This window comes from Rhyacophila brunnea, unplaced genomic scaffold (assembly GCF_057557595.1).
Source record: "Rhyacophila brunnea isolate RB1 unplaced genomic scaffold, BYU_Rbru_1.0 scaffold_11, whole genome shotgun sequence".
NCBI classification, from domain to species: Eukaryota; Metazoa; Arthropoda; class Insecta; order Trichoptera; family Rhyacophilidae; genus Rhyacophila; species Rhyacophila brunnea.
Window position 1 is genome coordinate 5,378,336 of NW_028232763.1, and position 219,663 is coordinate 5,597,998.

At 31.8% G+C, this 219,663-nt stretch overlaps 2 protein-coding genes and 2 non-coding genes across 4 annotated transcripts; 3 read left to right on the forward strand and 1 right to left on the reverse strand.

Moving 5' to 3' along the window:
* The first annotated feature begins 1,400 nt into the window (after positions 1-1,400).
* Positions 1,401-11,656, forward strand: LOC147078299 (uncharacterized). Its single transcript, XM_085960452.1, has 3 exons — positions 1,401-2,257; positions 3,650-4,177; positions 11,634-11,656. Exons 1-3 carry the CDS (start codon positions 1,561-1,563, stop codon positions 11,654-11,656), a joined length of 1,248 nt encoding a protein of 415 aa, XP_085816578.1. The 5' UTR covers positions 1,401-1,560.
* A 1,083-nt stretch (positions 11,657-12,739) lies between these two features.
* Positions 12,740-108,085, reverse strand: LOC147078300 (acyl-CoA Delta-9 desaturase-like). Its single transcript, XM_085958305.1, has 8 exons — positions 107,903-108,085; positions 45,214-45,366; positions 43,638-43,747; positions 40,699-40,861; positions 28,825-28,998; positions 25,995-26,180; positions 17,293-17,453; positions 12,740-13,847 (listed from the first exon to the last, which is right to left on the reverse strand). The coding sequence occupies exons 2-8, from the start codon at positions 45,351-45,353 to the stop codon at positions 13,612-13,614; spliced, it is 1,170 nt and encodes a 389-aa protein (XP_085814431.1). The 5' UTR covers positions 45,354-45,366; positions 107,903-108,085; the 3' UTR covers positions 12,740-13,611.
* An 89,206-nt stretch (positions 108,086-197,291) lies between these two features.
* TRNAK-CUU (transfer RNA lysine (anticodon CUU)) lies at positions 197,292-197,364 on the forward strand. Its single transcript has one exon. It is a non-coding gene; the product is annotated as a tRNA-Lys (tRNA).
* Positions 197,365-205,617: 8,253 nt separating this feature from the next.
* Positions 205,618-205,690, forward strand: TRNAK-CUU (transfer RNA lysine (anticodon CUU)). The gene has a single exon. It is a non-coding gene; the product is annotated as a tRNA-Lys (tRNA).
* The last annotated feature ends 13,973 nt before the right edge of the window (positions 205,691-219,663 follow it).

Genomic DNA, 219,663 nt, shown 5'->3' on the forward strand with positions numbered 1-219,663 from the left:
ACAGACTAGATATTATATTATATTTGACAAATAAAAAAATATTAAACATACGAAAACATCTCTGAGAAATACTTTCTAGAAAAAATCTTGAAACAAATATGGCGCTACTGATAGGATTTAAACAAAGTAGTTTACCAATTAAGCCACCTGCACCCTACTTTATTACGATAAAAATAAGTCATATAACTGAAGCGCTTTACAAATTTCGCTAATATTTAGCAATGCATATCATTTTTCAAACGGAAAATTTCCAGATAAACATTTTGGCATTTTGCTTGAATAAGTTTGAAGTAAGTACCTACAAAAATCAGTGCATTGAGACAATCCAACAACAGCATAACTACAAATAGACTAAAATTTATACAGTTTCCCTACTAGGAGGTAACACTGCTGGTGTTACATTAACAAAGCGCCAAAATGTATGCAGTTTTAAATATTACTAAAGTAAAAAATTAGTTTTTTTGTTCGTAAATGATAAAAATTAATATACCTAATTATCCAATCAACCAACTCAAAAAATATTTTTGCGCATTCAATACTGTTCATGGGTGCACCTGCATCCGTGGGCACAAGGTTTGGAATACCTGCAGTAGAAAATAGCAATGGAGATATATTGCACATCATTATACTTTTTTTTTCGACCATGTCCGATCCTAATAGGATCATATGGGCCTCCACAGGGTAGAGGTTTGTATTAACAGATTTTGTTTTTTACGAGAAATGGGTGTCAGCCACTTGCTCAACCTATTAGTCTATACCCTGACTCACACACAAATTGAAAAACAATATTTGTACTTGCCAGACCCAGGATTCGAACCTGAGACCCACGGCGTGATAGTCCAACGCTTAAGCAGCGCGGCCACCGCGGCCACCTTACTACATTTTCATTATACTACTTGAAAACACTTCAGATATTATATACATACTAGAAATAATCACATTTGAAAAAAATACGATGATCGTCGGGATTTTAATCCGTATCCACTGGTATCGCGCCTATATGCGTTAACCAATTAAGCTACGAGCCTTATATCTAACTGCGATCATTTGAACTAGTAGGTCCTACATGAAATGCCTATCAAATTGCCTAATTATTGAGTTTCTATTATTTATTTGAATGAGACTCTCTCGAATGTCCAGATTAACAATTCAATTTTTGTAAAAACTGGATATACAGTAGTCTGTGCAATAATCGATCTTTTTATTACATTTTCTTTTAAACCTTCTCTGTTATGCCATGCGCAAGTAGCCACTAACATTATTTTGTTTCTATACTCACTGTTCTCATTTTCAAAGCGCTTCCTTGTTCGAGCGATGCAGTTCACAACGCTCGCTTGGCCAACCAATAAGACGACATCCCAATGTTGCCAGTTAGTTATAGAGCGCAGTATCGCGAAGATATCCGATCACGGTGGACCGCATTTTAAAAAACCGCGACATTTTTATCGCGATAAAACTACATTCAGACGAAAACTGCGAGACCTATAACCGCACGATGTCATTTCGGTTATAGCCGCGAAAACCATTTTCAAAATCAACCGTTTTGTATAAACAATCATCATGACGTTAAAAACAGGCTCATTGCGACTTAAAACAATCCCTTATTTATTATTATTTATAACCAGCATTGCCATTTTGATAAATAATGTAGAATCAAAATATTCATCTAAATACAGCGATGACAACTTAACGGACAAAATTAATGAACAACCAATACAAACTAATCATTCAAATATTAATAATAACAATACTACAAAGGTTGAGCATTCGATAATAAATTTGGATTTTTTACGTCAATATCAGAGAGATTATTATATGAAAACACATAGTAATATACAAGAAAAGATTCTCAATTTAACTAAATTAGTTGAAGATAATCTTTATATTGATAATGACAGTAATAATTCGATTGAAAAAATATGGCCAGTGCGAATATTTAATTGTGTAGGAAATCGAGGATTGAGCGTTTGTTTAAAGATATTTTTTATACAAAGAATGGACAGAATACAGAAAATAATCAAAAACACCAGCAAGTCTGAAAATGTTTCGATAGATTTTGATTTGAAGTCAGAAATTGAAAAGGATTTCAAATGGGAGACTTATAAGCTATATAAAGAAGGAGATTTAAATAAAATGATGTTCAAGGGATATAAAGATTTATTAAAAGATAAATCTATGAAGCTGTTTTTGTATCCAGGAATCGCTGTTGATTTAAAACCAGCTGTCAACGGATCTGTAACATTGGATATCAAAAAAGGTACATAATAACTATTTTGTGTTATAAAATATTACTTTATATAAATCATAAAACATGTTTGGCATTTTAACGAATCTTTCTCGAATTTCTCTAATTAAATATATCTCAATTTTATTTGTGTGTAAATTGGTTAACTCTAATATGGTTAGAAAACATTGTGCCCATTGTCGTTGCACGAGGTAGGGAAATTGAATTTTCCAGGGATGTAACCCTTAACCTCGATACCAACCACAGAAAGTCTGAATGAACGATCTGAATGGCGCGGGTAGTTTTAGAGTCTATTCTGTCCCATACTCTGATGTCTATATAAGCTTTTAAATCAATTCATAATTATATTAAAAAATAGAAGATTATCAAAATTTGAAAATAATATTTCAATTTAAATACAATATGGCGTATCTATTTATGTTTACATAATTATGCTCGTGTATTAGTTTTCTTTATACAATATGTACCTATTACAATAATTGCAATGATGTTTTATTCGATAACAGAATACTCAGCAAAATAATATAATCAATGTACATTTCTAATAAGCATATTATTTAAAATACATTAGTACAAAAAGTTTTAAATAACAAATAAAATGGAGAGACAACTATATTGTTATATATATAGTGTAATTCTTGATAACTTTCAATTAGTAATCAGGATATCGTAGACATGTATTTTAAATATTATAGTTTTGACATGATGAATTTTATTTGTACTAAAATACATATTATTTATGAATTCATCACAAAATATAGTCCAATATTACAAATCAGATGGCCATATAATTAATATAATACTGTTGATATATTGTACCTGGACAATAGTAATTGCATGTGCGAAGAGATTCACAAGTTTAATCTAGAGCCCATTTATTATCTACTCACTATTATATTGAATAAAAATAACAATGACAATCAATAACTGTGTACTCAGCTTTGTTTACCGCCAATACTGATTAATAATACGAATTGGAACGTATTATTCATGAATTTGAATAGTTTGAAATTATTGTAAATTTCATTAGTTACACTAGTGTATTTTTTACCCATCTATGAATACTGTGAACAACCATAAAGTAATAAAATAAATTATTAAAAAATCTGACATATTAAAATATTACATTTTCCGCAATCAATTATCAAATAATGGGTAACATACATTTTTCGTAGTTTTTTTTTATTTACAAACTTCTTCTTGAGGCGGGCAAAATTCACATTGTATTTGTACAATAGTTTTTACTAAAACTAAAATATAATAATATTTATAGATTTAAATAACCAATACAATGTTTAAAAAATAATATAACAGTGACCCAATTATTTTACTACCTATCTAGATACTATGTGTGTTAGTCGATATTTTAGCAGAAATGCATCATAATTATTGTTATGATTCCAGATCCTGACGTACAGGTACCAAGGGGGATGAAATTTCCCAAAAAAGGCTTCTATCGCATCATCCCCATGCTACTGATTCCACCTTTGATAATGTCAGCAATCCTCCCATTTATTCTGCCAGCCATGAAAATGATGATAATAGGAGTGGGCATGCTAAATCAGATGGCATTAATGGGCGCCATTTTCACACTGATGAGGAACAACGCGTTCAGCGATACATACGAGAAGAAGGTGATATACGTCAACGATGGTTACAAAAACGAGAAAAAACCCCCACCCATGATACACCACGAAAGCTTCCATCCTCACTCTTATCACGAGGGTTCGTCAAGTTACAAAAGGCCACAATTTCATCACCCTCCTTTACAGAATTTTAATGCGTTTTCGCGGTTAACAACATCAAGATATGACGAAGAGACGCTGGATGTGGAAGACAGTTATTCAGAACACCAGAACGACAGATTCCCGCCACATTTTGAAAATCATAATTTACATTTAAATAACTTTAGGGAAGAGGAATTTGAAGACAGTGAACATTTTCATAATATTAATAATAATAATCATTTTGAAGATGAATTTAAAAATAACAATTTTAAAAAGTATGGCTAGTATGAAACATAAATAATATTTAACAATTAATAGCTCTTATACACCTTGCCATTTGTAATAATATTTTGTTAATTTTGCAATGTGTACGTTGATGTAATATTTACCTGTTTACCTAAATAATTATGTTTACTTTGTTAGGCCGAGATGCATAGTATGTTACTAATCACTAAATACTAATCGGCCGTTTTCTGGTGACTATCGATTCGTGCTTAGATAAATAATTTAAATCCAAAACTTTCAACCTTTTTTATTTCAGATGGAAGGGAGGGGGGGTCAAAATAGTAAAAAAAAACGTGTTAAATCATTTACGGATGACCTATTTTATAAAATATCAGCCAATGGTGCTTAGAAGTGACATCCGTAAATATGTTTTATTAATTAAATTTCTCTAATTCAAGTGAATATTTTAATATAAAATATAACAATATTATGTCGCTTATCTGTGTATAATTGCATTAAAAATATTATGCTTACTTGCTCAATTCTACATGTACATATTACACTGAAAATTTTAAGACTGAAAAATCTTGCTATTTATATATTTAAGTATTTATTTTTTTAAACATATATGTGTAGGTTGTTATTATATACTATTATACTTATAACTATGTATAAAAATCAGTCATGTATGTGATTAATTAAAATAAAATACAATCTGTACATAAATACTACGTAATTTATTTAATAATCATTAGTTTGTATAACGATGCATACTGTGTTTTATTTTAATTAAGACATGTATTTTTTCTATAAATTGACAGTTTAAGACAATTAATGAAATTTATGTAAGTATATTACAAAAAAATAAGATCTTAATAAAACATACTTTGTTTAATACCTAGTAATAATTATTCTCAACTAAATCGTCCTATTTTCATTGTACAAGAACATTAAATTAAATGACTGATTTCAAATTGTATTTTTTTTAAATAAACAAATTAAAAAAACGTTCTTTCATTAAATTAATAAATACTGTTATTCGCTTCGCAACCCATATATCGACGTTCAACGTCTTCAGGCCTATGCAAAATAAAATAACGGGATTACAAATTATTATACCGTTATTATATAAAAATCTGAACCTGATTGCGTGAAATTTGGATGGAAATATTAATATAAAAGTGTTTTAAAAAATATTTCCGTCAACAGTAAAGTATATTATCTTGAATAAATCTGATTTTATAAACACATTAAAGTGTGCATTACTTTTATTTAGATTAGGATATATTTTAATGACATAATTCCATTGTTTCATTTAACATCTCATTTCATAAGTAAGTATAAGTGTCATGAAAGACATAAATTCTAATTAGTATCAAAAAATATAATTTTATTCAAGTTCACCTTTAACGGCCCACATGCTCAGCGTAGGTCGAAATGGAGATTTTATGGTATTTTCAGAGCATAACCCCGGACATTCCTTAAACGTTGTAGATAATCTATTTATATAAGTTTGAAGCCTTATTATACTTTATATTTATTTTAAGCATTTGATGACTGCATAAAGTATTTTTATTAGATAAAATAGTATTCTTCTAAACCTCTCGATCAATGTGCCTAAACCGAACCGATTTTTTTTTTTTTAAACGGTACATGTTCAAACACGCGCGTCACCATGATCTTACTCCCTACTTCATTAACCGTTTGTAAATTTATGGCTACGGCCGTATGGTGTAGCTTAGCTACAGGGAAATACCAATAGGAATGGCGTATTTCAAAAAAATACTACCTTATTCTTAGGTCAATAATTATTATAAAGCAAACATTATTCGTAGAATGTTTATCATATTTGAATGGTCAAAAATATAGCTTATAATCATTATCTTTAGAATTATCTTTAAATGTGTAAATCTTGCCCATTTTTTGAATAATAAAATGCCTAATTCTTGTCAAATTTGGGATCACAGAGGTTATCAATATAATTTTTTATCGTAAATATTTCACTATAATAATGTCGACATAAATTTTACTAATGATTTTATAAATGCTTTTAAAAAAATCTTCACACTACTGAACATGGATGTACTGAAATATAACTATTTTCTAAAACATTAGATCGAGAGGTTTAAAAGAATACTATTTTATGTAATAAAAATACTTTATGTAGTCATTAAAAGTTTAAAATAAATATAAAAGACAATAAGGCTTCAAAATTATATAAATAGATTATCTACAACGTTTAAGGAATGTCCAGAATCATGCTTTGAAAATAGCATAAAAGCTCCATTTTGACCTACGCGGCGCACGTCCCCCCTTAAAAATAATGTCTTATTATGGTTTTAAATTGTAAATTTTAATAGTCATAAAATTCTGCAGAATGGTAAAAATATATCCACTTAAAGAGTTAGTGTTGGTTTGACTGACACTGTGTTAAAAATTGCAATAATAAATGCCAGACAGAAAATGGGTAAGAATTATAATATGCATTATTTTCAATTTAATTTTCTCGTATAAGTATACAAATTTCTTTTTAATATCCTTTATCTTCAAATGCACTTAACCCAGATATTGTGTAAATGCAGAACTTGGTCTCATCCGCAAGAAGTGCACTGTTACACATTTTCAAAACCTGTTTTTTTAATTATCTGTTGTCAAATGATAACCCTTTCATCCGGCTTTTGGCAAAATAAAATAAAATAATATAGGTTTTATAATAATAAACTTTTATACAGTTGGAATATGATGAGAACGTCTTAAATTTTTTTTATTCTTCAGTCAAAATTTCATTAGATTTAACACGTTTGGAAGTAGATCTTGCATTAATTGTACTTCCGTAGGTAAAATGCTTATACATATATTGGAGGCAATAAAATCTCCGACTCTTCGACGTATGATATATGAATAACGTGACCATTTATTTTGTCCCCCAAACCGGGACACCTAAAAAACGTAGGTACTTATCCATTTTAGGCGCCTTACACTTTCATACAATACAATTTATTGACAAGATAGTAATGTTTTTTCATGTCATATTAGGTAATCTATTTTATTTATTTATTTGAAGATTATCGGAAGGTATGTTTGAGTTGGCGCATACAACGCTTGAGTTCGTACATATTTTTAATAGTACATATTATTTTATTTATTATGAAAGTACACACAGTTATGAATACATGATGTTATATTTTTCCGAAGAACAAATTTAGTATATCTGGTGTTGATTTCAAAAACGAATGAAATTCATGGCAGGATTTTTTCGAATTTACTTTTATAATTAACATTGCTTAAAGGATATCTACTTTCAACTGTGTTTTTTCACTCGTCTACAACTTATTCATAAGAGAGAAGACCCTTTCTACTGGTGCATTAGTGCCGGGCAGACATAAAATATATTCAATAATTATTATACGAAAATATTTGTGATCCAAATTATTGGCGCAAAAGTGTTTAAACAACTCCATCTAACGACTTTCGGTTGAAACATTCCCAGTGTTCCATTCAGACACTTTTTGCGGTGTAATGTAATTAGAAAAAAGTGAATACTCATCAAATATTTCTGTATCTTGATCACAAATTTCTTTCTTTTCAAAAACGGAACATTTTGGCATCCCGAAGCTGTGGTCAGGGACACCGGGACACGCAGCCTGAAAACGGGACTATCCCGGTCAGTGGCGCACCCAGGGGGGGAGCCAAGGGGCCCTGGCACCCCCCAAAAAAGAAAATTATCAGAATGATTTTAAACATTGAAATTGAAAGCCAATAAACTATACCTTTGAGCTTAGACAAATAAAAACACGGCAAAAAAATGATTTGTAATAATTCTCCAGCACCCTTTTTAGAAAAATTTCTTAGATTTTAATTTCTAACACAAAAATTTCGAAACACTAATGTCAAGTTTTTTTAGAAACCCAATCCCTAATGGAACTGTCAAAAAATTCTCGGTGTCCACCCGAATACCGGAGTGGTGTAGGTCATGGCTGGGGAGGGCTGACAGGGCTCTAGCCTGAGGGCCCGGGCTGTGGGGGGCCCGGCGTGTCGGGTTGACGAGATAAGTGAGATAAACACACATCATAAATTAGCTTTAATAGTAAAAAAAGTCGCCTACGGCGCTATTATACTTCATGGCCATGAATATTTTCAATTACTTATATAATTGTGCAATATATTTTTTGATTATTATGTGTCGATACTCGACAGCTCCATTATTAAAGTAGATGTATTAAAAATCGCCAATAATTCACTGTATAAGTACCTACCCTTAATTTGAACTAAAACACAATATGAAAAACGTTAATGTAGTGTTTCACACTGCCTTTAATCTTAGCGGTAGGTAGGGGGACTCCAAATATCCTAGCCTGAGGGCCCGTTTCAGGATGTTGGGACCATGGTGTAGGTTCACCGAGTGCAATAGACAAAAGACCGATAAACGAGAAATTAGGCTGTGAAGAAGAAAAAGAGCTTATAGGACTAATTTACATTCTCTTCCTTGGGCCCCCCCCAATATTAAATCCTGGGTGCGCCACTGATCCCGGTGAAAACGGGACGTCTGTTCACATTAGTCTACAATATAGCGAAAAAAAATATTTCGAAAACGGGACATTTTGGCGTCCCGAAGCTGTGTTCGGGGAGACCGGGACACGCCACCTGAAAACGGGACTGTCCCGGTGAAAACGGGTCATTTGGTCACATTATGTATGAATGACAGCAAACTAGATAAAACAAATCAACTTGAGTATATAGAAAAGTCAATTGGTATTCATATTGAGGGCCCACGTGCCTGGTGAAATGAATTGAGTATGAACATTCTGTAGACTTTGTAGGAAATATTATGATTATGATACCTTATTTGTTATACTATAAAATAAACCACCATTTCAAATATCAAATAAAATACATACTTAACATTTTTTTATCGGGTTTTTTTTAAACCGATTGGAGGTGGGAAAATGGGTTGAAAAGCTAAAAATTCCTGATTCTAGAGGAAAATTTTCAATAACGAATTTAATACTTGTCCCGGAACATTTTTTTTATTATTTCATAAAAATCGTTTCATTTATTTTCTCATCATGTCGCTTGTGTACGTAAGTTTGATATCTAAGACGCAATCCTTGTCTAAAAAGATAGTATTAAGGGGGAGAGGCACGCCAGCCGAGAACCTAGCGGAAAAATACAAAGCTTGGAATTTGAGATTTGTTTTTGATAATTTACAATTTCAACTGTATTAATTTATAAACATGTACTTATCTGAAAACATTAAAAAGATTTTATTTTTTTTTTTCAATTAAAAGATAAACTTACAATTTTATTGTAAAAAAATGTAATAAAATGTGAATTCGTTTGCTGGGTCACATCTTATTATTATATTATATTTTATGGTCACACTTATCATTAAAATTTAGTTTATTAAGTTTTAAATTTTTTGTCGTTTAGATTTTTGACTAATTCATCGTTATAATATTTTTTATATTTAATTTAAAAAACACCAATTTTTATAAAAATATAAATGTTTATAACTTGAAATCCTTTTTATTTTTGACATTTTTGATATTCTATTTATCTGTATGTGTAGTGAGATATAGACCAATATTTTATTATTTGTGTAAAAAATACCTTTCTTTTCGCCAAAATTTTCTTACAATAAATGTAATAACCCTCTATGTTAAAAAATTAATAACTTTTTGTTGAGTATAAAAAAATTTTCAATGAAGATAACGATTGTATGATACATTTCTAATACGCTCAACAGGTGTCAGTGGTTTATATTGATTTAAGAAATACATTATTTGCAATATTTAATCGGTTTGTCATTATTATTGCATGTGCAAAAAGGGGGGCGGTTCGGGTTCGGACCGCCCGCCGGGGATGGAAAAATATAAATTATTTAGTTGAATGGTATTTTACTTTTTCTTCCTCTTCGTCAGGACGTCATGACTGAGGATCGTGCGACGGATGATTTGACTGTCGAACATCCTTGTCAGCAGCTTGGTCATACTCCTTTCATCATTCTACAGCATGCAAGACCTGTGGTCACTGGAAGATCTGTGACACTCAGGAATTATTGCAACCGTCTGGGCATCCGAAAAAACAAAACACAAACGGACACTAACAATCCTAATGATCTTTGATATGACCGTTGGGCCACGTGCATTCGATAACCATTTGTGGATGTGACTGCTCGCAATATCTCGTAGGTAAGCAACCTTAGTAGTTTATCACTAGACTCAGAGTACCGAAAAGTCTGGGTATGGGGAATGTATTCGAATGATTGAAACGACGAGAAACTCTAAGAGCGGCATGCACAATCTAAGATTTTGGTCCTAAGGATAAGTCGCCGAAAAGGATGACTTAACTATAGACTATACTGAGTATAGAGTTACGGAATCTTTAACCATATACAACTTTTGTTATTAACACGCCTCTTTCCATATTACCATTTACCACTGACAGCTGCTGTCAAAATAAATTCGCGTGCTATAAAACAGTCCATACACACATATTCATTTAACAATTTATCTCAATATGGATATTGATAGTGTTAATTTGTTTGGCATGTACTTGCAGAATATTATTTTACTTGTATACGCCAGCCCGCAGAAATACAAGATGCCAGATGATAAAATGACACTTGACGCTAGTGTTACCATGTTAAAAAAATATCTTGGGGTTCCTGTGGAATCACGTATAATGACTTATAACGGAAACATAAGAGTATTATAATTAAATAGTAATATGTATTTATAGTTATTGCATTTATAAAATGCAGTTGTCATATTGTTGTCATCGTTTAACAATTATAAAATAATTTACCTAAACTATAGGAAAGGGAATTTTTAAATATGGAAGGACAATGTTTCTGCATAGTGTTTTCTGCTAAGGAAATTTTAGTTATGACATATGTTTCTGCATTCCGCTCTAAGTATTCGGAAGGGTAAATGTGGAAGTCAGTGGCGCCTGTAAGATTTTGTTATTCCGTCTCCTCCCAATGCTTTAGAACCAATTACATTTTTTTGTGGATATTTTTTGATGTGGACCAAAACTATTTTTCTGTGCTTCATCAGATGGAAAGCCCACAACAGACTGTGAACTACAAGATGCACTCCGGATGATCTGGTGAAATGGAAGATCTCCGATACGATATTTAACAAATAATAAGTAAACATGTTTTATTTTTAAAGATTATTTAATAAATAACTGCTTTTTTTACAAAATCAAAACATTTTTCTAAAACTTATAATATAACTAACTACACATAAGTAATTATAAAAATACCTACTACACTTTTTCACTCATCTCTCATCTAAAAGTTATTCCCATCACACTGTTATTCGGTATACCTAATATATTATAAAAAAAATTATCTATTTTTAATATTTTCTTCACATTTTTTTATTTTTCTATTAACAGTAATTAATTATTTATTCCTTGTTTTTCCTCAGGAATAACCCTCAATTTCAATTAATATTCTCCTTTGGTAAACTTTTAACAAATTTATATTTAGAATTTTCACATTTTTGTAATTTTATCAATTCTATATTATAATATTTTTGTGTATTTGAACTACATATTTTATACCTCGAATTCAATAGAAACAAAAAAATATATGATGGATATTATGTTATTATAATATTATGTTTCCAAACAGATATAATTTTTAATATAAAGAGATTTATTTACACTAATGGTAAGCTGTTAAATGTATGATTTTATTCTTTTGATCGACGTATATTAATTTACACAAATTAAGGGAAATCGGTTTGGTAAGAGAGAAGCTAATTTAGTAGACTAATAATATACGTTTGTTCCTTTTAAGGCGGCTGTATTTAGCCTGCTTTTTAAAATACTCTTGAAAAATTTAATATAAAACACAAATATTTTTTTTAAGATTATTCAATATTATATTGAGTAATGTGTCATAATAATTATGTATGCAATATTTAGTATGACCAAATACAGAGAATAATAATTACAAATATCGTCGGTGTTTTGTAAAAAGGGCGAATCAACAATTTTGGCGAAATCGAGTTTTTAATGAAAATACAATATGTACCCTACTAGCTTTGTTGTGTAAAAACGGCGAATTTTTATCTCCACAGTAAAGTACTTAAAAACGATAATCGACTAAAATTAAATTAATTAAAATTACAAAATAAAAAGCAAATGTGACATATTAGGCCATTTAAAATATTATATAAAAATACCTATTATAATGACAGTATTCTTTCTAAGCTTTATTATAAACTTGTCAGATATTTATAATCATCCACAGGTAAAAAACAAATAAATGTCAAAAGTTAAAAACCCTCCTCCTGTAAAGTAGCATTTTGGTTGATTCGCCCTTTTTACAAAACACGACGATATGTATGTGTTGCGAGACATAATGATATTTTTATTCATTAATATTACTAAACAAAATATCATTATTTACAATATTTATTCTAAGTATCCACATTATTTTATTTACGGGTATTTTAAGTATAACTGCTATCCGTGGACTTTTTCCAGTCAAATTGGACTTCTTAAAATTATTTGTGGAATAATTTTTGTAATACGATTATAAATAAAATATTGTGTAAAAATGTGTCAACGTTGTTCATTAATATTCAGTATTTTCAATTATTTCAAATAATCATTTGAATTTTATATATTTTTTTTCAGTTCATTTACAGTAGAGATTAAAATATACATTTCACTACTGACAGAATCAAGAGAAATTTCGTATCATCCAGTCTTAATTATTATTTTATACACACATTCCAATATTTTTATTTATAAACTTGTTATTTTAACATAAACATTAAATTATTGAGCAAATTATTAACAGTTCTATAAGATAAGTGACGGAATACAACTAAATCAGCTTGGTTGTCATTATAAAATCAATTTTACAATACATTTTTTTTTTTAAATGCTTCATGGTAAACTAGTTTGGCTTACATAATATTTATTAACATTAATTATTAAAAAAATATATCTTTAACATACTTTTAAACATCTTAAAGTGTCTTCGTTGCTAAATATTTTTGTTTTGGTCGGAATGAAAGATTGCATTTAGTGATTTAAAATATACATTTGTTCTTACTTGCCATTTATGTTATAAATACCTTTAGTCTTACACAATCATTTAACCATAGTAAACTAAACACATATTCTTATCTTACTAGACCCAATATGCAATTTGGCAGCCAATCCTCTACTCGGAAGATGGAACCATAAAAATATGAAAATTTTATATTGCCAACTGTTTTTAATTATACTTTAAACATCAGCGTTTTTATATCTCTCAATTTTCACTTAACATTCACACACTTTTCATCGACACTATACACATTTTCAAACAAAACTGAATTGGACTCTTAAAACTAAATAAATATTATGGTGCTGATTAATTGTCAGTTTCCATCGTCATCCTTAAAATTAATTTTCCTTCTTGTGTATGTATTCAGCACATGATCTTTCTTCTTCGGTCATGTCCTTGTCATCCCATCCCCACACTGCGTTCTCGTGGGAATGTTCATGCTCGTGTGTATCATGAGCTGTCTGAGCATGGAGAGCTTTCTCTTCTATGCTATACTTGTGAGTTCCGTCACCAGTTCTTGCGACTCGTTTCTTAACCATCTCAGCGGAAACTGTCTTCATGTCATAAGCCCAACCTAAAAGAAAGAAAGTAAAAATAAGTATCAAGATATATTACAATAACGATATGTGTGCAATGAATGGACTTAGATCAAACTTTTTGAAACCATATTGAAAGAATGTTGGAAATGGTTGTATGGTGGAACCGACGATGTATAAATAATCGCCTACTCGGAGAAGGGTAGCAAAAATAGATGGGAATAGAGCCAGCAACTACAGGATATCATACCCTATCCTGAGTTATTAATTAAACATATTTTCAAATCTATCTTCAAATCCAGAAAAAAATGATAATAATACTTGCGAAAAAAAATTATGTAAAAGCACAAATTCCATCTGTTTATTTATAGAGTGGAATGCAGAATTCAATATTTCGATCTTAAGGATAAGTTGCCGAAAAGGACGACTTAACTATAGACTATACTGAATATAGAGTTAAGGAATCCTTAACCATAGACTACTTTTGTTATGAACACGCCCCCTTCTGTATTACCATTTACCACTGACAGCTGCTGTCAAAATTAATTCGCGTGTCTATAAAACAGTCCATAAACTCAAATTCATTTAACAATTTATCTCAATATTGATATCGATAGTGTTAACTCGTTTGGCACGTACTTGCAGAATTTTATTTTACTTTTTATACGCCAGCCCGCAGAAATACAAGATAGCCAGACAGAATGACACTTGACGCTAGTGTTACTATGTTAAAAAAAATATCTTGCGGTGCCTGTGGAATCACGTATAATGACTGATAACGGAAACATAAGAGTATTATAATTAAATATTAATATGTATTTATAGGTATTGCATTTATAAAGTGCAGTTGTCATATTTTTGTTATCGTTTAACAATTATAAAATAATTTACCTAAACTACAGGAAAGAGAATTATTAAATATGGTATTATTTTCAATAGAAAAAAAGAACGAAGCTTTAAGACGAGGTTAACATGATCTTAAGTAAGGACAATGTTTCTGCATAGTGTTTTCTGCTAATGAAATTTTAGTTATGACAAATTAATATTTCTGCATTCCGCTCATAGTTATTTACTATTTATCACGTATTATTAGTATTATTAGAATTCGTGACATTTTTATTGGAACTTCCAATGTGTCAATTTTGTCCAAATGCTTTGTTTATATACTAGATCACCGCATACTAAAGTAAAATCCTCAATGTTCTATATACCACCAAAATTGGGATATATTTAATTACGGAGATCTGCTATATTACATAATAAGACCATTAGTCCAACATATTTATTAATTTGAAAAATACACGTTGAGTACATAACAAATTATCAATTCAGGACTTTCACAACATGACATTTAGAATAAAAATTACAAATAATCAGTAAGAGAAAAAAAATATAATAATAATTTAGGACCTATTAAAACCCTCGATAATGACGAGCCCTCCGCTACATGTTATTTAGTTAAAACAATTTAGACACTTCATGTTGTGCTTATTTTGTCTGTTCTGTAAAATTTATTTTTTATCGATGATTTTGACGATGTGTTGTAGGTATTGTCTCGATATAAACAACAAAACAACCGGTTCTAAAACCGGTGAAATTTTTAACAATCGTTTCTCAATGACTGTTATATTTCATCTGAATGCCAATATAGCTTTTACAAAATAAATAGTTGATCAGGACGACTATCATATTTAAAAGAAAACTTTTAATCCATAATTACTACATTTCAAAATAAAACTGCATATTTTGAGAACGTTTATTGCATTATTGAACATTCCATTTTAACCAAACGATGACAAACTGACGCCTCTCACTACCTGTTGAAGATGGCGTTTGATTGCTAACCAAATCAACAGGAATTGAGCCATTAATGCAACTGACGTTCATAATGATTACTGAATAATATTCCACTTAAAAAAAACAATCTCTAGAGATTCGACAGTTGCTCTCAGTTTTGTAAACTCGTCGTGGATGGATCGAAATTGCATTTTTTTTTTGAAATTTGTATTTCAAATCACTATATTATAATATCAGCTAGCCTGCTCTAAAGCTCCCTCTCCCTGAAAGTGATCTTACAAAAGCTACCTACGTACTACAGTTCTCACATGGCAGAAGGCGCGAAAGATGGTGATGGACCAACACTGGGTTGGCTTTTTATTATTTTGATAGGTGTCGCATACCCACCCTTAGCTACACGCGCAAGATCAAAACATCCATAATGCAATCTATGAATTCCATTTCTTCAAAAATCAGCAAATCATCCAATTTATATAGACTAGCAAAAAGTTGATTTTCTTAAAGGTCGTTGTATTTATACATACCCAATTTTTAATAGAAAATATTTTCGCCAAATTTACACATGTGTACCGAATTTCAAACATCTGGGTATACGGGAACCAGCGCACCTATTATATATACAAAACTGCTATCGGCGGCTATCAAGGGTGGTCTTTTATATTTTTGTATTGGTGTATTATAATTGTTACAATAAGTTAGCCGTCTAAACAATCAAAACTGTCTATCTCGCTCTAAAAGTTAACACAGCCAAGAGAGATGCTGTTAACGCATAGTACTTACTGTAACAATTACAACCAACATATTGTAAAAATTATAATAACTCAATACAAAAATATGAAAACTACCCTCGATAGCCGCCTATAGCGGCTGATACAGTCTTGTGTATAGAATAGATGCGCAGCTGGAAATTTAGTGTTAATATGCCTGAATATCTTTACATATCTACACATAAACCTGACCGAATAGCGTTGTAGATATTAGTATAATATGTTTTAAATGGTTTGAATAAGATTTGTGTGTACATTTTTTTTAAATGTTACATAATATACCTATACTTAAGGGAATAATTTGCTTGGTAGAATAATAAATTGCATTAATTAATACATTATTCTCTTTCTATTATAATATATTCGTAAACATCACCACAACATCTATAATAATCTTAGTATGGTTTCACACTTCATTGATTTTGTCTCGAAGAAAGTATTAATATACTTAGTTGTCTACTGTCTGAATTTCATTTTACGTGACGGAAAACCGTTTTCCTTTCATCCTATCAGTTGTTTATAGTAAAATATTGTAATATAAGTACACGAAAGTCATCTAAATTATAATTGAATATTGTTATTATCAATCATTTTCCAAATTATTTATACCGAATTCAAATAATGTCATAAATTGAAACACTCATCTGATACATACAAACAGATTAAGAAATTTGTGCTTCAAGATGTAAATAGTTTTAGTCAATTTTGTTGTAAATAGAGAGGGCGCACGTGACTCAATTAGTAAAGCACGTTGACACGAGTTCAGTGAATGTTCTTAATTTTTTTCAGATATTTTCTAGTCGGTATATATTTGAGGTATTTTCAAACTATTTATGTTCAAAAAAAATATTTATTGACACATCTAATGGTGATTTATATAACTTAAGTCTATAAAAAAAATATTATACAGGATCCTTACCTAACCAAGCGCAGAGATCGATAAATCCGGTGCTCAAGTTTGAACCATAGTCTCCGAGCTCAGCCGCTTTGTAGTCCCATGGGAAGACATGGTGATAGTTGTGCCATCCTTCACCCATGGCCATAATTGCTACTCCAACGTTGTCTGTGGCTCCAATATTCCTGCAAAAATAAAAAATAAAATATAACAACAATATCAATGAACATACTCGTGAAATATAAAGAATTATATTGTAATGTTTAGGCTGATATAAATGAACAATCGTTATATATATTAAAATCGTTAAGGGTGTTTTAAGATATATGTTTATATATTTATATACTTATAACTAGGGCCCGGATTTATATGCTAATGCATGTTTTGTTAGGGTGTATGCACAGCTATGAGAGTTGTACAGAAATCTGTTTTGAAAGACACATTATCCAAAAATAAAATTTTGATAAAATTAAATAAAATGCATATTTGAGACGTTGGAGCATATTTGAGACAATAGTGCATATTTTAGAGCTTTTGAATTTATAATTTTAGTTTTTTTTAATTATTTTATCGAAATATAACTAAGTTAGGAAGGTAAATAGTTTAGATGCACTTGCATTTTTAATGCCATCTCCGAGCTGTGGATTTATCAGAAAAAGTGAAGTTAACTCGGGCACTTTTATTTAAAGTTTGCCCAATCACTTATGTGGATGTTGAAAGGTCGTTTTCCGCATAATATATACATAAAATGCTGACAGATACATATGCGGAAAAATTTAATGCCAGAGCAAAAATATTATAAGTACTTTTTTTTTTCGGGCAAAAAACAGAAAATAGTACTTATTTAGGAATAGTTAAGTGTGTCGTTTTTGTTTTTAAAGTTATGTTTGATTTACATTGCATTTATTATTCAAATATTTGTACTTGTGAAAAAACTATTTTTATAATTGTAATTGATTAACTTTATATTCAATGTTTGTGTTTTTTTGTTCTGGTATCGTATTATGTTGAAAATTATTAACTAGTTATTCGATTTTTTGTCAGTAATATTGGGTAAAGTGGGTATTTACAATTTTTTCCCACAAAAAATGTCAATTTTTAACTGCATATTTCTTCGGTTTTAGTGCATATTTTATTGATTTCAAGTGCATACGTGCATGCATATAAATCCGCTCCCTACTTATAACATTTGAAATAGGTACTTTTTTTCTATGTAATACTCGATGACTGAGGATTTCAAAATTAAATGTATGTAACATTTTCTGGCATTGCTTATATATGGAACGGGAAAGCTAAATTGTATTGATTTATTTACAAATTAGTTATAATAGTAATTTATAATAATAATAATAATATTTCACCTTTATCCTAATTTTAAACTCCCTACCAAATACATATTCTTAACATAATGTTTTTTTCATATAGGGTAGGGGGTGGTATAATTGGGCTGCTATTATTATAATAATCACAACATAAAAAGAACTTTTTATATACAACGTTTTTAAATTTTCTGTTGAATCATATAGATTTGACTTGACTGGCTTAAACGATCAAAAAAAATTGTACTTGATAGAAATAATACTAAAATGTCATTTTGACATTTCGTATTGATTTCCATAGTAACGCATGTATATATTAATAATTTAGTTGCTAGGACCCCAGTCCCCTAGCAACCAATAATAGTGAATTGGATTACGGATTTCTTTCAAAAAAACTTTTCATAGAAAACAGAATTAACTGAAAATTAAATTAATTCTACTTAAAGATGGCTTAAAGTATTAAAAAAATGCATTGGCATCGTGTTCTGATATATTCTGAAAGTTTCAAATGTCTAGCTAGTCGGAAAGTTAGTTAAAAATCTAATGCAAGATTTGTACTGGATAAACAACCACCGGATCAATAAGAATACGACCTAATAAAAACGTTGTAATAATAAATTGAAGTGCTTTAGATCCACCAGTATAAGTTGTCCTCTTAGTGAGGGCGCCACACGCTAACATGTTACATAGCATTCAATACTTGTTATACTGGGATGAGCTTAGTTCTAAATTCGAACACCTGACGATTTATGATGGTCTATATCTATAATAATATATTGATAATTGAAACGATGTTATATAAAAGACCATGCACTAAAGTTTTTCTTTGTTTTAATTTATTGTCATACTCCCCATTATTTAACATCGTGAATGTATTCAGTAGAATTAGCATATTACGTAAATAAGTATTATATACGTAGCTTCCTTGATCAGACCATCGAGTAGGTAAACGCCATCGTCAACTCTGACCTTCAATGTTTTCAATGACGATAAGTATTTCTGAATTGTTGTCATTATACCTTCTACATCACTAAAGAACTCCAAAATTCTCTGGAGACATATTTTGAATTCGTTTTTTTTTGTTTTGTTTATTTGAATTTTAAATTTATAAATTTCTGCACATTCATCAAATGATGTCCATATACCGACATAATTAACAACTATCTAATATTATTAAATTTCTTTTATTTTGTTAACTGTCAATTCATGGTGGAACTGCATTGTAATGTTGTTTAATTTAATAAAAAGCATTTTTTTGTAGTATTTATTCCACTTTTAATCAATAAATTAGGACCGGTTTCGTCCGCCTCAGAAAGATTTCAACTGAAACTCAAAGTTGAAAATGAAACAACAATAATATTATTAAAAATGAAAACATACTTCGATTGGTTATGGAATTAGTTTTTACAGTTGCTACAAAAGTTGACGACCCTTGTTTATGGCAAATATAAAAATATTACTTGAAAGTTTTCAAGGATTTCCAATGACCCCACAAAAATAAATTTCTAAGGTGTAACCTCGGAAGTATTTAAATATATAAATATTTTTCCGCTAATAATAAATTCACCAATGGCCGATACTTGTTTGTTTTAAATTTATGAATACGCTACGTCACTTTTAACCTTCATCGTGTTGATGATTCATTAATATAGTGGGTTATTCTGAGGACCAACTCCGTTTATTAATTAACATATATTTTACTAGCAAAGATGAGGAATGAATTTACGAATAAAAGTTTTTATGTTGATTAGAGCCTCCGCTCATTACAACGGCCAGTCACTGAATGATGTGACGCAAATGCTGCTGGTTAAAGGTGGGGAGCGGGTTAAAGTGGAAGAACCACTGCGGAAGTAATAATGTGAGGTAAAGTCGCACGGGAATATGACCTCTTATCTCCGTGCGACCTTGACCCTGTGCATATAAAAATTAGAGTGGTAGAGGCATTGCGTATAGCAAAGGAAGAGCCGGAAAATATTCCTTGTATATTGCAAATACTGCACTTAAAACAGTTAGAAATTAATAATCTTTTCCGATATCAAAAAATTCGTTGAACCTGTTGGCGTCTACAAAATTTTGCTAAATGTCGCTGACAAAAATATACCAGACGGAAAACCTGTTCGGCAGGAATAAATGTTATATTGGAGAAATCCACGGTAAACTACGCAAAAAGATAATAGGTACGTTTTTATTAGTTTGAGTTTCTTTATGAAAAATTTTAAGCTACCAGTGATATGAAAAAAGATAAATTTAACGTTATATAGGTACTAGATGTGTTTTTAAAGCTAGATGACTTAAGATAAATTAAACGCTAGATCTGACATGAAAAACATTGTTTTTGAGCGATAAAATAGTACATGGTACATGTGCTTACCATGCTGAAAGTTGAATGAAATTTCTATCAACAAACTAAAATACTTTCAATAGATGGCTTTATTTATTCTGGTCTGATCACCAATGAAGATTCCATGTTAAACCGATCAGATAAATCAAGATAAACAATCAGCTGTCATCATGCGTAGGCAAGCTACACAATTTGGATACATTTTGAGCAATAAAGTATGATTTCAATTCTCCATGCAAGAACAAATTGAGGGCAGATTGATTCAACGTTCGGGGCGATATAATAAGGAAAGAATGTAAAGGAAAGTTAAGGTGTGGTTTTGAAACTATTCATAATATGTATGTAAAGATTTCAAAATATAATAATTTCACCAGATGTAATCAGTATGTCGCAACCATGCAATTTGGGGTTATAGACAGTGTCAACGTGACTAAAAATGGTTTTTGATAATATTATGGTTATTTAGGAAGGGTGCCTACCTGATGACGTGCTTTCTCTATTTATCATAATGACCCGGGCTTGTCTATTCAAAGGCGCGAGGTCAATAATTGTTATTGTAATAATTACTTCTGTGGGGTAATTCGGATATAAGTTGCTCCGTGGTCTGGAAGTTGTGACCACAATAAAATATATTGGACAGCGGTTAAAACGACTCTCTACGGATGTATCGACTTCCTCACCAAGTGCAAATACTACACACAAGTACCATTAGCCTGATCGCATAGAGAAGATCGTCTCGACTGGGATATGTTCAAAAATCAAAACCATCTTCAATATTTCAACTGTCTTCTCAAGACTATAGCGGGACGGTGACATTACGCGGCCAGTCGAAGCGAATGAAAAAAACAGATTCTGCACATGCGCCGATGCGACATTTTGCTATTCTACCTGTGCCTAATGTCGAATGAAATTTTATTTGTTACTTTTCTAGCAAAAAAGTAAGACCAGCATTATATTAAGTTGTATATCGACTTTAGAATTTAAAAAGGGCGTAACCCTCAGTTTTTATTGCATAATAACATTGTACACGACCAAATACACGCTGTGTCCAAAGGATGTAAGCTGCAAATGCCGATTTATTATCTTAATTAAGCTAGCGATTAAAAAAAGGAGGAAGTGACGTAGGAAAACGACTTAACCATAATTTTTGTTGGTTTTTTTAACTCAATAATTAATATGAGATCATGAATATAAAAAACAAATTATTAATTATCATGCACTTCAAGGTTATGCTTATTTTGTATTTTAACTTTGACCGAAAACCCTAACAAAAACGTTTTTGTGGCTCCTGTAAAATTTTATTCGTGTGGATTACGCCCTTTTTCTTTTCCAAAGTCGATACGTTTTGTTAATAACAACAGAATCACATCGACAAATTTGATGATTGATCAAAAAATGTTGTAGTTGATACGAGTTTTTTATATGCGACCTGACTAAGAAATATAAGTAATGCAGCATGTGGTTGTGTCTATGCTAAGCCTTCTTGCGGATGGGAATTGAAAAGAATGTGTATTTCGATATGGTTGCAATGCTTTAATCGAAGACGGATCCCTAATAAAAAAGAAGTTTATTTTACATAAACATGTTCACTACTAATACAATTGCGCATCGGGATAGCAGTATTACAAATCATCGCTCGGAAGAAAATCGTAAATTGATTCGTTGGACTAGTTCACTTATGAACGGGTTTTTTTTTCGATTAATCTATTATTGTTTTCTCAAAACAAATGCCTCGAGGTATAGAACACACACCTGGTGTGTGTTAATTTAAAGATCATGAGCTATAACTGTTCAACAATTCCAGGCCAAAAGCAATATTTAACGTGGAACAACTCTATAGTCTAGACTCTAGACAGTCAAAATGAATCGAACCGTTATATTAAGGGATGACCTAGATAAAAACTGGACGGAATAATATAATATAATTATAGGTTTTTTTACAATCCAAATAATATAATATGATGTTAATTTTAGTGACGTCTCTTTGAATAATCAGATCAACGCATCTATTCTATACACAAGACTGCTATCGGCAGCTATGGAGGATAGTTTTTCATATGTTTATATCGAAGTATTATAATTGTTACAACAAATTAGCCAACTAAACACTCAAAATACACCCAAGAGAGGTGCTGTTAAAACATAGCACTTATTGTAACAATTACAATAAACTTATTGTAATAATTAATTGATACAAAAATATTAAAACTAACCTCGATAGCTGCCGATAGCGGCCCAAAATCGTCTTGTATATTGAATAGATGCATAGTGCAGAAATGGGAATTCGCTAACGTATGGAATATCGATGTGTCTATAACTACTAATTCAATTACACTAAAACAGTGATTCCCAACGTGGGGCGTACGCCTCACCGGGGGCAATTTTAATGTTTTGGGGGGCAAAAAGATTATGTTGAAAATCATTTGAAGACGAAGCATAGCACAAGGATTGCATTAATTTTCTTCCGAGTTATACATGTAACGTAATATACATATTTACTTATGAAAGTTGAATTATAAATAGTATTGCCTATGTGCATTTTTTATTTGAAGTAATTCATTATTTTTTTAGAATTAGGTAACTATAAAATTTTGATAGGGGTGTTGGCGTATTTTGAAGCGTTGAAGTGGGGCTTGGCAGAAATAAGGTTGGGAAACACTGCTTTAACGTTTTAATGATTAAAATGTTAAAGAATCACCAATAATAATAACATAAATAATATGCATATTATGATTCTCACGAATTGTCCAAAATTTTTATTCTATTATGATTAATATTATAAAACTCTTACAAAAAATTTCTATCACAAAATCAGAATAATATTTACTTCCAATATTAAATATACTATCTGCCTTATTCTGATTTATATCGTAGTAAACTGATGTGGTATATGACATGCTATTTGGTAGTAAATTATAGGTATAGGTAATAGGTAATAAAATTTAGCTTTTCCACCCGACACATAAGCAATGACATCAAATTATACATTCAATTGTTTTGAAAATGTACTATCATCGAGAATTAAGTCAAAATTTTTAATTACAAAATAGGAATATCTGTAAATAAACATAATACATGAAAATACTCCCTTTTTTACAACGTTTTTATTAGGTCGTATTCTTGTTTGTCCGGTGGTTGTTTATCCAGTACAAATCTTGCAATCGATTTTTAACTAACTTCCCGACTAGCTAGATATTTGAAACTTTTAGAATATATCAGAACACGATTCCAATGCATTCTTTTAATACTTTTAGCTATCTTTAAGTAGAATTGAATTCATTTTCAGTTAATTCTGTTTTGTATGAAAAGTTATTTCGGAAGAAATCCCGAAAAAGTAAAACACTATTATTGGTTGCTAAATGTCAAAATGACATTTCAATATTTCTATCAAGTACATTTTTTTTTGATCGTTTAAGCTAGTCAAGTCAAGTTTATATGATTCAACAGAAAATTTAAAAACGTTTTATATAAAAAGTTCTTTTTATCTTGTAACTATTTAATATCTGTGATAATCAAAAAATTTAAATAAATCTTTTATTATACAAAACCTATTTTAAATCGCGTCAAATTCCGAGGATCTCAATATGACCAGTATCCGCGCGATTAAAAAAAACTAAGGAAAACCAATATAAAATCGTAATCTATGAGTACCTTGGCCTAGTTTTGGAAGAAAAATTATAAATTTCTACTGTCCGAGCATCGTCATCAGCATGCCCATATATCTCGCATACGATTTGGTGCATTGTGCAATGGCGAATGTCGCAGCACATACGTCACTTTATGATTGTGTGGACACAATATTTGCCTAAATCATTTCACAATAATTTTATTATTAGTAGTCTTTTGCAGATTGGTCAACACTTTTATAATACTATGAAAACACGGATTGTGTATACAGATAATTAATTACATAATTCACAATTCGTCAACCCACTTCCAACTTGTTTTAGCAACCGACGCTCCCTCTAACTTTTTCTATTGTATTTACGGATTATGCTAGAAACACATTACCATCACGTAACGTCAGCTCATGTGCTATAACAATCAATATATTCAATAACTGACAACTGACAAAAACGTTATGTTAATTTCCTGTTATCTGTAGCACCATTCTAAACCACGAAAATCAAAGATACATGAGAGCACGTGAAAATAAAAAATGGTTTATCACGCGGGATGTAACCCTGATACATTTTTGGAGATTTTGCTAATTGACATTTCATTTTCTACGAAAAGGAGCATTTATTTGATAATATTTTAAATGCCAAATAACACAACATTGAACATTTTTAGCTCACTTACCGTAAACTCTTTAAAATATTTATATAATCAGTGTGTAACAACATGTTATATGTTCTTTCTCATTTCCACCAAAACGTTGTTATAAGAATTACTATTGTGTTTCATTCGCTTAACGTAACCAGGTGATTTTATAGTGGAATAAATTAACAAATATTCAACGAATAAGACATAAGATTTGAGAATTTAACATTCTATCTATTGAAAATACTGTAATAATAAAGTAGGATGCACGTAGTTTAATTGCAAAAGCACACTGGCGCGAATGGTGTCGTATTTTTTTTCTACAAAAAGATTTTTTCTTATACTTAGGTATGTATATGCATGAGATGTTTTCAAATTATGTATGTTGAATAAATTAACTTTAAAATTGTGCAGATTGCAATTTCTACTACTACACACAAACTACAGAGGGTAATAATTAAAATATTGTTATCATTATTATTATTGACTGCTCTTACGTGAAGTCTATTGTATCGTTTTTTCTCTCTCAGTGTTGCTTTAAGTACGTTATATTTTCTGTCAAAACTATAGAACTTCACTCTTATGTAGTATGTTTATAGTACCGTAAGTTAACCGTCTATATAATATTCTAATGGCTACAATACGCTATTGGTAGTTTTTTCTACCTTTCCTTTCACATTACATATATTTAGAGTTCGCCTATAGATGTATTGTTGGCAAGAAATGAATCTTGCAATTCTTACCATCATCATTTAGATAAGGATTTATTCAACGTATTTGATACAAATAAAAATTGTACGTACTTATCGTAAGGTCGGTTTCCCCAGATGTGAGCAGCGCTATTCACCAGCCACGTGAAGTTGAGGGAAACGGTGAACCTCCAGACACTGGCGACGTACCAGGAAACCCACACGTTCTCTCCCCACAGCTTGACTGGGATCCAAGTTGGCACGACGAAACATAGCAGGGGCATCAGCACCAAATAAGTTCTGGAAACAATACAACGTTATTATTTTATCAATAGAATTATCTGTGTAGATCAGCGGTAGTTTAACTTTATGACTTGCATTTGTTTATAATGTAAACTCTACATAAAAGTTACAGAAGTTATATTGATATACGAAATAAAGACCGAACAAACTTATCACATGTAATTATTTTTTATTTATTATATCGTCACTATATAGGCCGATTGCCGTAACCCTTACTTTTCACCAAAGTGACATTTAGATTGTAATGGACTTATTGCATACTCATACACGAATTGGCCAAGTATCATAAATCCCAAAAAAATATTTCATATCAAAATAATTCCAAACTATTTTTAAGCCTTTTGTAACTTGACAAAAATATTCCAGCCAGATGCTGTTACCCTCTCTAAACGTAAGCCACAGGGTACACACAGAGTAAGCCATTCAATTTGTAAAAATATTATGTGTAAAATAATAAATAAATATTATATAAAATAATAAGTGAATCCAATGCCCACAGTTTTTTTCACTTCCTGAACAATTTGATATTTGAAGGTTACGCTAATTGGCCTGTACAGTGACGAATGTAAAATATATACATATTATTTTAACCGTGGATTGCGGATTCGATCACGCTACTGGTTAAAAAAAATCATCTTGTTTTTTAATGTGTATTTGAGGACCCAATTCCTGCTAAATAAACTTTTAATACAACAAGTAACAACTTTGTGGAGCTCCATATACATTTCTAAGGAGTTAACATGCCAATTTACCTACTTAATCGACTAAATTTATTAAAGACCCGGACCTGATTCGTCCGCTTAGAGCTCTAATTCTAAGCCAGCACCTGTCTCAGATGTTCTAAGATTGTGCAATAGTGCATTTAAAAAAACAATTATACGAACACGTTAAAAAAACTTTTGTATAACAAGTTTTGCTTGTAACCAGTTAGAAAAATGTAATATGCAAACGATTATCATTTTCGTATTTAGAGTTACGAATTATTTGAATCAAAATACAAATGGGCAATATATTTTCTTTAATTAGGTAGAAAGTATTCTATTTGGTTTTAAGGCTCTCTGTGGATTGTTCTTCCTTTTTTCTTCGACATTTCGTCCTCGTTACAAAGGTTATTTAAAAAAAAAATACACGGTTACAGCCCCAAAAATCAAATACATTAATAAATGACAGTGAAAGCCTGAAGCAATATATGAGGTAGGAATTATTATAAAATATGAACCGTACTATTTTACATGTATATTTTATAATTTATTGCCGTCGAACGTAATATTTTTCAGAAGGGCAGGAATTTTCTAAATGTTTACCAATTTGAAACAAAAAAAAAACATTGAGAATCACTGACTTACAAGGACTTTGCCAAATGTATATGTATATAAGAATAATTTATAAATATTATATTAGTGTAAAATCATGATTCACTATTTTTTAGTTTTTTTAGAGTTTAATTTGTTATGTTGAATCCACATAATGGCTCAAATCGGATAAATGTATGTAGTCACGTGTTGTTCACTATTGTGAAGAGGGCGACGTTTGTGTTGATCAGCAAATATTTACTGTCTATCGAGAATCGGTATTTCAATACGCATCAAAGAAGGCCAACGTTTCCTTGATTGGGTCCATTTTGAAGGGGGCGTTATAGTATAAACACCGTAAAAATTAAGATAGCTAAATTGGACATGCTGTTTGACGTACTATGTAACGTTATACATACGTATCTTTGACGTATGTAGAGTATACACTTCATAACTTTGCACTCCGAATGCAAATTATGTAATGAAAATGGAAACTCACACAATGAATGAAAATGAACGCACACTCACACACTGAATGAAAATTATGTAATATATTCTAAAAATACTTCTTCTGCGTATATTATCTATTTATTTAATTGTTACTACATACTATATTAATGCAAGTGAATATCATTTGTTCTAATAATTTTATGCGAGACAGCCAAAGAGGCGTATCAGTATAGTAAAAAGTGCAAAAAGTTATATGACGTAGGTATACTCCATTCATGAACTACTAGTGAATCACATAATTTAACTACTGTCCGACAAGAAGATCTAGTCAATAACCGGAAGTCACTGTAGTCGAAGTGCGATTAACTAAATAGGGGGGGCTCACAGTCAGGACAACTCGTCGATAACCGGAAGTCGTTGCAGTTGAAGTGCGGTTAAAAACAGGATGGGCTCATTAGTTCACAGTTTTAACACGTTGATAAGAAGATTTTATTCGACAGTATGTATTATTGACACTATGTTTTTTTTTAATTGATGTCATTATCAAATCACCGATTAAGAACAATATAAATCAAAAATATTAACCGGTAATAGGTATTAAAATGTCACCCACGCTTGTAAAATATAACAACGTATTGATAAAATGTTGATACTAGATACGTACAATGTGGTACTATGCTAAATTTATATTGTTCACTGTACGAAAGAAATGTCGAAACAGGGAAGCAAATAATATATTCCAGCTATATCTCATCCTGGATTGAGTATTATAGTACGAGTATATTAAATACCTACATTTTTTTTTTTTTAAATAATATTTGTATTTTCATTCGAAATACGTTTGTGCTCATGCCTCATAGTATATAATGAAATATGATTATTGAACAAATGCTATTTACTTTTTCTGGAACATGACGATGGGATCTTTTTCCAAGTCAGCCATGTCAACGGAAGCTCCCTTGACGAAGACATCATTGTGTTTTCTAAGCATCAACCAGCCGATGTGAGAGAAGAAGAAACCTCTTTTGGCATTGTGGGGATCAGCATCAGTCTCTGTGAATTTATGGTGAACTCTGAAAAAAGAAGAATAGTATTTAATACAAAGGCCATATTTTTAAACGATGGTACAACCTTAAATTATTTTCAATACATATAGTCCAGTCAAAGAATATACCTATTGTAGAGTACATGAAATATACGAGAATTTTTGACTTCAGGACTTTGTTAAGAGTAGTTAGTAAATAAACATAAAAAAAGTCCCTACCCCTGGGATGTGAGCTAGAGGTGGGAAGGGGGTCAAAAGGTCCCATTTTTTGGTTTTTTACTTAGAGCTAATTAAATTTCCTATAAAATTGTTTCTACAAAAATTTGTCGAATTCCCAACGGTTTCCGAGATATTTAAATTATTTAAAATCGATAATTTTCGACGATAATTGGCAGAAAATGAGCAAATGGGCAGTGGACAGAAGAGGAGACAGTTGGTTATCGCATTAGTATTATACAATACTATTTTGTCACTCATTTTACCTCGTTTGAACTAGTGTTATAGAAAAAAAAATCAAGACGATAATAGGTATTAAAAGAAATGACCAACTTATAGTTTGCCTGTAACTTTGCTATTCAACAAGTAGTACTATATAATAATCAAACACATTTCTTGTTCACTTTCGTTTATACTTTTTTTCTTCATGCATTTATCAAATATTTTTTTAAACAAATAGTGTGACATCACTAGATTAAAAGATAAAAAATAATCACTGCATTCTGTATTGACAATTCCTTGATATATATTATATGTTTATATATATTAAATATACCTACTATATATATCTACGTTACGAAACCTAATATTGCTTCTTACTGAATTGTATGTATATAGTAAAATATACGGTAACACAATGGTCACTATAAGATATCTATCAAGAAATACAAAAGTCAGACTATATAAAACACTGTTGAGACAAGTAGTGTAGTACTGCCTACGGATCGGAGATAATAATGGTCTTTAACTGTCAGTGCTTCCTAGAAGCTACTAGCGTTTGAGCATTATCTAGAGAAACATCTTTGGATCAATCTTCAAGGATGATATCTGGTGACGTCGCTATAATCACGAGATCTATAAACTATTTGGTGAACATTACGTTATCAGAGTTTATAATGAGGCACCTATAAACAAACTGTAGCAAATCATCTAAAGCTTGATGGGTTTGGATTATAGAAGAATTAGTGCAGCTCTGCAAAATTGTTCTTAGTAATAAAATGATATTGCGAAGATTAAATTGTTCCTGGCCAAACTCCAAAGACAAAAGAGCAAAATAAGAAGAAGAAGAAAATAATGCAATGCAATAATAGTTGTATGGTATATCCAAAAAGAATATATTATTGTGCCATAGTATGTGGATAGATTTTCACCATAGGGCATCATTAGAAAAGGGGAAATGGACTAAGTCTATTCTACTATCACCACGAGAGGTGTCCTGGTTTGTAGAGTCTTCTTTGACGAGGAATGAGCTAATACTGAGGCTAAGAACAGGGCACACCATGGGCAAAAGATTTGATGTCCTCATGGGAAGAAGCGAATCGCAGCTCTGCGATGAATGTCATGTTTTAGAGGAAATTGTACATATAGCACTGCAATGCCCCAAATATGAAATTCACAGAGTACAGTTGCGAATTGTGGATATCTATGAGAATGTCGACGAATTGAAGGGTGTCCTGGCGGTGGGTAAGACGGAAGAGCTAGGCAAAATTGTAAAGTTATTTAACAGAATAGGAGTGAGGACCTGATCGACGGATCCCCTTCTTGAAGAGAAGAGGCGATATGACAGCGAGTCGCAGTCAAAGCCTCGGTAAAATCACAAAAAAAAAATATATATATATTATTCAGGAATATGCAATTTAATATTTTTCAACCGATTGATGTCTATTGACTTTTTGGTTTTAGGCAGTTCAAGTTTCTGTTATGAATATACTCAAAAGCGGAATTAGCTATACATATAAATATGGTTGCATGTAAATGTTACGTAAAACATTTCACCGTGGCACAGTTTGCCGTGAGCTTTCTATCGGAAATAGATGACCTATGCTATACGGTCTCCAATTTTATTAGATTCAATATGAATATTGATTCAATTTTCATAGCTGATTTTGGCAAAATTCATGAATTAGTCAAGAATGAAAATCTAAATAACCTAATAAATAATCCAGTATATCGGCTATTTTCAAATTTTGTTTGCTGCTCATTTGCTGTAAAGTGTAAACCGACAAGAACCGTGTTTTTTTTAGACATGAATTTTACGTCAGTACTATACGGCCCAAAGAGATTGGACAGTCGTGAATATATGGCCATATTATATTTCCGATACAACATTTCACGGTGAAGTGTGATACGGCAAACTGCATACGTACAAGTTTCCGAACACGATAAAATGTAAATGATATTTAGCCAACTCATTTTCTGCAAAATCGTATAATATACGATACACTGACTCTGAGATGCAGCTATTGTCCTGTGGTAATGAATGTATTTACAAATAGGCAAAAATAATTTCATCACGATGTCTTCAAACTTGTTTTTGTACAATTTTACTCAAATCTTTTGCGGGCTGTCACATTTCGTTAGATTTATTTTCTTATAATTCTTATGTTAATAAAAAAAAACATCTTTTTTTTAAATTCGCCCACTTTTAAATCGTACCTATTATTCAATTGCATTCTGAAAAAATATTTAAATATTCATTTTAGATTGCAAATAGTCATATGATAGATTTTTCAAGGAATATTTAAAAAAAAAAAAAAGCCTGTCTTTGTTTCGAACAATATTTTGAAATAATATGTATTACATCACTAAAAAAAAATAAGGATAAATACGATATTTACCATAATTTCTTTTATCACGATTAAAAAAATGAATGAGAACAAAAACAAAAAAAAATATATTTTGTAACATTTTTTTTTAATTTATTGTATTCTCGTGTATTTCAGTTTTATTTATTGAACTGTCTTTTATATTTACTATATTAATGCATTATTAAAATAACATAAATCCTATTATTTCATTTGCATTGACTGAAGACTGCTACAATAGAAATACAATAAACACTAAAAATCACATCCTTTTTATAAAAATAATTACAAGATAAAAAGAACTTTCTATACACCACGTTTTTAAATTTTCTGTTGAATCATATAAACTTGACAATTCTATGTATTAATAAATAGGTACTTTTTTGTACTTGATAGAAATACTGAATAAATATTATAGAATATGTACTAAAATGTTATTTTGAGATTTCATAATATTGATTTCCATAGTAACGCACGTATATATTAATAATTTAGCTGCAAAGACCCCTTAGCAACCAATAATAGTAAGTAGTAAATATTACTTTTAACGATTTTTTTTCCGAAACATACAAAACAGAATTAACTGAAAATGAATTCAATTCTGCTTAAAGATGGCCAAAAGTATTAAAAGAGTGCATTGTCGTCGTGTTCTGATATATTCTAAAAGTTTCAAATGCTAGTCGGGAAGTTAGTTAAAAATCTTGGACAAACAAGAAAATATTTGTACTGAGCACACAAGATAAAATCTGTACCGGACAAACAAGAATACGAGCTAATGAAAACGTGGTAATAATTATTATTGATGATAACACTGATACATAATAACATTAGTGATTTACTTTTTTGTGTACAAGTAAGTACGTATTTGTTTGAGTGGTTATATTATAGGCCCGTTTAATGTTAGTTAGATAAAAAAATTTGTTATGCTTTGGGTAATATTATAATATACTCCATTTATATGAAATAATTATGCATCTTTTGACGATTTTGGTATAATTTAGAACGTTATTGAGTGGTTTAAACTGTTTCGAGGCCCCTTTAAAATTCCATGTTGAGTCGATTACCCTTGACGATTGTGAAGAAATCGTTCAAAAATCTAATAAAACAGATCATAATCCACAAAATAACGTACCGAACTGGTTCATTCGCACACTAGGATGTTGACGACCTCCCAAGCAAACAATGTCAGCCATTATTATTATAAACTATGTATAAAATTCATCGAAATAACCTTACCATTTTCCATTATTAAAAAATGGCCTTTACATTTATAAACAATAATCCATAACAATGATTTAAAATATTATGTACATATTTTTTAATTAACAAAAACTTTTTAGTGTTAATTTAGACGTAGGAACGTTAAGTTTTCAAACTGTGAAGTACATTTTGTGCAGCGGAAAATTTTGCAGACTTAGTATAATTTGCGAATATAAAATGTATTTAGGTCTGAACTGAACATTCGGATTAATACATATTATATATATATTATATTATATTATACTTGTATATTATGAAAAGCTGATCGATTTAAAAATAAATTTCATAATGATTATTGCAACAAGATTCAACTTTAAAACCTGGTGGTATTGAAAAATCAAAAGAGATAGTGAAAAGTGGTTTTAAATTCGAGTCAAATTTAAAATAAATAAATTACATCGACAAGATCTCTTCTGTTAAACGGGTTAAGTTCATTAAGACTCGTTACATTATATTATGTACAGTTAACTGCGACAATGTTTAAATCTTCACAAAGCCTTTTAAATATTAACTCATACAAAAACAACCATTCTTTGTTTATATAGAATCGCCTTAATAAATTTATTGGAGCTCTGCAACAAAAATTCAATAAATTAATAATTTATTTATATTTGGTGTAATAGGCGTCAGTCAACAAATTAATAATTGCAATCCCGGGTATAATTAATAGCTCCGGGAATCGGAATTATTATTTTAAATATTGATCTTAGGATGAAAGAAAATAATATAATAAATAAGTATATACCTAGTCTTTTTCTAAAAAGTATGTTTATAATATGAATAAATTAATTTGTTATGTTTTAATGTTTAACAATCTAATATTTAGGCACTAAGTATATTTTGTATTTTTTTTATGATCCTATTAAGTTATAATTGCTTTTATCCTTATGGAAAAGGGGGTTTAATGTGTACTTAAAAATGTAATTGACGATAAATAATCATAAAATGAATGTATCTTATAAAAGTTTAAATCGTATTTTTCAATCCCACTGATGTTCGAGTATTAAAAACGTTGCGATATTTTTTACGTTACAGTTCTTCACCTAACAAAATGGGTTGTTTCTTATGATAATCCAGAACTACTGAACTCTATCACTGTTTACCGAATCAACAAATCAATGAGACATATTTATTTTTTATTAAGCTACGAAGTCTCATTATACATAATACTCGTATTATGTCAAAGCTTATGGTTGAAGATACGTGTAGAACACAATCGCATTTGCACATCATACCAAAATGGCATATTTACTAAAGTACTTACGTAATTTTAAGCTTTTTCATGTACGTAACCATCATACACTTCTTCACACAATATATAATGATAAAATATTAACATATTTTTTATGACATGCATAAAAAATCGGCAGAATATGACAATAGGTAGATATGTATTTTTTATTGTGAATTTCTTGATATTACAATATAAAAATTCCATTTTTTTAATACATATGAATGTTTTAATAATTTAACAAAAATCCTCCTTTGCGTAATATAAAAAATAATTATCATATTAATGTCCGAAGATTTTAAATTATTATACCCAGCAATAGTCTATACATACAGAAATTTATAAAAACACAGGTATTATAATATTCCTTATTTAAAACCTGAAGCAATATATAATGTTTTATTTTATTGTACTACAGTCAATTTTATTCATATTATCTCAATAAATTAAATATGAAGACAATCATTTTATATTTTAATATTCAATGTAACTAGTTTTTTTTTCTCAAAATCGTATTATTAACTATTGATTAAAAAAGTTTTTTTAATGTGGTAATTCTTTGACAATAGGAATCTGTAGTTTGAGGATATAATTCAGTTTATTTTTATATCTCTCTAACATTTGCTTGATTTAAACATTTTAAGTATATATTATAGTACAGACTAACCAAACGATTTTTCCACTAGCTAAATTTATTACTAAAATATCTACTTATTTATATTTAAAACATTCAACGGAAGCTGCTAAATAGTATAATTATTATTATCTTAATGGATTATAACGCAAAATAAAGTAGAAGATAACTTGTAACATTACAGTAGAGAAAAATTGTATTGAGTCGTCATATAAATGTTTTAATGGCACCCTATCAACAACAAAAAACTTTGCCATATAATTAATATTATTAATAGAATTTTTGGAAAGTAAAAAAATATTATAGACAATTTACTTATCTTAACGAAACCATAGCAAATTCGAATTAATATCTTACAATAAAATTAATAAATTATCACAGTATGAATCTACAAAGGGTAGACAACGTACGAATAGAAAACAACGCTTAATCTTCATTATTAATTGTATAGTATTATGTAGTAATAACGGTTCATATTTTGTAAGTTGTCGTGTTTAATAATTTGGGAGTGCAGTGTATGAATATAAAATGTGCATCGTAAATCATGAAGTAATATTACGCAATTGTACAAAGACGTACGAGAATCTAAAGAGATATTAAAATAATTTAAATTATGATTAATTATTTTTTTTGTCATCTTCTACGCTGCATTGTGTTAGGATTCTTAACTGAGAGTTAATTACATGATGCTTAAAAATACGTAAAAGATAAGAATTAAATTATATGAAAATATACCAATAATTAATTTGTTTGCGTCACAGATACGTCACAGAACAAACTAGTTTGTCTAATTTTATCATTTAAAAAATTTAAAACTTTTATATTTCAATAATTTACATTCAAAATAAATTAAATTTCTAGAATGGTTATATGAAAACGAATGGCACGAACAATTTGAAATATCACAATAAATAATACACAAAGAAAATAACTATCTTATTTAAACAAGTTATGTATTATTGTATATTTTAATAATTTTATATTCGGTGCTTTATCGATTTTTTATGGTATTAGCATAATCTTAGTCACTATTGTGAAGGTCGAACTCGTAGAGAAGATACTAGGAAAGTGTTGTAAACTGAATAATCATGTATAACAGAATAATTCTATATCACACAAGGATTATATTTAAAATATTTAGAATCGAAGTATGTAGGTAATAAAATATAAACCATTATTTAAATTGAGGTATCTATTTTTTTAAATTCGATTTTAACGGCCCACATGCTCAGCGTCGGTCAAAATGGAGCTTTTATGGTATTTTCAGAGCATAACTCTGGACATTCCTTAAACGTTGTAAATAATCCATTTATATAATTTTAAAAACCTTATTATCCTTCATATTTATTTTAAACATTAATTTAATGACTGCATAAAGTATTTTTAATAAATAAAATAGTATTCTTTTAAACCTTTCGCTCTAATGTTTTAGAATATAGTCATATTTCAGTACGTCCATGTGAAGTGGTGTTAAGATTGTTTAGATTTATTAATTTTTAAACGCATTTACAAAACCATTAGTAAAATTAATGTTTACATTATATAGTGACGTATTTACTATAAAAAATATATTTTATAATCTTTTTGATCCCAAATTTGACAAGAATTAGGTACTTATTTTATCATTCAAAAAATGGGCACGATTAACACATTTGAAGATAATTCTAAATATACTTATTATAAGCTATGTCTTTGTGTACAATCACCAAAAGGAAAACGTACACTGACAACTAATACTGTTAACTCTAACAAATATATAACAAATCAATACAATAAAGTAAGTAAAAACTCCATCACCTACCTATTAAGTCAAGGACCACAATAAAAAAAATACAACAAACGAATTATGAATAGTTTAAGTGTTTGTAAAAAACCTACCTTATCAATAATAATACACTCGATAAGCGTATAATAAATCGTCAAAACCTAACAATAGATCATTAGCAATTGTAAACAATAAAAATACTACACTCAAAAGGTGTAAAATCGTTTATTCTGGGAACAATCAATGGTAATGTATTTTACGTTAAAATCGCTCAATCAAACAAGCTATGCCCATTATTTTAATTCCCGTACGTTATATACAGAGAAAACTTTTGGAATACGAAATACGAAAAAAAATGTGCCACCTATAATCAGGCCCTACATAACAATGTATGTTGTTTTATTTAATATAATATACAGTTTATGTACTGTACATCCTGCTGCCATATGGATGTAAAAATAATTGTACTCGATGATGAAGGGCAGTTTTGTTAGGTAATATATCTATTTTTTTTACTCTGCAGCTGACTTAATTCCATTTTATTTGTTATAGCGCACCTCACTGGCAATGCAATGCATTTTGTAGTCGGCATATTCGACGCACGTAGCAACGTTATTAAAACTGGCCACACTTTGATAAATGGGGACTGATGCAAGGTCGAGAAAAATATTTTGAGCCGTTACGGTATAATATTTTCATACCTACCCCTTTCATTATGAAATACATTAAAAACTCATTAATAAAAACATACACAAGTAGAAATTACTACTACTGAATAAATTAAAAAAAAAACTATAAGTATATAAGTATATAAGTATATAAGTATCTCTACGTGCGGCAGAAGTAAGATTTTAATGGACTTAGGAAGATTCGGCACCAAAACAACTGGGCGCCATGCAATCAAATGATATTAAAAAATAAATAAGCTTTCGTATATTATAGGTACTTTTAAAATATATATTATTGTTTATATTTAAATTATATAATGTACACACAAATAATGATTTAATTGTGCATATGTTTAAGTTCCAACGATAAAAGAGTTCTTTTATTTGTATATAAAACCTCAGGCGTGATAATTCTCAATCCGCAATAAATTTAATATAATTATGTTAAGAGCAAAAATATTAAAACTACTAAATAGTAGATAGAAACTGTATAAAATTTTTCGTCTACTATCTGTATAAAAAGTCTATTTATTTCATTCGACACTGCAGCGCCCATTGTCCTGGCACCCAATTGTCCCATTCCCAATTTAATAATGATGTTAACAATTACACTGAGTTCGCATTACTTTATACTTTGAGATTTTAAAATTGCAAACATTATAATATATTATGAACTATCAAATAACGACCGTTAACCGAACATCAACTGTTTGAAACATTAAAATCGTAACAAAATTCAATGAATCAAGCATATTAATTATAAGACAATTCAGTATTGAAAAGAAGAATTGAGTTTTTAGAATTATTAAAATGGTTGTTTTCTTACACCGAGCACATACTTATGATTACTTATGTCATAGACAATATGAGTCTACAAAATTTTCTAAATTAATAATAATAATCCTCCTCGCGAATCATTCTGCCCAAATACTGTTCGCTATTTATGACTTATTGCGATCTCACATTTATTTCCTTTTAAAAAATTTACGTCAATTACGCTGCTTAAGGGCGGACGTGCTCAGCGTAGGTCAAAATAGAGCTTTTATTGCATTTTCAAACCATGATCCTGGACATTCCTTAAACGTTGTAGATAATCTATTTATATAATTTTGAAGCCTTGTTATCTTTTATATTTATTTTAAGCATTTGATGACTGCAAAAAATATTTTTATTATATAAAATAGTGTTCTTTTAAACCTCTCGCTCTAATGTTTTAGAATATAGTCATATTTCAGTACATGAATGTGCAGCGGTGTTTAGATTTTTTACATTTATTAATTTTTAAACGCATTTATAAAACCATTAGTATAATTTATGACATGATTATTTTTGTAAAATATTTACGATAAAAAATTATATTGATAATCTCTGTGATCCCAAATTTGACAAGAATTAGGCATTTTATTATTCAAAAAATGGGCAAAATTAACACATTTTAAGATCGCTGAGCATGTCCTCCCTTAATAAGTTTAAATTATAAAATACAACAATTTCTGTATGTATTTATATAAATGTATATTCTATAATAATTTAAGTTCTTAATAGTACCTATAATAGGTGTAATAACGAATGAAAAAGGAGTGTCCAGACTTATATAATATTTAAGTTCACCCAATGAAAAGACACCAAAATAGAGAAAAAGTATCCTATCAAAAAATATCTCAGATAATCACTTATATTAGAAGAAAAATGTGGATAGTGAGTACATACAAAATTGTGTGTTATTCTCAATTAATTAATTGACAGTTATATGAGGAATTTAATTATACATAATTGAATAATAGTATTTGTAACAAATTTCTTAGAGGACACTCATAAAAATAACATTCTAAAGCCGATATTTTGAGATTAATCGATCGAGAGATCGTTGATAAATAAAAAATTATCTAAATGCATGGCAACATATTTCTGTTTTGTGAGACTACTAAAAATATTAAATTTACGTAAGTTTACGTATGGCAGTCGGGTATTCGTAAAAATAAACCTGTTTTATTGGATGGCTTATTTCTCAATGTGCTCTCCGCTATAAATATTTTAAAATACATAATATTTTTTAATGGAAACAGATTGTTATAAGGTTGCATATCACGAATTTAATCAATAAATAAATCGAATTACGGAGTAAGTTTATCGTTATAAGATGTTTAAATTATCATGTATTTAACTAATTGCGGAATTACAAAAATCTGTGCAAGTCGGTTTACAGGAAGCCAGGCGGGAACCGCACTAGTTTTCATAGCCGATTTTGGCAAAATTCATGAATTCAAGAATGAGAATCTAACCTAACCTATTTTCAAAATTTGTTTGCCGCTGACTACCCTTAAACCGACAATCATTGACATATTATTTCTTTCTTTTGTATTAACAAAACAGTAGAAGCATGTTGAGAATTATTAATTTCACGATAATTTAATTATTTATATTGACACCTGTTTCCGTCGGTAAAAATCCATCATCAGCACTATCCAAAAATGACTAATAGGTATTAAAAATTCAAATACTGAACTTTAGCCGTCACGTCAAAGAATAAAATTATTAAATTTGAAAGGGTGCCGACAATTAATACGTACCGCCAGTAAAAAATGAGAAATCAAATCTGAAAACAATTTATTTCAAAGTTTTTGGCACCTGAACATAAAAAGTCTCTACCACTCCTATAATAAATGTAAATTTTTTTAGTTTCACTTTTACTCTCTATATAATACTATGTAAATAAACAATACCTATAGTTATAATAAAAAAGCAAAATGACTCCCCATGAAACCTAACCTTACCTTACATTATATATATTTTTTTACCAATTCTCAGCCTAAGAAGATCATACTGGTTTCAACATAGTATTTTAGGAGAAATGGATGTTTACCACTTGCAGACCCTTTTAAGTCCATACTCTGGCTCCAAACACGCATTTAAAAACAATATGTGTATATGCCAGACCAAGGATTTGAATTTGGGACCCAAGATATTGAAAACCTACGCGCATGGGCGTATATTTAGGTCCTTTCTATGGGCAAAATTATTTAGGATCTGCTTTTAATGGCTTCTTATTAATTATTTTAATAAATTTTAAATTTGACTAGTCTTAGTTTGATATATTTTTATATTCTGACTAAATTGATCCCATTATACGGTTGGTTAATGCTATAAAAAATGTTTTTTTTTAATATGAAGTGTACTAAATTCAATTTAGCTTCTAGAGATTAGAACCGAGATTTTTAATACTATCATCATACAAATATTTAAAATAAAATAACACCTTTTATTACTTAAGAAACTCAAAGTAAATCGATTGAATTTCAATTTAATAATTATTGCTTAAATCGGACATACGAAATTGTTATATTTAATTACATAATTCATTTTACATACCTATGATCTCTGACCCACTCATATATGTGATTCTGGAAGGCCATGGTCTGCAAGACGGCAAGGATGCACCTCATCGGCCACTTGGCCTTGTAGCACTTATGCGCCCATAATCTGTGGGCACCAGCCGTTACTCCCAACGCTGATAACACGGCGAATAGGATAGCTAGAAAAAAAACACAATTGAAAGACTTTTTCCTGTTTCATATATCTAGATATTAAAAATATTACGAATAAGATATAAAATATTTTTTTTTCGTTTTGTTTTATATGTGCAACAATTGAGGATCTGTATAGGACAGCGGTTGAGAAATCTTTATTCCTTTTTTAACATGGAACATTTTTTACTCATGATCTCCGACGCAAAGGCGTTACAAAAAATAGACGTAGAATAACTATAGACGCGCAGCCCGCCGTGATTACTTACGCGCACCGATTATTTTCATTTTACGTTCAGTAGCTTACATTCTGAGCGAAGTATTGTTTGTTTGTAATTATTACTTCTTTAGTCTTATTATTGTATATATTTATATTATAATTTCCAGAAAAGTAAAATTGTTTAAGTTCTTTGGATTCGGTTACTTTGACAAATAAATTTTCTTTCAAATTTGGACAACCAGCATTCATAGAATCAGTAGGCTAAGCATGTTCCATGTTTAATAATTTTATCGATCAGTATATTATAGAATCAGTCATATAAACATCTCGACTTTGATATATTTTAACTTCACTGGGAATCGTACATGAAGCCATAATATGGTGTATAGAAGGATAACATACCAGTCCTTTAGTCTTAAGTCGTCAACATTTCAATTAATAATTGGGTATGTTTTACAGATATACAAATAAAAACAATATCAAAATATTTTAATTCAAAACTATAATTTACTAGCCAGTTTTTCAGTTATTAGTTCTAAACATTCATAACGTAAAATATAATTGGGAAAAAACTAAACATTACATGATTTAAAAATATAATAACAGTCTACTGAAAGAGTTCAACATAACCTATTTTAAGAAATAATAAAACAACGTTAGTTTATATTACTTCCATGTAAGAATATAAAAATATATCGGTATTTTGATTGGCAATAAACTAATTAATCAATATTTACGATACAAGTATATTAGATTTTATTATATTATAAATGGTTTTCGGTTAATGGACGTTCATATATTATTATTATCTCACAATAGTACAGCCGGTTTTATTAACAAGTAAGTCCTCGGAGGAGAAACCACCGTATTAAAAAGTGCATAAATCATATTATATTTAACATTACATTTTTATTGGATATCGTAGTATTATCAAATATCTGTTTTTGTATATGATTCTTGTTTACATAATACGTTTAATTATTTCAAAAATTAATCTACAAAATACTCCGAAGTCATGTCCGTACAACAGTAAAATATTTCAAATCTACCAAAGACAACGATTCGTGGTTTTTTGTAAGAAGAAATTTGTTCTTTTTTTTCATATTTTAAATTTAGAATTACGATTAAAATGAAAATTAGGTGGTAGAATATATACACCTAGTAACTAATGACAATACTAAATATATATTCAAAATATTTAAAAATGAATAAGTGTATATATACATGAAATTACATTATTCTGAAGGCAAAGGTACTGATAAAAATATGAATCGTTAGTTACCTGCACGATTTATGTTACCGTTGATTTATTATACGGATTGATTTAATTTGTACTTCGTTTTTTTAAGCCACCTGTTCATAATAAATTCATAACATTTGAATCTTCATAAATTAAAGGACTACTTTTTGTATTTTATCATAAAAATAATTATTATTTAAATTAACAATATAGTTACGTAATCTTTAACTGGATATTATTATCAAAACTTACACAAAGATTACTTATTACTTATTGAAATATTTTTATACGCATTAATGAATTCATACGCGTATATAAAATTATTATTTAAATATGACTAGGTATGAATTTTACTCATGTGGATTTCAAGTACTTATATTTAAAATTCCATCAACACCATTCTTGTGAGTTTTATAATAATTTCTATTATTAGTTAACGAAAATTTAAAATTTTGATAAGCCTATTTTGAATAAGTAATCCGGGTATATAAATTTTATTGTCAAACAAAATAATAATAAAATTCCACAGTTATAGTATCCAAATAATCTTTTTTAAGACAAGAAATATTTTCAACTAAATAGTTGCATATATTGATATATTCCACTTTCGTGGATGAGTTCAGTAGAGATTGTTTTATAAATCCTTAAAATAGGGTCTCATTCTGTGTTTTTTCATGTCCCTAACAACACTTTTATGATTTTATATTTACTTTTCTGATTACGCTGTTTTTTTTATAAATATTGTTAGGTAATACAGTTTTCTGTTATTTTGTTTTCATTTATATAATATTGTAAACGTTTTAAATTTATAATCTACACACTATATAATATATAATATATATTTAGATTTTTAGTGTTGGAACGAAAATTGGAGTCAAAACAATAAAATCATTTACGGCTATGAACATTTTAAAAAAAATACACCACGTTTGATAACGGTATATTACAATACATTTCATATAAAGTAAAAATTATGTTAGATACCCATTTCCTGTATATATACCCGCATCGCATGACATGTATACTCAAATAATTCTCAGCATCTCTGCAGATTTATATTGTTACATATTAAAAATGTACAAATTATTAACAAAACTACACATAATTTATAAACCTATTCAAAATAAATAGGTAGTTAAGAAAATGCTTTTAATAAAATAATATTATTACAGCATTTTAAGTGTCAATAACCTTAATTTCTTAACATGAACATAAATAAATAATTTATTACTTTGACAGTAATCTTAAAAGCAATTGTTAATTACTCAATAAGTAACATATTATCATTTGTTGATAAAATAAATTTATACATTTTATTACTTACCAAATACTGTTGTTAAGGGTTTGGCTTGAAATAAGATGAGGTAACATCCGTATAATGTACCTAAATGTAAATATAGAAAGGCGAATACGTTTCTCCATACTATTTTCCACCTGAAACAAGATAAACAAAATCATTAGATACTTAATAAGCGGATATTCATGAAATTTTAACACTTAATACTGAAATAAAGGTCGTTTAAGTTTTATGATAGCTATGCGTTGCCGCAAGCATCGGTATTAGAAATTGTTTTGCTGGCATTCAGTAAGTTAATAATTATATAATATGTATAATATAACGGCAAATATATATCTCACGAACATGAAAGCCTTGGATCTTCATTTTCAGACTTATTGGGGTCTCATATAACAGAAAATAAGTCACTTTAATCTGGTGAAAATTAGACATTTATTTTAATACACTTGCCACATAAAACATGCACAAATATTATGAATATGCCAATTTAGAAAATGTAAGTATTAAGAAGAGAATAAATAACTAACCGTGCATCCCTTTCTTATAAAATAAATCATATCATGTTTTAAATATATATATAAATATAGCTTTAGTGTAGTGGTCTATGTGCATGGGCGCGAAACCCGAGAGATGCAGGTTCGATTCTTTCTATTGGTTATAATATATTTTCTCAGAAGTGTTTTCAAAATTATGTATGTTCAATAATTAAAATGTTACATTCTTAAATCTTGTGAATTATTCGTTAATATACTTATATAATATATAATAATAAAAAAATAGTTAATTAAAATTTATTAGCAAGTTCAAGTAAGTTACAACAACAAATCTTGGAGTAATCCGTGACGTCGGTTAGTAATTAAAGTAATACCTACTTCGATTTAAAATACAAAAGCCGGTCGCCAATAATAGCTCAATTCGGAAAGCGCTTCAGAGAGTATTAAGAGCCATTAGTTAAAATTTGTCACAATTAAGTATGGCGCATTTAGCATAGTGGTATATGTGCATGGGCGTGATACCCGAGAAATGCAGGTTCGATTTTGCGTATAGAGTATTATAATATTAATTATAATACTCTTATGTTTCCGATATCAGTCATTATAAGTGATTTCACAGGCACCGTAAGATATTTTTATAACATGGTAATACTAGCGTCAAGTGTCATTCTGTCTGGCAACTTGTATTTCTGCGGACTGGCGTATAAAAAGTAAAATAATATTCTGCATGTACATTTTAAACGAATTAACACTATCAATATCCATATTGAGATAAATTGTTAAAATAATTTGAGTGTATGGACTGTTTTATCGACACGCGAATTTATTTTGACAGCAGCTGTCAGTGGTAAATGGTAATACAGAAGGGGGCATGTTTATAACAAAAGTTGTCTATGGTTAAGGATTCCTTAACTCTATAGTCAGTGTAGTCTATAGTTAAGTCATCCTTTTCGGCAACTTATCCTTAAGACCGAAATATTGGATTCTGCATTCCGCTTTTAATATGTAATATATTATGTATTATATAAAGTATAATGTTATAAATTTATACTATTCCTGTGTTATGTAAATTTGATATTAGGTACAATAAATTATGCAACAAAACTTACGGATATTTAGGATCTTTTGAAACTGTGCTAGTAGACGGGGGAAGAGGTTTTTCATGTACGTGTGATCCTTTTTGGTCTTCCTGAGCGATTGTGGCTTCCGCCAAGAATATGTTAGTATTGCCTAGGAGATTAGGCGCCATCTTTGTGTTTATTCTGTAACAACAACAAAAAAATACAATTATAATCCGATAACACTCCAAGCATATTATGTATAACATAAAAATAAATAAATTGATTAAACCTTTTTTTATTCTACAAACATCTCCGTTATAAAAATATTACAGTATCTAGCTTAAAAAATGAATCAATTAATTTTTTTATATCTACAACTGTGTGTTATTTCATTCATCAAGTTTTTTATCACAACGACCATGGACTCTAAAAATCAAATACGTGACCGCAGTGTATATCAAAATATCAAACTCAATTACCGACATAGTTATTTTACTATTAGCCGCCATAATATGTATATAAAAAGAAATATATGTGTTAGAGTAATGATTCAGCATTTTAATAATAAACTAAATCATTCATGATGCCTAAGATCGTCTTAATTTATTTTATGAATTATTTTTTTTAAACGAGACTTTTATACAATAGTCCGATGATTTACTATTTTGGTATGAATTAACATGACTAATTTAAAATAGTATGCATTTTTTTTATAAAGAACGTACTTATATAAAAAAATATAAGCTGTATACTGAAGTAATACTGTAGGTTTTGAAACTATATCAAACGATAAGTCACCTATCATTGCTCTTATGTTGGGCACATATTTTTCAGTCTTTCACCTAATCATTTTATCAAGTAGCTTGAGGAGATACATATTTAATTCTTATATTATTAGAATACTACAAACGTTTTGTAATATAATAAATGGGATAGATACTAGAATATTTACCATGTAATATTTGAATTATAAGGCCAATATAGAAGCAAGTATTACTGTTGATTGTCAAGTAAAATATTTTTTTTAAATGTAACAAAAATAAAATGTAGGACTGATGATAACATTTTATATTGGTAACTTACTTGCGTACTCCAATTAAAAAAATAATTTTTATTTATTTTTACATATACTTAGTGAACATTACAAATTATTAATTTAAGACGTTCACAACATGACATTTAGAAACAACTAAATATTATTAAAACAGTCTTATATAAAAAGAAATATATCAGTATTAAGTTATTAAACAGTAGAAAAGTGTAAATATAAAAAGAATATAAATTAGATACAAGGAAGTTCACCAAATGATTGGATTGTAAATAATGATTGCGACCTATTTAGACTTATAATACTAACTCTTATTTTCAGTACTGCTATTGTAGGTAAATGTCAAAGGACATAGTTATGATTTCGCTAAATAAAGATTACAAAATCTGAAATACAAAATGCCACACAGCTAATCTAATTACAAAATTTGGTAACTTTTTTTATTATCACCTTTATAAACTCTCTTCGCCCAATATGTACGAGTTCTTGGGGTTATATAAATATTTTCACTGTGCATTATATACTTTTGTTTAGCTTTAATTAATTTATCATCAAATACATAATATGTAAGTCAATATTTACATAGAGCTAATATAAATGATAATATAAACAACTTACTCTAGTATGGTGCAATGGCTTTCTAAATTTCTTTGTGCAATCGTGAGCATGTTGGCTTTTAAATTAAATTACACTAACTAGGTAGATGCGGGCATCCTTCTCTTTCAGAAGTTATCATTTATCACGTAGGTATATAATAATATTCGAAAAAGAAACAATAAAATTCAGTCAAACAAAAAATAATTGAATACTCTTATTAAATTAAAATGAATTATAAAGTCGATTTTCATAATATTACCTAAGTATTATTTGTACACATTTTTAAATAGTTTAAAGGCTATAATGCTAATATTCACTGTTTACTTACACTAAATTTAGACAATATTAATATACCAAAATATTTGTAAGTTTGTTTATGTAAAGAAAATAAATTATAATATTCCTTCCTAAGTAAAGCATACAGGCTCCCGAGGAGTGAACATTATGTTATTAATGTTTATAAGGAATAGTTGACAGTCATTTTTCTAATCTATTGATACCTTATACTGGAACAAATACATCAAAATAACGTGTATTTTTACAAGCAGAGGAATCGAATCCACAATCAATGACTTCAATGATGCCTGTTCTAAGAACCAGCCACCATGGGTAACCTTGTACCTACGTATATTTATTAGTAGATACTTATATACACGTACACTATAATATATTAAGAAAGAATTTGAAATTGTATTTAATATGCTTGGTATTTGACTTACGGACTTTTTTGTATTTTTAAGTATTGTACTTAATGTATTATACTGTGTATTATATACTTTGTTTAGCTTTAATTAATTTATCATCAAATACATAATATTATGAAAGTCAATATTTACATAGAGCCAACTGAAAATGATCATATAAACAATTTACTTTAGTATAGTGCAATGGCTTTCTAAATTTTTTCCACAACCAATGACTTCAATGATGCCTGTTCTAACAACCAGCCATCATGGGTAACCTATATATACGTACACTACAATATATTAAGAAAGAATTAGTGTATTTACTATGCTTAGTATTTGACTTGTGGACTTTTTTTGTATTTTTAAGTACAATACCTACCCCATATCCAAGGATTATTTTTTATTAAAAGGTAGCTGAAGATTTGTTCAAAAAATTAGATACTTATTATTGTTTCAACATTTAATAAAATTAATATTTCAGGGTATAAGTATTAAAAGGTAGTCCCATAATCGGCGAAAATCTGGAAAAAAAACTTTCCTCTTTATCAATTTTACTCTCCATTAATTACGTTGCGAAATACACAATTCAAGAAAAATTTAGATTTCACATTCTGATAGTACATACGCAATAATAATATGTTTAAATTACTTTATTTTTAGTATTGAATATGTCATAATTTTTTATCGAAAATCTCAGATGCAGATAACAATTCAAAAGTTGATAGCCGCTGAGCTGTTATGCAACTAATTACTGTCTTCACATGCGCATGATAAATTGACAAACGGTGTTATTTCAATGCTTCATCTCATCTCACAATAGGTTTTGTGTGTGTTCGTCCGTTGAAATATTTCATTTCTTATCAACGGCGAAGGTTTAGTATGTATGCAAAATTCGTATAATATAATATACATCATAATAATATGTAATAAAATTAGAATTGTTTGACATAACCTGGGAAAAGGCACAATAATGATAAGTGTCTGAGTTGTTTTTTTTGTCATCCACTATGGAGAAGAGACGTATACATTCACGAACAATAACTCTCAACAATCTTAAAGCTTCTGATAATATATTCATGTGAAATTTCCAGAGACGGCTTCACTGTATCACTCTTCTCGCAAACATTGATACGTTTAATACTTAAAAACATAGAATATAATATAGTATTTCTAAATTATATATATACAGTTGTTTAGTAGTTAGATGCCAATTGGGAGGGCAATAACTCTGTTCAACCCGCTTCGGATGTTTGCATATTCCACCTACGTGAGGATGAATAGAGGTATAGGTGAACGTTGTTTTATAAATTCTTAAAATATAGTCTGCTTAACTAACTCATTCGGTGTACTTCCTTGTACCTATATAATTTATATTTTTTTGTATTTACATTTTTCTATTGTTTAAGAACTTAATACTAAAGTATTTATTTATTATATAATACTGTTTTAATAATATTTCTTTGTTTCTAAATTTCATGCTGTGAACGTCTTAAATTAATAATTTTAATGTTCACTATATTATGTATAAAAAAATTAAATAAATAAAATTTGAATTTTTCGAGGAATGTTCTTATTGTATACTAAGTATACAAGTCTTGTATGGATGTGCTTCTGACAAATGCTTCTAGCCAATGATAATGTAATAATACGTGATAATTACTGTTTTTGGTTTTTTTTTTAATATTCACTCTGATTCGGCCAAGTATGTGAAATATTTAATATAGTGATAACCATGATATGAGCTCAATCAAACATTAAACAGCCTTACATCATTTTTCAACGGAGGTCAGAAGCGATTTCAAAATACTTCGAGCATGCTGTGTACCTTACTCATAATTATCGCTGTTGAAAAACTCTCTGTGAGGCATTCATGATTACCATTCACAACTGCAAATACGATAGTATGAGTGACGTATTTGACAGCTTAAATGTGATTCAACCAAAATATAACCGAACGTTTAAGATAATTATTAGATAGGTAGTCATGTCGATTTTTTCTGTTGATATACAACGATTATTAACTATAACTTAGTTAAATACATATATTTTATTTCGCTAGCATAGGTTATAGACACTATTAGAAACATTTGATTAATTATTATGTGACGGCCTTATTTAGGTAGATCGCTCGTGCTATTTTTTTATGTGGCCATTTAAATTAAATGAATTACATCCAGACAGACTGGCGGCATCGCATATATTAAAATCATATTATGTAGTATTTGAGATACTTGATTTTTTATATAATATGATCTATCATTGTATTGTCATGATATATATTCCAATACTCAATTCATTATTTTTGCTGAATAATCGTTGACATATATTTTAAACAAACTAATATAGTTCTACTCCCATTTGTATTACGCACGGAAAATTTAGTTATAAATTAAAATAATAGTTGACGACACCTCATTAACTTTTAACTGTATGGTACTGCCTTTCAGCAACAAACTGTATTAATATTCTTTATATTTTTTGTCTAAATAAAATTTTATTTTAAAACTTCCATTTCTCTGCAGTGTACAAAATAATTATAGTTCCTATTCACAGGTTCGATTAGAAAAGTAATATAATACATTAAAGGGTTTCCAGGTTAAAATAATGGAAAAAACTGCAAAATTTAATACTTAATAATTTTTCAAAAAAATCTGATGGACATGGCTGCCACATGGATAATTATAATATCAATTGTGAAATGTTGATAATTATGATGGTAATAGTAAAAATGTTAATGTTGAAAACTTCTGAAAATAAAAGAATTAAATAATGCATATGGCAGAAAGTTGGAACATTTTTAAACTGGGAATAATAATACGTATAAGTAGTGAAGTAAAAATTCATAAATTTCCCACACGACACCACATTTGCTCATATGTGAAGTAGTATTAGAATTAGACTATTAGTCATAATGCATTATTAAACTTATCTATATATATATATTGTTAGATATACAACATCACAACAACTGTTATGTTTGAATAAAAAATATATTATTTTTATATTTATAAAATACAATATAGCAATGAATTATTCAAAAATCGCCTTCAGAATAATTATATTTTTTTAATGATAAAATAGCCATGTAGATGTGGAGACATTTCTTCAAACTAAGATTCTATATTTTTTTATTATTGGTAAGTATACATACATAAAATATTTATTTTTATTTTGTGTTAATCAGTTAAAATACTTTTAAATGTATTTTTACATTTTTAGTAAATTGAATTATGTTACATACTTCGTAATCTATCGTTAGATGCTCTTGTGGAATTAGCATAACAATACACTTCGCCTAAATGTATATTAAATAAACTAGACGATACTTGGCACAGTATTAACAATATGAATAATAATGTTTAGTAATAATAATAATATAATAAATTTAATAATAATGAAAATTGTATTTTTATTATTTATATCTAATACTTATCTAAAAACGAGTTTTAGTGTTCCTGTTATTATTATTTAGATCTGATGATTTTCTTGTTTCTATAGTTTTACTGCTGAATCATAAGCTTCAGTCAACCAATGAACAAATTAGTTCTTATTTTGATGGCTATTTCATTAAATACCTACTACAAAGTAATAATATGCATCTTGTGCATCTATCACAAGCCGACATTATTTCGCAGCAAAAGCTGTTTTGAAATAGCTCTGTCGTAAATTTTATAACTCTGACTTGAATGCATCAAATAAACAATGGTACAAATCGAAAAACAGCGTGTCAAGAAAATATTACACTCTTCATACTGATTTTCTCGATAGTAAAATATGAATATTATACCTAAATTCTCATTAAAATAGTCTTTATACTATATTTTCAAATTATTATGTTCTTAAATCACAACAAGTCGTTAATTTTTCGGTAGCATAAACAATAAAAATCAAGACATTCAAAACATATTATATTAGTTGGATTTTGAAAAAACAATGTGGCGTCAAAAACGTAAAAAAATAACAAATAAGTTTGTAATAATTACAAGATAAAAAGAACTTTTTATATACCACGTTTTTAAACTTTCTGTTGAATCATATAAACTTGACAATTCTATGTATTAATAATTTAGGACAAATAAGGCAACTGTCAACAAACCGTTTTTTTTGCTATTTTGCAACAAACAAATAAACAAAATATAGAATACTGAAATGTCATTTTGATTTCCATAGTAACGCACGTCTATATTAATAATTTAGTTGCTAGGACCACCCCCTTATTAACCAATAATAGTGGATTGGATTTCGGATGTCTTCCGAAATAACTTTTTATACAAAACAGAATTAACTGAAAATTAATTCAATTCTACTTAAAGATGGCTAAAAGTATTAAAAAAATGCATAGGCACCGTGTTCTGATATATTCTAAAAGTTTAAAATGTCCATCTAGTCAGGAAGTTAGTTAAAAATTGATTGCAAGATTTGTACTAAATAAACAACCACCGGAAAAACAAGAATACGAGCTAAGAAAAACGTGGTAAAAATAATAGCGGTGTGTCTACTAAATGCATTAAATACATCTTATTTTATTACATTATGAAACAACTCCCATCTAAACTCTTCTTCCTAGTCGGGACCTCATGACTAGGGATCACGATAATTTGACCATCTCACCACGCTTTCCAACACTTGAGACATGTTTAATTTAGTCTATCGATTTATAAAAAGCTCTTCTCCACCTTCTCCGACGTTTGACCTCATCCAATATTATGAGTTTTATAGGGTGTCATTTTTTCTAAGGGCTATATAACGGCTCTGGCAAAGCTTAACCATAAAGAGTCTGTCTCGAATTTGGAGTTTGCCATTATGCAGTCGTTGGTACATTTGACCATCTATGAGATTCTCAGGGTCCACCTCCAGCACCATATTCAATGTTAATTTACCTTGATGAAATATATATATATATAATTTTGGTTGAATACAGCTATTAATTTCTCTCACAATTTGCGTCAATCGCAATTTGTATCTTGGGAGATCAAATATATAATACACAAATCAATATTAGCAATAAATGTAGAGTGCCTACTCATTTTCACCAATTGTTTAGAATGCATATTCAGTATGGTGTTTGATGTTTTCAAACAATTCTCATGTACGATTACTGGACAATAAATAATTCACACATTCAATTTGTTACCATCGCAATACTTTTTACAGGTGTCAATGTTGACGTTATTTAAAAAAATATACTATATTATAATCAATATACATGACAATATTATATTTATAATAGATTTTCTTTATATCTATGGTGAGTAATTGTAGAATATGGGTCACGAAAAACAATAAATATAAAAATTCACAATTTTCAAATAATTTTGATTACACAGGTTTATATTTAAAATTAATATCTGTTTGTAGAAATCACATATATAATTCTTACTGCGTTTTATAAGCCATTTAAAGTCATCATTGGGTCACATTAAAGCAATTATATTATCGCTTTTTTGTTAATAATTGCGAAAAGTATTTACTGAATAAATGTCTTACAACATCAGTCAAATACTAAAATAAATACACTAAGCTTAATGACTGAGGAGAGCGACTCAGCTGTATTGCTTTGTGCATACAATGTACATACATATTTTATAATGACTATGCATTATCCAGGTAACACCAACAGGTTGACAGCGATGCAATTTTTGACCGATCTCAACCGTATTTGTAATATGACAACATCGCATTTATTTGTTTTAGACGCATAACCACTTACATTTTAAGCGCCCACCTCTACTCCTAACTACTCCATAGATATCTCACCATGAACGCTTTGTCGAAGATATTAATATTACGAAGACATACTTCTTAATAATAAAATTATATTACATACACAACTTTGAACAAGAACTCAGAAATAATGGAAACTGAAATACCTAACGAGTGTGGAGTAAGAGGCAACTGATCTCGAGTATCGAAGAATATGGGATAAACGTAAACACGTGTAAATATTACGCTTGTCCTTCATTCTGACAACTGCTCTCGGTTTATGCGCTGACGCCCATTCAATATTGACGTATTTGAAAGTTACAACACACACTATTGCACGACTATAATGTGTGGTTCATTTTTGTGGAACACTTACGCATTCAAAGCTCTACATCAAAATTTAGTGTATTAGGGAATAGCTTATCGGAATTCTATTTATTAAACTGTTCTATGCTATAAGCATAATAGCAGAAAAATCTTAAGTAAATGAACCGAATCAAATATTAAAAATAAATGTAGTATTCTATTGGGCAGGCCATGTCTCAAGTACGGAAAATACCCAGTCGTTAAAAATGATACTATTCAACATACCAATAGGCAATAATAGGGCTGGGAAACCTAGACTGCGAAAGTTAGACAGTATAAGAAGAAATACGGTATCCTTGACACTAATGCGGTGGAGGAATCTTATGGCATAGGAAGCGGAGACGTTTCTTGTAGGTTGCCAAAACCAATTTTGGGTTGTAGTACTGCTGAATATAATGAATGGGATATGAACCCATTTCATTCATAATCTAGATTAGCGATTAGCAGTCGAATGCTCAATTCGTTTGAAAAAAGAGTCTATGCTTGTTCTAGTTGATATATTATGTAGGTATGTTTAATATTTTTAATTATTGTGTATTATTCATGTTATGAATAAAACTTGTAATGATATTAAAAAATATAAAAAATATCTTAGAAAAATTGTACCATGTGAACTCAAACTCACGTCTTTCACTTTCTAAGTGAGTGCTTTGATTTCTAAGTTATCGCTCAGTCTATGATTTATGCAAATTATTTCTTAGTACAACGTTTTAACTTAGGTACTGGAAATTCGACTAATAAGGAGTATATATGTTTTGTGGATGGTATTAGTAACCCAGCGCATTACAAGTTATCATTATTAATTATCGATCTTGTGCGATGTCGACAGCAGGCAAGTTGGCTACATCTGAATTAAAATATCTTCACAGATTTGTATAGATTTTAAAAGATCAAGGTATAAAAATATCGTTGTGCTACAATGATAAGTACATATCATGTTATACTCATAAACACATTTAATAAAAATATTTTGTTTTTTAAAATAACACCTTGAATATTTATTTTTAAAATATCAAGTGGATTTTGAAAATAAACTTTATCTCGATGCATTTACAATAATAAATTTATACCAGAGTATATCAGCAAATAATGAATATGCATTTATGGTACTGTTCGGTTATCATGAATACAGCGGAAAACATATATTGAAAATACCCGATATACTGGATTATTTGTTAGTTTGGGTTAGTTTAGGTTAGGTTAGGTTGGCTTAGGTTAGGTTAGGTTAGGTTTGGTTAGGTTAACTTAACAAATAATCCAGTTTATCGACTATTTTCAAAATGTGTTTTCCGCTGTATTCCTGATAACCGAACAGTACCGCAGTATAAAGACAATTATTACAATAAGCAATAAAATTGCTAATTATCATGGCAATTAACAACGTTTTAATATATAATAATGTTATGCAGTTTTTAATTAACAACACAATTCCGCAATTATTATCTATGTTTATACAAACCACTTTAAAGAGCTTTAATCAATACAGAGGTAACTCATCGAACTTTTTGTGGGTCAACAGTTGAACATCATCGGGAAAACTCTGATAAACCGATGAGTCCCGAATGAAGAAAAAAAATAGAATAGAAAAGACTTATATTGGCTTGCAACATCCTATAATATATTGTATGGCATTATATATAAAATATAATTAAGTGTGAAGGTTGCTGCAAATGAGCCTTCAGCTTATTAAATTTAGACACAAGACAATGTAACCTAATTACCATTTTCACTTTCATATAATACATATATGGACAATGCCATTGATTCTTTAATTTTATTATTTTATTTAAATTAATGTTTTAAAAAAATAAATATAATATACATTGAAACCATAAATTATTCAAAAATCTCTCGTCACCTTCGAAACAACTTATTAAATTATATTCTAATTATAAAATAACGGTATAGAAGTAACCGGTCAACGAATCCAGATGATAAAACTTTATTTTTTTTATTTTAAGTAAATCATTGAATTATAAAAATACCTTTTTAATGTTAATATGTGTTATAATTCAGTAAATTGTTTTATATCGCAAGCTTTGTGTTATATCGCTAGATGGACCTAGTAAAAATACGGTAGCCACAGAACAGATTAATAAATATCATTCAGATAGGCTATACTATTTTTTGAACCAGGGTTTTGAATGTGTGAGTGTCCTACGAAAATGAAACACACATTATAGTAAAAGTATGTAATAGTGTGTGTTCCAACCTTCAAATACACCAATATTGAATGAGCTAATAATATTGAATAAACTAAGCAGTTGTCAGAACGAAGGACAAACTTAGTGGTCGAGAGGGCGGTGGGGATGCAGCAGCGTGTGCAACTCAAACTTATAACCGTGTGTGAAATGTTCGTAGTCAGTTTATTTTTTTTTGGCATTTCACACACGATTGAACGTTTAAGTTTCACGCGCCGCTGCCGCTCCGCTGCATGCGCGTTCACTCTGGCCAAGCACTTAAAATTGCATATTCTTGGCCCGTTTTTAAGTTTATCTAATATTCTTCAACACTCTAGGTCGGTTGCTTGTTCCCTGTTACTCCACACCCGTTAGGTAATTCAGTTCCCGTTAATTATGTGTTCCCTGACGGTAGCACTGCAATTTTTCTTTGAAAAATTCAAAATGTATTATACCTTCATGGTATAAAATCAAAATACTTAACGAATAAGTGTAGTAAATATCACACTCTACAAACAGAATGTCATCGAAATATGAAGACAAAAAAAACATTTATTATGATATTGCACAAATCGGAGCAATCAGAATGTGCATGCAATAATTATGCTGTAAAATCATCTGCAGTTGCAATATAGCAAGCATACTTTGTTTAATATTATTTCTCAAGTAATTTCCAAGAAAATAAGTTTTGCTTCTTTTTTGCAAGCATCGAAGGGCAGTGTTCACAATCAAACTGCATTACTAAGAATTGTACACGTTCAAATACACTATTTATGCACAAATACAATAATTTTTCAAACTTTACAATTTTTGTTACTTGTATAGTGATTTAATTACCCTTATGCCCACGGTGGCCGCGCGGCTTAAGCGTTGGACTATAACGCCGTGGGTCCCAGGTTCGAATCCTGGGTCTGGCAAGTACACGTATTGTTTTTCTATTTGTGGGTGTCAGGGTATGGACATAATAGGTTGAGCAAGTGGCTTACATCCATTTCTCGTAAAAACAAAATCTGTCAATACAAACCTCTACTCTGTGGAGACCCATATGATCCTATTAGGATCGGACATGGTCGAAAGAAAAGAAGAAGATTTAATTAACAATTGCATACGTACACTCTGGGGTGATTTTCTTTGACGCACATGATGCAAAAGTTCAAATCACCCATAAAATTATTAAATTATACCAAAATTTATTAAAAAGTTACGTATTTCTATTTATTTTTTAAATAATATCGACAACAAAAACGATTGTCAACAATGATAAAATCAGTGACGTCATGACGTTATAGCAGGCGAATTATGACTTTGCTAAGAGATAGTATATTGAGGCATAAATCGTAAATATTATATACCTACCTACATCTTTTACAACTGATTTCATTGACACAAAATTGTTATCGTAGGGGGTCTAAAAACTACGTGAATATACATAATTTGAAAACATCTCATGCATATACACACAAGAAAAATCGTTTTTGTAAAAAAAAAAAAAAAAAAATACTACGCTCGACGCGAACCCAGCAGATACAGGTTCAAGTCCCGTCGGGCATCGTATTTTTTCTGATGTGTAGGTATATGCATGAGATATTTTCAAATTGTGTATATTAAAAAAACACATGGTGTCCTATATTAATTATAGCAGGTAATTCAATCGCTTTGTTTGATTAAACTGTTTAGGATTGCTAACTTTTGTTTCAATGGAGCTCCGATGATTAATACACTCATCAAAGATTTGGAGAGATCTTGTATATATTATATTCATATATTTATTAAGAATATTTTTTAATATTTGACTCATTAAGTTGTTGAGTCGGTACCCTAACGAGAAGCTTTCGATATTATAAATGTTTTTATTCTTTCGTAATAACCATATTAATATAGATGAAAGCACATGATTTGTAACAAAGAGTAAATTAGCAAACTGCATTCATTTTTATACGTCAATTATATTGTAATCGTTATAAATACATATTGTGTACCCTACAAAGCTTTTACTATATTACAAAGCTTTTTCAAAATATGTAAGTATACAAACGTTTGAGTATAAACCTACCCATTTTTCAGTTCAGATATTTTATGTAGTCGTGTATCATGTATATGTTACGCCAAATGTGCGAAATTGAATATTACATGAAATGGGCAAAATTTTGCCTAAATCATGAAAAATGCAAGCCCGTTGCCTTATTCATGAATTAGACAAAATATCTGGAGAGTGCGTGAAATCGGCAGTAATTTTTCTGCCTACTTCATGTCTTGGACAAATTAAATAGTAGCGCTACGGTGGTATTTTTTTCAACTAAACTAAATGTATAAAATGCTCATGGATTGGTCAAAATGTACATTTATATTATCTATGGTCAAAATAGATGTCGCGCTCCGTGGTGTTTTTTGCAACTAAACAAATGTGTCAAATGTCATTGATTTGAATGACGTTCATATCCATTTATTATGAGCAAAAAAATTCTAGAACTATAATATGATAACGGAAGAATTTTATTGAAAAGTATTTTCGCGATTTGATTCGTGCTTGGGTATCAATTGTGCAATGGTCGATTGAATGTTTGTTGACACTTGATAGCTAACCTCAAAATGGACATTCAGTTGAATAATTTAATTCATAATTACAAAACCTAACCTAACCTAACCTAACCTAACCTAACCTAATAATAATAATATTATATTATGTCCAATTATAACTAATAAAACCATCCGTATTAAATTTACTTTTTCTTGTCATGTTGACAGTTCAAGAATTCCATACCGTGGCGAATTCATGTACTCAGCAGAAAAATTACTTAATTCATAAATAAGGCAACAGGCTTGACTATTACATGAATTAGCCAAAATTTTGCCCATTTCATGTAATAGTCAATTTTGCACATTCGGTGTAACATATATATATGAATGGTAAATACTCATTCATTGGATCTATAAGTAAGAAACCTGGATGCTTCTTGTGATGTTATATTATAACCTTTTTAAAGCTTTATACATACACTTTCTACCCAAACAACTATTAATATTTTATACAAGGAATTTGACCACGCGACTCATAGATTCAGAGCTAAGCTTTCATCTACTACATCGCAGATATGTATGATAATCCTGTCATATTCAAAGAAAATTAATGACTATATACAGTAGGTGTATTGAACAGATGATATTTATATTGCATACCAACAAACATCATTACACGTATTTCACATTGCATAAATGCAATGGAGTCTTATAATATGTCCATCGCTGTATTGATTTTTTCAATATGTAATAAGACCTCGGTTGTCAGCAACTACTAGACCCGTCCACTTCAACCAATCAATACGAAAATATTAATATTATACATACGGCTACGCAGATTTTAATTTTAAATTCTTTTTATACCTAGGTGTTTACCATATGTAAAATATATATAATTGAGTGACACGCTGTTCGTTTATTTATACCATAGGTTTCTACGGTGAGTTATAAAATATAAATGCAATAAACGTATCAAACAAATTAAAATTAGTGTACAATGATATATACTTAGTGAAAAGAAATCAAAGAAATGTATTATAATATACATTTTAATTATGTGATATTGCTTAATTATGTGATAAGTCTAATTAACAACTTTTCTGTATTATTATATATACATATATTATACATGACGCCCTAAAACCTGCTGGATAAACGAGCTCATAAAGTTCGGTGAATGTAGATGGGAGGAAATTACTCGGGACCGAGAATAGTGGAGATAACTAGGGGAGGCCTTCATCCAGCAGTGGATCGACCCCCCAGCTGATGATGATATTATACATATTATACAAGTATAAGATTAAAATTCAAATGTTAAAATGTTAAGAAATATAATTTTTAAATTAAATTAAAACTACACAGTAAAATTAATGAACGAATACCATTAACTATTTTGGATTCGTTTAAGTAAAACATAAATGTGGAATTCAAATAATATTTATCAAATAATACAACCAATATAGTCCGCTTGTGTTGATATTACTAAATGTTATTAGTTCAATATATCATTAAATTGTGTATTTTAAGTACTATGTAATATTATATTGAGTTGTGTTTAAATTGTGTAATAAATTATACATCTAAAATTGGTCATAAATGTCACCAATAAACCAAGCGAAAATCAACTCAAAGAATTCGTTTAAATATATAAAACGCATACTAAAAATGTACAAGGGTACGCGATGTGATAGAGGTCACTAAGCAGATGAAATGGCAACAGGCTAGTTATCTCGCTCGGCGAGTGGAAAACCGCTGGACAAAAATGCCGTCATACAGTCGTACCCAAGGGGCATTAAACTCCTACAGGGACACCCTAAACCCGCTGGATAGACGGACTCATAAAGTTCGGTGGATATACGTGGCAGTAAAGAACTAGAGACTGAGAAGAGTGGAGAGAGCCATAGGAGAACTTCATCCATCAGTGGATCCACCCTGGCTGATGATGATAATACCAAAAATAATGTAGATGTAGATACTAATATATAAAACTCCAGGAATATTAAAATTATTTCATCACATTATGAGAAATGACAAATATAGACGGATTCAGTTAATTACCCATGGAAGATAAAGGGAAAATATGATCAGAAAGAAGATCGGAAAGATCATTGGCTGATGAATCTGCGTCAGTGGTTCGACCCGACTATGAAGTCACTCTTCACAATCACAAGCCTTCGTTAAGAAGATAAATAAATAAATAAATTTGGATAAATTATTAGAAAAAGAGGAAACCGTATATCTGTTAAATGAAGATATTGATTTTAAAAATCTTTTAAAACTCGATTTGATATAAATAAAAATATTCTCAAAGTATATGAATTTTTATTGAATCTTGAAAAATTTTAACTTTTTTTTTATTGAAAAATGTAAAACATGAAACTCTAAATTAATTAAAAAATCTTTTTATGCCTTAGTTAGATAAAGCTTAATAAAAATTCATTTCAATGATAAACATAATCATAAAATAGTAATATAAGATTTTTAACGAACATTTTACAACGTTTTTATCTTCTTCTTCCGTAGTTTCGTATTGATTACCTAATTAAAACACTTTTAAATGCAAATTATCAATAAACTAAATTAAAATGCAAGCTTTGTACTCTGCCGCTAGATCCACATAGTAATCAGAGCATTCATCTTAATGACAATGAATATCACAGATATTTTATTTAGAATAATACATTTTTGAACTTTACTTTTAAATATTGAATTTAAAACACAATCTTATAAGTACAATAAATATTATTTATAAGTGGTCAACTAAAATTTAGTCCATTTTAATTCCCGCGTAGGTAATAATATGTATTTCGAAACAGAAAATATTAAGTAGGTACACTGATTATTACAACACAATAACAAAGCGATTAGTAATTATTTTATTCGACTTTGAATTTTGCACGGCCAGTGTTTTTTTTTTGTATGCGCAATGGGAAAAAAAAGTAAATTACGTGTGACTTATTATTACTACATGCAACATTCTCATATGGTTTTGAAATGAAGACTGTTATTAAATTTTGAAGATTAATAATAATTTGAAGTGGGCTATTTCAACAGGTTAATGCTAATGTCAATATTAATACGCTGTATTTATAAAATGAGCACTCGTTTAATCTAATAAATAATTTTTCACCTTTATAATTATTAACATTTAATGGATTAAACTGATATTATTTTAAATTGGTAAATATTTTGTATACAGCCGTCAAACAGTATCCCTTCTAATTATAAAGGTTGAAAATTTACAGAAATTATTTGGAATAATTTGTTACAACATCAAACATACAATTCAATTTTTCAACCCTTATTTAGTATGTGTCCTATTCTTATTAAATCAAATTGTGTGTATTTTATTAAATGCTTGAGCTAACAGAAGTTTTGTTTTGACCATGTCCGATCCTAACAAGATCATATTATTTGCCTCGACACAGTGGAGGTTTGTATTTACTGATTTTGTTTTGCCACTTGCCACTTGCTCAAAATATTAGGTCCATACTCTGACTCATACACAAATTGTAAAACAATGAGAGTACTTGCTAGACCCATGCTTCAAACCTGGGACCCACGACGCTTACGTCACGTTTATTCATTGCTAATTCATCATAAACAGAAGTTTATTCATCATTAATTTTATTATTGAAGAAATCAAGACTTTATCATGGCCTTAAAACAAAGTGTTTTAACTCAATGATAAATGAGTTATTTATATTGGAAACCTATTTTGGGTCATAAACCCATCTTTTAAGATAAATGTTATCACTTTGGAGGCTTATTTCATTTATCATTTAAATATATTTGGCGTAGTAAAAAAGAACTCTTGTACTACATTTATATTTTTGTGAAATCCTCATCTAAACTATTATGATTATTGCAATCAATGACTTGTGATTCGTTTAATGTATAAAAGTCGCATTCAAATTATAAATTTCTCCCTTTATCTCGTTTTTATACTTCTTTATTTAAATTATATGGCATTGTTTTTTTAAATAAACTGCTCTTTAAATGGAGTATCATAATATATTTGTATATAAATATCATAGTACTTATATACGAAAAACATATTTCAACAGTCAAACTGCTACAATAAATGTTCAATAAAAATATAACGACCTTAAGATTTATTTTCATCTGACGATAGATACGGTCTATCGACTGGTCATAATAATATGATACAAGCGTGGCTTACATATTTATCAAATTATTATAGCAAGTTGATTGAACTGATTTCGCGTCTTTCACTGAATCGACTCGGCTTGTAGGTCATGGACTCTATTTTCTTTGAAATATCTCGCAAACGTTAGCAGGTTTATGTGTTTCTAATTGAATTATCGTGAATATTTTTGAGCATAACTTTTGAAATACAGTATACTCGTGCAATTAAAATTGTGTGTAGGTAGGTAGGTACGTGATTTTACTATTTTTAAAAATTGTTCCGAATTTAAACGAATGATGCTTTAAAATTCAAATGATTTTTCATCGTTTTTATTAGCTCGTATTCCTATTTGTCCGGTGATTGTTTGTCCGCTACAAATCTTGCAATCGATTGTTAACTAACTTCCCGACTAGCTAGATATTTGAAACTTTTAGAATATATCAGAACACGATGCCAATGCATTTTTTTTAATACGTTTATTAATCTTTAAATAGAATTTAATTCATTTTCAGTTAATTCTGTTTTGTATGGAAAGTTATTTCAGAAAAATCCGTAAAAAGTAAAATACTATTATTGGTTGCTAGGGGTCTGGGGTCAGAGCAACTAAATTATTAATATATACGTACGTTACTATAGAAATGAATATGAAATGTCAAAATGACATTTCAGTATTCTATATTTATTCAGTATTTCTATCAAGTAAATTTTTTTTTGATCGTTTAAGCTAGTCAAGTCAAGTTTATATGATTCAACAGAAAATTTAAAAACGTTGTAAGTATATAAAAAGTTTTTTTTATCTTGTAATTATTTAAAAATTGTTCCGAATTTAAACGAATGATGTTTTAAAATTCAAATGATTTTTACTAATATAATCGAGTCTTATTATAAAAGACTTCTTAATTTAAAATTAATATTGTGACCGAGAATTCTAATGTCAAAATCTCGAAAAATCGTGAAATATTCACCACATCTGCACATTAAATATTCAATACGTTATTTAAATAAAATATAAACACGAAAAAGAAAATAAAAAACAATACTACATGCAAGATGACGGTTCTATACCTGAGAGAGATAATTAAAATTAACACAGAGTTCACTGCGCCGATAAGTTGCTGTATTTTTTTTATCCCTCTACCTTTACCGTGCAGTACCGCGGTTTATATTAATTGACACTTCCACCGTAGGGATTATACAGTGACGTCCCGTGGGGGTAGGCAGATTGAGTGTCGCTTAGGGGCGGCAGTTACTCGAAGGGGAGCAAATCGAGGAGAATCATTTGGTAAATATAGAAATAGCTAAACTTATTTTGTTTACATGTTGTACAATAATAGCATAGTAAAAATGTTGTGAACATAATAAATCTGTGTATTGCTAAATGGTACAAACCAAATGTGACAGACATGGCCCCCACAAGGGGAGGGCTGACAGAACTCTAGCCTGGGGGCCCGGACTCAGAAGGGGTCCGGCGAGTTGAGTCGACCAGATAAGTGAGATAAATACACATTACAAATTTGCTTTAACAGTAAAAAAAGTCGCCTGTGGCGCTATTTTCCTTCCGATAATATTATTATTTTAAATTATGTACTTGTACGATACAATTTTTAATTAAGTATCAATACTTGACAACTCCATAATTCAAATGTATGTATATATTATAAAACACTAAATATACACATTAATTTTACCGCGTACACCATTTGGAAAACGCTACTGTAGAGCATCACACTGCCTTTATCCTTAACGATAGGTAGGGGGGCCCACCAAAGATTTTATCCCGCTGGCCCGCTTCAGGATGTGGGGGTCATGGTGTCAGAAATAGCAACCAATTGGTACCTCAGACTCTGATGATTTGGGTAAGTGTCTAACATACTTATCTTATTTATTCGCTTTTTATATCTCAATTTGATTTAGTAGTGGTTAATATTTTGTTAGTAATCCATACAACACATTTATTAGATATTGGAGTCATGAAAGGTTGATAAAACATACTGTATAAAAAAAATAGGACGGCATTTTAGCGCTGCCTAGGGGCGGCATTTTGTCTAGGGACGTCACTGGGATTATAGGAACTAGTATGCGTAGTATGCCTTGTGTGGTTTATAGAGGGATAAAAAAGGGTGGGCTCCGACTCTTATTGGTTTAACTATTAATCTCGACGACAAAATACGATTTATTGGAAATTCGCTAGAATAAAAAATCATATCCTTTATGGTTGGCGATCAATTTATATTGCAGTGGTTAATTTCTAAAACTAAGTTTCATAACTTTACAGTTAATACAATCTATAAAAAATATATCTGTTACCATTTTTCTTTCATTCATGCGGGATACAGTCATCTAGTAAATTGATATCAGTCGATGGTGACAAAATAATATTCATTATCAAGTAATTATTAATAGATTCAAAAAATGCAACATTTTACCTCTTGAAAACAAGGATACCTATTCTATTAAAATATTCTCTACTAAATATTATACACTATTTTTGACACACAATAAAAGTAAAGATGCATTTAAGCTGTAATATACATATTATATAAAATATGTACAGATATCTATATAAAACCACTTAAGGGGGGACATGCTCGTCGAAGGTCAAAATTGAGTTTTTATTGTATATTCAAACCATGATCCTGGACACTCCTTAAACGTTGTAGATAATCTATTTATATAATTTTGAAGCCTTATTATCCTTTATAGTTATTTTAAACATTTGATGACTGCATAAAGTATTTTTGTTACATAAAATAGTATTCTTTTAAACCTCTCGCTCTAATGTTTTAGAATATAGTCATATTTCGGTACATAACTGTGCAGTGGTGTTAAGATTTTTTACATTTATTAATTTTTAAACGCATTTATAAAACCATTAGCATAATTTATTACGAGATAATTTTTGTAAAATATTCACGATAAAAAATTATATTGATAATCTCTGTGATCCCAAATTTGACAAGAATTAGGCATTTTATTATTCAAAAAATCGGCAAGATTAACACATTTCAAGATAATTCTAAAGATATTTATTATAAGCTATGTCTTTGACCATTCAAGTGTGATAAACATCTTATGAATAATGATTGCTTTATAATAATTATTGACCTAAGAATAAGGTAGTGTTTTTTTGAAATACGCCATTTCTTTTGTCATTCCCCAGTGGTTAAGCTACAACATACGGCCGTAGCCATAAATTGACAAACTATAATTGAAGTAGGGAGTAAAATGATATTGACGCGCGTATTTGAACATGTACCGTTTAAAAAAAAAATAAAAAAAAAATCCGTTAGGTACATGTTCAAACACGCGCGTTAACATAATTTTACTTCCTACTTTAATTATAGTTTGTCATTTTATGGCTACGGCCGTATGTTGTAGCTTAACCACTAGGGAATGACAAAAGAAATGGCGTATTTCAAAAAAACACTACCTTATTCTTAGGTCAATAATTATTATAAAGCAATCATTATTCATAAGATGTTTATCACACTTGAATGGTCAAAGACATAGCTTATAATAAGTATCTTTAGAATCATCTTCAAATGTGTTAATCTTGCCGATTTTTTGAATAATAAAATGCCTAATTCTTGTCAAATTTGGGATTACAGAGATTATCAAAATAATTTTTTATCGTGAATATTTTACAAAAATTATCTCGTAATAAATTATACTAATGGTTTTATAAATGTGTTTAAAAATTAATAAATGTAAAAAATCTTAACACCACTGCACAGTTCTGTACCGAAATATGACCATATTCTAAAACATTAGAGCGAGAGGTTTAAAAGAATACTATTTTATGTAACAAAAATACTTCATGCAGTCATCAAATGTTTAAAATAACTATAAAGAATAATAAGGCTTCAAAATTATATAAATAGATTATCTACAACGTTTAAGGAGTGTCCAGGATCATGGTTTGAAAATACAATAAAAACTCAATTTTGACCTTCGACGAGCATGTCCCCCCTTAAGGATAAAATTGGAAATAATGCTGTTTTTTCCTTAAGATTTACCCAAAAACTACAAATAATAACATAACGGTGGAGATATTCGTTTTTTAAACCGTTTTGCATTTTTAAAATTCCAAATTTGAATAACAAAATAGACTATTCAAAATTATGTTCGCTATATAATATTATCATGCAGTCACGACTAGTATACTTCTATCGATTCAGTTCGTTTGACATCGTGGAAGTTCGAGAAAACTTTTGGTTCACAGCACAATAAACACCAAGACAAAAAATATGATATTGAAGTGTTATTACAACTCTATGATCCATACAATGTTACGCAACGCAACCTTTACTAATGCACGCCCTTGAATGATAATTATAATTTAATAAGTGTATTTAATAACACCAATCATAAGCTACAGTACTGACTGATGTAGATAAAAAAGACACTGTATTAATCAATCTCCTTCAACGAGTACAATTTAATAACGACAACGAAACGAAAGGGGAGCTTTACATGCTTGCGTTTCAACATCACCAATGATAATGAAAAGCTCGCTGAAATATGGCAATGTTTGCAGAAGTCAATCAAACATATTATATTATTATTGTGCTTGTTGAGGTTGAAGGATATAACAAATATTTAATTAAGGCTGTTTAAAACTATAACACGAGCAGTATTTTCTTAAGGTAGAGAAGCGTAAAAGATTTCTGTAAGATCTGTTAGAATAATTGAACGTAGTTATGCAGAATGTAGCCAATCCACAATAATGTCGAGCTGAGATAATGGCACTTTGACAAAAACATGATGTTGAAAATGTATGTAAATGGAAAATGTTAAATTATAAATAGTATTTTATTTCAAGAATAATTTGTTTGCGGCTTGGCTATTTTCAGCAGAACGTAGAGATTGGTTTCAGAAATATGGCAAGTGAGCTGTTTCTGAGTCTGGGTAACTCTACAATAAGGTTTAATTTTCGAATACGGAATAAACTTAGACACGTATACATTTAAGTTTGTCACGCATATAAACAAAACGAGCATCCAATAAGGGTAATATTTGAGGTCGTTTCGGAGGCTTTGTATTTCTTCGCCCTGTATGGCCTGGCCATCAAATCATAAAGTGAATCACACTTTAAATGCTTGGTCTAAAGTAATTATCTTCAAATTTATATTTTATTATATAACATTATTTATAACAGGCGATGTGATTGAATCCCTTTGAAAAAAGAAGTGATAAAGCTCATTCACTTAAACAGGAAGGAGAAACATGAAGAATACGACACATGAAATCTGTTAAGAATTAGGAAGGCAGAATATCATGTCTACTATATGCCATACACACCGATTTCGAGAATAATCTTCATCGAATACCCATAATATATTATAGAAAGCAACATATGGCCATAACATGGCGTTGTTTGATCACTTAAGACAGTTAAGTGACTATTGAAGCAGCTTAACATATAGTATTGGCCAGACACTGCTGGAAGCCAAAGAAAATTAAAAATATTGCCTGATTTAGACTATAGTAACATATTATACTTCCTGATGTTATAGTCAAAAGATTAATAATTGAAAACGTTTACTAAATCAGTTGTCGTGGGAATGGGACGACTGGACTCCGGACAATTGGGCGCCGCACTGTCGTAGACACGTATACAGAACGTAGACGAGGTATTTTTAATCAGTTTCTATCTAGTACTTAGTAGTTTTAATTCATTTGACTCTTAACATAATGTATTCTTTATTGCGGATTGAGAATTACCATGCCTAAAGGCTTTATATAAAATAAAAAACTCTTTTTTCGTTGGAACTTAAACATATGCATGATTAAATCATTATTTACGTCTGCATATTTAAATTCTCACCAACTATTAAATCATAATATAATCATTTAAATATAAATAATAATATTAAATATTTTTTAAGTACCTATAAGTACCTAACGTCTATTTATTTTCGTATTACGTGGCGTCCAGTTGTCCCGGTGCAAAATCGTCCTAGACCCGTTGTCGTTCCAAGTTAACCGACTGACTGTTGAAATACTTGTTAGTTTAACTGTTTTTTCAGGCGTTATATTATTTTTCGCGTTAACTCACAGTAATAATAACGTTTTATACTAATGAGTAATGACAATTCATATGACATCAAGTCACAATGTCAGAAAATCGAGTCACGTAATTGTGTGTTGAAACGTCACAGCTGGGTGAATAAAATACTAAGTGAACTTGAAGTGTATTTTTCAACGATCACGACTGACTTATACGCCCATTAGATAAGCTAGGCTATGATCACAGTTACGTAAATAATATTTAGGAAGTGTAATAAAATGGTTTTCCACCGAAAAATTGTATAAGCAGCAACGTGTGTCATTGACACATTGAGTTATGGTGGAAAGAAAAATTTCATTGAAACGAACTGTATACCTAATTCGAATTCAGAATTGAGAAACAAAAATAATTAGAAGTAACGAATTAGTTTAAAAAAAAAAAAGATTTTATTATAATTTTTTAAATCAAACAACAAGGTAACGTTATACGATATTAAGACGTGTGTTGGGTTTTTGAATAGGAAACTACAATTTCTGTCTATGCTACTTAAGGAGGAGAGGCACGCCAGCAGAGAACTTAGCGGAAAAATACGAAGTTTGCAATTTGAGATGAGAATTTGAAAACTAATACAATAACTTGAAATCATTTTTATTTATATCGAATCGAGCTTCAATATTGGGACCATGCCTAAAATAAAATTTGATATACATAAAAAGGATTTCAAGTTATACACATTTATATTTTTACGAAATTCGATGTTTTTAAAAATAAATATAAAAAATATTAAAACGATGAATTAGTCAAAAATCTAAACGACAAAAAATCTAAGACTCAATAAACTAAATTTTAATAATAAATAAGACCTTAAAATATAATGTAATAATAAGATGTGCCCCTACAACGAATTCGCATTTTTTTACAAAAAAAATTAAAAATCTTTGTAATGTTTTCAGATACACATTTATTAATTAATAGAGTTGAAATTGTAAATTATCAAAAAAATCTCAAATTGCAAGCTTCGTATTTTTCCGCTAGGTTCTCTGCTGGCATGCCTCTCCCCCTTACTAATGTATGTCTAAAGGTTACATGTAAATTGTACGTAAAACATTTCACCGTGGCACAGTTCGCCGTGAGCTTTCTTATCGGAAAGAGATGACCGTATAGGTACTATACGGTCTCCAATTTTATTAGATTCAATATGAACATTCATTCAATTTTTATAGCTGAAAATTCATGAATTGAAGAATGAAAACTTAACCTAATCTGGATTATGAGTTTATCGGCTATTTTCAAATTTTGTTTGCTGCTGGCTTCTAAAGTGTAAACCGACAAGAATCGTGTTTTATTTAGACATGGATTTTATGTCAGCACTATACGAGCCAAATATGTTGAACGGTCTTTAATACTTTGGACGCGAAGACGCACACGGTGCGTAATGACCAGGCGGCCGATCGATGTAATTAACGTGCATTTTAAAGGGGGCAATTAAAATCTCATTATCTATTCAGCAGCGAAAGCGTTAATAGACGGCCATATATTTCCAATACAATATTTCACGGTGAAGTGTGATACGGCAAACTGAATACGTACAAATTTCTGGACACAATGTCTAAATATATACATAATAGAAAACATTAAGTAAGTAACTTAGTAATATGCATTCATTGTTTTTATATAGCTATTGTTTATCACATAAGACGTCACTGTGGTATTTATAGAATATTCAGTTGATGATATTATTATATAGGTATATAATTTCTTAATAAACATGTCAATTTCTCTGATTAAATTTTTACTAATGTCACTTAAAATCAATGCTCTCTGTTCAGTCTCCTTGAGTATAAAACCGAAGTAATTAATGGATATAATAAGCATTTCAACTGATAATCAGTTTTAGAAGGTCGATATAAAATTATGTAAATTTAATATATATTTCAACCATTTTATTTTAATTCAAATTTATATTTTGAATTCATTCAAGGTGGCAATGATCGAAATAACTTCGCATCGCCTAAATATTCTACATTTCGTCGTTAAAGAAAATAAAAAGAGAAAATATGTATTGTTAACCATTGGCAGTAATAATTAGTTGCAATTAACATTAAATTATAATGGTTTATTGATTCGCGAATGACCATGTGACATGTAGAAAGTAAGTTGTAGTACTTTAGAATTTAGAATGAAAATTGTACGATGGTATGTTTTTTGGTCCTTGTAATAATGCATCACAGAAATATTATAATGTTTGAGGCTTTCACGATTGTTTTTTATCATAGTAGATTTTTAGGTTTCCACCGTGTTTCCTTCTTCCTTCTTTACTCGCGTCATGGCTTCCGCACTATCAGCAAAATCCAATATTCGAGCTGGTATCTCTGGTCGTAACGATTGGCACATTACTCTGCTAATCGGATTCCATTTGACATTCTTAGAGCAATGAATGAATGATATGAAATAGAAAAATGAATGAGCAATGAAAAAATACAATAATATTAAATGCATACAAATTGGAGATATAATTTATCAATTTATATTAAATTATAATGAAATTAGTCTGGTTCGGTTACGTTTTTTTTTTATTTTCGATTATACTTGAATTTTTATTCTCACGCGATGAAAAAGCGAAACACTATGGTATAAATGCATAAAATGCATCTTATCAATTTTATTAAGACATGAATACTGTATTATGCAATTAAATGACGTAGTAAGTACTTGCAGGCTGCACTTGATATTGCAGAAATATCAAGTAATACTTGTTTTGCGAACTTTTGGTTTCACTGAAATGCACAAACGAGTTGATAATGCTATGTGGATATACGTACAAAATAATATATGAGTTGATTTACTTATAAATAAACTCTTTAATTGACAACTTCAAGGAAAGTGGGTCTGCTGTTTTGGATTTGTGTTCGATATTGAATAAGCTTTTATTTATTCAAGGTTTGCCGCTTAAAAGTTCATTTATTAAAATGTGACTTTATAATTATTGTAATTACCTAATAATTTATTGCAAACGATTTTTTTAATATCATTTTATATATTCGATTGTTTTAAATTACGGTGAGTATTTTTATAATATTCAAATAAAAATTTGATCTTGTTAATGTATATTTATATTGTGACTATACCAAAATTAGGTTTGATATTGATAAAAATGATTTTAAGTTATGAATACTGGCATACTTTTATTATTTTATAAAAAATGATGGAATCTTTTAACGGATTCACGTTTAATAAAGTTTTTTTTTTAAATTGGAAGTTTATCTTTTACTTTAAATAAAAAATAGTTTACATTTTAATGTTTGTAGGTGTAAACATCGATATTTTTCATAAAAAAAAAACTATATTCATCGTAAAAACAAATACTTAAAACAAGATTAAATTTCAACTATTCTTAGTGTTATAAATAAACAATGCTGTATTTAAAATTGTAAAATTGCAAGAACTATCATAGCAAATACGTACGTATTAAATATTATTTTATGGATGTCATTTGTATACCTGCTAATGGATATTTCTTACCGCAAACAAATAATAAGAGTCATCAAGAGTAATGACACTAAACCACACAACACACAACCTAGATGTTTATTCTCAGTTCTAGGAAAAACATAAAATTTTAAGACCAATAAAAATCACTATGATGATTTCAACTTTAGAGTAGATAATATTATGTATTGACACGGTTAGGCATACCATATTAAGTGTGGATTATATATTACGATTTCTGACGTAACATTTTTTTGAATGTATTATTGAAGTGAGTTTTTTGAATATTTTTAAAAAATTATTTATCAGAAAATTGAATGCAGATAATATACAATAATTTTAGATTTTTTTCACCAATCTCTATATCACGTTATGATATCTAACTGGGTGGAAAAAAAAACGTATCATATGAAAATGTAGAGACAATGCTGGATTACCTACGCGTATTGAATTCTAGGATGTTGGAATATGAATGCATCAGGGAACTCAGAAATAATGGGAACTGAAATACCTAACAGGTAAGGAGAAGCAGGGAACTGATCTCGAGTAAGGAAGAATAATACATCATATGTCGAATACGCTCTCGGTTTATGCATTGACGCTCATTTAATATTAGTATATTACACACACTATTTCACGTATATAATACGTGGATCATTTTCGTAGGACACTCATACATTCAAAACCCTGCGTCAAACTTTTCTGTATTTGTATAATATACCCTATCGAAATTCAATTTACTATCTGTTCTGTGGTATGCATCCCCTGAAGGCAAGAGAAGACCTGGACAGTCGAAACTGAGATGGCTTGACTGCACCACGAAGGATTTAAGACTGGACACTCGGCCAAATCAACTTAAAAATGTGTACGCTAGGATTGAGTTTTTGAAAGTGGCCAAGATCTGTCAAAAACTATACACATAGTGTCAAAAATTATGATTATGGCTACTAAAATAGAACAAATAACTAAGTTGGGGGGGAAAAGTTACGTTGAAATTAAAGAATTAGTATTTTTGTGGTTTTATAAAATCTATTAAGTACCATAATATAATTTTTTATTTTTAGACGTCTATTGTCAATATTACAATTACCGAGAAAACTTGATTTATGCTGGTTTTGAATATTACTGAATCTTTAACATCATTTCATTTTGTACAAAATGTAATCAAGAAGTAACCAAAACTTGCTGGCAAACTTTCACAAGACGTGTCAAAAACGACTTAAAAATTTATTTATCTTCAATATCGTCACTTCTTAACTGTAATGTCACCTTAGGTTACCCAGCCCATTAAACCGCAAATATTTCTGTATATATGCACTTCGTCATCATAATATTTCAACTATTTCAAGAATCATCAATAGTACATTTAATGAAAATGTCGTTCTTTTCAAAATCGATAGCATTATTCAGTAAATATAAATAATTGACAGATATCCGTCAACTTTCATTTACCTATCATAAATTATTGTAAATGCACTTTGGAAACAGAGCGTTGCATTCCATTACGAACAAAAGAGATAGATCTGAAAGTATATGTGACATAAAGAGATATGAAAGTAGGCGTTGCGATCCAAATAGTATTATGACTTGGAGGTTGTAAGAATGTATAAAAATACTCGTATGATTATAGTTAACCATCAAAACTTAGTTATAATCATTTAATATAAATCCCTTTTGATCATTTTATAGATAATAACAAATAATATGATGAAACCTTATTAGACTTGTGTATATTGCCAAAATAGAAATTTCGGTACTGTTCGGTTATACGGAATACAGCGGAAAACGCATTTTGAAAATAGCCGGTAAACTGGATTATTTGTTAGGTTAACCTAACCTAACCTAACCCAACCTAACCTAAACTAACAAATAATCCAGTTTATCAGCTATTTTCAAAATGCGTTTTCCGCTGTATTCCGTATAACCGAACAGTACCGAAATTTCCGTTATACCTACTGTAGTATTGTCAATCTCGTATGGTAACCCAAGGTGACACTAGCAAAAGGGACGGAATTTATTTGCATAGTAAAGGGAAGGTTAAATCATACAATTACAGATCTTATCAATAAATTAACATGAACTTAATATAAGAAGGTTAGTAGTGACGTATTGAGACACATTTCTTATCTGGAGTATAATAAAGTCTACAAATAATATTAATCAGTTAGCTACGTTATAATTAACCGTGAGAAATATTGAACATACATAACTTGAAAACACCTCAGATATATAGGTACCCACTAGAAAAAATCATATTTCAAAAAAATACAATGCTCGACGGGTTTGAACTCGTATACCCACTGGTACTCATATCTACACTAGTAGGTCTACATGGAAATGTGTATCAAATTTCGTTATTATTGACTTTCGATTTTTGTGTATTAAATAACGAAATATCAATTACTTTAATTACTAACCGACGTCCAGCTCTCGCCAAATATGTTTGTGGGACTTCATTAGTATTTTTTTCTCTTGACCATTTCCGATCGTAAAAAGAAAAAAAAATGCTACAATAAATCAATTCCCAATGTTAAGAAAAAATATTTAAATTATTTATTATAGTATTTTTATAAATTTGCATTTTAATAAAAAAAAACGTGTAAAACTTCGCTCAAAAAAGGTTTATAATAAAATTAAAACAAAAGAAAAATAAACATTTTAAATATTTTCACAAACAAGTGACCTGATGAAATATTGGCCCTGCCCGTTGAAATACAACACAGAGCAAGTATCGACCGCTGCGCCCAAAATACGACCTCATTTTGAAACAAGTTCCGTTTTAGCCTCAACGAAATTTCTTCGGAGATATTTTAGAAGACGGAAGAGGCATGGGCAAAGTCTCCATCATACTAAGTGAGAGTTGTACGTTTTTTTCTCGTTAATTTTATGTATGCCACTATTACCAGCTGACCATAAACTTGGCTCGTTTCCGTGCGATTTTTCTCACTCGATCCGGATAACCGAAAAACGGTCGACCGGTTCATACCGAATTTTTCGACGGTTGTTTGAAAAATATTAACTCATTGTTTTGCTTTCTAATCGCGTGGTTCAATGGCTGCGATAATTGCCGCTTTAATTAAATGTATGCTTGTGTTGTATATATCAATGGTTGAAATATATTTACAGCGCGATAAATCAATTAACGTATGAATTTAGCGTTACATGGCTGGAATTCAACAGAATAAAAACAACGTCATATTTCATTGAATTTTTTTTTTTAATATACTTAAAAGACTATCCCCAACACTGACATTCCTATTTAAATAGTTTATTCTAATATATATATAATTCGGTATAAATAATTGGGAAAATTATTGATAATAACAATATTCGGTACAGTTCGGTTATGAGGAATACAGCGGAAAACACATTTTGAAAATACCCGATATACTGGATTATTTGTTAGTTTGGGTTAGGCTAGGTTAGGTTTCGTTAGGTTAACCTAGCAAATAATCCAGTATATCGGCTATTTTCAAAATGTGTTTGCCGCTGTACTCCTCATAACCGAACTGTACAGAAAAATTTACGAACAGGAGCGCTTTGCTAATTTTACGAAAATATTAAGTAACTAAAAATTAAAATAGTGATATAATTCTATATGTATTTTATAATAGGTGTTTTTGTTATAGCTCAAACAGTTAAATAAATTGTTCCACGAAACGGGACAATAGTTTTGGGGATTTTATGAACCGGAACGGCGCTCCGGTAACTAAATATTTTCAAGTTCCATTTCAAGACACAAAGAGAGAGTGTTATTGTTTTAATCTATTTTCATTATTTCGCACTAGTAGTGTCGTAGCTTCATTTACTTTATTTATTTTTATTAATTTAATAATTTATTTCAACCGTGAAGTTAAGTCGATGATCTTTGTCAAATATATGCACAAGTATAGGACCGCGCGTTGATTCCACAATATAGCCGATGTATACTTTTTTTTATTTTCCGTGAATATAATTTAATATTCTCTTTTTATCTAGTAATCAATAAAATTGGGCCTCCACAGAGTAGAGGTTTGACACAGTCAACAAACCTCTACTCTGTGGAGGCCCATATAATCCTATTGGGATCAGAGATGGTCGGGAAAAAAAATCAATGAAATTAATAATTATTTTTATCAATAATTTGTTTTTGTAAAGTTTTTACAATTATTCGCACTCATTACATTTTACTCCAACGACATTATTGTGCATTATTAACTGTTAACTAAGGTTAGTTTAGTTTAGGTAAATTTGGGTTAGTAACATTAAAAAATCAAATATAAAAACATTAATAAAAAAACTCACGTCATGGTTATTAAATAATTATTGGAGTATATGAAAGTCGACATAAATGTAACTTGTTTTACCCGAACATACTCAAAAAATATTAAGATTATATTATGTATGTTCATAAATGAATAGCTGTATAAATCATTACCACTTACAATATCGTATCCGGAAATTTTTACATAAACAGTTCACCACTGGACACTTATTCGTGCGCCGCAGTACGTGAAACATGAGTTCGTGTAACATTTAATCAAATGACGAGTTCTTCGTTGAACATTTCACCGTGGAGTATATTTGTACGTATGCTACAACATGTGGCAAATTTTATGAGATGTCTTTAATAGGTAAGGTTAGGTAAGGGTTAATCTAATTGGAACAGTACTATTTGCAAACTATCACCGCATTTTGTAAGATACGTACAAATGTATTCCACAGTGAAATGTTCAACATAGAACTCTTAATTTGATAAAATGGTATACGAACTCATGTTTCACGTACTGCGGCGCACGAATATTAGGCCATCCATGGACTGAAACTGTATGCGGTTTCAAACCTTGTGCTATACTAAGCTTATCTTTTCTGGTCATGGAAATATATTTACATAATAAACATCTGATCGTATCCGTTTATACCATACACTTACAAATTAGGTGAAAATATATTTTCATGAACAAAAATCATAAGTTTAGTATGGCACACGGATCTAAACCGCATACGGTTTCAGTCCATGGATGGCCTCTAAGTATCCCACGATGAACTGCATACGTACAACTTACATGTAACCATACAATATACATATTAATTCCAAGTATTGTTCTTAATAAATATAAAAAGCTTAATTAACGTATTTACTATTTGTAAGAATTTTTACGTTATTATGTTACAGTAAAAAAAATATGCATTATATATGGATTCTATAAACAAACTTTAAAAAACGTATTTAATTCCAATGCTACATAGTAATGTATACTTAATCTTAAATGCCAAATTATGAAGATAAAATCGTATCTGCGCGCGACAACAATGCTATGACGTACAAAATTTGTCAAATATATGACGTCTGTTACATATTATATTACATAGCTTCATGGTCTTGTATATTCATTAGCAATCTTTCAATCAGATTTAAATATATAACATATATTATATTGTGTTTATGTTGTTATTATGATGACGTCTCGGAAAATTTTACAAAATAATCGTAATATGACACGACTTTAAAAATAATCTACACATTGGGTTTTGCATTATTCACCATTTTTTCATTAGCTTTGTAGATCTTGACCGCCTCGCAAATCCGTTTCTTAATAGGTTTATTCACTCACTTTATTATGTGTCAACTATTTATCCTTATTCAACGATTAATTTATGAGATTTAAAAATGTGAGATTCTTTATTTTACATATAACGGCACCATATTTTTGTCATTTATTTCTCTAACAAGTCATCAACGTTTTTAAACACTATTTTTAATAAACTAGAGAAAAATAGCAGGTGGCAATGCCATCTGTTAATATTCTTGAATCTGACTTAGTTCTTAGTTACGAGTATTAATCATATTTTCACTTTATTACTACCTTACCTTTCCGTTAATCTGCCACAAAGTAATTGTAATGTCATTTAATACTTTCTATATACTCGATATGTACCTAAGTGTATGTCAAACTAATATGAGAGTATCATATCATTTGTTTCCTTTCACGACCCGATTAAAATAAATGATTCCTTTTTGCCAGTGAGTTTATTAAAAAAAAAAATGAATTTGCGTTTACGTGTATTTTTTCTTCCACCTTAGTCCTTTAAAACGTCTTCTTCCTGTCTCGTTCTCTCCTACATATTTATATGTTTTTTCTCATGCATTAAAGATAAATCAAGACAGATAATATATACATATATATGGTAATTCTCTAAATATAACTATTTTGAAAAAGATTATGAATATTATTATATATGGGTCATAAAACCCTTTAATGAACTTAAGTCTTATATTTTGTGAAAATGATTTATCAATGGATTCTAACAATACAGATATTCTACACCTTTTAGTATAATAGACTAATTATTATAAACTGATATCAATACGTTTTTATGTAAAATAGGATCATATCGCTGATTTTTTTATTTTTCAAATTGTGGAATAGTTCAGAAGAACCTACATTCTATCATTCATCGTTCTATTATATTATATCGTAGAATATGTTTAAATATTATTTTCAATTAAGTTTTAGATATTTTTTTGGTTGTAATTATCTTACAATAAAAATAGAAATGTATTGACTTCACATTCAAATTTCTATAGCGATAATATAATGTCAGAGAAATGTATTCAAATGTAATTTAAAAGGTTTTAAATGGCATTAGCTTGAATACAATAGCCAGATAAATGAGTGAATGCTTTCTCCGAACAATGTACTATAAAGAAATCAATGTGACAGTAAATGACACAAGTTCTAAGAATATTAAATTATATGACTAGGTACATAAAATACATGCTACACAATATGTTACTTCGAAGTCATGAGTATTCATAATCATATGCTTTGCATATACATCCATTCTCAATTTACAGGGGGAACATAAAAATGTAAAAAACTGAACATTTCTATTTATGTAATATTATATATAATATAATCCAATAACCAGTCTTCTGAAACTAGTAGGTTATGCAAATTGTGAATATTGACTAATATCGTATGATATGTCATTCATTATCATATTTAAAATGAATTTTTAAATGACTTTAACTAACGAAAAACCCAAAAATTTGTTAACAGAAAACATAAAGTAGTAATAAGTTGTGATAGGTAATACAATAAATAACCGGTTTGATCTAGAATAGCATTTCTATGCATATGTGTGAATTTTGAATACTATAATTATTATGACTTTTTGCCAGTTAAAATTGTCAGCAATACTTAACATGATTACTTTTCGATTTTCTAGTTTTAGCTTGCTCCAATGGAAAATATACTGATTGATTTATAAAACATCATTAAGAATGCGTTTGACCCATTGGATTCAAACACACGTATAAAAATCTAATTTATGTCTAATTTGAATACAATATTAATCATATAAAAACATACAGACTTCAAAATCACATAAATATATCGTCATCTCGCCAAGAATCAAATACGGGGCTCACGGATAAAAGACCAGCGCTTTACGAACTGAACTAAGAGAGTTGCAGTGAAGCGACATGGTGCAGTAAGTAGTAAGTGAGGTATGAGCGAAATATAATGCCACTGGCTAGCTTTAAACTTTCCAAACCCCGTAGCGCATGATAAAATCATGATTTTCATACGCACATAATCAAAATAAAATTAATATAATGTATATCAGTAGCGAATGGTGGAGGTAAACTATTAAGATCCGCCATAAAAAGTGCACATTAAATTTTATTAGTCATACGTATTTGTTTTTATTGAACTAAGACTTTAATTAACAGATTGTATTGGTTAGTTTTTAAAAATCAATTAAACCCTGCCTTAACAAAACTATCATAGTTTTTGTATACTATTTTTCCTTGTATAAGAACGAAATGGACACATTATTTTTTACACATACAATCTAGATGTTATAATATGTTTAAGTACATCCTTATTTTTTAGTTCATTATTAATATTTATCGCCTCGACAAAAGTAGGTATGTAACTAACATTGCGGTCACCCACGCTTTAGCAAAATCCAATGTTAACTTTCATACAGAAAAAATTGAACTTAAAGTGAGTGTATGCATAAACTAAAGGAATGTTCCGTTGGCATCATGGATCCATCCAGCCGAGTTTACTTTCTCCTAAAGCCAACAAGTACAAGGCATTGGGTACTTGGTACCAAAAAACCAAAGAGCGACGAGGTACTCGTAAGAGTCGTAAGTATGTCACGTCGTGTTGAAGACTGCGAACAGACGACGCTGTGAAGCCAGTGTTTTCATTGCCAAAGTGAGTAAGCATTTTAAAGCGATACTATTCTGCGTACTGTGTTTTTTTAACGGTAGTGATGATATTATAATATAGAGTTTGGTAATGAATTAATTAATTCAATATCACTTTCACGTTCTAATAATTACTTACTTGTAACTTGTTACATATTATTAGTTAGACCTAAGCATGAAGTTGTATGCTAATAAATGGATATCAACCGTTTTAATATTTACAGTAGGACCTCAATTATTCGGATTATTTTCATTAAACGACAAATTGGATATAATCGATGCTTTGAAACGCTGTGACTCAGGACGTTATCTATCTAATAAATATGGTGTCGAAACGTCAATTATCTCGGATATAAAAAAAAAACAAAGTGAAACTATTATGAAGTTTACTAATTGTTTAACGTTAGAAGCTCAGAGCGGAAAGTTATGAAAAATCAGGAAATAAAGAAGTTGAAGAGTGTATTTTTATGTGGTTCATACAAAGACGAAAGAGCCACGTCGGTAATACAACCGATGGATCAGGGTGTAATAGAAACATTCAAACGTTTTTATATAAAACATAATATGCTTCGACGATTATTGCTGGCAGACGAAAATAATGAAGAAACAGTTATCAGCTTCTACAAGAAAATAAATTTAAAAGATTGTCGCTACATGGCAGCAGATAGTTGTAATTTTTTAGATGTGTCAACTTTGAAAAAATCATGGAACAAATTTTTGAAAAGACCATTAGTATGTTCCAGTATCGCGGTAGAACCTGCTTTAATAAGCAAAAATCGATAATTGATTTTTTTAATAAAAATAATTTCTTGTATAATATGTAAATCTAGACAAATAAAAATTATTCATACTGAATATACTTGTTTTTCGCTGTCAATTATGATCTTCATCCCCAATTAGTTCGGATAATCGAGGTTCTTGGTTACTTCTGGTTCTGTACTTGGTTATTATATATGTTAACTTTATAAAATTTATATGTAACTTGCCATTGCATTATGCCTAGTCTAGACCAAGACACATAATCTGTTTTATAACTGTACAAAATATAGAAAACTGTTTATAGTTGTACACAAAGATTGCGATGGCTCAGTTCTACAGTGCTACAGCTAGAAATTAGTAGTTTTTACATAATGGCTGATCAAAGTTTTGACTCACATATACTTACTAACTTGTAGAAAAGTGACAAAAACATCGGCCCTACGAGGGTAAACAGTAATTTTTTCGAGTTGTGATTTTGTAGAACTGAAGAGGAGCAATATATGAATATAATGGCTAACATAACTCAAAACTTGAAATTTTTGACGTATCGTACTATAAAACTGAGCATCGATTTGTACAATATGATTGAATTTTTTGATAAAAATGTTCATCATTTTTGTATTTCCAAAAACGTGAAGCTTTCTTTTGGTAGAAAATTTGAGTGTTTCATGGGTAGCGACACGTGGTCTCGCGTAATGCCATTTCGGTGAAAGCGCAAAAAATGTACTGTGAGTATATGTGAGTATTGTTTTATGAATTCTTAAAATAGGGTCTCCTTGGTTCATTCGGTGTACTTCCTTGAATCTAAATTGTAATTTTCATATTTGCTCTTTCTACTATTTAATAACTTAATACTGCATTTATTTCTTTTTTATATAAGTACACTGTTTTAATATTATTTCTTTGTTTTTAAATGCTATGTTGTGAACGTCTTAAATTAATAATTTGTACATTTCACTACATATTTGTAAAATAAACAAAATTTGAATTTAAATTGAAAAAAAATTAAACATAAAAAAATCGGTACAGTTCGGTTATGAGGAATACAGCGGAAAATACATTTTGAAAATACCCGCTATACTGGATTTTTTGTTAGGTTAACCTAACCAAACCTAACCTAATCTAACCTAATCCAACCTAAACTAACCCAAACTAACAAATAATCCAGTATATCAGGTATTTTCAAATTGTGTTTTCTGCTGTATTCCTCATAACTAGGGATTCCAATCCCGGGATCCCGAGCTATTTTCGATACCTATGAATCCCAGGATTGATAAACATAATCCCGAAACTTTCGGGAATGATTTTTTTATCAATTTTTATGGAAAATAAAATAAAAACAAAAATATAACAGAAAAAATACTTTTAATAACAAATAACTACATTAGAAATAAACTGAGTTTGAATGAAGTTTGATTTATACCCATGTGTAAGTTGCCTATTCATTTTATGTTATCACATAAATTAATAAAAATGAGAAAGATTGGAAAAAACAATGCTTCGCACTATTAACAAAGTAATTCCACCATGATCTCATACGTTATACGGCAGTTTCATATTTGGCTGACTAATTAGATTTGTGAAGCGGAAAGGCCAAAGTACACCATGATTTGCTTTACTATTTTAAATCTCGCTAACCCATTCATTAAGTTTTTACTTTCAGAAACAGCAATCTCATATTAAATTCACATTATTATTTATATTACAATATTATTTACTCCATTAAACTTATGTATTTCCAAGATTGAACGTATACAATATTAACAATAAATGTCTTAAATAGTATAAACTATACTAGAATTATTTTTGACCGATTTTATCAATGTTATTTGTAAATATAGAAATTTTATATTAACAATGAAAAAAAATGCCAATCCCGGGATTGTCAAATTGTAATCCCGAAATCCCGGGATCAGAATTTTGGCTCGGGATTGGATTCCCTACTCATAACCGAACTGTACCAAAAAATCTTTTAAATAGTGGACTATATGCGGACATTTCTATCTTGATAGAAGTTTACAAAACATTTGTATAATTTGTTGTTGATTGAATACAATACATGTTTACCGAGTAATAGATACTTTTTTAACTTGTGCAGAAAGACGAAAAATGAGAGGTTTCCTAGAGGCACCAGGCACATACACAAAAAACTGTAATACTGAATAAAAGTATTTTTAAAAATAATCATTTAATATATTTAACTTATTTATTGTTAATCCATGTAAAACATCGACTTTGAATATACGATAACATTGGATTGAAAAAAGAATACTGCATTTGTCTGAATTATTTACCTAGTCCATGTCTAGTAGACGTAATTATAATCAGCAAAATATTTGAAAATACAAGAACATGGCCTGAGAATAAAATATAATATGCTGATATGGCAACCAGCGTTGCTAACAGTCGTCGGCAAAGATATGTCAGAACGGGTCATATTATTATTTGATATCGAATAATCAACGATAATATCCTCATACTAATACATTGAAAAATAATAAAAATACCTGTTTAGTTTTCATATATGTATATATTATATTATTAAAATTAAGCAGGTAAATCTGTAATACCATAATATGTACACGGTTAGTGCCTCTAGACTCTAGACTAGATGAGAAACAATGAAGGATTGATTCTGCAACATAATTGTGTTCAAAAGGTTCTGAAATACTTTTGCTATATGGCAAAATGAAGATTAGTATTATTTAGATTGGTTGATTGCCAGTGGAAACATTGATTGTCAGCACAGAAAGGAAATGTTATCATTTTAAAGGAATCCATGAATGCAAATAAATATATAAAAAATACATAAATATATGCTAAAGAGATATAGAGCCTATGAGGGTCTCGAAGATTGTGTAAAGCCAGCAGAGCATCTCCCACCCGAAGCCAGTTTCGGGTAGTTACCGTACACGGAAAGCCCCAAACAGACTGAGAATCATGGTAGGGAGCACTCGAGACCACATGGTGAAGTGGGGGTTCTCCGATGACCAAACCAGTGAGTACGGTGAAATGCAAAGCATCGAGCACCTTTTTTCAAGCAAGGCTTCCTCAGTAAGCCGCAATTTTTACGAGATCCTACAAGCCAAGAAGAACGGTGTTACCTTCGGCAACTTCTGGAACGACACATTGTAGCAATTGAAGACCCGACACGACAAAAAAGAAGAACGATGATGAATATAACAAGAAAGATTGACAAATAATATTTAACAGCATTTGGGATATAGCGTCAATTCATATTATGTGTACAATAAATAAGTCCTCGGACATCTTTTAGACAACAAATGCATTAAAGTTAATTTATTCTAACGAAAAAAAATACATACCTGTTCTTAATATTATAATCGATTATAAAACATCAATAAAAAAAGTCAAATTTTTTGGTATTTTTGGAAAAACCAGAAATATATATGCCATCATAGGTGTAATAATATGAATAATTAAAATATTCAGTCACTTTCATCGCGGTTATGTCAATTATGATTTTAATATTATAAAATTTATTTGAATGTATTACGTTGAACAGTCCTTCAGATAAGAGCTTGTCAATAAAACATACGAATATATTTTCAAGTACTTCTTAAAGTTGTTGAAGTCATTTTTTCATTAGGTAATATTGTTACATTGTCTCTTATGAGTCGATACAGAAGATATAATACGACCTTCGCAAAATACTATACTGTTTCCGTATTCATCCTAACAAATAAAAATTGATCACAATATTTTATTTTTGTTAATAACGTTATCAAGGGAATAAGTTAAGAACGTGATGCAGAACCAAACTTAGCCGCGTAAGTCCCTTAGATAAGTTCATATCTTAATAAATCTAATGACACCGATTTTGGTTACTCAGTTTGCGTCACCTACAGTATCAATACATAATAATCTGTCATGTATTTTTTAATAAATTTTAAATGTGGTACTATTTTAAATAGAAAAATAGATCGAATTATAGAAAACTATCTACATTAGCGTCTAAAGAGCGTCTTGATTAAGACGGATGATTCTGCATCGTGCTCTTAGATGCTAACTTACGATATAATATCTATATTACTATAAGTATTCGATAAATGCTCGCAATTTTTTAGTTGTATCTCTCTCTCTATATATATATATATATCTTGTCATTTATAGAGGAGATGCAGCTATAAAATATAAAAATGGGATATGTCTTGAATAGTGCTCCACAATAATAAATTTTCCTTTATATTACAATAATACGATATATTTTCGAAATGATTAAATAATCTATATATGTAGGTATAATAATATTATCATTCGTCAACAATTATTAGAATGATATATTAGACAGAAAAACAGAAAATTTTCGTATGGATTTCTTTGGTATTTCAACATAAATTTTTGATCTTTTGTTTGACATCAATTATTAATAAACCTCTGAAGATTTAGTATAAAAAAATTTACCAGAAATATCATTCTAATAAGTCATATTTTTAATAAACTATTTTTTTTATTCAACGAACGAAATTTGGAAAGCTCTTTAAGTAGTGAGTATTAATAGCCAATAGTTAAAATTTGTCGTAATTAAGTATGACTCCTTTAGCATAGTGGAATATGTGCGTGGACGCGATACCCGAGAGATGCAGGTTCGATTCCTGCGGGGTGTCTTACTTTTTTTCAAAACGATTTTTTCTTTTGATTAAATATAATATATTTTCTCAGAAGTGTTTTCAAAATTATCTAAAGTCATATTTTGTTTAATTGATAATGTTTATTATGAAAAATAGTGTCTCGAAAGCCTGTAGTTTATGTGTTTAATTCATATACCTTCCTAATAATAACGGATTCTCTTAGTCATACACAATATCACTAAATTTCTGAGTGGTCATGGTCTTTAACAAAGAGGGAACGACTGGAAAAAATATTAATTTATCAATAGCGATGTGGTTTAGAATTACTGTGTTAGTTTTATGTAAGTTTATGTATCATGATCTTTGTAACGGAAATAAAGGGCAATTAAACACAACTGCCAAATATTGTATGGACGAATAAATATGTGCAAATGGAAGCTTGAAGATTGCCTTCGACCAGTTATCAACCTGTTGGATTGAGGTCAAAATGAACACAGCCCGAGTTATACCCAACGTATAGTACGATAGTATATAAATAAAAACATTAAAAAAATCTTAAGAAACCAAAAACATCCAGAAAATTTTGTAACGTTGCATATTAAGTCAACTGTGGCGAATAGAATAGATAATAGTTTCGTGGAATTATAAGTACATTGTGAAAATGAAAAGCACGCTCTCCGATGTATTTCTATCAAACCTTCCAAAAACTAGGAGTCGATATAACGACTTTTTGATTAAACATAATATATAAATTCCGTGACGTCCAGCGGAGCTATGCAAATCATTTGTTTTGCATAAGGGTCAGCAAATGAAGAAAGAATATACATAATTTGAAAACATCTCATGCATATACACACTATACAAAATCGTTTTGTTGAAAAAAAAAATACGACATCCAACGGAACTTGAACCTGTATCTGCTGGATCTGCATGAGATGTTTTCAAATTATGTAAATTCAGTATATAGAACGTTTTATTTTGAAATCTTGTGTCTTATTCGTTGAATAAAAGAAATAGTTTATTAAAATGAAGAAAGTAAAATAATAAAAACAGAAAAGGCCCCCTCAGATTATGGTTACTTAAACCTTGACGGCTAGAATCATAAAACATGGAACATGCGTTGCATACTGATTTTCTGAATGCTGGTTGTTCAAATTCAAAAGAAAATTTATTTGTCAAAGTAACCGAATCCAAAGGATTCAAACAATTTTACTTTTCTAAAAATTATGTAATTACAATAATAAAACTGAAGAAGTAATAATAACAGACAATACGTCGCACAGAATGAACTGAACGTAAAATGAAAACAATCGGCGCGCGTAAGTAATCGGGGTGGATTGCTCGGGCGGGCTGCGCATCTACAGTTATTCTATGTCTATTTTTCGTAACGCTTTTGCGTCGGACATCATGAGTAAAACAAATTAATAATTAAATAAAATACATTATGAATTTTCATATAATTTAATATTAAAATGGAGAATCGTGGCATTTTATTACGATTAAAAGTGAGACTTCGACTAAAGATGTGTCAGTGTGAAAAATATATGTCAAGTTGTGGTATAACGACTTGATACTATAATAATATAATAGCAATATTTTTAATATGATAGTACTCATTTTAATTGACTAATAAATTTATTAGTCGCTTATTAAGTTTTGTAAAATGAAACTGGAATAGTATGAATATATAATTTTATTATCATCATCGTATGACTTGATTTCTTTAAAACTTTCACTGGTATAATTGAACGATTTTTATCTCAAAGAAATAAATTTATTTGATCTGCCAATAAGACGAATCAGAATGTTTGTGCAGGCAGGAAACAAACATTGTTATTCTAACTTTTGAAATTTAGATTGTTGACAACGGTTTCTAGCAATGAATAATTTATTTAAAACATATAGTCTTAATGATATATTATTATAATATAACCAATTAATCTATTTATTTTACTTCTGTGATAGTTTATTAGTCATACAATAGAGGTTTATTGAATGATGTATTGCATTGCCTACTACTTAACTTTCTCCAACAAAACGTTTATTATTTTTATAACTTGAAAGTCAGGAGCAATAAAAAGTAGAAAACTGTTTTATCTCGTGAGCCGGGTACCGTTGAAAAGAATGTGTGGGTAAATTTAATTTTTATAGAGTTGATCTTGGTTAAGGAAATGTTGAAAGATAACTCAGTTTACGCACAATGTTAATGGGTATATAGGTGCGGCCTTTTACTTATCACGTGTCAAATCCGCCAAACAATAAAATAATTTTTATTTCAATTTGTGTACAGGTATCTACTTCATTTTGGCAATGAATAATAACAAGTATGTAGATTCATATCTGACCATTTTCTTACAACACCATTTTAGTAAATTAATGCATAATTCTTTAAATAAATTTAGTATCAGTTGTAGTATTTTGATCAAATTTTTTAGAATTCAAAGCTATGCCTACCTAATTAATAAATCCGTATTTCTAAATATTCAAATAAAATATTTTCACTATAATTTGAATTCTTTTGTTAACAACGCCTTAAAAACATCCTGTTCATGCGAACAAATACAATTAGTATACATTATTATTTATTTACCGTGTTTGTAATAAACTGCGTTGAGTTTCAGTAAAAATGGTTGGTTATAACGTTACTTTCTGCACATTTTTATTGCTCTATAAACCATTTATTTCAACAGAATGTAAGTTGAATAAATCTAGACGTTTTGGCATTTATTTGAATCATTTTAATTGATCGATTTCTATTTCGATCTATCGATTTCGTCAAGCTTTTAAAAAAGCTCACGTATACTTTTGGTGAGTTTTGTAAGTTATTGATAGATTGTCTTAAGGCTATACCTCAGTTAAGGCATGATCTAAAAAGATCGTGACTAGGCGATGCGCGGATTGCGGGTCGCGGGTGCAAATGACGCATGCCAAACGAAATATAATTTGTCATATAAATCCAACATGCGTCCATTTAATGTTCTGTTTATTGTTCTATTGGTAACAATAATAATATATTCATTGACATGTTTTCTTTTTCAAGTAAATGGGTAACTTTTTAATCATTTTTACACGATTTAAGAATTAATACCCCCGTCACCATCGCGAAACAAATTGACGTATTCACACCTCGACGTTCTCTCTCCGAATACCAGCAAGTCCAAAATTTCGTCGCGCATATTGTTGAAATTTATTTGCTGTTTTACTGATGTATCGTCTTAATAATACAATACCTAATTATTCTTTATTCAATACGTCATCACAATTTTTGCTTATTATTTTAATTTCTGTAAAACTTAGGTATTTGTGAATACACATAATTTGAAAACATCTCATGCAAATACACACTAGCAAAAATCATTTTGTAGAAAAAAATACGACACCCGACGGGACTTAAACCGGTATATGTTGGATTCGCGCCAGTAAGCTTCTAATTGAATCACGACAATAAATTTTAACAAGTACTTGTTACATGAAATGCTTATCAAATTGCGTTATAATGTTGGCTATTGGTTTTAGTATATTAAACTAATGTAAGTATCAATAATTAATTCCTTAATTACTAACCGACGTCGCGGATCACTCCATTATTTAGTTACTAATGCTTCAAATACACTCTATGATGATCGGTCATATATATGTCGAAAAACCTGTTTCTTATGTTGGCGTCCTGTGTCACAGGGTGTCACAGAGTGTAAATACGATGTCATAGCTGTCATACAATATGTATGTATAAATGTCAGAATGGCATAGATTTGATCATAGATACTAAAACGCTCTTAGCATATATGTGCCCGATCGTCATATAGTCTATTTGAACCTTTATACTTGCTAATAATTTTAATAAACTAGTTGAAAAGTTGAATAAAAGGAAATAGTTTATTAGATATTTATTATTTTATCATTGTGTTAACTTGCTTCGTAACCCATTATAATGAATGCATTTATATTTAAATATACAGTATGTTGAATTAATAAACTTATTGAAATGATTTAAAAAAAATATTTGTAACTAAATGAGTAAATAAAAATTCATATTTATGTTGTAAGTATATGTATTTAATTAATATCTGTAGTCTCTGATAAAATAAGAGTGCAAAGGTGACCAAACCAAAAAAAAATCTAATAAACAATTAGGAAGTAGGTAAGTAGGTATACCTATAAATTATCTCATGAAATAATATTTCCATCCAATGATTTTTATCAATAAATCAAAGTATATATTCTAATTAAATAAATTTGCTAATTAATTGGTAATAAATCAATGAATACTGGTAACATTTAATGTGACAGTTCTGCAGCAAGCTTGCAACATGGTAATAATTAAAAGTGGACAATGTATTCCACATAATAATATGTGATAATAAAATCGATTCTCTTATCTGTGGTCGCAATCTCTGTGTGTTTGGTGAAAGTTTACGGCCATATGAAATATTGTCTGCTTCACAGCGGTGCTGCGTTTAATGACCGTGGCGCGGTTTGTCAAAATCGCCGCGGTTCGCGCACAATGCTTTCAACAGCCTTGACCGAAAATTCGAAGCTCGCTCGCCGAAAAAAGCAGAAAAGTCTCTTGCGACGAATAATAATATTCTGCATGCAAAGTTACCTAGCCGCAAAAATGTTGTACATAACCATAATGTTGTATACTATACGCTGAAGGACTTAAGTATTAAAAAATATATTAATATTGACAAATAACTAAAATGTGTAAGTCTCTTTTGATAGGTTCTTTTGAAATGTATAAAAATAATTATGTGCATTTTTATGATGACCATACGATATTTTTACTACCTTTTTACTACTTTATTAATATAAGTAATAGAATTGACGTGTCCTGTTAACGTATTATCGATGGGTTAACGCACAGCTGATATTCTATGTCCAGTTTTTATATATTTTGAGAACAAATGCAAAATAGACATTTTATTATTATGAAGACTATTGTCAGCTATTGAGACATTTAACGCACACATAAAAATAGGATGTTGACAAACATTTTGTATATTATAACTCAATTTGGGGTACTACTGGATGTACAATATATGAGGGATGTATTTTCAAAGTGAACTTATTCCACTACTTGACAAAAATGAGTTATGAATGCCAGAATTTAAAAGATAAAATTTTTAACAAGTATTTTTTGTATGAACTTAATAGCATTTAATCCAGTAGAAAAATCAACTTAAAAATCGGTGTTAATTACAAAAGTAACGTATATGTAACATCAACATCGTAAACAGTTTTATTGGCTTTTGCCAAAAATTTGTTGAAATGGAATAAGTTCACTTTGAAAATACACGCCTCATATAAATTAATATAATATATTCGGTTTTTACCATCGACTATTATCACTGACGTTTATTTTTAGAGAAAATTGAATTTGAAAAGTAATTAATTGTAAATCCATAATCGCATGTAGGTACCCTTCAATATTAAATATTCACTGTAAATGTATGAGCGAAAATAATTATTTTTTGGTTAAAACTGGGCACTATATATTATATTCACTAACGCACTAACCCATTGAATTACTATAATATGCAAAAATAACTGACTTACATTATGTTTATCTGATTAATTTTTTTTTTAAATAATTGAGAGTACTGTCACAGCGCAGCCCCAATTCTAATTTATTTCAAGTATGATTTATTAGTTTTGAATTAATCTTGTTTGAAGATTGTATATTTATATATACAGGAGTTTATAATTCCAAGTAATTTGCAAAGATTTAAACCGACTGATAAAATTTATTTACACAATATACACAGTAAAAATATAATATGCAATTGCATTAGTTAACACCAACTTGGTGTCACCAAGACAACTTTATACATTTTACAATAATAATAAAAAAGAATAATTATAAAAAAAACATCCGGAATAATGTCCGAGTCACGAGAAGCTCCTCTCCTTAATTGCGTCAGATCGTCAGACGTCAGACGTATCACAAATACACAAATGTGAGTAATATAATACAATTATTATAAACGATATTGTTAAGAAAATACAAAATTTTGAAACTCATATATTAGAAAAAAAAATATAGAAAAAACATTAGAACAAATCGAGGGCTTAGTGTCAAACAACACTATCCACAAAAGTGCAACTTTACAGGAGAGCCAAAAATTGTTATTTTAGATTCTTGTTACTCAACAAGGGAAACGTTTATTTAAAACCTAATGTTAATATTTTATAATTTATTGTGTATTGTACATTTATCTTGCTTATGATGATGTTAAAATTTATAGGGATAGTTTTAAAAAATATGAAAACAGGGTAACTTATGTAGTTAGCGTTAAACTTTACTGACGATTTAATAAGAAATTAGAAAAGATTAACATTACGTTGTTTGAGTATCATGTAGCCGTAAATGTAAAATAACGTTATCTCAAAAAAAAAAAAAAAAACACTTTTTTGTAGATAACGAAAGCACTCGAAATGGGACTCGAAATTCAAATGTTTTATTGTGTAACTGAATGCTCTAGTCCCTGAGCTATTCTGCCCTTCCAAAGAAGAAGGCAGTAACTCGCAAAATTTGTGAAATTGAGTTATGAATGCCATCCGTTAGGTAATTTTGAAAGCTTTATATTCTGTTCACTATGAAATCGGTATTACCACTAAAATACCGTTAAAATCATTAGTGAAACAATAGACATCTTCAAAATTAATACATTTTTTTTAGCAAAACGGCAGTAATTGTACCTATTCATTGTAGTTACTGCTTGTTTATTATTACTTTGTATTTTAACATCCTACTAATAAAAATTACCACCGTTTTTTATTATTCACAGTACTAAAGTTTGCAAAAAAACACATTATGTCATTTATCTCAAAAGTGTGTGAGAGTCAGTTACTGTCTTCTTCTTTAGAAGGGCAGTATTGAGGTTGTAACAATCACTCGGATAGTGAAAATATGTGAAATTTGAGTTCCACTTGGACTAAACTTTTTTTTAATATATTGTATGTTTTCTGAAGTGTTTCAAAATTATGCATTTTCAATAAGAAGAATTTATCATTCGTAAATCAATATCAATGATGGTTTAGCAATAAATAATATGATTGTTTATAGTGTCGTGTGTCCCAGGTTAAAATTCCAGACCTAGCAAAACTCACAATAGGTTGAATAAGTGTCTAAAATCAATTTATCATAAAAACAAAAATCTATTAATAGGTACAACCTCTACTCTGTCGATGTCCAGAGTATGATACTCTTTGGTTATTAATCAGCTATCTACCTAAACGTTACAACTTTTTGCAAGAAACAAAGTCTGAAGAAATAATTACTTGACTATCACAATTATAATATATTGTTAATGTTTTAACTGTGCCGAAATACTCGTATCTAACATTTATTCTTTCTGTGTTAGCGTGATATATTTTTAATTTCTAAAAAGGTAAATGAACTTTAATAATAATTATCATATTTCTTAATGTTGATGGAAAGACGCACGAGAAACAAATGAGACGTGAATGTATGCTAAGGACATCGCGGTGAGCGACACTTTTCGGATGATTACACAACTATAATGGGGAGGCCACCGTTTCGTTGAAAAAGATACTCTCAAAAAATAATGATAATGCAGCCGTGAAAAAGTGTCCACGATTTCCAAATAGAAATCATTATGAGATTTCTCATTGATTTCGATTTCGATTGGCAGGAAATTGGTGATGCATATTATGAAGGTATCGACTCTTACTTTTTAGTTTTATTTACCATTTAAAAAAGAACTACAACTATATTGCCAACATAAATAACAACTAATAACTTATTTATAGCTTTCCCTAAATTCAGACTTAATTTGATTAATCAAAGCATGACAATGCAGAGAGACCAATATAACGGATGTCAATTCACCCAAGTCATTTTCCTCTTACAAATAAAAAACGGAGTATATTAACTATACTATAATTCCAGTTATTTAATTATATAGAGAAGTTTTTTAATAAACTATTTTTTTTATTCAATGAATAAGACTCAAGATTTCAGAATGTAACATTCTATATACTGAATGTACATAATTTGAAAACATCTCATGCATATAACACACTAGAAAAAATCGTTTTCGTAGAAAAAATACGACGCCCGACGGGACTTGAACCTGTATCTGCTGGACTCGCGCCAGTATGTTTTACCATTAAACTACGGGCGCCTTAGATAATTACGACGATTTTAACTAGTAGTTTTTACATGAAATGCTTATCGATTTTGTTTCCCTACGAAAACAAACGATTTTTTTCTAGTGTCTATATGCATGAGATGTTTTCAAATTATGTATATATAGATAAGTGTCTACCTCAATTTTAATTTTAATAAAAATTAACAGCGATAATAAAAAATTTTGTACGCAGGAAATCCATAATAATATGTAGTTGTCATTTTTACATTATTTGATTTTTATTGTTGCATCTTCGCTTATTTACAACATTCAGTTGTACACGTACCTATTTAAAAGAAAAATGAGGTTACTTCACAGAACAGATAATAAATAGAATTCCGATAGGCTATATACCAATACAGTAAAGAATGTGTGAGTGTCCTACAAAAATGAACCACGCATTATAGACGTGCAATAGTGTGTGTAATACATCAATATTAAATGAGCGTCATTGCATAAACCGCAGTTGTCAGTATACGACGTACGGCGTATTCCTGACACGTGTTTAAATTTATCCCGTATTCTTCCTTACTCGAGATCGGTTGCCTGCTTCTCCTTATCCATTAGGTATTTCAGTTTCTATTATTTCTGAGTTCCCCGGGTTACTTCTTAAGGCACGATACATCTATGGAATCATATAATATATTGGGGAGTCCAATTTTTTTACTCATTATATAGTTGTATAAAACTATACTATAATTAATTAATACATCGTCGCTCCATAAGAGATGCATGATTTTGTGGAATTGCCACTCGTTGTCATGCATACTATTTGTAGTGTTAGTATTTCTTTCGCTAAAGTTTTAACTACTCTTAATTATTATATTAGTTCACCGTATATACGTACTAATCTTGAAATTCGATTAACTTACTCAAGATTACATTTTACATCTCACAGTAAATCAATGCTGAGGTGAGGATATATGTAGAAATTTATATATTATAGATCTCGTTAAGTATACATTCATAAATATTCGTGTCCGGAAACTTGTACGTATGCAGTTCGCCGTATCAGACTTCATCGTGAAATGTTGTATCGGAAATATATGGCCGTATTTTAAATACCATCCAACCTCTTTGGTTCGTATAATAATACTGACATGAAATTCTTGTCTAAATAAAACACGGTTCTTGTCAATTTATACTTACAGGAAGCCAGCAGCAAACAAATTTTGAAAATATCCGATATTCTGGATTATTTATTAGGTTAGGTTAGGTTTGGTTTTCATACTTGAATTCTTGATTTTTTTCCAAAATCAGCTAATAAAATTGAATTAATGTTCATATTGAATCTAATACAATTGGAGACCGTATAGTATACGGTCATTTCTTTCCGGTAAGAAACCTCACGGCGAACTGTGCCACGGTGAAATGTTTGCTTTACGTACAATTTACATGTAACTATAAATAATATGATACAAATTTTCCAATATGCCCTATGCGGCTACACGGCTTATCTAAAATCCGTTATATCGACAAATTAAATAAAGATCGGCTAAACTATTATCAAAAAAAAAATTTGCGTTTATGGCAACCATTGTGAATTATGGAAACTATTGGATATAGACACGGTAGGAACAACAGATTGAATAGCTGTTTTCTTTTAGTAGATACACATTTCAGGACATTTTCCTAGCAAGTGGTTAACATTATATTGTAAAGTAACAGAATCTATGACGCTAAACTGGAACAGACTCGTTTTTGACAGGAATTGACTCGTACCTATAGTATTCCAGAGTTAGAACAGTTATTTACATTACTCTGATTTGGTTTACCCTTTTAAAAGGCATTCCACCAGCTCTATCAGGTGTTAATTGCCTCATCTACTGACATCAGACAAACAGTTTACTCCCTCATATGAAGCTTTTTTGCATTCAAATTTATAATTATATATAGTGTATAAATAAAGGAAAAGCTTATAGGTATATCTATAAATATCAATATACAATAAAAGTCCATCGATGCGATGGTCAGATGACAGAAACTATGTTTCTAAAGTATTTGTAAATTGTATAGTATTGTTCCGTTTAATATATATTTGTATTCAGAGTATTAACCTTATCGGTTGAGCAAATTACTAACAACCAAATCTCGTAAATAAAAATCCGTTTAGAAACCTCCTCGGGAGGCGGCCGTGGTCCAAATTGGATTTTAGAGTCGATGGTGATACTGATGATGAAAATAGTGTATGTGCAAGAATTATGCAACATGCAATATTTCAGCGTCATAAATGTTCTCTCGTCTATCTGGTCACATATCAATACTTAAATTAGTGAATACTTGACACTCAAGACAATAATGTTCTTGCGAGACATATTCTCACTTACATATTGTTAACTCAACTCGCTTTTAAGACAGTAACACTAAAATAATTATTTATTTGTAATATTTACCGCAGATCTAACATTTGTGACATGCATTGTTTAAACATGATTACCTAATCAGAGTTTCCCAAACTTTTTAGCGAGCCTCCCCCCAACAACCTAATAAAGTCCATTAGAAGATCCATTAGAAAAATTCACTCATAAAACACATACAATGACACATACATGCTACTATTAATACTACTAATAAGCAACCACTTAAATGCAACGATTGCACATATACAAGCAGAAGATTTAACTACTTAGAAACACACCCGTTCTCGGAAGTTTTGATTTACGGCGGTCAAGCACACGAGGCGAGTTGTGATGTGCGAGCCGGCTAACGAGGAAGATGAGACCGGCTGAATTTGCTCATTATAATCACAACTCATCATATCGTTATATAACATTTTGGTCAACGTTAAGCATAGAACATAAAAAATCTGAAAACCATGGTAAAAATCCCCGAAACAAGCATGGCATTCATAAACTACAAAAGAAGTAGTTTATTGTAATGAAGTGCTGAGCCGCCAGCGCCGGTAGGTACCTACTGCCTTCACAAAGCTTGAATTTTTACATGCAATTGCAACCATATGCGTGGATACTTTTTCATTTCAACTTTTTCAATACAGTTAACTAGTGTCATAAACGTAATCCGATCCCGGCGGCATCGGTCTGCCCGGTCGGATTTTATTGCTTAGGGTCGAAAATGTTATTTTTAAACGATCGACACATTAAAAGTTTTGCTCGGTATACCCGAGAAGTGGCGCGTTATAAAAGTGAATAAATGTATGGAAAAAATTATAAACTAAAATGTCAACGAATGTTTCCTAATTACATCCGAGATCTCGCTATTTCCGTGTTCGTAATAACTAAGTTCGACTGTATATCCATTTTATGAGGACTAAAATATCACGTGGCGTATAAAAATATAAATACTTTGCAGAATCGACGGGCGATTTAAGTATGATCAACTAAAATGACTGGAGTTATATACCTAATATAATATGATGATATTCCCTATATCTCATTTTTTTCCGACCATGTCCGATCCTAATACGATCCTAATATGGGCCTCCACAGAGTAGAGGTTTGTATTAACAGATTTTGTTTTTTACGAGAAATGGATGTCAGCCACTTGCTCAACCTATTAGGTCCATACCCTGACTCACGCACAAATTTAAAAACAATATGTGTACTTGCCAGACCCATGATTCGAACCTGAGACCCACGGCGTGATAGTCCAACGCCTAAACCGCGCGGCCACCGTGGGTGTCGAAATATATCTCAATAACTATAACTATATCTCAATTACGTATTGCTATTTATGGTAGTACGAAATTCAATCGTTCACTGACAAATAACATAATATAATTATATACGTATCCACACTGATCATATACGTATATTAATAACAGGTAAAACTATTGGAAAATTACAAAGTAAGCACTAATTGTTTGATTTTGCGTATACGTGCTTGGTATATTGACAGCTGTAATTTGTAGTATATGAACGTAATAACCAAACAAATACACACCTTGGTGGGAACCTTCTAATATAATTATTATGCGTACAGGATTATGATTTTTCGGCTATTTTTAATTTATATGCCTTTGAATTACCTTGTGATATTTCAAGTCGATATAAGCTTTGGTTATTATTTTTAACCATTTTATACATTAACGCAGAATTAAATAATTTTAAAATAAAATATGTATCGTTGAAATACAAAATTTATTTACGAGTGTCTATAAATAATATGCAATTCGAGGGCTTAGTGTCAAACAACACTATCTACAAAAGTGCAACTTTACAGGAGAGCCAAAAATCGTTATTTTAGATTCTTGTAACTCAACAAGGGAAATGTTTATTTAAAACCTAATGTTAATATTTTATAATTTGTTGTGTATTGTACATTTATCTTGCTTATAATGATGTTAAACTTTATAGGGATAGTTTTAAAAAAATATGAAAACAAGGGTAACTTAATATGTAGTTAGCGTTAAACTTTACTGACGATTTAATAAGAAATTAGAAAAGATTGACATAACGTTGTTTGACTATCATGTAGCCGTAAATGTTTGTAGATAACGTTGTCTGACTTTAGGAACTAATAATAATATCATGCTATATATCACGGAGATGATTATTAAACGAACTATATCTATTTTGTTTTCAGTTCTACGCATTGTTGTCGATCGCTATTTTGATTGTCACACCTGTTTAGTATAAAAACATAATATTATAAATTTTTAACATGACGCGTCATATCATGCTAAATTAAACTATTCTAATTTATTTAAGTTGTATGCTATTCCATTTGAGTGTCATTTTTGCGACCCGGGTTTTGCCTTTCGGTATCTTTAGACACCATGCGACCAATGACACATACACACTGACAAGGAATAAAATAAGGTAAAACCCGTATTATCAAAATAACAAATCAGGTATAAAAATTTGATTATTTAAAGTGTTTGTAAAAACCCGTAGTAAATAATTAATATACCATCAATACATTCAGTGTGCAGTTATTTGCTATTGGTGCGTACGTATAGTGCTAAATATGCCAAAAGGTGAAACCCGGGTTGCAAAATATTACTCAAATAGAATAGTATAAAACTCAATGATTTTATATTAAATATTTTTTCGAAAAATATGAAAATTATCCATTCATATCATGTCAAAAATCTCATTCAATGAAAGTGTGCTATTATAAATAATGATAACAATTTAATTATCATATTCCTTATAAGCCAAATAACAATAATTAAAGTCGACAGATTATGTTAGGCCTAATAATCAATTAAAGTATTATGTACAAGTATTAGGTACGTTATTACATATTATCAATTTTTAAATTAGTTACTAATAATACCAGGGAACTCAGAAATAATGGGAACTGAAATACACAACGGGTAAGGCGATAGCAGGTAACCGACTCGAGTAAGGAAGAATCCGGGTTAAACTTACACACGTGTTAAGAATACGTTTTACGTCGAATACTAAAAACTGCTCTCGGTTTATGCATTTACGCTCATTTAATGTTGGTGTATTACACACACTATTGCACGTGCATAATGCGTGCTTCATTTTTGTAGGACACTCACACATTCAAAACCCTGCTTCACCATGCGGCGTATTGAATATTGCCTATCGGTATTCTATTTATTATCTGTTCTGTGAATAATACATAAAAATACATTCATATTGTAGACGTTACATTTTTGTATGTTTCATAGGTACATATTAGATACCTACATAAATGTTCAAATAGTATGTGAATCGGCATGGGTACCTATTTAACACATCGGTGGAAGGTCGCCAGTGTCGTCATTTCAAACGAAATCGATGAATATGACAAATTTTATTTTTCGAGGCCACTGTCCATTAAGAAATGTTGTATTTTTGAAAATAAATATTCGTTTACGTGTGGTGTGTGTGGTAACAGCACAATATTTTGTTTCAAAATTAGATACCTCCATATTAAATAGGGAACCTCATAAAATAATGTTTACACACACATTTAATAAGTAGCAGCTTCACTAATTTCATATTAATTGAGCTGTTTTAAAATATATACAAAATACAATAATATTATTTTATTTTAACTATAATTTGATTTAAAGGGAGAAAGGGGTTGATTTAGTAAAATTCAAATAGAAATATAGAGATATACATAGATGCAAAGTTTTTTAAACGTTTTCTTAAAAATACTGTCACCCCCATGATTAAACTCTGCAACCTGGAATAAGCAGATTACTTTGTACTATTTATCAAAGAACTCTATTGGGTGCATTCGAGAAACAAACGACCTGCATAATGTATATTATGAATTATATAAAAATCTATTTAAAATTTTCGTCACAGTATATTGATTAGGTATAAATTGGACATACATAATTTAAAAACCCCTCATATAACCCACTATACAAATGTATGTTCAATATAATAAATATAATGTTGCATTCATAAATCTTGTGAATTATTCATTGAATAAAATAAATAGTTTATTGGTTACAATAATCATAAATGATGGTTTAGGTACGTGGATACCTGACGATCTGACACTTTCCTTGTGCAATATACTGTCATGGGGTAAAAAATATATAGTAGGTAATAGTAGTCGTGAGCAGACACAGCAGTCTTCGTTGATCGAGGTTATCACGAAGAGACGCTTTACGTGGCTGGGACACGTGTTCCGGATGCCGCCAAAGAGTGCGACACTTCGTACCCTTGTGGCACAGCCTCAATGGTTCCGTCGCCGTGGCCGGCCCTCCCTCACCCAGCAGCAGTGCTACAAAAGCGACCTACGTGCTGTAGGTCTGGCATGGCGGGAGGCGCAAGAGTTGGTGATGCACCGATGGAAGTGGCGCAAACTTGTGCTTGCCCTATGCCCCAATGCTGGGTCGTGACAGGGTGGAAGAATAATAAGAAGAAGGTAATAGTTTGGTACGTTGCCAGAATTGTAATAAAAATTCTTGGTTTATAAAACTTAATTTGTTATTAATGCTTTTAAGGCTTTTGCAATTTCTAATAAAACGGCAGCATCTTTTTCTTACCACTGATTAAAATTCATTAATTAAATTTTAAAAATAACAGATAAAACATAAAATGTTACAAAAAATTGGTGTTTATAACTTTAGATTTCATTTTAATTGATACAAATTTCTTAATAACATTAAAATCGCGGTAGTTTTGTAATCAATAGGCTGACAATATATGTTATGGATTATAACACATGTGGCCTAAATATTATGCTATTATGAAAACCGAAAACCTCGCATCGATTGCGCTATTGAAAAATTTACGACAATTTTATTATGATACAGCGGTTTAGACACCTTAAAATTAACAATTTTTTAACATTATCCGAAGCACATTATGTAGATTTTTTACTTTTGAGCTATACAAAACAGGTTCGACTCAGTTACGAAATACATATTTTGAAGATGTTACTATGACGATTAGAATATTTATGTAATACACGTTATTGACATTCACTAAAACACGTTATTTTAAAATTACCTAGTTTTACCTAGAGATACTTAACAAAAATTTTAAAAAAAACCCCTTCTATACAGATGTACATTGTAGTCGGTCTATTTTATAGGATTCGTAAATCCCATTTGGCTTAAAAAATACATTTTTATAGAATACGTTAGTATTATCGAATATCTACCTAAATTATTGTAATATTTTTTTAATAATAATAGATTTAAATATTATTTTTTTAAAGCAATCGACAAAAACCTCATATCGTTTCTATGCAAACGGATAAAATATGTTAAAATGTTATCAATTTTGTAACTCATTAACTGACTTTGGTGCTAACTTTAGTAACAATTGGAATTAAATTCCATAGTTATTAAACTAACATATTCTGTTAAAAATAAATGTTTACAAAGTCATATAAAACTAAAGAATAGATGTAGCCAATTGTGTATGTACTCATCAGCAACATCTTCTTGGCTACGTATTAAAACTGTGAACTAACATGCTCCGCCCATTTTTAACCGCACTTCCATTATAAACTAACAAGCTCCTCCCATTTAGTAGACAACAGCGCCTAGAAGCGTAGCCAAGAAGATGTTGCAGAAGAGTAATAATAAAATCATGTCATTTTGATTCTATTCTCATTTTGATCAGATTAGCTAAGAGCAAACGTTGCTCAGAGTAATCTGTCAATCGTTACGACCAGAGATACCGGCTCAAATATTGGATTTTGCTGATAGTGCCGGAAGCCATGACGTTTTTAACCGTAATCCATCATCCCTATTAATATTTTGGGTTTCTATGGATTTCAATGACCTCCTTTACTAATCGTGCAAAGAATCCTTTATTCCGACCCAATATTCAATTCAAAGTAAAAATTTGTGTCCTGTATCCATCAAGTGCTCGGCAATTGCTGACATCGTGTAATGTTTAATAGCCCAAAACTTTGAGTAAAGAAGGAAGAAGGACATACAGTGGAAACCTTAAAATCTACTACGATAAAAAAAAACAACCGTGAATGCCTCATACATTATTTTGATTCGTTATTTATTCAATATAAATTTCTACATTTTATGAATTATTGTAGGAGTAGGTAAGATCTTTGATAATAAATTTAATTCTCATAATATTAATTAATGTGCCCATATAGGAATTTTACAAGCCACCAAGTATGAAGACGTGTTCAATGTGCAATATTTACTTAAATTATTAAATTCATACCGGTGCAGTTATTTACTGTCAGCAATTATGTATATTGTGAAATAATAGATGTATATCATTTTTAAACGTATGCTAACAACAATCATTATTTATTTTAAAAAATAATTAGTCATTTCCGATCTGGTCTATGGAAAATTTCTTCATCCAAATATTTAACCATATTAAATGAAGAAATGGGCTGATCGAATGATCTAATAATAACATTTAATACTAAAAGGAAAATTGCAGAATACCGATCACACTATCTATAAGTGTCCGTAAATTTCGGTTAAATTGAAGACTTTATCAACTCAACCTTCTACTGGACAAATCGGCCCCTATATCTTGGTTTCTACGATGGATTTTTCTCAGATTTCTCAAAAAGTTGGCGGTTTCTTGCGCTGAGTGAGAAGGTCTTTTCTTATATGGTCTACAAGACTGCCAGGGTTATACTGTAGATTTAGTTATACTGCATTAAATTTAATTATATTCGATGATCACAATATAATGCACACTAATAGCTGTCTTCAGAGATGGCCCTTGGAATACACTTTGAAGGGGTTTTAATATTGGTTACGCCAATATATATATAAACCAAAATAATGGATAAGAAAATCTTTTATATGAAGGTTATTCAATCTAATTTATTCAACTGTATTTACGGAAATAGTTTACTTAGCAACAAATTCAAAACTAATAAAAAAATGAAATAAATATTATTATTTTCATAAAAAATGTATTTATTGTAGTTTTTGCGTATCTACCTACCAGTGACGAAGAGTGGAGGTAGGATGGTAAGATCAGCCATAAATAGTTCACAATAAATTTTGTCAGTCATACGTATTTGTTTTCATTGAAATAAGACTATAATTTATAGACGGTGTTGGTTAGTTTTTAAAATCCAATTAAACCCTGGGAAACTAAACCATAGTAAATAATAATCAAAAATACTCGTCTATCGATAATATATATAAAATTATGCAATTAAATCATACATAACATTGGATATTTTATTGATATAATATTATTTTTCATCTATTATAGTTTGGTTTAGACAGGGCTTAATGAATTAAAAAAAAATAACCAGATGGATGTGTAATATGTATTCTTAATCCAACAAAAACAAATAAATATGAATGGTTGGGAAACACTCCCCTAGACCCTTATTTTTTTTGTTGATAATAAGAAACCACATTGGGAGATGAATAAGATTCATAAGGGATTATAAAGAAAATCTTTAAATATTAATCAATTTATATTAAAGCAATATGTATATATATTTGTATGAAAATTTATCTACGTCTATCCGATCTTAATAATTGCCGTTAGGCAGCATTATTTTTGTGCACTTCAAATGTGTATTGCCTCGGTCAAAGTACAAAATTCAAATATCCACGTGCGTTCTCGATATTATGAAAACTTGGACTCATTTTCTCATCTAGCTACATATCCATATATTATTGAATATTTGAAGAACGCCTACGACGTACGCTCGTTCGTATAACTGCCTTATTGGCTGGAGTGTAATGTATGAGATTTAAATTTACTTTAAACGTAAAACAAACACTTGCTTCCCATGGACATAAAATGTCATACAAATATTACGAGATTTACGTTTTAAAATATTTTGTGTTTAACTAGCAGTTAACCTTAAATTTTTACTTAAGTATCATTACTAAAACAAGGACAATGAAAAAATCTGTAAAAATTATATAAAATTAAGATATGTTGTTCGCAGTGAAAAGCACGCACATATGTATTTAATGCAATTAATACTAGTCATTCGTGTCATTAACATACACAAAACTCATTCAATAATTATTTAAATATTTTGTACAGGAAAACAAAATTAGCGCCATTTTTACAGTTGTTCGATTGCCATTCTAATTTTGAATTTAAAAAAACTTCTGAAACAAAACTTTTTAATGAATTGTATAGAATACTACGCATTAGAATATTATATGTTTAAAATAAGTAGGATATTGATACTTTGTTTACGTCACCGCTTCTATTAGCCAATGAAAAGTGGCAACAATTGGAAGAGAGGATACAACGCTAAGCACTTCGTTTTTTTCCGTAATTTGTTCAGCACTACCTATGTGTGACAGTCAATAAAATAGAAATGCATAGTAGGAAGACAAAGAATTTTTACAATATTTAGTTAAATGTCACGTTGATGTAACTTAGGAAAAAACATTTACTACGCAACTATGTTAAAGAATTGATTACTCTGATACTATTACTGAATAGTAACGTGTATGTTTTATGTTAAAAATAATAATTATCAAGTATATTATATACTTACATATTTTTTAAAACAATATAACTTTGATTTATTAGTATGTTGACCTTTTGATTATACTACTACAATAATACGCAGTTGACTAAATTGAATAAAACTACTACAAAGATAAATATTCGATTTTAAATTTTACATGATAGTTATAAATTGGACCTTATTCCTAAATGGGTTCTTGTCAGTTTAAGGAAAGCCAGCGGCAAACAATTTTTGAAAATAGACGATATACTGGATTATTTGTTATGTTCGTTAGGTTAAGTTAGGTTTTCATTCTAGAATTTTGCCAAAATCGGCTATGAAAATTGGCACGGTTCACGATAATAATAATTGTATTATGTAGCTCAAAATATTCAAATAATATCTATTATAACCTTTTCATACAAAGCAGTTATATTTGAATCGTATTTCACTCATAAATAAGTATGTAATAATGTGAAGACTGCTCTCAACCTCTGTTTAATTTATTATATCACCTATGCATTGAGCTTCATGCTTTTACATTGTATATAATAAAATAAATACTGTTTATAACTAAAAAAAACATTATTTATCCGCTTAGATGTACTTTGTAATTAAATGAGGTGCCGTATATTTTATTTTACACTGTAAAATGGCTTCCCGGTAATAGCTTTTAAATAGTAACATTATTGTATACATATTATAGTCAACGAGCTACTTTTAACGACAGATGGGACCGTTCGTTGGGTAGTTAAATATAGCGAAGAATTTCTACACATTCTACATTCTGCACATTGTATTTTATTTTATATTATATGGTATATAAAAATATATTTGATAGTGTTTATAAATCAAAATAATGTGACAGCCTTCTGTCAAAGATAAATTAACTGCAAATCTTTGGTATAAGATTTGTTTGAATGATAATGCTCTTGAAATTATTATGTCAGTACAAAATTTTCAAATCGGAAATGAAAAGACAGTTCTCTTTGCAATAATATTGAATTGATTCAATTTCTATTTATTTTAATATTTTTAACTCTACAATAGACTGCTATAAGGCATACCGTAGTAGATAAAGATTCTCAGAGATAATCAGAGAAGCATTCAAGTTTTGGAACATAAGTATTATGATTTCATTGAGAATTGAACGTGGAGAAAAGGGCCAGTGCCTTACAATTATTGATGTTTAAAATGTATTCATAAAATAATGTATAAACATAATTAATAAAAATACATATCGGTGTTGTTTGGGCATAACCTGATAACTGCTTTTTTGGTCATTTTATGTTAAGAGTAAAAACTGGGTCACTATGGTATTATATTCCATTTGGTAATAACCCGATATCTATATTTCACTTAAAATGCTCAAAACGCTATTGTAATAATATGATGATATGTGAACAAACACAGTGGTTAGTTTGGTCAAAACATGACCAAAGACCTTAGCATAGTTAGATCATTGATAAGTGATCTTATTTTCCTAATTAGTGAAATAATTGATAATCTAAGTATTGTCATACTCTTCTTCAGTTATTTATTTTAAAAGGTTTTGTTCAATTTTAAACAAAAAAATGAACTGAAATTTATGTGGGCAATTCAAAGCTTATAATGGCTCTCCTGTAAATTCAACATTTTGCAGTTAACAGGTTATGCCCAAACAACACCGATATAATTTACTAGATTGCTCAGTGGTCTTTTAGGATCACAAGGGCCTAACTACAAAAATGCATGTTTTGAGTTAGACCCGGTTGCAATAATGCCGTAATCATATTTACTGGTGTAATCTCTATGTCGTATATAAAATCCATTTACAAGATATAGTTTAGAAAAGTGTGCTTTATTTTTAATTAATTTCATAGAAGCAAAATCTTTATTTGCGTTCATCTCAAAACTGTGTTATCATTGTAATCTATTATAGATAAGCCCCTGCGATCCTAAACTCAATAGCACAAGTCAGATTATACTTGTTTCACTACTAGTATACTACTGTGGTTAAGCTTCGCGGTCTTTTATGTAAAGTGTTTAAAGTAATGATCTTTACCGTGCAGTGAAGCTACAAGACCTATATACGCACTGGTAAGGTGACATGGCAAGTAAGGAGTGAAATAGCGTAACCTAGGACTTAGGCTCTGAATCTGTGGGAAAACTCATATAATATATCCTCATAAATGAAACTACAGCAAACGGCCCACTGATTCACATAGTGGTCGAAAATAATTGCCACTTTTGGAATATTTTATGTGATCTACTTTAAGCGCGTATCTATGATTCATTAGCAATTTTGGCTTACTAGGTCACCGCATAAACGAGATTGTGAATTTATCCTCCACGCAAAATTTAATCATTAAATTTACATATTGCTTAAATTCAGACGAATTAAAAATAATCAACTAAATATTATTATCATGAAATAAGTACGTTCAGTTATTAAAGTACGTAAAACTTTCACCCTTCAACCGATTATAGTACATTTCCATAGTTTGTCATGGGTCTTAGAAAGTCCTTAATTTCTTAATTACAACGATCAAGAAAGTCTAAAATTGAAAAATAAATGTCTAATCCATTGTTGAATATCAATATAGATAACCTTTTTTTTTTAGGAAAAATAGCATTTATATTATCTTCTGTCAATTTCATTGACTTATATTTTAATGATGATTTTTTGGTACAAGTCGGTTATGAGGAAGCCAGCGGCAAACACATTATTAAAATAACCGATATACTAGATTATTTATTAGGTTGGATTAGGTTAGGTTAGGTTTTCATTCTCAAATTCATGAATTTTGTCCAAAAACGGCTATGATAATTAACGCGGTTCCCAACTGGCTTTCCCAAAACCGACTTGTACCCATGTTTTCAATAAAAATATTTTTTTATCTACTTATAATTTACTTGAGATTGACCTATTGATCAGGTGATAACGGATTATTAGATTGTTATAAATTATATTATATAAGTATTGTAAATTATTTTTATTATATATTTGATTTAAATTGGCACTGAACGAATGGTTGAAATTAAATTAACTTGATGTTTAATAAAGCAGTATATTAGTTTATAATGAAAGATTTTCGTTTGTTAAAAATTGTTAAAAAAATATATACGATCAGTATTTAAAAATAATCATTATAATGTCTCTATATAAATCTATCACAAAAATCGTTTGATTATTTTTTATCCAGAAATATTAATTATTTGAAAAATAAGAAGTTTTTCTCAAATGGAAGCTTTATTTGAATATAATATTTTGAATGTGTGTAACAAAAACGTTCTTTTATTTATTAATATTGCGACTACTCGATTTAAGAAAAATATAGTTAGGTACTATTGTAAAAGATTTGATGATATTTTTTTCCTTATAAAATCGAGGCAATGATCTTATGATCAAAACTGGTTGATGCAAGTTGTTTTTTTCTTTAATTTAAATGATAATGAAACTCCACTAAATAATAAATAAATAAAAACTCACCGTTAATTTGACGATAAACAAAATCTCCAAATATATCCACAAATATCGTAGCACAAACGTTTCCTAAATGATTTCACAGACTGTATTATTTCAATAAGATTCACACTTGGTATCAAATGGTATTGCACCAGAACCGAACGACCGGAACTCAGGACTGTCTTCGGAGAGAGCCGCCAAGAGAGTGACGATGATGACCGCACCACGGCGTGGAGTTGACAATTGATGGTCTTTCTTCCCAATGCGCGCGTGTAACCGTACCGCCGGCAAACTTTCGAAGAAATGAATGTCGGCCCTCGGTGCGTAGTATATTTATTAACGAGTCGACAAATTTTCGGCGGTCGCTACACACTCACCTGTTGGACTCGTACCTGTATTCCGAATTAAAACTGTGGCGCGAAATTTGTATACAGCATCATATTATTATTGGGATAAATTTATTTATTACAGCAGTGCTCGAAACCTTCTCGGAGGAGTGGGGATATTTTGGAAAATCGATCTGACTATTTTTGCAATGAGATTAAAAAACAGTTTGATTGCATTTTTTACTTTTGATAAAATTGCGAAAATTATCATGCCTTTATTCCACGTTTTTTAAAATCATCACTAATACTGCATAAGACAAATAAAAATTATAAAAGCAATTTATTAATTAGGTATATTGTATCATTAAACAGTAAATATTTCAAAAAGAGCATATTACTAATTTAATATTATCTATTATAATTTTATCGTATCAAATGAATGAAATTATTGTCTGGAAATCTTAAACAGGAAAGTGTGAAAACCATCAATGAAATTAAATAATGAAATAACATTAACAAATACTTTATCATTAGTCTGGATCTATCCTACATTAGATTGAATCTCTAATCTGATTTTCCAATGCATTGCATTGTCTCTAACTCAACTATTTTATCAACCACCGTCTACGTGTGTCTACGTTTTAACAGAAACTTAAATACTTACTTAGTACCTATGTATGGTACGGAGTACGGACCAATTCAATAAAGATACATAATTATATGGGTAGGTATACGTTGTGATATTATTAGATAAATATATATTATGAAAATGGGTATAACACACAGCACGAAAAAGGGAGAATCGCTAGATGAATATTATAACGTATGAATAATTAAACAAGAGGTATGTTAGTATGGATGTATTTAATTAAGTTTTATCCACATACAATTATTGCATCTAATAAGAATAATTAAGAGCTGACAATTTTTCAAAAACTGCGCTTCTGAGAAGTTAATATTTTTGACTTACGTAGTGTAAATGGATCGCCTCAATATTTATGGCAGTGGTACTTGATCTTGATACATTTCTGCCCATCCATTATATACATAAGACTGCTATCGGCGGTTATCGAGGGTACTTTATCATATGTTTGTATTGAAGTATTATAATTGTTACAATAAGTTAGCCGTCTAAACAGTCAAAACTGTCTATCTTGTTCTAAAAGTTAGCACAGCCAATAGAGATGCTGTTAAAAGATGCTGTTAAAAATTATAATACTTCGATACAAAAATATGAAAAACTACCCTCGTTAGCCGCTGATAGCGGCCGATAGCTATCTTGTATGATATAGAATAGATGCGCAGGTAGGTGAAAATATTTTTCGAAATATCAAAGTAGATTATAATATCGTTGGTCTATTTCTAATACACCAGAGTGACGTAACGTTGGCTTTGAAAATTTTATAGGGGACTTTATATTTTTTTTTTTTTGTGATACACTTGGAGCTTCTACGTTTTTTTTCTAACAATATATAACTGATATTATCATCAGCTATGGCGAATTTACTACTAGACTATTGTCACAAATTTAAATACATTAGAAATATAAATTATTCAAAATTCTCTCCGATATCTTCAGTATACCTTTTCAATGAAATTTTGCACCGTGTAGTTAGTTCCGTCACTAGAAACGTGTGTTTATGAAAAAATATTAATTCTAATTGTATTGCAACAGCAATTCTGTATTCAGATCCAATCTGTCGATATAATCAATATACGCCAAACCACAATTCAAATAAATGTAATACAGTATACCTACATACATAATACATGTATTAATTTTGTTAACTTAAATATTAATAGTTTTTTAATGTGTCATTTCATTTTAGCAATTTAAATGAAATTATTAAATTTCACTTTCAAGTTATAGCTAATACATTATTATTTCGAGATATTATTTATTGTACGTAATTACAAGTTAGAAATCTAAATTATTTACTTTCCATGGGCCATACACTTTCACTTTTCCGTGTTTATTGTAATTTTAAATGAATTAATGCTACACTTATCGAAAATCGAGTTTGGTGACATGGATATGAATGTGCTGTATGTGACAAAAAGATAAAACACAGTCTGTTGTAGGTACTGTACTATTGTATTTTATTTCATTATCAGTGTCATGATATCCGCACATGTAAAAATGAAAAAAAAATCGTGCATAAGCTCTTCGTAAAATCCATTATAAAGTAACTGTAGTAAAAGTAAGACATATTATATAAAAAAATATTAGTGGAGATTATTTAATATAAAAATTTTGTAAGTGTGTTACTCTTCTGTTTGTATTTTAATCGATCATAGTATAAATAAGAAACGTATTTATTGGTAAATTTTCAAAGCCATTTTTGAAAAAAATATTATAGTGTTAGTAATATCGAATACTTACAAACTAGGTACTAATAATAATAATAGAAGCCATGCTTTCAAAACACTTAATTCGTTACAATAATCTTAATAATATTAATACTATCGACCGAAGGTACATGATGGAATATGAATTTAAATTATAATTGATTTGATTTTTGTTCAGTGCAGTGCAGTGCAGATATGTTATTTGCACATCTCTCTTTCTCTTATTAACCATAAAATGCACCACACCACTCATGATATTTTTGTTTCATCCATAGTCTTCCAATTCTAGTAATAATGCAAATACGGATAAGTCGTTAACACATATTATATTGCTAAATCAGTACTTCAAAGTAACAATCAAAACTGAACAGGTTCACTATTATTACCATTAAGTGATAAATGAACTTTTCTATAAATCGATTTGTCTTGCAATGCCGTAATAAAAAATGTTTAATGTAAATGATTTACACATTATAAGCATATAATACGAGTAGTATATACTATTTTTGTAAATACATACATATTGTGGCTATGTGACATTATGCACGTCACTAACGTTAGACACGTTGAAGGTCACCCCATTTTTAAAGGCTCTTTCCAATATGAAATTGATATTTTTGGCTATTATTGAAAGTCAACCAGATGTTTGAATAGTTACAGAATTTATTATATTCTGCTTATAACTCATTTGGACGTATTTCTGCAAACAAAATCCAACCCTTACGTGTAACTTGTTGAGAAAATACAATATTTGAGTAAGTATTGATTTAAAATGATATATGATTATTTGATTTTATTAAAGTATCCCATCAGATGTTTAAATTAAATAATCAAAAGTCATATTTTTTAAATTAATCATCCCTCAAATATTGAATTTTCTCAACATGTTACACGTGAGGGTTGGATCTTGTTTGCAGAAATACGTCCATTTTAGATATGAAACATGTCCAGTTTTGATAGTTAATTACTGAAATCTTTAAATAATCAAAGTTCAATAATTATTTTATTCTCTCCACGGAAAGTCTTTATTAAAACCTTTCAACTGCTATGCTGATAAATAAAAAGTTTTGACTTGTAATTTTATTTCAAAGGGTGGAGTGATAATTAATAACGAATTCATTCATGATAAAAATCCCGTCAAACGTATTTTTTGTTTTAACTTTTTTTTAATAAATAAAAATAGATAAGATACTAGTGGATTAATTAAATATTCCCCATTATTACGAACAATTAAAATTTCGTTGCTTATATTATAAAATAGTATCCGTATTATATTGCAGATATTGCAAGATCGTTGTTATCGATCGCCTGATGAAAAACTCTTTAGGTAGTGTGCGAGCCTACCCACTGCGATATGGAAGGCGTCTGTTAGTTTTCAGTCGAACCGTGTGTGTTCCAAAACCGCTAGAAATATGAAATTTAAAAATCGAGCGGGCTGTTTTGATCATGTACCTACTCTCAAACGCAATATTAGATTGACTCATATGCCTTGACAATGTAATATGTTGATGGCAATATTCATACTATCGAAAATGTAGTGTCTATCATGTTGGATGTATGTATATAATTATGAATAGACGTCATAAAATAATAATATTTCTACCAGATTTTTAATTAAGCATATAAACTGATTATGTATGTCAATTAATGGGTCCTAAAACACTAACCTAATTTACTTATTGTTTTTTACATTCTGTCAAAAATTCATGGGTTCGTTATCAAAACCAAAAGCTATTTTCTCGTTACGTTTCTTACTATAGGTATCCCACGGCATTCAAAATATATTATGTTATATATAATTAAGTAAGTAAAGATTTCATACTAAACTTTTGGCTACGAATTATTTCAACGGTAGGTCAAGCTAGCAACTAAAGGAGAGGATAAATGATTTTTACAACGTTTTTATTAGCTCGTATTATTATTTGTCCGGTGGTTGTTTGTCCGGTACAAATCTTGCAATCGATTTTTAACTAACTTCCAGACTAGCTAGACATTTTAAACTTTTAAAATACATCAGAACACGATGCCAATGCATTTATAATTATATATTTAATACTTTTAGCCATCTTTAAGTAGAATTTAATTCATATTCAGTCAATTCTGTTCTGTATGAAAATTTATTTCGGAAGAAATCCGTAATCCAATCCACTATTATTGGTTGCTAGGGTTCTGGGGTCCTAGCAACTTATAGTTACAAGTTTATATGATTCAATAGAAAATTTAAAAACGTTGTAAATAAAAAGTTTTTTTTATCTTCTAATTGTTATTAATTATTTTTTATTCAAGAATTAATATGCATTATTTAAGTCTTTCTTATTGTATAAATTATATTTAAAAACCACGGGAACAACATGGGTATTATTAAATAAAATCAGTGGAAAAATAGACGTATTAAAACACACTCATTCCACATTCTGGGGAAATACTCTCAACCAGTTTGTCTACCGATTCAACCAACAAATATTTTAGCAGGTAACAGTAGTTTGTTTTTAAGTAAGTCTTCGAAATCAATTATCCGAGTACGCAGAGCAATACCTTCCATCTCATGCTATGTCAGTCATGCGGTGCGTAAATTGTTCTTTTATCATGGCTTCCAAATCAACTTTTAAATATCAACCTACAAGCAATAGATACAATAAACTGAATAGTGGAAGTAGGCTGTTAAAATCCGACATAACATTAAATAAGGCACACTCAACTTTGTTAGTCAAAGGTAAGATTTTGTTTTTATTAAACTACAATTTACAGATGGTGTTAGTTAGTTTTTAAAAATCAACCAAACTTTAATAATTTTGGTATACTTTGGGCGATACGACAAAATTGTACACACTTTTTCAGTCATACTTATTTGTTTGCATTTGACTATTATTATTATTTATTATTATACATATTATTGGTTTAATTCATTAGGCCCTGCCTAACCAAACTAGGTATAATAGATAAAAAATATTATTCTATCTTTAAAAATTCAAAGTTTTGTATTATCTAAAGGTAATTTTTTAGATAGATGAAGAGTAGAATGAAGACATCACTATCAACATATTGTAGTTTTAGTAAAATGAAAACAAATATGTATTACTGATAAAGTTTAGTGTGCACTATTTATGTCGGATTTTAACAGCCTACCTCCACCCTTCGCCACTGAGTAAAATATTAATTTAATATGGTTAACCTGTCACCATATTTTATTTTCATACTACTCGACTATCCGAATATTTTAATATTAACGCGACACCGCAATGAGAAAATAATGAGTTTAAAAGTAGAAATTTAAATATGAGCTCTCCAAAATGTACATCTTTGGAATTAACGGATATTATTAATTTTTTGATTGATTAATACGTCATGTCTTAAGTTATCTTGTTTTACTAATTTATTAACATGTTAAATCCCAAAGCATCATATAAATATATCTAAGGAATACACATGTTTCCATTCAAGGCTATTCGGACAATGGCACATTACCTTATTAGTGTTATATTTGAGTATCCTATCAATTTGTGTGTGATACAATCTGTAATGTAGTAATACTTTTTTGACTATATTGCTAATTTTTTGAGTGCCTGTAATACCTATATCGAATAGGCAAGTGTTCCCAAGGCTTCTATTATGTTGGTTTTGACAATATGTAAATATAAAATACATACGTCTCTTGTGATATGTGTAATAATATCAATCAATAATGATGAAATTACGCAGTACATCATTAAAATGGCAATAGTTCAACATTATTAAGATATTCATCTAAACGATTCCTAAATCGCAACGGAACACAGTTATTACTAATGGATTTAAGTTTTGTACTATTCCATTTAATTGTTTTTGCGACCCCGGTTTCACCTTTTGGCATCTTCAGGCACTGTGTACACTCAGCAAAAGTAAAACACACACTAACAATGATCACTACTGACTCTAACTTATACAACAAATCAATACAATAAAGTAGTTAAAAACTTTATCACCTACCTATTAAGTCAAGGGTCTAATAAAAAAATATATAAGAAACAAATTATGAATAGGTAATTGAAGTGTTTGTAAAAGAATAGTACAAAACTTAAATCCATCTTCGGTCAATAGTATTAATATTACAATCATTATTACTTATTGATAATACATATCTTGCTAAGGGCTTGCTTACACAGGCTTAATACTTATTAATAAGCTTAGTTAAGATTATGGTAGTATTTCATTGATTGTCGAGTAATTTATTAATTAAACTTCTAATATGAACTGTCAAATTTAGTTGAGTAATTTTAGTAAAATCATTTAGTCGTATCGACACATTTTGTTCTTTTCTTTCGGTCGAGTAGCGGCCCCCTCCCACCCTTCAATAAATACTTAGCCTTGCTTTTTCCTCCACCTCCACACCAGCTATGCATGCGTATACCGTGGCGTAATAAACGTTGGGCGTCCTTAAAAGTGGTGACGAGAATTTCCGAGGAGCAACTTCCCAAGACATTGTTTTGCGTGCACTAGAGTGTGCTTGTACATTTACACATGCATTGATTTACTGCTGGCAGTATGTATTATTGTAAATCACGACAATAAGAATATAAGATAAATACTTATTGTCGTGCCTGTTGTCAAACTGCATGCAAGGATAAAAAATCGTGGTTTCTAAATTTTCACGCGGTAGTTGCAACTCGCGTGACATGTGCGCATGCGCAGTAGAACGATAGTTATAATTTAAAAACAAACTATATTAAATACACCGCGCAGCACACTAAATATAGCATGCAACAACAACAAACGCGTCTCACTGACTGCTAAAAAATGAGATTGGCGCGACAAGAATAATTTCTGTGTGTAAACAGTTATTTTAATGAAAATTTAATTTGCATGCTATTCCTGGCAGTAAATTCATTTATATCAAAACAGGATGTATCTATTTCAGATAAATTTTATAACTTCTTTATATAATTTACTGCCAAGTGTCACATTCATTTTCAGTTGGTCAATATATTACATTGCCCAAATCTTAAATCTTAGATAACTTTTAATTTAGTCGTAAGTTGTAATATTTTTGTATACAAAATTTTCCGACACATATCACATTTTGTCGAGGTCACTCTCTTACTTCATAATCGATTAAAAATTCTAACAGCTTGGACATTCCTACCAAAAATTATATACAATTTTAAAACGTTGAACAATAATTCATTTTTATGGGTTTTTGGTCAATGTGCGGTTTGCCATCATTTCCATGATACTTAGATTGACCAGGTGTTATAGCAGCTTCATTAAGTTAGAATTTTTCTTGCTAGGTACCTTTACTATTTTTTGAATAGGTAAAGCTATAGGCAAATTATTCTACAGTGGCATCATTGATATCGCGAGAGCAATTGGTAGTTATAGTTGTATTCTTTGCTATCATTGCATTGCAGCAAACATTGTCAATACACTTAAGTACGAATCGACTGTGATACCAATAAAAAATGATTTACCTATATCTGTTTAACATGGCAAAATCACATCTGGCACGTGGCGTTAAATATAGAGTCTTGATATTGAATATAGGTTTAAATTTTCGATAAAAGTGCTTTATTGAAAAAACATACTTCTCATTTATTTCAACGTCAATTTAAAACTTTGCTTTTTCGGTGCTCTTAATAAACGTCTCAAACCTTTTCTTATAAAGTAGTTTTTTTAAAATCATTTGTGGAAAGAAATTATTTTTAATATTATATTGGAAAATTTAGATTTTTACATTTTTTAGACCAAGAATTCATTTTATTTTCGGCCATCTATATAAAATTCAATATCCTCATTCAATTGATTAAGCAAGTATATTTACTTGTTGTGCAGTATACTTAACTTATGTTTTGGTATACGCCTAATTGTAATATATACTTACGTGTTATACAACTAGATAGATTTTGTCGCTACCAATAATCCTCTTCACCCTGCAGCGATGCTAGAAGAGTGATCTATGCGTTACAAGGGTAACATAAAGACAAGCGTAAGACGTGTTAATATACCAAGTGAAATAGCACAATCTTAAGGCTGTATAGCCTAATATAATGGGATAAATAGGAAATTTAGTAATTGTTAAATGGTTTTTACGTTAAGTTTGCAAACTGTATTTGACATATATCATGGTGCTACAAATGAGAATCGTGCTTTTAATGTGGACTATTATCATCAGTTTAAAAACTATCCAATAATCCGCTTCAAAATGAAATTAACTAAATTTTGGCATAACAATATTATGTACCTACATATAAAAAAGTTATAAATAACATAATCACGCGAGACGATTTTGCACGGCACGCGATTGATTCATTTTGAAGAAAAAAGAAATATTACTATTTTATATAAGTACTTCTTTTTCCACGGCGCTACATCCCGGGGTAGGATTTGGCCTCCTCCACAACCGCTCTCCACTCACTTCGGTCTCTCGCCACACTTCTCCAGTTAACGGGTCTTCCTATATGAAGCCAGTCCACTTCTACGGCGTTAGCTCATCTCCTTTTTGGACGGCCTCTGGGTCTCTTCCGTTGGGGTAGCCACTTCGTCATGATCCTTGGCGCTCTAACTTCAGGCATTTTCTCCACATGTCCCGCCCATCGTAGTCTTTGGGACTTACAGTATCTTATGATTGTTTGCTGTTTAATCAGATCTTCCAACTCGTGGTTCATTTTTATTCTGTAGTTCCCATTTTCCAATGTGGGTCCAAAGATTTTGCGGAGTATTTTGCTATCGAAGACAGGTAATTTGTTTTCCTCGTTTTGAGTTAAGCACCAAGTCTCACAGCCATAAGTGACCACTGGCCTTATAATTGTTTTATAAATTAGAAGTTTAGTTTAGTTAAGTTTACTTCTTCGGCCTAGAATTTTCGAGCCCACCAGTCGCTTGCAGGCATGCCAGCATTTATTCCCGGAGATAAGGCGGATTTTTATCTCCTCTGCCGTCTTATTTTGGGTATTTAGGCTGAATCCGAGATACGTGAACTTGTCCACCCCTTCATATGCATGCTGTCCTATGTCTATATTCTGCAGCGGTACCTGATCGCGTGTGCTGACCATATATTTAGTTTTTGACTGGTTTATTTGCAGCCCAGCGTTTTCTGCTTTTATTTCCATAGTGCCACCATGGTCGATCATCCTCTGTTTGGATCTGCTTGTAATCACTATGTCGTCAGCATAAGCGCACATCTGCGTTGTACTGTTATCTACCTATCCTCTTATGTTGGTTTCACGAGCTATAGATTCCACCACAAGGTTAAATACCATAGTGGATAGCGCATCCCCTTGTCTCACACCTGATTCGATTTTGAAGCTTTCAGTTTGCTCATTTTGCACAGTGACAACTGCTTAAGTATCCGTCAGTATGGTCTTTATTAGCCTTACTAGTTTTAAGGGAATTCCCAGTATTTTTAGGCTTTGCAGCATCTTATCCCTATTCACGCTGTCAAAAGCTTGTTTAAAATTAATAAACAGGTGGTGGAGTGTAAGGTTGTAAAGTACTTACCTATATTTAAAAAAATATTTTTATCATATAAAAAAGTTTTACAAATAAATATATACTTCAGTAAGTACTTACTTATATATGGTATTAAAAAAAATGACGACATAGCCATGCATATTTTTATCGGTTTTTCATATTATGTTTAGGTACCAAACGATGCGGAAACGGAAACGGAAACGACGAATAAATAATGAAAAATCGCATTGTATAAAGACTATAAAGAATTACAAGTTAATCATTTTAATGAATAATCATTTCGTTTAATGTAAATATACGATTGCATAGGTCGGTCCTTAGTATCGGGGAATTAAAAATAAAAATATATAAAATATATCAACAAACCTTAAGAAATTAATTATCGGCAGTCACTCAAATTAATATAATATTTGCTCGTTATTTTACCTCAAACATAATTTCTTAAACCGCTCAGTGATGGAGAATATAATATGAAAGAAGAGTGGCTAAAATGCTTCCACGATCTCTTTGAGTGATTCGCAAACAAAGAAAAAAATATTCAAAGAGTAAAAGATGTGCCTTCGGCTAGAAATATGGTGAAAGACAGAATCTCAATAACTCAATTGTAATTTTTAAACCTTTTTAATAGAACTCTTTAAAACTATTTTTTGAAAAAACTAAAAAAAAATCGCCATAAAAAACTGCTTGGCACGTCAGAAAAATATTATTTGGGAAATTTGGCACGCGTACGTAAAAAGGTTCGCCATCTCTGCAATATAACAAAAAAACAGAATAACTACGTATAGGAACAAATAGGGTAGGTATAGTAATGTATCTCAGCTAGTTGTATCAAAAAGGTAGAAAATATATCTAGAGGTTGTTTCTGGATTGACGAAATTTTGCTGAAGTAGGTGACAATACAATGCACATGACTAAGAGAAATAGAATCTACATAGAGAGACGTTCATCTAGCATTGGATTGAACTAAGCTAATAATGAAGATCCCTATAGATACACATCTGAATACACAATATAGAAAATAAAACAGAGCTGTAGGCAATTTCTTTTTAAATATTTTCCAATTATTTATATATTATATTACATACAGTTTCTTTATAAAAGTATAACTGTAATAAATTAATGTTTTGAAAAATCCATAAAATTATAACTAAGTAGGTATATTTTTAAAATATTTTTTTACATAATTTATTGCACAAGCTTCTCGGAAATAATTATCAAATTCAGTACTTACAGCCTTCTTATTTCTAACGTATGTGATCAAATGTTGCCTTTCTTCGGCTCACGTAGGCTCTGGAGTACCTGAGCTTTATCACGTAGCTTTATTTTTTCAATTTCGTCTATCGGCTTAACTTAATGAACCCACAGTATTTTTTGTAAATAGAGTGATTTTTATGATAGTTGAACGCGGTTTAATTTAACAAAATCACCTTACATTCATTAATGTATGTTATTCATTATATATTTACATGTAATTTTCTTTAGCCAGTGGGTATAATGTTTGTATAATGCCATTTTTCGGTATAAGTGTGTTTACGGAAGCCAGGCGGGTACAGCGGCAATTTTCATAGCCAATTTTGGCAAGAATTCATGAATTCACGAATTTTAACCTAACCTAACAAATAATCCAGTATATCGGCTACTTTCAAAAAATTTTCGTATGGCAGAAGACCTAAGAACAGAATAGAAAAACAAAATCGCTGACATCAGCATATACTCACCATAAAAGTAAGTATGATTTTCATGCGTTTGTTTAATATTATCAACGTAAAGTTTATTATTTAATTCTCTTTTAACAGGTTTATGTTATGGTAGTACAATATTGCTTTGAAATTACTCAGATTTGAATTCCTTCTACTGTGTCCTTCTATTCCATATGATAAATTTAACTATTGTCACCCTTATTATTTCTGGCTGCTCTTACGTGAAGCCTATTGCATCGTTTTTTCTTGCTCGGTGTCTCTCTAACTACGTCATATTTTCTGTCAAATCTGTCAAACTTCACGCTTATTTGGTATGTTTATAGTATTGTTTGCAATAATCCCGCAGAAACCAAGGCATATGAGTATAATCGATTCCATTATTTTAGTAAAATTTGATACTTAAATAATATTTGAAACCATACGTCAAATTCTTTCGATTACCTACCTGTCTGGTACCTGTCTCGCTCAGCAGTAAGCCTATATTTTCATGTATGTTGGGTATACTATGGAAAGATCACAAAAAAACAAGAGAACGCGATGCGATAGAGGTCGCCAAGCTGATGGAACAGCAATGGGTCGGTCATTTCGCTATGCGAGTTAATAACCAATTCAGTTATATAGGGGCGCTATATGACCACTGGGTAACCATAAACCATGTTAGATAAAAAAAAAACTAACAGTGTATGTGGCAGCAAAAAACTAGGAACTGACAAAAGTGAAAAAAAAACTAGTCTCCATTTAGTAGTGCATCAAGCTTTCCTTTCGCTAGTAAAATTGGGTTAAGTTAATTGCAAATTCAATTAGATACGTTATCCGATATTAATAATATATTATTTGACCAATAGCAAAATACACTTCACAAATAATCAGAATGAAATTTAGGGTAGGTATCTATTTCGCTATTTGAATATCTAATTATATAATAATATATTTGCCAATAATGGTTGAATAATTTATGACTAGTGTGTTAGCCGGTTATTGGTGATTATCTCTGAATAAATGCTTATTGAGGTAGCTGATATTTCAATTGGTAACCTGGTTAAATATTTAATGATTGGTGATAACCAGCGACTTTGTTTGTTACATACAGAAATGGTCACCTATACAAAATGAACAATTGAATCTAGGCGAGTGTCTTTCAATCCAGCTGTACCATTTCTATGTGTACCCAGTTAGCACTGTTATACACGTATTTATAAATATCACACTTATACCCCGTTTTTACGTGCATGGAATTACTGCTGACAGTACGTATTATCGCGGCCATAACAAGAAAATGCACGTGTAAATTGTATCATCATGCAAGTTGCAAGATTGCATGCATGAATCAAAAAGGTTCGGAAGCTTCTGAATTATCACGTGACAGTTGGGATTGTACGATATTCTTCGCCTGCACCGCGCTCATTTTGAGGTTAACAGATTTTTACATCCTTTCAAATAGTAAATATAAAATGACAACATCGCGTCTCGCTCACTCTTGAAAATGAGATTGGCGAGACAGTCAGCACTTTACGTGTAAATAGTTACTTTCGCGACAGTTTAAAATACACACTATTGCTGCAAGTAAATCCATGCAATATGCACCCACGGTGGCCGCGCGGCTTAAGCGTTGGACTATCACGCCGTGGGTCTCAGGTTCGAATCCTGGGTCTGGCAAGTACACATATTGTTTTTCAAGTTGTGCGTGAGTCAGGGTATGGACCTAATAGGTTGAGCAAGTGGCTGACATCCATTTCTTGTAAAAAACAAAATCTGTTAATACAAACCTCTACTCTGTGGAGGTCCATATGATCCTATTAGGATCGGAAATGGTCGAAAGAAAGAATTATACTTGACTGATCCTGCATGATCATGGTTGGATGTGGGCGTGCATATTTATATCCGCATTTAACCACGTGAATCCATCGCTACTACCTAACACTTACCTACTCGTATCGTCAATTGTTTCGTTATTTTCTAGAAATTTTAATTTGTTAATTTAGATTTACATTAGATATAAATGATGCAAGTTTATCAATACTGATACAGTTATTTTTGAGTAATATTAAAATAATTAAACAGATAATAATTTAAAAAAAAACTAAAGTCTGTGTTTATGTATTGTGAAAATAGTCAATACGTTTATTAAAATAGCAAATATTTCTAATCTAAATATCAATTCGTAATTATTAGGTGCAACAAACTATTTAAAATTATTATTTAAAATGCATTCTCTTTAACAATTTATTATATTACTTTGCAAGAATTTACTTTCACAAATACACAGAACCATAAACATATTGTGGCCTACGTGTCTTTAATGTTGATATTGGTAATTAATTATTTATTGATAGCTCAACTTTTAAAAATGCAGCGTATCATTTTTGGTCTATTCGTTGCCTAATTTAAACCAGTTAATGATTCCATGACTGAAACGTGTGCTCTTATAATGAATACGACAAATTTAAATGCAATGTTTGTTCACTGTATGAGATTATTCAAATTAAAATGTATAATATATATTTATACGAAACGAACATTATCATCAACATATTTGGCACTGCAAATTGGGCTATATACGTATCGCAGCCCAGCCATCTCGGATTCAACCATCAAGATCTTTTCTTTCTCTCTGATAATACGTACGAAGCCAGGCCAATTTTATTGCATTTAGAAAATTTGCGATATTGTACACTGTCAACGTGAAGATCTTTTTACTGTACTCCTTTCTACCATGGGCATTCTTAACTTAAAGTCATGTAAATGAATTCAGTTAAAGCATACTTCAGTGCATGGTCACCTAAACGTTGAGCAATTGCTTCTGAAACATGCTCAGTGAAATAAAAATTTAAAAAAAACTGGTGCTTCACACTCAAGCATAGGGTCCCGTGATACGCCTGATAAGACCGAGTGTGGTTTGGTGCGGCCATTAACTTCAATGCTTTTTTATAACTTCTTTAGTTCAGTCCCCGAATTTTCATATGCCAAATAATCTTTACGGTCCCATAAAATGCATTCAGTTTCTCATCGTACTGTTACGTCCCCAAAAAGTGGAATAGTTTAAGTAAGATAGTTAATCACTTTCACTAAGTCTTTTAGGTTTCGTAATATACGAATTTAAATAATAGTCTTTATACTTGTAAGGTATTATTTGCTATCTTATTATTATTATACAGAGGACTATGAAATAGGACTCTGTAAAAGTCTCTTTTGTTTTGTCAGGAATAGCGAAAGAGGGCGGAAATATTCACAGGAGATATCAAATCGAAAATAGAAGAACTTTTGATAGATGTTTGATTTATTAAACGGTGATAAATTACAAGTAATACAGATTTATTACAATTGACAGAAAGCCAACTTACATACTATAGGTACAATGGTCGACAAAGAACTAACAAATTAATTACGTGTACAATGGTTCATATATAGATTGAATAATGTTCTAGATGTTTCCAATTATCAAACACAAATAACATGATATTATTGTTTTGTGGTTTTCTAGAATTAATTAGAATAAATGAATCAATATTTAAATTGACAATATTATTGATATCAGAGGATGCTATTGTTATCACAGGAAGTTGTGGTTTCTCTAATTAGCATTGGCGGCTTAATGCGGAAAAACCTAGCAGGTCAATTTTGAATATATTATTTTAATTTGCCTTTTCGTTGTATACTGAAAAGACGTATTGCAAATTGACTTTTTATACATTATAGAATAAGTGCTAGAAATTGTTATAGGTCGGTACCTACTAACCCTTCAAAAAATGTCCGTTTTTCATAACGCCAACCCATCGTTAACCGAAATTGCACACAACGCGTTATAATTTTTTGTAAATCAGGTCCACTTTTCTTTCTTTGCTTTTTGAAAAATCATCAATCACACGATTATAAAAATTGTCTATTTTTCCCACATATTTTTTTTCAATACTGAGCATTGCAAGAGCGGTCAGTCTATCCTGGCCCTATTGCGTAGAAAGGTTTTTATTCTTTTGAGAGTGGAAAAACATCTTTCACTTTCAACTGTTGTCATTGGTATGACGCAAATAAATTGGAGAACTTTGATCGACTCGGAAAATGTTTCATTGAAATTATTGCTGAGTAAAAAATGTAGAAGAGAAACTGCACTAATAGCGCCATGCAAATCATCTCGTTGATAAAACACCAATAATTCATTTTTTAACTTGATTATGTTTATTTCTTCTAACAGTTTTACCAAATTTACTTGACGTGTGGTAAAATTATTTTTAAAATCAGTGTAATTTTCTTTATTGAACAAATCGGATATAATGAGATGATCGTTGGATGCAAATCGTGCTTCCATTTCCATTATAATTGTATCACAGACTTCAATTGCTACTGCGTGCGTACTAACTGCTTCACAAAAATGTTATAAATCACCAAAAACTCCTTATATATTATTAAAATAACCAAAGGCATTCGTCAAAACCTGTCAACGAATCCGAACCGCATACACAGTTGCGTCTTGAGACCAATTATCTAGTCAGTGTTATCATTCTGTTTCATTTAATTAGGTGAAAAAATCTTTTGTCTCACACTCGGGCATTGCCGATATTACAGTAATTCACGCACCGTTACAAGCTTCGATCTCGTATTTTGTGTTATATCGATCTCTGTCTTATGTATGAGAAACGAGAGAGAAAATTTTATAAAAATATTCAATTTGGGTCAATTTTCAGACTGCCGGCGAACACAATATTTTTGTTCGGGGAATTATCGCCCAAACAAAAAAAGCCCAATAGACTGGGTTGACACAATATCGCGCGCCCTATAATTTCAAATCCACCGATTATTATTAATATTATTATATATGACATTGCACATATTATTAATATTATTATGTCGATTGTAATGCCGGGTCCACACCGAAAACAAGTCGCGCGACAACTCGTTAAATTTTACGATAAGCATGATAATTATCGTAAAATTTCTTAAGCAATTATGATAATTATCGTAAAATTTAACGAGTTGTCGCGCGACTTGTTGCCGGTGTGGCCGCACTTTTAGGTATTTATTTTGGCAGGTCAATGACCGAATGACCTATAGAGGGAGCCGCCAGTGCTAATTAGAATCAATCTCTTATCTACGTATCGATCTAATGCATAACAGTACCTCCAAACAGGACTATCATTTCAAACATATCGATACAAGAGTTTTATAGAGTTGTTTCGATTTTCTTTGAGAGCGTCTTGTTTTTTAAAAACCCTTAGAAACCAATATATCATCTGTCAGCGAGGTTGGTCCATTAATTTATGATGAAGCAAACATTGCAAATTATAAAATGAAACCCCTCACATGATACAAATTAAATGTACTTACAACAATATTTGAACAAAAAACAGCGTAAAATATAAAAGGTTTTCATGACACAAATTAATTGCAAAAAGGTATTCTATATCAGGCATGTTTTCGACTTCGAGTAAAATAATCTATTTATATAAATATATTTGGCTGAAGATACTCATTACAAATAAAAAAAAATACCTTTAACTTTTACCATAAAAATAAACACTCAAAGTTGTAGTCTTATCTTGGGTTCTCATACACTCATCGTCAAACTATACTCATAGCTATAAGCCACATACTCATAATGAGCCTACTGAACCAAAACTACGCCTTAGCATAAAGCGTTAGGATTCACATCTTCTCTATCTTTCACTCCTGCGGTAGGCCGTGCGGGCGTTAGTCATGCGGGCTACTTCATGGTTAATTTAAAAACCAATTTCACGTAAGCTGGCTAACGAAATATATTAAATGCAGTGACCACAGGACGTTTCCTACCGCAAATCACTCTGGTGATGCGGAAGAGAGCACTTGGCTTATTCTTGCAGGCAGCAGATTCCGCATCCCGAATAAGGTCATCCAGGCGGGCAGAACGCTTTACCATGCGGTCCACTGTCTGGTATTCCGCGCTGCGCTGTGGGTCGTATGTACTATTGTCCCAGGACTCCCAGGTTAATGCTTACTCTTCAAAATCTCATCTGAAAATTCCAGGGAACTCAGAAATAATGGGAACTGAAATACACAACGGGTAAGGCGATAGCAGGTAACCGACTCGAGTAAGGAAGAATCCGGGTTAAACTTACACAAGTGTCTAGAATACGTTTTACGTCTAATACTGAAAACTGCTCTCGGCTTATGCATTTACGCTCATTTAATGTTGGTGTATTACACACACTATTGCACGTGCATAATGCGTGCTTCATTTTCGTAGGACACCCACACATTCAAAAGTCTGCTTCACCATGCGGTGTATTGAATATAGCGTATCGGTATTCTATTGATTATCTGTTCTGTGGAAAATTCATTCCATGATCGACGCGTTGAACATGCCTACTCTATATCAGTAATTCAGGGTAGGAACGTTTGCGATATCTTATGGACCATGCCATAAAATATCCCTCTCGAGTGGCATTCAGAGCACAAGTCCATACCATGTGAAAATATTATTAAATGTAATATAAATGAGTACCAATATTTTTTTAGTAAGTCTATCTTTATAACATGACCAATTCTAACTTGAATACTTCAATCGATATGACGTACAAATCGTGACGTCTTTTCTGTTTGGGGTACGTGGGCTTAAGGAAAAATTTACTAAAATCTAATAAAAAAAACTTGAATAACCAAATATAACTTTATAATAGCAAAATCACATGTGGAACAGACTGGTTTGATATGTTTGAATAAATTTTCGCTATAGGATATTGTTATTTTTTTCTGCATCCTCTTTTTTTTCTACACCAATCCACGTCAATAATAGAGCGATTCAATAGCTGACTGCTTAGTGTTTATAAAACTATCAAAAAAACTCTTCCATACTATGGTATAGTACAGTGTTTCCAAACCGCCGGTCCGCAGATTTTATTATTTTCACCGGTCCGCGGGTATAAAAAGGTTGACAACTGCACAACAGGTTGTTGTGTATTACCTATATTTTTGTGTATGGTATATTAATTATATACTCGTATATATACGTATGTGTATATTTGTAAGTTTATTTATATTTGTATTGTTTTTTTGTTTGTTTATATTTTGTTTCTTCCATTTTTGAATATTTATTACAGATTGTTTGTATTATTTTGAATTCAACTTTTAATTTATTGTTCTTATGTTTGACTTTTAATGTTGTCAGAATTATTTTGACAAATTATATGTTCAGATTAAACAGTCGTTTCAACATAGAAAAGTCAGTTTATTATTGAGTAAGCCGAAGGAGTCTTCTCTGTGGAATTGAGACTAACAAGTAACCAGAGTAAATAGCGATTCAATCAATCCTTAATCCTTAATCCTGACAGCATTAACAGTGCATACCACGTATGGTCGTATTCGTCTTCAAGCAAATCTGGCACTCCAATATTATTAAGGAGTTAAGTCGGCCTAAAATAGAAATTGACTCTGGGAATATTCGAGATGCTCAAGATGGACCCATCGGGCTGTTCGATCTGGTCACAATAAAGGCGAATTTTGTTACGTTTTAAAAAATGCGGTATCTTATTACGGGCGTGAATATCACATAGTTTTGTATGCCCGTATTGTTTTAGTTTTAATTTTTTATACTTATATAATACTCTTTAATTAGAATCATTTGCTTGTTGTTACACACTTGAATGCGTAGTGATCTCAGTCTTAGGTTTCTGCGCCTGAAACATTCACAGTCCGTACGTGTCACATCATACGTAAGGCCTCGCGATACGCTCGATTACGACCGAGTGTGGTTCGGGCTGGGTTGGTTTGGACTATGACTGTGTTATTCACCCCATAAAATAACGAAACATAATTTAGAATTTATTTTTATTTATTTATTTCTACCACATTATCATCATCATCAGGGGCGCGACAACCCGGTGTGGGTCTTGGCCTCCCCCAACAGCTCCCTCCACCTGTCGCTATCCAGTGTGGCCGCTTTCCAATTTGGTACCCATATAACACGACAGTCATTGGCAGCTCCATCCAACCAGCGAATCTTTGGCCTGCCTCTTCTTCTACGCCCGATTGGATTGCCGAACATCACTCTCTTTGCCGGTTCATTGTCATTCATACGGTGCACATGACCTAGCCGTCGCAGTCTCCCAATCTTAATTGATTGAACTGCACTGCAAGCTATACCACATACACGCTTTAATTCCACTACCAGCTCCAGTACTGAGAGAGACCCAATAAAACTTTCCACGATTCTGATTGAAGGTCACTAAAGTGTGTATTTTTTTATGTGACCTATATTATTACTTTGCTGGGACATGTGCTCCGGATGCCACCAGAGAGTGCGACACCCTGTATCTCTGTGGCACCACTTCAAGGGTTCATCTATCGCAGTGGAACCTGCCTCACCCTGCAGCGGTGACGTAGCGATGAACCGAGGGAATTAGCGTACCCTTGTGCATGCCGTATGTCTCAATACTGGGCTGTGACAGGGTAAAGTAATTAAGTAATATTATCACTTCTTTGATCAAGCTTAAATGAAAATAACGCTACAAATTTACTAAAAACTGAATAATGTCTCTCTGCAACAGATCCGCTCAACTAAAAGTGTCTTTTTAACTGGTACACTAGAACACTCCCATGATATGGAAATGCCTAGAATTATATTAATGCAAGCTAACAGAACTTGTCTTTCCATTATTGACAGTTAACACAATTAAATTCTGTACGAATTGTTAATCATAAAATAGTGATCGAACATTCCATCGATGTGTCCCGCCTGTTTCCATTTTTGTTATCTACATATTATCATCATCAATAGTGGTTCATAGTAGTTAAAAAAAATGATCCATTTTTTCGATAATACTTGCTTTTAAAGTGCTCTAAACTTATAAGATAGAAATCTTCCTTGCATAAAAAATATATCTTTAATAATTTCTCAAAGAATTAATAATTACTTTCTCGAGTGTTTTAAAATTTTATTTAATTTTAAACTAGTTGTAAATCATGTATTATTCATAACAGTTTCTAGTATTACGGTCATTTTTTATAATGCATCTCGTTGTAATATTATTGGACAGGTTTAAATATAACAAAATGAGACTGTGTTATTATTCGTGGCAAGAATTAATATTTTTAAAACACTCTTCTACATGCTAGAAATAAAGTTTTCTTCCCAGGCACTAGGTACAACCTTTTACTGGGTTTGGTCTACAATAAATGCCTCCCACGTGTCGTGGCCCAGGGCCATTTCATTCAAGCACGTGTCGGAAAACTTGCACTTATGCAGTTTGCCGCATCACGCTTCATCGTGAAATGTTGTATCGGAAATATATGGCCGTATATTAAAAACTGTCCAACGTCTTTGGGTCGTATAGTACTGACTAGGGATTCCAATCCCGGGATCCCAAACTATTTTCGATCCCTATGAATCCCGGGATTGGTAAACATAATCTCGAAACTTTCGGGATTGATTTTTTTATCATTTTTTATGGAAAATAAAATAAAAACGAAAATATCACAGAAATCATGCTTTTAATAACATATAAATACATTAGAAATAATCTTATTATATTATCTTTTCATAAATAAATAAAACTGTTTTACTTTCACATTATTTATATTATTTAATATTATTTACTCCATTAAACCTACGTATTTCCAAGATTGAACTTCTTTTCTTCTTTCGACTATGTCCAATCCTAATAGGATCACATGGGCCTCCACAGAGTAGAGGTTTGTATTGACAGATTTAGTTTTTTACAAGAAATGGATGTCAGCCACTTGGACTATAACGCCGTGGGTCCCAAGTTCGAATCCTGAGTCTGGCAAGTACACATAGATTGAACTTACATAATATTGACAATAAATGTCTTAAATAGTATAAATTATACTAGATTTATTTTTGACCGATTTTATCAACGTTATTTGTATATAAAAAATTTATAATAACTATTGAAAAAATGCCAATCCCGGGATCCTCAAATTGTAATCCCGAAATCCCGGGATCAAGATTTTGGCTCGGGATTGGATTCCCTAGTACTGACATACAATTCATGTCTAAATAAAACACGATTTTTGTCAGTTTACACTTAACAGGAAGCCGGCAGCAAATTTTTTTTGAAAATATCCGATATACTGGATTATTTGTTAGGTTAGGTTTTCATTCTTGAATTCATGAATTTTGTCAAAATCAGCTATGAAAATTGAATTATGTTCATATTGAATCCAATAAGATTGAAGACCGTATAGTATTCGGTCATCTCTTTCCGATAAGAAAGCTCACGGCGAACTGTGCCACGGTGAAATTTTTTACGTACAATTTACATGTAATCGTTCAAGCAAGGTAATGAACAGTGACGTTCTTACGCAAAATACCGCCCTTAAGCACACTTAAAATTCTGTGCTTTTTCATTTTTAATTACAACGTTTTTGTTAGCTCGTATTCTTATTTGTCCGGTGGTTGTTTATCCAGTACAAATCTTGCAATCGATGTTTAACTAACTTCCCGACTAGCTACACATTTGCAACTTTTAGAATATATCAGAACACGATACCGATGCATTCTTTTAATACTTTTAGCCATCTTTAAGTAGAATTGAATTCATTTTCAGTTAATTCTGTTTTGTATGGAAAGTTATTTCAGAAAAATCCGTAAAAAGTAAAAGACTATTATTGGCTGCTAAGTGGATGATCCTAGCAACTAAATTATTAATATATACGTGCGTTACTATGGAAATCAATATGAATTGTAAAAATGACATTTTAGTATTCTATATTTGTTTGTTTTTTATTTACTTAATATCAAGTATAAGTTTGAGCATATTAAGCATAATAATTCAACAGAAAATATAAAAACGTTGTTTATAAAAAGTTTTTTTTATCTTGTAATTATTTAATTTCAAATTATGTGAAAATTCGTTCGGTACCCACTTATTTATTTTCGGCTATATTAAACAGACTACACAAAGAATCTTTAAAATTGACATACACACCACCCACTGAGAATTAGAGCATTTTCACAAAACCTACCCTCAAATAGTGGCGGTGTTAGGTACGTGTAGGCATGTGGCGCTCATAGGTTTGGACCCACCCTTGTGGAAAAAAGTTCTGAGCGATGAACCGCCATTACAATATGTATTACAATGGTGAATAGGTATTAAAATATAGTAATAGTTATGTCATCAGGATTTCTTATGATTCGATTATCTTTAAAATTTTAGATGTTGATTCTTTCTAATGAAGCGACAGCACCGTCTGCTTCATAGAAAACTACCAATACTCTCAAAAGTGGTGATATTTATTTCCGTTCCTTCATTCGCCGCTTTTTATAATGTGCTGCCCCTGTGGAATTCATGACCTGCATACCTGCAAGAGACGTCACTTGTTATTACTTGAATTACTTCTTCCATTTTGAAGACATTTGTCTTGTCGTTTTCTGGGTGAACAGTACTATTTTAATGTACTAGATTTATTTAATGAAATCAAATTCAGTGCTATTATTATCCAAATTAATTGTATTTTTTTATTATTATATTTTTATCCTTGGATAAATGAATATTAATCTTAATGCTTCTAATGCAAGCATATGCGTTTATAATTTTACTAATTAGACTGCCAATAAAACGAATGAAAAAATGCGATACAGAGCTTAATATGACTGGGCACTGAATTAGACGCAGTGTGAAAGATTTTTTACAATATCTCTGTCTCAGCTAGCGGCTAGTTCTTCAGCAATCAAAATTGAAAAATGTAGATAATTTCGCAAATAATTCAAAATTCTAACGATATAGTAGTAGTAAAGCTTCTTTCCGTTTGGCGTAGCTTTAAATAATTCGAATAAGATATTTACTCATTATTAACGGTTATAACATTAATATATGGTTGGGCCGATTGTGGTGGCCATCATTCCTTTTTTCCCACCTCCCTCAAATCCCAATATTATTGCCACAAGACCAAGTGACCGGCAGTCACGGGTCATGAATCGACCGTGATTTCGAATAACATTTAGTTACTCCAAGCTATCGCTATCTATCTGATACGATACGAACGAGGACACGCTAACTACAGAGTGATTCATACAAAACGTATCTGTTCGACGTTTGTTGCACTAAATCTGTTACGGTTTGAGTGAACGTCGCATCTATATCATCATCATTCATCAACTTCATATATCATCTATCAAAAGTGTACCATCCGTTTACCAGTGCGTGAGTGCGTGAACACCGAACTGGCCCCAGCGCGCGCTAGCCCTCTCAATATAAAATGGTCGGTATCTGGCATCCTGTATAAACTCTCCCTCCCTAGATCCGTAATCCATCAACCAGCATCACCCTCAAATTACAGTTCACTGAAAAGCGCCACCAATATCTTATATGTTTTCTATACAGATAGTCCTCTCGAAGCAGTGTTCGCTCAACCTCATCTCGATCAATCATCTATGATGACATCTGTTTTGACTTCAATATTTTAAATCGCTTGTCTTTGATTGATAAACTGGATATTTTAGATGTAGATTACGAAGCCATGTTTAATAGTAGTCTGCAATTGATATTCAATAAAAAAAATATGCTGACCAATTAGAGATATTGTTACTTATTTTAACATGTAATTTGGGTTTTACAATCCCGTTCGATTTCTTGATTCCAAAACGAGGAAATTACAAAACTTAAAAACTCGAGATTTCTGAATTACTTTTACATAATTTTTAACAAAATATACGTGTTTTTAAAAATGTATAGTTTGAAGCACTAAGGCTAAACGTACTTTTATCCTCGTCATCTTTAGGACTCGCGATTGATCACCAATTATAAACAAAATACATATTGCATCGGCAAAAATGTTTACATCTCTAGGGAGTGCATTGACCAGCCGCACAGCCCTCGCTATTGGTCCCTGGTGAGCCTGACATAAGGAATCTGCTTTCACCCAAAATAGGTAATGGCTGCGACCACGCATGTAATTGACGGGTGCATTCAAATTAAAATTTTCCAGAATATTGGGATAGGGATTGGAAACTTTATCTCGTGAGAATGAGAGTCCTTCAATAGAATGAAAGGCGAGCATGCCTTGAAGAGAGTCATTCGAAATAATTACAAGATAAAAAAAACTTTAAATATACCACGTTTTTAAATTTTCTGTTGAATCGTGTAAACTTGACAATTCGATGTATTATTAATTTAGAAAAAATAAGGCAATTCTCAATAAATCATTTTTTTGCTATTTTGCAACAAACAAACAAATATATAATACTGAAATATCATTTTGGTTTCCATAGTAACGTACGTATATATTAATAATTTAGTTTCTAGGACCACCCCCTCAGCAACCAATAATAGTGGATTTACGGATTTCTTCCGAAATAACTTTTCATACAAAACAGAATTAACTGAAAATGAATTTAATTCTACTTAAAGATGGCTAAAATTATTAAAAGAATGCATTAGCATCGTGTTCCGATATATTCTAAAAGTTTCAAATGTCTAGCTAGTCGGTTAGTCGACTAGGTCGGTAGTAAGTAAAAAATAGATTGCAAGATTTGTACTGGATAAACAACCACCGGACAAACAAGAATAAGAGCTAAGAAAAATGTGGTAAAATACTCGTTTGAGAAACTGTCAAAAGGAAAATATTTACATCCATTAAAATAAAGATGTCGAAAAATTTCTACTGAACACACTCTAAAACAAACTTATAGGAAACTTCACCAGTGCCCCGGAGAAATTGAAGGAAGGTCTTAAAAATAAGACGAAGGTTTTGAAAAGAAGAAGCGATATTTCAGTGAGTCGCAGTCAAAATATCATTATAAACAATACCAAAATTATCGTATTATGAACATACGACGTTTTGTAACAAGTTTGTCAACTTAATAGATTATTTCAAAAGATAAATATTATTATTTAGATGATCATATCATAAGAAAACAAACTTTTGCTAAATAAGATTCACTGTATCGCAATATGAAGTAATATATTGATAATACATTGAGTTATCATACAAATGGTAACAGAGAGATACCTGCAACATTCTGAAAATGCCAAATAGCCATGGACGAATTTGCCGGCAATTTTGGTAATTCCGCAATCACATGCCAATAAGTATTATTAGCTAGTGAGTATTTTAAAATATTTTATTTTATTAAAAAACAACTTTTTTTTACAAAATGTTTAATTTCCAAAAGCTTGTTATATTTCAATACAACCATTACGAAACGACAATTTTATGCGAAATCAACTTTTCATGTATGCCTATTAAGATTCGTAAATATGATATGATATTCCTTCATTCCGGGCTTCGAACCGGTATTTTTCGAAAAAAAACGGTTTTTCCGGTTTTAGGTTCCGCTCTGAGCAATGACATTATTAATGGACGACACACTCAATACAGTAGCTAGCAAGTAAATTCGCGCATTCGCATGTATAGGTAGACGTCACGCAATTTCCATTATGCGATATCACGCATCGGAAATTTATAGCAATATGACCTTTATTGTAATGGCGTTAGAGCAGTGTTTCTAATGTCAATTTTCATTTGAGCGAACCTGTTCGAACCGAACCATTCGGCAGACCCAACAAAAAGCATCAGGAATTTATAGCAATATCACCTTTATTGTAATGGCGTTAGAACAGATTATGCCATTCGGCAGACCCGACAATAAAGTGAGTGTAATTTTCTTTTCCAGATGATTCGTCCATATTAATGTCATTGGCTCTGAGTGATTAATTTTTACGCCTACGCCAACCAAATGACAACTGTGCATCTATTCTATACACAAGACTGCTTTTGGCTAGGGTAGTAAAGTATCCAAGTATTAGCACGTATTCTAACAATTACAATAAGTTAGTTGTAATTGTTACAACAAGTGCTATGTTTTAACAGCTGTAATGTATTTTAGAGTGAGATAGACCGTTTTGACAGTTCAGACGGCTAACGTATTATAATTTATACAATAAGTGTTAATATTGCGATACTTTCCTACCCTAGTTACCTGCCGTAAAGGCCGAAAGCAGTCTTGTGTATAGAATAGATGCGCTGAAGTAGGGAGTAATATCATTTTAATGCGCGTGTTTGTACATCTACCGAACCGAAAAAACCGATTTTTTTTTTGGTTCGGGTCCGACGAAAACAAATGTTTTGGTACTGTTCGGTTATCAGGAATACAGCGGAAAACACATTTTGAAAATACCCGATAAACTGGATTATTTGTTAGTTTGGCTTTTTATCGATTCAGTATTATTTCATTAATATACGTTTTTGACCAATATATAAAATTAGAACTTTTCATCGATTTATGTGTCATGTATATTAGGGAATAAATGGACCCTACGAAGGAATCCCAAAAATTATTAGTAACATCACACCCACAGAACAGATTAATTCTGAGTTCCCTGATCGCACCATTCCATTGCTACATAATATAGGATAGGTCTTTACCTACATTCACATAGACTTTTTTTCATACACATTTTCTGATAGTTCGAAAAGCATTCATTGGTAGGCGTATTGGTATTAAACAGTATGCACCCAATGAGAGGTATCGAGTATCGACTGATTAGTATGGAGTGGTTTTCAGCCAATGAGATTTTATATCGAGTTTACCCAACTTTACTGATGGTGGGCAATGTACGATTTTCGTTTGTAAGAATGTCTCCGTTTATGCAACTAAACAATCAAACTTCATTGCATCATTCACACGGACATCTTTTTTTACTGGTGTTCTGATGTTTCTAATTGTATGTAAATCGTACGTACGTAGTTTGCTGTATCACAGTTCACCGTGATCTGCTGCATCGGAAATAAATGACCTCTATCACATCTGCTTCATTACACATTGGTTTCCTTCTTAGACTATTGATACATCTAGACGCCACCCATTGTATTACTAAATGTGTTTGTGGGCGAGCGAACGCATTCGTATACAAATGTTTGACACCATAGACCATTTCGCTAGTGCTCGCCTAAAGTGCTCGCACTAGACGCTCAGAATTAAAATATAATTTTCTATTTTTTTACGTTATATAGTATTTTTAAACGGTCAAAATGCAACCATTAGGTAAAGATATCCATAATTTAAGTTATTTAAAAAAAACACCAGGTCACTGATATTAAAATATATAATAATATACAAATCAATTATCACGAACATGTATCAACTTACCTATGAAACATAATACCATCTTCTTGCTTATCAGTACGGCTACCACATTTTAATACAACACACAGAACCATCTTTTCTACTTAATTAACTAAAAATATTTACCACACGCGCTCGCAGGTTATCGGCGCATAGTTAAGCAACAAACTAAGATTTGGCGGCGACACCACAGCAAATCATCTCACACATCTGTAAACCGTTTATCTTACTCTAGCGCATGTCGCAAAGATTATAAGGGTGCCGAATACATTCTCACTCGCACTTATACATCGTTTTTGTTCAGGGCTAGGTTTCCTTTGTGATTTTCACAAGTTATGCACCTTTCCATGCTATTTTTATGTTTCGAGTTACATTAAGAGTCCATTTTCACACACATATGTATGCGTCGGTAGCACATATTGGATGAACACTTTAGGCTTAAGACATAGTGGAGGTCATTTTCGAAGATACTATTCAGGCGCTCAAATGCACCTCATACCAGTTTGGTTCTGCGACCAATCTCGTCATATATACTACATAGCACCGTCAATTGACATTTTTTGTTGTCCAAGATAAATAATAATATTATGCACAACGCATTTTATTTGCTGAAAAAACGTAATTTGGTCAGCGTAATTATATTACAAGTAAATGTAAATTTTAGATAAGCCATTCTATAATATGACCCTATAATATTAATACTCTGTGTGACCGAATATTGATTTATTATTAATTATTTAATACCACATTTATAAGTGTCATTAACTCCGACAATGCGGCCATAATCGAGAATCAACGGTTCTGTGTTATACGTCGTTCATATTTGACCTACTTCCGGCAATAAATTTCCATCACTAACTCATTCATATTATATTAGCTTAAAAAATAATAATACTCACTCTAATCAGTAATCATTAATCATTAATGATAAGTTCAAAGCCTGGCCGTGAAACTAATTCATGGAATTCGATTCGTTGCGTAAAGAATTCTCACAAAGTACTATGTAACTTTATAACGTAGTATTCGCACTTAGGGCCTTGCATACAAGGTAATTATTAATTTTACGTATGATCTTTTTCAATGCAAAATAATATCGCAGACCTTTAAAGACTTGCATTTTCTATATGTTCTAATTCTTATCTAAGTGCCGTCTTTAATAGACGCTTAGAGAACAATTTGCAGTAGGTACATCTCCATTTAATGGGCCAGCTATATCAGATCATCGATGCCTTTCCGATCAAAGACAAAGAACCAAAAGAGGCAGGCAGCAACCAGAGACGGTCCATCAGTAGAAGACTATATAGCAGTGCTCCGCAACCTTTTCTCACCCACGGCACACAAAGGGTCTTCCCAAAATTCCGCGGCACACCACACGTAAAACAACTTATACACCAAAACATGGACCCCAGGCCAGAATCTTCGGCGCCCCCCCTACCTATCGCTAAGGTTAAAGACAGTGTGATACGTTAAAATAGCGTTTTTGAAATGATGTTCGAAGTAAAATAAATCGTATTGATTCTATGTTTAGCGATTTGTATTTATTAATTCATTCACTTGAACTACGGTTAGTTTTCGGTGAACAATAATTATTTGTCGAGTATTGACATAATAACAATAAATTGTATCCCAAAATCGTATGTGTTAAAATATTAAAGCCAGCGAAGTTTGCAATTAGAGCAAATTTGTAATTTGTGTTTATCTCACTTATCTGCCTGACCTGCCACGCCACTCCCCCGAGCTTGGGCCTACGGGGCACCAAAATTACATTACATACCTACTTATTTGATAAATAATTAAATAAACATAACACACGACGCAGAACCAAATGTACATTATTATTCCCATGTATTTGTATTATCAATAAATAGCTTGTTTCAATGATCGTACAAGTTTTTAGCCTTACTTAGTTAGTTTGGTAGCCTTGTCAGAAATACGAGGATATTCTCTATTAATCGAAATCCAGAAAATACCATACGCGGTTTTTAGAATAGAATTTTTGGCATTGGTTGCAAAAGGGTTTCGAATCCAGTCGTATTGATTGTATGAAAGTAATGATGAAATTTCTTTTGAAGCAAAGTTAAATGTTTTTGAGACGGATCCAAAATTAATTGCTTGTTTTCATTGGTGGTCTGGTAGGTCCTTTGGTATATTTGTAGAGATTCTTGTCTTAAATCTTTCTAATTTATCAGATGATGTCAATATATTTTCATTCTGACCTTGCATTGTTTTATTAAGTTCATGCAGGTGCTCAAATGTATTTATTATCAGCCATGTACGCAAATTTGGCTATTAAGTAAGTATTGTATAATATACAAAATTATTTGTGTTTTTTTTTTGGAAGCAATGCTCCGCGGCTAACCTAGCATCGTCTCGCGGCACACCGGTTGCAGAGCACTACTATATAGCATGCAAAATGACGCAGTATAAAGTCTCATTTATTTTTAAAATTAATTTTTGATCAGTTTACTCTGTGTGATCAACTTCTAATATCGTTCGTCCAGTTCATTAGTCAGACAACTCCAAATAACTAGTTTTGAGATAATGACAAAAGCAATATTCTAATGGTCACCAAAAAATCAAATACTTATTATTGATTTATGCCCGAATTTTATATATTTTATCAACAGGTGTTTAAAGATTACGTACTTTTAGAGACATATAGAGAGGACATTTAGAAGTATTCTCTTAATGAACCAGATAATATCAACATTTCGTTTAATTCTTTATAAGTTCATCGGCATTAGAATTTTTTGGTGGCATTTTGGAGATATCTGTGTACTGAACCAGGTAGAGTGTAAAATGTTACACAAAACTGCATATTTAACTCAAATTTCATTTTTTTGGAGTTGCCTGGCTAATGAACTGGACGATCGATATTATTTGCTGCGCTTTTGTGAACTGTATAAAGGGGGTTTGGATATTAGTGAGGGACAGCGAAGTAGTGATGTGTCCAGGCGCTGTCCTTTAATGTTAAGCTGGTCTAGACTGCTGGCTCTTGGGGCGCTATTCTGACCCCCAGATCACTTTCACATGAATCAACCGGAACCGTCTTTATATGAATGGTGATACATAGTGGGTAATGAATTTATGATTTGGTGAACTACGGTAATTAACGCAACGGTCGAACTGTAACTCGTGACTGAATTATTGCTGTGGTGATGCGTGGCGGTCTTTATGCAATACGGCTGAACCGTCACTTATGAGTCACCCTGTATGAGACTCGCGAATTGAATTACTGCGTTCACGTCAGTCAAACTGTAACAAGTCTTGACTCGCACGTTGTCTTGGTGTAACTAACACTTTATCAATCACGATCGACTGATGACTCCATCATTGAGTTGAGCGCCTGGACGGTGACAATAATTTGGATTAGAGGTAGAAGGAAAATATTGGGATGAAGACGACCTTAATTGGCCCAGCCAATTATATTTGTAAATGTGTATTTTATTATTCTAAATTAACAATGACATCTATGTATGAAAGCTATCACTATTTTGTAAACACACGTTCTCCATTGTAGATAATTGCAAGTTTTTAAATAAAGATTTATTCACACAAAAATATATAAGTAAAGAATATAGTTTTTTACCGAATGAAATGTCTCAAGTATAGAAAATAATCTGATAAACTTTTATAAATTATGAATGCTGTCATGATCCTTATTTAAAATATTATACCCCAATTATACTTCTCGCCCTTTTAGGAAATGGGGTTTTATGAAAGATTAATAACTGACCATTTGACCTGAAAGGCAGACATCGATTAATAATTTGACCACAATGTCATGTTCTACACACTTAATCCCCAATATAATTAACTAGAAGAACGCCTTCATTAACTCATATACATTGCTTGAAAAAATAGTTACGTTATGATGGAAGCCTGTTATGATGGAAGCTACCACAATACACATAATGTCAATCATTTTAATCATTTGTTTGTTCACCTACACTCTAAAGAATGCAGTAAGTACTATATTTTATACATTAAAGAATGATAGTACATTATGATCATCAATTTATCAGACTACAAAATAAACATGATAAATTGATGTGATGAGCTATATTATTTACCATTAATAAACTCCACTAGTCACTCAATAAATTATTTATAATACTACATTACTCTCTTTTTCTATTTATTTTAATACGTAAGGATATTTTAACGAAAATAAATGAATGTGCTATAATACAACTGTTCTAAAATTAAATTAAATATTTATTGCCTATATTTTTGCATGGATCATAAAATCTTTCTTTACCAAATGATAATATTATGAAACTATTGCACCAGTACAACTGCATACTGGCTTCTTACATAAATTTAAAACAAATTTTATATGTAACACAAAAACATCATATTATGTAATCCTTCTAATATCTAGCTCAAAGTCGATTTTTTCAGATGTCGGGAAACAGTTGTTATTTACTAATTAGAAACACGTTGTATAAATTATTGATAATCCATTTTGTCATTGAAAGTGTTATCATTGGTAATCTTAACTTTATGCACGCCCCGATTTTTTCCGCATAATTTACAAACCATACATATTGACCAAACACATTTGTATGTAATAAAGGAAACAAAATAATGTGCTACAACGAAATATCTGTGGTCGGGGTGTAAAACCACATAAGTCAAAAAACAACATTTTTTAGGAGAGTGTTTTTTTGTGAATATCTTTTTTTTTTCAAGAAAGCTTTGCTATTCAATTTAGAGGTGAGTTGGAAATACTGTCACTAGTTTGTGTACTCAAGTTTCGGATGAAACTACCCATACTCAGTATGTGTGGCCCAATAAACTTATTCCAAAAAACTTGTGATGATATCATCGCGAGTCGCTGGCTAGTTGGTAAACTTTCAATACTATTGACATTAAATGCGCGCGAGCGAGGTAGCACTCAAATACAACTATATTTTAATTTATTAGCCTATGCATGCAAATGACATCATCTTATGTGTGAACAAATAGGTCATAAATTTTCTGTAGCAGCATATTATTCCCTCGGAAATGTGGCGAGGTGACTGAGGTGACGCAGTTTACAATAAAAAAATCATTGTTATTCATTTTTGTTAACAAGAATATTGTAACCTAACAGAAAAATAACTCATAAATTTAAAATGGTGTTTAAAATTTTATAATTAATGGGACTTTTCGAGAAGCGAAGCTCAGCGTATTTTTAGCGATTCTATTGAAGAATTCATACACAGTCTGAGTTCCCTGAGCCGATACGTATTTCAAATGGAGTTGGTTTTAGTTTCACTTGAGTACGAAACTTTTGTCGCATACGCACGCCAGACAGTCTATATAGTATTCCAAATACTAGTAAGTATTTTGGAACAAGTTTCTATACTAAGTATTTTTTTATACTGGTAGTAAGTATACTTAGTCTTAAAAATCGACCAGTTTTCCCATCTCTAATTCAATTAATTTTTTTTCAGTATATAGTTTGTTTCTTTATATGTAATGAATTCATAAGACCGTATGAGATATTTAAAATAAAGTAAATAGCTAACTTATGTGTATATACACATGAGTTTTTTTCTTGTTTGGCTGACTAATGTGATTATGGCCTAGTATTAGAACATTAAAAAAAATTATAATAATATTGAAAACATTTGATTTTTATCAAGGAATACCAGATTTATTGAATATAATTAATTATTACGAACTGGAACCTAATCTATTATAAAAAATGAAAGAATAAAAAGAACCAGGAGACAAAAAACAAAATTGTACTATTTCAAAAATCCACCAAGATACAAATGAAACACTAAAAAATACATAAATCATTGAAAATTAAATATAATTATTATTTCTTCTAGTTTTCATGTTTCCACTGAATCTGGATGAATATCAGGTATGTTCCTAGAGGGCAGTTGGTGATAAAAGTCATGAGATATAGTTGGAATTAGCGGCAATAGAGATATAAGGTCATTATTTTTATCTTGGCTACTCGGTAAAGGAGCGTTGGTTATCTGAGGAAAAGTTAGATCAGTTTTTTCCATCCTTTCTGGAACACCTCGCCGTCTTAAACACAGTGTTTTGAAAGATTCTTCTTCTTGTAGGCTTGGTTTGAAATAAACAATTCCGATTTTTTTTGTATAGTTTTTGTATATTATTATATTACAATATCTCTGAGGGCTTAAACATTTCGAAACATCATATCTTAGCTCGTCACTCGAACTTATATTATATTATTAGATTATAAAATTCAGTCAATATCAAACCTTTCAATCAAGCAGTTCACTCAATTATAAAATAGTCGTTCCCCGCATACTGTGTTTGTCCAAGAAAGACGTAAAACTATTAAATACCAAATTCACATATATAACTAAATTAATACAATTTATATGAATACATACATCCTCAAAATGTAATACAGTCTACAAATGCATACAATAAAACAACCATAAAAATAGTTCTGTTTATCAATCTATAGTTAAACAATTACAAATATTAACCCCTTACATTAATTAAAGACCACCCTGAAATCCAGTTATCTTCTTACGGTTTGGTCATCTGCCTCTCTCAGGGTAAAGCTACTGCTGTCCGAAGTAAGCTTCTTTACTCGATCGCTAAATTGCTATCAAAAACCAGCAGTCTTTTCAGATTATCCAGTGCGCGTCAAATAATATGTCCAATATGTCTTTGAATGTTTGAAAGGTTCGCCATGTGTTCTGTTCAAGAAATAAGAAGCATTCGACGCCAACACCACGTTTCGAATGCATCAATTTCCTTCCGCTCGCTCGCCTTCAGGGTCCATGATTTGGTACCGTACAAGAATATAGAGAACACTAATGTTTGCACAAGCTTAATTTTCATGGCAATTGAAAGCCCTCGACCATTCCAATAGTGGTAAGACGACGTGTCTTCACATTTTTCACGCAATCGTATTTCTGTCTGTCGATCATGGCCCCCACATGGGGGGGGCTAATAGGGCTCTAGCCTGGAGGCCCGGACTCAGGAGGGGCCCGGCGTGGCGACTCGACCAGATAAGTGAGATAAACACACATCACAAATTTGCTCTTATAGTAAAAAAAAAAAAAAGGCGCTATTTTCCTTCAATAACGTTATTATTTGAAATTATGTGCTTGTACGATAAAAATTTTAATTGTGTATCGATACTCGACAACCCCATAATTCAAATGGATGGATTAAAAGATACAAAAAAAACACTAAATATACACATTATTTTTACTGCGTACACCATTTGGAAAACGGCTACTGTAGAGCATCACAGTGCCTTTATCCTTAGCGATGGGTAGGGGGGGCCGCCAAAGATCCTAGCCTGGGGGCCCGCTTCAGGATGTATAGTATACTGACGATAGTATCTATAGGTATTTATTTAGTGAATCTACTACTAAATGAAGGAATTTTCTAGCTACCAAGCTCCTTCCACTCATTTCAGACTCTATTTCATTGCTACCTACCACGTATATTCGTTGAACTTAATATTTTTAAAGGTCCAGTGGATTTCACGGTGTCCCTGTATTCATTTGTAATCTCTTGGGTACCACTTTACGGCTGCATTTATCGAGCGGTTGTTCACTCACCAAGTTACATGTCTAGCCAATTCCTATTTTATTATTACTCTTACATTAACTGCACATGCATACAATAGCACCGGTATTACAATAATTATATTAATGAATACTTTACGCTTTAGTCACAATAGGAAATTACTTATAAAGATACTATTCAGGCGCCCAAATGCGCTATATATCAGTTTTGTCCCGCGAGTAATCTCATCATGAATGATTAAAATTTAAAAAAAATATATGTTTATTGATTTTTTTATACTAAAATGATAAATATTGTTTTGAAAATATACATGAACATACAGAGAATATTATACACTACGTTGAGAATAAATTGCGAGTAAGCTCGCTAATGGCTTGACGATTTATATATATCGACTGTAGCAAGGAAAAAGGGCGTAACCCTAAGTTTTTTTTTAAATAGTTTTTATTGCATAATAACGTTGTACACGACTAAATACAGATTGTGTACAAAGCATTTAAGCTGCAAATGCCGATTTATTATCTAAATTTAGCTACTAATTATTTTTTTAAAAGAAGAAAGTGACTTGGGAAAAACGACTTAACCATCAATTTTGTTGGTTTTCTTTTATTAACTCAATAATTAATATCAGATTAGAAAAATAAAAACCAAATATTTAATTATTATGCACTTCAAGGTTTTGTCTATTTTGTATTTTAACTTGTAAAGTAAAATTTAATCTGTGCGGATTACGCCCTTTTTCCTTTCCACAGTCGATATATATAAAAACTTTGTCGGATTAATTTTCTCATAGCACTATCTGAATATGATATAAAATAAAGAACCATAATTTACTTGGCGTATTTTCTTTTCTATTTAAGTTTTAACTCACCTGTAGCATTAATTTAACAAAGAGTTCGTCATTGTAAGAGATAATATTTTTTTACCTTTGCATAAAGACGCTATATGCTTAAATGACTTTGACTAATAGTAGCTTTACGCCCGTATACGATAAGGTCACGACACCTTTCATTGAAGTATTTTTGGTCGATTAAAACACGTATATTATAAAGAATAGTAATAAGTCTAAACAGTACGGTGAAAGTTTTTAAACATATAATATACTTCGTGTCTATGTATATTGAATATATATAAATATTTTACGACATAGAAAGTTTTGACACGAGAGAAAAATATACTGTTTATTTAACCATAAAATTATTAATGACATGTCGAGAACTTTAATTAATTTTAAAAAAAATGTATTTACACCCTGGGTACCTTCTGATTTAGTTGTGGAGGCTGAAATTTGTTGTTCGAAAACTAACAGGTAATTGTATTTAAAATAAAAATTTAATAATAATAATCAGGATCGGTTCAGTCCAGCGCAGGCAGACAAACTGAGGGAGCTCTGGCTCAACTTTAGAGTTTACTGATTTTCTATGAGCAATTCGACAAAAATAGTGCACACTTTATCAGTCAAACTTATTGTTTTCGTTAAATTAAGATTTCATAATATTACAGATGGTGCTGGTTGGTTTTTTAAAATTCATTTAGCCCTGCCTAAACCAAATCTTAATCGGTAAAAAATATTTAATGGATAAACGAATATTTTTTTATCGTACTATGGCTTGGATTAGGCAGGGTTTGATTGAATTTTAAAAACTAACAAATACTATCTACACATTGTAGTATTAGTTCAATGAAAACAAATACGTGTGACTGACAAAGCTTAGTGTGCACTATTTATGTCGAATCTTAACAGCCTACCTCTACCCTTCACCACTATTTGACTGTATTCCCAGATTTTTTAAATTGGTATTTCCAAAATATTTTTACAGTATTTGCTAGAGGTGAGTTGGAAATACTGTCACCAGTTTATGTACTCAAGTATAGGATGAAACTACCCATACTCAGTACGTGTGGCCCAATAAACTTGTTCTGAAAAACTTGTGATGATGTCATCGCGAGTCGCTGGCTAGTTGGTAGACTTTCAATACTATTGACATTAAATGCGCGCGAGCGAGGTAGCACTTGAATAAAATTATATTTAAATTTATTAGTCTATGCATGCGAATGACATCATCTTATGTATGAACAAATAGGTCATAAATTTTCTGTAGCAGCAAATTATTCCCTCAGAAATGTGGTGAGGTGACTGAGGTGACGCAGTTTACAATAAAAAAAAAACATTGTTATTCAATTTATGTTAACAAGAATATTATAACATAACATAAAAACAACTCATAAATTATTTAAAATGTGTTCAAAATTTTATAATAAATGGGACATTTTGAGAAGCTCAGCTCAGTGTATTTTTAGAGATTCTATTGAAGCCGATATTTCAAATACTAATATGGAGTTAAGTTTTAGTTCCAGTTTAGTATGAGACTTTTGTCGCATACGCACGCCAACCGCTCTATATAGTATTCCAAATACTACTAAGTATTTTGGAACAAGTTTTGATAGTAAGTATTGTTTTTATACTGGTAGTAAGTATACTTAGTCTTCAAAATCGAACAGTTTTCCCACCTCTAGTATTTGCGTATAATCACAATAGTATTTTCAAAGAAAACAAAAAATTAAATCTAAACCACGTTATATTAGCCTCAATCATTCCAATTACCAATTAATGTGTTTGCTCTTCTAAATTGGTTGCAATGTCTAATTGCTATTATTAATTGTGTAGAAATTAACTAAATCACGCATTATATTATTAGCCAAAATACATACTTAATCAAAATTCAACGCGTAACGTATCATTAAATAAATTATCACTTATAAGATAGAAAAATGGGTGCATTATTAAAATAAAATGATTATACATGTAAACATTATGTGCCTACTTTGTTCTATTTTTTGGTCGAATAAATATTTAGATGGTAAAACAGTTACATTAAATTTAAAATCTAGCGCATAAAGCTGATTTTTTTTTAAATCGTGAGATCTGAAGCATGAAAACTCATTAGTAAATCTGTTGTGTTTTTATCATTCCGAAATATCATGTTAGCATAATGTTGACTGAAATTGAGAATCTATTTAGCACGTGTGGGTATACTGTATTATTAATTAATAAAAATGGAGTAAGAATATTAGAGCAAATGCAGTCTTAGAAATTAATATACTTATTGAACATATATAATTTTGAAAAACACTTCTGAGAAAATATATTATAACCATACAACACAGTCTAACTAAATCCAGTACTCAGTAAGTAAGCAGATACCTACCACCAATATATGTTGTGTTTTATATAAAATATCAGACTAAACGGTTGCTAAATTTATTTATTTCATCATGTATAATATATGTAAAATAGTAATATTTTAATGGCATGTATGACCAACCAAATTAAGCCGACGATTATAATATTGACTTCTATGTATCTATAAGTTTGTATACTGTAATCTGCCCGTCTCGGAAAAAGAACTTGTTCTAATGTTACTGTAACGCAGTGTTGCCATCTTTTGAAAGTAGAATTATAGTACAGAGCCTCCAAAATTATAGTATTTGAGGAAAAAATATAGTACGCGTTGTCGTCTGTTGTAAATGTTTTTTGTTTCTCAGAAAAAAATAGCAGAGAATTTGAGAAACTCTGAGACCCCTTTTTATTTAGGTACCTCTTCGGATCAAAAATGCTTTATACGAAGAATTAAAGATATTTCATTTTAAACCAAAGTCAAGGGACTTTTTTACGTTCTCCGAGCATTTTTTTTCAAATCTTTTTATGTTGCAAAATTATAGTACTTTTCACAAATTTATCAAACGGAAATATCGAAATTTTAGTACTTTTTACATATTTTTCCGATATTCAAAATTATAGTATTTTAGGCGTACTATACCTGTTTTATATCGTACATAGTAAGTGGGCCTAAATTATAGTACAAATACTATAATTATAGTACGGTTGGCAACACTGCTGTAACGGCATAATTAGATTGTGTAAAAATATAATTCTATCTGCTCATTTGTATTTACGACAGATGCGTTTCTAAATCAGACCTGATGAATGAAAGTGAAATTTGGTGTACAAAAACAATCACTTTCCCTTTACTTAGTCATTAGTGGATCATTTCGGTAATGAATATTATAATTTAAATAAATGAACTTACTTATAAGTAAATGATTTTAGATCACATGTTTTTGTATATATTATTATTATTATTATTATTAATTTAACAATCTTATGTGAGCACAGTTTAGTGAAATACTATTGAATAAATAAATAATATTGGTGAAAATTGCTATATTTTGGGGGTGTAGAGTACCTATATGCTTCAGTAGTGAAGCGTGGAGATAGGCTGTTAAGATTCGACATAAATAGTGCACATTAAACTTTGTTAATCATACGTATTTGTTTTTATTGATTTAAGACTACAATTTACAGATGGTGTAGGTTAATTTTTAAAAATAAATTTAACTTTGCCGAAACCATACCATAATAATTTTGGTATATTTTGGGCAATCCGACAAAATTGTGCACACTTTTTCATTCATATTTATATGTTTTCGTTCAATTAGAAAAACATATTAGATACACATGCTGTTGATTATTTTTTTTAACTTCATTAAGCCCTGCCTAAACCAAACTATGATAGATATACGAGTATTTTTTGACTATTACCTATTATGGTTTGGTTCGCAGGGTTTAATTGAATTTAAAAAACTAACCAACACCATCTATAAACTGTAGTCTTATTTCAATGAAAACAAATACATATTATGACTGACAAAGTTTAGTGTGGACTATTTACGGCGGATCTTAACAGCCCACCTCCACCCTTCGCCATTGATATGCTTCATAACTTTGCACTCTGGCTCTATGCTTAAAATGATGTAATATATTCTAAAAATATTTTTTTAACATTTATTATCTATTATTTGTTTTCTTTTTACTACATATAATATTATTACAAGTGAATATCATCTGATCTAATTCTATGCGAGGTAATCAGAGAAAGAGGCGTATCAGTGTAGTAAAAGGTGCAAAAAGTGCAAAGTTATAAAACGCATACTCTATTCCGTAACACTTTATATAAAAAAGAGAGTACTTACGTTTGTTTATTATATGACAAGCACACGCGACTGAACCGAATCTGTTTATTTTGCTGTTCATTGTCGGACACATATATTATAAATACCAGCTATATATTACCATCATTCATTATTATTAACCGAGCTAAATCCACTGCTGAAAGAAGGCCTCCCCTAACTCTTTGCACTGTGGGGTCGTTCATATATGACGTCACCCTCTAAGAGGGATGGTATTTGATAGAATGTGACGATTTCTAATGAAAGGGATATGAGCACAGAACAGACAATAAATATAATTCCGATAGACTATAATCCCAATACAGTAAATATTGTCGCAGGGTTTTGAATGTGTGAGTGTCCTACGAAAATGAACCATTATTATAGACGTTCAATAGTGTGTGTAATGCACCAATATTAAAAGAGCGTCAATGCATAAACCATGAGCAGTTGTCAGTATTCGACGTATGACGTATTCTTGACACGTGTTTAAATTCCTTACTATTCCCGTATTCTTCCTTACTCGAGATCGGTTGCCTGCTTCTCCTTACCCGTTAGGTATTTCAGTTCCAATTATAATTTAAACTCTATGTTATGCTCTCAATCGATATTGATATTTTTGACTAATGGGGGAATTTTCTGACAAAATGTGACAATTGGTGGGGAGGACGTCAAAAATGAACTTAAATTATGTGGTACCTATGTATAGTGTTCATGGATGACCCTTGTTCTTGGCCGTAGTTCTTTGCTACCAGATATTTCCGCCGAATTGAATGAGTTCATAAATTCAGGTAGTATTAAGGTGGTCTTTGTACCCATTGGGTAAACACTTTTAAAAAACCTGAAATTTTCAGGCGTATGATTTGAATCCACACCCCACGGCTACAGAAGAAGACGCATGCCATTCCTCCACCGCAGGCGTACCACGAATAGACCGCATTGCTTCAATAAACTTGACATTACGTAGGTATGTATAGTATAGCCGGATCTCGTTTTCACTGACTCCGTCAATCACCAGAAAGTTGGACGCAGTGGCGTACTTCCCGCATTATTAGATTGTGAAAAGTATTGGTCATAATTGGACAAGGGAAGCCAAATATCTGTCAAATATACTATATTTGAAGTTAATTAAATTCTTAAAATTTATATTATTTTGTTCACAGAAGATCATCATCATCGAGTTGTTAAAACGTAAACTGTACGGGAAAGAACTAGAGAGTGAGATGAGTGAAGGAGCTATGGAGATGCCTTCATCTTACAATTAATCAACCCTGGCTAACGATGATAATTGTGGTAACATAATAATAATAACCGACAAAATATTTTTTTTTACAAGAGGTATATTGCGTGATTTTTGCATTTGCGGTCAATATTTGTACTCCACGCCACTGGTTTTGACCACGTCATAGTTTCTTTATACAAATATTATTAATGTCTACCTTGAATTATGGTAATTAAAATGTTTACCGAAGTACTCACTAATGCTTATTTCGATCCGAACTGAAACGCAGGTGAAAGTAATGTGAAGATTGGCAACCACGATTCGGCATCGCCAAAAACGGAACGGGCACTACAAACTGCGAATGTTTCCGATATCAAAAATTTAAGGCAAAGCTACCGCCATATGTGCAAACAATACAAGAAACAATATAATATGTGATCAATAAAATAACAAGTTAAAAAAAACTATCATTATATTAAAGGTAAGCGCTTGGATGGAATCGATAGCAATTTCAGAATACGTAAAATTTAGATTTAAATACTTTTTTAAATATAAAGCCTAGTAAACAATTTAACATCGTATCTATTCAAATATTTCTAAACGAAAATTTTTTGACAAATTTTACAATTAATATTCATATTTTCTAGTATTCGGATAGGAAACACGTGCAAAAATACTAACAAACAACTGTTGATTAAATGTATGGTCATATTTGGGCGAAAATTTGAAATGCTTCGCGAGAAGTTGCGATGCGTGGTCTCGTTGAATATTATTTTGATTAAGGGGGAGAGGCATAGAAATTCATTATCAAATTAAAGCTTTAAACATATTTTAATCGATCGATACCTATCTAAATACAATGGGAAAAATAAAATATATTTTTTTATTTCAAAGAGAAAGCGACAAATTTGAAAAAATGGCTAAAAATAAGGGTTTTACTAAAATAAATATTTATTGTTCCAAGTAATTTCTTGAAACAAAATTATCGATTTAATGTTGTTTAATAAGTTTTCTTGGAACTAGTGAATCTCTCTTGTCAATTAATTATAGTTTTAATGTTTTTTTTTCAATCTAAAATCAATCGATTTTTACGAAAAATAAAAATGTTCAATTTTCAATAATTGCATCAAGCGAAAACGTGGGCCTGTTCAATATATTTTTCTTACTTTTTAGATATATTTAACGTAATATTTTAATTTATATTTATTATGTTATTTACTAATTTCCAATCAAATACAGTCGGTCAAGGACGTGCTGCCTCTAGCGGCAACAACGTGCGATACCGAAATAACTGTCATCTGTATTAGATTCTAGTTCGCATGAATAATAGGTACCTACCTCGTATGTAGATACGTGCGGTTAGTATGCATGCATATGGTAACATATTTTATTACGAATGGTCTGAAACAATTTGAGAAATTTATGTTAGCATTTATATTAAGCCGTCTTCTCATTTGTTTACTTGTATATTGATAAAATAAAGCAAACATTCATCAGTCAATTTCAATACACTGCTAGCAACGTTCCCTCTAATTTTTCTATTGTGTGTGTGCGGATCATCAATTCACGCATTTGAGCAGTGGCGTAAATAGGGTTGGTGTCACCCGTCAGCCGGTGTGGTAAATTTACACCCCCCCCCCCCCCACAAACAAACACATACAATTGTTCATTAAAACTTATATTGTTAAGGTAGGTATCTATTTATTAATTTCAGCGATTTTATATAATAATAACACTAACAACGATAATTTTTGAAGTACTTACTTAAATAAAAAAATAGGAAATAAAGAAAAAAAGTAAAACGCCCGATACAAAAGCCAATTTGTTGCATTTAGAAAATTTGCGGCGTCATACTGTCAACGTGAAGATGTTTTTACTTCCTTAGATAATTCATAATTATCAGCTTTGTATGAGCTAACAATTTTTTTAATTTTGCTTATGTGTTCCTTTCTTTCATGGCCACTCTTGACTAGTCATATAAATTCGGTTAAAGCACACTTGAGTGCATGGCAACCTCAGTTTGGGTAACTGCTCCTGAGACATTCTCAGTTATAAAAAAGCAATTAGACGAAATAATGTTCGCGCTTACGTAGTAGGTAGGTACAAGTTAATTTTCCTGAATCATCTTATATGAAAAGACATACATATCCTGAAAAACTATCGCGTTTGATATATTATATGCATTGAATTCTATTACCATTACTTCAAGTGAATGTGAACGCGAATTTTCGCAAATGAATCTAATTATTACCCCAATAAGCAGTGGCGCACCCAGGATTTAATATTGAGGGGGGCCAAAGGAGGAGAATGTAAATTAGTCCCATAAGCTCTTTTTCTTCTTCACAGCCTAATTTATCGTTTATCGGTCTTTTGTCTATTGCACTCGGTTTACCTGGACCATGGTCCCCACATCATGAAACGGGCCCTCAGGCTAGGATATTTGGCGGCCCCCCTACCTACCGCTAAGATTAAAGGCAGTGTGAAACACTACATTAACGTTTTTCAAATTGTGTTTTAGTTCAAATTAAGGGTACTTATACAGTGAATTATTGACGATTTTTAATACATCTACTTTAATAATGGAGCTGTCGAGTATCGACACGTAATAATCAAAAAATATATTGCACAATTATATAAGTAATTGAAAATGTTCATGGCCATGAAGTGTAATAGCGCCGCAGGCGACTTTTTCTACTATTAAAGCTACTTTATGATGTGTGTTTATCTCACTTATCTGGTCAACCCGACACGCCGGACCCCCCACAACCCGGGCCCCCAGACTAGAGCCCTGTCAGCCCTCCCCAGCCATGACCAATACCACTCCTGAATTAAGTTGGACACCGAGAATTTTTTGACAGTTCATTAGGGATTGGGTTTCTAAAATTTTGTTTGTTTTTTTCGTTTTTTTCGAAATTTTTGTGTTAGAAATTAAAATCTAAGAAATTTTTCTAAAAAGATTGATGGAGAATTATTACAAATCATTTTTTTGCCGTGTTTTTATTTGTCTAAGGCCTAAGCCCAAAGGTATAGTTTATTGGCTTTCAATTTCAATGTTTAAAATCATTCTGATAATTTTCATGTTTGGGGGATGCCAGGGCCCCTCGATCCAGGGCATATCGACTTGGACACTAAAGACGTACCTAGTGCGTAACGATTAGGTGGCCAATCGACATAATTAGCATATTATTTAAAAGTGGTAATTAAAAAGCAATTATCTAATCAGCAGTCAATGTGTTAAGTAATTAACATACCTACTTAATATATATTCATCGAAAATAAAATTGATACAATGTTTGTAAGTAGCTAAGTAGCAAAACATTACTTATAAAATATCTGCAAACTAAATAATGTCAAAATTAATTATAAAATTAATTTGGGATATACCTATTCAGATTTAAATAATTAGATCAGTCCTTATTTGGTTTCACTTAACCAGTTTCCATTATTTGTATAAGTAATCAGAAGTATTTACCTACCAAAAATAATCTCGACTGGCATATTTATACCTAGTCACAAATCAAAACTGGCGCAACGTTGCTTTTTTGCGATGGTCCGAGACCACAGAAAAGAAAAAAAATATTTCTGAGTTCCCTCCCTGTCCAGCCAATTCAGCCAGCATTGATGGCAGCTAGCATTGATATATTACTAGGTAGGTACCTGCACGACTGACAGATGCTTTCCAAATAAACCCTGCAGTGTGCAGTGTGCCTGCCTACATTTATTATTATTACCTACGTTTTGTGAATGCCAGAAAAAATAAATTATCAACACATTCGACGTACTGTTTTGAGTCCCTATGGGTCTATTCTATTCAGATGTTAGGTATATTTTCTTATGATGAGAATAAATTATTATTGTCAATGTTTTGGGTAGGTATATTTAATTATTTTCAAATCACCAAACCGGCTGTCATCTTCGGATTGTTCTAATAATGTATTGATAATATTTATATTTTTACTTAGGTAACCTAATCATTATTTTCTAAAAATGTGTTGTAAAATAGTCTATGACGCCATTTTTATGGAGATCGTGTGTATGGTCTAATGATTCCATACCTAATTAATTATCTTCATTACTATGAGAATGTCAATAATTCACAGATTGTTATCACATATAAATATCATTACACAATATTATTATATGTATATATTTTTTTAATATTACTATAAAATCCAAATTCTAATACAATCCAATCCATTCCAATTAAACTCACATAAGTAATTATTATAAGGTACCTACTACCAGGTCGATGGTCCACGTATATTTTTATAATAATCTGACAAAATATAAAAAAGTCCGATTGAAATAAAATGCAAAAAATATATATACCATTGTTTAAATAATAACTGTAATTATATCACCTGTTTTTAGATTTTTTATTAATATATAATTACAGTGACATCTAGATAAGATGCCTCGAAGATTCATTCAAATTGGATTGTAATTGGAATTAGATTCTGATATAATTTTGACCTATATGCTTTGTAATTCGGGGAATAGATGGCTCTATAAAAACGAAACTTTTGATGACATCCCCCTTAAAGTGCACACTGCATTACTGTGTAAATTGTCCAAACTATATTTAATTTCATTAAAATAATTGCAAATGTGTCGGTGCGTGGAAGCATGGAAGAACACCGAATGAGCTAAGTGGACCCTATTTTAAAAATGTATAAAACAACATCCACATATACTCATCCTCACGTAGGTAGAATATATCAAAATCCGAAGCAATTTGGTTGAACATATTGCCCTCCCAATTGGCATCACCAATGGCAGGTTAGTTCTGCTCCTCGGGAGAACAAACAACTGATGCTCCCGATTTCTTTATTCAATGTATTAGAGTCGACTAAACATGATATAAAATTGTGATAATAATAGTATGTAATATTGAATTAATCAAATCGGCTATGATAGATCGATAGTATCACTATAGTGCAGGGATGGTGAACCTATGGCACGCGTGCCACCAGTGGCACGTGAGATGATTTTGCATGGCACGCGAATGTTTCATTTTGAAGAGAAAAGAAATATTACTCTTTTATATACCTATAAGTATTTAAAAAATGTTTTTTTTTAATAAAAAGTTTTACAAATAAGTATATACTGAACTATGTACTTATATATAATATTAAAAAATAATGACGACACACCCATGCGTAACTGCTCGTTATTTAACCTCAAACATAATCTCTAAAAATGGAAAACCGCTCAGTGATGGAGAATATAATATGAAAGAAGAGTAGTCTAAATACTTCCAGGATCTCTTGAGTGATCTGAAAACAAGGAAAAAATATTCAAAGATGAAAAGATATGCCTTCGGCTAGAAATACGGTGAAAGATATAATATCAATAACTCAATTGTAATTTTTAAACCTTTTTAATAGAACTCTTAAAAACTATTTATTTTTAAACTAAAAAAAATTTTTCGCTCTAAAAAAATAACTGCTTGGCACATCAGGCAGTTGAAAAATATTATTTGGGAAATTTTGGCATGCGTACGTAAAAAGGTTCGCCATCCCTGCTATAGTGAATAGTCGATCAACTTAACCTTGAAATTCCGCAGATTGAGATTACTTCTTACTGCGCACGAATTACATAGGGAAAATTGAATTTATTTCCAACTACTCTTACATGAAGATTATTGCATCATTTCTTTCTCGGTCGGCGTCGCTCAAACTACGTCATATTTTCTGTCAAAACTAGCAAACTTCATGCTTATGCGGCATGTTTATGACCAATGACGTTGTATCAGGATCATGTGCAGCTTTCAGCCGGGTACTCATTAGCAGGCCGTAGCTGTAACCGTTCCAGATACTGAAACCAACTCTAGATGCAAAATAATTATTTATTAGGTCCGCGAACTAATTATTTGGCGTACTGGTTACTATAATATCTGCAACGGTCACAGTTACGACTAGGGGTTCCAATCCCGGAATCCCAAACTATTTTTGATACCTATGAATTCCGGGATTGGTAAACATAATCCCGAAACTTTAGGGATTGATTTTTTTGGTACTGTTCGGTTATCAGGAATACAGCGGAAAACACATTTTGAAAATAGCCGATAAACTGGATTATTTGTTAGGTTAACCTAACCCAACCTAATTTAACCTAAACTAACCCAAACTAACTTTATTATTTTTTATGGAAAATAACAAAAAACGAAAATATAACAGAAAAAACACTTTTAATAACATATAACTACGTTAGAAATAAACTGAGTTTGAATGAAGGTCGATTTATTACCCATGTGTTGCCAATTTATGATTGGAAAAAAACAATGGTTCGCACTTTTAACAAAGTGACTCCACCATGATCTCATACGTTTTACGACAGTTTCATATTAGGCTTGGCTAACTAATTAGATTTATGAAGTGGAAAGGTCATAAACCATGATTTACTTATTTTAAAAATTTTAATCCATTCATTACGTATTTACTATCAGAAATATTAATCTCATATAATATGTAAACACTAAAGACAACCCGGGATCCCGGGATAGTCAAATTGTAATGCCGAAATTCCGGGATCAAGATTTTGGTTCGGGATTGGATCCCTAGTTACGACTTGCTAGTGAATACCCGGCATTCAAATCTTAATAGAATTTATTGTCAATATTTCATATATTTCAATGATAATATTTCTACAACAGTTCACGTGAATAAAAAAAATAAATAACACAGTTTTATGTTTTGCAATATTTTAACGTTCTATATTAGTATAAAAAGGTAAGTATTTATACGGGTACAGTTTAAAAAAAAAACGGGTGGCCGATCACTGTCTGGAAAGTGGTCGATTACTATCTGAGTGTGGCCGATCGACGTAGTTTTTGCGTTTTTTTTTCTTTTATATTTTTTGTACTCGTAATAACCATGTTTGGTATTATAAAATATGTATACATAAATATCAATATACATGCTTTTTAAACACGAAAAAAAATGCATTTCAATAAAACCCCATTTATAAGGTTATTCTGACCAACCAAAGCAAGCCATTCGCTTAACTGGCCCATCATTGTACCTCTTACCCTACGTCTCAACCTAACAATAATTTTAATTAAAAATAATATTTTATATAAGATGGCTCCTGAATGTTGTGACTAGGGATTCCAATCCCGGGATCCCGAGCTATTTTCGATACCTATGAATCCCGGGATTGATAAACATAATCCCGGGATTTCGGGATTGATTTTTTATCAATTTTTATGGAACATAAAATAAAAGCAAAAATATAACAGAAAAAATACTTATAATAAAAAATAACTACATTAGAAATAAACTGAGTTTGAGTGAAGTTTGATTTATACCCATGTGTAAGTTGCCGATTTATTTTATTTTTTCATATAAATTATTAAAAATGAGAAAGATTGAAAAAAACAATGCTTCGCACTTTTAACAAAATAATTCCACCATGATCTCACGTTTTACGGCAGTTTCATATTTAGCTGACTAATTAGATTTATGAAGCGGAAAGGCCATAAGTACGCCATGATTATTTGCTTTACTATTTTAAATCTCGCTAATCCATTCGATTAGTCTTTACTATCAGAAACAGCAATCTCATATTAAATTCGCATTATTATTTATATTACAATATTAATTACTCCATTAAACTTATGTATTTCCAAGATTGAACGTATACAATATTAACAATAAATGTCTTAAATAGTATAAATTATTACTAGATTTATTTTTGACCGATTTTATCAATGTTATTTGTGAATATAAAAATTTTATATTAACAATCGAAAAAAATGCCAATCCCGGGATTGTCAAATTGTAATCCCGAAATCCCGGGATCAGAATTTTGGCTCGGGATTGGATTCCCTAGTTGTGACTCTTTTTAATTTTTAGTAATCCACGCTAACATTGCCTTAACATTAGCACACTTACTTTAACTGAGCGATGCTGTTCAATATAAAAGAAAAACGAAAAATCTTCACGGTCTAAAGAAAGTGCTTACTTATCATCTACCGTTTGCGAATACTTTACGAGTTCGTTACTTCATGATGCTGTGTATCGTGCGATTAACTTATTTGATGGCACCATAAAGATTGATTTATTTTTTATTAACTATATAATGTTTGTGGACGTGCCAAATAGGTTAAATTTATAATTGTATATTATTATTATCATGTTTTTTAAATATTTACATAAACACATGCTGTTTTTTCTACTGTCTTGTTATATTAGTTGTTATTTCTAATTAAGATATTTTTATAATTTTGTATTTATTATGTATTATGGCGCGTTGGTCAATCGCTGTAATGCCGTAATACTCTTTTCAAAATAAATAACTAATGTCTTAATATTGGCTTACACATACTTAAAAACGGCGTCATTACTTTGGCGGTTTTGGTCAACTCCACTCACCTATGTCTTCTGCAAGCTCTTCTTTATCTTATCTAAGCTGTGTATTTTATTACATAGTCGAAGTATCACATTATATATTTTAATTCTCTTGTTTTCTTTTGGTATATTGAAGAAATGCCAGGTCATGGGTATCTTCCATCACCGAGAAATGGTTTAACGTACCTCGCCAATTTCCATCTTATGTACAACTCCACTGCAACTTTTGACGGGCATTGACCTCCTAATAACTCTCTCCGCCGTAGACGATTCAGCGTCGATGCTTTTCAGTTAATTTAGCAAAGCATTCTCATTCGTGACACAATCCAGCCATCTCAAGTACAGCTAGCTGTCCAGGTTTTCTTTTGCCTTCAGGGTATAAGTACATAGCCCGTCTAACTGGTAACTCCTCAGACATTCCATATATCCATTCCATATTCCATAGTCTCTGCATTTTCATATACTACGTAGTGTACTATTTTCGCCCCTATAAAAAGCATCATGCTGTTCATTATATCTCGATCTCCAAATACCATATTCTATAATATCTCCAATGATTGTTAGATGCACTCTCCTTTCAAAAATATCCATCTTTTATCGTCCTATTTATTGAGTACCCATGATTTTGAAACATACGTTAATACTTTTATAGAAAGTTGGTTTTCCTTGATAGTATTTGGTTTTTCAGAAGCCATAATTATTATTATGATACAATAGAACATGTTGGGGCATGGTTAATTCGGAGATTCATTTCACTACTTGTATTTGTCAATATTTTATTCTCTTCAAATTCAAATATGTTTAGCTACATCTCATCTTTTTTTTAAAGCTTCGGCAATTTACCTCTATAGTGTTAATCTTATGAGAAATTTGTAAAGCTTTATTTCCATTTTAAACTATAGTAGGACATGCTATGTAATTCGCTGTTAATCTTTTTCAAATCATCGTATGAGTGGCATCCTATACCTTACCACATTCACATATTAAAACTGTTTCGTCAACTATGTCGTCTCACTTTTTTCAGATCAATGTTGCATTTTAGAACACCGGCTCTTAACTTATCCAAAGCCTTTCAGACATTGAAAACCAACTATAGTTCTTTATTGGCTCTGAAGATATTGGTGTGATTTTTATTTCCATTTTTGGATATGATTCTCTTTTGGTAGTCAGCTCACTTCTATTCCGTTCCCTTAAAAAATCTTCCTTAACTTGAACTTAATGGTTTCTACTTTATGTCCATGGAGTGAATGTCTGGGATTGTGAGTCTGCTTACCTCTCTCAAGCATTACCACTACTTATTTACACGTAGAGACCGCATTGCACTAATTCGCAAACTTGTACGCACAACTCTATCGTATTCATAAAACCTAACATATTATTATCATCCTAATGTCAATTTCTCGCGGCGAAGTTGCTAGAGTGATAGTCACTCAAATCTCTGGCAAAACACGTGTATTTATTTTAATATCTGTTTCGCCCAGACCACGATTATAAATGGATTGGGTAACTAGCTAAGTACTAATATAACTTTGACTCTGTAGAAACTCATATTATTACGATCTACGTGAGAATGAGAACAATGAAATTTGCCTAATATTAACGCATGTATTTGATTATTATTTTTTATGGTTTTGTTGTACCTACATATGTACTTTTATTTTTTTTAAACTAAAATTGCTAAAAATTAAAATATTTTTATTCAACGAATAAAAAAAATGTTAATTAAAATTATTAGAAGGTTCAAGTAAGCGACAACAAACAAAATCTTGGAGTGATTAGTGACGTCGGTTAGTGATTTAAGTAATACCTACTTAGATTTCAAATAAAAAATCCGATTGCCAATAGTAACTCAATTTGGAAAGCGCTTCAGAAGGTATTAAGAGCCAATAGTCAAAATTAAAATTAAAATAAACGGCCACGGTGGCCGCGCGGCTTAAACGTTGGACTATAACGCCGTGGGTCCCAGGTTCGAATCCTGGGTCTGGCAAGTACACATATTGTTTTTCAATTTTTGAGTGTCAGGATATGGACCTAATAGGTTGAGCAAGTGGCTGACATCCATTTCTCGTAAAAAAAAAAAAAAAATCTGTCAATACAAACCTCTACTCTGTGGAAGCCCATATGATCCTATTAGGATCGGACATGGTCGAAAGAAAATTAAAATTTGTCGCAATTAAGTATGATGCCTATATCATAATGGTATATATGCATGGGCGCGAAGCCCGAGTGATGCAGGTTCGATTCCTGCTGAGTGCTGAGTATTTTTTTCAAAAAAGATTTTGTGTATTGTTTATAATATTAAATTTTCTCAGAAGTATTTTAAAAATTATGTAAGTATAAAATATCATCATCAGCCGGGGTCAATCCACTGCTAGATGAAGGCCTCCCCAAGCTTTCTCCAACTCTCTCGGTCCTGTGTCGTTCGCTGCCACGTATTTCCGCCGAACTTTACCAGTTCGTCAATCCAGCGGCTTTTAGGGCGACCCTGTGGCCGTTTCGTACCCCTTGGGTACCATTGAATGACGGCATTTGTCCAGCGGCCGTCCTTTCGGCGAGCAATGTGCCCCGCCCATCTCCATTTCAGCTGTTTGGTAATGCCTATTACATCGCGTACTCTTGTCTGCTTCCTAACGAAGAACAAAGCTGGGATGGAGTGCTTTCGGATGTCTGAATAGTATCTTCAAGAGTGACCTACCATTATGTCTTAAGCGTAGGGTGTTCAACCAATGTGTGTTACCCGTGCTCACGTATGGCTGCGAGACGTGGACCCTCAACACGAGAGATGTCCAAAAGTTAAGAGTCACATAGCGAGGCATGGAGAGGTGCATGTTGGGCATCACGCGAAAGGACCCCGTAAGAGAAACGAAAAAAAAAAGTATAAAATATAATATTCTAAAAATACAATTAATTACCTATTTAAGATTTTGTATGTCACAGACACATAATTTTCAGTTTTCTGTCATCAATCATCATCGATCATTTTGGAACAAAATTAGTAGGTACTTGGGTCTTTATGACTAAATCGGACTTAAGACACGCCGACTCCTAAGTACAGGTACTATTTTCAATTATTTATTGATATTATATGGCATTAACTGCGATCATTTCATTAAGTACCTGTCTCTAAGTATCTAAGTTTTAATCGTCAAATAAAATGTTTGTTTTCCATTTCGTTTTGTATTGTACACATAAGTGAAATGACGTCATAGCTATCGATTAAAAATGGCCAAAGGGCCTTAATATAATTATGTTTATTTATTCAACATCATCAGCTGTTCTCGATCCACTGCTGGATGAAGGCCTCCTCTAGCTCTCTCCACTCTTCTCGATCCCTAGTTTTTTCTGCCACGTACATCCACCGATCCAGCCATCTCTGTGGGCGTTAAGTGCCCCTTGGGTACCACTGTATGACGACATTTGCCTAGCGGTTGTCCACTCGCCAAGCGACATGTCCGGCCTATTGCCATTTCATCTGCTTAGCGACCTCTATCACATTGCGTACAGTTTTCTGCTTCCTTATCCATTAGTTTATTTTATGATCTTTACGCGTTATGGCCAACATGTACCTTTCCAGCCGCGTTGCGAATAGCTTAATAATTTTGCAAAAAAAAAATACTTTCGTATTTAGGTATCTAATTACATTTGCGGATTATATGTAACCTGTACGAAATTACTTAAGATTAGTATAAAGTACGATGGAAAATTTCTCAAAACCATGAATAAATGAGATGTTTTGTTTATTTGCAAATAATGATGTTTAATTTATATTAAATTAGAGAATGTGACATTAAATAAACATTCAATAATAATTACGAGTATTAGTCCCTACCTACTTACTTACATTTTACCTTCCGGTTTTTAATATCATTTTCATCATCAATAGACATGCAATATTAAAACGCCGTCATTTTTAAAATCTACCACAGAGCTAATTAGCAAAAAATAGATTATGTTTCGATGTTTATTTGTCTTTTGTAAATCAGGTTTAAGGTTCCTGTCAATATTCTTTCATAATATAAGGCTATTCAAACACATTACCAAATACGAATTTTGAGAAATTCTCGATATTAGGTATTGTGGAACAATCCTGACATCAGATAAAAAAAATATTTTTAATAATCTCACAAATCAATTACAATTATTATTTTATTCTGCCTTATTTCAATGCTACCAAAGAATGGATAATTATTTTTTTCGTTAGATAGGTACCAATTTTTTGGTTTTCTTCACGTTGATTTTCAAACCAACGCGAGAGGAGTTGTTATGCATCCTGTCGATTGTTTCTTGAATGCCCTCGATTGAGTTGTCGAACAGAACAGCGTCATTGGCGTATTCCAGGTCGCATAGCTTCACCTTGGGGATAACAGTAATGCCTCGGTCGGGTCAACGTCTTGTGTAATAACACCTGTCCTGATCCAGATTTCCCTCTGATTAGCGACGGACAAAACATCGAGAGCGTCGACAGCTTCAAGTACCTGGGGGTACACATCACGGGAGATGGCATTTTGCAGAAAGAGCTCGCTATCCGAATGGGAATGGCTGGAGCAACATTCAACTCGATGCGGAATGTCTGGGACTCACGATTGTACTCGGTCAAAACCAAATGCCGCCTATTCGACACTTGCATTCTGACGGTGCTGCTTTACGATAGCGAATAATGGCACCTTACGAAAGCTCAGAGCAACCGTATACTGAGCTTCGAAAACAGATGTTTGCGACGAATACTGGGTGTGCGGTGGGGTGGTATGACTTTGGGAGCAACGAGGAGATAAAAGAACGCACCAAGCAGCCTCTCATAACGCTGAAAGTGAAGAGGCGACGTTGGACCTGGCTCAGCCGAGAAGCTCAGAAGAGAACTTCAACCTGGCTCGCCTGTTTTTCAAGCCGAGTCCTGGAAGGCCGCTAAATAAAATCTACAGAGTGTATACGGCGGAGCTACGGGATGCTGGTTTGACCTGGAATGAAACAAGAAGACTGGCGAGCGACAGGGATTCTTGGAGGCGCTGTGTGGTGTCCATATGCTCCAGTTAAGGGGCGGTTATGGTAAAAGAAAGAAGAAGGTACCAATTTATTTAACCATACTAAAAATATTCTGAAATTGCATATCAAGGGAAGTAATCAGAGCTCGAAACGGAACTGGCACCAAACCCGGGAACCATGAATATCCCTTTATTATTTTGAAACAGTATACCTGCCTACATTCCATATTATATTGAGATTCCCGAACTGGAACCTGAACCCTTGTCTATAATAAATAAATATATGAGGACTCCGTACGTTCCATTGTTTTTTTTATTAATAATTATTTTATAATATTTTTTTTCATATTGTAGTCAATTAATTTTTTAAAAAATCCAGGTACATAATTATCATAAATCGTCGGTCTCGGATTCAAATCCCGTGTCTGACGAATTCACATGTTGTTTCTTAAAGTGTGTATAGACACTAAAAAATTACGTAATAGATTTAACCCATGACTAACATAATTTATCATTTTAAAGAAACGAATAAAAAAACTCTACATACATTATAATTATATTCCAGAGTAATATTTTATAAATATTTTTTTAGATGAACATTTACAGATTATGGCTATCATAAATGCTCCACAAAATAAAAATACTATAGGTACCGACTGTTCGAGTTTTTAATTTGAAAAAATTATACATAATATATATTATTATATAATTAGGTAGGAATATATAATAAGATAAGTATATTGATTTTTTTTAAGAACAGGCACCAAACATTTTAACTGGGATTCCTATTTTTGTATAGTTGATTATATTTAGTAATTAGTATAGTAGACTATATTTGATGAAAAGTATAAGCCAGCTAAATTAAATCTAACACAGTGTCCAAATGTAGCATATTTTTATTGTAGTGGAGAAAAGCACTTAATTAATTTTGTAAAAAATCACACTGCAATAAAAAATTGCATATTATTTCTTCTCGTTTTTAACGTAGATTTTTTACGTCGTCAGTTCATAAAATTTTACAGCGTATATAATTTAACAAACAAAGATGTTTAGATGGTAATAAAAACAAATATTGAATAACCGTTTTAAGAAATCTCTTTAGAGAAAGTCAGACAGTCTTATCATTGCCAATGTTACTTTTACACGTTTCATTGAGTTACAATAATTTCAATAATTATTTAGGCACCGGCTTTCACATCGGGTAATACTGACATGTGCATTTATTGTGCAGTTATAATTTGTTTATCTCAAAAAAAAATATATTTATTATATTTATTTTTTTTATTCAGAAAATAGTGCCTATCTGTATTTATTCTGTATCATTTATAAAGTCATATTTCAAGTTGATGATTATCGTAAAGATATTAATTCATTTTAATAATTACAACACTCTGATAAGAAACTCTTCGTGATCCATATTAGATTATAAAACCAATTTAATACACGATTGTAAATCGAATTTAGTAGGTACACCATACTAGTATTTTATTCTCACCGTAATAAAAAAAATACACATTTTATTTAATAGATATTAGCGTGCAATATTATTGTGGTGGATATATTGTATTCTATACAAAAGTACATATAGCACCTAAAGCATGGGCGGCCAACCCGCGGCCCGCTGGGTGTCAAGTTGTGGCCAGCGGAGTAGTGAGAAAATAAAAATAATATCAAATGCTGCCGCTAGATGTGCTAATTTCGCAAATTGAGATTCAATATTGGCTCGCTCGAATTTGAACTCGCGCACGAACACGCACATACTCTTTTTCTTCTTACTTTTTTGTTTTGTATAACAACAAAAAAAATCGGTTTTGCGGCCCGGTAGGAAATCTCATTTTTTAAATATGGCCGGCTGCTGAAAAGGTTGGCCACCCATGATCCTGAAGCACCTACAGTACTTATATACTGTGTTTAGGAAAAAGGGCGTAACCTTCGATTTTTCGAAAAGTGCTTTTATTACATATTAACAATGTATACAACTAAATACACGTTCTATAATAAGGAAGCAATCCGCAAAATATTCCGAACTATTATCTTATAATAAGGTCTTAATTGAGCTTTAATTAAGTTTTAATTAAAGGAAAAAAGCATTTACCCTCAATTTTAATATTTTTCTGTAATAACTTCTTTAATTATTATTAGATCGAAAATATATTACACCAAATCATCAATCATCATGCACCTGTGCTTATTTAAAAAAAAAATGTTAAACCAAAATCATTCAAAAAACGTTTTTGCCCCTCCTGTAAAATTTGTTCTGTGAGGGTTACGCCCTTTTCCCTAAACACGGTCGCTATGTTATTATTAATTATTGGTGCTCTATAAATAGCGAACGAGTTATAGATTCGTTTCGGCAAGTTAGTGATATACTAAAAATCTGACTGTAGCCGCTGAATGAGGGCACCACCTACTAACATTTGACATATCATTTAATACTGTGATGAGATTAGTTCCAAATTCGATCACCGAACAACTTATGATGGTAGTTAATATATATATAATCATATTTTTAATATACCTAATAAATAAATTAATTCATGTTGCTGTATCACTTTTTATTTACCACATACAGTATTTTTTTTATTTTTATACAATACCTGTTTGTTACTATTTTTGGCTTTCAATTATATTTTACGCATATTTGCATTTATGTTAAGTATGATTCCCATTATATTTAAGTATTTATATAGTAAGTATGTAATTAATTAATATAACGAATGCTAACATAAACTACGATTAATAAAGAACGCCTTTGGCCATTTTGTGATAGTACTTAAATTCCGTATTGAATACCATCTAACTTGCAAATTCTCATGAAAAATTACTTTACGAATAAATAATAAGATTATGACAATTTAAATATCTGCGTAAGGACATCAATAGCCTTAAATTTTAGTATTTTTTATAATTATAATATTATAATATTATTATAATTTACACGGTCAAACAACATTCTTCGTTGGTACATACTTACCTTTTTCATTGGCAATATGTTTTGACATAATTTTTTAAATGGTCGTGATATATTTATCACATCAGTATATTTCATTATATTTGTTTATAATGTATTATGACGTTATATTGATTGGCGAATGCACTACAATACTTTCAAATTTTTCGACTTTTCAGCTTTAAAAAAATCTATGTCTTCGCTAAATCTTAGGGGTACACTGGTACGACCGCGTTACAAACACTCGAGTTCGTACGCTAGTACGTCACTTCTTGGTAGTCGAAGTGGCGTAACTTTGTGTTGGCCCTATGCCTTGATATTTAAACGTACTATGTGCATTATAAAGTATGCATTAAACCAGCATTCCTCGATTAATTTTAGTCACATAACCCTTTTATACTTCGTGCAATATAACGGAATCCCTAAAAAACAGCTTTTTACATTTTTTATATCAAATCAAAATTATTTCACCGCAAATTCAAGAAACTGTTAAAAACGTACGACACTTATTTTACTCTGCAACCGAAATTGAAAAAAACTTCATTTAATTTATAATATTATGGCGGCAAGTATACAAAAACATTATCCAACAGAACCTATATGCTTTTCACGATTAATCTAGAGTTAAACGCAAATAATAATAATAATAATAATAATATATACGTATGAGTGGCGAAGGGTGTAAGTAGGCTGTTAAGATCCGAATAAATAGTGTACACTAAACTTTGACACCCACGGTGGTCGAGCGGCTTAACCGTTGGACTATAAAGCCGTGGGTCCCAGGTTCGAATCCTGGGTTTGGCAAGTACACATATTGTTTTTCAATTTGTGTGTGTCAGGGTATGGATCTAATAGGTTGAGCAAGTGGCTGACATCCATTTCTCGTAAAAAACAAAATCTGTCAATACAAACTTCCACTCTGTGGAGGCCCGTATGATCCTATTAGGATCGGACATGGTCGAAAGAAAGAAACGCAAATAAATGAAGCATTTCGAAAAGACATTTTGTGTAGTAAGCATAAATATACCGGATTAATATAAATGTAATTTTATTGAATGATAGAATATATTAGTATTTGGAATTTTCGTTTTGTAATCAATCGTTAGTTAGTTAAGATTTTTTTTCTTTAGTCTTAATCTGGTTTGTCTTTTCTAACGGTTAAAGTTTAACCTAACTATTAAGGTCGCTAAATACCATAAACAAAATTATATGGCTGAACTACAGGATGGAAGAATACTAGAGTGCGACAGGCGCCAAGTGATATTCATGTACTCCACCTGAGAGGCGAACATGCATAAAGAAATATTTCGTTCGTAAGTAGGTAAGTATGTAAATTTATTACAACGCGAAAAACTAGTCTATAAATGGTATTACAATTTTAAAGAATAAATTTTCTTAAATTATTCGTCTTATAAAACGTTCTAAAATTTGTATAAAATTATATTAATTCGATACAAGTGGTCAATGGTCTATCATGTGAGTTTATCTATTATATAGTAATCGTAAAAAGGATGACTTTAAAATAAAGACTGTTTATTTATTAAGAAGGTTTCTAGACGGTAAAGTTTGAAATGAGGAACATTTTGGTATAACTAACTCAATATGTCATTTTTTCGAATTAGTGTCTTCTGCCAGAACAGTGACGATATAGAATGTTACATTCTCAAAACTTGTGTCTTATTCGTTGAATAAAAAATATTTTATTAAATAAGTCACAATGTATAGTTTGCTAATGGGCACATAGGTGCTAACTGACCAAATGGTACAATAATTATTTTGTGCGTACAACGTACAAGTTAGTTCATTTATTATATTATTTGTTGCAGGAAAGAAAACCTCTTTTTACAAATAAAAATAATTAAATAACAGATGTTCATACTATCGATCGAGTACATGATGGAATTTGAATTTAAATAGTAATTGATTAAAGTTTTGTACTATTCCATTTGAGTCATTTTTTGCGTCCCGGCTTTTGCTTTTCGGTACCGTCATTCACTCTGTACGTACTCACCAATGGTAAATGCACAATGACAACGAATACGAAAGTTAAAAACCTAATTACTTACAAAATAAATGATCAAGTTAATAATACATTTTAAGTACTTATTTGAAGTTTTGTTAAAACCCGTAGTAAATACTTTCGGTTCCCACTATCAATAAATTCAGTAGGCGGATTAAATTGGCATTACTAATAAACAAGGCGCGGACCGGACAACCTGGAGAGACTGGTAGTTTTGGGTGGCCTCCAGGGAAGGCGAAGCAGAGAAAAAGCGTCTGCGCGCTGGAGCGACCAAGTGAAAGAGCTGACTGGGGGCACCATTCATTATGCCCCGAGAGAAGCGAAAGACCGAGAAGGTTGGAAAGTCTTGGTCGCTCAAAGGATGGCGAAATTCAAATGTTGTCACGATCCTCAGCCATGAGTATACGACCAAGAAGACGAAAAGAGAATAAACAATGGAAAATGGTAACGTGTTGAGAATTTAATAAAATTAGCTATTGAGAAATATCACTAAATATACATACCAATCTACAAAATAAAAAACCAATAAACAATTTCCCCTTTGAACAGAACAAGACGAACTGATTTTTGTGAAAATACTTTTATTGTACTAAAAAATTCCTTTTTTGATTCTCTATGTGGAGTCAGAACAAGCGTATCTGAATTATGAGCATAAAAAGATTATCAGCTTAGGCTTGAATCATTCCAAGCCTTCAATCTTTAAAATATTTTGGAACAAAATTAACTTATCTGGCGCAATCTGACGAAATATGTAACATAATACAGTTGTTAATGTTTTTTCACACAAACAATGCTTTTGTTGGGTCACTACTGTGGTGTGCGATGTGTGGGTTGAGGATGATGATAATGAAGTCTACGATGTAGCAGGGTGAGATTTATTAGCAGCGTATCGGTACAATAGTATATTATACAATGATAGTACATAATATAATCTACTGAGATAGTTACGAGCTAGGGACTTGGATTCGAGTGACATTTAGATAAATTATTCTTCGTTATTTATACAATAAAAAGTAATACATTAACATTAAATTCTGGTACATAATCATATTGAACTAATTATAGAGTCAGCGTTTTAAATCGAGAAGCTTGTGAAATTTTATTTATTATTACAGTCGTAAGAAAATATGATACCATGAAAAATGATTATTCAGCTAATACACCGTAATGATATAATGTGCTGTGATATGATGTAATAATATACCGTATCTAATATCGCCAATCAACTTGCTGATCTAGCTAAGATTTGTTTACTGGAAATTGATTCGCTGGGAATATATTATTGCAGAATAATTTGATACATTAAACACTAGATATTTGATCGCTACTATACTACAGCTACACTTTCAACTGCATTATCTTATATTTAAATCAATATTCTTATATTTACAGTTTTCAAATTAATGACAAAAAAAGTTTAAAAGTGCTCTCTTGTAAAATGTCATAAAATCAGTTAGGCTTGTTCTGTTCTAAGAGGATGAATTATATTCGGTAATCTGAATGCGTCAACCGCAGCAACAATTTATCTGGCTTTAAGAAGGGATGTTAGTTACACACAGTACTTATACTACTTACAGGCTAAAGTTTTTTTTTCATATCATTACTATATACAATATGGAAATGTTACGGAATTCGGTAAGATCAGTTGACCGGAAGGCAAAACCCGTGTCACAAAAAACGACTCAAATGGAATAGTACAAAACTTAAATCAGTTAGAATTTAATATAAGTTCGTTCTTGTTTGTTTTGTTTCAAGTTTACAACGTGTACGTTGATTGATGCATTTTCACTATCCCATTTATTAGTCATAGTTTACTCCCAGCAGTCTTAGCCAACACTGAATTAAAATTTCTCATTTTGATTGTTGTTGTTAAATAGATAATACATAAGTACGTAAACGAGGACGTCATTATGAAAGCAGGATTTATAGGTGCATTAATGTTATCTTTCAAGAACACATCCGCTAGCAAATAATAATATAATAATACAATATTCAATTCAGCTCTTCTTTCAAACGATTCAATGGCTTCCAGCTATTCATTCCTCATTCAATTTATAAGGTAAATGACGCTTCATAATTTTATTAGCACTGTTCTTAAAGCAGTTCAAAGTCACTATTTCTCCATTTTCTTCACAATACAGAACCCTTGTGTTGTTTGTAAGGCGGCATTAATATATTGTACTAGGTAATTGTACTAGGTATTCCTTTGAAATCATATTGAATGTATGCCTTTGGAACAGTGTTACAACAAATGTTGAATAAACACAAGCAAACAATTCTCAGAAGAAAATTAGTATTTAAATACTAATATTACATTTTTACAGATAAACTAATAGCGTATTATTTGTTTACCTTGTTTACAATATACGCAATGTCACTGCATCTTTAACACGTAAGTACAATATTACAATTCCTATTAATATTGATTCGTATGTAGTGTGCTATTTTCTGCCGTACTGATCAGAGTACAGACAGAGCTCAATACAAAACCGAAACAAAACCTTGGAATACTGTAAAACCCAATCTTATTTTGGAACTGAAAAACTTAATTTTTCCGAGTCTAAAGAACCCTGAACTGCTTTGATTGTTTTGAAACTAAACTATTCCAAAAAATAAAAATCAAAAATACTTTATTATATCATAATAATTATATGTACCTACTTATACCTATATAATTAAAGGTAACTGGAGCAGAAGATTATAAGTGTTTTCCCCTAAGACAATAAATAAACCATTATAAATTCTTGTGCGTGTGCATGTGGCTTTGTTATTATTATTACAACGTTTTTCTTAGGTCGTATTCTTATTTGTCCGGTACAAATCTTGCAATCGATTTTCAACTAACTTCCCGACTAGCTAGACATTTGAAACTTTTAAAATATATCAGAACACGATGCCAATGCATTTTTTTAATACTTTTAGCGATCTTTAAGTAGAATTAAATTCATTTTTAGTTAATTCTGTTTTGTATGAAAAGTTATTTTGGAAGAAATCCGTAATCCAATTCACTATTATTGGTTGCTAAGTGGGTGGTCATAGCATATACGTGAGTTACTATGGAAATCAAAATGACATTTCAGTATTCTATAAGCTAATTCGACACTATTATTGATTGCTAGGGGGTCCTAGCAACTAAATTATTAAATAATATATACGTGCGTTACTATGGAAATCGATATAAAATGACATTTCATTATTCAGTATTTCTATCAAGTACAAAATTTTTTTGATCGTTTATGCTAGTCAAGTCAAGTTTATATGATTCAAAAGAAAATTTAAAAACGTTGTATATAAAAAGTTTTTTTTTATCTTGTAATTATTTTGTTGTTATTTTTCAGGAGATCTAACAACGTAATGTGCATACTGTTTATTAATAAATATTTATTTTTAACATAATCATTAAAATCATTTTGCCACGCATTTATTTTATTATATTATTATGTATTGTTTGTGTTTAGCATTAAATTATCGGACACTTGGGCTGTGAGCGTCAATTAAATATGTTATCCATTTTATGGTTTGCCTAAAAAGGATATTATATTAAAACGCGTATAAAGAATCAAAATGTCTTACGCACACTCTACGTCTCATTAGTGCGTAGTATTCTTGAATATCGGTTGATTACCAGGTGTCCTTATGAGGTTTCACATAAGCTTATTTAAGAACGCGTCCAAAAGAAATTTTCTTCGATGTCTTTATTTCAAGATTATAACTATTTTCCTTTCGATAATTCGTCAAATGATTATTTTCCGACTGCCTTTCTACAAGACATGCTTACTTTTCACTCTCTTGAATCTCGTAGGTCTCTTCTGCTCTTGAAACACTTTTGCCTGTTATCGGGAGGGATGGTTTCTAATCTTGCTGTCCTAATGAATTTGAATTTACATGCGCCTGTCAATTACCTACGTGGTCGCAGCCATGGTTTATTCTGGATGGGAACCGTTTCCTCGTGTCAAGCCTATCAGGCACCATTAGCGAGCGGTGCAAGACTAGTCAATGCGCTCCTCAAAGACGTAAATATTTTCGGTGATGTGTTATGTATTTTGTATTCGAAATTTTATTTTTCTGTATAAAATTGTACTTAAGTATGTTTTTAATATTATTATTATATTATTATTTTATATATTGTCTTCTTCTCTCTTGTGAGGGTAATATTTGTTTTAATATAAATCTCGTGTAGTGTACGTCTTGAATTGAGATTTTTTATGTCCACAATGTTTTGTGTTCTTAAATAAATATGGTTTTGAATATGAAATGAAAGTATAGTTCATATTGGAATACTAAATATAATAAGTGTATTTATTAGTGTTTTAAAGAACCTGATCCGAACCTAAGCAAATTATCCACTGGAAACGAATCTTTAAAAAATAGGCTACACTTATGGATGGTCAACCAAACAAGCCAAGGTTATTTGAAGTTATATCCAATATTTACCTAACATAAATCAATACGTTGCGTTATATTATATCTGAAGGCAAGGACAATGACGTTGAAGGAATCTCGAACCCTTACAGAATACGTTAACAACACTATCATCAACGATGCATTACGACATTGCCGACTGAAGAAGAAAGCCGATACATTCACGACTGGTCTTACCTTTTGCCCCTTCCATTATCTATGGATGACCTGTCATTGTCTATAGAGTGCTCATACTGACGCGTCTGTCATGTTCACGTGTCAGAGTATTCTTAGTTTCAGATTTCTTTCAGATTATTTTAACCTATCTTGGAGACCTTGGAGTTCATCTGATTTAGTGATTCTGTGTTATTAATAATTGGAAGTGACAATCATGGATATACGAGTTAAATGATAAATAATACACAAGCATTAATACACCTTCTACAAATGTAATGCATATATCAACGCTACATATTTTTTGGAAATCGATATTACCACCAGTTTTTTGTGTGAAGGACTTGTCTGACTTTGACAGCTGATGAATAACAGGAATGTATATTATTTATAAATAACACTGATAGTTAATATATTTCATTTGAGAATTTTGTATAATTCAATTTGAAACGAGGAAGGGCGAATCAATATATTGTCAAAGAATCTGATTTTGACAGATAAAAAGTGGACCACTGGACCAGTTATGCTCAATATCAAAACAGTTTATTTATATTCAATTTGCCATAAAAATTTTGCTGTAGAGTGCTCGGCCAATCGGATGGTATTATTTTCCGCTGCTTTTCCTTTCAGTAGACCAATTGGCTACGCAGATTTGGGTTCCACTGATGCCAACTGCGTTTACTTTACGAAATACACCGCAATTTACGGCGAGTGAATTTTTCCATAATTAATTTGGAAGATAGTTATATTATGTTCTGTTGATATATTATTATTTATTGTTGGCTAGCATTTTTGGTAGAGCCGGATTTACCAGATAGCTAAAGGGGCTATAGTCCAGAGCGCCTGAATTAGTAGGACCGCTGGAGCCCGAAAAATAGTCTGATACATAGCAAACAGAAGCCTCCGTGTCAGTGTCCAGAAATTTGTACGTATGCAGTTCGCCGTATCACATTTCACCATGAAATATTGTATCGAAAATATATGGACGTATATTAAAGACCGTCCAACCTATTTGGGTCATATAGCACTGAAATAAAATCCAGGTCTAAATAAAACACGGTTCTTGTTAGTTTACAGGAAGCCAGCGGCAAACAAAATTTTAAAATAGCCAATATACTTTATTATTTGTTAGGTTAGGATCTAATAAAATTGGAACATGATTGTCTGTAATAAAAAAATACAACGCGTATTTTTTTCATCTCGGTGCTATGGAGATGACCGTATAGTATACGACTAACTGGATTACTTGTTAGGTTAGGTTAGGTTAGGTTTTCATTCATGAATTCATGAATTTTGCCAAAATCAGCTATAAAAAATTGAATTTATGTTCATATTGAATCTAATAAAATTGGAGACCGTATAGTACCTATACGGTATCTCTTTCCGATAAGAAAGCTCACTGCGAACTGTGCTACGATGAAATATAATACGTACAATTTACATGTAACCCCCCATGTCAAGCTGGACAAAAGTGGGTATCTGGGTACTTTCAATAAAATATAATATTGAAATGAATAAAATTGTGCCAAAATATACGGAACGGCGAGAAACATTTACAATTTAAAAATGTCTCTCACGCATGTATTTATAAATCCCCAATCAAACGGTCGACTACAAACACAAAATTACATTTTTAAAGCGTCGTGTTGATTACTGTTGTTCTTTATACACCTTAGCAAATTAAACAATTATGTAATAGTATTTAGTATTTAAATATATTATATGCACATGAAAAGGATGCACCAATAAGTTGGTATTAGGCCCAGGGTCCATTCAATTGTAAATCTGGCCCTAAATGCACGGCAATTCAGTTCTAATATATTATGTATATGTAAGTTAATTGTTTTTTTTGTACGCATGTTAAGTGTACTTCACGGACACTCCCAATGCTGTAACGCGACAATGTATGTATAACATAATCAATTTACATTTGTTGGATATCGCACACCTTAGTTGTGGCCCAATTTATAAAGGATTATCTTAATTACATGTGGTATAATTAATTTTGATATGCATTGCGAGCAGGCGTGCAGTTAAACTTGTCGGTCTCAGGCCCGTTTCAGACGGGTCACCGGTGTCGCGCTCGATATAATATAGGAGGCCTTAATATTATGTTTATGAACGCCCCAGAGCTAATGAGTCAACTCATAATTTCGCGTAATAAATTAGAACATAAAACTGGCTGCGGTAATAAAAACAAGTGTAACGGCGGCTTGCGAATGTAGCGGCCGACGGAAAAGTGTACCGGACACCCGTTGACTCATTAGCTCTGGGGCATTCAAATTCAAAATTCAAACATAATACAACGGCCCCTTTATTCGAATGCAAAGGCCTCCTTATTATATACGAGCGCGACACCGGTGTCCCATCTGAAATAGTTTATTTAACTGCAGGCCTGTCTTACAATAAAATTAACAATGGTCACTAGACAAACTCTACAGTTATACTCGTAGACCAAATTTAAATTATTTACTTGCAATTTCATTTCTTAGAAAAAGTATAATAAATTAGGCCAATGTAACTGAAATGTGATTCACAGTTCTTTGTGTGGGTTTTTTCTGTACGAACCGCCAACTTGTAAATACATTTTGCAAATTAATAGTGATTATTACATTGCATACACCAACAAGACCAAGGATTTTCACTATTTTCACTTTTCTCGTCACCAAATTCAAAACCCCCAAAAATAATATTCAATATTTATTTTGTTATAATATTTGTTGACTTATTAGAAAATAATTTTATCTCAAGGTAAAGTCTATTAGATGTCTTAGATATATTTACATAGTTACTCATATATTATGAAAAAAATGTTGTAATAATTCTTCTTCTTTGACCATATCCTCCCCTTAATTGGAGCATATGGACACCGCGCGGCGCCTCCAAGAAACAGACTAGCCGCTAGAAACTAACCGCTCGCCAGTTTTCTTGCTTTGTTCCAGGTTAAACCAGCATCCACTCCGCCGTATACATTCTGTAGATAGTATTTAGCGGCCTTCCAGGACGCCGGAATCCGGTCGGCTTGAAGAACAGGCAAGCCAGGTTGAAGTTCTCTTCTGGCATCCGCAGCACGTGGCCGAGCCAGGTCCAACGTCGCCTCTTTACTTTTAGAGTGATAAGAGGCTGCTTGGTGCGTTCTCTTATCTCCTCGTTGCTCCTAAAGTCATACCACCGCACACCCAGTATTCGTCGCAAACATCTGTTTTCGAAACTCAGTATATGGTTGCTCTGAGCCTTCGTAAGGTGCCATGATTCGCTACCGTAAAGCAGCACTATCAGAATGCAAGCGTCGAATAGGCGGCATTTGGTTTTGACCGAGTACAATCGTGAGTCCCAGATATTCCGCATCGAGTTGAATGTTGCTCCAGCCATTTCCATTCGGATAGCGAGCTCTTTCTACAAAATGCCATCTCCCGTGATGTGTGCCCCCAGGTACTTGAAGCTATCGACGCTCTCGATGTTTTGTCCGTCGCTTAATTGTTGTTGTTGTTATAATAATTTTGTATAATTCCACATTACCCCTCTCACTTCCATTATCCTTCCGGAAAAACACAAACCATTTAACGGCTCACGTGAGCCACGTAAGTCAAATGGAGATTTTATGGTTTTTTTTCAAACCATAAGCCTTAAAAAAATTCGGTTCGGTACATGTTCAAACATGATCTTACTCCCTACTTCAGTGATCGTTTGTCAATTTATGGATACGGCCGTATGTTGTAGCTTAACCACTGGGAAATGCCAATAGAAATGGCGTTTTTTAACAAAATACTACCTTATTCTTTGGTCAATAATTATTATAAAATAATCATTAATCGTACAATGTTTAGTCGTCAAAGACATAGCTTATAATCAGTATCTTTAGAATTATCTTCAAATGTGTTAATCGTGCCCATTTTTTGAATAATAAAATGCCTAATTCTTGTAAAATTTGGGATCACAGAGATTATAAATATATTTTTTTATCGTAAATATTTCACTATATAATGTTAACATCAATTTTACTAATGGTTTTATAAATGCGTTTAAAAATTAATAAATCTAAAAAATCTTAACACCACTGCACATGGATGTACTGAAATATGACTAAAACATTAGATCGAGAAGTTTAAAAGAATACTATTTTATGTAATACAAATACTTTATGCAGTCATCAAATGATTAAAATAAATATAAAGGATAATAAGGCTTCAAAATTATATAAATAGATTATCTACAACGTTTAAGGAATGTCCAGGCTTATGCTTTGAAAATACCACAAAATCTTCATTTTGACCTACGTGGCGCATGTGGGCCCCTAAGCATCCCCAAATCTTTTCAAGGAAACAATTTTATATTGATATAGATTGTATTTGAATAATTAACTAATTTCAATTCTGAGTACACCATCCTGCTACAACTACCTACTAATTGACCGAATTTAGCACAATTATATGATTAACTATTTTAACACAGGCACACACCCTCTCGCTCTGTCTGACAAAGGTATGCAGATCTAACAATAAGCTGTCTCTCTCTCCCTGACGCACGTAAATATGCATGCCAAAGAGTTTGCGTCTTTGTTGCGCGATCGCATAAATAGAACCCCACGCTGCAACCACCCCATGCGCACCGTAACTACTTGCTTAGTCACGTATATGCATTTCGCTCACACCTATTAATACTACTTTGATTTAAAAAACAAAAGCCGATCGCCAATAGTAACTAAATTTGAAAAGCGCTTCAGAGAGTATTAAGAGCCATTAGTTAAAATTTGTCGCAATTAAGTATGGCGCCTTTAGCATAGTGGTCTATGTGCATGGGCGCAAAACCCTAGATATGCAGGTTCGATTCCTGCCGGGTGTATTACTTTTTTCAAAAAAAGATTTTTTCAATTGGTTATAATTAGGCTTAGGATTCTTAGGTATTCAAATATTTTTTCGGCCTCACAACAAAATATCAAAAATATCTGTCTGTTTCAGACAATTTTGAAACACTCAATTTGTTACCACCTATTTTTAAATATTTTTGGATAATTACAAATTTTTACATATTCTAGGTTTAAGCACATATTTTCACATAAACGCAAAATTTCAATTTTCCTGGACTAATTGGAATAAAAATAAGTACAAAATTAAATAGTGTTTTAAATAAAAATACTGGACTTCAAACGCTGCAGAATATTAAAGCTGTTTTGGAAAATCCACCAGATGCCTCGGATGTTTCAATTTTTTCTACTTCAGAAATAGTTTCATTTACATACGCAATAACATATGTAGAAGTGGAAAGAAGTTTTTCCATGTATAAAAATTTGCTAAGATCAAATTGTCAAAGATTCACTTTCGAAAATTTGAAGCATTTTTTTATTATACGAGTATATTGTAATAAAGCGTTTTCTGTTTATAAATAAATAATAAATTGAACTGTTGAAATATATGTTATTTATTGCTTGTAATAGGTACTTACTTAAATTTTTAGCACCAATTTTTGTTTTTTAGCACATAATTATGAAATTTAATAACATATTTTACAATTATATCTACATATTTTAAGTACCTACCTATTATTCATTTTTTAGCACCTAAAAATCCTAAGTCTAGTTATAATATATTTTCTTATTGGTGTTTTAAAAATTATGTATGATATAGTTTCAATTTGTAAAAAGATACACAGCATCTTTTGGAGGCTCCTCAGAGAACTTGCGACAGGTAGAAGATTACCACAACCGACAAATTTGCAAGAATACACTGTTTGTTGGCACTTGGGTGTAAGTTTAAAGAAGATATATGTAGGTGATATGTAATATTGACAAATTTTAAATACACTATATAGCATTGCTAAAATACATATCATAGTTCAATATTGCATAACTACAGCAAACAAAGAGTAACAAATTATTTGTTTGGACGTTATCCATAATCAATAGACATCAAAATTACTAATGAATCCAAGGTTATTATTAGTATTTGTCACTGTATGTTTAAATACACAAAAAAAATAATAATTTCACAATTTTTGTAAAAAAAAATTAAAAATACAATGTCTCAAATGGTTGCTTAATACTTTTTTTATGATCCTTGGCCGCAATTGTTTTAGCCATTTTTCCACAGTTTAATATTTTTAATAAAAACTAGAAATTTGTCACAAGTTGTATGCTGACAAATTTAAATTTCTAATGGCTTATCTATATCACAAAATGATAAGAGAAAAATGGATATAATTGAAGATTTTTAAAAAGGTTCTTCTGAGCCGTTTATCCTGGGTACGTGGCGAACAAGAAACAAGCACGAACTACATCCTCAGGGAACTCAGAAATGATGCGAACTGAAATACCTAACGGGTAAGGAGAAGCAGGCAACCGATCTCGAGGAAGGAATAATACGGGATAAATTCAAACACGTGTCAAGAATACGTCATACGACGAATACTGACAACTGCTCTTGGTGTTTGCTTTGACGCTCATTTAATATTGATGTATTACACACACTATTGCACGTCTATAAAATTTCAAAATCCTGCGTCAAAATTTACTGTATTGGTATAATATAGCCTATCGGTTCAATTCTATTTATTATCTGTTTTGTGGTGATCCTCATCATGTCTAGAAATTTTTACGTATGCAGTTGGCCATAACACAGTTAATCGCGAGATGACGGTATCATATTGAAATCAATTCCTTACCTAAATAAACCACTTTAAAAATACGCAATAAAAAGCACCAGAATACAAGGGAGAGACAGAAGAAAATAGATAGGTAAGTAAATTATAAATACAATCATACAGTATAATTTATATAAAATTAATTCTCAAATCAAGTAGGTACTTAGTATAAAAATAATGTTGGCCCTATTATCAAACATTTGATATCAATAAATATCAAATTGTTGGTCTTTAATTATTATTGAATCTAATAAAACTGTAACAGCACTGTCTGCAATGCTTCACGAAAAACGCTTATTTTTTATCTCAATGACATACGGGAATCTCTTTCCGGTAAAACAGCTCACGGTATACTGTGCTACGGTGAAATGTAATACGTACGATTTACATATAACCGATCCTTGTATCTTCTCATGGATGAAAAAAACCAAACCAATTAAGAAGCTACTAACTTATAGACATGCAGGGAAGATTAAGGTGCTGAGATTAAATCAAGGTGGTTTAACTGTGTATAAAGGGGTAGCGTGCGGTAGACAGAAAATAGTGAAAAAATTCCTTGAGGCTGCCAAGACTCACACTGGGTCGTATTGCTCATGGTAATAATATACCTACCCCTACATGAGAACCTTTTTAGTTTTTAATACGTTTTTAGAATCCTTTTTACCTTAATATCTTATTGGTGCATTGGTACGACTGCTTCATGGACACTAAACTTGAGATCGTAAACATGCGCGTCGATCATTGGTGGCAGATGCAGTCATGAGTAGTTACATAGTATCGTGAGAATGTGGTACAATACCACGAATTTCTTCAATATTATTTTTAATTGTTCAGTTGAAAATGTCATAACTGACAAAACCGGTATTGATAAGTTCAAAAAATGAAACTGGTAAAACTACAAAAAAAAATATACATTTTGTTCATTTATATTAATGAATTGCATTTCATCATTTACAATCAAAAATCGTTAAAATCAATTAATGGAATGCAATTTTCGAAACAACTTATTTAAATTTATCATTTAAATGTACGATTAATCAATCTGATGTGAATTATTGATTTTATTGGGATGACATATTTTATTTGGTGCAATTCCATTTTACAATAGTATCATATAAAATAGACCTAACTGAGACCTTATGTGGTTTAGAACCGTGTGCCATACTGAACTTATGATTTCTGTCCATGGAAACGATCGTATCCGTTTACACCATACACTTACGCACATAGTGAAGATATGTTTTCATAAACAGAATCATAAGTTTATTATGGCACACGGTGGTCCTTAACTTGCATTTTCTTCTAACTATTCGGACATTGAAGTTAATCCATCCTAACCAAAACCTCTATACTCGGTCTTAATCGAGCATATCACGGGACCCTACAGTGGCGATGTGAACCATATATTTCAATTTTCCCTGGAAATGCCCTGGGAGAAAATACCCAAGACCAAAACACGCTCAAAGTGAGCTCTGACTGAGTTTTAAGAATTTGCTCTAATGCAAGGTGCCAGGAAGAGGAAAACACATGGAAATTGCGAAAAAGAAAATTAATACCTAGCCGGATAGCTTAGCTAAATTAGCTAATAATAAAAAAAATAACATATCCAAAGCTAAGATCGCCCTGATTGTGACCGACCTATGATAGGGAATGGCATGTGATGGCTCTCGTGGTTCAGGCGCTGGCCTTCCATCCGGGAGCTCTGGGTTCGATTCCCAGTGAGGTCAAAGAATTTTTACACAATCTAATATGTAAATTCCTTAAGCCTGGGAGTTTTGCCTCAATAATTGGGCTTCACGGCCTGTTGTGGTGTTTAACAAAAATATATATATATATATATACAAATTATATACTTTGTTTTAATAAAACTGTGTGTTAATTTTTTAACTAAAAAATAAATAACCATTTATTGTTATTAGATGTGTGTTGATTATTTAAAATGATAGTTATCAGTATTAAATATTCAATTGTAAATTTTGCTAAAAACGTAACTCTTCACACTTGTCCGTAATTCAATAGGTTACAAGTAAATTGTACGTAAAACATTTCACCGTGGCACGATTCGCCGTAAGCTTTCTTATCGGAAAGAGCTGATGACGGTATGGCATATACTACACGGTCTCTAATTTTATTATATTCAATATGAACATTAATACAATTTCCATAGCTGATTTTGGCAAAATTCATGAATCCAAGAATGGAAACCTAACCTTACCTAACCCAACCTAATAAATAATCAAGTATATCGGCTATTTTCAAAATATGTTTGCTGTAAAGTGTAAACCGACAAAAACCGTGTTTTATTTAGACATGAATTTAATGTCAGTACTGTACGACCAAAGAGGTTGGATGGTTTTTAATATACGGCCATATAGTTCCGATACAACAAATCACAGTGAAGAGTGATGTGGCGACCTGCATATGTACAAGTTTCCGGACACGAATTCAATATAATATCATCATCATCAGCCGGGGTCAATCCACTGCTGGATGAAGGCCTCCCCAAGCTTCTTCCAACTCTCTCGGTCCTGTGTCGTACGCTGCCACGTATTTTCGCCGAACTTTACCAGTTCGTCAATCCAGCGGCTTTTAGGGTGACCCTGTGGCCGTTTCGTGCCCCTTGGGTACCACTGGATGACGGCATTTGTCCAGCGGCCGTCTTTTCGGCAAGCAATGTGCCCCGCCCATTTCCATTGCAGCTGTTTGGCAACGTCTATTACATCGCGTACTCCTGTCTGCTTCCTAACCCATTCGTTTCTCTTAGGGTCCTTTCGCGTGATGCCCAACATACACCTCTCCATGCCTCGCTGTGCGACTCTTAGTCTTTGGACATCTCTCGTGTTGAGGGTCTACGTCTCGCAGCCATACGTGAGCACGGGTAGCACACATTGGTCGAACACCCTACGCTTAAGACACAATGGTAGGTCACTTTTGAAGATACTATTCAGACGTCCGAAAGCACTCCATCCCAGCTTTGTTATTCGAGGAATTTTATCGTGCATGCTTCCGTATATGGACACCTGCTGTCCGAGATAGACGTAGCTGCTGACTTGCTCGAGTTGGGTGCCATTAATACAGATAATCGCAGGGTCCTAAAAATAGTTCCTCATCACTTTTGTCTTTGAGACGTTTATCTTTAGGCCGACCGTTTGACTGATATCCGCGAGTTCTTGCATTCTACCTTGGAGGTCTTTCGGGTCTTGTGAAAGTATAACAATATCATCTGCAAAGCGCAGGTGACTGAATATATTGAATATTATACATGACCAGCTCGGTATGAATATTTTTTTAAAAATACTTTTCCAATGCGTGTATTTTTGAGCTATTATGTAACATAATATTATCTAAGTTAATCAAATGATTTTAAAATATCGTATTGGATCAGCTTATTTAACTTGTATACGTAAGTATGTAAATTGAGATTCTAGATATTAATTTTGTATAAATTTCTTTAGATTGTGTATATAATGCTGCAATCATTCTAATGATAATAATATGTAAGGTTAGGTAAGCTAATGTGAATGTCGAATGTCAAGACCACGACATTAGTTGCTCAAACATTTCGTTATAACGACGTGAATCGAAACTGGTTTGATAAAGGTTTTGATTACTTACTTACAATAATAATTGTACGGTCTTTGGCTAATTTTTTAATATGCTAAAAAATTTACCAGGTGTTATATAACTTATTGCATTTTGGTGAATATAATTATACTAATCAATCGATTAAAATTCTGAAATAATTAATGTAATAACTAAAAAGGGAGTTGTATATATTATAATACATAAAAATAGTTATTAACAATAATTAGGGTCACATTTTAGTAAATCTGTAAACATTGAACTAAGGCTGGGATTAAATAACAGGTGTTAATGGCAGATTCTTCGTGCACAAAGTTATTCTTCTTCGGCCATATCCGCCCCTTAATTGGAGCATATGGACACCGGCGCCTCCAAAAATCACTGTCGCTCGCCAGTCTTCTTGTTTCGTTCCAGGTCAAACCTTCATCCCGTAGCTCCGCCGTATACACTCTATAAATAGTATATAGCGGCCTTCCAGGAGGCCGAAATCCAGTCGGCTTGAAGAACAGGCAAGCCAGGTTAAGGTTCTGTTCTGGCATCCGCAGCACGTGGCCGAGCTAGGTCCAACGTCGCTTCTTCACTCTCATCGTGATGAGAGGCTTCTCAGTGCATTCTTTTATCTCCTCGTTGCTCCTAAAGTCATACCACTGCTCATCCATTGCTAAATACAATGGAGACATAAGTTGTTTTTCAATATGTGTTTTGACCCAGCATATGGACGTAATAGCTTGTGCAAGTGGCTTACATGCATTTCTCATTTTTTTTTAAAACCCTGTTAACTCATTTCATGCTGACACTGCGACTGGCGCGTTTGAGTTACCTGATCATTCGATACAATTAACATGCTATTTAAATGTGGTAATCAAAAATTAATTAACAGCTCGGCAGTGATTGTGTTACAACCTCCACTCTGTAGAGGCCAATATGACCTTATATTGTCGAAAATAACTTCTTGTCCACGTGTTAAAACAGTGAACTAACAATTCCCTCCAGTACAGCTAATCGCACTTCCGTTTTCAAATGAGGAACGCTCACAAATTTATTATTTCATTTTACGCTCCCATGGTGTACGGATCCATCAATTTACGTAATTTGGTGCTTTTTATAATAAAAATGTGTCTAAAACGATCAGGAGTGATATTAAAATTATTATTAGTAAACTTTTGGTACATTACGAAGAAGAAAAGAGTCGCATCGAAAAGAAAAGCCGATACATTATTTAAAGACGCCTCTAGCACGCGTTGCCGCCATGACAGGTACGTTACTGAGAAGTCTTCTATATGCGACTACATCGACTAAAGTCTATCTTCCTTCAACATGCACCTTTCGCCACTGGCATAACGTAGGTATGTCCCATTTCGTTTCACTACGTTAGGTCCTGTGCTTTACGCGTCTAAATCTTTGCTGCGGTTCTTCTAATAGTCCAGACAATCTGTACTTTTTGGTTGCAAAAGGTGAGGTATATAATGATAAAGAGTACGAAAAAAACGACTTTGCCAATTCGGATGACTTCGGCACAACTTTTAGCAAGCAAAAAACCGCAAATTTTTGGATTTTTTTTTAGTTTTTTGCTTATATCTCAAAAATGGTCGGTCGTAGCAAAAATATAGTTATTTACAATTTTAAAGATTATTAAATTTTCTAAAATTTATATATAATATATTTTTTCTATCTCTGACCGTTTATGAGATATTTTTTATTGAAAACAGTATATATGTATTCAAAAACACGCGTTTTAGTCAAAATCAAACTTTAATGAGAAGAAATACTATTTTAAACTTAACATCTTACAAATAAACAGTTTGGGGTTACAAACTAGTCTTTATGGTCAATGGGCCCGATGTTCCAGATGGTGCGCGGGGGTGGGGGGAGGTTAGTGGGAGTGGTAGAAAGGGCCACATTCCAATACCCCCCCCCCCTAGTACCGCTGGTGCCACGATACGAATCAGTACCACTTCTACTTCTTCATAATATTATATTGTTTAACAATATGACTATCTAAGCACTGACTGCATTTTGATTGTATTGACATGCCTAAGAAATGCGATATATATAGCGATTCTATGGTAGTATTTTTAACCAGTGTCATTGTTTGTGGTCCTTTTTTTCTTATTATATAATATTAATATGTATGGTATTTTTTCATTCTACAAAATATACGAGGAAAATCCTATATTTAATTACATAAGCATTCAACATCACCACACCTAATGCAAATTTTTACATATAACCTTTTCAAAATATTGATTTACTTTTTGAAAATACCTTATGGTTTTATGGTTTGAATAATTAAACAATTCTGAATTCATTTATAGATTTATTTTTTTACATTCTTGTTAACCATAATATATTTATAACTTACCATTACTAGTATATTAAATGTGACACAACTAATATTGTACAGTAAGTGGGGGTGAGAAGTATCATCAGGATAATATGAGATAAATTAGTGACCAGGATATTGATCATTATGTGAATATGAAAAATGGAGGGATGGCTTATGTCCGTTTCTAACGTATTCATTTCATATATTATTTTTATTATATTTGTAGAGCGTTTAGAGCAAGTTTTTTGCAATATTTCTATCTCATTTTATTAAAATTTCAGAAGGAAATTCCTGTTATAACTAATGGGACCATCCCGTTTTTAGGTAGCATATCCTGTTGTCCCCAAATACAGCTTCGGGACGGCGAAATATCCACTTTTCAGAAACGGTAAAAATTTCAAAAAATCAATAAGTTGATAGAAAAGCACTGATAGAAAGGGTCTTCAAAAAGAAAAAAAATACAAGATGAAAAGAACTTTTTATATACAACGTTTTTAAATTTTCTATTGAATTATTATGCTCAATATGCTCAAACTTGTACTTGATATGAAGTAAATAAAAAATAAACAAACAAACAAATATAGAATAGTGAAATGTCATTTTGATTTCCATAGTAACGCACGTATATAATAATAATTTAGTTGCTAGGACCACCCACTTAGCAACCAATAATAGTGGATTGGATTACGGATTTCTTCCGAAATAACTTTTCATACAAAACAGAATTAACTGAAAATGAATTCAATTCTACTTAAAGATGGCTAAAAGTATTAAAATAAAGCATTGGCATCGTGTTCTGATATATTTAAAAAAATTCAAATGTCTAGCTAGTCGGGAAGTTAGTTAAAAATCGATTGCAAGATTTGTACTGGATAAACAACCGCCGGACAAATATAAGAATACGAGCTAATAAAAACGTTGTAAAATACAGTCGCAGAACAATGTTAATTATCAAAGTAATTTTTAAGAAGGTAGTTTAAGAAGTAAGTTTTCTTGAATACATATACTATTGCCTAAAAATTAGTAGATAAATTTATAAAAAAAATAAGAACATACAAATGTAAATAAGTAAGAAATTTTCACCATCTGAAAACACCTCAGATTATAGCTCCCGCAAGGGGAGGGGGGCTGACAGGGATCTAGCGTGGAGGCCTGACATGGCTGGTTGATCAGATAAGTGAGATAAACTACACATCACAAATTTGCTCTAATAATAATAATAAGTCACCTGCGGCGCTATTTTACTTCAACATTATCAACATTTTAATATATGTGTTTGCGCAATGCTTTGATTGATTGATTATTATGTCTCAATTTGGCCCAATTTTGTTTTTAATATTTTTTGATGATATTGTCAAAGTTATAACCAATTCTTCTTGTTTGCTATTCGCAGATGATCTTAAACTTTTTCGAACTATTGAAACCCCATTATGCTGTGCGATGTTGCAGTCTGACCTAGATGCTATCTCGCAATGGTCTATCTTAAATAAACTTGAATTCGCTACCTCCAAATGTAATATTATTTCATTCAATCGTTCAAGGCACACCTTATTGTTCCCATACACATTGTCTGGTATAATATTGAGTAGGGTAACGGAGATAAAAGATTTGGGAGTATTGTATGATACAAAGTTCACTTTCAATCAGCATATTCTTAACATCAGTACTAGATCTAGCAAAATGCTTGGTTTTGTTATGAGGGTTTCAAAATCATTCGAAAACGTCCGAGTGCTACGTACATTATACGTATCATTTGTGTTGAGTATTCTTGAATATGCCAGCATTATTTGGAGTCCTAATAGGTTCATGCACACAATTAAGCTGGATCGAGTCCACAATAGATTTCTTAGATTTCTCTACTTAAGAACATACGGGTTCTTTCCTTATGATAATGACAATAAAATGAATTTCCCGACTCTTTTTCTTCTGGGTATGCTATCAATGCAATCCCTGTCTACCCGAAGAGTGATTGTTCTTTTAAAGCATTTCTTTTTACTTCTTCGTGGGTTCATTTACAATCCGCATATACTGGCAAATATTAATTTTCATGTTCCCACCAATATCACTCGCAGCTCCACGGTCTTCAAGATACCTCGTCGCAGGACAGATGTTATGTTTCATGATGCTGTGTATCGTGCAATTAGCTTATTTGATGACACCATAAAAGTTGATTTGTTTTTTATTAATTATATAATGTTTGTAGACGTTTTAAATAGGATAAATTTATAATTGTATATATTATCATATTTCTTTAATATTTACACATGCTGTCTTTTCCACTTTCTTGTCATATTAGTTGTTATTTGTAATTAAGATATTTTTATATATTTGTATGTATTATGTATTATGGCGCATTGGCCAAAAGCTGTAATGCCGTAATACTCTTTTTTATAAATAAATAAATAAATAAATAAATACTCGACAACACCATAATTCAAGTGGATTTATTTTAAAAAAATAATAAATTCGCAAAAATTACACTGAATACGCCGTAGATCATCAGATCACACTGCCTTTAACTTTGGCGATAGGTAGGAAGGTCCGCCAAAGATCTTAGCCATGGGGCCCGCTTCAGGGTGTGGGAGCTATGCCTAATATTAACATATATAATATTATGTTATGTTATTTATTTATTTAAGAAAACAAAACATTGTGGATATAGCTTATCTTATCACAACATGAGATTTACATTATTACAAATATTACCCTCACAAGAGAGAAGCAGAGAATATAATTTTCAATAATAATAATAAAAATCATAATTAGTACAATTTTATACAGAACAATAAAATGCCGAATACAAAATATTTAACATGTCACCGAAAATGTCTACGTCTTTGGTGAGCGCATGGACTAGTCTTGCACCCCTCGCTAATGATGCCTTATAGGCTTGACACGAGGAAACGGTTCCACCCAGAATAAATCACGGCTGTGGCCACGTAGTTAATTGACAGGCACATGTAAATTCAAATTCATTAGGACACCAGGATTGGAAACCATCCCTCGCGATAACAGGAAAAAGTGTTTCAAGAGCAGAAGAGATCTACGAGATTCAAGAGAGTGAAAAGTAAGCATGCCTTGTAGAAAGGCGGTCGGAAAATAATCATTTGACGAATTATAGAAAGGAAAATAGTTATTCGATGACCCAGTATTAAACAGTAACAACTCAAAAAACGTAGTTTAATAATCGATAAGTGATAATCATATTTTAATATTTTGAATATTTTACAATACACATGATTTGACAAGTTTTTAAAGGATACATGTCATAATTTATGTATTCTTAATTGAAACGTATGGTCAATCGCCAGTTTTAAATAGAAATAATTCGAAATGGAACTGTACAAAACTAGTTTTGTTTGAAAGTTTGTAAAATTTCATATCGGGTTTTTGGCTCTCAGGGTATCTAAATTATTTTTTTCGAATTGTTTCTGTACAAAATCGACAAGAGCTCATTAGTATTTTGATATAAATATCGCGAAATGTCAAATTTTTGACTTATTACAATTCAATACTAGGTCATCGAATGTCTTAAAATAAAAACATTGAAGAAATTTCTTCTGGACGCGTCCTTAAATAAGCTTATATAATATTCTAAAAATACGACGCCTTGCGGGATTCGAATGCTCATCTACTGGATTCATGCCAAAGTACTTTATCAATAATTTCACCACCAATCCGACTGTATGTAATTAAATTCACTAGCGTTCACTAAAGTCGGACCAGTTTAAAACTAATTGCCTACCCACAAAAAATCAATCTCGTCTGTATAAAACTATGTAGTATCATTGCAAAACGTCTGTTCACCCCGATGGAAAAAAATGTATCGGTCAATAATCGACAAGTATAAAAAGTTTGTTGTTATTACATAACCCGGCTGTGCATAAATTTATATGGACTAGTTCAAGATTTAATATAGTGGAGTCAAATACTATTAAATTATAAGGCTGGCTTGATTAAAATTATGTAGTATTTTTTTTTACGTAGGAGAAAAATATAAGTCGTAAACTGCATTCAAAATCCACATCACCATTATTTACTTTCGCAACATTCACTAAAATTTATCTTCCCGGGACATTGAAGTAGACTCGTATTCACTTTCAAAAATATTCAGGCATCTGACATGACCCGGCTCACGGCTAGCTCAATAATGCTACCGGGCCGTCACTGAGGAGACTAGTGATGAATTAGGAGAGGTGGATCTCCTTTGTAGTATCACAACTTTTGAATTCCCGAATAAAACTCTCAGCTGGTGTGGTGCCGAATTTATTCAGGTACTAGAGTTCACGGTCACACAATAAGGTTAACTGTCATTGTTCCCGTAATTAAATCTCATTAAAGTATCAGCAAACTATTTATTTGTTCACTATAGGATCTCTGTGAAATCTTTCACAAATTCCCGAAAAGTCACACCTAATTCAGAGAATGTATACGCAGATATTCTTTGGATATTTTTAATTCGAGAAATATTTTCCCATAAGAAAGAAAATATAAATTATTCTTTGGTCACACAGTATTAGGTTTATAAAAAAGAATAGAATTATTTTATTGTTGTTTATAAAGTTTATTTATATTCACAGTGTATTTACAAATATTTATTTGTGATTACAGACTTGTTTACAGAAGGTTTGCTTAATGTTTACAAATTTATTTACTAAAATTTGTTTTTATGTTTATGAATTTGTTTACAAAAGTTTATTTTATAATTATGTTTACTTAATAAAGTTTCAAAAATTTATTTTATAATTCCGAAAAAAGATTTGTAAAATTTATTATTACAAACTGAGTTCATTAATTTGTTTTTATAAAACAAATCCGATCACGTAATTTATCCCGATTACGTCACCTCGTATGATGAGTAATGAAAAATGAAATTACTCCGCGAGCGCGTTACTATCGACAGATACGTGGTATTCGAGCTACGTTTTAGCGGTCGACGTCACTACCGACAGATACGTGTTATTCGCGCTACGTTTTGCGGCACACGTCACGACCGGCAGATACGAGATATTCGCGTTACTTTTTGCCCGTCGATGGGGACTTATTGTAGGTAAATTTCACGAATGTTACTGAGAACCGTATCTCGTATCCGCGGAAGGACTGCTGCTTAGTAGGAGATCGCTGGTGAGAAGTGTAGAAACTAATGATTTTACGGAAAAAGGATGTCACCTTTTATACCCTCGGGATGGAGGTTTAACAGGAAACAGTCCGTAAGGGATAGCAGATGTATATCTTTCTCTCACGGGATAAATTTACGTATATCTCCCGTTCCTGGCAACTTTCTAATAGAGATATCTTCTAATTAAATCGGGTTAAATTTACTCTACTTTATTTCCGCAAAATTAAGACTTAATAGGGGTGTTTTAAGCACCCTCTAGAACATGTCCTTTAAATACGCAGTTACGGTGACGTCAGCAAAATAGTTGATTTTATATGATTTTTCGTGTTCAAATGAAGGGGAAAGTTTTTAGCTTTCCAACGAGGTATCAGAATAGGTACTCGTGTACTAAATAAGGGAATGGCAGTCTTTAAATTTAAAATGTCAAAATGAAAGGTTGACACCCACGTACTAGTCCTTTCCACCACTCTTGGCCTTTTTAGGCCAATAGAATTTTACTAAGTTTTAATAAAACTATTTGGAGCCGCAGAAAACGTTTCATTCGATATTTACCTTTCGGACGAACATTATTACGTGAAAATACTATAATATTATACTTAACATTTCAACTTAAATATATAAATGCTTAATCCTAACAAGATGTTATTTACAAGCGACTACAAATTTATTTCGTCCTTAATAGTGGCTTTTCCATAGTAATCTAAACGTAACCTTGAATCTATTTTTATCCGGCAACTCAACACAGCCGGGCCGTAAATTCTAGTCGAACAGAATTCAGTTAAGGTTCAAGGTCACGCGCCAATTTGTGTTTTTAGTCGCAGTATTTGATTCTTTTATTACTTAGGAGGCAATTAAGATTTATTATTGTTTATGGGTAGAAACCCATCTATACCAGAATCTCAAGTTTTTCCAATTGTTACCTTTACAATATTCATTATAGTCAGCAAGTTATAGCATTAACAAAATCTATAATTATAATTACGCGTCTATAGATATAGATACGCGTTTACAATATTTTTATAACGGTAGTTAACTCCTATCTTGTATTGATAAAATTAGTATTAAAATTCTTTATTTACAATTATACAGTATATAAATTTATAAATATTCAATTTTCTTTTCCAATTTTCATACACTTCCATTATAGCTATAAAAGTTATTGAAGCATGTACCTGCTTAATTTTACGTAAACAATCTCTCCCATAACTTATTTTCTAAGTTTAATGGAGATTTCCCGGAAATTATTTCCGAAATAGATCGATTTGAAATTTCATGGCGTGTCATTTCGAGGTCTGCGGTCACAGCGTTCCAATTACACTTGAACAGTCTCGATTCTCCGAGGCGAAATTTTTTACGTAAAATTTTATTACATTTTACAAAGAAAAGGTTAACAACATACATTTTACTTCCTAATACTAAACGATTACGCTACTGGTTACCTGTTCATGGTCTTTTTCGACCATTTCTTCTCTGCTTCTTCCATAGTTTAGGACCATGGGACTTATATATTCTGTTTGTACCTCGTCGTGAGGTTGTCGCACGGCTATTTGAGAAGTAGAATTGACTACAAGGCTAGATTTGTATAGTTATGTCGTTAAACCATACTCTGCCATAAACACTAACTGAAGGTCGGCGTTTTTGTTCGTGTCAAATGCCCACCCTTAATAAAGACATAACTGTATATGTCTAGTCTCAATTCACCATTGCCACACCTCAGGACTCAGTAATATGCAAAGCGATAAAGCAACAGTAAAGCATATTCAAAATAAAATACACAAAATCTGCGCATGCACACAAAGTTTTTCTTTTACTTTTTATAATTAATATTCGCCCAGATTCAGGTCTTAAAATTCTAATTAATAAAAGAAAATTATATAATTCAATAATTCTGAAGTTAAAAATTTTATTTCGAGGACGGTGAGTGCTGTATGGGACGACTACTGCTTTTCCTGCCGAGGGACAACCGCAAAGAAGAGGACTCACGGAGACGCTCCCTTTACGACCCATGGACAGAAGTAGAGTTCGACTTCCCGTCGCGAATCACGTTCCCGCTTACTAGAAAATACGGCATAGTACCATGATATGCCAGGGAGACTCCCCTGACAATACCTTTAACATTAAATTACATAGGGTCATTTAAACCTATTTAATCCAACGCTCAATACTCCTGGCTATATATTACATTCTACAGAATTTGAAATCAATCCCAATTAAGAGACTTATTTTTCGCAGCTCCGAATACTAATAAGGACTTAGCGTGAAAGTTACGAACTTCCCCACGCCTAAATTAGCAACGCTCTCTTCATTTCGCAGCTCCGAATACTAATAAGGACTTAGCGTGAAAGTTACGAACTTCCCCACGCCTAGATTAGCAACACGTCTTCATTTCGCAGCTCCGAATACTATTAGGGGCTTAGCGTGGAAGTCAAGGACTTCCCCATGCCCTAATTAGCAACACTTTCTTCGTTTTGCTCTCCCCGAAGACTTATTTCTTTCTCGCTTCGAGAAAAGACTCGTTTGCTTCGATAATAGACTTATTTCTTTATCGCTCCTCTCGAAGACTTGTTGTTTGCTCCGATAATAGACTTATTTCTTTATCGCTCCTCTCGAAGACTTGTGGTTTGCTCCGATAATAGACTTATTTCTTTATCGCTCCTCTCGAAGACTTGTTGTTTGCTTCGATAATAGACTTATTTCTTTATCGCTCCTCTCGAAGACTTGTTGTTTGCTTTGATAATAGACTTATTTCTTTATCGCTCCTCTCAAAGACTTGTTGTTTGCTTCGATAATAGACTTATTTCTTTATCGCTCCTCTCGAAGACTTGTTTGTTTCGCAGCTCCGAATACTAATAAGGACTTAGCGTGAAAGTCACGGACTTCCCCACGCCTTAATTAGCAACACGTTCTTCGTTTCGCTCTCCCCGAAGACTTATTTCTCTTTTGCTTCGAGAAAAGACTTGTCTTTCGCTTCGATCAGAGACTTATTTCTTTATCGCTCCTCTCGAAGTCTTATCGCTCGCTTCGATAATAGACTTATTTCTTTATCGCTCCTCTCGAAGACTTATAGCTCGGTTTAGTTAGAGACTTAGCTTACAGGCGATGGCGGTAGCGATCGCTTTGAGCGACGCTTACCTGATCGGCCTATACGCTGATACTGACGTTTGGGGGGCGCATTCCGGATGGGGGCGTCTCGTAAGACAGCGTCCAACGCATCCCGCCACTCGCCAAAGGTAGTACCTTGATCTTTGCTCCAGGGCGTTGGGAAGTTGGTCCTCGCAGGGCGCCGCCCTCCCAACCGTCCCACTCTCCTAAATTCTCTCTTGGGGGGCGCTATCTTGATGGGGGCGTCTTGTAAGACTGCGTCCAACGCATCCAGCCTCTCGCCAAGGATCCTCTCTTCATTAGATATTGTCGAGTCAACAATTCTTTCTACTTCAGCCCCTCCACCGCTAAGTTCGGAATCTGTTCCTGAACTCGCCAGTAGTTCTTCCCGCGCACATTCCTGCGCATCCATACGACGTTCTGACAGGGCGTGCACTCCCTCGTCTCTGTCGTTGGTAGCTTCGGAAAGCGGTGCAGGCGGTTCCACTGGGTCGTCTGCTCTTTCATTAGCCAGATTCTTCTCAAACTATTGCGCACCGCAGCTCCGAATACTAGTAAAGGACTTAGCGTGGAAGCCATGCGCTTCCCCATGCCTTAACTAGCAACACTCTTTCCGCTATTAATTTAAAATATATTACACTTAGCACTGATATGTATATCACGCTTATCATACTCATATATATCAATTTAACACTAGTATTTAAAACACTTTTAACACTAACATTTTTATCAAGTATAATATTTAAATCTTTATGAGGTAAACTATTTTTATTACGTGCAATTGCAGTAGTTGGCAATTTCTCTTCACCCGGCGCATCCAACGTACTACCTACAATTGTCCACGTACTTCTGACTACGCTATTTGGACGGTCTGCAGTCGTTACAGATGGTAGTGTCTTTTGACACGCCGCAAAGTTCTGTCCCCGACTACACCTGTCCCTAGGATCTAAAATATTTACAGAACCGAGAAAATCCGTAGATATTTTGCTTTGTTGGTCATGGGCCGCCGTAGCTGAGTCCCATAACTCTTGTTCTCCGTTATTGAGTATATCACCGCCTTTGAGACGATGATCATACACAACAACTCTTTCGTCACTATATCTAGCTTTATCTATATACATTAAGTTCATATTTCTTAGTTCAAACTTAACGCTATCAAAATTAATCTTATTAAGCTTACGTAACTTATTTTTAATAATCTTAATACTAAAGGACTTACATTTACTTGATTTTTGTTTAAGATAACGATTATAGTCATCTAATGCTATGAGCTCTTCTTCATTAAGTTTATTTCGCCTTAATTTACCGAAGGTATTAATGTTTTGTAGTCGACGATTAGTTCGACTCTTCCTAATAATATTCTTAACGTCAGCCTCGTGGGGTCTGTTCGCCAATTTAAAAGGTGAGTCCCTTCCTAAAGTTTCGTTGCTCGATTGCAACGACGATCGACTATCTAAACTACATACATCGCTATTAATATCAAGTAAACTGCCAGCTTCGGCTTTAGTATAATTAGTACTATTAATATTTTTACACAAATGGTTAGCGGAAGCACAATAATTCGTTAAATTATTTGTTACAAGAGATCTGTCGTCAGTATCGACGAGACTACAGTTACTTACGTTTGCCGATGTTCTCAGCACACCAAGAGCGCCACTGCTTACGCCTTCGCCGCATCCACTGCTAGCTGTCTTTAACTGCTTATCTTGATAACCTTCTTCCTTGTTGCCAACATTTATTTCATAACTTCCTAATTCTAATTTATCTAAAAACTTTTTAAATTCTATTTCGCCGCCGGTAAAAGAATTATTAGCTCGCGAAGTCTCAACATTGGACAACGTCTTACCGCTATTCTTTTTATTAAGATTTTCTACTATTTTACTAGCAGAATTATTAATATCGCGTTTGCGATAATTCTCCGGTCTTACGCTGCTATCCTTTACAAGAGGACCTGTACAAAGATTAACTTGGTTACTGGGGCCAGCTTCGACCTCACAGTGAACCTTAGGGTTAAATGATTTCACCGGAAGGGTGTCCTTCAGTTCACTTTCACAGTTAACCCTATTCGCCAGAAGAGCGTCTATGTCACTAGCTAGAACTCGGCTGAACGGCGTTCGAGGAACGTTCGTGTCACCTTCTTGAGTCTTCTCTTCGGCGGTCCGCCAGTGTTCGTCGTCTTGGAGCCATCGACGATCAACCCGGCCCGCGAGCCGTCTTCATGGCTCCTTTCTGGTCTGCTGAGCTGCTTGCCTGTCTGGGCAATCCTTGTTTTCATGGAAGCCAGGACAATGTTGACAGCGCCTTTGTCTGGCACCGCCTCGCTCATCAATGCGAGGACGTGGGCGGTACGCAGGTCTTTCCGAATCGTTTTGCTGGTCTGATTGCCGTGGAGGCCTTTTATCAACAGCCTCCGTGGTCTTATCAGATTTCGCGTTAGTCTCTTGTACCGAACGCGGCTTCTCGCGCCAAGTATTTTGCTGAGCGGGCCTCTTTTCATTATTCGCCTTGACGGCATTTGCTGGAGATGGCACGGAAGCCAATGCCGATTTCAATGGTCGAAGTGTATGAGCTACTTCAAGCAGCTCGTCCATCGTCTTCCATTTCTCTTGATTAACCCTTATCTGATCGCTCACAGTGAGTAGGTCATAAAAGGTCGAAGCCAGGGTTTCCGACTTCATCTCTGGAAGGAGTACCTCGGCTAACTCCATCTTCTTCAGGAGGAAACCATAAGCTCCCTCTTGAGGTCCTTGCTCTTTATGTTCGAGCTCCGTTCGTTGAGCACGACGTCTTGAAGGCGATTCGAAGTGCTCTTTCAGGTCGTTACTAAACGACCGCCAACTGTCCGATGTGTCAATATTCTTGGCCCAAGTCTTGGCCTCTCCTCTGAGCTGACGTATAGCCAACTCTGTCCAATTCTCAGCTGGGTACTTCACAGCTTCGCAATATTCTCTGCAGCGTCAGAGAAAAAGTTCAACGCTCTGCTTTGGGCTACCCTCATAGGTGGAATGGAGTTCCGGCTTAACATGGCACGGGGTACATACGGCTGGTTCTGGTGGTGCCATTTTTTGTTTGGGATCCGACGTGCTTACTTGCAAAAATGAATCCTCTTCGGGGAATACTTGCGCGTTTTGCAAGCCTTCTTCCAATATGAAGTCTTCTTCTACACTCGGACCCGGAACAGGGTTCGGCATAATTTCTTCGAATTCCTCCGTCCCCTGGAGTTGGAAGAAGCGGACCTTCGACCGTAAATTCATATAAAAATTCAGCTATCGATTGCGCCGGTTTTCAGCTTCCTACGACCACCCGTTCGTCCGCAATCGACGTTTAAAGTATTTTGAGGGCATGCGCTGCTTGTCGCTGATAACCCTGAAGGCTTGCAACTCCTGTTACAAGCGTCCAATCTTCTCCGTTTAAAATCTTATATTGTAATAGGTACAGGCCTTCATGTACCTATACCCATGACGTCACGGTAGTTATGATAATTATCGAGATTTTAATATACAAAGTAGTATAAATTTATTTTTTTCAAAAAATTTTTTCTTTGTCTGGGTTCTTGTACCTATACTTGTATGGTACTCAACTTTATATTAGAAAAAAGCTTAAAAATTCACACGAAATTTTTATTGTGCATTTTATTCTTAATTCTATTATTTCTGTTACGGTGAGTAACACAATTTATTTTTATACTTTCTTTATGGCTTAAAAGGGTCAGAAAGATCCTTTGGACAGTCTCATCGACATACTTTTGCTTAATGTCGGTATCTGACTCTAATAAATTACCAAAAGTATTTATTTTATTTATTCTTTCCTTTTCCAAGTATATCAAGAAAAGTATTCTATATATAGTTGCCTTTACGTATATATTCTTCTCCAAATTATATTTTTCAAAAGTATTCATCACTGGTTCCTCGTTAATGCGAGTTACACTTTATTTCATTGTACTCACATTTATAAAGTTGAGGTAGATCGCTCTTGTAGCTCCGGTATAAGGTTCTTAAAACCTCTCAGGTAACCACAATTCATTGATACACTTCACAATATATTGTTTTTAAAATCTTTTAGTAGATCTTAGTTGTAGGATCGTTCAGGTTTTCGCAACCTGAAGATGCCGCACGCATTTGGGCGCCATAATGACATGACCCGGCTCCCGGCTAGCTCAGTCGGTAGAGCATGAGACTCTTAATCTCAGGGTCGTGGGTTCGAGCCCCACGTTGGGCGCCATAATGACATGACCCGGCTCACGGCTAGCTCAATAATGCTACCGGGCCGTCACTGAGGAGACTAGTGATGAATTAGGAGAGGTGGATCTCCTTTGTAGTATCACAACTTTTGAATTCCCGAATAAAACTCTCAGCTGGTGTGGTGCCGAATTTATTCAGGTACTAGAGTTCACGGTCACACAATAAGGTTAACTGTCATTGTTCCCGTAATTAAATCTCATTAAAGTATCAGCAAACTATTTATTTGTTCACTATAGGATCTCTGTGAAATCTTTCACAAATTCCCGAAAAGTCACACCTAATTCAGAGAATGTATACGCAGATATTCTTTGGATATTTTTAATTCGAGAAATATTTTCCCATAAGAAAGAAAATATAAATTATTCTTTGGTCACACAGTATTAGGTTTATAAAAAAGAATAGAATTATTTTATTGTTGTTTATAAAGTTTATTTATATTCACAGTGTATTTACAAATATTTATTTGTGATTACAGACTTGTTTACAGAAGGTTTGCTTAATGTTTACAAATTTATTTACTAAAATTTGTTTTTATGTTTATGAATTTGTTTACAAAAGTTTATTTTATAATTATGTTTACTTAATAAAGTTTCAAAAATTTATTTTATAATTCCGAAAAAAGATTTGTAAAATTTATTATTACAAACTGAGTTCATTAATTTGTTTTTATAAAACAAATCCGATCACGTAATTTATCCCGATTACGTCACCTCGTATGATGAGTAATGAAATATGAAATTACTCCGCGAGCGCGTTACTATCGACAGATACGTGGTATTCGAGCTACGTTTTAGCGGTCGACGTCACTACCGACAGATACGTGTTATTCGCGCTACGTTTTGCGGCACACGTCACGACCGGCAGATACGAGATATTCGCGTTACTTTTTGCCCGTCGATGGGGACTTATTGTAGGTAAATTTCACGAATGTTACTGAGAACCGTATCTCGTATCCGCGGAAGGACTGCTGCTTAGTAGGAGATCGCTGGTGAGAAGTGTAGAAACTAATGATTTTACGGAAAAAGGATGTCACCTTTTATACCCTCGGGATGGAGGTTTAACAGGAAACAGTCCGTAAGGGATAGCAGATGTATATCTTTCTCTCACGGGATAAATTTACGTATATCTCCCGTTCCTGGCAACTTTCTAATAGAGATATCTTCTAATTAAATCGGGTTAAATTTACTCTACTTTATTTCCGCAAAATTAAGACTTAATAGGGGTGTTTTAAGCACCCTCTAGAACATGTCCTTTAAATACGCAGTTACGGTGACGTCAGCAAAATAGTTGATTTTATATGATTTTTCGTGTTCAAATGAAGGGGAAAGTTTTTAGCTTTCCAACGAGGTATCAGAATAGGTACTCGTGTACTAAATAAGGGAATGGCAGTCTTTAAATTTAAAATGTCAAAATGAAAGGTTGACACCCACGTACTAGTCCTTTCCACCACTCTTGGCCTTTTTAGGCCAATAGAATTTTACTAAGTTTTAATAAAACTATTTGGAGCCGCAGAAAACGTTTCATTCGATATTTACCTTTCGGACGAACATTATTACGTGAAAATACTATAATATTATACTTAACATTTCAACTTAAATATATAAATGCTTAATCCTAACAAGATGTTATTTACAAGCGACTACAAATTTATTTCGTCCTTAATAGTGGCTTTTCCATAGTAATCTAAACGTAACCTTGAATCTATTTTTATCCGGCAACTCAACACAGCCGGGCCGTAAATTCTAGTCGAACAGAATTCAGTTAAGGTTCAAGGTCACGCGCCAATTTGTGTTTTTAGTCGCAGTATTTGATTCTTTTATTACTTAGGAGGCAATTAAGATTTATTATTGTTTATGGGTAGAAACCCATCTATACCAGAATCTCAAGTTTTTCCAATTGTTACCTTTACAATATTCATTATAGTCAGCAAGTTATAGCATTAACAAAATCTATAATTATAATTACGCGTCTATAGATATAGATACGCGTTTACAATATTTTTATAACGGTAGTTAACTCCTATCTTGTATTGATAAAATTAGTATTAAAATTCTTTATTTACAATTATACAGTATATAAATTTATAAATATTCAATTTTCTTTTCCAATTTTCATACACTTCCATTATAGCTATAAAAGTTATTGAAGCATGTACCTGCTTAATTTTACGTAAACAATCTCTCCCATAACTTATTTTCTAAGTTTAATGGAGATTTCCCGGAAATTATTTCCGAAATAGATCGATTTGAAATTTCATGGCGTGTCATTTCGAGGTCTGCGGTCACAGCGTTCCAATTACACTTGAACAGTCTCGATTCTCCGAGGCGAAATTTTTTACGTAAAATTTTATTACATTTTACAAAGAAAAGGTTAACAACATACATTTTACTTCCTAATACTAAACGATTACGCTACTGGTTACCTGTTCATGGTCTTTTTCGACCATTTCTTCTCTGCTTCTTCCATAGTTTAGGACCATGGGACTTATATATTCTGTTTGTACCTCGTCGTGAGGTTGTCGCACGGCTATTTGAGAAGTAGAATTGACTACAAGGCTAGATTTGTATAGTTATGTCGTTAAACCATACTCTGCCATAAACACTAACTGAAGGTCGGCGTTTTTGTTCGTGTCAAATGCCCACCCTTAATAAAGACATAACTGTATATGTCTAGTCTCAATTCACCATTGCCACACCTCAGGACTCAGTAATATGCAAAGCGATAAAGCAACAGTAAAGCATATTCAAAATAAAATACACAAAATCTGCGCATGCACACAAAGTTTTTCTTTTACTTTTTATAATTAATATTCGCCCAGATTCAGGTCTTAAAATTCTAATTAATAAAAGAAAATTATATAATTCAATAATTCTGAAGTTAAAAATTTTATTTCGAGGACGGTGAGTGCTGTATGGGACGACTACTGCTTTTCCTGCCGAGGGACAACCGCAAAGAAGAGGACTCACGGAGACGCTCCCTTTACGACCCATGGACAGAAGTAGAGTTCGACTTCCCGTCGCGAATCACGTTCCCGCTTACTAGAAAATACGGCATAGTACCATGATATGCCAGGGAGACTCCCCTGACAATACCTTTAACATTAAATTACATAGGGTCATTTAAACCTATTTAATCCAACGCTCAATACTCCTGGCTATATATTACATTCTACAGAATTTGAAATCAATCCCAATTAAGAGACTTATTTTTCGCAGCTCCGAATACTAATAAGGACTTAGCGTGAAAGTTACGAACTTCCCCACGCCTAAATTAGCAACGCTCTCTTCATTTCGCAGCTCCGAATACTAATAAGGACTTAGCGTGAAAGTTACGAACTTCCCCACGCCTAGATTAGCAACACGTCTTCATTTCGCAGCTCCGAATACTATTAGGGGCTTAGCGTGGAAGTCAAGGACTTCCCCATGCCCTAATTAGCAACACTTTCTTCGTTTTGCTCTCCCCGAAGACTTATTTCTTTCTCGCTTCGAGAAAAGACTCGTTTGCTTCGATAATAGACTTATTTCTTTATCGCTCCTCTCGAAGACTTGTTGTTTGCTCCGATAATAGACTTATTTCTTTATCGCTCCTCTCGAAGACTTGTGGTTTGCTCCGATAATAGACTTATTTCTTTATCGCTCCTCTCGAAGACTTGTTGTTTGCTTCGATAATAGACTTATTTCTTTATCGCTCCTCTCGAAGACTTGTTGTTTGCTTTGATAATAGACTTATTTCTTTATCGCTCCTCTCAAAGACTTGTTGTTTGCTTCGATAATAGACTTATTTCTTTATCGCTCCTCTCGAAGACTTGTTTGTTTCGCAGCTCCGAATACTAATAAGGACTTAGCGTGAAAGTCACGGACTTCCCCACGCCTTAATTAGCAACACGTTCTTCGTTTCGCTCTCCCCGAAGACTTATTTCTCTTTTGCTTCGAGAAAAGACTTGTCTTTCGCTTCGATCAGAGACTTATTTCTTTATCGCTCCTCTCGAAGTCTTATCGCTCGCTTCGATAATAGACTTATTTCTTTATCGCTCCTCTCGAAGACTTATAGCTCGGTTTAGTTAGAGACTTAGCTTACAGGCGATGGCGGTAGCGATCGCTTTGAGCGACGCTTACCTGATCGGCCTATACGCTGATACTGACGTTTGGGGGGCGCATTCCGGATGGGGGCGTCTCGTAAGACAGCGTCCAACGCATCCCGCCACTCGCCAAAGGTAGTACCTTGATCTTTGCTCCAGGGCGTTGGGAAGTTGGTCCTCGCAGGGCGCCGCCCTCCCAACCGTCCCACTCTCCTAAATTCTCTCTTGGGGGGCGCTATCTTGATGGGGGCGTCTTGTAAGACTGCGTCCAACGCATCCAGCCTCTCGCCAAGGATCCTCTCTTCATTAGATATTGTCGAGTCAACAATTCTTTCTACTTCAGCCCCTCCACCGCTAAGTTCGGAATCTGTTCCTGAACTCGCCAGTAGTTCTTCCCGCGCACATTCCTGCGCATCCATACGACGTTCTGACAGGGCGTGCACTCCCTCGTCTCTGTCGTTGGTAGCTTCGGAAAGCGGTGCAGGCGGTTCCACTGGGTCGTCTGCTCTTTCATTAGCCAGATTCTTCTCAAACTATTGCGCACCGCAGCTCCGAATACTAGTAAAGGACTTAGCGTGGAAGCCATGCGCTTCCCCATGCCTTAACTAGCAACACTCTTTCCGCTATTAATTTAAAATATATTACACTTAGCACTGATATGTATATCACGCTTATCATACTCATATATATCAATTTAACACTAGTATTTAAAACACTTTTAACACTAACATTTTTATCAAGTATAATATTTAAATCTTTATGAGGTAAACTATTTTTATTACGTGCAATTGCAGTAGTTGGCAATTTCTCTTCACCCGGCGCATCCAACGTACTACCTACAATTGTCCACGTACTTCTGACTACGCTATTTGGACGGTCTGCAGTCGTTACAGATGGTAGTGTCTTTTGACACGCCGCAAAGTTCTGTCCCCGACTACACCTGTCCCTAGGATCTAAAATATTTACAGAACCGAGAAAATCCGTAGATATTTTGCTTTGTTGGTCATGGGCCGCCGTAGCTGAGTCCCATAACTCTTGTTCTCCGTTATTGAGTATATCACCGCCTTTGAGACGATGATCATACACAACAACTCTTTCGTCACTATATCTAGCTTTATCTATATACATTAAGTTCATATTTCTTAGTTCAAACTTAACGCTATCAAAATTAATCTTATTAAGCTTACGTAACTTATTTTTAATAATCTTAATACTAAAGGACTTACATTTACTTGATTTTTGTTTAAGATAACGATTATAGTCATCTAATGCTATGAGCTCTTCTTCATTAAGTTTATTTCGCCTTAATTTACCGAAGGTATTAATGTTTTGTAGTCGACGATTAGTTCGACTCTTCCTAATAATATTCTTAACGTCAGCCTCGTGGGGTCTGTTCGCCAATTTAAAAGGTGAGTCCCTTCCTAAAGTTTCGTTGCTCGATTGCAACGACGATCGACTATCTAAACTACATACATCGCTATTAATATCAAGTAAACTGCCAGCTTCGGCTTTAGTATAATTAGTACTATTAATATTTTTACACAAATGGTTAGCGGAAGCACAATAATTCGTTAAATTATTTGTTACAAGAGATCTGTCGTCAGTATCGACGAGACTACAGTTACTTACGTTTGCCGATGTTCTCAGCACACCAAGAGCGCCACTGCTTACGCCTTCGCCGCATCCACTGCTAGCTGTCTTTAACTGCTTATCTTGATAACCTTCTTCCTTGTTGCCAACATTTATTTCATAACTTCCTAATTCTAATTTATCTAAAAACTTTTTAAATTCTATTTCGCCGCCGGTAAAAGAATTATTAGCTCGCGAAGTCTCAACATTGGACAACGTCTTACCGCTATTCTTTTTATTAAGATTTTCTACTATTTTACTAGCAGAATTATTAATATCGCGTTTGCGATAATTCTCCGGTCTTACGCTGCTATCCTTTACAAGAGGACCTGTACAAAGATTAACTTGGTTACTGGGGCCAGCTTCGACCTCACAGTGAACCTTAGGGTTAAATGATTTCACCGGAAGGGTGTCCTTCAGTTCACTTTCACAGTTAACCCTATTCGCCAGAAGAGCGTCTATGTCACTAGCTAGAACTCGGCTGAACGGCGTTCGAGGAACGTTCGTGTCACCTTCTTGAGTCTTCTCTTCGGCGGTCCGCCAGTGTTCGTCGTCTTGGAGCCATCGACGATCAACCCGGCCCGCGAGCCGTCTTCATGGCTCCTTTCTGGTCTGCTGAGCTGCTTGCCTGTCTGGGCAATCCTTGTTTTCATGGAAGCCAGGACAATGTTGACAGCGCCTTTGTCTGGCACCGCCTCGCTCATCAATGCGAGGACGTGGGCGGTACGCAGGTCTTTCCGAATCGTTTTGCTGGTCTGATTGCCGTGGAGGCCTTTTATCAACAGCCTCCGTGGTCTTATCAGATTTCGCGTTAGTCTCTTGTACCGAACGCGGCTTCTCGCGCCAAGTATTTTGCTGAGCGGGCCTCTTTTCATTATTCGCCTTGACGGCATTTGCTGGAGATGGCACGGAAGCCAATGCCGATTTCAATGGTCGAAGTGTATGAGCTACTTCAAGCAGCTCGTCCATCGTCTTCCATTTCTCTTGATTAACCCTTATCTGATCGCTCACAGTGAGTAGGTCATAAAAGGTCGAAGCCAGGGTTTCCGACTTCATCTCTGGAAGGAGTACCTCGGCTAACTCCATCTTCTTCAGGAGGAAACCATAAGCTCCCTCTTGAGGTCCTTGCTCTTTATGTTCGAGCTCCGTTCGTTGAGCACGACGTCTTGAAGGCGATTCGAAGTGCTCTTTCAGGTCGTTACTAAACGACCGCCAACTGTCCGATGTGTCAATATTCTTGGCCCAAGTCTTGGCCTCTCCTCTGAGCTGACGTATAGCCAACTCTGTCCAATTCTCAGCTGGGTACTTCACAGCTTCGCAATATTCTCTGCAGCGTCAGAGAAAAAGTTCAACGCTCTGCTTTGGGCTACCCTCATAGGTGGAATGGAGTTCCGGCTTAACATGGCACGGGGTACATACGGCTGGTTCTGGTGGTGCCATTTTTTGTTTGGGATCCGACGTGCTTACTTGCAAAAATGAATCCTCTTCGGGGAATACTTGCGCGTTTTGCAAGCCTTCTTCCAATATGAAGTCTTCTTCTACACTCGGACCCGGAACAGGGTTCGGCATAATTTCTTCGAATTCCTCCGTCCCCTGGAGTTGGAAGAAGCGGACCTTCGACCGTAAATTCATATAAAAATTCAGCTATCGATTGCGCCGGTTTTCAGCTTCCTACGACCACCCGTTCGTCCGCAATCGACGTTTAAAGTATTTTGAGGGCATGCGCTGCTTGTCGCTGATAACCCTGAAGGCTTGCAACTCCTGTTACAAGCGTCCAATCTTCTCCGTTTAAAATCTTATATTGTAATAGGTACAGGCCTTCATGTACCTATACCCATGACGTCACGGTAGTTATGATAATTATCGAGATTTTAATATACAAAGTAGTATAAATTTATTTTTTTCAAAAAATTTTTTCTTTGTCTGGGTTCTTGTACCTATACTTGTATGGTACTCAACTTTATATTAGAAAAAAGCTTAAAAATTCACACGAAATTTTTATTGTGCATTTTATTCTTAATTCTATTATTTCTGTTACGGTGAGTAACACAATTTATTTTTATACTTTCTTTATGGCTTAAAAGGGTCAGAAAGATCCTTTGGACAGTCTCATCGACATACTTTTGCTTAATGTCGGTATCTGACTCTAATAAATTACCAAAAGTATTTATTTTATTTATTCTTTCCTTTTCCAAGTATATCAAGAAAAGTATTCTATATATAGTTGCCTTTACGTATATATTCTTCTCCAAATTATATTTTTCAAAAGTATTCATCACTGGTTCCTCGTTAATGCGAGTTACACTTTATTTCATTGTACTCACATTTATAAAGTTGAGGTAGATCGCTCTTGTAGCTCCGGTATAAGGTTCTTAAAACCTCTCAGGTAACCACAATTCATTGATACACTTCACAATATATTGTTTTTAAAATCTTTTAGTAGATCTTAGTTGTAGGATCGTTCAGGTTTTCGCAACCTGAAGATGCCGCACGCATTTGGGCGCCATAATGACATGACCCGGCTCCCGGCTAGCTCAGTCGGTAGAGCATGAGACTCTTAATCTCAGGGTCGTGGGTTCGAGCCCCACGTTGGGCGCCATAATGACATGACCCGGCTCACGGCTAGCTCAATAATGCTACCGGGCCGTCACTGAGGAGACTAGTGATGAATTAGGAGAGGTGGATCTCCTTTGTAGTATCACAACTTTTGAATTCCCGAATAAAACTCTCAGCTGGTGTGGTGCCGAATTTATTCAGGTACTAGAGTTCACGGTCACACAATAAGGTTAACTGTCATTGTTCCCGTAATTAAATCTCATTAAAGTATCAGCAAACTATTTATTTGTTCACTATAGGATCTCTGTGAAATCTTTCACAAATTCCCGAAAAGTCACACCTAATTCAGAGAATGTATACGCAGATATTCTTTGGATATTTTTAATTCGAGAAATATTTTCCCATAAGAAAGAAAATATAAATTATTCTTTGGTCACACAGTATTAGGTTTATAAAAAAGAATAGAATTATTTTATTGTTGTTTATAAAGTTTATTTATATTCACAGTGTATTTACAAATATTTATTTGTGATTACAGACTTGTTTACAGAAGGTTTGCTTAATGTTTACAAATTTATTTACTAAAATTTGTTTTTATGTTTATGAATTTGTTTACAAAAGTTTATTTTATAATTATGTTTACTTAATAAAGATTCAAAAATTTATTTTATAATTCCGAAAAAAGATTTGTAAAATTTATTATTACAAACTGAGTTCATTAATTTGTTTTTATAAAACAAATCCGATCACGTAATTTATCCCGATTACGTCACCTCGTATGATGAGTAATGAAATATGAAATTACTCCGCGAGCGCGTTACTATCGACAGATACGTGGTATTCGAGCTACGTTTTAGCGGTCGACGTCACTACCGACAGATACGTGTTATTCGCGCTACGTTTTGCGGCACACGTCACGACCGGCAGATACGAGATATTCGCGTTACTTTTTGCCCGTCGATGGGGACTTATTGTAGGTAAATTTCACGAATGTTACTGAGAACCGTATCTCGTATCCGCGGAAGGACTGCTGCTTAGTAGGAGATCGCTGGTGAGAAGTGTAGAAACTAATGATTTTACGGAAAAAGGATGTCACCTTTTATACCCTCGGGATGGAGGTTTAACAGGAAACAGTCCGTAAGGGATAGCAGATGTATATCTTTCTCTCACGGGATAAATTTACGTATATCTCCCGTTCCTGGCAACTTTCTAATAGAGATATCTTCTAATTAAATCGGGTTAAATTTACTCTACTTTATTTCCGCAAAATTAAGACTTAATAGGGGTGTTTTAAGCACCCTCTAGAACATGTCCTTTAAATACGCAGTTACGGTGACGTCAGCAAAATAGTTGATTTTATATGATTTTTCGTGTTCAAATGAAGGGGAAAGTTTTTAGCTTTCCAACGAGGTATCAGAATAGGTACTCGTGTACTAAATAAGGGAATGGCAGTCTTTAAATTTAAAATGTCAAAATGAAAGGTTGACACCCACGTACTAGTCCTTTCCACCACTCTTGGCCTTTTTAGGCCAATAGAATTTTACTAAGTTTTAATAAAACTATTTGGAGCCGCAGAAAACGTTTCATTCGATATTTACCTTTCGGACGAACATTATTACGTGAAAATACTATAATATTATACTTAACATTTCAACTTAAATATATAAATGCTTAATCCTAACAAGATGTTATTTACAAGCGACTACAAATTTATTTCGTCCTTAATAGTGGCTTTTCCATAGTAATCTAAACGTAACCTTGAATCTATTTTTATCCGGCAACTCAACACAGCCGGGCCGTAAATTCTAGTCGAACAGAATTCAGTTAAGGTTCAAGGTCACGCGCCAATTTGTGTTTTTAGTCGCAGTATTTGATTCTTTTATTACTTAGGAGGCAATTAAGATTTATTATTGTTTATGGGTAGAAACCCATCTATACCAGAATCTCAAGTTTTTCCAATTGTTACCTTTACAATATTCATTATAGTCAGCAAGTTATAGCATTAACAAAATCTATAATTATAATTACGCGTCTATAGATATAGATACGCGTTTACAATATTTTTATAACGGTAGTTAACTCCTATCTTGTATTGATAAAATTAGTATTAAAATTCTTTATTTACAATTATACAGTATATAAATTTATAAATATTCAATTTTCTTTTCCAATTTTCATACACTTCCATTATAGCTATAAAAGTTATTGAAGCATGTACCTGCTTAATTTTACGTAAACAATCTCTCCCATAACTTATTTTCTAAGTTTAATGGAGATTTCCCGGAAATTATTTCCGAAATAGATCGATTTGAAATTTCATGGCGTGTCATTTCGAGGTCTGCGGTCACAGTGTTCCAATTACACTTGAACAGTCTCGATTCTCCGAGGCGAAATTTTTTACGTAAAATTTTATTACATTTTACAAAGAAAAGGTTAACAACATACATTTTACTTCCTAATACTAAACGATTACGCTACTGGTTACCTGTTCATGGTCTTTTTCGACCATTTCTTCTCTGCTTCTTCCATAGTTTAGGACCATGGGACTTATATATTCTGTTTGTACCTCGTCGTGAGGTTGTCGCACGGCTATTTGAGAAGTAGAATTGACTACAAGGCTAGATTTGTATAGTTATGTCGTTAAACCATACTCTGCCATAAACACTAACTGAAGGTCGGCGTTTTTGTTCGTGTCACATCCTTATCTAGGAACCACATCTTGTAAGTTATCATCATTATCATCCGGTCGGGTAGGCCCTTGCCTCCTCAAGTCATCTTCCTCAGTCCAGTTTATCCTCTGCAATTCTATTCTGATTCGGGAATCTAACCGTTCACACATCCGTGGCAATCAGTGTCGCCAACTGTCATAAACAAAAATATATAAGCTAGATAGCAGAAAAAAATGCTAGATTTTCTCAAAATTCAAAAGGTGTCTAGAAACTAGCATTTAAAAAAAATATGTCATATTTATTGACAATGTTTTTATAAAAACAAAGAACGAAGATAGAATTCGTGTTTTACAACCAATAAGTCATAAAATCAATGTAAGTAAGAGGTTAAGAGGACGTTCTACAGAATTGGCCTTGAGAATTTAAAATATATTTTTTTAACGTGTGGTCCATAATATTTGGTCATCTAGTTAATATAAAAAGGTCGCGTCCAAGTTGTTTGTGTCATCAAACTTGCTCGACGACTCGATCGACTCATATTTCATATTTATTTCATCAGGGCTGTCTGTCATAATTTTAAATTTTTATTTATATTATATATTATTTAAGTTTTGTGCATCTAATGCCGGGTCCACACTGGTAACATGTTGCTGGCAACCTCGTTAGATTTTACGATAATTATGATAATTATCGTAAAATTTCTTAAGCAATTATGGTAAGTATCGTAAAATTTAATGAGGTTGCCAGTGTGGAAATGGCTTAATGTCCACTGTGGTTCACGTAGTGGCATGGACCTGGAGTTAACTAATTCAGGAAGTCAACACACATGATAGAATTTTTTCCAGTTTTGGTTGCATTATATTCTAAAACTCTTCTGTAAAAATCGTTTCCGATTTTATAAATGGAAATTTCTCGGTGTACATAGTAAACAAACCTTTCTAATAAAAAAATTACAAGAAGGAACATACTGATTCATCGCAGTAAAATCTGGCAATCAAATTCGCCATTTTGAAAAGCGACGATTTTGCGTAAACAAATATCACGTGGTCTGTACGTGTGCGGCAAACTTCGAATGTGTTTGTAATTTTGTGTATTTTATGTTTGTGTGTCACGCATTGTCGGCCATATTTGCCGGCCTTTCTGATTGCCGTGATTTGTACACATCTTCCTTCCTGTCTTTTTTTATTCGTAGAAACAAACAATATTTTTTATTGGTTATATAAAGTTGGCCTTGAATCTATAATAAAATAATACACAATTAAAAGATTTTGAAATAGAAAAAAACACATTTCCGAGCTTTCAGCTGTGCTCACTCATGAATGTCATTCGTCATTTAGATAAGTATATACACATTTTGATGTTATCTTGCAAAGTGCGAATGTAATGTTTTCAAATAATTGATATGTATTAATTATACCATCGTCTTATTTTCTTGAAATCATAAACATACTATTATAGTATTTGAGTATCAACCTATGTTCAATTTTAATTGGGTTATAATAATAATATACCCGTATATATATCAATATTATGTTTGCTACAAAATCCACCCAAGTTATCAGTACGTACTTGCACAGGTTTGATTAAAAACTATGATGAAATTAACATTTTAAAAATATTATTTTGACAGCCCTGTTTTCTGATCGGCGTATATCTTGTAGGTGTTTATAAAATAATAATAATGTTCAGCGGCAGACAATATCAAAAATAATAATAATGTTTCTTCGAATAAAATCTCCGATGATTAGTGATTTTTGCGAAAAGGTCGATTTAAATTAACGTACTTACGACGCCGAGGTCCTTTTTATACTAAATTATATTTGAATGTCGAGCTCTTCAGCGGCCCCTTAAGGTCGGACGTGCTCAGCGTGGGTCAAAATGGAGCTTTTTTCTATTTTCAAAGCATAACCCTGGACATTCCTTAAACGTTGTAGATAATCTATTTATATAATTTTGAAGCCTTATTATCCTTTATATTTATTTTAAACATTTGATGACTGCATAAAGTATTTTTATTGCATAAAATAATATTCTTTTAAATTTGTCGCTCTAATGTTTTAGAATATAGTCATAAATTTGCAGTGGTGTTAAGATTTTTTACATTTATTAATTTTTAAACGCATTTATAAAACCATTGGTATAATTTATTACGAGATACTTTTTGTAAAATATTCACGATAAAAAATTATATTGATAATCTCTGTGATCCCAAATTTGACAAGAATTAGGCATTTTATTATTCAAAAAATCGGCAAGATTAACACATTTGAAGATGATTCTAAAGATACTTATTATAAGCTATGTTTTTGACCATTCAAGTGTGATAAACATCTTATGAATAATGATTGCTTTATAATAATTATTGACCTAAGAATAAGGTAATATTTTTTTGAAATACGGCATTTCTTTTGGCATTCCCCAGTGGTTAAGCTACAACATACGGCCGTAGCCATAAATTGACAAACTATAATTAAAGTAGGGAGTAAAATGATGTGAACGCGCGTGTTTGAACATACTCTTCCGCTCAGAGGTCGAATTTTTGAAACAAGTAGTATCTAAACCATGGGTGGCCAACCCGCGGCCCACTGGGTGTCAACTTGTGGCCCGTGGAGCAGTGAGAAAATAAAAATAATATCAAATGCTGCCGCTATACCTATGTACTTATTTAGAGATTCGATATCGGCTCAAGATTTTTAAAAGTACCATGTGCTTTTTGCTGCATTTGCAACGCCATTCTCCGTAGACGTGAATTTATTACCGGGAAATTTACAAGTGGAACATTGTGAAATATCTTGCGATAAACAGTTAAAGGAGAAATTCCATCAGGTTGGTTTGGAAGAGTTTTACAAAACATATTTGGACAAGGAGAAATATCCTGCATTTTACAAACATGCTCTAATGATGACTTCGCTATTTGGGAACACTTAGCATATCAAATCCCAAGTGAGAACACGAATCACTGATGTGCTTTTGGAAAACTGTTTGCGTGTAGGAACAACCTCACTTGATCGATACTGACTCGATATATTGATGCACTTAGTTCTGCCACACAAAATCAAACTTCTCACTAAAATTTATTATTTTTATATTATTTTGTTTATTTTTGATTATTTAAAAAAAGTCTAATCTAATAAATATGTTTGACTCTCATTTTTGTTTTATTTTATTAATATATACAATATAAATTTCTTTTTTGTTTTGTGTATAATAACTTTTGTGTATAAAAAATCGGTTGTGCGGCCCGGTAGGAAATCTCATCTTTAGAATCTGGCCCGGCTGCTGAAAAGGTTGGCCACCCATGATCTAAACTAAACTATTCAAGCAGCTTGCTTCGATTTTGTATGATAAATTTTATTTCTGGTTCGAATTATACAATCGCGGAAGCTTATGAGTTTCACATGCTTCCCCGGTAGAGGCGCTGATTTATCGCTATCGGTCGTCCATTTTAATTTTGACAGATTGAAAAAAGATTGAATGTCATGACGTAACGTCATAAGGCTGTTGTTTATTGTTTTTTTGTCTTTTAAATATTATCGTTATGTTGTATTTAAATTCTAAGTAAAGTATTTATTGTTATTTTTTAATATAAGTGCATTCATATTTTATTAATATTAGATTTGTAAAATACATCGGGAGTTCTGTTTACATTCTCGTGTTTACCATTGAAATATCAATATTAGGCACTTATAAGGTAAATGATTGACGTAAATAGCTTCTTTGAGGATAAAATAGCTAGGTACATGCATTAAGAATAAGTCTTTTTATGAATGCTACTATAACGGTAACTAATAAAATAAACTGTGATAATGGCAATACAATATTTTAGGTTATTTTCTTATTTAAGTATATGTTAATTTAAAATGAAATTGCTGTCATGGAGTCCATAGACTAAATATGATGCAAACTCTTACCCCCGTTTCAGACGGGACACCGGTGTCGCGCTCTTATATAATAAGGAGGCCTTTGTATTCGAATAAAGGGACCTTTGTTTTATGTTTAACGCCCAGAGCTAATGAGTCAACGCATAATTTTGCGATATAAATTAGAACATAAAACTGGCTGCGGGCATAAAAACATGTGTATCAGCGGCTTGAGAATGTAGCGGCCGACGGAAAAGTGTACCGGACACGCTTTGACTCATTAGCTCGGGGCGTTCATAAACATAATACAAAGGTCCTTTTATTCGAATACAAAGACCTCCTTATTATATACGAGCGCGACACCGGTGTCCCGTCTGAAACGGGCCTTACGCGATCATGAATGTGCGCCCAATATATTTGTGGTATTTTCGGACGCCATTCGAAGCACCATGCTTACTTTACAAGCTGTTTCGTGTTTTCAATCAAGTTTTCTTATTTTATGATAGATACGGTTTGTTTCAAAAATTGACTTCACATCAAATCTTTCCGAGCTGGTCGACCCATTTTTCGTCAGTAATTTTATATGGTTTTTATTAGGCCAGGTTGGGATTATTTTGTGACATTCAAACACATGGCCGAATCAAGTCCAACATTCACTTTAGATATGACGACCGCATGCGCATCGCCACGTTACTATTGAAGCCACTTCACATGACATAATTTATTTACCTCATATTTTATATTTGGGTTTCGTTTAGCAATCTTCAATTATTTGTAATATCTTCTTTGAGGGTAACAAATACTCCGACAATTTAATGACAGAAAATAATATTACATATAAATACGCATCCACTAATGTTGATTCATATTCAGGTGCGCACACAAGGGGGGTGTTTTCGGGTCCGGACACCCCCCCCCCCTCTCCAAGACCGAAAAAATATAAATTATTGAGTTGAATAGAATATTACATCATCTTCTTCTTCACGACTTAATTACTGAAGATGGATGATTTAATGAACCCGGATGATTTGACTGTCGAATAGTATTCTCAACGGGTTGACCCCACTCCTCTTGTAATTCTACACACGCGAGGCATGTGTCAGAGGAACTTGTAAATTGCCAAAACCATATTATGAGTCATCCAATGTTTGATATCTTTTTTTTTTGCTTCTTTATTATAAACACCACAACATGCCGTAAAGCCCAATAACAGTGGCAAAACTACCAGGCTTGAGGAATTTACATATTATTTATTATGTAAATATTCTTTGACGTCACCGGGTCGAACCCGGAGCTCCCGGATGGAAGGCCAGTGCCTTACGCACTGCACCACAAGAGCAATAGTTGATAGGAAACGAAACAGCGCGGACGATACAAACGGACACTGATTATCCTAATCATTATGACTATTAGGCGACACGCATTCGATAACCAGTTGTGGATGCAACAGGTTGCAATAGTTCATGCCAGGTGTTTATAGCTAGACTTAAAAATCTAAGTATCTGGGTACGGGTTATTGAAAATGTCCCTATGAGGCGGACAAAACCGGTCCAGATATAATTAATAAAAGTGGAATAAGTACTTTAAAAATTTGCATTTTATTAAATTAAATTAATAATATGGGTAATGTTTTGGAAAAGTGCGAGGGCCACGGTTGAAGCCGCGAAAAGCTAAAGTAGGAGGGGGAAATGCGGAAGTCAATGGTACTTGCCAGATTTATTTAATCATCTTAAAAATCAAAAAAAAATTATGGATATTTTTCGAAATGTAGCCCCTCCTCCTATAAATATAATATGTTTGCGCGCCTGTCCATATTTCTTACGCAATATTCATCCATGTCTCATTTTATTGATGCTTAGTCTTAATCGAAAATACTTCACTATAAACAACGTACGTATTTCTCAAGTAAAATGATTATTATTTCTGTATGTAATCATCGCATATTTTACACAAAAATATAATTAAAACAACAATTAAATACAGAAATATTAATACATTTTATTTTAAATTCTCATCGCGACCTTCTCCTTGATACGAATATATTATGAAGTATGTGAATGCATAACTTTTATATCATTTGGAATTATCATCTACCAGTGTAAGCGTTTATTGCGACCTTTTTGAAAACAGTTACATATAAAATGTAACTATTATATTTTTCATCGTAGCATATTCCACCGTGAGCTGCCTAACGGGAAAAAGATGGCCGTAAAGCATTGAGATCAAAAAAATACGCGTTATTCGTAGATTACTGCAGAGACTAATGTTCCAATTGTATTAGATTCAATAAGAACATTTATTCGTTATTGATTCGTATCAAATATCTGATAATAATGCTGTCATTATCAGATTTTTTAAGGTAGGTATGACTAATCTTGATATTTATGAGCTATTTCTAATATACTATTTTCTACTGTATTTACCTTGTATTTCGGTCATTTATACATGTGTTTGTTCCCGACTTTATCTCATATTTTCTGATTCTAAATCGTCATGTTGTGAACGCTAATAATAAATATTATAAATACATAATAATACAATATTACTATATGTAATAATAATAACATTATGAATAGAAAATAGAAAATTTTAATACAATTCTATTATAAAGTTTCTTTTTCACAAAAATACATATAGGTATGTATAAAATATATATAATATTATACATACCTATATGTATTTTTGTGAAAAAGAGACGTTTATAATAGAATTTGTATTAAAAATTTTCAAATTTTCTATTCAAATTTTATTTATTATTACATATAGTAATATTTATTATTATTATTTATAATATTTATTATTACGTTCACAACATGACATTTAGAATCAAAGAAATATTAATAAATCGGGAAAACAAACAACTATATTACTTACCACGGAATTGCGACAGTTTGACATGGACTAATGAAACATTCATACAATTATTAAAATTGGTTATTCTATTGATATGTATTTATTAAAGTAAGTATGCGAAAAAAAGAGCGATGTAACTGTGAAAGTCTTCATTTACCTAGTCAATAGTTTCCAGAAGCTACAGGTGTTAGAGCGTACTGTTTGAGGATCCTGGCGATGTCACCACAATCATGATCTTTATAAGCACTTTGATTAAACTAACGTTATCAGATTTATCAAAACGTAACTACTGCGATGGCCTAGCCACGTGGCTAAGTGTCACATTCAATACTCCAGAAAGAAAATGGTATCCGGAAGAACAAATCTTCGGTGACTTAATGGCATACAGAGAGACGTGAGCACGTGGAGTAATTGACTGGAGATGAAAAGTCAATGACATGACAGAATGGAGAAGTTTGTTAACATCATAGAAATAGAAAAAAAGGTTACATGTAAATTGTACGTATGCAGTTCATCGTGGGACACTTATTCGTGCGCCGCAGTACGTGAAACATGAGTTCGTATAAAATTGTATCAAATGACGAGTTCTTCATTGAACATTTCACCGTGGAATACATTTGTACGTATCTTACAAAATGCAGCGATAGTTTTCAAATTGTACTGTTCCAATTAGATTAACCCTAACCCAACCTTACCTAGTAAAGACATCTCATAAAATTCGCCACATGTTGTAGCATACGTACAAATGGGCATTTTCGCCAAAGTTTGTACATTGCGTTTTTGGCATGTCCCATGACTTTGATTGATTTTTTCATAGTTATTATATTATAAAATGTTGGAAAGTTATGTACTTTTAACATGCAAATTTATTAATTTACTCTATTCAATCAGTTAAATACAACTATCTGACCTGTATATATTTTTAATTGATTATTTAGATCGAAAGGTAGTGCGTTTTTACCATGTCCCACCCATAAATTCAAATAAACAAAGTCTGATTTCGTCATTAATTTTGAGTGTGTAAAATTAAATTCGTAGTGTTTTCAACAGCTTACATTATATATTTTTGGAAAATATATAGTTTTTTCGTAAATTTGTACCAATATTGAAAAAAAATCACGTTTAAAGTGTGTCCCAGGATATTTGAAAAAGTGGAACTCCACATTCCGTTACCACGATTTTAGCATGAAGGCGAAAAATTTTCACTATAAATATGTTTTTTTTTAATGTAGCAACATTTTTGTATAACACTGATCGCCATGTACACTTTAAATTGTTGGTGTGTGTCGGTATCGCTATCGGAACAGGTTGCTTTCTGGGTTGGTCATTTAAGAAGTTCCACTACTGTTACCACGATTTATAAGGTAAGAAAACACATATTTCTATTTCACATACTACACATATGGAGCTTATCTTTCATACTACAGATATAATAAAACATATCGCAGGTTTAACAATAAAACTAAGCTAAATTTTGGCTTCAAACACTTCTGAAACAGAATCCGTTACTTCCACTCCGAAACTATATTGGTGGTAACGTATATGTGGAATGTAAAAGTAACGAAATGGCATGCATAAAGTTGGGTTTACAGTGTGTGTTTAGTTCTTCATAGATTATAAAAAAAATTATTTTGTCTGTTCGTATGAAAAACAAAAATATTTTCATTAAAAAATATAAAAAATAACCTGACTATAATATAATAATATAATAAAGATTAAAAAAGTATGTGATATGTCTGAATACGCAAAAATAGCGCACATAAAAGTATGGAGATAAAAAAAAACAACAGAAGGAAAAGAAAAAACACCAGACTGAAATAATTGCGAGACAGGCACTGGCTCTGTCATACTCTTTCTGTTATACGCCACCAAAATTTTAAAACTTCTCCATACATTTTAGGCATAGAAATTTATAAAAATGTATGAAAAAGTATTTTTTTGTCACGTTTAACAGAAATGTGTACTCGATTAGATTTAATACCTAGAACTGTAGGTATTCACGAAATGTCAGAAAAGTACGTCTTGATTACAATCAACCTGTATAGCTACATTTTATGTTGATGAATACAATTAAATTTCAAGACAACATAAAGTCGAACTTGGTTATTACGAGGAAGATGGGACCGACTGAATTTGCTTGTTATAAGCGTTACTCGTTATATCAGAGAATAGGTATTTTTAAATGAGCATGTCACATTACACAAAAAGCCGAAAATAAAAAATTTGGAAACCATCGTAAAAATCCCCGAAACGAGCATGGCATTCATAAACTACAAAAGAAGTTGTTTATTGTAATTAACGCTGGTAGGTACCTACGGACTTCACAAACCTTGGATTTTTCAACCATATGCGTGGATACTTTTTTATTATTGTCGGTGAAACACCAATAAGGTAGGTACTTAGACACTTTACTAGTGTCATAAACGTAATCCGACCCCGGCGGCATCCTGTCCAATCGGATTTTATTGCTTAGGGTCGAAATGTTTTAAAACGGTCGACACATTAACAGTATTTTAGCTCGGTATATCCGATAAGTTGCTCGTTATAACAGTGAAAGAATTAAATGTATGGCGAAAATCATAAACCAATTGTCAACAAATGTTTCGTTATTACATCCGAGATCTCGCTATGTCAGAGATCGTAATAACCGAGTTTGACTATAATTATTTTCGTAAAAGTTATATACTCCGTGCCGCGCTAGGAACTCGCGTCTGAATCCCTTGCTGATTTTTTTTTTCATATATTGTTAATTTGCTTAAAAATATTTTTTATCTGAGTTACAAATAATATAAATGCCAAATAAAGTTATGGTAATGTATAGTGTGTCAAAATTATTACCTACCTTATTTTACAAGTATTGTGAAATTTATTATAAAATATGTCTATTTTAGTGATTAAGTTTGATTTGTTTTGTTATTTTGACGCACGTTGAATATTTATCTGTCTATCAAAAAATTCAAATAAATTTCATAAAACAAAAATTTGTTTTTATGGTAACATGTAACTTAAGCTTTACAAATTACACTCCGTTACCATTTCGTTCCATTCCGAAAATGTCCCCAAAAAAGTTGAACGTTAACTATTTTTCATTTGATTATTAAATAACGAAACTTATTTATTTTTCCAATAAAATTTAGTAAAAGTGATTATTGTCTTTAAAAAAATAGCAGAACGAACATTGATTGGTTTTTTCAAATACTAAAGGAAAAATGCTCTGCCATTATAGACATAGGGTAACGGAGGGGAACGAAATGTGCCCAAGAATTAAAATTCAATAATATTTTTTGACTATTTGTAGTTTTATTTTGAAGTGTATGGTTTTTTTAATCTAATAGAGCTCTTTTAAGTGATAAAAAGTGTTTCATTCATGTTTTAAAAGCTAAGTTTCGTAGTCACGGAACGGAAACTTATTATGCCCAATTTCATAATAAAAATGATATAAATATTGTATTAATCAATATTTTGCTGAAAAATTGCTATCACCAATTCAGCAATAGAACAAGGAATCTGCTAGCTATATAAAAATGGTTAATTTGAGTGAAAAAATAATATTACCCAAATTTCAAACATGTACAAACTTTGGCGAAAATGCCCAAATATACTACACGGTGAAATGTTCAACGAAGAACTCGTCATTTGATTAAATGTTACACGAACTCATGTTTCACGTACTGCAGCGCACAAATAAGTGTCCTGCGGTGAACTGTTTACGGATACGAGATAAAAATGGTTAAATAGATACGATAATACAAATTTAGTACAACTCTTCTAAGAATCTTATAGCTACTTACTAATAAAGTTAAAAAATATTTATGGACAATAATTAAAAACATAAATAACTACAAACGTTATAAGTTGTGTTATGTGCATTTTTGTGGTTAGATACTTAGTGTGGTTAGGTTATAAATTTTATTATTTTACATCCCACTATATTATAAAATCACACATGTATTTCTAAAGATACCTTTCACTGCATCAATTAATCATGTCTCTTCCTCTTCTTTCGCTTAATATCATAAAATCAAAAGCGCAGAGGCCACAGAAAAATATATTCTTAACTATTTTAATCACCGCCTTTGGCAATGAAATTATTTTTAATTCATTATAAAAAAAAATATTCTAGTGCGTGCGTAGGTTACAATATGTTTTTAATGCGTTCAATACGTGTGTATCGTCTCTTAGCTGTTTTTTTTTAATCATCAACTTGTGTGATTTGCTTCTAATTGATGGTCTGCATAATTTGGCGCATCAAATAGGTACAACCTAACAATGAACACTGTATTATTTACTGTACTTTCACGCCAAAAAATCATTTTGTTCACATTATAATACACTCAATTTGATATAAATAAAAATGACATTTTTATTTTCTAGAAAAAATAACTATGATGTTAAAAATAACCATAATATGTTATAAGACAAATGTTCCCAATGAACGAACATTTTGTAGCACTTTTTCTTTGAATTAAAAAACATGTAGTTTTCTTCTCAAAATTTTAGTATGGGCACACAAAGTGGGGTGCTGGGGACACACACTACCCTGGCGGAATGATTTAGGGGGCAGCAAATATACATAAAATAATATAACATAGTCAATTCAATTAATAGATGAAGTCCCTACCTGTGTGTGT

Excerpts from the sequence above, each read along its gene's own strand:
- LOC147078299 (XM_085960452.1), top strand. The coding sequence starts at position 1,561 with ATGACGTTAAAAACAGGCTCATTGCGACTTAAAACAATCCCTTATTTA. Across the intron at positions 2,258-3,649 it reads AACATTGGATATCAAAAAAG|ATCCTGACGTACAGGTACCA; the intron begins GTACATAATAAC and ends TTATGATTCCAG. Across the intron at positions 4,178-11,633 it reads GGAAGAGGAATTTGAAGACA|GAATAACCCTCAATTTCAAT; the intron begins GTGAACATTTTC and ends GTTTTTCCTCAG.
- LOC147078300 (XM_085958305.1), bottom strand. The coding sequence starts at position 45,353 with ATGGCGCCTAATCTCCTAGGCAATACTAACATATTCTTGGCGGAAGCC. Across the intron at positions 26,181-28,824 it reads ATCGTCATGTTCCAGAAAAA|AACTTATTTGGTGCTGATGC; the intron begins GTAAATAGCATT and ends TATTGTTTCCAG. Across the intron at positions 17,454-25,994 it reads GGAAACCGACCTTACGATAA|GAATATTGGAGCCACAGACA; the intron begins GTACGTACAATT and ends TTATTTTTGCAG.